The 288,358-nt window shown below is 39.1% G+C and overlaps 4 protein-coding genes across 4 annotated transcripts; 1 reads left to right on the top strand and 3 right to left on the bottom strand.

The window, feature by feature from the left end:
• Positions 1 to 1,246: 1,246 nt before the first annotated feature.
• LOC115621679 (cytochrome c oxidase copper chaperone-like) lies at positions 1,247 to 1,555 on the bottom strand. Its single transcript, XM_030515388.1, has one exon. It carries the CDS (start codon positions 1,515 to 1,517, stop codon positions 1,302 to 1,304), a length of 216 nt encoding a protein of 71 aa, XP_030371248.1. The 5' UTR covers positions 1,518 to 1,555; the 3' UTR covers positions 1,247 to 1,301.
• Positions 1,556 to 54,702: 53,147 nt separating this feature from the next.
• Positions 54,703 to 56,438, bottom strand: LOC115621438 (kelch-like protein 40). The gene is made up of 2 exons (XM_030515091.1): positions 56,227 to 56,438; positions 54,703 to 56,169 (listed from the first exon to the last, which is right to left on the bottom strand). Exons 1-2 carry the CDS (start codon positions 56,379 to 56,381, stop codon positions 55,008 to 55,010), a joined length of 1,317 nt encoding a protein of 438 aa, XP_030370951.1. The 5' UTR covers positions 56,382 to 56,438; the 3' UTR covers positions 54,703 to 55,007.
• Positions 56,439 to 139,298: 82,860 nt separating this feature from the next.
• Positions 139,299 to 240,270, top strand: LOC115620544 (nephrin). The gene is made up of 17 exons (XM_030513827.1): positions 139,299 to 140,572; positions 172,929 to 173,941; positions 200,942 to 201,074; positions 203,346 to 203,560; positions 203,768 to 203,878; positions 204,448 to 204,660; positions 204,849 to 205,018; positions 206,832 to 206,967; positions 208,488 to 208,624; positions 213,096 to 213,234; positions 215,324 to 215,472; positions 216,906 to 217,056; positions 218,239 to 218,444; positions 219,943 to 220,117; positions 226,360 to 226,621; positions 231,369 to 231,613; positions 240,040 to 240,270. The coding sequence occupies exons 2-17, from the start codon at positions 173,572 to 173,574 to the stop codon at positions 240,114 to 240,116; spliced, it is 2,889 nt and encodes a 962-aa protein (XP_030369687.1). The 5' UTR covers positions 139,299 to 140,572; positions 172,929 to 173,571; the 3' UTR covers positions 240,117 to 240,270.
• Positions 240,271 to 245,669: 5,399 nt separating this feature from the next.
• Positions 245,670 to 275,628, bottom strand: LOC115620324 (ankycorbin). Its single transcript, XM_030513518.1, has 8 exons — positions 275,281 to 275,628; positions 259,022 to 259,298; positions 258,652 to 258,967; positions 256,637 to 258,459; positions 255,529 to 256,483; positions 248,242 to 248,521; positions 247,336 to 247,456; positions 245,670 to 246,040 (listed from the first exon to the last, which is right to left on the bottom strand). The coding sequence occupies exons 1-8, from the start codon at positions 275,626 to 275,628 to the stop codon at positions 245,670 to 245,672; spliced, it is 4,491 nt and encodes a 1,496-aa protein (XP_030369378.1).
• Positions 275,629 to 288,358: the final 12,730 nt, after the last annotated feature.

Genomic DNA, 288,358 nt, shown 5'->3' with positions numbered 1-288,358 from the left:
GTCATCGTGACATGCTCTGTACTTATTTAACTTGCAACTTTGCAGTTTGACAAAATTTCGCAAGCATATTAAAAAGTTTCTGGGGCACACTTCAAACGAACCAAAATGCAAGTGCTCCGATGATTGTATGCGTATTATATACAAGTATGTATGTATGTTTGTGCGAGTGTGTATATCTATCTCTGTGAGAGAGGCATTGTAGCATGCCCTGAAACACAATACCATGCTGCTTGAAGTCCTCGTATATAGTTAAGAAGAAGGTAAGTTCTAGTAGACGACAAATTGGTTAAAAGGCGCTTAAACCTACTCAACGTCTGTAAGAGATGAGGAACATTTTGCCATTCGGTTCTGGTAAAATTAAATAATGTATAAAGTGTGCTATAATTATATTTAATTAAATATTGCTATTACAAAATAGTCCAAAAATATATAACTCTTGAAAGTGTTTTTGAAAGTCTGACTGGTTGTCCTTTAAATCTTGAACACAGCCCAGCAGATTTATTGCATATTATGTTAGAATTTAAAAGGTACTATTAAAGTAGTTATAGGCTGGTCAAAAGTCTACTGACAAAGCATAATAGTTAATATGAGAAGTATTTAATGAACTAGAAAGAAAACGCCTTATAAGCTTGGTTTGGCTTTACTCTGGAAACTTTGAAGATATGGGCACCAGTCGTCAAGAACTAGGGCCGTAAATTGCTGAACAGAAATTCTCATTACAATACAGCGAAGAAGACGTTGCTAACCGAGAATGAATAGCTCCGCGAAAACAGAGTAATGATACTAGCGCCTTCCGAGTCTCCACATTTCTCATACATACTGGCAGCAAGAATGTGTATTTAATTATTTATTTATATTAAATTCAACAAACATTTACTGTCGACATAAGAAAACAATATGTATATACAAATCATAAAAAAAAACTTCTAAGCTAGGAAAGCTTAAGTTAAATTTTAATCGAATTACAATAATATCTAATAAATGCCCCGGTAGATTAAGGCAAGGCTGAGTAACAAAAGCAACAAGGATGCTAAACCCTGATATTTGCAAATTTTTTATAAGCTTTTAAAGGCGATATTGGGTTAATACTCTTCATTAAAAAGTGATTGGGTATATTATTAATTATGTGTAAGCGTGTAAAAACAGAATAATATACGATATGTATAAACACCACAGGTGAACATCAGCTTGACGAGGCGCGCGAATCCAAATCCTTTCTATCCTTTTTAGTTTGGTCACAACGTACAAGACTAATGGGCTGTTAATTTTATAATGCTTATAATGCTGCTTTATTGAAAATTCTAGATATTGAAACCGGCACTGCGCATGCAAATTTTGTGTGCCTCGATCAGCGCGCTGCAGTTCTCTTCGCCGCGCTCTACAATGCATTGGTCACGTGCGCGCTTCGTTTCCGGACAGGCGCAACAAGCCTTGCATTTCGGCTTTTCCGTAGCAGTTCCACTATTTATGGGCGTACTAGGGGCTTGTGAGATTTCCTTAGAGGTTCCACTGTCCATATTTGCGATAGTTCACAGTAAAGAACTGGATATGTGGGACCGTAGATTAGTATGTGAATGCAGTAAGCTTGTTTGGTACGTTAAAATACTTGTATAAATAGCCCGTTTAGCTTTGTATTCATTAAACTGAATGTTTTAGTTCTGATTGATTTTTCATTTCTAGAAATATCCAAAAAATAAAATAAACTCGTCCACTCTCGGACCTAGGGTAATCTGGATACCAACTTTGGTTATTCTAGCTGTTATAGTTTCTGAGATCGTTGCGTTCATCCAGACGGACGCACAGGTGGACGGACGGATATGATCTATTTCTCTCGTCATTATGGTTCAGAATATATATACTTCATGGGGTCGGAGATGCTTCTATCTGCCTGTTACACACTTTGCACAAACCTAATATACCCTTTTTACCCTAGGGGTACAGGGTATAAAAATCTTATCCCTATTAAAGTGCATGGCAGTGTAAAAAGAACTTGCAAAAGTTGTGCCTGACAAAGTGACTGACCAGTACCTGCCAACACAAAATAGCAATAGAAATTGTGGGCGTGTCGATATGTGGAAGCAACGGCAGAGAAAGCGTTCGTCCAGCAGGACACTCAAGCAAAATGTTATGCGATGCGTGAAACAAAAGCGCAACAAGTAAGTGTAGAAGAAACGACGTATAATATCTATGTTTGCACAGCAACAGCAGCATCACAAACAAACAAGTGTCAAAGGATTTTCCATACAAAGGGTGCACTGGTCTTTGGCAAATATTAAGCAACGCGTACCGTATGCAAATCAAAGCAAGAGAGAACGCTACAGTCGAGCAAGCCCGACCTGTACCCAGGTAAACTTCCGATACTGATGTATATGTGCCTCTAGCAGAAGCAAAAGGAAGAAGAAGAGCGTATTTCTTGCTGCAGCTTGTGGGCGAAGTACCGGAGTGAAATTGTTTCGCTAAGAACTTTTCGTAGAATTAATCGATTTAGATGAAATTTGAAACAAAAGCAGATAATTATATAGAAATATGTGTGTGTGTGTGTAAATATATGTGTGCAAAGTTTGGTTAGGGTAGCTTTTGAAATGTGGACGGTATTGACGAAATTCTGTAGCGGGAGAAGGGGGAAAAAATTAAAAAAAAAAAATAAACTCGTCCATTCTAGGACCTAGGAGAATGTGGATACCAGCTTTGGTTATTCTAGCTTTTATAGTTTCTGAGATTAATTCTACGAAAAGTTCTTAGCGAAACAATTTCACTCCGGTACTACGCCCACAAGCTGCAGCAAGAAGTTCGCTCTTCTTCCTCATTTTGCTTCTGCTAGAGGCACATATACCTGATGTATATCGGAAGTTCGGGCTTGCTCGACTGTAGCGTTCTCTCTTGCTTTGATTTGCATACGGTACGCGTTGCTTAATATTTGCCAAAGAACAGTGCACCCTTTGTATGGAAAATCCTTTGACACTTGTTTGTTTGTGATGCTGCTGTTGCTGTGCAAACATAGATGTTATACGTCGTTTCTTCTACACTTACTTGTTGCGCTTTTGTTTCACGCATCGCATAACATTTTGCTTGAGTGTCCTGCTGGCCCACAATTTCTACTGCTATTTTGTGTTGGCAGGTACTGGTCAGTCACTTTGTCAGGCACAACTTTTGCAAGTTCTTTTTAAAAAAGGGTATATTAGGTTTGTGCAAAGTGTGTAACAGGCAGATGGAAGCATCTCCGATCGTTGAGATCCTTTGCGTTCATCCAGACGGACAGTCGGACGGAGAGACGGACGGACGGACATGTCTAGATCGATTTCTCTCGTCATGCTGATTCAGAATTCATATACTTAATGGGGTCGGAGATGCTTCTTTGTGCATGTTACATACTTTGCATAAACCTAATATACCCTAACTCTACGGGTACAGGGTATAACAACAATATCTTGCTACGAATTTCCTCCATTTGGTCATACTTCTATCGCCTTATTCTCCACGTCTTGCATATACATATGTTTCAAATATTTTCAAAAAGGAGGCACTTATAAATAACTAGCGGCACTCTTGCTACTCAATTTTCTCTTGGGGCCGCGTTTGATGTTTAATTGTCGTGGCGGCTGCCAGAGAGAAAATATAGAGGACTCGAGCAGAGAATGCATTCAAGCGCATATTTGATACTCCGCTTTACTCCACTCTATTCTACTCTACTCCACTCTGACTGACTGACTCTCTCAAGTCCAGTTGAGTGAAGCGTAAACAGCCGCACATGCAAAGCAAATATCTGAAATCCAAAGTAATGCTAAAAGCTGCGCTTTCCATCTGCCCCAAAGGTATTGGCCGTCGACAATGGAACTGCAATGAAACGGTGCACAGTGACTTTATGGCAATGGCATGGAAATCAATTGGGTAATGTGTGGAAGTAGAATTCTGCTTATGCTTATATATGTACATATATATATGTACTTTTATATACATATGTATATAAATATATATTGAGGCAACACAGCGCACTGTGGCAGAAGCGGAAGTTGCATTTGTGTTGCTTTCACTTTTACAAGACAAAATGGCAGCAAGTAGCTTTTGGGTGGTGGCTGCTGAAAATATTGTAATAAAACTTATATTAAACTTCCGCTTCCGCTGTGTTCTCGCTGGCTGTTTACTAACTTTGTTTCCGCCGCTGGTTTCCGTATATTTTGCAGCAGCACTGTGCTAAGACTGCCCTTTTTTTAAAGCTTATGCCAATGCCTTAGCTGGATGCAGCTTACTTATAAAACAGCTTCATATCATTTTGAAAAAATAAGGGGCTTAAGCATAGGAATAAGCTAACAACAAATGATTGCTGTCAGTATCGAGGTGTAGGAATTTTTGTATCGCCTATGTGTATATCTGTATACTCTCTACTGCAGTTTTTCACGTTGCTTGTTGCTGTTGATTTCATTTGGTTTTGTTTGCGAATTGTCACGCCCCCATCCAGCCACCCACATAGTCCACATTACCGCTGCTGGCTGAGTGTACATTTTGCCACACACTGCCATTTGCATTTCCCGAAACAGTTTGTTAAACTTTGAACTTTTGCAAATTACATGAGTCCTGCCACAGGATGTATTCTGTTTACTGGCTGGCTGCTGTAGTTTCTGCTTCTGGCGTTGCTATTGTTGTCGTTGTTGTTTTTGCATTTGTATGTTGTGCTATGCATTTGTCTCTGCTAATGTGTTGGATTATCCGCTCCCATTACAAGGCTCGTCCACTCATCGCACAGTGGAGCAAATGAACAACAGCTCTCTTTATTTATTTTTGTTTTATTTATTCAAATGTTGAAGAAAAATAAAGTGCGCTTTTTGTAACTGCTTTTTTGTTGCGTTCTTTATCAAAAATCTGTCTCTAAAGAAAATAAAATAAAATAAAGAAATTGATGTCTACTATGTTTGACAATACAAGGACGGGTTTATTGCTAATTGATGTTATACTAGTTAAATGTTCTAAAGGGCAAGTCCAATGAGCAAAATCTAAGATTTATGGCTTGGTTGTCTATCTTATGTTGCGTTTTGCTATTTTGTCTATGATGTGATGAACACAAAATTCCTGATAAATGTCCGTATAAGTGATGAAAGGATGAGCTTTGGATGTTGTATTTTTCGCAGAATTATGAGTTTGGATATCTTGGCCGTGCTTCAGTTGAAAACAATTTGTGCTTGAGGATACTTTTGTATACAGTGTAGTGTGCACACATAAGGAATACACACTATAACACTTTGTTGCAATGTTTATACAAACTCAAGAGCTAAGCATAATCCATACGCGACGTAATATGATCGCGCATGCATTGGGCGACATAAGCGCAGCGTCAGTGCAATTAGTGTCAGCCACCTCAAGTGCACATAACATACTCTCTCGCGCTGCCAACAGCGCTGAGTATATAAGCTAGTATATAATGCAGCCGCTCCGCTGCCGGAGTATCGGGCAGCGCAGCTACGCGGCCTTAGCTTAGTTTACTTTAAGTAAAAATGTAAACGAGCAGTTAAAGTTTGAATAAAGAATTGAACCCATCAACGCCTGGGGATTATCAATGCCAACTTTGGCACGGGACGGACAATTGGGGCCGTCCCGCTTACCGAGAATAAGTGCTATCGCAACAACAGTAAAAACTTTTCTTATAGTCTCACAGCTGTTTCATTTTGCTTAGCTAGTGTGGGGGATCCTGGTCAGTCTTTTGTTAAGTGAGACATCCAGAGTTATATCATAATATAATATATAATATAATATAACTATATCAAATATAATGTTTTAATTCGATTGATTACAAAACTTTTTTATTTTACGATAATTGGTTGGATTAACAACAATTTATGCATACATATTTGAAAAGTATGGAGCCACCCAAAAATTCATTCTTTGTGAATGAAAATTCTGCAGTCACGCGTGTTAATCCCTCCAATTATTTTCATTCAATATTATACAAGTACTACACATTTGGAATACCCTGTACTCAACGGGTAAATGATGAGTATATTAGTGAGTGAGTATGTAACTGCCTGTCTGGAGCTGCAGGTTTTGTGTTCATAGGAAATGCAAAGGCTGTTTGAGGTATGTTAGAAGCTGTACCACACGATTCATTTTTATCTACTACAAAGATACTAATTCGTTTTAATATCTATTTTTTTTCAATACAAAACAAACAAAACAAACAAATTGTACATGCATATAGAAATATATGTACCGATTGAGGTAGGTCAGAATTTGTACAAGTTGTATCACCGACCATGCTATAATTTTATATTTGTTCTTCTGGAAACTACTTGTATTTGCATTATTTTCCTACAACCATTTGATCAGATGGGTTATATATGGAAGGCTCATTTAAATACAATTACAGATTTTTGTCGACGAACAGCACGATTAGGGTGCCATCAATGCCGAAGAGTCTAATTGAAGAAAAATGTATGAGAGTATTCCAGAGGGCCGGCTCGCCTGCCTTTATCCGGCTAATGTGCCGACGAATGACATGAATTGAAAATAAAATTCTAAGATCCTTGAATATTATGAACAGTTTTTAATGCAATATATGTGTAGTTGAAGAATTGTTGCAATAGTTTATTGTATATATTTTTTTATTTTAATGCAATATCTGAGTAGTTGAAGAATTCTTGTAATAGTTTATTGTGCCCACTGTTGGCCACTTTGTTTGTGCACGAGTAAGCCATTCAGGTAACGCAGCTTTGGCACTTTGAAATTGAATTCGTTATCAAATTAGTTGCATCAAATTACCATTAGTAAGCAACAATTTGATGACAAGTGGGAAGCGAACTTAAAGCAGGACGGCGGAAATGTGAGCAAAACACAAGTACAATCTTAAATATCAGGGCAAACGGACGACTATAAATACGTCTAATGTGTACCAAACATGGGCAATATGGCTGAGGGCGTGGCCGCTTCTCAGAAAAAAAGAAGAAGAACAAAATCATGCCACCGGGCATGTTTTGTTATGCCTTGGCTCCATTACAACTCCACCCACTTCCGTAACAGCAGCATTACCAGCAGCGGCAACAACTGCCTTATATATGCATGTAAGTATATATAGCCCGGTCTGTAGCTGTCGACCATATTGGCAACATATTGTTAGGGCTACAATTTCATGCGAGTGTGTGTGTGTGTGTGTGTAAGAGAGAGGCTTTACATGCAGAGCGTGCGCGCCTGTCGAGACAAGTGCATTACTACGTACAAGGTTATTGATGTATGTTTGCATAATGTAGACGGAAGTGTAACGAGACCAGCTCGATGGCAAGCTGTCTACGGGAACGGAACGGAACGGAACGGAACGGGTCAGGATGGGCAGGACAGGGCCGGGAAGGGCAGACAGCTCACTGACAATGCCATCGTCGTTTTACTTCACTTATGTGTGTGTGTGTGTGTTTGTGTAGCAGGGAGGAATATTGGCGAGTATGCTAATAATGTTTGTGCTTCAATCATATGGAAAAACAATATTGAAAAAGGCTCGTATAACTTGTCTTCCAATACACAATCGACTACAGCAATCGTTTAGGGTTCGGGACACGACACGACACGCCTTTGTGGCCATGTTTGCATTACCAGTGCGTGATGTTTTGTCTGCCATGGCCAGGCTTGTGGGCAATGGGGAGATCACGCAAAACGGAATAAAGAGTTATGACAATGTTGTGTCAAAGTGTTCTTTGCTGCATGTACTTTGTTGCTTCATACGCTGGATGACTGCGCATTATGTTGATACATAGAGCAGTATGCATAATGCATTGAGATCGTTATCAAATGACCCAATTCGTTCTGGGTAGGGTATGGGGTGGCATGAAACAAGTTTGTTGCCAATTCAAAGGGCGTAGCCATGAACAAACAGACAAACATAGTAGTCGGTTTCAATATTTTCAGTGCTTTTAAAACCGATGTTTTTTCTTTAAAGAGGAGTTATTTTCAAGCAATTGAAATCGTAAACTATTTGATACTACAATTTTAAACAGTCCTTTGCATTGCCAATTTAATCAGAAATAATTGCTCTATAATTGCAGAGCCTAAGAATTTGTTACAATTTATGGAGAAGAAATCAATTGAACGCAAATAATTTATTTTTATTTGTTTGCTGTAGTTTTGGGAAATGGCAACATATTTGATATTTAAGCAAAAAAAATGGAATAATATATACTGTAGGTAAGACAATTTGTTGTTCTCGAACGGAGAAATATGGATTTTGGAATGGATGCTATGACGATTATTTAAAGTCATACTGCCTCTGAATTTTAACTTTTCTAACAAAACTTTTAATCTTAAAGATGTATTTTAGTGCATCGATTTTCTTTGATCTGGAAATGTTACTTAACGCATCTAGATAATGCCTTTTTGATGTAAATAAGAGTTTAATTTTTTTTGTAGTTTGCTGTGCGTCTGGTTATCAAGAGAAATTCCTTGCCATAGCTTTATTGCATTTCAATTACGCTCTCGACTCATGTACATATGCCTTCAATGCACGTAAAATCCATTTGCTTTTGATTTGGTTTTATAAAGAGCTGTCTGTAGTTTAGCAAATTGGTTAAATTAGAACAATTTCAATCAGCTTCAACTAACTGACTGATGTCTGCTGTTGATTTAATAAAATGCAAAAATATCAAATATAAAATACCTGCATCTGCATATATAGCACATACTCGTATGTATGACCGAGTATGTATATGCATTTAAAATGCATCAAATATTAATTTGTTGTGCTCAAGTAAAACATTTATGAAGAAGTTTTTCTCTGCCACTCACATACACACCCATACACATACATATACTTGTATGTCTACTACACACACGAGCATGAAGATGCACTTGAAACGAAGAACTGGGATGCGAGGCTTATTGCAGTTAAATAAACAGACTATATATATATAATGAGTACATATTTGTATGAGTGTGTGCATCCATCTATCTGTGTTTGTACATGTGGCTGCATGGCTGCGTGGCATACACACATGAAAGTCAAAAGTTTTAAAAACATATTTGTATTTATTTATGCCTCTGCAGTTGTTGTTGTTTTTGTTATGGCTGTGCACAGCATACAATAAATAACGAATATATAAACAAATTGTGTACAAAAGTCTTAATTATTTCAGCTTTAAAGTAAATAAACTATTAAAATGTTTATAGCCAGCTCTGTAAATTGATTGCGAACAAATATTGCTTTAATTTAGATCTCTGAATAGTAGGCAACCGTTTTTATACCCTTCATTGAAATATCGAAAAAAAAACACTTTTCTTTGTGTAAGTTTGTAAGAACTAGAGACCACTTGTTATAGATGTACCTATAACACGATGATTAGATGGATCCAAATAGCCACATTCGTCCGCCTTTACGTTTAACTCACTAGCCCTCTCGCATGTTGAAGAGATATCGCACTTTCTATTGGTGCCGTATGATATGTGGCTTGTGAGAGTTAATCGTGGATGACAAAATTTTGAAGTGTGCAAAAAATATTTTGTTATTAACATTTAAATAATACCCTACTATATTTAAGGTAAATAATTTGTGGCACATAACCTCTGTAGATCGGATATGAAAGGAGTGAAGAGTGGAGCGGGCTCAACTCTGAAATACACTGTACGTTCTCCTAAAAAAAAGATTAAAATTAAAAAAAAATCTTTAATATTAAATGTATGTAAGTGTGGGGAAGGCAACAAAAATGAAACCCACTTTCTCGGACATAGGGGATTCTGGATGCCAAGTAGGTACTTTTGCTCTTATACTTTTTGAGACAGTTGGACAGACATACGGACGAATGAACGCGTCAATATCGTGACTCTTCTTGTCATACTGATCAAAAATACATATACCTTTGGGCCTCCTTCTGTGTGTTACATACATTCCCACAAAACTAGTACAAAAATGTTATTGTTGTTTGTCGCAGTGAAGGAGGTTAAGCTTCGGGGCAGCCGAAGTTAATTGCTTGCATCTTTCCAACTTGTGCTCCGTTTAAAGCAAGAGCCAAGTGCAACGCCCCATTTTGGCTGCCAGTGATTTTGGATGCCCTCCAAATTCTATATTTAAAGCCGCTAATGGCTTGCAACAAAAGCAACGTGCGAAACTTTTATAAGGCCTTAACTTGATGCATTAGTGGCGCTGAGGAGGGCACACAAATGGGCGTGGCTGAGTCAGTTAGGTACATAGATAGAGTTTGGTTGGAGGGCAATGCAATTTACAGCACTACAAGCTAAGATCAGTTAACATTTTTTCTTATAAATATGCCCGTTGACAAGTTTCCAGTGTCTGCGTGAATGCTTTATATAGCAGCAGCAGCAAGAACAACAACAACAAGAACAATATCAGCCACAGCAAATGTGAACAAACAGAAGCAATGCTTTTGTGTTTTATCGCGATGTGCTGAGCAAATGTTGAAAGTGCAGGCAAGCCGAGCGGGACTGAATGAATGCCAGAGACTTTGTTGGTGCCGCTGCTGCCTCTGCTGGTTCTGGTTAACGGCTTTACACAATGCCAGGAGAGCAAGCAATGCACAAAAGTGCAAGCAGGCAACAAGAACAAAAAACAAGGAGAACAACATAATAAACACTTTTCGCACCTTGAGCACGTTGGCATTTTGAACAGCCACTACTTTTTGTAGGCGGGCAGCTAATCTCTGATGTGGCTGAGCAACTGACAGCAGCAACAATCTGGTCCCCAAAGCCCGCATTCAGAAATAAATGTGAAAATTTTGGCCTTTTAACACTTGATGCACTTCAAGTCATCTTTTTCCCCATCATCATAATCATCATCATCATCATAATCAACATGCCATATCTCTATAGCGCACTTAAAAGCAAGGACCAAAAGTAATACTTAGCAACTAGTCTAATGGCTGAATGTTGCAACTATTTGTGTTGGCAGCATGCTGCTGACAGCCCTTGGCAACATGGGTGCGAACAAATGTTTTCGTAAAAGGTCAGTTACAAGAATGTTGCATCAACATGTTGACTATATACATTTAGCACCCATTTGTGGATTGCGTGTGGACTGCCATAAATGTTGCCAAGTTGTTGTAATTGGTGGCGCTGCTGCTACTCTGCCTGTGCATCACGACTAAGACGAGTGCACACAATTACTTGGCAAATAATTAAGTACGTGTGCTGGCTGTGAGGCACGAGAATAAGCTAGTATGTGTGCGTGTGTGTAGGCATTTTTAAATACTTTTTCAACCGTCGAGCACAGCGCAAATATTTGCCATGCAATTAGACGTGTTTTGCTTAGGTGTGCATAACAAAACACATCGCAAACACGTGACGCATACGCAACATGGTGCCGACCAGAAGCAAACACACAGGCGACACAGAACACACACACACACTCTGGCATGTGGACATTTTTAAATGGGTTTGTTGAACCAGGCCACGTGTTATTTTCAACAGTCAATAGAGCACTCACTAATGTATTTATTTATGCCCAAAAGGAATGGAGTACTCTGGCGTTTGGGCGGGCCGGGGAATGTCGAGCGTGCACAACACGCAGTAGTTTGATAAGAAAAAGCTTGAAATACTATGGTTTTCCTTTTAAGTTGTTCAGTATTAATTGACATTTTCAGAAAGGTTTAATTTATAAGTGGGATAGGTCTGGCCTCAATGAGCGAGGACTCCCACAATGTGAGCTTGTTCCTAAGTACGCACTCGGTTGCAATCATCTTGACAAAAGAAGAAATGAAGGAACTTCAAAGTTATCATAAAATGTCATTAAAGATTAAAAAATAATAATAATACAGCAATTTAAGCGACGTAACAAACAAACCTATTTAATTGCATAGGGTTTGGAGCCCCTTCACGCCCTTTGCTCGCTTACACTGTAAAATAAAATTTGAGAAAAACGTAGCACATAAGTTAAAAATTGTAGAAGCCCAGAGGGAATGGTCAAATGTAATGGGAAATTAAAGGGTACGTTCTTTTCCCTTTTGGGTCTTTTACTAAGTTGCAGCATTTGGTAAGGGTTGCAGTACCTACAGGTCCCAACGCACACCCTTCAGTCTAGACAAACTATTTTATTAATACACCTAGCCTTCTTTTTACACGAACTCGGTCTAACACGATTATTAAATTGTTCAATTTTACCAATCGGCTTATAATTAGATTACGAGTATATGCCAATACCACCAAATGGTTCCTAAGTCTTATACAATATTAATGATAAATATTCAACACCTGGAGCAACTTTTTGTTAATTTTGAAAAATTTAAAACATTAATAACAGCGCACATTTAAGCAGCAAATCTTTTTTTTTTTTTGGTATTTTGTATAAAAGATTTATTTATTTATTCATATAGTGCTAGCTTAAAATTGAAAACTGAAAACTAACAGAAGTCGTTATATCTATAAAAGATAATTTAACCAGAAAAGTACTGTTTTTTTTTATTATTTATGTCCAGGAAAAGGTCTGCCTGCGGCACAGACAGTACATCACTTCCTTTGCATGCCGTAGCGTCTCAATAGTCCTGCCAAATGTAAGCTGTCAAGTCTGTAAGTAAATGGAAAAATGGTCTTCAAATAAACAAATCAGGTGCTGCAGAGAAGGCTTTGCCGCAACCATTTTCTTCTTAATTTATGAGAAAAGGAGAAGGAAGGTTGGAAAGCCTCTGCAGGCTCAGACTTCAGAGCGTAAAGTACAAAACTGAAATATTGGTCAAATGTTTTTTTTTTATTTGCACCACACACACACAGAGAAACATCCAAACGAATAAGCTGTAAGCTCAGTTTGCTGTTGACAGTTGTTCACAGTTGGTGGTGTGATGATGAGGGGGTGAAAGGGTAGTGAAAGGGTGGGAAGGGGGGGGGGGGAGGGGGAGGACTTAGGCAGAGCAGCAAAAGGCGAACATAAAAATGTGAAAATGCTGACTGAGTTTGTTGTGCGAGTATTTTGCAAAACAAACACACAACAATGGGCAACGGGCTGTGTGTGTTTTTGTTTTGTACAACTGGGCAGCATGTGCTGCTTATTGAGCATAAATCCATAAATATGCCAAAACACTTGTTCGGACCGGACCGTCCAATGCGAATACGAATACGAGTGCGAATGCGAATACAATTCTTTGAATGCATGTTGTGCATGGGTGCGTCTGTTGACCTAATTTCATTCAATTTTTTGTTTTACCTCTCTTTTTTTATTATTTTGGTGCAACTCAGTTTGCTTAGAGCGGGCCTAAAGTGTTGTTTTAATTACAACTTATTTCAGAAATTATTGTTTGCTTTGTATTTTTGCTCATTTACAGCCGACAGCTGGGGTTGCAGTTAAAAGTTCAAAAGGCTAAAAGCTGCAATGTCAAATTACAAAGGGTTAAATACGTAAAATAATTTCAATTGTTCAAATAAAATATTATTTCTGTAATAATAATGATATTAATAATTGGAAAACAGTTGGAAGTGGCCCAGGTATTCGATTTGTATTCCAATAAGTGCCTACAATTTACTGTGTGGTAGCTATGGGCCCTTATTTGTCCCAAACAAAAAGACAGTAAAATAAAGGATACGCTGTAAATAAAACGATCCGAATGTAATAATTCATAGCTAGAATATTGGCCTATATTCCCTGTTTTCATATTCCGTTTAAGATTCAAGAAACACAGCTACAAATTTGACAAGTTTTCGAATTTTGCTTTTTGAACAATTTTTTCATTAGTAAGTATTTTAGAAACGACTCTCTCTGCCTTTTTTCTGCTGCTTACAATCAAATAGCATTGGAAGACGTTAAACAAATAGTGTCCCACTGCAGACTTATCCACCAGCAAAAGCCAGTACATTATCTTAATACTGTTTAATTGTCATACATAGCTCGTCAAACCTTTGGTGGCCCATAAATAAGTTATCGTTTTAGACTACAAACAAATTGTATTGAGTATTGAGTTATTGTCCCTCATTGTAACTGGTTAGCTTTGATGTTACATGTGTGAAGACACATGTAATTATTTAATTCTCATTACAATAAAATGGATAGCTTTTACTGGAAATTATCCAGCAGAAAGTTAAAGAGGTAGCAAGCCGTGCCTGAAACCCCGAGCGGTATCCTAAGGTTCGTGAGTTTTCTCCAGGATTTGGTTTACTGCACATGAAAGCATATGGTTTCAACCCAACTACGAAATCATATTCTATTTAAAGCTTATGTTCTGAATTGTGCCCATGGCGTTGCAATTTTATGCAATTCAGCAAGCATAGTTCTCCAAATGCAGGACGTCTCTATTCTTCCACTTCCCTGGGAATTTCATTCAAATGCAGCTCGGTTTATTACAACTAATCCACCTCCATCGTGGACTTCTGAGATAACAGCAACAGGCTCTTGATTTGTCAATTGCCACAGAGTTAAATAACATAAATATAAGTTACTGTAATAATAAAAGTAACATTAATATAGAACAAATTAATATATAATAGAATAAAGTCGACCACACACGCATTATTATGCCGCAACATTTCGCTTTAAAATGGAACTGGTTTGTTTGCTTGTTAACGTTTTTCTGTCGTTCGTACGCATAAATTATGATAACGCGTCGTCCATTATTTAATCAACATTGTAATTTGCTGGGCACCCCTTTGGAAAAAGCTGCTTACGCCCTTGCGCACTGATTAGAAAAATCAGCTTATCACACTGTTCGCTTGATATGATCGTATATGCGATGGAAAGAAGGCTAATTCCAGGATAGTTGGTACAGACCGTAGGATCGCCGTTCTTCAAGATGGGACATTATACACTGAGGTTCCAATCAGCAGCTGGATGCACCCTACAATTTAATAAGTCCGCTGTTAATGAAATTATAAATTTACTGTAGGAATAATCGTTTAAACAAATTTGAACACGTCTTGCGTCTTGCAAGTCGTTTACGCTTTAATTAGTCGGCTGTTAATGAAATTATAAATTTACTGTAGGAATCATGGATAATAAATACATCGTTTAAACAAATTTGAACACGTTTTGTGTATTGCAAGTCTTTTACGCTTTAATCTGCACACACCTTACATTTTCTCGGCCTGCTGCATTAGCAGTATTGAAAAGCCTTATATCTACCATATTATCTAACACATATCGCTCATTCTGTGTGCTTGCACGTCAATACGTGTAAGGGACGTGTATGTGTCTGTGTGTGTGTGTGAATGTATGTGAATTGCAGATTGTGGGTTATTTGTCATTAATATGCAAACAGTTAACTGCATCATGTGCATGCTCGAACTTGCATCAAAACTATGCCTGTGTGCACATCGCTTATCGTGCATGCAACATTTCAACTGAGCCCAACTTAGTTCAATCATAACCGGAAGCGGAAGTTAATTGTGCGCATGTTGTAAGTACACCACACACACACACGCACACACACGCACGCACGCAAACACATACATATAGACAACCAGTTTAGTTTAGCGAGTGCGATGGCAGCGACATTTAAGCGTTTGTCATGTGGCGTTTAGCCTGGCGGCAACTTTGAAAATTCTATCACACAGATACGCACACACACACACGCCACACGCTCTCTTTCATGTGGCAACAGACAACAACAATTAGGGACACAAATATTGCCGCGTTTTGTTGTTTGTCATCATGCGTTTCATTTGAAATTGCACCAATTCAAAAGCGATGGCAAAAACTTTGCCTTAGCTGACTTTTCATAGAGCTCGCGGCTCAGAGCCTTTCAACGCCATTTCAATGTTTAAATATTTGGTAAGTGCAACGAAATTTCAATGTTTGCTCGCAAAATGAAGGAACAAGTTACAGTCGAAATAAAAAAATGTGGAATGAAATGTGGAACGAAAAAAAATAATGTAGAAAAATGTAATTTGTCGCTAACCAAGTGTACGAGTATACTAACCTCATTTCACTAAAAGCATTAAAAATAAAATGTAATCACATGCTTCATAACAGTAATAACTACACACGTACATACAAACACACACACACACACTCCTATGTATAGTCGGTAAACTTCCTGCACTCGAACAAACGTGGCAAGCAACTGACTACGTGTCGCTATAAAAAGTGCCCCAGTATCGTCTATGTCTAAATGTGAGGACAAGTATGTAAGTATTGAGTGAATGAGTTTGTCTCTTTGTATGTGCGTGTGTATGTGTTTGTATGTGTGTGTGTGTGTAATAGCTTCGTTGCCTTTGTCTGTCACTGCCAACGTCGTCGGCGTCGCCATCAACGTCACCATTGTCTATGCCAAAACACGCTCATGCTTGCATGAGCACCTCTACTCGTATATGTGCAGCGCATGAGTGTGTGTGTGTGTGCGTGTGTGCGTGCGTGTCTGATTTTTACGAGACGATTATGAGTTGCTTTTTATTATTTCCCATTGAGGAAAATGTTTGCCAAGCCAAAGTGTTGTGGCGCAAAAATGCGCAGGGGAAAGCATAAAAGGAAAGTTGTTGCTTCGATTATGCATGCGGCAGACAGCCGTCGATACCAAAACTCACACTTGCTTACGTAAATACACTAGAACCAATTACAGAGACAAGGAGAATTATTACTTAATCTTCATCGTTACTGAAAATTATTTAAAATCACTCTCTGGGCTCTGTTCGAAAATTATTATGCTCATAACTTTTTGACTTCTTTGCGATACTCAAATTCACACTTGCTCACATAAATACTCGTACACTAGAAAGGAGGAATTATTGCAAAATCTCCTTATCAATCATATTTAGGCGAATGACATAAATTGATTATAAAAATAATTTTTGGGAGTTCTTATTTTTTCGAGCTTTATGCGTTTGTGCAAGTGGTCAATCATTTCGGCTAATAATTTAAAAAGGATTTATATTGTTGTGACAACCCTGGGCCACACGTGGGTGATAAGTACATAAAGCGGTGCAGCCCTGATCGTGGTAACCGTTGCATCAGCCAAGAAGAAGTAATAACTTAAGTCTATCAAGAAACAGCCTGAGTTTCAATGGCTTTGAAGGCAAACTTTTGGTGTCTGCCGCGCCATCTACTGGGTGCAACACAAAACTAAAATGTACCCTTTGCGGATAGGATATATGTACAAATTGCATTCTAAGTAGGAACGCTAAAGAGTTCCCTCTGCACTCTTTCAATTAAATCCCCAAATTGACATCAATACTCAATCTTTGTGCAGTACTATACATACATACTTACATACAAGTATAACAGTGTTACAGTCGAGGCAGACAAAAATACCGCGGCTGTCTTATTAAGTTGGTATCAGTTTCTTCGAAGAGTCTACTTACCAGAAATGGTCAATTAATGCTCATCATATTCCATAACAAATATTAGTTTATTATTCAAGTTATATAAATAAAAAATCTGTACACCTTTTTTGAATTTGAATTATTGTGTCACGTGGCGTTATCTAACGTGACGTGACATAAATTTCGTTTGGTAAATTTGTAGTTAGACTTGCTTTCCAAACACTTTTAAATACAAGTTTAATTGTAAGATAATGAGTTTTAACCATTCACCTTTGCCGTGAAAAGTTAGAAAATAATTCCAGTCAAAAACTTTGCGAAAAAAACAGAAGCAAAATCAGCAAAACTTCGTGAAAAGAACTCATATTTAAATAATTTTACTTTTATTTGATGATTCCACCTGCATAAGCTGCAACTGAAAGTAAATTGAAAATAAACAAAATCACGCAATGAAATTATTTGGAATCTGACGTGAAACTCATTTGAAAGTTAATAAAAATCACTATTTGCTTGATACCCAACGTTTTTATAACAATCAGTTAACTGTTATTTGTCAACGTAGTAATTTTATTTTATTTTATTTTTTTTAATTTTATTTATAAAAATCAACAAATTTACTGTCAATAAATAATTGGTAATATTAGAAAGTAAAATAAAGATATTTATAGTATTACATTATAAGTTAAACTTAAAAGATAAGAAAGCCTAAGGGAGAGCTATACAATGACGTCTATTAATGCCTCCGACACGTTGGGGGAATTTTATTTGCCAGTTGGCCAGCTATGCCCCGATTCACAGCCAAATGTGGTCAGAGACATTATAGACCTAACAAACTAAACAAATAGCAAGTAGAAGAGAAGAATTAATTCTACTTAAGAACTAATTAGAAAAAGTAAGGTGTAGAAAGAGGAAGAGGAAAAAGAAAAAAATAAGAGGGAAAGAGAGATACAAAGACAGAGAAAGAGAAAGAGGTAAATCTCCAACCCGGTGGGGGAAAATTTAAATGCCAGTCCGGCTAGCTATGCCCCGACTCACAGCAGAAGTGGTCAGAGATTTTCCCGAAGATAATTATAAAGAATAATCTTTACCGAACAGAGAGAGAGTTCTGTCGAAAGAGAATAAAATATAATGAGAATAAATGGATTATAGCTGACATAGCGTGACATTACATTAGGAAATGGGTAAAAGCAAACAAATATTTTTCGTTTATTGATATGAACTTAAACTTTGTAGGCCTACTTATGTTTCGCCAACGCAACTAGGTAGAGCTTTAAACTTTTTAATTCAATAAAATTTGAACATTTTTCTCATTTTACAAGTATAGAAAAACCTGTTTATTCACTTTTAATTTTTTGGTCATGCTGTTCCACACATTTGAACATACATTAAATACCCCGTCATTCTCCTAAATAAAAGATGTCTTCATAACCGATATAGTGTGAAAGAAAAATGTGGAAACCATTTGATTTTTGACAGTGTATGATTGTTTGTATGTGTGTGGTGGGCGGATGTGCAGCAATTAAAGCTACAAAGCTGACAAAAATTGAACCATTTGCATGTACTCGTATATGTGTATAGTACAAAGGAGTACAGTAAGTTGGCAGTGTGAGCTTAAAGCAGCTTAGCTCACATCATTAGTAGTCACTGCAATTGTTGGAACATGTTCGGTTTGGCAAGAATACATACAAATTGAAACAACAACACGGGCCATTTTAGTTGCCGGTCGGGCGGTTGGTCGGTCGGTCGGTCGGACGGTCAGGTAGCTGCAGTTTATCGTAGCTCTTATGTGACATTGCCGCTTGTTAGTGCTGAAGGAGATGAAGAAGAAGCTGCAGAAGGAGAAGCAGATGAAAAAATTGCAATTCAAATTACAATGCCCTGGACTATTTTTACACAATTTGTGGGCAGCTGCTGTCACTTGAAGCAGGGGGTTGCCTTGTCATCGATGCCGATACCTGGCAAATGTTGATAAATGCAGTGTCAACGAAATGAAATATTAAATCGAGCTCGCTTGGCCACTTGAATTGAAGCTCGTGTACATTGGTATGGCCATGAAAGAGTCAAGTGAAATAGAATCGACATCAACTGAAATCTGTCATTGGCAAGTTACGAGAACTATTTGAAGCTGTTAACAAATGCATGGGATATTAATATATCGAACCGGCAATTAGGTCTATCAAGAAAGACAATACAAAAGTATTTGTCGAAACTGAATTGAGAACAATTTGATATTAAAGATTGTGTGTAATTTCGCCAATATTTTGTTTATTCATTTTTGGAGTATAAGTATATTGTTGATAAAAAATTAAAATAATATGAAATAAATTATGTCCTGATTCCTAAACAGGATATAGCCCAAACATCTAAAACAAAATATATAAAAGGCGAAAACGTAATTAAAAGTAATTGTAATTAGATTATTTAAGAAAACAGGCGAGAGCTGCAACGAAAATACCAAACAATGCTCCTGTTCATAGCTAAAGAAAAGCTCTGCAAAGAACATAGAGTTCAGCTAATTGCAGAAGGAAAAAGACATTGGGCAATACGCACTCAGTTGTGTATTGTATGCTGAGCACTAAACGCACAATGTTTTGTGCTGGTCTTTAGGGTACTAAAAAGTAGAGGACACTTGAAATGGCTTGTGGTGAAAAACAATGCTGAGAAATGTCCTACTTCAAGAAAAAGAAGGATGATAAATTGAACGCCAATTGGCTAAATGCCAATGAAAAGGAATGGTTCCTGAAGCGACTCAATCGGATTCTTATGGTTTTTATATTGCAAACTCCAAATACAATAGCACTATTTAGCAGCACGGGAACAATAGAACTGTAGAGTAGAGAGTAGAGTAGTGGAGATATGAAGGTTGAGGCTTAATTTATAGTATAACCACAAAATACTCCAATATTTAATTACACATTGGTTCGATGAAAATTAAAAAAATACAATACATGGAGGTTTAATGAGAAGGATTCCGAAGAGGCCACATCTTATTGAGCTTGCCAATAGATTTATATAAATTTTATATAAATTGAAAATATAAAATTGTAAATAAGACTAAACTCATAGTTTAAGTTTTATTTGTATTTAGCTATAAGTTGAATTCAAGTTTTTCAAAAATATTAACAATATAATCAACTTGTATGTATCAGAAAAAATGATCATTCCGCAGACGAATGTAATGCACGGGTTCATTAATCGATAGAATACGTTTTCCATTATTGAATACGAAGAATTGGAAAATGTGACAAGATAGATGGGATATCATTTATTGGTAGAGCAAATAAATAAACAAAGAAACCAAATCACATTCTCTGGGTTTTATTTTTGAAATTGGAGGAAATTTAATACAACATGTCCAATTCTTCACTGAAAACCAATAGAAAAGACTTTGTTTTGGCACGAGTTTTTTTTTTTTGACTTGCACTTAAAATATGAAAAATATACTCCTTGGTTTAATTGTATAAATAATATTGATTTAATTTATTTGAACTTTTTAAAGTAAATTATAATTTAATTTTAAGCTTTACCTTTTTCCCTGAATCATTTAACTTTTGTTTGATAAAATTACCTTATGGAATATGTACATAAATATCTGGCCAGTGTTCATTGTCTGATAAGAAAAGTGCCCGTCAATTCTGTTGGATTTCTGGGTGCAATGCCAGGCTAAAGGCAAAAATAAGAAGCGAGCCCGTCTGCCAGGCGAAGGTGGCGATGACAAAAGTGTGTTATCATGTCGCATATGACAGCAAACAGCTGCAGCATAATGGCTGCTAATTTGACAAGCTGGTTGGCGGAGCAGGCTAGAAATATGTAAGTATGTAAGTAGGCCCACAGACGTACCAACTGATGGATGTGTGGCAAATAAATCAGTTGAAAGTTCACTCACTTTCGGCCTTCTTAGAAATCTAGAAATCTAGGGATTTAAAATATTCGTAGGGGAAAAAGGCGAAGGTCCGTTGAAGATTCACTTCCAGTGCTTTTCATTAATTAGGGCGATTTTTGATTTGCCGCATGAACTGTTGGGCTTGAAAAGCACGTGCACTTCCGATTTATGCCATGCGTGTAAACAACTCATCATGGTCAAAACAAAACTTGAGCCGTTTATGAAACTTGGTCAGCTAGTGTCGCAGCTCGTGCGCACATATGAAACAAGGCTCCGATTTGTCAACGCTTGGAGTGGGCGTAGGACGTAGGGGTAGGGGGCAGGGGCTCCTCCAGGCACTTGGCATTAGACACGCTCATTTGCACAGGAATCTGTGCGTGGCTAGCGGCGCAAACTTGAAAATATTTCCGCACACGCAGGATCCAATTCACTTACAGGGCTGAGAAGGCTGCCCTACACACACACAGAAATACTATATGTAAGAGTATATAGACTTGTAAATATGCGCACACTCGCTGTTACTGTTGCAAAAGTTTATAATAGAATTTTCAAGCATGAATAATTATGTGAGGGGAAATTTGTCCCGAGCGTGGCCTTTTGATTTGATTCGCTTTGTAAATGTTTTGCATGTCCTTGTTGGCAGGCACGAGTGGTCAGCAAATTTGTGGAAATTGGCTAATTTAGTTAATTGGCTTTGATTTAATAAGCGCATGTAGACCAACGACTCTGGCGACTCTAGTACGAGTAATTAGTCAGTGGTCAGAACTGACTTGTCCAACAGTGCGTATGCGCAAGTTTCGTAGCTCCTTTTTTTCATCTCAATCAATCGGGAGTCAGGATGTTACCTCAACATTGCTAATGAGCTTGCACCCTGCGGCCACAATAAAATACAACTACAGCAGGCACCTTAAGAGCAACAACAATGGCAACATTCAGGTGACAAGCGCAGATTTTGACACCTGCGGGCGGCCTGCTCTTTGCTCTTTACTTTAATTTCGCTCATTAATTCATTTCCGCGCCTGCTGCGTACATATTCACACACACTTGTACACTTAAAGTATGTAGATATTTTAATTGATGTTGTCCATCGGGTTGCAAGCGAGGAGGGATGGGTCGTTCACTTAATTGAACATCTGGCCAAAGCTAATTACAAGTGTAAGGATTTTAAAGTTATTTATTGCCGATTTTCCAAAGAACTTAAAGCGAGATTTGAGTTTGGCAGCCTTGGCAGGCGCTTTATGGCCGCAAGAAGTCCTGTGGATGGCAACGCACAAATCCCCAGTTGATTGAAAAGGCTTTGTATGGCCAGAGATTTTATAAAGTCCCTACAACAAAGTGTATTCGTAGACATCGAGCTCAGCAGTGACATTGATGTCGACATCGTCGTCGTCCTCGCAGTCAGGTGACTGTCAGTCTGTTGCCTGATGACTTTGACTTTTGGCCTCTAAGGTGCTTGAAGGACATGCAAAATGATATGCAAATTGAAGAATATGGCTGACCGGCGCATATAAAAATGAACAAGAGAGGCTAATCAAAGACCGAAGCAATCGATTGGGCTTCTGTGGAATGTAAGCGATAGAGAAGTGGTCTTATTATTACTTGAAATTGACTTCATTTTGAAAAGCTTTGCAAATGTTTTGCGTATTAGATTCTATATGCACTGTAATCAAATATAATATTTATACGAGGGCAGCCTGAAATGTTTCTAGCTGGGCCATGAAGTCCTCTTTGTTGACTAAATTTTGATGCTATAGTTAGGCATCTTTTAAAGTGTTTCCGCCAAAATATCAGCTATATCGATATTATAATTATTGTTCGACAATAGGCTAACTATGTTGATATCAGTGCTTTATAAAATGAAAGTTCAGATACTTATTTAAGACAATAATCCAACGTAAATCAAAAATAAATCTATTGCACCTGTAAGGTCCTGGACAGTTTCATTTAAACATGGACGTATGAGCTTAGAAGATGTGAGACATTCGGGACGTCAACAAACTGTAACCACTCCTCAATGGTCCCAGAAGCTGATATTTATAAATTTAAAAAAATTCCCAGCCCTTGGAAATCGGTATAATTGATTGAAATGACAGAAATAAGACTTGAGATAAATTTTAGACCAATCTGATGCCCATAGAAAGTAATGTAATGTAAATCGACAGTTTATTATGATAATTATTATTTTTATTAAATAAAAGTTATCGAAATAACAATTATTTTTGTAATAACATCCAGCTAAATAGACACACACAAATCACTGGAAAACACACACATACAATGACGTCACGATAGAGGTTGGAAATTGAGTTGACATACCTTGACCTTCTTGTTCCATACTCATACTTTTATGTTTATTCAAATAAAACAATTTTATCATAGGCGAAATTGAGCAAAGAGTTTCCATAAACTTACTCGTGCAAATACCAGTGCTGTCATACTTGTGGATCAGCTGAATTAATAAGGCAGCCAAATTAATAGGATTGCAACGAAGCCCCCAAAAACAAATGTTTTATTCTAATTGGGGTGTCTGTTTATCAAAATTTTATATTTATAAAAAAGAATTTATTTTTAATACTGTTATATATAGATCACTGGGTAGTTCTGAGGCAGCATAAAGCCCTAAATAAACATATATATTTTAAATTGATACTACAGCTGGAGATGGTAGAAAAATGTACAAAATGAATTGACTCTAAATCACACAATGGACATATAATTATTATTTCCGCAAATATGGGCGGAAATTACTGTGGCTCTAACCTCAATTACATTTGCAATGCTATGAAGACTTAAAATGTGCCCATGCAAATGTTTGCGGTGAGTCATTTACATAATTGTTTTCTTCAACTGTTTGGCTCACTTGCATCTGCCCCTTTGCGGGCCCCAAACATTCTAAGTCTTTGTACCTTTCCTTCTTGCTCGTCCCCATTTTCTTTGTATGTAACTGTAGGGTGGTGTGTTGTTCCCTGATAAGCGTCATTTTCATCATATTTTAATTGGTTTAAATGGCATTCCCCATTCAAATTAGCACCAAAGTGACGCCGCACGCATTCAAGTACTTGACAGCAGCTGTTCCAATGTTCACGAGCGAAATTATTTGTTAATTTCATTAAAGCAAGGAATTCACACCCATACTTGCAAACCAACACACATTGTGTCCTCCACAAAGAGTGTTTAAAATTGCTTATCAAAAAAGCAGAGAAGTAATCTTGCCTAGGTACCAGATGTGTATGTCTGAACTGCCCCTGCAGGTCGACGACCAGACTAATGTTGACTTAGTGCTCCGGTTATTAAGGGTCACTATTATAATTCCAATGATAAAACTCAGTGCTTGTGGGTCGATATAAACAAAAGAGACAGACTGCTATTCCTCCATTTCTTTGTGTTTATTGAAACAGAAACAACATGTCCTGCGGGTTATGGTACCATTCACAATCAGATGTGGTCTGAGGCTAAAAAATCTGGGATTGAAATCATTATAAGTGTTGCTAGAAAATAATGATAAAAAAAATTTGTAAATTTTAAAAGAATTTTAATTGTTATTCATTATCTCAAAATTGATTGATTAACTTTGAGTTTTACTTTACAACTTAACTGATAATCATTATTTTCGAGCAAAAAAATAAAACTAATCAAATAATGATTATTCTTTAATTTTTATTTGTTGGATCAAAAATAAACCCCAAATCATAATTGTCCCTGCCTTTTTCATAGTGAATAACGACGAAACGTATATATATATCCATAAACAATCAGTCAGGACGAGGGCTAATATTTTTGGGCTAAAAAAAACATCCTTCGAAAAATATTTTTGGGCAAAATTAAAGAATAATAATTATTACAAGAGTTTTTTTGACTTAAAAAAATGGATTATTAGTTGATTTGTAAAAAAAAACTCAAAGTTAATGATTAAATTTTGAGGGAATGAATAAAATATACAATTTTTAAATCAGAGATAACCCTAAAAAAGGATATTGGTAAATTCCTCTCCTTCCCAAAGTTACTATAAGTGAATGATTTTATTGTAAAAAAAAAAAACATAATCATTAATTGTACATCTAATTCTGTTTTTACATGGTCTTTTTTTAAACGATTTTGATATAACACGGTTTGAAAATTAAAAATTGCATATATATTTCTTTACCTCTTTTTACAATGCATTTTTTACACGATTGTTTCTGGAACCAATCTATCGTGTAAAAACAGGATTAGGTGTAGTCCCTAAAAAAGAAAAAATAATTGAAGTGAAGAACTTTGACTCACAATCTTTTCGACCAAGTCGTATTACGATCAGTCATTGTACGTCGGACAGTTCGCGTCACAAACGAGCTATGGAATTGGTTGGTGGGACTCCGGTCCGCCGTACAACAGGGCCGTGAGTTTCACAAACACAAACACACCCACACACGCTTTATGCCTAGCTGTCGACATAAATTTGCATGCCTTTATTGCAGCCACAACAAAATAACAAACAAACAAACAAACAGGCGGGCAAGCGAGTGCAAACACACACAAACATACACAACCACAATACACACAGCCACGCACACACTTAAACATACATACATACATGTATGTATACATGTACATATATTTCGTACCACACTCACAGCCCAGGCAGGCGCACTTTTATGCAGGCGCCCCCCTGTGTTTGCACACTTGTAAAACACCTCAGAGGACGCCCAACGCCTTCAGTTACTTGATGACTTAATTGCTGCGCGTCCACCCTTTCCACACAGTTTACCTGCCAGCCCTCCTCCATCTGCCCTCAACCTGCCGGCACTTCCAACACTTTGTAAATGCCACTCAATACATGCGCTTTAATGCGTGCATTTGAGTTCTGCACCCGCACTTACTGGTTTGTCTGGTGGGGGAGGTAGGGGACGGGGGCTGGTTTCATAATTCTTTCCAGGTATCACCGCTTTGTCTTTGATTGCCGAGTATGGCTCTAATCTTCAGCAACCATACTTTTGACATCATCATCACAGTCGTCGTCATAATAGCCGCCTTGGTGCTTTGAAGAGGCAGCTGCTGCCATCGCTGCTTCGCTTCACTTCCCTCCACTCCGCCCGCGCCCTCTTCTACTAACAAATTGCTGCGATTGTGTGACGTTGATTTGTATAATTTTGTAATTTGTATACCACATTTTGGCAAACATCCGTACATATAGTACATACAGGCATATACGTGTCCACACCCACGCATGTGGTGCTAAGTGCGTGTGCGAGTGGCTGAATTACAATTTCTCTTTCTCAGCGCAAGAAGAAAAATGTATAAATAAATTAAAATATAAGTATAAAAGTGCTGTACTCGAATACTCGGATATGTGGCCTACGTGTGCTTTGGTAAATGGCAAAAGCGTTTTTGCAAAACGTAATTATCGACATTTTTGCCACAAGCCACATTCACATTGCATACGAGTATGCGGCTTTGTAGTCGATCTGCCCCTGCCCCTGCCCCCGCCCTCTCACGTGGCAGCAACGCAACAACTGTGGCTTTGACTTTATTATCACGGCTCACATGACCAGGGAGGATGCTCAAGTTTGGGGGAAACAAATCATTTTTGAGGAAAGAGAAACCCCGAGGTTTGCGAATTAAATAAAGGGAGCAAAAGATTGTTTCGAAAATTTGAATATTATTTTGTTATTTTATTATTTTGTATGCAATGTCGTTCCTGATTATTATACTCTGTACATGAAATGTACAAGAGTATATTAGGTTTGCGGGAGCTGAAAAATGTAACAGGCAGAAGGAGGCGTGTCAGACCCCACAAAGTATATATATTCTTGATCAGCATGACGAGACGAGTCGATCTAGCCCTGTCTGTCTGTCTGTCCGTCTGTCCGTCCGTATGAACACCTGGATCTCAGAGACTATAAGAGATAGAGACACCAAATTTTGCACGAAGATGCGTTATGTGTGTATTCTATACGAGTTTGTTTTATTTTTTTGATTTCCCCCCCCCCCCCCCCCGACTTCACCCCTATGGGGGTTTTCCCGATTTTCCATTTGTATAATCGCCTATATCTCGGAGACTATAAGACCTAGGAACACCAAATTTTAGTCCCAGATGCCTTATGTGAATACGCAGAAAATGTATATTTTGGAATTCCCCTCCCTCCCCCCTCTACCCCGCAAATCGTAACTCCCGTAATTTTTGGAATTTCGAACTAAAATTTTGGAAATACCCCCAGTTAGTTATTATGTGTCCGTATGCCAAATTTCATTATGATAGACCGATTTAACAAGAAGTTATAGCCATAAATATATTTGCTGCTGCAGCGCTGCTCAAGCGCTGCCCGCGGCTGTTGTTGATGTTGCTGTTTGGTTGCCTGCGAAAATGCTTACACAGACACGAATAGATGCGCATAGGCATACATACACTCACACAGACGCAATTGCTATGTAAATGTGCAATTATACACCCTTTACGTGAGTTCGAATACCGAGAGAGGTAAAATCGATCAAATTTTTTTTTTTATTTTCTTAATTTTTTTTATTTTCTATAATTATTGTAAACATATGTACAGAGTATTTCAAAGTCGGGACACCCGACTTTAGCTTTTTTACTTGTTTTTAAAATACGATTTTTTATTCAGAGATTGTTTAAGCGGACTCAAGTGAAATGCTGAAGGGCTCCGAGTTCTAAGCTATGAACAATAACAATAAAAGATGAGGTAACACGATAAAAGCACGGACACACTTGTTAAATCTAAGATTTTCGAAGAATTACGAAACGTCTTTTATCCGATCACAGAGCTACTAATTATAAAATTACATTGCAGGAATCTCACAGTGTGAGTTCGTTCCTGAGTTTATAACTCGGTTCCAAGCATGGTGCCTACCATCATCGCATATTTTCAAAATTACTTGCAGTTTAAAAGTTCTTTAAGAGTGGTCTCTTGTTTAAAAAATCGGATACTGTCGTGTTATGGCCAAATCTGCAGGCTGATTCCGGAGCAAAAAACAAAAATAAATAAAATTACAATGTCTTTTGAATGTGTACATAAATGTACAACAAATTTTATTTCAAAAGTAAACATATTTTTGAATTTTTTTTAAAATCTAATGTTAATAAGTACGTTTTGCATTTACTTGTATTTTATATAAATACAACAACAAGGTTAGAAGAGAAAACTGGCATACCCGCAGAGTTGTAACTTTACAAAAAATTGTGTCGAATTATTCCTATCATAAAACTGTTTATTCAGAATTAAAGGTCTCGTACATACGTTCGAGCTGAGATGTATTTCTTCCTATTTAATGTTAATTTAATTTTGATACTGCTCCGGACTTTTCAACTTTTATTATATATTTATATTTTAATAGTCCCGAGCTTAATCTCTATGCATTTTTTTATGTATTGTATAAAACGAACTTATTTGCTGCTATAGATCAATTATATTGTCTCTACAAATACGACCGTTTTATATCTTGCTGCCGTATTTCTTCATTTTTTTGGCAGTCAGATACGTTGGATTTAAACAGTTCTGTCATCATCTGTCACAAATAAAACACATAAACGACTATGTTAAGAAATTCCTATTACTGGTTTCACAAGTTTGTTTTCTGTATTTTGATACATACTATATATACAAGTACGGGTACAAACTTATTTAGAGTTATGGCTTTTATAACTCCTGTTTGCTGCTACACACGCTGATTTGGAAGTGCTTTTGCAAAAACCAACAGATGTTGGTAACATCAACACGTGCTCGCCTTTGTACACGCATTATGTGTTGCTTATATATAAATATATATGTTTATGTGTATGTGTTATGCCTCATGCCAGCCTGCGTTTGGACTTTTATGAGTCATTTGCTGTTATCTGATTTTAATTTTGCACAATTTCCCTTTTTGCACCTATTGCCCTGCCCTGCCCAGCCACACAAAAACAACCTCACACCATGCATGTTGTTCAGTTGTCAGACATTACATAAATATGCAAATAAATATGCTAATCCTTGAAAATTGATTTTGTAATTTAATTGAAAGTCCCAGCACTTTTTACCATCTATATGTTGGTATGATGTGTGTGTGTGTGTGCTTTGTCGTTGTTGTTGGTTTGTTCAAGCAGCTGCTACAAATTGCATAAACACATTTCCATCTTTCGCACATCATTTGCCAGCAAGTTTTTTGTGACTTTATATGAGTTCTCGGCAATTGTTTTTAATGACAGTAGAATTACCAAAATTACTATACGCACACACACACACACGCGCACACGCACGCTCGCACACTCCAGGATGCCATCGGCTTCCATGCAAAAATCAATAAACCCAAGGTTCAATAGAACAATTACATATGTATGTACTATATATGTATATGCCGAGTCAATGGCAGCTGCTGATGTATGGCCAAGTCTCGCCCAATAAATTCCACACTCGCTTATTGTATCTTGACTTGCTAAAAATTTGGCCGAGTCGGAGCGTGTGTCTAGTGATAAATGCACGGCATTTAACAAAAACACAATGTATGGCACCTTAGCATAGGTCACAGAGTAGAATGCTGCCTCAGGCACAGTGGCAATAAAAAATAATTGACTTTTTATTTCTCGATGCCAAAAATTGTGCTCAGATAATTGTGATGCGGAATGGATTCGTGTATATCGATGTATTTGAAAAAATTGTGTACATAGGTAAGTCAGACAATTACTTGCAAGAAGTCAAGCGCTCCAAGTGGCAACAGACTTGGCAAATGGCCAAGATAACAAAGGTTGCTAAAGACTTGTCGCCCACACATACGAGTATATGGACATACGTGTATCAGACTTTGTTTGTGTATCTGTGTGTGTGTTTGAGCTTTGGACACGTCATTTATATTGTCGTAGTAAGCCTCGAGGTTGAGTGTGCTGACCATTTCAGTAACAACTCAAAAAAATATTTGCCCCAATGCTATTTATTCTATTAAAAGAACATTGAACGGCATTCCAAGGTTAGTTTATTTTTCAATCATTTTTTTAAGTTCACTAATTTTGCATGTTTATTAAAGAGCTAATTTAAATGTCTCAAGGTTGTTAGAGAAGAAGGAGACAAAAACCAACAAAGCTTCTATTTCGTAGTCTGTGTTTCCACCGAAAATGAAAAATCAAACTTCGAATTTTCCCTTTCCATTCCATTTTATCGACCAACTTAAAAAAACAGAAACCTTAAAAGGTAGAGTGGTAAAGTCAAATTTTGTCTGTCGTCAAACATTGGAATTTCTTGATCGACCCCCATATTGAAGTGTCTGTCGCTTGCAAACAAATTCATTTGCATCATTTGGTCATCTGGATCTCATGACGATTGTTCACCTTAATTGAAAGGTTAGGCCGAGTTCAAGGCGTCGACATTTGTGAAAAGTAGCAATTCATTTGAAATCAACTGAAATCCCATTTATATTCAAGGGCTGCAAATTAGTTATACTATATGTGTATTTATTTACACACACTTATGTGTGAATCTATAAAAATGGATTGGCAACCAGTCGCAAGGTCAGTGTAACAATTTAGAGCTTTTATAGCCCATTACAAACGATGCCTTAAAGCGTAGCGAAGAGTTCGCTAACTTTTTGCTTGTTATTATTATTGTTGATGCTGATGTCTCTTATTGTTAGTAGTATTTATTTGTGGTTGTAATATCATTGGACACCCTTTACGATTTGTAAATTGCAAATATAAAGGGAACCATAGTACGAATTTTTTAAAAAAATATTATTTCAATAAGTGTTGTAATTTTAAACAGTATATATTTTGAAGTCATATCATGAAAAAATATTAATTGTAATCTTAATTGATTGAATGCGAACAACTTGATTATGAAAGCTATTTAAAAAGTTTTTAAATTACCATCATCTATATAGCATTTCCCTGTCTACTGTATATTGTTAGCGAGTCCTTGTTTAATCGGAATGTGAGTTCACATCAAATCCAAGAGAATCACTGAAAAATGAAAGTATTTGCGAATAGTGCATATTAAAAGTTTTTGAATTAATGGCCAAATAGCATCATCCAAATAGCATTCCCCTGTCTACTGTGTATTGCTGGACTCGCTAGCATTATTGAATCGGAATGTTAGTTATCATCAAATCCAAGAGAGTCACTGAAAAATAAAAGTAATTGCGAATGTATAGTATATTAAGTATATTAGCAAATTCTGTGGTTGCAAGTAGAAAATAATATTCGATAGTTAAGAATCTAATATGAACTATATCAATCGCTTTAAAAGGCTGACTGAAGAAAAGTGCTCCTCTATTCATATATTTTTGTATGGAATAGATATGTGCCAAGCCCGTTTCGTGAACCACACAAATAATCTAAAAGTCGTCCTTAAGCAAGACTTGCCCTTCAGATGGCACAGATGTCACTGTTAAAGCTAGTGCAGGAGGTATAAAAGTACGGCATAGCCGAACATAACTTTTTATATATTTTGCTTTGGTGCTTTTGTTGTCAGAGACGCCGCAATTAGGCAGAAGCAATCATTGAACTAGTGTGCAAATATTATCAGCAAATGTGCCGCAAACTTAAACAGACAGTGCTGCGGGTTTATTTCTCCATTATGGCGGGCGAAAGTTTGGCGCAGACGCCACCATCCACACAGACTGGGCAAACAATTGAAGATTTATTGGCGCTCAGTTCTCTTGTAAGAGAGTGGTTGGGTGGTGTGGGCCTAAAAGCTGCGCGTATTCGCAAAAATGTGAAAATGTGTCCGCCAGAAAGGTTTAGGCGTCGTCTACGGCGATGTAGGCGTTGCTGTTGTTGCAATGCCGCATTTGCTGTTAGAAGATGCTTTTTGGCAGCACAAAATGCTTATTGTGCGCATATAAGTATGCTATATTTTTTTGTGTCTCTTTATTTGGCACCGCGACACACAAATCATAATAGATTCATTGACAGTGTCGCCAGTGTTGCCAGCTCCTTTTCAACAGCCTGCGCTAATGTCTGACTGTCGGTGTGACGGTTAAGCTGTCCGTAAGTCTGTCAGTCTGTCGCCGCTAGGTGGCGCCAATATTGGCCGACAACTTGGTGTCAAACGCACCAAGGACTCAGCACACACGATTCGCATACGTTCTTCGTTTATTATGCAGTACAAGCACAACAATTTACGCAGACAGGATTAGCCGCATTAGAAATTGCCTGCTCAGTGTTTTCTTCATTTGTCGGCTGTTGTCCTTACCGTCGCCAATGTTGTTAGCATTTGCGTTTGTTTTTCATTTTATTTTTGCGTTGTCAAAGCTTTAAAGCCGATTTTTATACGTGTACACAAGAAAGTAAAAGCAGTAGCGGGAAATATTTACATATATGCGTGCGTATAGTATTTGTATTTGTTTCCTAAAAACACGTGTGAAATTAAACGAAATATGGGAAAAACACACCACAAGAAGATACTCTCAGAAGCTGGTGTAGACCAGGAGCATAAAACTTGCCAGCTCAGTTGTTGTTGTGTCTGTTGTGTTGTTGTTGGTTCTGCTTCCGTCATTTGGTATTTCAGTTATTGTATGTATAAAGACTTATATGTGTATATACTTACTATATATATATGTGTTCCGATTTTTTCCCAGCGCCTTGACTTCGTTTCGCTTTCACCTTATTTCGGCTTATTTGTTTGCTCGCTGGCTATGCAAATAATATTTGATTTTGAATTCAAACGTGCTTGACACATAATATACTGACTTCAGCCCACTCCGTTGTGCAAATATTTTATGAATTTTAATGTGCCTATGCGTCGCGTCGACGACACCAGCGTGCTGTGCAAGTGACACAAATGCGCCAAGGTGTGAAAGGACTCTTAACAAATGTGAAATAAGTTTGACACGTGTAGCGCAAAGCGAACACAGTGCAGGAGAGTAAGCCCATGCCATCTGAAGGGCAAGTCTTGCTTAAGGACGACTTTTAGATTATTTGTGTGGTTCACGAAACGGGCTTGGCACATATCTATTCCATACAAGAATATATGAATAGAGGAGCACTTTTCTTCAGTCAGTCTTTTAAAGTCAAGCGATTGATATAATTCATATTAGATTCTTAAATATCAAATATTATTTTCTACTTGCAACCACAGAATTTGCTTGATGTTTACAGTTAATCCATGTCAGTAATTTCACAGTATATGTATTGTATTCTAGATTCCAATATCGAATTGACAAATATGGCGTTTTGTGGATGAGTGGGGCTTTAAATTCTGCGCATTCATGCTAAGAAATTTGTCGATCGAAAAGCGGGCCTTAGTATTGGGGCCGAATAATAATAAAAAAAGGTTTACATTTGCCAAAGATGTGACCTCACAAATGACAGTTTGTTTCGAGCATTAACGCCGCTTTGCAGGTATTAATTTATACATACCTGTTCTGAAAGTAATTGTGGATAACCATCATATTGGAATACTTTCAAATGCGTTTTGTCTACATATTAATTTATTAAAGAAGCCCTGTTCTTCATTTCTTCCGGGTTGAAAAATATAGTCATGCTGTTAGTGGAAATTGCTTTGGGCTGCAATCATGTTGCATTCATTTCCGTTGTCCTGAAACATTGCCATTGAGTGTCATTGTGAAGTTTGCAAGTTAGTTCGCACAAATAATCGTACTCTCATTTATTTCCATGCCTAAAGCTATTGTGTTAATTGTGCCATCGTTTACTTTTTAATTCGCCACAGCCTTCATTCATTTTAAAGTGCTCGGCTGTTATTTGGACGACAAACACACAAACGCAGAATTTCACGTTTTGTATGGATATACACATATAGTACAAGTATATATATGCATACCAACATCTGGCTTTCGGTGCGTAGTTCGTAAGTAACTTGCAGCAAAAATAAGTTGAATGCATGTTGGTCCCGCTAGTCTTATTACCACTGCTGTTGCTGTACTTGTCGTTGTCTGTGTAAACATATATACACACACACCCAGGCATCTATATAAATTCGTACATACATTTCACCACAAATCTACTTAAAACGCAATTAAGTTGAATGCAAATACAGTTGACGACGACGCCAACGACGAGACGATGTGAAAAGTGCAGGACTGACAGGCAACGAGCGTGCAGCCTGAGCCGACAGTTAAACAATGGCAGACAGCATGAGGTTGCAACGAATGTGTGCGTATATATCCATACACATGTATATATGTATGTGTGCGGCTTTTCCATATAGCCAACGCACACGACTAACGTCATTTTCATAATAAAATTTCCGCAAATGAAAATAAGAAGCTGTACAAAGCCAAAAAGAATAAATTGTAGCGCACTTGAGCATATCGACACGCTTATACGGAATGTTCGTAATCCACTTTAAAGTTCACTTAATCGACAACCTTTTAAAAATAAAGTTATGCGTAGGTGGTAGAGATCCTCGGTGGTCCAGGAATTGCTGAAATCCAGTTATTTTAGTAAAAAAGGTAAGACTTCATTCTTATTTATATTGAAAACAATAATTTCTTTGTATGGAATATTAATGAATTGAATATTAAAAATTTACAAAAATACATAGTTCTTAGAGGTATACGATTTTTATAATTATTATAATAAGAGAACCAGCTGACAATGATATATTCAAGATTAAATGATTTCAAAATATATGTATCGTATATATTAAGAAATGAGGGCATTATTGTTATTAGAATATCAATAGATATCTCAATTGTGTACATAATTCATAAACAATATGAAAAACAGTTTATTTTGTAAGACAATAATGTTTCTGTTGATCAACAGTGTTCTCTTTCCTTTTAAAAAAATAAACAAATTAAGTGATAGTCGTCATACTGACCTAAGTTGTAAACGCTGCTTAAATTTAAGCCAGTCGATATAATTTATTTGAGAAAGACCATAGGTTGTTATTCGGCATTAAAATGGGATTGCAAACATCTAAAATAACTTGGTATATTCCCTTAAGCTCCCATCGGGATTAAATGGTTTTATTCTTCGTTTCTTTTGATAATGAAAACCATTGTGATTCATTTTCAAACCTGTGTTTAAATTAAAATTTTATTTATTTTCTTATTGGTCAGATAAGTATTCTGTAAGCCGTTTGATAACTATTTATTTATAAATATATTCTTGAACATTTTATTTTAATCAGAACATGAAAAATGAAAAATGAATCGTAGCGGCTTACTTGACTTTGTTAAGCCAAGACCAACAGTTTGAAAAGTAGGGGCTGCACATATGGCTAGGAATGGGCGGAATGTATTCAGCTACCTGCTGTTGCTTTTTGTACTCTTGTTGCTGCTGCATGCTGCTCCTGAAGATGATGACTTAAAAATTAAATTTGTTTTTTGAATAAACTTAAATCAACTTTTGTTTATGTGCGTGCGCGAAAGAAAAAGAAGCACCGAAAGACGAAAGACATGCTCCACATGTTAAATTGGAGAAAGAGGTAGTGGGATAGCAGCAGTTTGTACAGCTCTCGAATTTGTTGGTAATTTGTGAAACGCGCAAAGGTAATTGATAATGCTTCCACACACACACACACACGCACACACATAGCATATATGAGCATATGTGTATAAATAACTAAAACAAGGGGCAACGCAACGCAACTGAAACCGAACCAATTGCAGACAGTAAATTGCTCAGTTATGTGAATGTGTGTACATTTCAAAGTATAAGGTGCTTGGGGTGTGCGTGTGCGTGTATGAGTGTTAGTGGATGTGAGTGCTGCGCGCTCAAATTAATTGGGCGTGTGCCAGTGCCTGTCAAACTTTTGCTTTTCAATTTTACAATTTGTTGGCTGCTCCTGTTGTTGTGCCTCATTAGTTCCACAGTCGAAGAGCCAAACAACAATTTGCGAGTGCATTACTCTTCAAGTTTATGAAGCAGTATTGTTGTACTACTAGGAGCATACTCGTATGTGCATACATAGGTTCTACCCCCACTATACATGCCCGGCAGTCGGGGCCTAGTCATAAACAAACGAGCTGGCAAGCGGGCATCTTTCCAGCATTACCAGTCGGACTTCGAGGCTATTGCGGCATGCAGTGCCTGCTGTAGCACCTTGGAAGAGGAATTTCCTTGCCATAAATTCACTAAAAGCTTTCTCAACGAAAATTTGTTGCTACCTTCCGCTGACAACATGGCTCACATAGCAGGAGTGCATGCGCCTCCCCACACTCTACCCAATATCTTGCTGTCCTGCTGCTCAGCTGGCTGCGCTCATTTTTCTCGCTTGCTGCGGCGACTGCAGCCAAAGCTAAATTTACGCCTCCACCTTCATTATTATTGCACTTTGCTTCAGTTTGGTGTAACTCTTGTTTTTGTAGGTCAGTGTTGCCAATTTGGAGGTCTTAGCATTCAACTTTGCGGGTACTTTTTCATAGCTGCTTACAGCGACAGTATATTAACATAAATTTTCATTTAAATAACGATGCTTTTGTAACTCTATTGTTTGTTTTTTAAAAATCTGTATACAAAATAAAAGGTATTTTTAGCCAATGTTTAAAATTGAGATTCACTTTAAATACATTTTGGAGAATTACTTGTACAGATAATTTGAAAACAGAAAGCAAAGCATAACAATTTTTAGTGAACCTATTTGAAAGCCCATTTATATTTCTATAAAAAGTGAATAAAAAACATTAATATTATTAGTGGTTTATTTTTATAAAAAAAAAGTGAGAATGTACTCAAACTCTTTTGAAGACTTCATAAATTATGGTATCCAGAATTAAGTGCAACCCTCTTGGCTGGTGAATGCATTTAAAGAATTGCTGATTTTCGTAATTTAAAGTAATCTAAACTATCTTAAAATGTGCATCTTGCTGTTGATATTTCCCCAAAGGACTCTGTGGATCTACCTCACGGCCAAAAGTAGGCAACGCTGTTGATATTCTTGAGACTGTTGTTATTGTTCCTGTGCAGCGGCTATGGCGCACATTTCTTGGCTGAATATATATACTATAAATATATATGTGGTATGAACGTAGGTGTATGTCTGCGTGTGCGCGGGTGTGGCTCTACCTGGGCCCAAGTGCAATGCGACTCTGCCACCGCAGACAATTTGGCAAACGTGCAAAAGAAGTTTCTAAATAAAAGTGCAAACTAAATGAGCATTTAGTGTGCGCGCATCGTAAATTCCTGTTGAAATATTTCTGTCGTCTTACAATTTAGCTGCCTGCCGGCGAATGCTGCAGACTTTTTGCCTTCTTTGTCTGTAAGTGTGTGACTGTGACTCTGTGTGTGTGTATTAGTGGGCTTTTAAAGCTTTAAATTGCTGACAACATGGCGTATGCTTTATGTGAGAGCTGCGGCATCCCTTATGAGCATGTTTGCATTTCAAATTAATTATGTGTGCGTGTCAGTGCATATACTACTCGTATGTAAATGTGTTTGTGTGTGTTTAATGCCATGAGCATGACATGTGTTCCAGCGTCAACGCTGACGCTTTGAGGAACTCGAGGCCTTGCTCATGACGGTAGGCACAATAAAATGGTTTAATGAGGCGCAGCTGTTGGCAGAGGCGGCAGCAAAGGAGCCAAAGGCGGTAAAGGCGGTTAAGGCTGGCAACTGCTCACCTTTTTATGCGTCTGACAGTCATTTGGGCGAATGGCAGCCCGCAGTCCGTTTTTGTCGCACATTTGCGATGTACAGATACAACGTGTGCGCACATGACTTCATTAGTGTAATGAAAATAAGCAAAAATGTCAAGGTTTCTACCGTACGGTACATGTCATGTGGCATGCGGCATGCTACATCGGAAGCATCAGCCGTCTCAACAGCCTCAACAGCATCAGCAATATCGCCCTTGTCATCGTCGACACTGTCCATTTATTGTGGCTTAGTGCGACTGGCCAAATATGTTAACACTTGCAAAATGACAGGCAAAGTGCAAGGACGTGCTAAGGTTTTCTTTTGAATAACAAATTTAATTAGAAATAATACTTTCATGTGCACTAAATCGGGTGAATTGAAGGTAACACAGTTAGTTTAACAAAATGTTTACTAAGCAGATACTTATCAGCGGATACAATTAAAACAAATTAAATTAAAGTAAAACAGAATTTAAAATCCGAGAAGCTGTGCAACGCGAGAGGGAGAGAAAGAGGGAAAGAGAGAAATATAGACTCACAGAAAAGAAATTGGATTCAGCAAAGTAACAAATAAACTTAGAAAAAGAATCATACACTCTTTCTACGACTGCACAAAAGATGGATTAATGAACATTAATTCTCCAGTCATACTATACATACGAGTATTTAGCATTTCCATACCTTGTAGACGTACCTAATGAAAACGACCTTGTATAGCATTTTATTTATTGGCTAGAGGATATACAAATTTTATTTAGAAACTACTTTCAATTATATTCATATCTATTAAGTACAACTGTGGTCAATATTTATTGAGCTGTGATGTTGCAAGCTCGTTGGGTATGCGAACAAACCTTTGAGTACGTAAAATAAAAGTTATCCTTTATAAATATCTCCGGGAAAATCTCAGACCACTTACTGCTGTAAGTCGGGGCACAGCTTACCGGACTGGCAATCAAATTTTCCCTCACCGGGATGGAGACTTTTGTTTTTCTTTTTTAGATTTTCCTTTTCCTCTTTCTGCTTCTTATTTAATCTTGTTAGCTGCTTAGTATAATAAGGTTATCTCCTCTACAATCAATTTTTTTTTTTTTAGTTTTCTTAGGTCTATAATATCTCTGACCACATATGGCTGTAAATCGGGGTATAGTTGGCCAAAGGGTAAATCCAATTACCAATTATTTTGAGGAGGTCTTATTTTATAAGCTGAAATTATAAGATAATGTTATTCTATAAAACATCACTTGTAGTAATCTGTACCGAATACAACAATTTGTTGATAAATAAAAATAAAATAAAATAATTTTAGTAATGATATTTATAAATTAAATAATATTACACATGCATATTGTTTGCATCTATGATTACCGCTTCCAAAGCTTGAAGTACTCACATAATGCAGAAAAATGTTATATATAAGTGCATCCGATTTCTGATCCGGTCTCATCTTATTTCAGCTGAGTTTTTATTGCTAATACGCACTGTGCACCGTATGAGCTCAGTAAATAAATATGCGAGCAAGCTCCTGACAGTGAGAATCAGGCAGAACGGCATTGTATTGCATCCTTAAACGAACAAGAAGGAACTTATTCTGCATGAGGAAAATCTTTATTACTCAATTTAATTGGTACCAGCGAGTAAAAAATGTCAAAGCTCTTGTATAAATTAACTGTAAACTGAGAATACTTCGTCCAATTGTGCGATTTGTCCTGTTGTTGTCGTTCTTCTCTCCACACTTCCACCAAGTCCGGCCCTGCATACTTATGTGCATGCATATGTCACGTGTAACGCCAACAAGACAAATACACAATATTAAAGTAAACATGTTAAAACCATAAAAATGCAACTCACAGAGAAGAGCAGCGTGCTGCACAAAAAAATTATTACATGGAAACTGCGAACAGCAGCAACAACAACACAACCTGCAACAACGACAATGGTGCAATAACAAAAAACGCCAGAGAAATCATGTAGAAAGCATTGGCTGGATGCTCTGTTAGCTACCGCCTGCACAAAAACTAAGACGACACATACATACACTTACATATTTACAAGCACACAGTGCTGCCCAACTGAATATGTACAACATTGTGGTTATAGCACTATGTACTTGTATAGTTAAAATGTGAAACAGTAGAACCAATGGTAGGTACGCTCAGATGAATTCGAATTCAATTAAAAAAAACTGGTAGTTGATAATATCAATTACTAATTTATTACAATTCTAAAGCTATTGCGTTAAAACTTGGCATTGACAATTCTTTTTTTGGTACAGATATCGATCACACTTAGAAAAGGCACACAAAAACCGTTTCGTGGCCGATGACTATCGATTTTTTGTAAACATCTGTGTGGCTACACATATTTGTTTCAATCTTTAGTTCCTTTAACATAGTCTTCTTTGCTCTTGTTGCCTACTGTTCTTAGTAGTGTATAAGCCTTGGAATTGAGACACCTATCAACATATTTTAAACTCAGTTTTTGGAGCTCAGCCAAACAATCTTACCTGTCTTGTGTATTTTTCTAGCATTTGTTTTGCAAAGATCTGTCTTTTATCGTTAAGAGAAAAGGATCCGGCAATATTTTTCCGACTTTCTTTAGCTTCAATCTCAGTACATAAGAGTGAGATATTGATTTAAAGAAAGAAAGAAAGGAAAGATAGACTTTATTGTGGAACTTAGGATCTTCCGAAGCACCACTCTTGTGTGCAGACTCTTCAAGGTGCGGGACCTTCAGCAGTAATTTCGACTTTCTTCTGAAACTGCAACAAATACTAAACATCTTATTTTACCGATAGCTTCGTATATAATTGTGTAATCGGTTGCATTTAATTTTACATACAAATAAAATGGCTTCATATTAAAAGAGCTCGTAAAACTGCAGTCGAATAAAATAAAAGATGTATTATATAATAAAATATTGAATATACATAAAACAGAAAGCAGGTATTAATGATTTAGTAATCTATTCTAATATTATAATGGATTCTTTCACTGGTGGAGAGCTACACTATCTAATATATTGCAAAAAATAATGTAATCCTTACTAAAACGCCAATAATGTAAGCAAAGGTGTAAAAAAATTACCTTAAAAACCTCCTGAATAGCATGCTGTTAGTTCCTCCTCGAAACATTGGACTGCCGCCACATGAATTGACGGTAAAATTCGAAATTGCAATTATGCTTTTGAGAAATTAAAGCCTTCCAAGCATGTGCAATGGGACGAGGCGGCTTATTAAGGAATTGCAGGACAATTTGCTTGCAAATTTATTCGTCCAGCAACTATTATCAACGGCCCAGCAACTGGTCAACTAGCTCATTTAACGAGGATACCGATGATCCCAATTTATCATTTATATGGCTTCAATTTCCGGTACTCCCAAGGCCAAGCCTTCGAACTAGTAGGGATCGACATACGAAAGCAATGTTTTACGGTATGTTGACCTATCACAGGTCGGAGCTCCTGCAAATCATTTTATTTTGCTACCACAAAATAAAACATAAAATGTGTTTTACAGAGAACCTAACAAAAAAAATCTAAAAACGAACCAAAAATCAATAAAATAATATCCAAAATAAATTTTACTCCTTCTTAGAAACTCATAGCAAAAAGAAGGGTGTATGTGTGTTAAGTGTGTGTGTGTGTTACAAAATGTATAATTTTTAAAATTGTTGTAAAAATACCTGTGCAAAGCAGGGGCAGGACGCTAGTATCTATATAAACAGAATAGTAGCCACAGTTAGAAGTTTTGTTTTGGCAGCAATAATTTGATGCAAAATATTGTAGCTATTCACTTGACCAGCAGTGTACCCACATCTGTATATTCGCGGCGTTTTTTGCGGCACGCAAGACGACGAGTGAGTGAACGCAACTAATGCACAACAATGGCGGGCGACTAGCGTGTAGCTTTGAGTGAATGTGGTGGGTGGGGGGAATGGGGAAGGGGGGGGGGGGGAAGATGGCGCTAGCAAAATATGTGAAATCATGAATAAACTGCCATGTGCACAACATTCAACATGCCCTAGCTATTTGTTTGTTTGTGTCTGTGTGTGTGTGTGTGTGTGTTGGTGTGTGTGTCGTGGCCTTTGTTATTTCTGTTGCTTTCATTCTCTTATGCTTGGCATTCTCCTTTTCTTGTTCTGATGCTTCTTGGCCGCGTTTTTATGTTGCCACTGGCGCACTGTAAGCAAAGCAGCAGAACGCGCCCCATTGTATGCAACAAATTCAGCATGGAACTTGACTTTGCTGTTGGGCTGTTGGGCTGTTGGGCTGCTGAGTTTCTGAGTTTCCAGGACAGTTAGTTTGCTTGGGCTGCGGGGCACAAGGAATTTCACTTTTCACTGTCGCCACTGCCACCGTCGCGACCACCGCCGACAATTGCTGAACGTTGCATGCAACAAAGTGAGTGAACAAGCCTGGGCGTCTAACTGAGTGTGAACCAAAGCGCAGCATAGTAAAGAATAATCGATGGCGAAGTTTTTGTGCCGCACAGCAGGATGCCAGAATCAGAATGGATGCAAGTAAGCCGGAACAGTCAGAATGGGCTGGGGATTGTATAGAATTATGCCACGCACTATAGCTTCCAGCATCCATCGCCTCAAAGCATTATATTAATGTGGCGTACTGACAAAAAAAAAAAAATATAAGAAAAAAAAGGAGAAATACGAGCACAGAATGCTTGCAAATTTATTTACGCTTTGGCTGTCAGCGGCACATGTTTCCAATAAGCGAATGACGACACATTCGTCCACGTCCACAGCTATAGCCATGTCCGAGTTGCTGCACATCGTCCTGCTTTCTGCTTTCTGCTGTTTGCTGCCGCTGCTCCTTCTTCTTCCTCTCCTTCTTCGTCTGCTGCTCTTTGACAACATCATTTCACTTGCAGTTTGACGTTAAATCATGCAAGCATTCGCATGCACACACCCCCACATACTCCATTACACTCGCTCTTGGTTTCATGGCACATACACAGATGCACACACACACACACACATACATATGCGCACTCACAATTCTAGCGTGCTCACATTTTACGCCCTATGCTTGACTTTGCTTTGCTCCGCCGCGTCCTATTTACATACCCTTTTCAGAAGCTCAAGTCGTTGAGTTTGTTGTTTTTGTTTGTAACATTGAAAAAGCAGCATAAGCCCTACATGACGTGTACATATAGTTCAGTACTTACGGAAGACGGGTATACTGCGAAAAGGGGCTTTCTAAATATACGTGTATATACTCTTATTTCCATATATTTGTCAGAACGGCCAATGGCACTCAGATCGCAATGATCAGAAACTCTAAGCCGTTTTCCCTGCATATCAAACAGATAGCAGCTCAAATTATCTTAGGACCAAATAAACAAAATTATTTAATGAATAAGTATAAAAAAGTGAAAAAAAATTATCCACGAAAAACAAATAGTGTTCTACTAGAAATATAAAAGATTATTGAAAAAAGCGCATTTATCGAAATGTCTGAAAATTATGTAGAATACAATCAGTTAGATTTGTGCAACTTTTGAATAAGTAGAGCAAGGAATAGTTTGACAAACACCTAAAGTTTTCTCATGTAGTTTTTTTTATATAGAGCTGAAGTTGCAAACTTCTAAGGCTTCTAAGCCTCTTCTGGCTCTAAGATTTTGACACTGGACTTAAATGCAGACTTGGCTCCAAAGATGTTTCCAAGAAAATATATTTGAAAAGGATTCTCTTTATGGCGACTAACGCATACAAAATATGCATAGACATTTTTGAAGATAAACATATGTATACTTGTATAACATATGTAGCTAGCCATTACAAAATGCAGTTGAAATAACATGGCACTATGAGAAAGTTTGGTAATGGAAGAAACACTAGAGGTTTGTCACCTAAAAGTGGATACCATAGAGGAGCTTCTGCATGCAGATCAGTTTTCCTAAAAGGACCCATTATAATTCTTGTCAAGGTTAAATTAAACTTGTTCAAAAAAAACTGTTTCATGAATTTTAAAGCTAAATATCTTCTGGCTAATGCTAAACGTATGTCTAATCTGCTAAGATATAATGGGGATAATATTTTAAACTGAACTAAAAAGTATAAAATAAAAGTAATATGTTTGCATTTCCGGCTTGTAATTATTGATCTATTAATTCTAATTACTAAATGCTCACCACATTACAATTATTATATTTTTCAGTTCAGAATGATAAAATAGTAAAATTTGAGATAAGAGTACAATACTTAAATGCTCTCCAATAACTTAGCTTTAATTACAGAAGAAAGGGAATGCAGTGTTCGTTCTGAATTTACTAAGTTATTCACTTTTTTTTTGTGAGTGTGTGTGTGTGGGTGAAGCCCATTTTACTGCACAACGTTTCGTTTTTCCCTTTTCTCTATTTGCAGTCGGCAGTGAGCGCGAAAGTGTCAGGCTAGCTTTAGTGATGAAGGGTGCAGCTTAAAAATGAATCATTTGACTTCTTCTTATTAAATAATTTATAAGAATTAGTTGAGATTTGCATTTTTTCAGTCCTCGAGAAGCGGCAACAGTAGCAGTAGTTGCTTGCTGGAAAAAAATTGCAATTTAATTTGAAATTTATTGCATGCAATTTTTATTGCCGCCTGCTTGTTTTTTCGCTTAAAATTTTTTTTTTTGCGTGTCTGGCCGTGAAAGTTTGTTTAGTCTTACAATTTCACGCTTAGTTGGGCAAAAACTACTTAAAACAAGTGGCTGTCTCATAATCAAAGCCAATGCGATGACGTCAGCTGTCATATTATATTGCAATTAAATTTTTGTCACTTTTCTGGAAACAAAGTACGCATGCGAATGCTTAACTCATTCGGATGATTTTGTTGTTGGTGCCTAGACTTGAACTATCAGATAACTAAACAGCATGCAGGGCAAACTAAAAGCGCGTTAAGTTTCATTTGCATTCGGCATTTGGGTAAAGGGAAAATTGTGGTGGCGTTTTCTCGGGTTTTTGTACATGGCCTTTAGCTCAAGAGTGCATCGTTTATATTTGATATGTTTACTGTTGTTAGTGTGTTGTTGAAGCTGCTGCTGTTGAAATTTTAAGCCAGCTTAAATTGCCATTAATGTTGAGCGTGCTGCTCCTCTATTGTGTACGATGATGCCTTCGCATTCGTCGTCAACGTCTGCAACTGCAACTGCATTTTGCGTCTTTATATCTGCCTTGTCTACCCTTCGAGCTCCACCCTGCTAGTTATTTGCGCTCATGATCCTCGTCGTTGTCATTCTGAAGTGAGTTCGAGCGCATGTTCTTAAAATATTGTAATTTCATTCCAAGCGGAGCAGAAGCGACCAACCGAACGAATGACGGGCTTGCTGACTGACTGACTGACTTACTGACTTACTGACTGCCTGAATCATTTCCAAAATATTTTGTTGTTTTGCTGCTCAGCTATTTTTGTTCCTTCATCCTTCTCTTATGTATAGCTGCGTGTAATGCGAACAGCTTAAAGTTTTGCTGTAATTAATTAACTTTGCTTGCTTAAGAAATTAAATACAAATAACTTTGACATTTGTTTGCATAATTTAATTGCGTATCTTTTACCCGTAAATGATGTTGAAAAGTGCACTCGAACTTTGGATTTGCGCTGGATGACTCCGTCTTTGCCTTTGGGCTTTGGCTTCTTCCTCTTCTAAACTCTCAATTTAAATGCAAAATTCTTGAAACCTAACATTATGACTGACAGCTAGGGTCATGTTAATAAGTATAGTATGTGTGCTCGAGTACTGTCATATACTTGTACATACTCGTATTTGAATTTGAAAGATTTGTTTGCATTCTGTTTGAGTTTGCCAGCCACTCGGCATGCAGTCTTATGTAAGCTCAACACTTATAAATATGATTTTGAAAGGCGACTTGCATGCAAATATGCTTATGTAAGCACATTTATACGTGTATGTACACAGAGACATGGTTGTATATTAATTACACATATTAAACAGATGAGCAACAACATAACCTTTTAGCGATATACAAAACCTTTTTGGAGCAATTATCGACTAGTATTTGCGCTTTAATTTAAATTTCACCTTCTTGCTGTTGATTACTAAATCATTGGGAAAAGTTTCGCCTGATTTTGTGTATGCCATTCTAATATAAATTAGAGATGTGGAGTTTGTTTCAGCTTGACATATTGCTGGTCACGTATTGCATTGGACATGCCACTGGGACTGGCACACGTACATACATACTTGCACGAGTACATAGCTATCAATTTGATCAAAAGCATGTGTTTGTTTCGTAGTTGTTTAAGTGAAGTCGAGGCTAGAACAGAATAAGTTTGATATCTCGGAACTTAAACGTTGTCAAGTTCACTTTGTCGCCGAAATGTTCACACTTTCTGAAAGCCATTTCTGACTTGAAATCAGTTGTCAAAAGGAAAATCTAACCATATGACTCTAATTGCGAATTATATTTATTTATTTTTATTTATTTGGATTTTTTGAACTCATAAAAACTAATTGTCCTGTTTCGTTTATTCATATATTAATTAAATATTTTATTTACAGTTCTTGTTCCATAACTTAATTTTTTTTCTTTTTTTTTCTGGTAAATTTATCCTAGGTTGCTTTGACATTTGATTAGAACTGAGAGCCTACTCAAGGAACGAACTCACATTGTGGGATTCCTGCTAGCTGTGCCAGTCCCAAAAAAAAATTATTCCATATTTCAATGGAATAAATAAAATAAATATTAATAAATGAATTTATAAAGTTTTCGGTTTTTGAAATTTTATCTACATTTTACAAAGGCACAGGGTCAGGTTAATTGAAATTCGACTGGTACTTTACTTTATTTTATTTTCAAGATGCGATAAAAACTTGCAAAAAATCCCCTGACATCTAGCCTGCGACACTACAGTAAAGAAATTTTAACAGCGTTATTGCGGATACATTTTTTTCAACCTAACAGGCCTTGAGGATCTACTCCAACTTCCCCAGACAACCGATAGTTCCAGTGTCGTTGCTTCAGTCTAGACCCACGTAACTACTGGGTTTGTTTATTTAAAGCTGGCGAAAAAGGAACTAAATATCAAATACTTGAACCAATAAAGAAAAAAACTTAATGGAGATATTAAATTTTAAATACATATTACATATTCATTACAACAAACAACACTTACGTTAAAATTTTTATAGTACCTATTTGCTATGACTAGCTATACTATATATTATCAACCTTTTTATGGCAACAGTTGTGCATTAATTCGGTATCTGCAGAAATACATCTTACGCTAATGTACAGGGTGCGCCATCTTTTATGTCGGTATGTAAACATTGAATATCTTTGAAAATAAACAACCGATTTTCAAGTAATTTCTTGAACTGAGGTTTTCAACACTGGTCTACTCAAGTCAATCGGTTCACTAATGACAAAGTTATTCAATATCTACATACCGACATAAAAGATGGCGCACCCTGTATGTTTAACAAATGATAGCATAAACTTCTATTCACTGGCATACTAATGTGTGTGTGTGTGTGTGTGCGTTGATTTTAAAATGGCATTGCACAGCCGAAGCCTACAATAAACAGAACAAAATATATACATACCTGATAAATCATTTTCAATCATATGTTCAATATATATTTTGCTCCTGGTTAGCACAACTGAACTGTCCCACTTATTGGTGCTGTTGTTGTTATTTCTGATGCGGCAGTTTGTTTATTTATTTGCTTTTGCTTTCCTTTTCAAGCATTTTGCATTGCAAAAGCAACAAAAACACAACTGATATTGACAGCACATGAAACATTTGAGGCTATAGCTTATGGCTATAATAGCTGTTGTAGTTGTTGTTGCTGTTGTTATTGTTATTGTTGTATCTTGCTTTCTATTCATTTCATTTCAATATGCATTTTATTTGCTGAAAATGTTTAATCGATTTTATGCAAATCATTTTTATATCTTTGCTGTCCTGCGAACACTCAAAAACCATTACAAAATAATAATAATAATAAAAGTCTGGCTGGGCAGGCCACTAACCAATCCACCAACTGACCACCTACTGAATGACTAAGTGAGTGAGTGGATGAGAGAATGAACAGCCCAAGGGCAGGGGGCATGGTAAGCCACACACCACAAATAAATTATTTCATTTTTGTGTAACAAAAAACGACACTTACGCATCAGTGTCTGTGTGTGTTTGTGTGCTTGCAGACTCAAAGATATATACATACATATATTTATATACACACACAAATGAATGTAAATGTATGCAAACAAAGAAAACTTCCTAATGGAATTTTCCACATGTCGGACATATGCATAAAACCTTCTAAACAAACAGCCACACCTCCTCCTTTCCACTGACAATCCATCCAGCACCAGCTCATCCCAAATACAACAACAAGCACAGACTGACTGACTAACTCAGTCCAGCTTGTCCAGCAGTCCAGTTAAGTTTTGTTTGCTGTGGCCATTTTGTTTGAAAGCATTTCACACGAATATCAAAATCTTTCAAAAAATGCACGATGCTTGACCAAAAAATGGCAATTCTTTTTCTCTTTTTTCTTGCAATTTTTCATCAGAGAATTAAAGAGAGATGAAGCGCCGAACAAAATGATTGAATTTTTAACGTTTGAACATGTTTGTGATATGAAAAGAGCTTGGCGATTGGATTTCATTATCTGCTTGGCAGTGTGCTTGTATTTGTGTGTGTGTGTGTGTGAGTGTGTGTAGATGCCATTAGTTTCGGAAACTGTTGTAGCTACCGTTTGTTGGCGCTGCTCTGTATTGCTGTTTTGTGGTTTTGGTCCAACAAGCTAATGCAATTGCGGTTGCAAGGACAATGACCATAATTGCTTTTAATTGCAATCGGAAAATTATTAATACTTGTAATTGTGGTCAAGCCTCCGACAACAACACAGCAAGCTGTGCAACATTTTCTTTGAGCAATATATTGTAGCATCATGCGAGTGCGAGTACATAGTTCTGTCGGTTTATCAGATGTTGCCCTGCTCAAATGCTCAATAACTTTAAGCATCCACACACACACACAAACTCATGTAAATGATTTGCAAACTACATTTAATATGCTTACATTGCCACCCAAGCACTCTACAACGTCCTTTCTTTCGCCCTCTGTGGCTCTATCGATGGGCAACTTATAAGCAAATCGGCTTATGATTTGGTCTTAAAAGTCCAACGTACACCGAGCAACCAGTGCGCGACAAAAGCAAAAGTCGTGCACTTCTCCCCATAATGGAGTGCTGGTGAAGCGTAAGCCACTCTTCCTTGTGGTTTCCATGGTACAGAAATGTACTTAGCATTTTGCTACTTTGTTTGGCGTCGATACTGCTGCACTCAAAATAATTCACGATTCAATAGTCAGCTTAGGTCAATTAAAAGGCGATGAGTTGAATCTAGCCGTGAGGACTCAATACTTTTCCCCCACATATTCAAGTATACTCGAAGATTAGATTATTGTAATTGTTAAGAAATATTGCAGTTACTTGGGTCAAGCATGTAACTTTCAACGTTTAAATAGCAAATTCAAAAGATATCAGTTTTTGAGCCATAGTTTCTATGAGGAGAGTAGCTTGTAAAAATTCTCATTGATTTATGGGTGGTATTTGAAAACTTAAAAAATAATTGGATCTATTTTACCTCTCTCGGTATTCGAACTCACGTAAGGGTGTATAATTGCACATATACAAAGCAATTGCATCTATGTGAGTGTATGAATGCCTGTGCACATGTATTCGTGTCGGTGTAAACATGTTTGCAGTCAACCAAAGCACCAGCATCAACAACAGCTGCGGGCAGCGCTTGAGCAGCAAATATAAGCTATAACTTCTTGATAAATCGGTCTAGCATAGTGAAACTTGACATATGGACTCATAAAATTCCAAGAATTACGAGAGTTACAGAGTTACAGAAACGATTTGAGTGGAAGAAAGGGGAGGGAGGGAAATTCCAAAATACACATTTTCTGCGTATTCACACAAGGCATCTTGGACTAAAATTTGGTGTTCCTAGGTCTTGTAGTCTCTGAGATATAGGCGATTATACGAATGGAAAATCGGGAAAACCCCCATAGGGGTGAAGTCCGGGGGGGGGGGGGGGGAATCAAAAAAATAAAACAAACTTTTCACGCTGATCAAGAATATATATACTTTGTGGGGTCTGCATCTTGTACATTTCATGTACAAAGTATAATTAGACCGATTGATTTAATAAAGGTTTGAATTTCTCTGGTGATGATTTTTATAAATTTTAAACTTATATATTTATAAATATTTTAACCAAAAGCAACATCAAAACGTGTTTAAGCCACTTTTAAATTATTCCGCACTTATTTTAAAATTCATAATTTTAAGCATATGACCCGATAACCACTTAAGAGCTACATCTATTTAAATTTATTTTCTAAATAATATCCTTTAACAACGGAGAGAACACCGGTTACCAAGCTCTGACAAAGTCGTCACTCATATGAATTCTTGAAACCACTAGAAATTACTTAAGCAGCATTCAATTAATATTAATATTTGCACAGAAAGCGTTCCCCAATCAAAATGAATAATTGAATAATTTAATAGAATTTGGTAATAATTCATTGTACATTTGCTCCACTTTCAATGATTAATTCAATTCACTTTTTTTCAGTGCACCACATATATAGCTATCTGAAGGTCTTATATACACTTATCGCCACCTGAATATAACACCTTCTTAGTACGTTTTCTATTAGGGGAAAATTAGTTTCTTTTTAGTTTTGGAAAATCTGCAGTTCTTTTGATATTTGCGGACGGATTAGTAGCATTCCGACTCTTTGCAGTGACAATTTTTGTCAATTTGCTTCTTTTTTTTTTTAATAATTCGCCTTTCCGTATTAGTAAGTACTCTGTGTGTCCTTTTTTTTGTTCAGTGATACATTAGGTAACGTGCAATTATGTATTGTTATTTTATGAATTTGCTTTCAGAGAGTGTAGTGTCCTATTAGAGTGGCGATGTGTGTTGCTTTAAGCGACGTGATATAATCGCAGGGCAATTAATTTTCGCATTACGCAAGACTTATGACGCTGATTTTAATTACAATTTTGCCAAATCAAAAAGCAATTAAACATTGATGGAATCAAATCAAATTGCAAATGCCTAACTGGCAAACTGTAATGGCAACCTTACTTTTTAAATTTTCGCAACGTCCTTAAAGCTCAAGGAAGCACTCTTGAGCAGGCGGGCGACATTTTCGAGAAACAAAACCGAACTAAAGTAAACTTTCCGGCATGTTTGACAATTGAAACAATGGCCCAAAAGTTTGTGCCCTAGCTCGTCGAATAGTTTCGGAGCTGATCCTTCTGCCGTCCAGGACATTCAACATTTCCTTCATTTCAGTTTGAGTAATGGCGCCTCAAAAACGCAGTCGCCACAAAACATGAAAAGCAAAAGCCGCTTTTGTTTGTCGCATGCCACATTATGGTGAGTATGTATGCTATGTGTGTGTGTGTGTGTATGTATAAGCGGGGTGTGACGCCAATTAAAGAGAGCCAACAAAACCGCAATAGGATTATCAGTTTTTTGCCACTGGCAATAAACGCCGATGAGCAGCCAAATTGAATTTGTTTTTGTTCTAGGCGAGGGGTTGGGCATGATCTGGTCGTTGCTGTTGTTGCTGGCCGGCCGTAAGTTTGGGCTTGTGGAGCACACGAGTGCTGAATACTTGGCCAAAGAGTTTTTAGGCCAGTTTGGCATGAATGGCATGAATGTGCGGGTGTTTGAATAGCATAGTTTACCATTGAAGTTGCGCATGAATAGCGCAAATCAGTTTGGTTATCCAGCTGCGCCACCCGAGCCCAGACACAGTCCAAAGAGTCGAGTCGATGGTATTTGTTGCAAATGGTAGGTTGCAATTTAGCGGCGTATTTGTGGCTTGGCGGCTTTTTCGCTCTGACTATAAGTGCCACAAATGAGTGCAAATGACGAGTGAGTGTTGAGTGAGGTCTCGAAAGTTGGCTCAGAGCTGATTAGTAACTACTAACTTATGAATGAATGTGGCATTGGTAATGCAGTAATTGGTAATGTGTTAATGAATACTTTAAATGCTATCCCTTATCAGTATTTAGAATAGTATTGAGCGATTTCATTTCAATGAAATTATTATATAAGCGAGTTAAGAAGTCGGTGCTGTGTCTCATAAGAACTTAAATATCTCTTCATAGTCATGGGATGTACCATTTAATCTTTATTTAAAAATAATAGATAATGATGTAACAAACTAAAAGCAATAAGGCGCTGTTGTATAGATCTTTAGTTATGCTTGGCTTGGAAGCTGGGAGAGCGTATCACTGTTGTCAGGCTTATCTCTATATTATAATCAAGCTAGTGGCACAACATTCCAATTGGCAATTTGAATGTCCTGTTGTCCACCGACTCAACATATACGCTCCTGCATGCTTAGTTACTTTCACTAATGGTTTGCTCGACTATGCCAACATTTTCCTATCTATACAAAATTTATTTATTATATTTTATTAGATAGTATTTATTTTTTATTACCACTATATCTGTGCTTGATATTCCTTTTGCACATCAATATATGCTCTAACTGGTCTACAGGGACAGCCAGCAGCCAAATAATGATTGCAATATGTAGCTGATCCATGCCTTGGAAGTCTGTGTGAGGAGCCCTTTTGATTCAGAAGCTTTGACTGACCTCTTTAATTGCAATATGCAATTTAAATGTCTTAATAATGATATTCAAATCAGACAACATCTTAGCATCTCAGCTTCCCTCTTTTTACTTACATACTAATTTCAATTACATGCTCTTACTTATAATTACTATGCGCATCTCAAGTACTGCATTCATTTCATAAATAAATATCTCTCTGTCGGCATTGTAACTCATTAGACGATGCCGCAATTGACAACAGTCCTTGTGCTAGTTTCCCTCTGCACCCTTGTAAGCGCAGCATTTCTTTGGCCTCGCCATTCATCAATCATATTCACCGTCAATTAGAAGGCAGCAATTGCACTGCCAGCCTCGCATCTATCTTCATTCCGTTTTCGCTGCTACTGACAATCGCAACTGGAAAAGTTGAGCCTTGCACTTGACAGGACTCGATTCCCTCTAACTCCGAAAAAACAATTAAGACCTTCACGCGCCACTTTGTGCGCGTAATCAGTGCACTGTAATTGATTTATCGCCAGCTTTAGTTGCAGACAATTAAATAATATGGCCAAAAAATGTATATTTGTGCCATGATTTCTTTTAACGAATGGGGTAGCTGAGTGGTACAAACAATGCAAATCAATTCCAATTGCAAAGGCAATTTATATTATTATTTTAACGCTTGCAATGAAATTTATAAACGAAAAATACAAAAGTTAAACAAATATTTGCCAGAAAAATGCACAACAACAAAAGGCGCATTATGCGAGAAATCCGCAAATACAATGATGTGAAATATCTATTGAAATGAAAATACCAAAAACACAATACAAATGCCCCGATTTTTTGCGCATATTAATTGTAAAATTTTTCTGCACAATATTTTGAGCATTTGCAGTCAATTTTTTCAGCCATTCACCTATGGAAGCTATGGCGAGAGTATTTATTTGTTTACCTCTGTTCATGTTTATATTGATATTGATGTTTTATGTACTTTAAAGGTAAACATGTTAAAAGCCACGCTCACAAGCGTCATGCATTTGTAATTGTGTTTGGATGTTTGGGTGTGTGGGGGTATGGCTGTGTGTGTGTGTTTGTCAAATATGTATAAGCAAACATACAGACATTTGTGCATTACTGTAACTCACCCACAGATACACACCCGCGCTTAGTTCATAAACGTTGACAATTAATCCAGCAAATGGCAGTCATTCAACTAATTGGAAACGCTTAATGTTCAAGTGAAACCAAAATCAAAGCATCGAACGGCCGGGCAGCCCAGTTGGAGGTCGCACACTCTTCCGCAATACGTGCCTGGGCTAATGAAATTATTTGTAGGAATTAAATTGCACCCCAGGGTGTGTTTTAGAGCCGAGGCCGAACTAAGCAACCGACGCGTCGCACACATGGGGCGCACAATTATGTAGATGGTCGAGGCATAAAACTGGCATCGAAATCGACAACATGGTTGTTAGACGATGGCAACCAATCCATCGCAGGACTTCGACGTGTGATTTGGATCGAATTGGCCGATCTTTATTAATTGTTGAGAAACTTTTCCAATTAGAAAGCCTCAACTTTTTTCTAGAAATTATTCAAGACAATTCAATAGCTGAAGAAGTCTGTTTGACTTAATATTTGACAATTAATTTCGTATAGAAATTCTGTCAAAATGTATCGTAGATTCTGTTGTGTGTAAAAAGTGTATTCTTCATACGTGTTCTTTAGTCTGAAAGTCCGTTCGACCATCTGCATAAAGGCAAAGATCTTGGCAAGAACTAGATCGAGAAAAAAACAAACTAGGTGCGCAGGTTTTCTAAGCTTCGAGAAAAAAGAAGTCTGTGTAGTCGTATTGAACACATAGACACAAATAGACATTCAAAAGGATTGAAAACGCATTACGTATTGATCATGAAAAACGTTTCAATCGGGGGTGCCACTAAAAACTCTAAAAGCGAACTCGGGTTCGTCGGTTTTTGAAATCTCGAACGCACAGTTTCAGGAGTTTTCATTTTTTGGAACTTCTCCTCCAAGCCAGCTGTCGGCAACATATTTATTTTTCTTTTCGTGCTTGCAATTTTGGTGAATTGGCTACATATTTTAAAATATTATTAAAGGATTCCTATAATAAATAATGCAATTCACATGATACCCCTGTTATGCATTGCATTATTTTACGCCTAATATATATTTTATATTTAGCTTGCGTTTTACTCAAAAAAGAAGATTTAACTCAGGAAGCTGGGATGTTCGAAAAATATAATGTTGAATTTGGACCAAGTCGGCATTTCTATTTTTTGGTTGTTTTGGATGCTGTGTGTTTTACAAGTAACTATAGATAGATTCAGTTAATAATATACACTTACGAAATGCAAATGCAGTCAAATCGCTATTTCTTAAGATTTCTGTGGCACCGAGACTGGGTTTTCGAATTGACTCGAAAGCTTATTATTTCCAATAAAATAAGCTCATTTTTAATAAAACATTAATCCTGTGTTCTTAGTTTTTAATTGTTCTGTGTACTTTTGACAAAAATTAAATACAGTTGGCCTATTACTCCGCATGGAATGCGGTTTGTATTTTTGATTCTTTATTCAAATTTAAACTTACTAAAAATGTGGAAAAGAATATTAACCTTGAAGGAGTAGGAATTAGCTATTCTTGTTAGCCAAGTATACTGTGTTAATACTAAGATAAAAGCAATAAATCGTTTTTTGAAATGGGCCAATTACAACTGCAGTCTGATTAGAATTAAATTACATATGTTTAAAGTTCATTTTAGACACAATTTTCATCACATTTCTCTGCATACACTTTTAATGGTTTAATATTTTGTGCAACAGACTTTGTAAAATTGTTTATTCAGTGGCAGCAGCACGCTTAGCTGCTCCCTCCTTGCAGCAGGGCAGCATGTTGTCCTGCTGATCATATTTAAGCGTTTGCCAGTACTTCGACCCTTTTTCAATTATGTACAATAGATATTTGTTGAAGACGGGAAAACTAGGATACTCCCAGTTGGCGCACTCGTATCGGTGATGATGAGCCACGTTCTCGTCGATGACCCATTGACGTTGCTGAGCATTGTGCATGGAGAGCGGATCCTGCAGGGGGGAATCACCGCTGATGTAGTGCTGAGTCACCGCATAAGAAAGACCCAGATTTAGACTTTTGGTCAGTTCTGGTGCTGCGAGCAGTTCCTGTAACTCCTTGGGCTGGTTGGTTGACTTCAGCGAGCTAATGTACCAAGGAGGCATTAGATTGAAACGCACGGCACTCAATATTCGCACACCATGCTCTTTACGATTGGGCCAGTCGTGCAGGAGCCAACGCAGAGCGCTTAGTAGAATTTCCATTTCAGAATTTACGCAGACGTTATTGTGATTCAGCAGTTCGTAGAGCGCCTCCGCCGGCAGGTCCAAGAAATCCATGCTGGCCACCGCGCACAAGAAGAAGCGACCGATGCGTGTGATTAGCAGTGCCTGCAGCATTGGGGTGTTATATGGCAGTGCCTCTAGGAAGAATTGGAAGGCCAAAGCCTCGCTAACAAGATCGGCATCATCGAAGAGACTCCAGATCTGCTTCAGTAAATCGGGCATTTCCAGGAACCGAGCGGCCAAATACATTTCAATCAGACCATCGCGTTGTGGGGTGCTGCCTTCGTGTATCATCCATTCATAGACGTTCTTAAACCCCTGGGCGGTCACTTCAGCTTCCTCTATTTTGATGATGTCGCCACTTTTGAAGCGTTTGAAGTATTCCGTAAACACTTGCAGCACACATAGATGACATTCAAAGCAATGGCCCTCAATTTCGACTAGGGCGTCGGTGCAGTCACGTTCTGCCACCATCTTGGTTATTCCGTCGGCCAAAATCTTGGGATCCAATCCAAATGTGCATTCGATTCGTCTGCCTTCGATGGTAAGACCCATTTCGCTCAAAGTGCGAGGCCGGAGCTGAAGCTGTTGGTTATCCGTTGGAGGCGAACAACACTCTGTAATCATCTTCTGGACATCTTCATCACTGCAAGGAGGCAGAGGTTAGTTGGTGTGAACTGCCTTATGGTGACTCTTCACTTACAGCTCACTCATTTGCAGCTCTCCATTGGAATCCTCAGTCACTTGGACATTTTCCAAAGAGTCGTCGCTCGTATACGGCCATGGAGTAGGGGCGGCGTCCGTCTTTGTCTCTGATACAACAGACTCGGTCGCGTTGGAGTCGGTACTTTCGCTCATTTTGTAACAAATAATTTTAGTCGGTCTGTGTTAAATAAAATTGAAGCTAGACAAACTTTGCCTACTAAATTGCCGTACAGAAAGCACACAGCTTACTGCAACGTTGCTGTTGTTTTTGTTGTTAGTATGGGACTATTAGACGCTTAATTTGTGGCTGGGAAAAAGCCCAACAACACCTAAACTTGAACGCCTAAACTGAACGGCATTTAGCTTTTAACTCCATGCTCGCAGCGGAGTCTCAACTCAAGGTATTAAAAGAACGGCACTAAGAGCGGTCGGCTGTTTATCTATGCATTTCCTATCCCTTCCTCCCAGTACCCCGTGGCCAGTATCCAGTGCCGTGCAAATGCAGCCACAACTCATATCAGAGCTACCACAAATACCAGTCATTACATGGAGCAGCCGTTCCTAGAGGAACTGCACGAGCAGTGCCTTTATGTAGCAACAACAAACAAATAGTTTTAGGTCTGGCGGAAGGGGGAGGGTAGGCTGAGGGTTGTGGGAAATTATGCAGTAAGTACACAGCTCAAGAAAATGGGGAAAATATTTGAAGTAAATCAGAGCAAAGTATGTGCAAATCTTTGTCAACGACAGTACACATTACATTTGCAATGAATTTCTTTACTTTTAATGTTAGCTTTCAGTCGGTTGTGGTCCAATAGAGACCACTTTCAGATCTAGATCTACTGTTAACAAAATCCGTAGATCCCATTGAAGTAAACCAACTTTTCGATATTTAAACTATGATTTAGGGAAATATACGCCAGCATATTCTGTTGCTGGTTGCAGGCTAAAAGAGAGCAGCCTTGTCGTTAGTCTCTAGTTGCTTTGGGAAATATACAACTAGAATTCCATGATATTACGGGTTCTGCGTGCATTCTAGGAGCGGGTTTTTCAACAGTTATTTTCTATGTCGAAAATATTTGTTATTTTATTTCATTAGAAATAATTTGCCTTTAATACCTTTCATTAGTACCATAAATTTAGTTTTAATTATACTTGGTTATATGTGAGTTCGTTCCTGAGTATATGACTCAGTTCGAATCACGGCGCATAAAGCATGATTTCAAAATTACTTGCAGTTGAAAAGTTTTCTATGATTGGTCTCTTATCTAAAAAACCTCAAACTGTCGTGCTATGGCCAAATCTGCGTGTCGATTCTGCAGCATAAAAATAAAAAAATGAAAAAACAAGAGAGAACGCTACAGTCGAGCAAGCCCGACAGTGTAATACCCTGTACCCAGGTAAACTTTCGTCACAGAGGAAGAAGAAGAGCGAACTTGTTGCTGCGGTTTGGGGGGTTGTACTGACGAGAATTTGTTTCGCTAATAACTTTTCTTAGAATTGACCGAATTGAATAAAATTTTATACAACAGTAGACAATTATATATAAATTATGTGTGCAAAGTTTGGTTTAGGTAGCATTTGAAATGTAGACGCTATTGACGAAATTCTGTAGCGGAGGAAGGGGGGGAAAATTAAAAAAAAAAAATAAACTCGTCCTTACTCGGACCTAGGAGAATCTGGATGCCAACTTTGGTTATTCTAGCTTTTATAGTTTCTGAGATCCTCGCGTTCATCCAGACGGACAGACGGACGGACATGTCTAGATCGATTTCTCTCGTCATGCTGATCAAGAATATATATACTTTATGGGGTCGGAGATGCTTCCTTCTGTATGTTACATACTTTGCACAAACCTAATATACCCTTTTTACTCTACGGGTACAGGGTATAAAAATAACAAGAGAGAACGCTACAGTCGAGCAAGCCCGACAGTGTAATACCCTGTACCCAGGTAAACTTCCGTCACTGAGTTATATGGGCCCATAGCAGCAGCAAAAAGAGGAAGAAGAAGAGCGAACTTGTTGCTGCAGTTTGTGGGGGTTGTACTGACGAGAATTTGTTTCTCTAATAACTTTTCTTAGAATTGACCGAATTGAATAAAATTTTGCAGCGGGGGAAGGGGGAAAATTAAAAAAAAAAATAAACTCGTCCTTACTCGGACCTGGGAGAATCGGGATGCCAACTTTGGTTATTCTAGCTTTTATAGTTTCTGAGATCCTCGCGTTCATCCAGACGGACAGACGGACGGACAGACGGACGGACAGACGGACGGACATGTCTAGATGCTGATCAAGAATATATATACTTTATGGGGTCGGAGATGCTTCCTTCTGTATGTTACATACTTTGCACAAACCTAATATACCCTTTTTACTCTACGGGTACAGGGTATAAAAATAACAAGAGAGAACGCTACAGTCGAGCAAGCCCGACAGTGTAATACCCTGTACCCAGGTAAACTTCCGTCACTGAGTTATATGGGCCCATAGCAGCAGCAAAAAGAGGAAGAAGAAGAGCGAACTTGTTGCTGCAGTTTGTGGGGGTTGTACTGACGAGAATTTGTTTCTCTAATAACTTTTCTTAGAATTGACCGAATTGAATAAAATTTTGCAGCGGGGGAAGGGGGAAAATTAAAAAAAAAAATAAACTCGTCCTTACTCGGACCTGGGAGAATCGGGATGCCAACTTTGGTTATTCTAGCTTTTATAGTTTCTGAGATCCTCGCGTTCATCCAGACGGACAGACGGACGGACAGACGGACGGACAGACGGACGGACATGTCTAGATGCTGATCAAGAATATATATACTTTATGGGGTCGGAGATGCTTCCTTCAGTATGTTACATACTTTGCACAAACCTAATATACCCTTTTTACCCTACGGGTACAGGGTATAAAAAATATTAATTTTGGAATTCTTTGCATTACAAGCATTCCTTAAATAGACTTAAGGGACAAGTAAATTTTGTCTTCATATTTGACAGCTTTTCTAGTATGAATACAATGGTATGAGAAGTACGATTAAAAAGGGTGTTTCAATTAAAACCAATGGCAATTTTATATTTAAGCAATGCAAAGCAACTTTATTTATGTTTTTATAGCCTGTACCCAAAGGGTGAAAGGCTATACTAGTTTGTGCGCATGTATATAACACACAGAAGTAGGAATGGCAGACCCCACATAGTATATACAAGTATATTATTGGTCAGGATGAAAAGACTAATCGATATAGCCATGTCCGTCTGTCCGTCCGTCCGTCTGTCTGTTTGTATGAGCGCAACGATCTCAGCAACTACAATAGCTAGGTTAACCAAACTTGACATTCAGGTTCACCTAAGCCCTAGACAGATCGACTTTGTGTTTTTTTTTTCTGATACATCCCCCCACTCCCCCGCAATTCGTGTTTTTTCCATAACTATCGTAATTCTTGGAATTTCGAACTTAAAATTGCGAGTCACATCCAGTTAGTGCTTATGTGTCCGTATGCCAAGTTTTATCATGATAGGTCAATTCTGAATAAAGTTATAGCCATAAATAAAACCGCTACCCATGCGCTGCCTGCAGCTCTGCCCGCAGATGTTGTTATTGTTGTTGCTTTGGTTCAACACATAGACCCGATGATGTATGCTGTTGAAACCGTACATAAGCATGTCTTCTATGTATATATTAAATAAATTTTATTTAATTTAGTTAATTAATTCCATTTTTTAAAAGAATTTTTCTTAAAATAATTTTTGTACCTAATGAAGGCTCTACTTCCAAGTTAGACTAATGTGGGTCACATCCTTTGCACAATCCAGACATACTTTCTTTTAAATGTGGAATGCCGTTTTTAGTTCAGTGTAACGCAATATCTACTGCAAATAACCGGGCAAAATAGACTTTAAGTTGCAATTAAGCAATTGCCTGGTCATCGCCATCATCGTTCGTTCGTCCGTCCTAGCCCACTTCTCTCACACCCTTGCCCAGAGAACGTCTTTTCACCTGGCGATGGGCAATGGGAATGCTTTACCGTTGCTAATAGGCCCTAGTCAAGTAGCTTGGTTTTCAATGAGCGCTCGGCTGCCAGCAGCTATACAGCACTTGCTGGCCATAACTACAAATAATGCAAAGCTGAGATGAAATGTGCACTGGTGTGCGTGTGTGCAGGTAGGAAAGTTTAATTCAACAATTTCTCTATTCATGTGCCGTTGCAGTTTGCTGTAACTGTGCAGTTGCAGTTGTAGTTGCTTTCCAATCACAGACCGACAAACCTAATACAATATTTAAACCGCAAACGTTGCACAATGTAAACCAAAGTAATCTCGAACTGAACTTCAGTTGGCTGGCTGCTTGGGTGGCAGCTTGACTTACTGTGGTGGCAAATGGCACAACTTGCGGTGGCAGCGTGCACGCAGCAAAGCAAAAAACAATTTCCAATGCTGCCAACTGCAAGCACAGGTTGGCTACGCCTTTGTTAGACACAGAAGCGCCAGACCCTGGAAAATGTGGTCCGTTTATTTTTTTAAAGGGGAAAACTTTCTATTTTTCCATCTTGGCACCCCAAAGCGGACCGTGTTGCGTCTTGCCTCTTACAAGTAGTTCAATGAGGCTGCAAATGTGCCGCCTCAATCGCCACTGTACTAAGCATTGATCGAGATACTTAAGTGATCGAGATACTTAAGTTCTCATACAGAAAAGCAATACTCTACATTCATTTATCACTAGAAAGACCACGGCGGTCAATTTGACGGTTCGGCGATTTCATTCTAATATATTTTACGAACAATGTTTTTGGTTCTTTTCATATTTTATGACTTTTCCTAATTTGATAATTGTATCTTAAATCTATATAAAAGACTATTAAATTATGTGTAGTAAATAAGATTCCATTACAAATACCTACTAAGACCACACATCGTCAAATTGACGGCATATGAGAACAGTGATAAGTACTAAACACAGTTGTTTACAAACTAATGCGGGGGCTCCTGTTTTTAATTATTTAGAGTTCTAAGGTGGTCTAAGAGTTCTAGGTGTTGTTGTGAAAAATCGTGATTTGCTATAAAAATTCCGTCTCAATACTTCTGAAATAGAATAAGAACTGTCATCATCTGAAGACTCCGAAGTAGATTTTCCTGCTACAAATAACAATAATGTAAACTCGCACAGAGGACGCGGGGTATCTGGTAGATACATTAGCGGTGGGCGAACAGCGCGCGGTGGACGTTAAGCTAGGACATATAGGATGTTACCACTAACAACTTTTTCACGTCTCTAAATTTGGCTAAAAACGTATAAAAAAGACGAGTATTGTTGGAAAAATGCGGTACGCAAGACGAGCAGTACCGCCGATTTGTATATCTATTCGTTCTACTTGTACTAGATATGAAACGTTTATAATGAAAACAGAGATCGTCTATCTATTAAAATCAGAAAAATGTTAATATTTTGAGTACTCTGCACTCCAACATGAGCATAGGTAAGGGAAAAAGAGCTGGAACTCGAAGATGGCCCATTCGGGTTTTTACAATATACTTGATTTTTTCGATTCTGTTCCGAAAGGTAACAGGAATAAATTATCCTTCAACTTGGAGGCGAAATACGTGTATGTGTAGAGTAAGCGAAAGAATCTAAGCATTAGAATAGTTCTGAAATAAGTACTAACAAACAATGAGAGACGGCAATGTCAAATAAATAATAACTAATAAAGTTAGTTATTTTGAATATAAAATAAATTGGTACCGTTTTTTAATATAAATTTAATGCAAAATACGCAATAATTTAAGGAATATTCTGACTAAATCCCTTATACCGTCAAATTGACCGCTATGGTCTTTGAAGGTATAGTAAGAAACCCGGTCTTACTAGTGTTATAGGAGACAGTACTGCAATCTTGAACAGCTTGCATATCATAGCAGAGCACAATACCTTATTTAGCATAAAAATAAAAAAATTTAAGAAAAATCAAAAAAATAATTTCCATAAATAGACTTAAGGGACAAGCAAAGTTTCGAGTAGATGAAAATATTATTTCACATACGTGCATTTCAGCGAAATAATATTATCATATTTTTTATTCAGCTTGCTAAATTGCTTTCATTGTAGCATCAGTCTTATTTGTATAACCTGTATCCACAGTCTCTGTATGGCGGCTTAATCATTATAGCGTACAGACTTTGTTTTTTCTCTCTGTTCTATAAACTTTATCCTATATACAAATAGTTATCTCCGGGGAAATCTCTGACCACTTACTGCTGTGAGTAGCTTGCCGGACTGCCATTCAAATATTCCCCCACCGGGGTGGAAATTTCCTCTTTATGCTTAATTATCTGAATTTATTTTCCTACTTTACTTACTATTTATTTTTATTTTGATGGGCCTACAATGTCTCTGACCAGATATGGCTGTGAATCAGGGTCAATTGGTAAATAAAACAAGTTGAAATTATAACGTAATATTATTACATATCTTTAATTTAATTTATAATATTATAATCTATGCTAATATTATAAAGAGGAAAGATTTGATTGTTTGTTTGTTTGAATTGAAAAGGCTCAGAATCTACTGGACCGATTTAATGGATTCTTTCCCTGTTGGGAGGCTACACTATCGACGGTGAACATGGGCTATATTATATTTGTAAAAAAGAATGGAATCCTAACTAAAACGCAATTACCCTAAAAAACTCCTGAATAGCATGCCTTTAGTTCATCCTTTAATCATCCTCGAAACATTGTCACATTAAATATTAAGGCAATATTACTCAAAAGCCCCCAGCCAAATAAAAAATTACAAATCGATCGACACCGTGATTAATATTGAACACATTTAAATTCACTAAACCCTTCTGGACTGCCGCCGCATGAATTGACGGTGAAATTCGAAATTGCAATCATGCTTTTGGGAAATTAAAGCCTTCCAAGCATGTGCAATGGGACGAGGCTGCTTATTAAGGAATTGCAGGACAATTTAAGTGTAGCAACTAGCTCATATAACGAGGATAATTTCCGGTAATCCCAAGCACCTGAAAATCTATTTAGTTTACTACCACGAAATAAAACATCAAATATCTTTTACAGAGAACCTCTGACCTAATAAAGAATAACAAAAAAAATCAAAAAACGAACAAAAATCATTCAAATAATAATATCCAAAATAAATTTCACTGCTTCTTAGTAAGTGTGTGTGTGTTATAAAAGGTATAATTTTTACAATTTTTGTACAAATACCCGTGCGAAGCAGGGGCAGGACGCTAGTATAATATAAATCATACTTCTTAATAAATAGAAATAAATTATGAAAAACCTTGGTTCTATCAATTTTAGTTGCCAATTGTTCCGGCTACATGTATGTCAGGCAAGCTTTATTCAAACATCTGTTTCTATGGAAATCTAGTGTCTACCCGCATATACCGATTTGATCGTTGTCAGTCAAAAGGTGACTATTTTGAAAAAATGGAAAACAGCAAAGAGTTCACTGTACGGGTATTAAATCACGTCTCTGCTCCTAGCCTATTTATGACGTACGTTTGTGTATCAAATGGGCATCGATTGCGAATTCAAATCAAAAATCAATTTGCATTGAATTTGAGCTTTAATGTATCTGCAGTGCAATAAAAACATGCTGGCATGCTTTTCAGCTGTGCGCTCTTTGGCTCTTTGGCTGTTTAGCTCTTTGGCCTGCAATCCAATGAATTTCGAATTACCATAAACAAAACAATTGAATGAGCAGCGAAAATATAAACACGCGCGCACAGACGTGCTCCTGAATGTGCGTGTGTGTGTGTGTGTTTATATGTGTGAGTGAGTGTGAGTGTGTCTATATAAAATGCTAATAATCAGCATCACATTGAATGCGTGTCTGCTTTATGCGCCAACATTTTTGTTATTGTGAGGGTGTGGCTTTGTTTGTATTGCTCATAAGCAACGTTGTCAGGAGTGTGGCAAGGGATGGGCTCTGGGTGTGGGCCATAGTAATCCCCACGCAGCATCAATAAGTCAAGCACGTCAATGGCAAAGCCATTGGTGAAACAATAAAAGCAACAACAGCACCAGCAGCAGCAGTAGCACCAAAATCAACGACTAGAATTGAATGGAGTAGGGTGGGGGGTTGGGGGCGGCCAAAAGTCAAAGTCAACGCAAAATTTATTGTTGCTCAATGTCGCATTTATCATCACTTTATGCTTCTTAATCGAGTCGTCGGCGTGCGCTTTCACCGCTCTCTACGATTTTAGCGCTTTCTTTTCTGCTTGCGCGCCAAAAAGAAAAAAGTTCCATTGTTTATTTTGTCTCCAATTCGTGTGCGCGTGTGGCGTGTGAGTGTTTGCTTATTGTTTTATACACACTCGTACACACACACACACACTCACTCACACACACACTTCGGCACCCTAAGTACCTTTCAGCGTCCTTTTATGGTTTATGGCGCCATTGAATTTTTCGTTTGTTTTCTTATTAAAATATAATTTATATGTGTAGTCGCAACAAATGACAAGAACAAGGCGCCGGCACAAGACCAAACATCGCATCAATTGTGACACATACACACACATATACATACACCCACGAGTAAACACATCCATACATACATACAAACAGACACATTTGGAGCACAAATGGTAACAACGACAATGTCTGAGGTTCGGCTACAGCTCACGGATCTGAGCAGCGTCCATTTGTTATTTATGCGCAGAGCGTGTTCAATTATGATTTCAATGGCAAACAACTTTCGGTGCGTAAATCAGGCATAACTTGAAATAATATGCCCAAATATGTACACTTATATATACACGTATATAGTACATGTGGTGAGACTGTCGTAGTCGGGAGGATTTGAGCCGCGAAAAGTCGGCTGATACTCGAAAGGAAGTGGGGCAGACTGTTTATAAGTGCGCTAATATTTGCGTAATAAATTGACGTAATGACTCTTTCTACTTAGTCTGGTTTGTATAAAATTTGTGTGTCTCTTGTATGATGGGACGAGACAAAAAAAAAAAAAAAAAAATTAAGATAAGTCTGAGTGATTTCTAGTACAACTAGACTTGAATTTGTAGAAGTGATTTGTATCTGTTAGTTGGTCTAAGTCTCTATTGGCGCATCCTTCTGACCAAAGGCTTCTTAGCAGACAATTCTCCCCATTCTTTCAAATCTTGGTTTATAAAACAAGTTATAGTTCTTGTTGTGTTGCTAATTTATAGTCTTGATGCTTTATATGTAAAACAAGCCGACATCCTTATAACTTCTTTATTGCATGAAAAAATGTGGGTTCCACGATATTTATTTCAAGAATATTGAATATAAATCGAATCCCACTACCCAAATACCATTCATGTACAGGCAATTTGCTTAATAATTAAGTGTGAATATGATGTAAATTGACAATCCAAAGAAGTAGAGAAGGTCTGAACGTTACGCATCACTTTATTTTCAATAAACAACTATGTGAGAATATAGTTTACCTGAATTTATCATAAACCTGATTTGATCTGAAGTTGTTCGTGGAGTTCGTCATGACAGCAAACTTCCTGGACTGCTAAATTATGGGTTAGCATTGTTGTTTCGCTGCAATTTAAAGAATCTACTAATAATCATTGATGTAATTTCAACATTTTTTATACCTTTGCGAGTTACGTTTAACCAGAATATTTGTGAAAATAGTAAATGAGTTTTTCACAGAGCCTTCGCCAATTTCTTTTATTAAATGCGTTGCAAACCTATTGAACCACTTAAAAAATTGTGATTGCTTAAAAACGAATAACTGTAGACAACATTGTTCTGCGAAAATGTGTTAAAGACAAAATAAGGCAGAAATAACAGTATAAGAATTTTTAGTGTAGAATTGTAAGAATAGGAAAAACGGTTTTTAGCTGTTGCATTACTATATTAAAACGAATAATAATTTTTAATGTATTTAAAGGCTTAAATTTATTAAATAAGACTTTCTTTTTTTTTTTGTTATTGTCTCAAAAATGCGATTCGGTATACTTTTTACTTTACTCTTATTATAGCCCTTTTATAGTCATCAACATTGTCGAATTGTCTTTGATCCCTCGGATATATTCCCCAAATATTCTCGCTCGGATTAAGGGCTGGGGAACAAGGCAGCCAATCCATAACGTCAATAGATTTTTCTGAAAACCAAGACATGGTTTCTCGGGTTACATGGATTCGAACATTCTGCCATGGGTTCTTTTGAGCATGCGGGCAGAGGCGGTGAGCAGTTGTGAGCAGACGACAGAGGCCGAGCGCTCCTTCGTGCAGGCAGGCATATGTTCATATGAATGATGTTTGAAATTTATATGTTGATATGGGTATATATTTTTCCCATTCCTCCCTTTCCGCCTTATAATAGCAATAATAGTTTCTTAGCAATACAATTTTATTTTTGGAAAATGCACAGCTGCTGGGGGGGAGGGGGGGGGGGTGAATATGCAAGAGTACAATGATAAATAGTGTGGCTAATGCATTTTAAGTTTACGGTGCAATGCTTTCAATTTGGCATTATTTTGTATTAATGCAATTATTTCCAAATGTCGGCAGCTGACAATGCCAAATGTATTTTTCAAGCACCCTTCGTATCGCAGGCGACAACATATTTGCATGATAATTAATTACGAGCATTTGGCAATACTATAGTTTTCAATTTAATTGTCAGTACGCAGTTCGTGTGCTTATGTATATACTTGTACATTTTTTATTTGGCAACCACTAAACATTTGGAAAATGTATTTCATTAAATTTCTATTAAATATTGCAATATATTTAAGCATATTTGAAATATTTTATGCATGCGTTGTGATTAAACACACAACCACATACACAGACAACCGAACGGCCGCACAGATATGCATATTTTTGATATATATATTTTAAAAGCAAATTAAATTTCCACAAGGCTGCGCTTAATTTGCGTGTGCGCCCAACAACAACAGCAACAGAAATAACACCAGCATCAGAAACAGCAGCAAATTTGCGTTTCATAAAGTTATCAAAAACAAACAAAATGCGAAATATTTGTATTTTCCGTTGATCATTTAGAATCCGAGTTAATTTCGAGTATGAATTTATTTGTTTTTAAATATATTTTAATTAACTGCCAAAAGTAATAATTACCAAATGAGTTGGCGGGCCGTGTGCATTGGGCAGATCAATTACGCGGCATACACATCGGAGCTGGAGAGGCCACAGAGGCACAGCCGCAAGAACAGAGTGCCACCAGAGCAGCCAGAGGAGTTTTATTAATGAAATGAACCAGACGGTAACCCGAATCTCTAACATTAGCGCTCTCATTAATTATTTTACCTTTTTTCAATGCATTTCCATTAGTCGACAGGCAATTTAAAATTTAACTTAAAACGCGAACCCACAAGCCCCAAGGATATGCTCATTAACAAAAATATAAGACGACGACGACAACATTGAAAAAATCATAATTCTTTGTCTTTAAAACTGTGTACCTTCTTTTTGTTTGGCGGGTCATTTTTTTGCACCATGGCCATGTAAAGGAGACACAATTTGATGTTATTGTTGAAGCTGACGCTTGAGGAATTTCAGATAAGAACAAAGGAGCTCAAGCCGAAAGCAAAATGTTAAAAGTTGGCAGGTGCGTTACCTGAACGGGTGTGAGGCACAGGTTGTGCCATTGTATCACTTTCATTCCGCATCAGAATCAGAATCTTTGTTCCGCCTTAACCCAAAATGTCAACTTAATTTTTATGTATCGTTTTAAATCTCAATTTACTTACGGATTTGAAAAAAATATGTTTTTTAAGGCATTTGTTCTAGTTTATGGTCCAAGAAGAAAGTCAAAACTTCAACGCTTTTGAATAAATTATTTCTTTATAAAAAGAAAAATAATTCGAGCTATATTACAACTTAAGTATTGTTGGCTATCTTGTCTACATATTTATATTTAATTTAAATTTTATTTTATAACAGATAGATTCACATTTTTTCCCCTTATTGTCGTGAGGCAGGGTTCAAGCCTTAAACCGATAAACAAAATAAGACTTTTTTTAATTGAAATATTGAAATTTGTATGAAGCTATTGATGTCGTCCTTTAGTTTTTCATACCAAACGTAATGGCATTAAGTAAGTCCTGCAATTTTTTATATGCTTTGTAAAGTTTTCAAAAAATAAAAATCGATGGCTACGTTGCACCAACTAAAAAGAAACTGAACAATTGGGTACGCCTGGAAGAGGCGAATTATCTTTCTGGGGTTAAGAGAATCTAATTCGTATGAAATAGAAGTGCATTAAATATTTAGCTTATCTGCTTGCGTGTGCACATTCATGTCTACTTGTGCATATAGGAGCTGACTGCCAGCAATTAGAGATGCTTGTATGTCAATAAAACAACATAAATTAGGGTGCACAACTTTTTCAATTAAATGCCAAGAGCAGAAACAGCATTCGGCCGAACTACACACAAAATTCTGTGTATTAATCAACACTTGGCCAGACAGGACATGTGTTCATGAGTGTGCGTGTTCGTGTGCCTGTGCGTGGACAGGAAATAAGCAAAGTTCTAATGAGTTTATTAATCAGCCATAAATTTGGAATGAAAATGCAAGAAAACGCATATATGTATGTACATTTGTCTAATGTCCTTGCCAGACGCAAGTCTCTAGGAAAATTTCCATAATTTCTAATCAGTGAAAGTTTGTCCGCATGCTGGGTCTGGAAAGTGGGTCAGTTGGTGGCATGGGTCATCAATTATGGCCATGACAGGGTAGTGTAGGGCAGGGCTGGGCAGGGCATCAAGTAGTCAGTAGACTGTTACTTTAAGCTCATACCAAAGCCTTTAAGCGAATGCCTTTGGTTTGGGGCACTGTGTCGCGTCGGGTATTTGTTTAGTTGTCTAACCATCTAGTCGGCCAATCGGCTAATTAATGTGCAAAGTGTCAATTAATCAATCAAATGATCAATCGACAAAGCGACGAAATCTCGGCAGCACTTAGCCGTAGGCAATGTAAATCTAAAGCCAGCCAGCCAGCCAGCCAGTCAGTCAGTCATTTAGTCAGTTAGTTCGTCGGCAAGGTTAAAACCCGTTTGTTAGTCTAGAATTCAATGTGTGTGGGTGTCGATGAGCGTGTGTTGGAGGCGCGTTTGACTGTGCGTGTGTTTGTATTGACAGGATAAACTCAACGAGCTGTCAAAGCACAGCAAAGGCAAATAGCAGTGACAAATGCAATGGGAGCAGCAGGGATGACTACATAAACGAAAAAACAAGGAGAAATCAGCAGCAACAACAACAACAGCAAAAACAGAATCCAAATGTTTTCCCAAAAAAAAAAAAAAAAACAAACAAAAAAACATGTAGCAACGACAAGTCAACGGCGGCAGTTCATTTAATAAACCGTTACGCAGCAACGCCTAAGCACTGGGATAAATATAATGAAAATGTTTGTGTAACGGGCTGGTGGTGGCGTTCTTGTGTGTTTCCGATAAGTGAACATGTGTGGGTGTGTGTGTGTGTGTGTGTGTGTGTGTGTGTGTGTGTTTTTTTTTTTTTTGTATTCTTTAATATGAATTAAATAAGAAAGTTGACAGAGCAAAAATATAGATAGAAAATATATATACATAAATAAATAGATAGATATACATATACGCAGGTTGTAGACCGGGCGGTACGGCTGTTAGGCATTGCTTCGCCCGGATGAACAGCCCGCCTATATGGTGCTCCTCTCACGCTCCAGCTTTCTGAGCTTGCCCATTATTGAAGCAGCAAAGCTTGCACTCGCCGCCCAAGCGTCCTCGTTAGCGAGCATGTTCGCCACAAAATTCGTCGCCGAGGGAGGGGTTCCAGTAGTCGCCTCCCATCTCAGTCTTTCCGCTTCAAAACGAGGGCATTCGAAGGCTGCGTGGTTAGCATCTTCAATTACTCCTCGGCAGGCGGGACACTCCGCACTGGAGTCGTGCCCGAATCTCTGGAGGTAACTTCTAAAGCAACCATGGCCGCTTAGGAGTTGCGTTAGATGAAAATCAACCTGCCCGTGCGTTCTGTTTATCCACAGTGATACGTCGGGTATTAATAGGTGGGTCCATCTGCCTTTGGACGAGGCATTCCAACGCTCTTGCCACGCGCTGATAGTTGTTCGTCTAGCCACCGCCCGCGCGGATCTGCGAGGCTCTCCAGCTGCAATTTCGTGAAGTTTGCGGGCTTCTCTGATGAGGAGGTCAATAGGGGTCATCCCTGCGATCACTAACACGGCGTCATCCGAAATCGTCCGGAAGCCGCTGCAGACGCGGAGTGCGCTCAGCCGATACGTTGCTACGAGGTCCCTGACGTAACTTTTCCTGGTTACCGCGGCAGCCCATATTGGTGCCGCATATAACATTATCGACTTCGTTACGCTCATCAGAAGTAATCTTCGTCCTTGCTTGGGGCCACGCGTGTTGGCCATTATTCGCGACAGCGCCCGTGTTACCTCCGCAGCTTTCTTGTTTGTTTGCTCCAGATGTTCACGAAAGCATAGCCGTGTGTCCAACCTGACTCCAAGGTATGTAATGGAGCGCTTGGAAGGAACTAGTAGACCTCCGATGCGAATGTGCGCCTGTTCTACGGTTTTGCGACTGCTGATAAGCACAACCTCAGTTTTGCCGGCCGCCAGTTCGAGGCCAACCGTGGACAGCCAACTCATTATGGTTACGATGCATCGATTGCATGCATCCTCCACAGCCCTGATCTCTTTTGCAACGCCTACAATCGCTATGTCGTCTGCATAACCCACTAATTCCGTGCCAGGCGGTAACTGAAGGCAGAGAATTCCGTCGTACATGACGTTCCAAAGCAGCGGCCCTAAGACCGACCCTTGAGGAACTCCAGCGACGACATTAACGGTTTTGGTGCCTGATGAGGTATGATATCTAAGTAAGCGATTGCTAAGGTAACTTCTGATGGAGCGTACTAAGTGCGATGGTATCCCCTGAGCTGCAAGTGCGTTGAGGATGCATCCCCAATCTGCCGAGTTGAACGCGTTTTTGACGTCGAGGGTCACCACAAGGCAGTACTCCTTTGATCCACCTTTCCACCTGTTGCCTGATATCGCCTTAGATGCGATGTCCACCACTTTGCTGATTGCGTCAATCGTGGACCTCGATTTCCTGAACCCGAATTGGTTTGGAGATAGGCCGATGGCTGCCTCGAGTCTCACGCACAGCAGTCTCTCCAGCACCTTACCGATTGAGTCCAGGAGACAAATCGGCCTGTACGACGAGGGGTCTTCAGATGGCTTGCCAGGTTTTGGCAGCAGGACTAGGTTCTGCACCTTCCAGCAATCTGGGAATATTCCTTCACTGATGCACTTTCCAAAGAAAGCGGCGAACGTCTCGGGGTGCATGCACAATGCCAGCTTGAGGGCGCGGTTCGGTATTGCGTCTGGGCCCGGCGCTTTGTTGGGCTTCAGGCTGCGAGCGGCTAGTATCACTTCATCCGTCGTGACGTCGTCAATGGTGGGCGGTAGTGCTTCTGTGGTGTGTGGTATCAGCACTGGCGTCTCTGGTCTCGAGGGGAAAAGAGTTGCGACAATCCGAGCGAGGTTCTCGGCATCCAGGGGTGCACCGCGTCCGCCAGCATGAATGCGCTTTACTACCAGCTTATACGCCTTCCCCCAGGGATCCTGTTCTGCGGAGTCGCACAGCTCTAAAAAACATCTCTTCTTGCTTGCTGAGATAGCCTTTTTCAGCAGTCGCCTAGACTCCCGGTAGGTATCCTGCCTGAGCGAGAACAAGGGCGAACCACGTGCTCTCTGGGCCCCTCTCCTTGCACTGATGCATGAACTGCGTAATGCTGCGATGTCATTATTCCACCAGTAAACTGGGACGTGGTGGCGCCTGTACGTCGAGCGTCTAACCATGCTGGCGTCGCATGCAGCTCGAATTTGGGACGCGGCGTCTAGAGCCATGGTCTGCGGGTCCCCGGAGAGGCAAAAGCCGCTAAGGGCTCTCGCAAATGAAGCTGGGCAGAATGACTCCAGCTTGTATGCCACGTTGTCGGGCGGTGGATTCGTAGGGTTGCGAGATGTATCGCCGACTGTAACTATGATGGCCACGTGGTCGCTTGCCGTATAAGCGTCGCTTATAGTCCACTTGGTATGGCTGTGGAGGGAGCTGCTTGCGTACGTCAGGTCGATAATGGAACCGATACCTGCTCTGCTGAATGTGTGTCGCGACCCAGTATTCAGAAGCGTCAGATCCAGCCCTGAAAAAGCTTCAAGCACTATGCGACCTCGAGCTTTAGTGACGTTGCTGCCCCATTCAACTGCCCATGCGTTAAAGTCTCCGCCTATTATGACTCGACTGCGTCCCCTGGCGTCGTCTACTAAAGCGTCTAAAGCCGCAGCAAACTCCGACAGAGATAGACTGGGTGGAAGATAGCAGCTGTAGACCCACAGGTCTGCAACTTTAGCTCTCACAAAGAAGTTTCCAGCTTTTGGTTCTGAAAAGGTGAGCTCTCTAGAACCACAGAGCCAAAGAGCAGCCTTACCGGACAGATCCGCGGCCCATTTGTTGCTACTGCTGGTTTTGTATGGCTCACTTAGTATCGCCAGGCTGATGCTCTCCTCGTTGATTGTCTGCAGCAGCAGGTCCTGCGCTGCGATGCAATGGTTGAGGTTGAGCTGAAGGATCCTTAGCATCTTGTTTGTCTTACGGCCTCTTTGTATGCCGGACATTTGAAGCTGCCAGTGGCGTGGTCAGTCGATGGTAGACTCTTCTTTGCGCACAACAAGCATTTCGGACTGTTTGCGCAGCTTCTGGCTAGATGCCCCTTTTCACCGCACCTGTAACAGGCATCTTTAAGGTCCTCAACGCTGTTACACCTTGCTGCCATGTGACCGAAGCCGAGGCATTTGAAGCAACGTGTTGGTCGGATAACTCCTCGGATGCGGCAGATAACCCATCCTACCCGTACTTTCCCTGCTTCTATCAGCACTCTTGCCTTCTCCACAGGGAGCGATAGTAAAGCTATCTGCTGTCCGCCGTTCACCTTGCGTATTGACTTTATTGCATCTGAACCGATGTTAAAGTCCTCTCCAATTGACCTGAGCGCTTCCAGAATCTCCTCTTTCGTGACCAGCTCGTCCAGATCCCGGATCTCCAGCTGGGTCTCCTCCACTAGCGGCTTGACTACTGCCATGCCCTGTAATGCCGCCTCCACAGCTTCGTGCAGCCTCCCAATGTCATGGGACGGTGATCTGCTCATTTGTAAAAGCAGACTGCCGTTGCCCGTTCTTCTGATGCTCTGAATGTCGTTCTTTAATGGCTGCAAATCTGGTGCTGATTTTACTGCCTTTAATATATCAGCATACTGGGCTTCCCCTACACCTTTGGCTATGATAGCATCCGGTCTGCTGGGCTTTGTCCGAGCCTGGCGGTGGACCTTCGTCCAGGCATTGGCCTTGGGAGCGAGAGTGGAATCGGTAGGATTGCCATTTCCCTTCACTGCCTGTGCGAAGTCCTTCGGCAGGGAGGCGGGGGCCTGGTCACTCGTAGTTTGCGATGCGGTGGCAGGCTTCTGGTCCCGCATCTTGTGTTTTTTTGGCGGGGTAGCGCGCTGGGTGCTCCTGGGGTCTCTAAGCCTTTTCGGGGTGCCCGTTTGTGGTTGACTGGACACTTTAGGCCAGGGCTCTGCTGTTTGTACGCCGATTTCGCTGTAGGACGGCTTCACTCCAGTGCCTGACCAGTCGATCTTGCTGTATATCGAGCTATACAGCCTCAACATTTCTGCAAACAGCTCTTTGTCCTGCTGGTTGACGTGACGCTTATGTTGGCCTTCGAAAAGGCGGCAAACGGACTGCAAGTGGGTACCCAGCTCCTGCATCTCTGTCTGGGCGGCGGTTGGTTGGGCTGGAAGGCCGTTTGGCACCGTTCCTGCCGGCAGAGGCGAGGCCGGTATAGGCGTTGTAGGCAATGTCGTTGCCAGAGGCGTTGAAAATGGCGTGTTTGGCGTGTTTGCCGGCTCGGCTGAGTTTGCTACGCACAAAGATGCTGAAGGTGAGCATAGTAGTGGGAAGCTCTGAAGGGCCACTGACGGTGGAGCTGACTTTGGTGGTGATCTGGCCACCAAGGACCTACGCGCGAAAGGGTTCACGCCGGTTACCATTTCATTGGTTTTAAGCCACAGCTCGTCACCTAAGGTAGCCAGCGGAGGACCTTGCGAAAATGGGAGAGGCGCCTCCAAGTGGGACTTTGGTTGTGCTGTCCCGTTACCGCCCTGTGTGCTACGGTGTGATTCTTGCAATTGTTGCACCCCCGGTGGCTGGTCGGTGGGAGCCACCTTCTGCAGCCCATGCGGTTGTGCGTCTGTCATCGAGGCAGGTTCTTAGCGAGTTCCCTCGGTGGTCAGGAATTTCTTCTTGACAGGATGGGGGTTATCCCGCCCCTGCTCGGTCGCCAGAGCCCCAATCAGGTACGCCGCCGATGCGGTAGGGGTTGGAATATAGCCCGTCCGGCCTTTGTACAACTCGCCTTAAACTCAGCCCCAAAACTTCCAGCTCCTAAAAGGCTGCACCGAGATTTGGTGTATGTTTTTTTTTTTTTTTTTTTTTTTTTTTTTTTTTACATATATACAATTTATTAAACTAGTTTTCTACTACCAATATGGCAGCTTAAGCTAGTTGAAAGTTAGGGAATACAAAAGTTGTCTATAGTAAGCATCTATAGGACGCACTTATATCTATGTACATATATACAATATTTACAATGTTTTACATGAAAAATGATTATATTTTATGATATATACTATGTATTTTATACAAGGGCTCTTGTGGGGAGATCCTTTGGATGGCACTTCTTCAGTCTTCTCTTCTTAGGTTTGGACAGGAGCCGCCTCGCTAGTGCGTTGGGGTGACTGCCGAGTCGCTTCTCGTAATTGCTTGCGTGCATTTGAATGACATCGCCAACCTTGGGGACACATAAGTCTCTTTCGATGTCCCTAGTGCGCATATACCAGGGAGCGTTGCATATTTTTCTAAGTATTTTAGCTTGCGCAACTCTTATTTTGTTTAGGTTTGAAGCAGCGGCAATGCCATAAATTGGTAGCGCATACTTCCATATTGGACTTAATATGGACTTGTATACTGTCACCTTACTGTGCAGGGACAGCTTGTTGCATGGTGCAAGCAGCCATGCCATCTTTCCGGCTTTCGCCATGACCGATCGCTTCACCATTGTTGTATGCTTGCTGAAGTTGAGTCTTCTGTCCAGAATTACACCAAGATATTTGTGCGAATTTGTATGACTGAGCGTGGACCCCAACATTGTGATATCTCCGCATGACGACGGCCTTGTTGTAAATGTGACATTCGCACACTTGCTGGCGTTGATACCAATGTTCCAATTCAGAGCCCACTTCTCGAAACTACTTACATACTGCTGTAAGGCTTCCGAAGCTACATCGATATCTCTGCTTCTGGTAAGCACCGCAGTGTCGTCTGCGTAAGTAGCTATTAGTGCGTCATCCTCGTCTACTCCAATGATCTCTTGCGGTGCAGGCATATCAGCAGTAAATAATGTATACAGGGTAGGACCGAGAACACTGCCTTGGGGCACCCCTGCACAAATTGAGCGCCTCGTGGATTTCACTCCATCAACAGCAACTCTGAAGCTTCTGTCCCTTAGAAAGCTTTCGATGAGTTGAAACAATTGAGGAGTTAGCATGCCTTTCAATTTGCAGAGGAGACCATCATGCCACACTCTATCAAAAGCTTGTTTAATATCCATAAACACAGCCACTGAGTACATCTTTTGCTCCATGGCTTCCAGGGCGAAGTTGACCACACGGTGGAGCTGTTCCGGTGTTCCGTGACTTCTTCGAAATCCAAATTGCCATTTTGGAATTCTGCGCGTCACGGCTTCGAGCTGGAGAATCCGGTCCAGAATCACGCGTTCCATCATCTTCCCGAGGGCAGGTAGCAGACTAATCGGCCTATATCCATCTACTTCAGTATGCTGTTTCTCTGGCTTTGGAATCATCGTAATTAGCGCCATTTTCCAGCAGTTTGGAAAGTGCCTCAGCCTGAGTATGTTATTCATGAGCAAGACAATATACAGCAGAGCCCTTGTGGGGAGCAGTTTCAGCGTCCTGTTGTCTAAAAGGTCTTCTCCAGGCGCTTTTTTTACCTTTAGATTTTTTATCTGCTGTACCACTTCTTGAAGTGTAACTGGGCTTGCAGGCAAGGCCATTTGGAATGGCATCTCCAGCCTAAGCTCGACTACCCTTCGCCTATCTGCTGTTGTAAAGTCAAAAGGCTTAAATCTTTCCTCTAGGCTGTTTGCAAAGATTTCAGCTTTCTGCTGACTGGAGTAGCTCCATCCACCTGTAGGATCCTTAATTGGAGTCTTAGGGATGACCAGCCTCTTAAATCGCCTCGTAAGCTTCCAGAGCGAGTAATTAAATGATGCATCTGGACCAGCACTTTCCAATATGTCATCAATTCTGCCTTGTCTGATTTTAGCAAGCTCTTTTTGCAGTCGATTGGACAGTCTTTTGTAGATTTGATGAATGCGAGTATCTCCAGTTCTTGCATATTCTTTCCTGACTCTTCTTTTCAGGCTTAAGAGCGCAGCAGCCGTTGGTGGTAGACTAGCTTGACTATGTTGGGTTGGCAAGCGTAAAGTTTTCGGTGCAGCAGAAGACGCAGCCAGTGAAATGTTCTTCATGAGGATTGATATCGCGTCTTCGATATCCTCTGGGCTGTTAATTTCGACGTTCAGGTTAATTCTTCTTTCGAGATCGGCTTTAAAAACATCAATACGGGAGCCAGGTGGTAGAATATATTCCCTCTTGGGATTATATTGCGGTGCATGATGTAGCGTCGCTACTACTGGAAGGTGATCCGATGCGAGCTCATATTTTGTTTCAACGGTGAGTCTGTTTAGGGCAATCCTGTTGACAATAAAGAAGTCTAGTGCAGAGGGGTTAAGCCGTGTGTTGTAAGAGTAGAAAGTTGGCTCTCCAGTAGCAAGAACTTGGCAAGTAGTACTAGCTATGGCCTCTTGCAAACACCTTCCTCGCCTGCAAGATCTGGAATTACCCCACCATTGGTGTTTTGCATTAAAATCACCGCCTACAATAAACTTATCTCCTAAGGTTGCAAGCAATAGATCAAAGTCGGCCCTGCACCAAGCTTCATTGGGAGGAAGATATAGGGAGGAGACTTTGATGCTTCCACCATTCGTCGGTATAGTTACGCTGGCCGCTTGGATGCTTGTTTTTAGAATTGGCTCATTCTGTGAATGAGCGATACTTGATCTAATGATGACTGCAGAACCACTTTTAGCGGTGCCACTAGGATGATTAGCGTAGTACTGGTCGTATCCTGGCAAATATGCGTTCAAGCCAGGACGCATATGCGTTTCGGTTATTAACATGATATCGATCGAGTTTGAACTTAGGAAAAGCCTGAGTTCATCATTGTTTTTGACCAGGCCCCGTGCGTTCCATAATCCGATTTTTAACAGCGGATTTAACATTTGGATATTAGTTTTTGTACCAAGTCACGGAAGGCTCTATTGGAATCCATATTTTCCTGTATGAGCTTATACATTTGATCCATTCTTGCGTTTAGATCTAAAATCGCCTTTTCCAGCATACTAAATTTGTTGTTTAGATGCCAATCTTCGGCGGAACTGTGTGATCGGGGCGAGTTTTGGTTTGTTGGCGCGCTGGTACGTTTTTCTCCAATTGGCCTAGCTGCATCAGCATAAGAGAAGCCACTCTTAACAGTAGAGTTTGAGATAAACTGTACTTTAGTGCCTTGGTTATTTGGGTAACTCCTATTGCTACCGATAACTAGTCCATCTTTCGGCAACCTCACAGCTGGCTTAAGTTTTTTGGCTAGATCAATTCTTACCTTGCAGCCTCTGAAGCTCGACATGTGGTCTTCGCCGCAATTAGCGCATATAAATTCCCCATTATCATTCAGGTTACATGATTTTGAGCCAGTATCATGGTCCCCCGAGCATTTACCGCAAACCGGCTTTTTAAGGCAATAGTTCCTCGTGTGCCCGAAATCTTGGCATCTGAAGCATTGTACCAGCTCTTTACTCTGTTTGGCCTTTGATATTGTAACCCTGTGTCTACCAATTTGAGTTATTTTTAGTGCCTCAGCAACGTTGGGTGCGTTCTGGAGGTTAACGTAAAACATATTTTGTCTTGTTTTGACATTATTTATGTCCTCACCATCCTCCTCATTAATTTGAATGTTACGCCAGTCCGGTTTTCTGGGGCAATATATATTCAAAACTGTAAAGCCCTTGTCGGTAAAGGTGCGCTCTATTAATTGCCTGGGTACATTGGGATGAATATCTCTGAGCACCAATCTGCAGGGTTTGTTCTCCTTCAACTGGTGGTGCCAGAATTGACAATTTTGATTGGACAATAATTTGATTATTGCACGAAACGCATTCGAATTCTTCGTATAAATACGCGAGATCCCAGATTTCGATGTGCGTATGTCGTAATCGTTAGGGGAGACAGCAGAATTGAGCGCCACCTCCAGCTTATCCAATTTGTTGACTTGTGGCACACATATAGCAGGAGGCTTAGGAATACTACTTCCCTGCTGGAAACGGCTGGCTTCATTTTGCTGGCTCGATGGATCTTCGGAATCTGGCTCTTCCATTTCCATAATGGAATCAGCTTCTTCCGAAAGGGCTGCAAATCTATTATTTTGAAGCGCTGGCGGAGAGGAGGACGCAGTTCGTTGTCCCTGGGTTGTATTGACAGGAGTTGGCTTATTTTTTTGAGCCGATTTTAGTGACTCGACGGCTCCTTTCCGCTTCCTATTAATACCGGGTACTGGCATTTGAAACGAGCAAAATTTGTCCAGAGTTGGATTTGCAACTAAGTTTGTCATTGAAGCCGGTGTACTCACAACGGCGGGTGTGGAGCACAAACTGCCATTTGATGTCGCTACTGTAGTATACATTGATTGAGAGTTCACCACAGAAAATGTTAGGGTACTTGTAGTCGATGTACAAGTGGTTGAGGCAATCCAGTTACTGGTTGAGATTGACGGCTTTAAGTATGGTTTTCCCATTGACATATGCAAGTCCTTGGTTATTTTTGCTCTCAGCTCCGAAGGTGATTTACCAGAAATTTTTCTCATCTCCACGTACTTCGGCAGCTTATTGACTACTTCCTCAGCTGCTCCGAGAGCGGCCGAGTCTTCATCAGCATTCATTTACGTGAGATAAGATGACTTGCAAAAACAAGCAAAGAAGAAAAATTCTGGGCTGTCTCTGCTTCGATGACGTGTATACGTCAGCAGAGCAGCCCCATACAGCAGATTAATTGTTGATTGGAATCCAAGAAAATAAGGATACTAAACGATTGCCAAAAAGCCAAGGTGAAACTAGGTTTCCGGGTGGTTTTTTTTTTTTTTTTTTAACGCACTATACGCGAAATAATTGAAAAAGAGGAATTTATTACAATTTTTCACGGAGCGCACAATAAAAAGTCGACTAGTCACTTTGACAGCTACCAGGGTTGATTTGGTGTATGAAATGCGAATTGCCGAGTGATCCTAAAAGTATGCAGCGCTAGTGCTGCAATTTCCTTTGCCGTGACCGCCCTCTGGTGACTAAGCCTGGCGTCCTTTTGTGGACCAGCTGGTCGGCTTACAGATGGCAAGGTGCAACTCTACGTCAGCTGGGCAGCAGCCAGCTGTTTAAAATGCAACTGTGCGGCTGCCAATATCGAATGGGCAAAACAGATGGGAAAAAGGAAAACGAAAACGTATACTCACGCCCGGCCTGCTTGACCAACGTAAGAAACGCGTCTGGAGGGGTCAAAGTCCAGGTCGAAGTTCAGTCACCGGCGCCCAAAGGCTCGACAGTGGAACAGGAGCAACACTTGTCCAACCTTGTGTCTGGGACGGTGGTGAGTACCTTTCGCACTCTGGAAACTACCGTGTTGTGTGTTAAAAACAATTTCTTACAGCCAACTTGCTACAATAAAAGGGTGGAAACTGACGATCGAACAAAAACACGTCCGCACGCTCACTTTCACTTTCACCTTCTCCTGTGTGTGTGTGTGTGTGTAGCCAAGGCCAAACGAACAAGCCAACAAGCAGCTTAGGTGCCAGAGTAAGACTAATTTGTATGACAAATATTTAATGGACTTGCTTCAGACTGATGCTGTCTGGGAAATGTTACTTGACAGAACAGAGCATAAAGAAATTCAATTGACACACTGAGCGTATGTGTGATTTCCATGCCCCGATAAGTACACTACGTTTTTTTTTTGCATCTGCTTTATCGCTTTTGAGTTGCATTTCATTTGGCTTAAATGGTGTCAAACGCATTTAATGCATGCCTTTAATTGCATCGCATGCAAACGTTTGTGTATTTTAATGAAATCAACAATACATTAAAGCAGAGGAATTAGCCTGGCAGGCAGTGCCTTTAATTTATATCGCGGACAAATTAATTGCCATTAAGCTTTTATCAATTCAGAATTCGTTCGACAACAGGTACAAAACTTTACAGTTTATGTTCCATGATTTAACGAATAGGTTGATATGGTACCTTATATTAACAAATTATACTTAAATTGAGTTGGACTATACATTTAAATTGCTGTAATTAAAGCAATGTTGCTTTTGTTTATTTTTTTGTTTTTCCAACTTGTTTAATTCTGGAAAATGCAATGTCGGTTGTATTGTGCTATAAATGCATTTATTTTTTTAATTATTTATACACAGCTTAAAGGTAATTAAAATTACAGATACTTTACTTAAAATTAATATGATTTATGATAATGAATTGATTTTACTTACAAAATTGAATGGATGAAGATATTGTGGAATTGTAATACAACTATAATTTATGAATTAGTTTTGATGCTTTAAGAAACCTTACGAGTATTTTAAAGTTGTCTTTAGACTGACAAAAAAGGGAAGTGGAAGACGAAGCTCCATTTCAGCCATGTTTCATTTCAAATTGGAACAATTCTTCGGTCGCTTGCCCAATTATTTTCTTAAATTTTTTTATAGCTTAGTGATATCAGTAACACTTTAAGTTCATATTTAAATTTAGTTAGTGTTACTCATGTTATAATAATGATAAAACAAAGCTTTAAATGAAATAAATTCAATTGTTTCCTAAGTAAATTAACTGAAAACTAAGCCAAAGCTATCTATTATCAAGAATTCGAAAATCTTGTGTTCTTGAGATAAGTATAATTGTTGCAGGGATGCATTTATTCTAAATGAAACAACCCAGACTAGTAATTTGAGAGATCGTCATCCAACATCAAATTTAAAGAGAAATGTATTCATTTATTTCCATCAGCCATCTTGCGTCGTGTCAACCATTTTCAATTTGTTGTGTGATTTGTGTGCGCAAATATGGCAGGTAAAGTGTTGTGATTTACGCGCTTGCAATTTAAATGAGCTACAAATTGCAATGGCAACAGTTGCTTACACCACGGAGTGACAAGCAAGCTAAAGCTTTAAAGTTTCTCGATTTGGCAGGCAGTGTAAATTGATTGTGGAACATAAATTGCCAGCTATGCGAGTTGAGAGTTGGCCATAAGTTTTACTCGAGTGCGTTTTGTGGTATGTTTTGTTTTGTTCTTTGATTAATTCCCAGCAGACTTTTCAGGTGTTTTGAGCAAGAGGGGGGCAGACGGCCGGGTTTTCGGGAACGCAGACGGCCAGGTACAACAATTTGCATTCCCAGACCCAATTTGACAAATTTTTATATGCGTGCATATAAATTCTGTTTTTTCCATTGTCTTTAAATTTTTGGGCGACGGCTCACATTTTCCCAAATGGGTTAAAGTCTGTGTCCATCAAATATAAGCGGGAGTCATTTGTCAGATTGCAGGCGCCCAATGCCCTGTGTTTTCCACTTGTGATTATATGGCTTGGAGTCCCGCTAACGACGATTTGTGGCTGCTGGCTTTAACTGGCGGCCGTGTAATTAAAGCTCATGTTTTGTTTTGTCCAATGGGTTTGTTTGCCAGCGGACAAGAATTAGGCGTTTTATGGCCTAGCTGCGTTGTTTGCCACAATTGAGAGACTGTATTGAGTAATGGACCACAGCATCGGCAGCGAGCAGTAGTGGCTGTTTGGGCAGAGGCTGTGACAGCGAGCGAGCAGGAGAGCGACTGAGAGAATTCGGTACTCATCTCATTTAAAGCGCATGCGCTCTCTTTGTCGACTTCGGCCACACTTCGGCTACAAACGTGTAGGTCAGCAACATATTGCTTGTCCTTAATGTAGGTTATGTCGTTATCTACTTTGAGTTTATTCGCTTGTGTGCGTTTGTGTGTGTGTGTCTGCCGCAAATTAAACGAATTGTGGTTAAGTGCTAGCAACATTTGTTGCAGCCACGTTGACCAAAGGCTAGGAAATGAATGGTGCGCCAAATGTTTGTGGGCTTCGGCCGTTGAACTGTTGCCGGCCTAAAAGTTTTGGCAAACGCTGCTCATTCTACTGAAATCATGAATAGGCAGTCTAAAACAATCAAAAACAATCCAAAACATTTCAAGAGAGCTGTAAATTAAAGTGCGCCGAAACAACAAACCAAATTTCCGCAACGCGTCAGTGGCGGTATTTAGAAAGAATTTTAATGGTTTCAAGTCTCTCTAATTATACTGTTTTATTACTGAAATATTTAAATAGGCTGATAACTACCATCTCTGAAGAGTTATTCGTTATTTCCATTTAAATAGAGTTCGATTATTTCGTAAAAGCAAATTATGCCGAAATCGAAATATTAGTAAATAGTCATTTTTTCAATAACTTCTTTACTCAAGTCAAGCTGAAATTTTATCGAAGGGCACATGACTATCATAGAATCGTTCAATTTTCGTAACACCTCGAAGGAGGCGTGAAACACCGCACTATATAAATGTAATGTTGGAGAGCATAATAGTTGTCAGGTGTTATCCGAATAGCTGAATTGTTATGAAAGTTATAGCCATAATATAATCTGTGCCCATGCAACTGGCAGCTGTTGTATTATCGATTTAGATGTTAATTGCAATTCAAGCATAGACAAACACGCTTTAAATGCATGCAAACGAAATGTACATAGGCATACGGACATATTGTATTCATTTAACTCTGCACCGGAAGGTTAGAAAGGGTGTAGCCGGTTTTTAAAAACTACTATATATAACTCATAGAGGGAAGCATAGCTAACTCCATAAAGGAAATCTATTCTTAGCCAGTATGCTGAGAGAAGTTCAATCTAGACAATCCCATTTATGCCCTGATTTGTGTTTGGCTTGTGTTTAGCTTCTCTAGTCCTTAGGCAACTATTCCCGCAACCGAATTCCAGCACGCTCAGTTTAGTGTAATTGTTGTGTATTTCTCTACCTCCTTTAAAAATTGCATTCAAAAAGATTAGTTGCTCTATTACTATGGCCCCCATTCTTTTTGTTTTACTTCTGCTATTTAACACCGCATTTCACAACGCATACGAGTACACCACGTTGTTACCTTCTCTCTTGTTAATTAAGTTTTAACTCACTTTTAATTAAAAATGTTCAACTAAATTGGAATTAAAAGCTCAAAAGTTTATTTGCTTTAGACAATGCATTTTGGTAGGAATTTCAAATGCAAATACTCAACGTTTTTGTGCAACTCTTTCATTTTGGCAAAAACGTTGTAATTATTGCTGCACAATACACAAATCAATTATGGCACTTTGCGGGCCATGTGTGATGGCTCTCTCATATACATATGTATAGTATGGATGGAACTCAATGGGGTCGGCCATTTTGTTGACGAAACTTATCAACAATTCAATTTCAATAAAACCCGTGGCGTTGTGGAAATGCTCCCAGCGTGCACATATCCCTATGCACTTTTGAACGCAAAATATTAGAGGAGTCAGTGTGTGTGTTTGTTGAGTTTTGGCATTTGAATTGTCACATCTGCTTCATAACTTCAAACTCATCCATCAAATGCAGCCATAGATGTGCGCGTTTCATACTTTCGTGTCCGCTCTGTCAACGTTTGCCAATGCAATCATTTTTATTGTGTGCGTGGGTGTGTGAAATAGCGCGCATAGCCACAGCGACAAACCAATATACAATACATGAAACATACACACACACACACGCACACACACACACAAACACACTCACACACATTCACTTTTTATTCACGCTTTATCCCAGACAACCAAAAAGGACATAGTTATGAGGGCGTGTGTGTTTGTGTGTGTGTGTGTTTGTGTGTGTGTGTGCATGTGCGTGTCAATGGCACCCTATGCGCTTAGTTCGAGAAAACGAAGCAAAAACGAACAAACAAAAAATGAAAATAATTTACGATTCACAAAAAATTCAGTTTTTAATAGTTGACTTCTGTCATGCACGTCGATGTTGGCGTCGCCCACAAGTATTGAATGAGAGGACCCGTTTTTCCATACTCTGTACCTGAATACCGCCGGCAATTCTATGTTCCCGGCAATTCTATGTTCCCGGATAAACGCCAGTCGAATCGAATTTGGTCGCCGAACTTTGAATCCAAAGGCCGATCTAAAATCTTAAATTTTGAATTATGTTAAATAAATTTGTTTTCTTTTTACAATAATGTTATATGAAAAATTAAGGAAAATGCAAAAGTCTGATAATGTTTTTATAAAAACGATAGTTAGTAAAATTAATAATTAATAATATATTTCAAACCATTTGAGCTACCATCCCTTCTGCTTTCTTGAAATCAGGCAGCGAACAAATTCATGTTTCCTATTTTTTAAAAGGTTTGTCCACTTTTATATGCCATTTGTAATTGGATATAGTTCATAGGGGTTTAAAAAGGCAATGTTGAAATATACTGCTTGATATGCTTTCAAATCAAAACTTAGTAGTAAAGCTTAAACGTATATAAAATTAAATTTATAAGAGTATAAGGAATCCTGAGGTATGTATAATTACTTTGGTTTTATTAATATTTTGTCATGTATATTCTTGAGCAGTATGACACTATAAGTCGTTCCAGATATGTATATTTGCCCATCCAGGATAGCATCCGTCTGTATGAATGTAAGGATAACCGCTCATACGGAAGGTACATGAAAAGAAAGGACAATTACATTTTTTTTTTTGGTTCCCTTCTGATCTATGCCTGTTCCAAGTTCGGAGGATTTATCGCCCTCTGGTGGTTAGAGAAAGTAGATGTAATGTCATTACTAATTTCTTTTGGCTGACACCCGCCGTCAAAGGACGGAAGAAAGGAGAAATGTCCGCGAACGGAGATTACCTGCCTTCGTTGCCAACTAAGCTCTTTCATTTTAGTAGTGACTCTACTAGTGAAAAGTTGTGCGCGCTAGGCTCTAGTTGAAGTACTTATAAAGTAAAAGAAAGTTATGCACTTTATTGCAAAGTGTGTGTACATAACCCAAAATATTGGATTTGGCGCTGTCGTTTATTTTTTTGTGTCCAGCACACAAATTTGTACAAGTGGAAATGTAATTCTAATTTAGAGCGAGCGTTAGTTTAGTTATTCATCCTTTTTTTATTTATATGGCTTGAAACATTTTTTTTGTGACTTCATTTTTTTGTTTGTGCTGAAAATTTTTGAAATAATACATATAGCGCAAGGCAAAAGAGAAAAAAAAACACCAACAACAAAATAGTGGGAAAAAAATATACAGCAACTTGCTTTGACGCCGCCGCCTCTATCGCGTAATATTGTTCTTGTTTTCAGCTGGCAGCCACTCTCGAAAGATCTTTTGGACGTGGATCCACCAGCTTCGTATGTAAGTACCACGCTTTACTTTATTACTCCGACTCTCTGAGAGAGCTTTTTCTTTTGTGTTTGAGTTGCGAAAGCGCGTGTGCTGCAAACCGGCAAACAATATATACGTATGTATTATTATTACCATAAATATATTGCTTGACATATGTTCGCTGCATACGGCAGACCACTTGCTGTCTAAAGTAATTACAAGAAAAAATTTTAATTTGAATATAAAAAAGTTCCTTTATATAATTAAATTTGCCAGCAAGATTATTTCGCCTGTTTATATATTTGTTTCCCCTGATGCTGCACATATGCCTTTAAATTTTTAAATTGTTAACCATAATTTTTTTATTACTACTTTATATTTGCCTTTATATTATATTATACATTTTTATATGCTTTTTTTGTTGATAAGCAAAGTAGAATTTATTTTTATTATATGTTAATCACCACGAATAGGTATTTAAATGAATTTAAACCAAATTTAAATTAAATGAATTGTTACACCATGATGTTTTAACGTGTCGTGATTTACTAGAAGCCATGACGAGAGGTGGGCTATTGACGTAGGTTCTGGTAATATTAGGGATCACCGGCTTCGACCTGCGGCCAGAGGTGATCATGGTAGGGTGGGCACAGAACCTGCTGACGCTACACCAGCAGCGCAGCAGAGACCAGAGGTAGAACACTTTAAAACGACAATCTAGTTTTTCCGTTCTCGCTTTCTTTTCCAATCTACTACTTTCCTCCAGACATACCAAATACATAAAAGCAATAAAAGCACGCGAATTTTAATAGCATTAAATATTAGCGATCGAGCAGGTAGCACTGCGGCCTTAAAGAAGAACCACCATATTGCCGACGACCGCCGTAGTCGGAACAAGTGCGGGCTCCGCTTAGCCGCTACACCCACCAGCAGCTCGGCCAACAGTAATAGCGATATATAGTACGTTGCATGCTACAGTTTTTAAAAATTAATTTAAAATTTAAGTTTATATTTATTCTTAATTGGATATACGGTTTTAAAGAGTTGAAGCATTCCATTCCTGTTTATTGCTTAAACTCAAGCAATTTTTCAATTTAATTCTTTTAAAAAGAAATATATTTGTAATATTATATTGTTCAATTCTAAATACTAGACTGCTTTTTCAGTTAGTTACTATGTGAATGGGTACAAACCCTACATAATATTCATTTCATATTCAATTTTTTTGCAAATTTTCTTTTCCACATTGGTGAGCTATTTTTCAATGCACATATTTTTGCTATCGATTTGGTTAAATTAGTCCAATTTCTTGTGCAAAAATCTGCAACAAAGCAACCACAAGAAAAACTTTTCAGCATGGATAGATTTTCTTACTATTACAACAAGCTTAAACAATATATTTACAATATAGTAGTGCAGCTACTGGAAAACGGCCAAAAGGGCTCCAGACCATAAAATGACAAAGCAAACTCGAGACCTTACACTTAAGTAGGTCAATATATTAGTAAGTTTTCCATCCCTCTCTCATATGTGTGCATATGCATATGTATTATATACATATATGTACATAAATGCATAGTCAAATATTTGGCTATAGCAGCGCTGGTTTTAAATGCAAAAATTGTCCCAAATGCGCAAGCTAAAAATATGCACAATTTCAAATGGCCAGCTAACAAAACACAAAGCTGCTAAAATATTTTTTAAAAATGCAGCAATAACTATTGTTCAGGCCTTGGGCAAATCACAATGCACGTGGCCAATCGACCGAAGGACTGACCGATCAGCCGACCAACCAACCAACCAACCGACCACATGACCATCTGGCTGTTCTTTTTAATGATGCATATTTATTTGTTTTGTTATGCGAAATTAAATACGCATAATACAAATTCACACTCAGAGTAGTATTGTTAATAAAATGCCCAACAATGAACGAGAGACTTATAACTAAAAATTCAACTGGCGTAATTGTTACATTGTACACAAATGTGTGCAACACTCAATTGTGTTTAATAGCCGCAAACAGCAACACCAACAATAAAATAAACTACATAGTAAATCAAGTGCAGTACTTGGGCAGTCAGGCACGAATAGTATGAGCATCATAACATCGTGCATATGAATTGAATAAATTAGAGCTCCAAAACTGCTGATATTCGATAGGGGAGAAAGTGAGCCTGCCTTGCCGACCCTCATTATTTACTAAAATGGACATATTTTTCCACACATTTGAGAAAATAGATAATGAATTTGCTCAATTGAGAAATTAGACGAACAAAAAATATATTTAAATCATTATCTATATGCGGTTGTTGAGAATTGATGCAAGAAAAAGTTTTCATAAACAACTTGGACTGTGCTTGGATTTAACAGCTTCGCCGCAAAGTATGCTACGCTTTGCTTAATTGAGCCTTTATTTAAATTTTAATTTTTTGGCCTCCCCCTTTGGAAAAAGCTGTGAACGACATTAATACTATGTACTATGATATGTACTATGTTTTGATATATGTACATATGAAAATACCGACCGATTCTATGTGGAAATTAATATTCAAATATTGCTAAAGAAACGCATATCGTATCGCTTAGAAAATAAGATGCAATTTTTCAAACGAGTGCGGACATAAAAACTGAAGAGTATTCACATCTAACTTAGCAATTCTTGAAGTCAGACACTGTGTAAGAAACTTTTTGTAAAGGTATTAAAAAGTGAAAGAAACTATTTTTTGTGAAGAAATTAAGAAAGGGTAAGAAACTGTTTGAATTAAAAAAGGCAACAAGTTTTTTTAAACTACTTATAAAATATGTACGTAAATATACATATATAAAACATCCTATGGTGTGAGCCAAGCGAAGAGCTTCGTATTGATACATTTTATATAAATTTATAAATTGTTTATTCACTTCTTAAATACATGTAGGAGTGGTAGGATCTCCTACAGTAGCCATATTATACAGTAGCCCTGTTCATGAAGCGGCAGTTGACAGATGTAAAAGTAGAGAGACGAAGAGAAGAAAAATGAAAGAAAACCATGTAATGAGAAACATCGTCACTGAGTAGGGTCTGAGTTGTTGAGGAAGGCAGATGTGCTCAGAGTGAGCTCGTGCTACAATGCAATAAAGAAGTGAACAAATGTTAAATCATCATAACCAAACCTATTGTTAATTACACAAATAAAGCATTGATTATACTATGTTAAGCTTTGTCAAGATCGATTCAATTATTCAACTATGTATATCGTTTACAAATTACAAACTATTTATTGAGCAAGCTTTATAATGTCTGATTCCTATATTGTAAAGTATTTAAATATTTGAATTTTTTTTAACAGCAAAGTAAATATTTATAGTTGTTGTCATTTGCTAGCGCATGCATAGATGTATATATTTGTAGCCGCAAGGCCACACATTATTTTCGTCAGCTAAAGCCCGTTTATTGCCATTTGGACTGTTAATCATATGCTGCCAGGTGGTATTTGTATAAATTGCTTAACGCACACATGCCAGGGCTTAAATCGCACACAAATAGTTTTCTTTTATTCAGCTTTTAATTTGACTTAAAGTATGAACAACTTTAGTCTGTTCCAAGTTTTGAGAGCTGCAGTGAAATGTCTTTTGGCTTGTCAAGCCTTTGAGCTGCAATATTAAATAGCAAACAGCAAAGTGGCAGCGAGCTCGACTTTCCTTTGCATGCACTGATTTTCTTTTTCTGATTTTCCAGTCTGTCAGTAGCATGTGGAGAGGGCACATGTATATAAAAAAAGAGAAAGAGCGAAAGAGAGAGAGAGAGAGAGAGAGAGAGAATGACACCCGCCACTATGAGAGCGTGTGGCATGTGCAAAAGTAAAAACGAAGTTCCGCAAAACTTTTTAATATGCTTTCCAAATTTTATCAAAACTACAAAATTGCAGCAAAGTGCCAAGCGCCAAGTGCCTCGACTGGTTGCTTGCAAAGCAACGACAACAGCAACAACACCACAGACGGAGTTTGCCAAACAAAACACAGTCAAGCGAAACCTTCAACTCAATTTGGCAATCGCATTTCTTGCTCTACTTCCGCCTATTCAACTTGACTCGATTTGCATGCACTACCCACTGATGTGCTCCCCTATGACCCCCTGGCCTGCCATCACCTACACAGGCTGCCTTCGTCGGTACAGTCATCGTTCTGATCGTTGTCCCCGTCGTCCTCTCGCCCTCAACGTCGTTGCCTTTATGTGTGTTTAAGTGGCAATGCAAATGGCAACATTTTGGCGAGTTTCTTCCTATTCACTCTTCAGCCGTTGCTACTGACAGTTACACGACATTTTCCACTTCTTTCACTTCTTTTTAAATCTGCCAACTTTTTGTACCAAATTTAATTGCAACGAACATTTCCATGCACTTGCAGTGGAGCTATGAAAAGCGCAGCAAAACTTTTTTGACAGTTGCACATTTCTGGAGCCACTGTCTTTGGCAGGCTCAGCACTACGTTGGGAGAGAGACAACTTAGTTTAAGCCTTGCTGATTTATAAGCGAAATATTGTGTCTGCATGTACGCGAGTGTATGAATGTGTGGGGGAGATAGCGTCGCTGATTAATTGCGCAAATTAATTTAGTATTTAAATGTCAAATGAAGAACTTGAGCGCCAACAATTTTCAAAGTCATAAAAAGTTGACAGAAATGCGTACGAAATTTAGCCAAGCTCTCGAGCTATATCCCAAGATTCCTTTGCGCACTCCATTGCCTTCGTGCTATGCTCTTGCATATGCATAATCCTTGCAGCAGTTGATAATTTTCCAGCAATTTCTACCCAGTAGGTGTGGGCAAAATGTGTTGCCTACTTTTGTGCGTTCTTAATGGTGAGGCCATTCCTAAACGTGACTTTACGCATCCTTAAGCGCTTTGCGCTTAACTAATATGTGAAATGCGGAATGTGGCCACTCCACTTGCCCCCTGCCAAATAATGCATGCTACATGCTTTGTCTGCCCATTCGGCCATTTGTTTGAGAAAATTAACTGAGACATGGTATAAATAACAACAGTAAGAGCACAAAGGGTATATTTACGAGAGTACGCAGACACTGCACACAAAGCAAATGCACACGTCAGCGCTGTGTAAATCACATGTCATTGACTGGTGTATAAAATAAGACTATTTTGGATAAAGCGACGTAACCGCGACATTTACGGTGAATCCAAATGAGAAAGCAGCTCAAACAGGGCAACTACACTATGAGAAAAATGAATTATACATGGAAACAACAATTTATTGGATTCTGCAAAGTTCCATAAAAAAAAATGAATGCGACAAGGCATCGCATTTTCAACTTTCTATTAACGTAGTATACAAACATTAAGAATAAAGAACACAATTGGGAATAGTGTTTGAAATTGGGTTTACTTTAAAGAAAGTTTTTTTAATAGTATAATGCTTCTCACAAATGATTTTGTTCCGATAATATTAAATTTGGATGCTGTTCAGCAATATGTTCTATTTCCTGATCGCTTACAATATGTTCACACCGATAACGCAAGCAAAATAGGTTAGATGTTATTAAGAAAGAGTAGGATCTACCACGCCCCTTCATTAGGAGCAAATTAAAAATGGTCAGAGACTATTTGACGCAAATTAGAGAAATTTGGCATCCAGTAAAAAGTAAGTACAAAGGTGGATTACTAGAGCTTGAAGTATTACTGGGAACCCTGTCATCAGCTGAGAAAAATATTTAAAAGTGGTTCAGAATGCCTAAAAAATTCCTTCGCCTATTTATAAAGTTATATTTCAAAAAATTTTCTTTCGATGGCGAACGACCATTTTATGACAAAAACAATGTGTCAATTGAAAATTTAATTCCCACATACTTAGCATAAGACTGTTAGATTCATGAAATAATAAAAGGATTTAATTCTTTCGACACATAATTGTATGGAAGGATAGAAAGGCTCTCAGAAAAAAAAAACCCAATTAAGACTCACAATGTCGTTTACTGGATCGTATACTTACAGTTTAAAGGCTTGCAATATTATTCGACCAATTTAATGCAAGCTTAAAAAAAACGCAGAAAATAATATCAGAAATTTTGTGAATTGAAATCCTTCTTTCGCCTGTTAGTTATTTTTTACCAATTATATTATTATTATTTGTTACTTGTAAAAGGTCGTTTATGCAAATGGCACCATCTGTTTTAAAGTTTTTAAATATTTTTACTATTGTTACTATTAGCATTAGATTAAATCTCCTTCTACAATAAACTGGATAGCTGTCGTGCATCAGCTTCGGGAGATTGTGCAAGCGCAATGACAACGGAAAATCCAACGTCCCTCTCATAGTTCATACAAAATAAAAACAAAAAAAAAACATAAATAAAAAACGAAACAAAACTTTGAAACAACCGCAGAAGAAAAAGCAACAAAGTGGTGTGAATGGCAAAGAGGGGGAATCGGGGCTATCTGTAAGCTCAACTTTTGTATACAAATTTCTATCAAAAGATTAAGCAAAGACAAACAAGTGAAAAGTGGAGCAGCCAACGTGCTGTCTGGGACTTGGGCAAAGGCAGGTGCGATGGCTGGTCGGGGCCTGGCTCCTGTTGCTGTACGACCTAACTTGGAAAGTTTTGTAGATAACTTAAAATATTAGACGTAGAGTGGGTGTAGTTGCTGTCGTTACTGCTGTCTGTTGATTTTTGCCTTTACCACTTTTATGTTTTGTTAGTTGGACATATCACTGACATTTTTACGTGGCAACAGAAACAATAGCCGCTACAATAACATCACAAACTCGTATATTATTGTACCAATATTTTATTTTATTGTCTACTCTGCAAAAAGTTGCATGGCAAATATTTGTGCGTGTGCATATGTGTTCGTCATAAAAACACAATTTTTATTTTTGCCTTCATGTTGGCAACATAAATTTTTTTGTAACAACAACATCCGGAGACATTACAGCAGCAGCAGCAACAAAATATTGTGCATTGGCATAAAATTGAAAGAGCTTCAAGTTTCTTTTTCTGGTTCTTACAATTTTTTTTTCTGTTCTGTTGTTAACTCAAATCGATATTTCATATTTTCTTAAAGAAGCGCTCGACAAGTTTGTAAGCGAGCTGCTGAAGAGCTAAAGTGCGGGGTAAGATGAGGCAACAGGCAGGTGTTAGCAACTTTTTCAGTTGGCCAACTTTTCTGTACGAAACTTTGCACATAACTTGTTAATTTGTAAAGTGAAAGAAGGCGTTTGACTGAATGAGCGTTTAAATTGTTGGCCATATTAATTCCATTATGAAAATATGGCAATTAAAAATTAATAAGCCGAAAGTAAAAACACCAGCATTGCATCACTGAATAAACAAGCAAAATGTATATCATGAAAATAAATTCCAAAAGTGTCAAAAAAATTTGATATGAAATGAAATAAGTGTGTAGAAAATTGAGGTACTTCATAAAATATTGTTTATCAATTGGATTTTACGATTGCATAACAAATTAAAATAAATTATAAATCAATTTTAAATAAAGAATACATTAAGAGCTTGCACTTGAAATTCATTTTGCAAACAGTAATACTTCAGTTAAGTTTACTCGAAACAGTTGATTCAAAATACTTGACATAAGTCGGAATATCCATGCAGCTTGTTAGAGCTGGGAAACGAACTAATTGTTATTAACAAGCTTTACAATAAGTTATGAATACTGAAGATGACTAAGATACGAGCTAAGAGGCTATCTTTATTTTCACTGTGCACATTGGGCCAGGAAGCTGATTTTTTGGCATGAATTGGAAAATTTCATAGATATAAAAAAAAGGAGAACAAATATATATATTTTTGATCCTGACACTGACTCACTGCTGATATGAGTTTTAGGAACTTGTTGCTAATATTACGAGGTTCTACATTTCTTTAGCTTGAACACAACACACTCTTACAGTATCTCTATATATAAAACAGTTTGTCCTGACTGACTGACTGATTGGTGATCAACGCACAGCCCAAACGGGAAAAGCTAGGGAGCTGAAATTTGGACTCAAGTATCGTTTCATAGCGTAGGCTGGCGATAAGAAGATTTTGGAAAATTCGAGCTTCAAATGGGGGCAAACAGGCTCCAACATTTGTATGAAAAATCTACAATTTTCATCTGATCAACTTCAAACTACTCCCAGTAAAATTCCAAGAAAAACTGGTTGCTTGTTTTTTTGAGTTTTTTCTTGGCGCCTGAAATAGGGGAGTTTTCCTGTAAAAAAAAATGTTGGGACACAAAAGGAAACCGCGTCAACAGCCCACAGCCCAAATGGTAAAACCTAGGAAGTTGAAATTTGGGCTCAAGTATTATATTATAATTTAGGTGTGCACTAAGAAGGCATTTTGGAAAATTCGAGCTCCAAAGGGGGGAAAACAAGCTCCAAAATTTGTTTTCAAATCCATATTTTACAACCGATCGACCTAACATTTGGTTTCTAAAAGCAATGAAAGAATACATATTCGGTTTCTTAAATTGGTCGTGGAGCTTTAATTATTAGGGTTTTTATATTTCTTCACTTTTTTTCAAATGAAAAGTTTGTGTAATCAACGTAACTATATCTACAAATTGGCATTCAATGATTTTCGAAATATAGAAATATGTTTTTTACTTGGCATAGGCAGCAACAATAAATAACAAAGAGCGCAAAATATCTAACAGTTGGGGACATCACATAAACACACTTACACTCAGAGACACATAGATGGGCAAAATCGGTGCATTTTATTGTCCGTGTTTCATGTTCCAATTTGATGCGCTTTTGTGTTGACTCGATAAAGCTTGAATAGACACGAACTTGAGATTGAGATTGATTTGAGGCCATTTTCTGCATAACTGACATTTTAAAGTATTTTCCATGCTTGGGTTTTTTCGAATATATAATGCATCAAATGCAAATATAAAATAGAGAAAAGAAGAGAGTATTTATCTCTGATAATACCAAACTTGATTTGGATAACAAGTAATGGAAAATAGTAATATTTTTTAGAAAAACTTTAATAAATGAAATATTCATAAAGGCAACTAAAATAAAATACATATCTTGGTTGCTGCTAAAAGCTCCTTAAAAGATTTAAAATTAGAAGGCATGCAATATTTTAAAAGATGTGAACCATTATAAAAAAAAGTGCATCCATTTGAACACTGTGTTTGGTATACAAAAAGATAAAAGGCTCCGCATTTTATTGATTAAACGCTGTGGCATAGGAATTTCATTAAACATGCATATATGTGGTAAACTGTTTCACATAGTATATGCACCAGTATGTACGAGTATATAAATAAATTGAATGAGTGGCCGACCGGCGCTTGCACACGAGTGTACTGGCATTCAAACTCGCACAATTGCCGCAACGCCGGTTGGCAAAAATCAAAGTAGAAAAGTAGCGCAAATCTTCATCTATTCTGCAGCAGAACGCAACGTTGGTGGCTCGCACAAAAACGAGTGAAAAATAAGCCAACTCACGGTCAATTGCAATTCAGTTAGACGCAATTAGTGCTTGGTCGATGGACAGACGCACGCACGTCTGGAGAGAGTATACAGAGTATACAGTACATGCTCGTGATGGCTGAAGATGCCAGTGCAGTTACAGATACATTTCACAGATACGCACAAGACAGCAACCGACACGCCATAGATTACATAGTTAAAGCAATCAGCGGAGAGGATGCCGTCGACGCATGATTTGCAGTTGAGTTTGAGAACTTGACTCTACCTCTACACACCACTCCCCGTAATGCAGTACTGGTATACGTAAATGAAGATACATGCCCGTCGAAGGAAAAGTAGCTCATTAGACGATGGCTCCACAAGATACGAGTATACTACATGCCTGGCAAAATGGCTATATGGCGGTGAATGTGAGAGCGCCAGTACGGCCGCTTAACTCATTCATCATCATCATCATCTGGGTAGTAGTAGCAGTAGTGGTAGGTGGTGATGAGGAGGGCACAGCAGGAAGAGAGCGGGCGGTTACACATACAAGTTTTATGCTGTTTGTTGTTCTTTCTATGCCGTTGACGCTGCCCCTGCCCCTGTCCCTGCCTCTGCCTCCATTGCACTGCAACTTAATTGCAAAATGACCCGTTGAGTTTGCGTCTCTATGTCTTCATGAATGCGAAATGTGTGTGTATGCGTGTGCACATGTATTTATAGGGTATTCGTTGCGTGTATGTGTGTGTGTGTGCGTGTTTAATTAGTGTGCAAGCGCTGATTATGTCAGATATATAGAGCCGCATGCCGACACCTAATTGGCAAATGCTTTAGCCCAGTATGGATGTACATTTGTCTGGTAATGGACGACTATCGAATTAAGACTCAATAAACAAAATTGTAAGCCTAGAATGAAATGAAAGGTCATCATAGCATATGACCAACTTCTGTCCCGCCAACGCACTTCCCTCCGTTCTTCTCTTCAAAATCAATTTTTGAGTAAATGAAGAGGCGTAGTGCTTGGCATCAACCATAACTGATGTTCACCAACTAGTGCAAATTATTATAAAATAATAGTTTTTTCTGAGCTCAATAACAATAACCAAGCACTATTATTATTTTGATCGTGCAAAACTGAGCATAATTGCGAAATAATTAAATAACAGCAACAATATGTGCACAAAAAGAGGAAGCTATTGGTTATTAATTAGAAAATAATTATAAATAAAAGAAATATCAACAATATGGATGATCAACACTAATGAAGAATATTTAAGCTGTCTATTATTATTTGAACGCGCCCTGCCATGATAGGTTTTATTTAAAACTAAATGCATCTATGGTTATCAGCGTTTTCAAGATTTCCGCGTCCATCCAAGTTAAATTTTTTCATAAAAATAGTGTCCGTTCAAGAGAGTGTCCAGAGAGGCGACAAAAAATGACGCCAAAAAGAAGGTTCTAGAAAAAGGGTGCGCCTAAAAGCGATGCTCGGCTAAAAGAGGTGTCCATTAAGGAACTTTTCACTGCAAATCCATCCAACGGCTATCACTGCTGGCTGTTTTATAATGGACAAAATAGAAGAAGAGTATCCATAAAACTTTGCTATTTATAGTAATTGCTCTCATTATACAGGGTGCGCCATCTTTTATGTCGGTATGTAGATATTGAATAACTTTGTCATTAGTGCACCGATTGATTTGAGTAGACCAGTGTTGAAAACCTCAGTTCAAGAAATTGTACAGGACCACATTAAATAAAAATATCTCATGCTTGAAAATCGGTTGTTTATTTTCAAGGATATTCAATGTTTGCATACCGACATTAAAGATGGCGCACCCTGTATAATGGTACTAATGTTTTGGATGAATTTAAAATGCAGACTTGTCAACGAAATTTTCTATCGATGAAAATGTTGGCTTTCACGATGTGATGAGGGATTCCAGAAAGCCGTATAAATTATTCTTCAGCCCTCGTTATGTTATACATGGTACGCTTGTAAATGGGATGGCGCTAGGTGTTGTTGTTTGATTTTCCCTTTCATTGAGTAAATAATTCACGGCACAGCACAGCGAGTATAAAATAAAAATTAAAAGATTTTAGCACATGCTCTCCAACACAGCACAGAACAGCACAGCAATTTCTTCTGCTCAATCAGCCGTGCCTAAGTGGTTGGAAGGAAGGCTGGCGGGCTGACAGAGAGCACATCAGTCAATCGCCTTCATCTTGTCATTGTGTGCTCGCCCGGCTGACAGTGGCAGTAGCAGCATCAGCAGCAGCAGTAATACAAGTAGAAGCAGAACGCCCACGATGACAAAGGCAAAGGCAACAACAATGGGCGTGCAATAATCACATTATTTGGTATCATTTAATTTGAACAATGGCCATCGCTCCCACCGAAACACAAAGCGTATTTAATATTTTATGATTTGCTGCACACACACGTACACACACACACACACAGATACATGCAAAAGATATACACGGCTACTTATGACACTTGAGACTCAAGCTGTATTTATTGCTCGTTTACAGTTGGCAAGTCAGGCAGTCTGTCAGCCCGTCAGTCACCCATTCCTTAAGTCAGTCTGCCTTTCCGTCTGTCTGTCAGTCTGACACATCATGCCGCCTACTCTGATTCATTCATTCATTCATTCAATCGTTGCTTCTTTCTTTCGGGCATCAGTTAAAGTCGAGAGCAATATACAAGTAGCTATAGGCGGTTGGGTTTGCAAAAATGGAAAGGCATTCAGCCGCCTGTCAGTCGAATTGAAGTTACAAACAAAATGCTCTGCTTTTTCCAACCTTTAACATTCAAATGTCGCTCGGAGGCTGCAGCAGCACGACAATGATTAGCAGTAGTTGTCACAATGACACTAACAACCACAACAACAACAACAAAATCAGTAAAAACCAAAGGCCATAACCATAATTAAATTCCTAGCAGACAAAATTGATCTGCATTGTGAAAACTGTATTTTATGCTTGAAGCAGCATTAGAAAGGCTTGGACGACATTTTTGGCCTAACACAATTGAGCTGTCACGTTGATTAGAAAATAAACATTTTTGGATATTTTGCAACTTTATTCATTTTATTCACGTTGGAGCTTTGCACTCCACCTTATTTGTTGTACACAGATAACACATGTTGTATGTTGTCTGATCATTACATCATGTAGTTGCCTCAATAACTGGAATTTTTATCAATAAAAATATAGGAATCAAAATACATTATCGCCATTTCATTTAAGTAGCTTGGGAGTACAATTATTCATATTTGTTTAAAAAGTAATTTTAAGAACTAAGGTCTCTAAAAGTTAACTAAATTTAAGTAACAAAAATTACCAGAATCAAACAGATAAGTAGTTGATTGACCTTTTGGAAACAAAAAAAAAAAACAATTCTTTTAAATTTTAATAGCTCAGTAAAAAATCAACAGACAGACAGAATAAGGCGTGCCAACGAGGCGATACGATTTGTTAATATTCCACGTTCGTCCGTCTGTAATTTTTGAAGAAAAGCAGATCAGGTTTTGAAAAGCCGCATATGGCATTATTATTTTATATTTCTGCCACCGCAACGATTGATGGAAAGATTTTTCATATTCTTCACTAAAAGTGGCTTATTGTTCTAGGTTTCCAAGTTTCTAATACGCATAAGAAGGAACGTAGGACGAATGTGGAAATGCCGTTGCCATACCTGATGGTGTTTCTTTATTTGTGGGCCACCAATTGGGAGCTAGTGAAAACTAATGAAAAAGTTAATTGTACAAATCCACTGGACAATATAGAGAGAGGAAGCTTTCAAGGTACATATATATTTTATCATTCAGTACTCAGAAGGCTGGCTTTTTTGATTTAATTACATGAGTATTTCCTGATAGCTTCAACTTGCAGTACTTAACAAACAAACATATTGAGCCCCACGCACCATATATGTACATACATATGTACTTTTTTTTCTCTATCTCCCCCTCTCTCTCTCGTGCTGTTTTTTGAGACCCATGGGACTTGTTTTTTATGCGTCCACCACACTGATTATTATATCAAATTTTTGTGTCAACGTTAAAATTTCGCTCTTTTTGTTGGGCTCTGCACTTTTTTATACGCCACTTGGCACTTTCGCAAACACATCACTCCCTCCCGAAAAGCGCAAAGTACAACTTAATTGCAGTTTTACATGCTGCACAGACGGCCTCAATACTCGTGCCAATCCCAATCCCCTTCGGTGTGAACAACAACACATGGCGATTTGGGAGAACATTTTTATAGTGAGTGCGGGTTTTCTCTTTTTTTTTGAGTGTTCCCCATTACCGAGCCAGCACTCGAAGTCAGCTGCCAGCCACGAATCATTTTAACAATGCTGTAAATATTTATGCGGCCCGTGTGTTTTCAGCGTAAGCACAAACGCACCTGTCCGTACGGGTCTGCACTCGGAACGGCGGACATTTAAATGACAGCAATTTAAAAAGTGCAGCGACGGCAACCGCTCAGAGAGTTGTAAATGCAAATTTGTATTTAGCGTTTTTATGTGCGATTTAATTTTTTGTCGTTTTTTGCTCTTTTTATTTACAAGTATACCCTGTACCCGCAGGGTAAAAAGGCTATATTTGGTTGCCTGAGGCATCCCTGTGCCCATAAAGTATATATGTATATTCTTAATCATCATGACGAGACAAATTGGTAGAGCCATGTTCGTCTGTCTACATGAACGCCTTGATTTGTTGAGCCCACATTCCAAACTTGGTGCTATAGAATTTTGTCAATACTGTCCATAATCCGTATTCCATAATCCATAATCCAGTTCTTAGCTTAAGAATTTCACTCCAGTACTACTCTCTTCTTCTTTTGTTGCTGATATAACGCAGTGCCAGAAGTTTGTCTGGGTTCAGGGTATTTCATTGTCGGGTTTACTCGACTGTAGCGTTCCCCCTTGTTATACCATGTACCCGTAGGGTAAAAAGGGTATATTAGCATGACGAGAGAAATCGATCTAGACATGTCCGTCCGTCTGTCCGCCCGTCTGTCCGTCTGGATGAACCCAAGGATTTCAGAAACTATAAAAGCTAGAATAACCAAAGTTGGCATCCAGATTCTTCTAGGTCCGAGAAAAGACGAGTTTATTCTATTTTATTTTTTTTTTTTTTAATTTTTTCCCCCTTCCCCCGCTACAGAATTTTGTCAATACCGTCCACATTTCAAATCTACCCTAACCAAACTTTATACATTTAATTTATTTATAATTATCTACTGTTGTTTAAAATCCAATTATCCAATTCGGTCATTTTTAAGAAAAGTTATTAGCGAAACAAATTCTCTCCAGTACAACCCCCCCAAAACTGCAGCAACAAGTTCGCTCTTCTTCTTCCTTTTGCTTCGGCTAGAAGCGCATATAACTCAGTGACGGAAGTGACCTGGGTACAGGGTATTACACTGTCGGGCTTGCTCGACTGTAGCGTTCTCTCTTGTTTTTGCCAGCCGCTTAAACTTTCAAGCTGGCATTCAGCTACTATTATGCTGCGGCTGAACCGGGGACCCTGATTGGGAAAGCGCGTTAGACCGTAAACAATGGATTGGACAATGCCGACGGCAACCAACTACAATGTAGTCGGACCACAAAATTACTCAAACGTCATTAGTAATAAGCCTGTGTTGCGTTTGAAAGAAGCAACCTAACCGAGCAGATCAACTGCGATAATTCCAGGGTCATATGCATTGAACAAGCTTATTAGTTTGAGTGCTTAGTCTCAAATGCAAAGGAAGAGTATTTTGATGTGGTTTGGTACTGATGGCTGTCACATCTAACCAACCATCAGAATTATTCTAAAGTAAAAGTGACTTCATGTATTGTGTTCTATTTATCACTTGTTCTTATACTATATACTTGTATGCAACAAAGAAGCTGTTGAAATAATATATTTAATTATGTGGGTCTGCCATCCCTCCCTCCTTTAAACTATGAATAAAGGTTGTATTGCTCGAATGGCTCTAGCAATACTTTCTCAATGTAGTTGTTAGCGATTTGTCGTGTTGCTTGTCTGGAACAATTAAGCAGGCTATGTGATCAAAATTTTGAAAATGAACGCAACAACAAGTAGAACACAAAATATGGCTAAAAAAAAGAAGAAGAAATTTGTGTAAAGAATTCTCCATACTATGTACAGCCATAAATGGCCAATAGATGTTTGGCGTTTTATTTCGGAGTCCGTTCCTCGCTTTTGCTTGTTGGGCGTCCTTGCTGCTGTCTCTGCTTGTTTTGTTGTTGTTGTTGTTGTTGTTATCGTTGCTTGTGCCCATTGCCATGAATATTTTTGCGTCAAATGCAAAAACTCCATGAAGCGCACCAAAGGAGAATGCATGGAGACAGAGAGGAGGTTTGAGGAATAGAGGATAGAATAGAATACGAGCTAGAACAGCATGCGTGTTCTGCAATTTGTGTGTGTGTGTGTGGGTGTGTTTGTATGTCTGTGTGTGCCTATATGCCACTAGCTGTGCAAGTTCTTTTATTTCAGTTGTTGTTGTTGTTGTTATTATTGTTGTTACTGGATGGCTGCGTGCGACACACCACAAAAGGATTGCCCGCTTTTTGCTGTTGCTGCTGTTAGTTTGATGTACTACTGGGGCCGTGGGTGCCAAAGTGCCACTTGCTCTTGTTGTTATTGTTGTTGCTGGCTTTTGCTGCTGTTGTTGTTGTTGCCAGCGTTGTTGCTGTGGCACGCAGCATATTTATTGCTTGTGGGTCAGTGTGTGACAAAAAACAAGAAGCGTACGTACGGCCTGTGAAGAAGATTTGTAGATGCAGCAGAGAAATTTGAAATTGAAAAATAGTTTGACTTTTATGAGCGGGGCCAGCAAGCAAACAGACACACAAACGAGACAGAGGCTCCTCTGAGCTGGCGCTTCCAGCGTGTTGTGGGCATTTTTATGTTTTAAATGCCCCACACGGGCATGCTTTCTATGATACATAATCGCACTCGCATCTGTCTGTCTTGAAATACATATATTTTTGTGGGTGTGTGTATGTGTGTGTGGCGCGCACGTGCACAGCCTCACTTGCAAGAGTGCTGCCTACTTCAAGGCGCCGTCTATTTTCTTTCTTTGTTGATGTCGTCCGTGTTTGCTGAGAAAACCAATATAAGCACCAGGCGTTACCGCGTTAATTTTTCAAATGAAAACCGCCATTTTGTCTAGGCAAGCTGCAGCATGTGGGCAGAGAGTAAGAAATACAGCAGACCAGCACACACACATGCCACAAACCGGATGCCGGCAACAGCTGTGCCAGCCATCAGACAGTCGAGTCTGGTTCAGAGGCATACACCTGCATAGCTCTGAGCTTTTGAATTTTGACTGTGGCACTCGTCTCGCTGTCGGTTTGCTTAACCGCAAATGGATTTCATAAACAAATCAAGCTGGCGGCAACTGCTGACTATATATGCGAATGCTAGAGATGGGCAAGCGGCGTGAATATTGAGAATCCGGAAGACTTTTTTCTTACTAAAACTGGCATACTCACTTGCGATAAGAATTGTGGATCAAAAGGATAGACGAACCGTTGGAAAAGCATACTTCTCGTCATGTTGATCATAACATCATAACAGGCTTGCACATCAAAAACAGCATATCCTTACGCTTTCAAATGAAAGGTATAATACCACAATCGTATAAATACACATATGCATATTTTTATAAACATACGTTTTAAATTGCATAAACTCGTATCGGACTTGTGTGTATACTTTTTTGTAGAGTACAGAGTCCTTTGAATACAGCAATAACAATACGTCTTAAATTCCTTGACCTATTTTAGCATGAGAACGAATAATCACAAACAATCTAGAACTAAAAAATAAATAGGAGGAGTATGAGAAAGTATGAATAAATTATAATGTGCACCAGGTTGGGTTATTCTAGTTTTCATTCTTCCCCGACACAGATCATGATATATCTCTAGACCTATCTCATATCTTACTTGGTGTTACATTCTAAATGTTGCCAATAAACTACAGCGCATGCTTTAAAGTACACTTATTGACGAAGAAGAGAAATATCGAACTCTTTTGAACATATAGTATGAGTATACAAAATAGAAGTTTGAAATTCAAGCACAAATTATATTTAAAATAATTGTACATTGGTTTCGAGATAAATACAAGTAATTAGACTCAGAAACGACATTCGATCATGTTTGCTTCTAAATAAATGCTGTTATATCGTGGAAGGCTAAAAATAAATGATTGAATAATATGCCATTCAATTCAATTTCAATGCAAATCATTCTATTCTTAGAGCGTCATAATTTGTTTATTAACCAAATTGCATTAGAGAGGTACAAATAATATGATTAATATCGAATTCCATCTCTGGTTTTCCCTCGCATTTTGGCGCACTTACACATGCACACAAACAGACACCCACACAGTCATACTATATTGTACTCGGCATACATATATATATATACATATATATATACAGGCACTTGGATGACAGGCGCATGGCTTTTGATTTTAATTGGCGTCAGCGTTGTTTGACTTTCACTGACGACGCCTGTGTGCGTGTGTAAGAATGCGTGTGTGTGTGTGTGCGGGGAATGGAGGCGATGGTATTACAGCTGACAGAACAAGGCGTGTGTGCCACGATGCTGCTCTTGTTATTGCTGCTGCTGCTGCTGCTACTGCTGCTGCTGATGTTATTGTTGTAGCTGATGTTGCTGTTGAACTTATGCTAAATGTTGTGCTCCAGTTGTATGTCGAGCCACGTCTTGTAATGCGTTGTCGTGACTTTTGCACATGCCTGTAGTTGAGCCCTGAGCTCCCGACTTGCTGAGCTGTTGAGCTGCCGCTGTTGCATTGCAAATTATAATTTGCGTACGTGTTTATCACCTAGCAGCAAAATTAACGCACACATCTCACATCGCATGCCACCCACATCGTACCCCACAAGATAGACAAGTCACACCTGCCCCACTTGGGATTCGTACTCGTATATTGGCTCTAAACTTTGCTTGCGTCTTGCTACAACACTTCATGTTTTGTTTGCTGCCATAATCCTTGTTATTAAGCGCTAGTGCCACGCCCCCGACAGAGTACTGTGCAAACAATCCATACCACATGCCACAGCAATGTCAAGTTGTTTGCTTGTGCTCTTCTATTATGACACTCGAACAGGAACTAAAAATGGTGTGGAGACTTTTCACATCAATAACATGAAACTTTATGCTCTGTAGCACAACAAGGACTAAGGTTGGCAAATTAAGTTAATAGTTCATAGCATATTTCTATACTACAATTTTCTGATAATTCTAATGTATGCTCTGAGTATAAATTGAAAAAAGTAAACAAAAAACATTTGCAGATCTTTCTAAATATTATATTGAGTATTATGTGTCTACCTTTGTTCCTTCTGGTTGACAGTAATTAAAGCTATATGTAGTAAGTATGTATATATTTTTACGCATAACAGAAGCAAGAAGAATATCCTACGTTTACGAACTAGCCTCTCCATGTTAATGCAATTGTGTTGTTTTTATGCAAGAAAATTTGTTAAAAATTGGTTAAAATTTGCTAAAAATGATAATAAAATGGATTTTTGAATTATCTTGACCAAGTTTAATTAAATATAGCTATCATAGAATCGAATACTTATTAGAATTGTCTTAAGAAGCCCATTTGCAGGATTACTCAAAACCATAGTAATATCCCTTTCGGCCAACTTAGCGCGTAAAGTGAAGTAAAAAGTTGGTTTCATAATAAAATAACTCTGCAACGGGCGCGGAACTGTGCAAACAAACTAAAAATATAAGCATTTATGTGTGTGCCTGTGCAAAAAATTTCGCCCACTTTTGCAATTAATTAGCAACAAAATTCAAACAAGCTTAAAAAACTTTTACTAGCAACGCGCTGATTTTTGGTGCACTACGTACTAACTACCAACTTTTATGCTTTGAATGCCTGCGCACAGATATACACATACATAAGAATGTGTGTATATTATATATATATATGCCATATAAATATTTTATGAGTTGATTTCTCGCCAACGCGGCGTTGAGTCAAACATTGCATAGTTTCCGGCCCGAGTGCCCGGTCTCCTCACATCCGGGAGTTAGTCTAGAGACTCGTAATTATGTTTCACTAGGTTAAGCCCACTGCTGCACAACCAATACGCATACAAACACACACACACACACACACACACACACACATATACACACACATACTCACACGGGCGCACTCACAACCACTATGCGGAAAGTAATTAAAACGCTTGGCCCATTAACATTTTTACTCCACGGAGTTTAACTCAAAAAAGTTGAGTCCTGGCAAAAGTCGAAAGCAGAAGCGCAAAAACAAAACACTCACAACTGCCCCAAGTTATGAAATAAGGATTGCGAACTCACGACTGAGGACTGAGCACCGAGGACTATGAACTGTGAACTGCAAAACTGCGAGCTACTCTGCCAGCCGCGCTTATTTTCTTGCCTTTAATTAGGTGTGCGACTGCACGATGCTTCGACTTTGGTGTTGGCGTTTGTCAAATGCAGCGAAAAAAACTTCCACTAATAAATAAAATGAGTCGCTGCACTCGTCCTTCCTGCCCGTGGGCCCGTGAGTCGTGAGCCCGTGAGCCCTCTCCAGCGCTAGTGTTCGTTTAGCTTGATTTGTTTCCAGAGTTCACTTCCGCCTTTAAGGCACCGAATGGTTTGTACTTGACTGCCTTTAAGTGTTTTATGCAACCGTGCCAATGACGTTTTCATATTTATTGCTGATTTATGAAATACTCGTATCTCAATGCCGTGCTTCTCTCCTTTTTTTTGCGAACGCCCCTCTGCAAATCTATTTTTCATGTAAAAGAGTTTCAATGCCATTCAATGGAAACCAAGAGCAGTGAAGTGCCAGGCTAAGCAGAAATATGCCAAAAGCGAATCACACGAAAGAAAGAAGAAAACTGCAGGGGGCGATGAAGGGTGGAGAGTGCGATGCAGAATGCCAGCAAAAACTTTGAATTTCAATCTGTGCGAAAAAGTTTCTTCGGCATGGCAAAAGATTGAATGAGTGTTAATCAATGGTAATGCGTCCTGGCAGGCAGATAGAGTGGAGTCCTGGCCAGAAGGTATGCATATGAATATGGGTGAAGAGCGAAACATTGTGTGCATGCACACAAACACACACCACGTGGGAGGTGTGAAAAAAATACACACACACACACACATACAGAATTGCAATCAAAAATTTTGCAACATAAACACACAAACACAAAAAAGTGGTTTGCATTGCTGTTGCCTTTGCTTCACTGGCAGCCAGGTATTGCATTGCTTTTAGCAACTTTGTCAATTTGTTTGTGGGTGGAAGTGTGAATGTGTGGGTGTGCGTGTGCAATATGTAGGTATTAGTGTTACGCCTGTGTGTGCTGCATATATGAGACAGCTGTTCAATGTTGTCAGATCATCCTCTTTTTCACACAGCACAATTTTTTCATTGGTCCCAGCCATGCAGCAGTTCTGGGCCAGCATTTCATTGACAGCAAGATGGACCACAGATAAAAGAGCAATTTCGGACGTTGAGGTTCATAAATAAGCTGAAAACAAAAAATCAATTTTAAAAACAATGGCCCCTTGCACGATGTTTCTCTGGCCAAATAACGCATGCCTCTTGATGTTGTTATTAAAATAAATACGTATGACCAACTACCTCTCTCATTCAAAACTTCCTCGAAACATATGCAGTCTATTATTTAGAGTCTTAATTGATCGGAACTCAGAGGAATATTTTGTTATGGATCTTTTGGTTGTGACACGATTCGTGTGTATGTTAATAGAACAGTGGTGGCCTGAAATGTTTGAACTGGAAGCCTTTTACTATAATCCAACTTTAAGGGAATTTATTTGGTAATACAATTTAAGTTGTTTACGGTTAGTAAAAGAGACCTTGCAATTTTAAACAAGAAACTGCAAGCAACATTTCATAAAATATTCATTAAATATGGCTTCAATTCTGCATTGTTAAATATTTGAAGTTTAGAAAATATTTAAAACTAGAAGAAAGAAAAAATCAAAGCAGAACAAAACTAAAACTAGAATATTATGTTTCAAATGGCCATTCTCATTATACGAAACTACTAACATCCGAAAGTTCTAACCTATTCTTTTTCCCTACTTACTCAAAAGATGTTTAAACAAAGTACAACAATTGTTTGGCTCAACATAATTTTTTTTTTTAATTTTGCTTTATTTTAGATCTGCCTGAAATGGCAATAAATGAATCAGTTTATGTGCCTTGAAGCTAAAAATTAACAATTATTTGGAAATTCTAGTTGATCCGTAAAGGAAAGTCAAGCGGGTGAAGTCTTTTGAAAGCTCAACATCAAATGAAAACTGCCAAAGGATGTGCGATGTCTCATGCAATCCAGCTCCAACAAGAGCCAAAATTGAACATTTGTGTAAGTAGGACAAAAAAAAAAGAAAAAAAATGTGTGTAGATTAAGGGAAAGTGTTGTATGCAAATCCAAATTATTCGACCTTCTTACTTGAACGTTCTTCTTAATTGCCGACAATCGAATTTGCATATTTTTATAGCCTGCACAACAATTAGCGCAAGTTGGAGCAACAGAAATGGCCTCGCATGTCAAGTTAATTTCCACTTCCCAAGCCGCTCGGCGCACACGATAGCCCCAATGGCTGACACCAGCTCAAAAGCCATTCATCATAATAAGCATGCCAAAGAGAGTCATTCTGATACAGCGTATGAGCAATGGCGGGCGGAACAAGGAGCGGATGAGGGGGCAGGGCAATGGGCAGCAAACATTTCGATCTGATTGCCATGTAGCTCAAAAGTCAGCAAATGTAGCAGCAAAAGCAGCAGCAGCAGCACCAACAGCAGAAGCAGCAGCAGCAATATCAGCCGGAACAGCATTCGAGGCGCCACCCCCATGTTGTGGGGGTGGGGGTCGTTTGTGGCACATAAATTGCAAACGGACGCCGTCTCTGTTACAGTTGGCAGCGCCAGTGATACGCTTCAACTCTTTTTGCTGGCGCTGGTGCTGGTGCTGAGCATCGGTCTCGGTCTCGGTTTCAGTTTCAGTTTCACGGCCAGTGCCAGCAGTAGGACTTGTCGTCATTGGTGGCTGCCGACGACTTCGGCTGCATTGAAACTGGATGCCATTTGTGTTCAATTAGGGTATACTAATTTGCTGAAACTATCGTATGGCGAGTCCGAGTCCCCATTGAGACTCAACCTCAACCCGAGGCGCTCCCATTTGTGGCAACCACGAGCCGCATAAGTGAATGGGGCTTTAAACATGGTTCTGAACAGCATCGAAAATGTCCAAAATTGTCCAAATTGCATTTCGCTTTAAACTTTGAATTGATTGTCAACATTTTGTCATCTCTTCGCATCCCTTCTGCGGCAATTTGATTTTGTATTTTCATAAAATTTCGCGGTTGAGATAATATTAAATAAGTGACACACTCGCTTGGTTGCAACGCCCACTGACACTCACACACACACACAGTCACTCATAGTTTCACACACATAAACAAACACACACGCACACAATTGCCCGATGCCCACACCCGAGCTATTGACACGCTGATTGATTGGATTGCCATATGTATGCATGTATTACGATCAGCCATGGGCTTTCAAAAAACTAATCAATTCTATTTATATTTATTTACCAACAACACCCACACAGGCATCTACATTTGTCCCTCATAGTGTGTGCACTATAAAATAAGCTATTTGCTGTAAAAAAGGCTATTCTAAATAACAATAATTAAATTAAGGGCACTGAGTATACACTTTGGACGCTCTACCATTTCTGGACTCACAATTACTTTTTCAAAACTCCATTTTATTCAAACGCCAGCATTTAATTTGATCAAATGTATTTGAATACGTATAGTATTTAATTTGCCTTTATTTCTATCTATTTTTTTCAATCAGGATTTTCAGTTGCGATTTCTATGCACAAATACCAGTTAATTTTTACTTTCTTTGTGATACATACAGTTTTTTATTTGGACTACCATGGAAACCTGAATTTGTTGGAACAAGTTCTTAAATAATTTTAGTTAAGCTGGAGAATTGCCAGCAAGGATTTAAATATCTATTAAGATCAAGAATTTCCTTCAAAACTTAATTGAGATGTGTATTAAACTTGAAATATAGTCTAATAACTATAACATTATTGGTACTCGAAGGCAGCATTTTCATTTTGCAAGGCCAGACATTTGACATTTCAACAATATTCATGTCGTACGAAAATATAGAAGAAGCATTCATATTATTTCTCTTCACGAAAACATTTAGATTAAAGTGTGGATTGGAAGATTAGCAGCTACTCCAACTACTACAATTTTTTGTGTAAGCTTGGAATCAGCTATACTTTTCTCTTTTTTTAATCCTTTGCAAATAAACCAGCTATCTGACATTGCCTTTGGATTACTTAAATGGAAAATGTTTTCCAAAATCCGTTCGACTAAAGAACAGGTCTGGTTGTGTACTTGAAACACATAATAGTAAAATTTGTATTAATAAAAATATATTGTATATTTTCCAGCTATACATAAATAAGACTAAGCTCCCAGTTTAAGTTTTATTTGCATTTTTGCTATAAGTTTAATTTAAGTTATTGAAATAATAGAATATTTAAAGTGTATATGTACAAAAAGCTGTACATACGAATAGTAAATTTTTAAAACCCTGCTATGAAAGTTTTTGTAAGCCTCTAAAACATATAGGCAAGCATTATTTTATAGATATAATCACCAAAACAGGATGAACTTAAGTCCTTATGTTGGTCTGCCCGTTGGCCCGTCTTTCTGTTCCTCTGCTTATTCCAGCTACTACTCCTTCCACTGTACTATAGAAATCGCTGTGAAACTTTGATTGGGGCGTACATTTTGATATTTTGACACAAAAAGTTTGTCGGGATAGATATGGAGTTTTGAGCCGAGAAATAAAATATTACCTTACTAAAAATTTCAATTTACAAATAGGTGATGTTATTTGTAGAAGCTCATTTTTATTTAAATACATAAATCAAATAAAAAGTAATCCACTTCTTTAATCGCATTTTTATAATAGCAAGAAATAAAGTATAGTAAAGGCTCACAAGATTTACATAGAAAACAAAGTGAGACGAAAGTGTAATGCTGTAACAGCGCTGTGTTCAGTGTGTTTTTGTTTAAAAACTAATTTACTCGTGTCGTTCAAAGGCCACAGACTGTCCATTTTATCGGCCGTAGACTGTATAAATAAATTGCAATAATTTGCTTGCATTTCATTTTGTGTTTTTGCCAAGTGGTGCCCGATAAGCAGAGCGGCCCAGCAGTCCCGATCTCCACCCACACCCAGGGCCCCAGCATTGTGCGTTCGTTCTTTGAATTGGTTTATTTTTTTTAGTCGTGCTGTGTTCGTGTATGTGTTTGTGAGTGTGTGTAAATATTATTTTTCGGCAACTGAATTAAAATTGAATTTCACTTATTTAAAAGCTGTTTTTGTTTGTGGCAGGCACATTTGAAATTGAATTGCCTGCAAAATGTAAAACTATAATAAAGTGGAGGCATCGGTGGCATCGGTGGCATCGGCGACGGTTACAGTGGCATTGTGGCAGCAGACTAATTATGGAAATGTTGCGCAGATTTAGCACACTACGTTGACATGAATAAATTTGTGTACTATATAGTGTGTTTGTGTGTGTGTAATGCTTAATTTGTGAGTGTGGTGTGACATTACTCATACGCAGTGTTGCTCAGCCACGCTGTGGATAATCGAATCCAATCGAATCGTTTCGTTGCGAATTCATGCATTTTATTGCATTTTCCTGTAAATTCGTTATCGACATTGCAAACAATTTCCGTTTTGGCAGCAGTCGCGCTGTAAATTTGAATTTAAGCAAAGCTGATTCGTTTGATTGGCAGGATAGCGACAACCGCCATGTCGTCAACGACGATGACTACGACTACCACGACGACGACGACGACGAGGACGACGATTCGCTTTTAATTGCATTAATTTTGCGGTTGCCACAAGTCGCAAGTTGCAGCAGCAGCTTCACTCTTGCCATCTCCTGCCCTTTCTCATTCTTGTCATCTTCATCGTCGTCGTCGTCATTGATGGTGGCTTCGCGGCAATCTGTGCAATTCAATTTGCTGCCACAGTTACTGTGAAAATCAGGCAGCGAGGCAAGTGGATAGACAACCAACAAAAAAGCCCTTAATATTAATTTTGCTTTCGTTGCTGCTACTTTTTGTGGCTCGCCTATAAGACCCTTGGCTCAATATTCAATTCCGTGTCCAAACAAGCAAAACGCTTTAATGCCCACACGTTGCACGTTATGGCCGGGCAATGAACAGAGGCCCGAAAATGTGAGCCAGCAGCAACAAACAACAAACAACAAAAACAAAAGCAGGTCAACAACAATAACCAAAGGGCCAAACTTAAATGCAGACATTTAGGCCGACGAGTCGCGCTGTAACTTTGGGACATTGAGAGCGTAGGCGGCTGCTTCTGCTCATAACCATTTGAAATGGCATTTTGGCAAAAGGCAGCAACTGTGTCGGCAGCCGTTGTTCCATTCCAAATACGAGTATAAGGCCGCCCCCCCCCCCCCCCCCCTTTTGGGCCACGCTCGCTCACAACTCCCCTTTGACACTTTTGCTCATTTTTGGCAATTTTTAAGCAATTCAATTTAATTTTATTAGTTTTGGCAAAACTCAAACAACTGTGTCTGCCAAAGCGGCAGCAAGAGCAACAACAACAGCATATGAGTATATGCCAAAAACAACAATGACAAGGTAGCTAGGCCGCGTTGACCTCATAAAATCTATAGACAACATAACGCATACATATGGATGTGTGTGTCTACCTCGTTACACTGCGAAAAATAAGCATGAAACAAATGGGTGCTATATATACTTGTAGTATAGCTGAAAATTGACAAATTCATTTGCACTCTGGGCTAAAGAATTACAATGAGCTCGAGAGAAAATTTAAAAAATGTAATGAGCTCGTATAGTCTAGGGAACAGTCTTCTTACTAAGGTGCCGTTTCCAGCTCATAATCTGGGGCATTTTTCGGTTAGAAGCTATAGAAATTCACCAGAAATACAAGTCAGTTATGCACTGCCATTATTGTTGCATACAGGCATACTAACACTGCAGTGCGCTGTCCGACCTGATCAGCTCTAATATACTCCACTTTCTGTGAAGTGCTTAATACTTCGTGCAGTTAGTCGACTATCACTTATCCCTATAATATTGAAAAACTTATAATGTTAAAAACAATCGTGGCATTTTACTTTGATCAATATTATCTATATGCCTTTTTAAAACTTAATGAAGTTACGATGCACAACCTTGGCAATAGTTTCTTTTCTCTGATAATTTCTCTGATTCCCAACTGCTTCAATTTCAAATAGTTGATTTGTTTATGTAATCGCAATCAAATATTACTAAGAAGTAAACACATTTTTCAACTTGTTTATGTGTAAGCCTTAGTTAGATTCGTGGTTAAATAATCAAACTTTTAAAATTTAAATTAATAATAAATTTAATCAAAAAAAAAAAAATGTTATGGAGACAATATGGAATCTAAGTTTCCCAATCCCTCAGAAAGCTATGGCCCAGATAAAGTTGAACTTACTGTTCTACGATTTCCACACATGAAAATACATAGATCTATTGGTAAATCAAACAGATCTCCACATTATTTTGTTTCAGTTCAGTATAGGGACAGAATAGATCATATTGCTAATATATATTGTAATAATTATAATAGAATGTATCAACAGAACTATTGTTGATTTACTACATAAATAAATTAATCACAGATATTCATCAAAATAATAATAATTGTGGGAAATTGGATTGCTATTAAAAGCAGCATTCACCTCGTTGCCGATTTTGGTTAGTATTAAAATGCATTGGCGAACCAAGCGAGTTGTAAAATAAATTGAAGACAACACTTTCCTAGCTAATAAGATTATTTCTATAATTTGTATATATTGTTTTCCTATTTTCCCAGTCAATCAGAAGTTGCTAAAGCTCTGTACTCATACAAAGGACAAATCGCTTCTTTTTTTTTAAAACTGTTTTTTATATTATTTGTTCAGATATTTATGCAAAATCAACTCGGAAAACTTGCCAGCTATATTGCATTTTTTCTCTGCATGTAGATATGTGTGTGTGGATACATATTTATATGGACATTTGTTATGCTTCGCATTTGTATTTGTGTTGGTGCTTGTGTGCGGCCACTCTGTCCTGTCCACGGTCTACATATATTCGTTTTTATTTGTGTCGCCGTCGCCGTCGCCGTGGCCGTCGTCATCGTCGTTGCTGTCGCCACATAAGTTTAAAGTAATAAAAAAGTCATAAAATGCATTGGCAACTTTTATCAATGCCGAGGTCCCAGCCCGCCCAGTCGGAGCATCAGCTTAGCTCTAATAGTTTGTTGTTGTAGTTGCCGATGCTACTGTTGCGATTGTTGTTGTGCTGTGATATTTGATTTTATTGTTATGATTGGCAAAAATGATGTGCAAATGTGTGTCTCCGTCTGTCCACACACTCGTCCAAGTATATACGGCATAGTAGTGTGTGCAGTACATTAGTCTGGACCTCACACATTTGCATTTATGCATGAGGCCAGCTACTGAGAGATGCGGAGATGGAGTAAAGAGCCATAAATTATGCTCAAAAGTTGGCCACTTAAGCGTCAATTACTTTTACAGCTTAATTATGCTGAACGATCGGGGCAGCTGGGCTGAACTGGACGGGACTGGACTGGACTGGACTGGACTGTGGAGAGAGACTTTTGGCCCGCATGGCCTGACTAACAAGTTTTGAGTAATATTCTTTTTATTTTTATAGTCCTTCTGTTCGTTCGTGTTGTAACAAAATGTTTGAATGTCATGTAACTTGAACATAAAAATCGCATAAAGCGAATCATTATTATAACAATGAGTCAACGATGAGTTAAGGGTGGGCCGTGACTGGAGAAAGTTTTTGTGCGCACATTAAAAACAATTGAAGTTTCATTTTCCTGAGCTGTCCAAATAAATGAATGTATTCAAGCACACACACACACACACACACACATCCATAGAGGGAACAGAGTGGAGCTAAAATGCAATTAATTAATTGCATTTAAACGTTGAAAATGAGCCATGGCAGCGGCCATGGCGGCTTTTAACTTGCTCTGGTCTGCGAGTAGCGGCACCAGAAACGGCAACGGCCACTCAACTCGGCCCGGTTTCCTGTTGTGCGGTTGACTGGATATGTGTGTGCGTGTGTATGTGTGTGTGTTTGTGTACGCAACGAGCCAACACTTATATACACACAATGGCCAACAGTTGGCACTACTCGTAGTTGGCAGTTGGCGGACAAACAATTTTTAGCTTCCGCACGAAATCACTTACAAGTTGGCTTGAATGCGCTTTTCTTGTAGCTTGTCGGCTCTCCACACATACACGTACCCGTATGAGTTGTATTGTTTTTACTATTTTTTTTTTTTTTTTGTGCGTATTGATTAGAGTGGAAAAGTTCTCGCAAAGCCCAAAACAAACACACACACACACACACACACACAAACAGGCATACACGTTGGCGCGCACTTTGTTGCTAATTCAATTTATTATTGGCTCAATTGGGAATTTATAACAACACGAAAATTCCAGACGAATGAGCAACAACAAGAACATTTTCTAACACGGCTGGGCATCAATTAACAGCTACAATAAATATTTAGTGCAAAACAAAAAAAAAGTGGCAGCAACAGAAAAATAAAATAAAAAGGAAAGGAAAGCCCAAGCCAATGCAAAACAATGCGAAAGCCTCGTCGCTACATCGCCACAATGGCCAAATGCCACATAGTAGAAAAGCTGCTGAAATAGCAAAAGCGCTTCTCAGCTTGACAGGCGGCGAGAAGTGGCGATGAATGGTCCTGGGGAGTCCTGGGCACACTCGCAGCTGGTGGATTGTGTTTAGGAGAGGCGCGGTGGCCTTTCATTTCACAATAAAGTGGACTTTAGTCGGGCGTGTGAGCGAACGAAACAAACGCAATAAAAACTGCACAGCCAGCGAACATTACCTCCACATTCATAAAAGAACAACCAGCAACAACAAACCCACCGAACCTACCGAGTCAAATCAATGCCCACAAATGGCGGCAAAAACCTGAGCAGAATGAAAGAAATGCTGAGCGCGCGAATGCCTGACTTTGTGAATACCCTCATGAAAGTTCAGCTTCAGCTGTGATTCTCAAAAGTAGCATATAAGTGTATTTGAAAATTTGTTTGATAAAGGTTTCCTATAAATAAAAATAGTTTGAATAATAAATAAACTCATCAGTAAATTAGAAAAAGAGAATAATGTGTCCTTCTTCTAAATCACTATCAGTTCCGATCGAACGTATTTAAAATCCTTTCTTAATTAACTTTTTTTTGGGGGGTGTTGTATTTTATGGTGGATTTCTTTGCAAAATAAAGAGGGAAATGTTGATCAAAAATCAATCTCTCTAAAAATTTTTCTCTTTAAAAGTTAATATCCTAAAAATCAAATTATTTTCTTTGTCCTCTTAAATGCATTACTAAATAAAGCTTTATACATACATTTTGAGGCTATAGAAAGGAGTGGAAAGGTTTTATGATGACAGTTAAGAGTGGTTGCCTGCTGAAATAAGATCTTAATTGAAAGCAAATCAAGCCAACATATTTGAAAATTTAAATACGTCAATAGGAGAAGAGTTGAGTTATTTTGACACTCACATATAAATTAGTTATAACCCTCTATTGTCCATTGTTTCCATTAAATATGTAGTGCAGCTTTTCATACATACTCGTACTCTCTTTCTCTGTAGAAGTCCTTCCCCGAAAGCCGGTAGAGCACACAATCGTTGAAATAGTCACGCCAATACTGTCACCGAAATGGGGGCAATGGGGGCCTGCAGTCCGTAAATTCAGAGATAAACATAAATCGAGCGTAATTCGGGCATAAAGCGTTGCAGCTGTGCGCCAGTCCGGCCGGGATGCGCACGGGATGTCCGCACGGACAGCGACGTCGACTATTTGCACAAATCGATTAAAAATTGAAAACCAGCCACCAGCCACCATCTACCATTCACCAGAGAACAAGTGAGAAAAACCCCCAAACCCATTGGTGAAATGAGCTAAAAGTATGAAAGCCAGCAGCCAAAAGGAAATGCACAAAAAAAACAACTGGAAAAACGGTCGAAAAATAAAATAGCCAGCTGATAATTGTGGCCTGACCGGTTCAATCAGACAGTCAGGCCGATGGCAAAAGTCACCAACCAAGTGGATGGTAGAAGCGAAGCAAAGTCATGAAAAGTGTCACGTTTACGGCTTGTTTTGAGTTGTTGGTGTTGTTGTTCCTGTTGTTGTTGTTATTGAAGCATTTATTTAACAACAGGTGCAACAGGCTTGGAATGTCTTTGGGAAACCATTTCTCAGGTTGCAGCTTTAAAATGCAGCTTCTACGAATGGCAATCAGCTTAGCTTGATTGTTTTCGATGTCTGAATGTCTTGCCAAGAAAATGGCAGCAACTTTTATAAAATGACGTCAGCTACATTGCCACCACCACCAACAACAATGTACAACAACAACAACAACAACATGCACAATTTTGCTGAAGTAACTTTGCTCGTAGCTGGCGTTTTAAATGAATATGAGAATGTTTTAATTACAAATTCTCGGAATCGTTTAATGCGCAAATTTGTGTGTGTGCCAAGCTATGCGATGAACGTGTTAGTGTGTGTGTAAAGAGTCCTTAAAAACTGTGCTCGGTCTCTGCTGACGCTACAGCATTGCCTCTGCACATCCGCTGGCCAGACGGAAGCTGCCACGACCCGAAAATGTGGAAGCTGCGCGCCATGTGGCAGACATTGCAATGGCATTTCAATGTTTTTTAAAATTAAAGCGGCGGCTTTTAGCTGAGTTTTCGTTTCGATGTTTCGATTTCGAATGCCAAAATGAACATCGAGGGAGGCACCACCAACATGCACACCTGCTTCAATTTCCTCGCAGATGCGCCTGCATGTCCAATGCCAAATCAAAATCTGGCGGGCCAGGGCAACGGCTGCTCTTATCATCTGATTTGTTTGATCCAGGCACAAATTTTGCGCTCTCATTATATAGGGCATTGTGTAATTAATAATGCAACGATTATAAGGCACAATGAATAGCGTGATTCGGCTATTTGAACATTGAATAAATGTCCTTGAAACCCCATGGGCAAATAGGCAATGGGTGTGACACAGTGGACGAAATCGGTGGGCTATGCGTAGAAATTACATGAAGGACTATTTCAAAACATCGATTTGTTCTATAACTTATGCTCTTGTTATTCTTTTTTAAAGACAGTCTACTCTTCGGTCTGTGAGTCTTTGCTTGCAAAGTATCTTACGTCGTCATCAAGACGTACCGCCACTTATAAAAAAACACTCGTACATTAAAATATTTACACGTAGATTTATATTTATAACATATATATTTTAACCATCGATTTCAGTATATTTAAAGTGGGAACTCTTCAATTTCAAGTTGAATATAAAATTATTCAATTTAGAGTGTGACGATATGGTCCTTTTTATATTTATTATAATATATTTTTCCCACTTTTTTGTCTCCTCTTCTAACAACAGAATTAATTGTTTTTTACCATGACATTTTTTACACTCACATTATATTTACTTTTTATTTATTTATCTTTTCAAATCTTGTTTGCGTTATGATTTTATTATAGAATAGCAGGAATATTTTTGACTCCTTGCAACAATTGCCACTGAAATCTGAAAATCCAAAAATTTGAAATCTTTTACGAATACATAAAGATACATTTGTGGGTGCCTTTGTAAAGTTGTACTTTGCTGAAGGAATCTCGTTCCCAGGTCTTTCCAGAACATTCAATTTAAAAAAATAATTTCAAAGATAATTGTGGTGGAGTTTGCACCACAAGTAAAACACGTCCGCTCTGTTTGCCAATCTGTTTAATACTGTCCTTTGGTATTCACAATCACTCGATATCATATAACATTCGATCATTCGATATCACACATGCTTACATGCCTATACTCATACTTATACTACTACAACTCGGCCATCCTGACCGGTAAAGATCTCCCGATCTTTTGAATTTCTTCTTTTTTTTTCTTTAGATATACTGTATACAGTATTTACAATATTTTACATTATTTTACAATTAATTACAATCATTAGCTAAATCAATTTGAAAAATTTCATTGAATGAATTTGTTTTCATTAAAACTATTGTTGCTTTTAGATAAGTCTTTCCAGTAACTTTTGGAAATTACATTTGTCATTTTTTTCTATTCCTATATGCGTCATCTCATCGTTGTACTTATATAGTACATTATCTTCCATATTCTTAGGCACACAAAATACTATCGATTTGTCACTTCTCTTTCTATAAATCACACCATTGCGCATTTCATAGTGTTTATGCTCCATCGTTTTTAGCTCTTCTATCAATTTATTTAGTGTTTCGTTGCGATCGGTGGCACGCTCTGTTGGGTAGTCAAAAATGTTTCCAGTAGTTGGCGCAAGAGGGCGCTGTACGGTACTAACTGCCTGACGTGTTGGTGATCTGCTTGTTTGGCGAACTGCTTGCTTTTTCAATGCTTCATTTTCTTTTCCTAGAAGGTCAATCTTTTTGTACAGCGCTGCAACGGTTGTTATGTTGTCAGCTTGGCCGTTAGCGTCTGTCGTGGAATGTTCGCGATCATTATTGTTGTTTCTTTCGAACTGTACGTTCTGTGGCACACACACACCAACGTCGGTGGCATCATCGCTATCTCGTTCGCACTCGTTTGGGTTTTCGCGCGAATCGTTTACTGTTGGCGCCGATTCGGCGGCATTCCTTCGTAGCTGGCGCACTGGCGTTCGACTCGTGTTTTCGCTATCGCTTAAAGACACTGCATCTGGATCAACTTGGACACTTGAATGTTGGTCTGGGCACGATCCCCGCAGTTGCGACGAAACTTCATTTATGCGAAGTGCTAACTCCTCCTTTGTGCCGCTAGTTTTAAGTTTAAGAGCGCGAGCCCAATTACGCAATTGTTCAGCACTGAAGTCGCTTATTGAAATATCATTCATTATGATTTAGACTTTCCTCAATTTGCTTTAAATAAATTTGCACATTTTGGACAGAAATTTTATAGGTTTTAATGAGTTGTATCCCACTTCTGAAATTGTGGTGGAGTTTGCACCACAAGTAAAACACGTCCGCTCTGTTTGCCAATCTGTTTAATACTGTCCTTTGGTATTCACAATCACTCGATATCATATAACATTCGATCATTCGATATCACACATGCTTACATGCCTATACTCATACTTATACTACTACATAATCTAGATGTTACGAATAGAATTATCATATGAATATGTATATTTGCAAAAAATAATTTTTGAAACTGAATTTAACCTGCAAGATAATACATTTATTTTTCAACAAACATTTCTGCGTTCTTTTTACGATATTTCAATTTTCTAGAATTTCAAAATTGAAATCTAAATGAGATCTTACATTTACTTTTTTATATGAAATCTAGAGTAATTATAGTATGATCACTCTTTCCGTTTTACATGAATTCCTTAAATTATTTGTACATCATATTCTGTGCTTTTATCCCACTGTGGCCTGTGACTGCATTATGAAAAAGGTAATTAATATTGAGCTGCACAGGACAGGCAGAAAGCGTGGACATGGAGCTGACCGTATCCATGGCAGGGGCGTGTGTTTGTCTATCTGTTTGTCTGTCTGTTTGTTTGTCTGTCTGTCCGTGTGTTTGTTGGGCTGTTTGTTTCATTCGTTTTATGGCTCGGGCGCATGCAGGACCAGCTGTCGGTTTTGGGCAGGCGTCCCGCTTGTGCGTCAGACACACCCTAATTTGGCTTGCATTTATGAGTTATTCGCCCGAAATTACAACCGTTAATGCAGCGCGGTCTGTCCCGAATGCTGACTATTTGACTGGCTTCGTTGTCCCCGAACTCCGACCGCACAGCCACGGATACAGCCCCGTGCTGTTTGTGTTGCCCGGCCAGTTGCATTCGTGGCGAGAGGCCATAAAACTTTTTGCTCCTACTAATTTATTTACAGCATTTGCCTAATTTATGTTATTGCCGTGCTTGTCCTTTAAATCATATTTGACATATAGAGATAAATGAAAAACTGTTGCCTACTTTAAGGACAAACCGAGGCAATTAAAATGCGCGCTATGCCGGCTATGCAATTGCAATACCTACGTTTATGTGACTTCATATACATACAAGTGAGAGTGGGAGTGGCGTAAAAAAAGTATAAATAAAATTAACTACGAGTTGCGGTTACACATTCCAATTTGCTGTTGTTGCATTTTATGCGGCTGTGAAAAAGGCGGCTATGAAAATAAAGTGGCTGCCAGGCCAACTACCGAGCATCCTTAACTGTCGAGTTGTGAGCAGTAAGCAGCAACAGCAGTAGCGGCAGCGGCAGCATAAATGCCACCCATGAAAACCCACAAAAGCACCAACAACAACGACAACGAAAACAACAAAAATATCACAAACGACGACCGGTCGAGTCACAGTTGAAGTTTCGCACTCGCTGCGTACTAGCGTAAGAGTAAAAAAAAAAACAAAATTACAAACAAATACAATGGCAATGGCAAAAGCGTTAAAAAGAGCAACAAAGTTGTGCCGCAGGTCGTGCACTAAGTGGGAGGGGCAAGGCCAGAGAGGCGGAGTGGGTGCTGCCGGCCAAAAGGCATAAAAGCGCCATGCAGGAGGCTGTGGCTATGTGTTCGGAATTCGAATTCGGGGTCTGGGGAAGAGTCCTCCATGCACAATAGTTTGCGTTTTAAACAAATGAAAAGGCCAACCAAAAATAAAAGCGCAAACAGTTTTATTGAAGATTGCGAAATGCACATACACACTTACACAGATAGATACAAAACCTACATACATACACATAAACATACATACATACAACAACATAGCTACATATATACTATATAGAGCGGGCAGGCGAAAGGTATGCAAAAATGTGGGCAACGAAAATTTCTTGCTCGATGTTGGCTCACATTTTTTTTATGTACATATATTTTTTGGTAAGCGACGGAAAATGCGAAAACCAAGCAGTAACGAACAAAAAAATATATATTTACAAAATATAGATATGCATACACTGAGAGAATTTTTTGTTGCCCACAGGCTTCAAACATGCATGTTCTATGTAAGTAAATGAAGTATTTTAGGTCTACATTTCATTAGAGGAGTATTTCACTGTAAGGATAATTCTTGTTTCTGTTTTGTGATCAAGCTTGAAGCATGTCTTTCATTAAGTTAAAGGAAGACTCAAGCGCAGCCTTGGCAGCAGGGACAACTTGCCCGAATGTACCATTTAGCTACATTAACAAATATGTATGCTTCCTTAGTTCCATAAATGTTTCCGTAAGCATTTGCAGCCCAAATTACAAGTATTTTTAGACATTTTTGTTCTTCAAGCCAGGCTTCATCGTCAGCAACTTTTTCATTTTTCTGGCACCATTTGTTTAAAGATCTAAAGTAATGTATTACAAATAGAATCACCAAACTAATTTTTCTTTAGTACTACTCGCCCGCTATTAATGTCGTGTGAGCATCCGTATTTCTGGGTATTTAAAATTAAATTTCGAAATTGACTTTTTTGGAGTTATTCAACGTTTTATATATGTAACTTTTTTAATGAAATCCAGCTTAATTAACTGTTAAAGTCTTTGTTGCTTCTTGAATCTATGATATATTCTTATATAACTCTTAGATAGTAATAAAATTTCGTAAAAGGCATTGTTGAGGTTTATAAATATTTTTACAAATAATATTTTTAATTAAATCCAGTTCAATAAGCTTTGTTGTTATAGCCTGTATCCAAAGGGTGAAAGGCTATACTAGTTTTGTGCGCATGTATGTAACACACAGAAGGAGGCGTGGCAGACCCCACAAAGTATATATATTCTTGATCAGGATGAGAAGACGAGTCGATATAGCCATGTCCGTCTGTCCGTCTGTCTGTATGAGCGCAAGGGTCTCAGTAAGTACAAGAGCTAGGATAACCAAAATTGGTATCAAGGTTCCTATAAGCCCTAGGCAGAACGAGTTTGTTTATTTTTTCTGATACACCCCCCCACTCCCCCGCAATTCTGGTTTTTTCTTATAACTTCCGTAATTCTTGGAATTTTGAAATTAATTTTGGTAGGTACATCCAGTTATACTAATGTGTCCGTGTGCCAAATTTCATCATGATAGGTTAATTCTGAAGAAAGTTATAGCCATAAGTAAAATCGCTGCTCATGCGCTGGCTGCAGCTCTGTCGGCAGCGCTGCCCGCAGCTGTTGTTGTTGATGCTGCTTTGGTTTAACTTTGTGCTGCATACATACACGCATATAAACACGCATAGGTACGTGATGTAAATGTATGCTGTTTAAACTGAACATAAACATGTATTCTAATTAAATTTAATTAATTTTTTTAATTAATTAATTAATTCATTTTTTTTAATAATTTAATTTTTTAAAATTTTTTTTTTAATTTTTCCTTTCTGTGGAGAGTACAGGCTATTTTACTGTCGGGCTTGCTCGACTGTAGCGTTCTCTCTTGTTTTTATCTAAACTATCGCTCTATACAGACACACATTACTACATCTATGAGTGTTGTTTGTCAAAACTCGTACTACTGACTCACATTAACCTAACCCACAAGCATTTCTTTGACCCTGCAGCTAACACTCACATATGCCAATTCCGCAACATTATTTCTCCTATCACAGTGCAGCACATTTTATCTGAATGCCACCACCCTCTGAAGGTAGCTTTTAAAGCAGAAAATGCAGAAATATTTCCCAAACCATGACCCATTTACTTTTTTTTTTGGCCGTCTAAGGACAATTTTAAAATACTTTTAAAGTTTCTTAAAGCAGCAAATCTAATTCATAAATTAATGTTCTCTTACAATTCCACAGAATCTTCATTAAGTCATCCAATCACTTTTGTTAATAGCCCCATTAAAATAAATTCATAATAATACTGATATGTTAATTCCTATAAAGATTGACTTTATTTTACACGATTAACTTATGATACGTGCGCCTGCTCTCTTGTGGTGCTGAATTACAAGTGACGCTTACAGGGATGTAAAAAAAACATCGATGTATCGAGCATCGACGATGTTTTTACCACGATGCATCAATGTTTTCCGATGTTTTTTTGCTAAAGATGCATCGTCGATCCATCGATGTTTGTCCAAACATCGAACATTATTCATGTTTTGTTTGACGGTCACATTTCTTTGTGTGGTTTACCGAAAATGGTATGTATATTTATATCATAAATTATTTGATGTTTTCGTTAAAATGTGTATTTTATAATATAAATTTTAGATTGTTAAGTATTTGATCTTCTTTTTTTCGTATGTAATGTCACACTTAATATGCCTAAGAGGTGTAGCTGCAACGCGTCGTTATTTTAAAAACTTTTATAATACGTTTTTTTAAGTAAGCCATACAAGTTCATCAAAAGTCAATATTACGAGTACTATTTTGATTAACAACACTAAGTAAAATGCTATGACAGTCTCTTTTGATATATAAACACTTTTTATTTCAAGCTTCTCTGCTGATTAGCTCCCTAATAATAGCTTTTTTTCTATGGAAAGTTAATTTTTTAGAACATCGATGCATCGATGTTTTTTTGCGATGCATCGACCATGCATCGATTTTTTATAACGAGACATCGATGTACATCAACATCGATGTTTTCCCTTCGACTTACATCCCTAGTTCATTATCCAGTTCCGATGGTTCATTCATCGGAACCACTTAAATGCTATCGGACTTAAATACAATCGTTCTTAAATACTAGTTGTCGTTTAGTTATCTAGTGCATATACAATCCAACAATACTTAATTTTTTTTAAAGTTAAGTTAAGTTATCTATAATTTTAGTTAATTTGATGCTGTATACACATGAATAAATCAAAAGAAGAAATTAAAATTTATCTCAGTGTGTGTAGTGAGCTTTGCACGCATGAATTAAGTTCGCTTACGTCGAATTTTGAAACATTTCTCCACAATGAAGTGCGTGTTTTCCCAGTAACATGAGATCTGACAGTTGTTGTTGCAGCAAGTAGTTGCAGCATTCCGCGCTAGACCAGCGTCCAGGATTCAGAGACAACCATAAAGTTGCCTCCAGTCCGCACACATAAAATATATGTAGCAAACGAAAAATATTTGTTTCGTTGTGTTCTTTTGTTGTTTATTTTTGTAACCAAACTGAAATTTCAGCGCTGCAAATATATTGTTCATATACAAGTAGAACGCCACTATTTCAGCACGAAGCCAAACTTTTATTTATGGTCAGCGTATGCAAATTATTTGAAGGAGCAATTTGCGCGCTTTAAATGCAATGGAGGACAACAACTGCATGAGGACCGATGCTTGATAGGATCCGAGTGGTCATTAGTGTCGTGTCAACATCAAAGCACTACCTGCATATGTTCCTGTTGTTGTTATTGTTGTTGTTGCTGTTGTTGTTGTTGTTGTTGTATCTGTTGCTGTTGTGAAAAGTAAAACATAAACCACTTGACCATAAACGAACTTCACGCCTTTATTGTGCAAGTGACGGCGCTTGGGCGGAAGGCGCCAGCAGAGCAGAGCAGCAGAGAGAGCAACAACAAAAACAATATGGGGACTGAAGTGGACTGAAATAAACACTTAGCGAGTGGCTGTCACGCTGCCATTGTTGTTATTTTTGTTGTTGTTGTTGCTGCTGCTGTTGCTTTGTTTGACAAAGGCACAAGGCTATGTAGCCAGGCGCTGGGTCAGACACGTAGCGTCCAGCTGGCACAATGCTAAAGGGGCAGCAGTCAACAAGAGTCAGACAAGTCAGTCAGTCCGTCAGTCAGCCAGTCCGTCAGTCCGTCAGACTGAAGAACGGGCAGGCAGACAGGGACATGCTAGACAGAAGGACAAGCAGTGAGCCGCACTAATGGCACTTTTGATTCGAGCAGCCCCTAAACTCGCACTCGCTGTGGCTCTCATTCATGCACGCAATGTCCTGCACCCAGGTAGTATTAGCTGATGACACACACACACACACACACACACTAGCGCGCCTGCACAGATATAGACAGACAAACAGACATAGACTAAAAGGACACTGACCAGAGGGTGTGGCTTTAAATTAGCATCGTCAGTTCACAGCTGATGCTTCCTACGCTGATGCTTGTTATGCCTTTTTAAACTAATCAATTATCAGTAATTAGGCGCGTTTTCAATTAGCCCTGTATCTGTATATATATAAATATATATGTATGTGTGTGTGTCTGTAGTATGAGCTTGAGGCTAATGAGCAGTCCATTCAGCGAGACATGCCCACTTCGGCTGCTCGTGAAAGGTGTGAACATTGGTCGTGTACTTCAGCGCCTGCGTTTCACAGTTGACATTTATTTTATTTATTTAAGCAGCAACAAACAAAGGATTGCCACTCAGACACACTTCGTGGCAGGCGCAGATGCACAACCGTTAAAACATACATACATACATATACTTCATAAGCTTGGTTTGGCAGCAAGCGCTTGATTGCAAATTCAATTATAGAGCCTGGCAAGTCAAATGATAAACGAACAACAAACCTTGGGCTTAAACAAAAGTTGATAGACATACTGAACGTACAAATGAGTATACATTAATTTATATACTTAAAGAAATTAATATAAATAGGAAAATTATGTAGATGAATACAAAATTACATGATAGATAGAGGGATAGGTAGATAGATAGGAAGATAGATATATAGATATAGATAGATAGATAGATTTTAGATAGATAGATAGATAGATATGGAGATATGTAAATAGATAAATATGTAGATATATAGATAGATAGATGAATATATGTATATATAGATAATAGATAGGCTGATAAAAATGATAGATAGGTCGCGAACTCCATCGCTCGCTAGATCTCCTAGATATAGATATAGATCTAGATATAGCTTATCGTATAGATTATAGCTCTCGATAAGCTCTACGATAGCAGCTCTCGATCTCGCTCTCGCTCTCTCTCTAGCTCTCCTCTGCTCTCCGCTCTCGACTATCGCTCTCGCTTCGCGCTCTCGCTCTCGCTCGCGCCGCTGATCGCTCCTAGCTACCGAGGCTCGCTTCGCTCTCTCGCTCGCTAGCTCGCTCGCTCGCTTCCCTACGCTCGTCCTAGCATAGCTCGCTACTCGCTCGCTCGATTGACAAGATCTCGACAATCAATATGCAGAACGATCTTATAGGACATGCGTTGGTAGATAAAAATTTAGATCGACAAATAGATGAATATATACATACATAAAAAAAAGTATAAGTATTAGGTCAATCAGTATGCTGGCAGATCTTGGGCAGATACATATTCTAGCTTTTTTCAGAATCGTCCACTATAACGATATATACTATAGATAAATATACATAGATTGATATCTAGTTAGATATAGAGATATTTTAACTTACTTCATACATATCTTCTATATCTTTTGAAAACAAAGCCTTGTACTAGTTCAAACCTCGCAAGGTATATTTATCGTATATGTGGGGGAAAGGAAAAGGTGTAATAAGAATTAAGAATTAAATTATGAGACAAGATAAGAATTAAATTGGTTTACATCAGGTAATGTGGTTAGCAATCAAATTAAAATTGCACGAGAGGGCTCGACGTTGCAATTACCGGGCTCGTCATCTCTTAGATTAACACTTCTGTCGAATTCAACCTCTTGCTTACGACTGCTAGGCGTTTTCCTGTCGCGGATCCTCTCCTTGTCTTCTCCCACTCTCTCGCATGTTGTCTAGGTCGTCGTTTGGAAAGCAATTCGGGAAAGGAGAACAACCCTCAATCCCACACATCGTATATTCTGAATCAGTATGTCCGTCTGTACGTACAAGAGATAGAATAAACCAATGCGGTGTGTAGATTATCGAAACCATAGAATATAGAGCATCCAGAGGAAGTCCAATATTTCTCCACTTTCTCCTTCGACCTTTCCTCACAAATCCAAAAACGAACCCGAATATGGGAGCTGATTAGATCGAGCTCTTTCTGGATATTACATATTGCGGTTTTGAAGTTTGTTTGAAAAGGACATGCGGAGTGTGCGGCGTTTGGAAAAAAATGCTCAGCAGGTCGTTTCAAGAACGGGGTTCCCAGCACCCTGGGCGTTCATTTTAATGAGCACTCAGTGCCAAATGTTTCTGATAGGCATTGAGCGGATGGTCGCAAAGGTGCGGCTAATTATGAGCGCTCTGGAAAATATGTCTGTCTTTATAAAATCAATATAAAGTAAGCGATGGAAAAAAACAAAGCGTTGACAGCGAGGGACAATGACAACAGCAACAAGAACAACAACCACTCGAGCAGACAACGGAAACAGAGAAGCAGACACATTTTTTATGTTGGGGGCGCAGGCAAATGGTTGCCATATGGTTGCTTTTTGAGAAGGTGTTGTTGTTGTTGCAATCGCTTTTGACACGCCAATGGCTCCGCAAATGAAATTGTCTCTTCCTACCATGCTCCAGTTCGTCGCTGCCTGGCTCTTTGACGTCCCCAACTCTCATCACCTCTTCTTTCCCTCTACGGCTGTCCCGTTACCCACATTCCGCAGGTAGCTCATCTGCCTGTTCGTTCTTGTTGGCGTTGGTGCTGCCGCTGTCAATGACTTCTCATAAGGTTAATTCTGTTGACAGTTCATATTACAGGTCCAGGCTCTTGAATCAACCTCAGCTCAGGTGTTCAGGTGCTTCTTGTTCTGAGGCATGTTGTCTGGCAGGTGTTCGGTGGATCGTTGTCCGTTCGTTTACAGATATTGGAAATTAAACGCGTACGCTTAACCAAGCTGTGCCTATCAATAACTTATAATAAGGCCACGGACAAGCCATAAATCGACCCATTGAGGTTTCCACTTTCCAAGGACTCTGAACGTTATCAAAAAGAAGTTAGACATGACAGGTGGCTTAAGTATCTGGGCAAGTCGGGGAATCAACTACAACGTGAAAACTGTGCTTCTGTAATAGTAGAAGTCATAGCTACACTGACAAAATAAATGCCAATCGCCATATACCAAATCCAGCTCAAAGGGTATTTGTATATTGAACAGAGCCTATTTTCAGAAGAGAGTTAAATTTGTATTGAATGAATAAAAACTAAAAAATAATCTTTATTGTGTAATTTTTTTAATAACACTTATAATGATTACAGTCCCTGGAGTAGACTTTAAAGCCTTAAAGTCTTATCAACTAAATATCAGATCTATAGATTCAACAGAAGTAACTGGGAAAGATCTGTTGCGGAAATTGCAGACCCGCTAGAGGAGAAGATATAAGACGTAGTCCAACACCAGTTGCGCCTTCTTGTTCAAACTATTTCATTTTGTTAAAGAACCATCACTTGTAAAGAAGAAGGAAGTATTTCCCTACTTAGTATGGATTAGTGAGATATCGATTCATTTAGTGATACTAGAGATACCTCAAATATAAATATATCTTTAGATCAGACCATTCAAATTTCCAAATTAAGGCGCTAAAGTTGCTGCTGGATGGGACTAACTTTATAACCGAATAGTTCCATTTCCATATAAGGAGCTGCTGCCTTTCATTCTCCATTAAACACGCCAGCCCCTTTCTCATATCGCTGCTCAAGTAAGTCAAGGAAAAGTTGACTGATTAGAGTTGAGGAGAGTAAGTGAAGCCAAGGAACTACGGAGTACATCTGCTGGGAATTATACCAAACCTTTACTCGCAGCTTTAATTGATTTATTTAGGTGTATCCAGGGACTGCATTGTTCTCCAGTTAGGCCTGTCTAAATACTTTCTCCAGTTGCGGTGGGAACACCAACATCACCCAACGAAACAATCAAAATTTACAAACATTACCAATCCAGCTCTGCCGCTAGATCGTAATCTTGAACGGAGCGCAGCAGCCTCCCTCATAGTCGAATTCCCCCGTTGGTGCAGTCGAGCCTGCAGATACTTATGCTAGTAATTTAGATTTATATGATGTGTGTTCTCATCGAAGTCTGCCAGACTATCTATGACCGTCCATCGAAGCTGTTGGTTGGGCCCGGCCAGAGACAAAAGTCGGCGTTGATTATGTTTGATTTATATGACAAAGCCGGGGCTGCATTTAGCGCTTAGCATTTTATAGGGGTGGCTCTGTGTGCGTGCATGTGCCTGTGTGTGTGTGTGTGTGTGAGGGTGTGCGAGTGTGTTTGTGTGTTAATCCAGCGGTTCGCCACTTGGCTCAGTTGCGCTTAAATTGGAGTCCTAGGTCAGACTAGGTCCACAACTAAACTTTTCAGTTTCCATCATCAGCAGTCCTCGACTTCAGCCACAAGCGAACAAGCAGCGACAATAACGACGGCCACGCGGCGTTAATTGCGCGAAAATTGTTAACCCAATCCCCCATAAATAGCCCGCTCGCCCGCTCGCTACATTCAATCAAAAAGTCAGTCCAGTACAGCTGTCAATCACGTCGACGCTGTGTGTAAAAAAGGAAACGACCATTTAACGGCGACCATCAAAAAATAGGTACGATACAAGTCGTTGTTGTTGCTGCTTGTTGTTGTTGTTGTAGCCTCTACCCTTTTAACGATGGCAACTTCATTAGGGGACGGGCTGTAAATGTGGCCCGGGGCCCAGCCTCCGCGAAGAGAGCGCAAGAGAAGACAAACCCACCAGGAGCCGCTTTTAATGAGCTCATCGTCGACGACTTCTATGTGGGCGTGGCAGGGGTGGTCGGATGGTCGGGTGGTCGGATGATCGGGTGCTGTGGACGACGGCAGAGTCACGTGACATGACAACAGAGATTTCGGTTTCTTTCTGTTTTTCTTTTTCTTTTCCATCCTGCCCAGTTGGAAGCCATGAGCCCAGCCATGAGCTCCTTGATGATGTGCCTCCATTCACTCCATGCCATTTTGTCATTTTGGGCTGGCTCTGCAGCCACAGGAAGCTGTTGAAATCATGTGATGCATTAAAATTTGCAAGTTTTGACTTTGCTTTGTCCTGCCACTGACTTTTGCCCGTGCCTGTGCCTGTGCCTGTGTGTGTGTGTGTGTTCGTTTCAGGAGTATGCGTGAGTGACATTTGTGTGTCAGTGGCACGTTCTGTATGCTTTTAGGAACTGATATTACACCAGCTACGCACACACGCACACACTCACAAGCACACTCTTTCACATTTACGCAATTCATGCAAATGGTCCTCTGCCTTCGTTTTTAATGAGCACACAAGCAACCACATGTCTGCTGGATGGCTTGAGGTGATGGTTTGAGGGCTACATTTAGAAGCCCTACCAACAAATTTCAACAAATTTCACCAACTTGTTTGCAAATTAATGTAAGATCATTGCATAATTAGCCACGAGTAGTAAATTTAATTCAAAAACTTCAAGTTTTAAAACGTTATATTCTCTTTCTTGTGAAAATTGTTTGAGAAGCTCATTACGATTCGATTTAAAACCTCAATTAATGTGAGAAAAGTCGCCTATTAGTGTTGTATTTAAATTACTGTTGTGTTGTAATTGGAGCTGAAGAAGATACAAGTAGTAGGAAATATTGGTGTATGTTCAAGTAGGTGTGCAATTTTGTTTGCCTAGCTCACATTATGTTACTTTCTTGGAAAATTCATTAAAAATTTCAGTACGCATCAACTTCAAATCTCAATTAATGTGAAAACAAAAGCCTATTGCTGCTGTATTTTAATTACTTTTGTGATTTAATTAGAGCTGAAGAAGGTAGTTCGAAATATTGGATAAGTAGTTCGGCAATTTATTTGCCTACCTCAGGTTATGTCATCTTTCTTGGAAAAAATGATTGAAAATCTCATTACGATTCGAATCGATTCAAATCTCAATTAATATGAGATAAAAAGCCTATTATTGTTGTATTTTTAATTACTTTTGTGTTGTCATTGGATAACATTTGAGTAGTTTTCATCTTCGAGTTTTCTTCAATCTCGAGTTTTCTTGACCTCGAATATAAAAAAGAAATAACTTGAATTATCAGAGGGATTATTAAATATAATAACAAGCAATTACCGTAAAAAATAACTATTTTTCCTGCATAAATCGTTCCTATGGCTTATGGATATATGACATAGTTTGCCAAATTTAATAAAATCAACGGTACTTTAATAATCTCTTAAATGCAAAAAATGATCAACAACTATTTAAAAGTAATTGCACAAGTGTTTTTTTTACGCCGATCAGGATATGAATAAGACAAGTTTACATATCAAGTTTTGAGATCTATGAACAGACAATCAAACATGTCAATGTGAATTTATCTCATCAGCTGCCCCACTTCTACTAAGTCACACAAAGAACAAAATCTTAACGTCATGTTTTTCCATTATAATTTGTAAATCGGACAAAAACATCTGCTTCATCTGCCACGCCTTTTTTTTAGACTTTTTAGTATCCGTTTCAGTTACAGGACATTAAAAGAAGTTATGTGTGAACACTGCTTAAATGTGTGACTAAAATGGCTTTGTTTGTGTGGCCTGCCACAGTGCTCGGAGTGCAGTGCAGTGCAAATGGGCCTGTGGCTCTGCTCTTGTTTGTTGTGCAGCCTGTAACTCGACTATAGGCACCCACACATACATAAACACATATGTACACATGCAGAAGTATATCTCGATATATGTGTGTGTGTGTGTGTGTCTGCATTTGTGAAGCAATTAAAACGAAATAAGCCAAGTTGTTTTTGTTTTTGTTTCGACCAGCATTTCTCCTGCGTATATTTACACTTAAACAGCTGACAATCAGTCCCAGCAACAGAAACAACAAAAACAACGCAACGCTCCTGTGTGCAGAACAGTCGACGCATCAATTAGCTCACCAGCTGGAGTGCATCAGCAAAAGCTAAAAGCCCATTTTCTATTCAATCAGAACATGTGTTATGGCTTTAAAGCATTGCTCCTACCTATATATGTACTTGTATATCCCTAGCCCCAGCCCCTCTGCTGCGTATAGAAGTCGTTCTCTTTGTGGTGCACGCGTTCGCTATGCGAGTTATCCTTGATCCTATTTCCGCTTTCTTTCTGTCGCCACCGCCTTTCCCGAGTGCTTTATTCAAGTGGAAACACAAATGCTATGTGAAAGGTGTGAAGGACACGTGTAAATTGTGCGCCTGCCGCAGGCCATCCAGCGGAATGGGCGCTCCATCCACAGTTGTTGTTCTTTTTGCAAAGCGCTTAGGAGAAGGTGCAACAGCTTGACGCTGCTGCCGGCCGTGGTTTTATTTGCTCATTCTTGTTGCTACTCCTTGGGCCTTTTGTTGTGGGCACCAAATAGTCATATGCAGTACATACATACATATGTTGTGTATAAATGTATTTAGCAGCACTAGATGTTTCTGCTTCAAAGTTAGCAACATGTATTTAGCACAAATGTTGCGCAACTTTTAGTACAACAGCACTTGACGAAAGCAACTTGTTGGCACGGATGCTGCGAGTGGAAATGAAAGTGACACTTCCACTTCCACATTCCCACCACTCCCGCCTCCCTTCGAACGACAATTACTTCAGGCAAATTAAGCAACAAAACATAAATATAGACGCGCGAGTACTAGGCGGCTAATAAAGTTGCTTTGAAGTGCGCACAGACTCGTAAAGCGTTTCCCCTTTCCCGCAGCAAAGGGCACCATAATAGAGAGTCATCTAAGCTACTTATGATCACGCAAGAGGCAACACAAAATTGATAAAATACTTATAAGTAGACACATCCTTTTATGACTTCCATGGCCAAGCACGTGCAGCGCCATTTGTAAGTCATTCATCGATAATCCCCGCATATAACAATAACCACCTAGATGCTTCAGTGGAAGGTGCCACTCAGCAGATACACCAATGCGGCGTCTACTATGGTGAGCTGAAGATGCTCTTCCCGTTTAATTTCCGACCACAACGAAAGCGATTCTACAGCGGGCGAGCTAAAGAATAAATAAAAGAAATAAAATCTATACAGTCTATAACGAATGTCTTTAACAGCTGGTTCAAAGGATAATCTATACAAAAAGAATTAAATAAAATTTAATTAAAGGCATTAATAATAATAACAATAATAAGAATATTCGCACGAAAGCATTTTTCAAGCGCGCAAAATTTTACATACAAATAGAACAATACCAACACTGAAACACTGAGTCATACCCTCACAAATACTCTCGCATCAGCGTTCAACGAATCACTCAATAAAATACAAACCGAGAAATCGAATTTCGAACTACACTAAACAACATGGCACCGCAACCCAACAAACGTGCACGTGAAAACACCAGCACTGACCTTAAGGAGGGCCGCCAGTCGGAAGCTGTTTCATCGAAGATAATGGCAATGATGAATTTGCGTTTTGAAGAGCAGGCCAGCCTCTTCACCACTCATATGGGAGATACTGAGCAGCGCATCCTCAACGTGGTGCTGGAGCGGTTCGATCGCATGGCTGATGAACTGAAGCAGCTACATGAGCGTGTGAATAACATTGAACGCGAGGTTGAAGAGCTGTCCTTGTTGAGGGAGCGGGTGGGTGTGCTTGAGACGAAGCTCGCTGCGCAGCTCGATGCCGCCAATGCCGCTTGCGACTTGCGTGTACAGGTGGGTGACCTGAAATCCAGATTAGAATATCAGCTTTCTAAGCAGGAAAACGCAGATATAGCAAATAACTTGCGTTTCCACGGTGTCCCGTATGTAGAAAATGAAAATCTTAAGGCGATTTTCAACTCTCTCTGCTTCGCCTTAGGAGTAACTCCGGCACCCAAGTTGAAAGAAATCTATCGGGTCAAGCAAAGCAGGACCAATAATTCCATTGTTGATCCGGTGATAATAATTAGACTCGAACATATGCGCGATAAAACTTCACTTTTGCGGGCAATTGGCACATACCGGCGAGAAACTCAACAACAACTAAACTTGCTGCTCCTAGGTTTTGACTCGCCAACCCCAATTTACATAAATGAGCAACTAAGCAAACGAAATTATGATATTTTTAAAGAGGCAATGAAAATGAAGAGACAGAAGTTGCTCTTATCAGTATTTACTCGCCGCGCATTAGTGCATGTTAAAACACCTACTTGCGATACAGTTGTTCGTGTTGATGGCATGCAAACGCTCTTGGCACTGCAGAATAACTGCATAAAAGCTTTAACCCCCCTTGCCGTGCCATCGGCTGAGACGGACGGCGTTGGAGCTTTAGGGGAACACCTTAGCAATAGTAACTTTCGCACTTAAGAAACTTCTGTTATGCTTTAATTTTAACATTGTTATTTGTAGTAGTAACTGTCATGCTTGTTTTAAATTAATCTATTCTTTCTATTTATATTTTACATCGTATACTTCGAGTGCGTTTCTGAAACGACTTCAAATACTTAAATATGCAAATTAGTAATAGTAGTTTAGATGCGAGCAGCCATACAATGCTAAAAGTTCTTTGCAACCGAAAGCCAGGCTTACATATTTGTCATATCAATGCGCAAAGCCTAACGAACAAGATAGAAGAATTTAGGAATATGTTTGTAAATTCCAAGGTTGATGTTATATGTGTGTCTGAAACTTGGTTTATGTCTGACATGTGTAGTTCGTTGATTAATTGTGATGGATTTAATGTTTTCCGATCTGATCGTGCAGGCCATGCGGGCGGAGTTGCAATATATGTAAGTAAGAAAATCAAAGCCAGAATTATATGCAAACAACCTGAGGGGTGTGCAATTGAATACCTTTTTATCTCACTATATCACCTAAAAAACTGCCGAAACATCTTAATTGGCTGCATTTATCGACCTCACCGCAACACAAACTACACTGATCTGATCAGTATATTTTCTGACATCTCAATGAACTATGAAGACGTAATTCTAACGGGTGATTTCAATTCCAATGCTCTGTGTGACGCTCGTCTAGTTGATGATATAGAGGCATTAGGCATGAAAATTGTTAATGCAACACAACCAACACATTTCTCACAAACCTCTAACACATTACTTGACCTTTTTTTTATTAATAATTTAAAGAAAATCTTACTATACGACCAACTTTCTGTACCTGTGTTCTCTAAACATGACCTTATCTTCTTGACACTTGACACTTTTATTGATAAAACTGACCATAAAATAGATTATAGAGATTTTAAGAATATTGACATTGCACAGCTAAATGACGAATTTTCTTTACTTGATTGGGACGATATTTACCGGTTACCCACGGTCGATTCTCAACTGCAACAATTCGAACACAAAATAAGCTACCTCTACCACAAATTCGTACCACTACGAACGAAAATCGTTAGACCCACACAAGAACCTTGGTTTAATGACACAATTAGACTTGCCATTAAAAAACGTAATGATGCATATGAAAAGTGGAAAAGATATAAATCTGATTATCACTATTCTAAGTTCAAATACCTCAGAAAGCAAGCATCTTGCTTGATAAATGCTGCCAAACGAGCTTATCATACTTCACAATTTAGCAATGCGATTTCAAGCAATCAGACGTGGAATAAGCTTCGTAGAATGGGTATTGGTAAAACGAAATCATTTCTTCCCTCCGATGTTGACGTGAATGAATTAAATAATAAATTTGTACAAATTGAAGTACCTGTCATTACGCATAATACATATGTAAACGCTGTACCTAATGTAACCTGTGATAGTAGTTTTAGCTTTCGTTGTGTCAGTCAATGTGATGTCCTAGAATCAGTTCTTAAAGTTAAGTCAAACGCGGTCGGATTTGATGACCTACACCCAAAATTCATCAAAATGATTTTACCTAAAGTCTTAGCACATATTACACACATTTTTAACACATCAATTATGACTTCCTGCTTTCCTGATAAGTGGAAAATGTCAAAAATCTGTCCTATTTCTAAGACTAACAATGAATACCGTCCTATTGCTATTCTTCCTTATCTCTCAAAAGTTTTCGAGAATCTAATAGCAAACCAGATTAGTGACTTTCTAAACAAAAACCTTCTCTTATGCGATGACCAATCTGGTTTCAGAAAGCACAGAAGTTGTACCACAGCTGTCCTAAATGTGGTTGAGGATATTCGCAGTCAAATGGATACTGGCTGTGTTACTTTTTTAAGCTTACTCGACTTCAGTAAGGCATTTGATTGTGTTAATCATGAAATAATGTGCACTAAACTTAATAGAATGTATTACTTCTCAAAAACGGCAACAACTTTTATACATTCTTATTTGTCCAATAGGCGTCAAGTTGTTGTAATATCGTCTGATCATTCTTCGTTGTTACCTGTTAGTCGCGGTGTTCCACAGGGATCTGTTCTTGGTCCACTATTGTTCACCTTGTACGTGAATGACCTCCCTTATGTCTTGTCTAACAGTAAAGTCCACCTGTATGCTGATGATGTTCAAATGTATGTTAGTCGTCCTGTTACTAAATTAAATGAGTGTATAAGTGTTAGTAATGGTGAACTAGGTAAAATCTCTGACTGGGCTAAAAACAATGGGTTAAAACTCAATCCCACTAAATCTAAATGCCTAGTAATCTATAAAAACCAACTAAACACTTCAAACTTCAACTCCCTTGTGATTGGAGACACTCCGATTGAATATGTCGATCAAGCTAATAACTTAGGCTTCTGCTTCAACAGGAGCTTGACATGGAACAATCATATAAATAAGGCTGTTGGTAAGGTTTATGGTGCGTTAAGACTTCTGAACTTGACTCAGCAATTCCTACCTGTAAATCTGCGAATGATGATAGCGAAAACATTCATACTTCCAATGCTATCTTATGGTGTTGAGGTATATGCAAATTGTGACGCAATTTCATTCCGAAAACTAAAAGTCGCTTACAATAGTGTCGCTCGTTATGTTTTCGGTCTAAGACGCTCTGATCATGTCACCAGCTATGCATACCAACTTTTGAACTTAAGTATCATGTCTTGGATAAACTTTCGAGTTTTATTATGTCTACAAAAATTGATAAATACTAAGGAACCAGCATACCTGTATCAAAGAATTAAATTTTCCACATCTCTAAGAACTCATAACTTAGTATGTCAGCGCCACAGGCTTCTTTTATCCGACAGACAATTTTTCATATATGCTGTTCGCATTTGGAATGGACTACCAACACACATAAAAAACATCAGAAACGCTACTCAATTTCGAAGTAATCTAAAAAAATATCTTCAAAATTAGCATTAATAAACTGTCACGATAACAAGCATGACATATACAATCATTTTACAATGTAATTTAGTTTTAAGAAAAATATAAATTTTATTAAACTTATTTTAATTCTCTGTCTCAAATTTTATTATAATCTCTTTATAAACTAACTAGTTTAGTACATATGTAAAACTCTTTATGTGACTAGTGCTATAACATATAAGTAACTCTACTTGTTGCGCTAGGAAGTAATTAACAATAAATAAATAAAATAAATAAAATAATGTTAACAATATGAAGAGAAACACTAATTCATTTAATACAACATTATACAATTGAATTGGATTAATCGATTTAGTTGAAATGTTTGTCCTCAGAAAATATTTTAATATTTTAATTTTATGTTACAAGCCTATCTACCACTATTAGAAAAAATTCAATTCAATTCAATTCAACCTTTTAAAAATGTTCTTCGACTTATATTGTCTCTTTTTAATTAATTCCATAGTGGGCAATAAATTAAATTTTCATCTATACTTGTAGTAGAAGCCATGCAACTGCCTTTATTCAATGTATCTGAGGAAAATTGTGTTTTCACTTTTAGTCTGAGTCGGGAAGAGATACTCAGTTGTGTGGTCAAGCGCAGGAGCAGGCGCTAGTTGAATGACCCGACAGGATGGTCTTTTACCCACTTTTCTGTCAAATTAGTGCCTGTTTTTAGGCGCATAATTGGCCGGCCTAGTAAGTTTTTACACTCATCATCTAAATCTGCTCCTGTCGCTGCCGGTGTTGGTGTTGGTGCTGGCGCTATTGCAAAAATGCGACGATGCCCGCCGGGCTGCGCATAAAAGATTTATGGAAATTATGCATGTTTTGTTTATGCCCGGCACACGAGCGCAAGCAACGAGCCAGATTTATGAGTCTATGTCATAAATCACACAACGTACGGACAATACTTATACATATACAGAGTTGTACTATAGCCATAGGCATATCCCGAAAAATTCGCTTTGACTGTCTATTAATTGGCTGCAAAAAGGCGGCCAAGAAGTTGCCAAAGGTCACGTCCACATGCTATTTAGAGCTGCAACATGTTGCCGCAGCGCTTGGCAACATCTATTTCGGAGAATTGCCGAACGTGCACGAAGTGTTCTGCGAGCGGGCGCGCCTTCGGCCCTCGCGCTATCGCAGCTGAGCAGCAGCAGTTTAGTTCTTATTCGTGTCTCGCTGCGTTTGGTTTGTCGTGCGGGTGTGTTTTTATTGACGCTCGCGTTCTATGTGTCGTCTGCTTTCTGTGCTGCTTCCTACGCAAACTGCACAGCAGCCGCGCCTCAGCAGAAACAACAATAACAACAATAGCGTTTTAAACAAAAACAAAAAAATTAAACAAATCGTAAATGTGCTTGGAATTTACTCGTCTAATTAGCCAAACGTTGCAGCCGACAACTGGGTGAAAAGTGCGTGACTGCGACGTCGACGTCGGCAGCTACAGCGACAACGACAACGACAACGATTTGGCTGCCAAGTGGATGCTGGCGCCCAGCAGCCAGCACCCAGCGCTAAGTGAGCTCCCAGAGAGTGTGTGTGTGTGAGTGCGTGCCGTAACTTTTGGCAAGAAGGTGTGCGTGACTGTGACTGTGACTGCGACGCCCCCGCTCCTGTTCCTGTTCCCTCTAAACGCGCCGCAGCATCCCGTTCAGCGACTTGTGCCGTGTGTTGTGTGTTGTGCGTAGTGCGTGTGATTTGTTAGGAAAAGACCAAAGAGACTGTCGACTGTCGTCCTCGCCCTCAATGCTCTTGTTGTTGTTGTTTGTGTCAACTTCTCCATTGTAATTTCGCATAAAAATAAACATACGCCGAATATCAAAACACAGGGCCCTGCAAAAAAGAAGGCAAAACAAAAAGCTGTGCACAAAAATCAAATAAGAATTGAAATTTCGGGCCGAAAGCGGATTATAAGCAGCAGCAACAACAGCAACAACAACAGCTGTCAAAGTAAGCAAAAGAAATAAAAACCAAATTGAACATTTTCTTTTGGCTCTGCAGACAAAAGGCCAAGTGTGCGAAAAACAGCGAGAAACAACAACTTTTTGTTGTTTGCTGCCTGGTCTGAAAAATAAAAGTGAATTGCAGGAAATAACATAAAAAAGGCACAGTTCGGTAGATAGACATAAAAACGAATCTTTAACTCCGCAGGCAAATGATTCATATGGAACTTTAAACGCGTGTCATGCAAGCTTATTAACATTGCGGGTGGGCGCTTGAGAGCAAAAAAAAAAAAAAGAAAAAACAGGAAAAGAAGAAAACAATCAAAAACGGACGACAAAGACAATGAATACCAAAAAGTAAACAGCACAGCTCTAGAGAGCACCCCCTGGAGTAACCGGCGATAGTGCGTGCTTGTTGGTCATCAATTATTAACAGCAGCACGACAACAACAGAAATCGTAATAAAAACAACAACTTCACTTACAACAAAGAGGCAGATTTTCGCACATTAAGTGTCCAAGGCAGCCAAAGTGCTGAAAAACGCATAAAAACAGCAGAACGAGATAGAGATACAATATAACGGCGCTCTGATCGCGTTTCGATGTCAACTTTATGCGCGTGTTGATGTGTGTGTGTGTAATAAAGAAGTGTATGTGATCGAATCAGTCGCGTGCCACAGATATTGCCACAATTTATCACAATTGTTCCATCGTCGTCATCACCAACAACAACTTTATAATCGTCTAGGTCTGGTCATCCGCTCGAAAGAGTGAAAGTGCACTGAGAAACAAATTGTTTATTAAGACCTCGACCGAGTCCACGCTTCGACGACCCATTGTTTGTGCATTAGAACAATAACTACCAGAAGTTTTCCCTCAATTTAGTGGTTGTTGTTGTTGAATTTTTTGCTCACTTTTCTTTGTGTGCACTGATAGAAGGAAAAACATAAATTTAACTCAGTGCGCACCAAAACTTTGTGAACTGCAACTGCATTTGGATTAGCACGGCGGACTGTGGACCCGAAAACGGACGGATCCGGATTGCTTGCTGGGGTAAGTTCTTTGGTCTCCTTGATTTGCAGCTGTATGTTAGCTTTAAAACTTTCTGTTTGACTTATATGACTTCGACTTGTTGTTGTTTGTTGCTCGATGAGAAACTTTTGCCAACTCTTTATGCTGCAGCTGCTTTTTCAAACGCAATTCATAAGGGGAAGAGTACGAAGCAAAGAATACTTCTCAGTATATATACTACGAGAATAGTAGTAGGCACGTTTTGCTTAAAACAATTTTATTATGTTAGAGAAGTGGTAAAACTAGCTAGTCTTGCATCTTTTCCTGCATATACGAGTATCTCACAAGAGTTCAGTCGTTGTGAAAACTTGACGATGAAGAGCAAAATGAAAATTGGTAGTCGTTAGATAAATAGCTATTGTTGAAGTGAAGCCCTCTTTATTGTTATGAAGAAACATGAAATCATTTCTTAATAATCAGAAATTAACTTTTTCGATATTTCCAAGAATTTAATCAAATTTATAATATATTAAGAAGATATACGCAGTTTTATTCATCATTGTGTTACACCTTTATTTACTGCTGCTTTATTCAATCTCTTCTAACTCTTCCCTTAACTTAGAGTGGCTAGTTTGGTTTTATTTAAAAAGGCAGAACAAATCTTAATATCGATCATTTGTGTTTATATTTTCGTATGGAAATGGTTTCCTATCTCAAATATAATTATAAATTATCTCTAAACATTTTAAATTTTAAAGATTATTACTTTCGTCTAAGAGCTAAAAATGTTCAACTATTATTAATTATTTATTAGTTTTGATTACAATTGTGATTTCAAAAACTTTAAAGTGAATATTTGCACCAAAATTTGATCTCAGTTTTTTCTTCGAATGTGTGGAAATGTGAAACGAGAGCTTCAAACGAAATTATAGCCGCAACGAATAAAGCTGCCAATTAATTATTAATAGGTTGTTTAGTCACAATAAAAACAAGCTTCTGCTTCATACGAGATGCAAAACGCTGCAAGCATTTCGCATTTAAATACGAGTATAATCTCACATATCCAATGTGTTGGTTAAAATTAACTCGTTTATCCCATTAGTTTGTCATCAGCAGAGCAATGACTTTGTCGGATAATTCAAATTTTTAATTTCCAATTTCCAATTAATTGATGGAAATCAGGCTAATCAGATTATTTTCATCGAATAAAAAAAATATGTGTTCATAATATTCTAACTAATAGAATTATCTGCATTTTAATAAACTGATTATTGTCTTAATATGGGATATTTTTTGAATTTTTGATTCGATTAATTTTGTACACTTTAATAAAAAAATTGAATGAGCTACTCTGCCGGAAAACAATACAGTTTGCCTTCTCTATTTTGACGCTCCATAAAAATTGAAATTGTTTCCAAAATATTTCAATAGTTCATAAAATCAACTGGAAAACAGCTTGCAAAAACTCGCAAACTATTTTATTATTAAATGTTATATTAAATGTTGATAAAACTGTCGAAAATTGAAAGACATTTTAATTAAAATGTGTATTATAAAATGCTTAAAAAGGTTTTTTTTGGCAGAAAATCTTTTTCATATCAAAACCATAACAAATATGAACTAAAGTAACAGCCTTAGTTTGTATATCTTCTTTAAAAAAAATATCTCATTTACTGCAAATAGTACTGCAACGCAACTGTTAAATTATAAGTATGTATACTTCGCGGATAAACAAATTACACTTGGAGAAATGCTCAGTTTTCAAGACGCTTTTATCGGCGATTTCATTACGTCTTGTCAAAGCGCAAATCTAGTTAACCTATTTTCTTTGCGCCTTGGCCTAAAACAATTTTCTCACGGCTCCTATGACTACGCGGAAGCTGGCGACAAGCCGCAAGGGAGGGGCATGCTATGCTTTTCTTTTGTTGATTATTTCTTTGAGGGCTGCAGAGTGCCGTTACCGGCGTTTGTTGACTCGAAATCGGCGTCGTCATAACATCAATTGAGCCAAGCGCTAGATATTTAAATGCGTGTGCATTAAAGATCCGCATGTTAGGAATTTATTCATGAGAAACAGCACGTCCGATATTTGTACTTTCGATCTGTTCACACCAATGATTACTGTGTTTGGCAGACTGGATCTAATTTGAATTGAGATTTACATTTTAAAGCCCCCATATGAGTGTTTTATCTCCTCCTTCATTTCTGCACTAGTCTCGAGGGAAGTACGAAGATAGAAAAGCAATGTAATTATTGAAATTATATATCAATATAAAAAACATCCGACCAGGGGAGAGGACCTAAAGTATGCTTGCAATTCCCAAAACTTAAAAAATACATTTAGGCCGAAAAATGAAAAAAATCTGCTACTCAGACGATTTCTGATGTCAGTTTTGTGTCGAAATAATTAGATCTCTTAATTATACTATCTACATGTAAGTTTTTCGTCTGTCCAACGTGCAACATATCGACGCGGTTGTTTAAGCCGTGTTATAAATTAATATTTTTGAATTTTGTAAAATGTGAATACAAATGCTAGTACTGTTGCAATAAATTTCTATTGGCATATCGCCCATTTCGATCCCTACAGCCAATCACAAGCTCCAAACACGCTAGAAAACATATTAGTAGTGTAGTGCTCTCACTACTATCTGGACAGTCAATTGAAGAAGAAATCAATCATTCATTTTATTAATTTTGTGGCAGTCCTAGAACTCATTAAGATTCATGTCCCGGGGCACAGTTGTATTTCAGTCAACAGCATTTTAAATAAAATTCCCCTTTGAGTTCGCCTGGCAGAGCTCTAATACGAGTGGCTTGCGGCCTACAAAAGCAAATCCAAATCACAAAATCCACTAGGCAGAATTGCGGCAAAATCGTATATATGCACGTATTAGTGTGTGTGCGTGCGTGTGTAAGTTTATTTGTGAGCTCGCCGCTGGATATTTGCAAAGCCAGAGCCAGAGCCATGGCCATGGACTAGAGAATGTGAGTCGTAGCTACATATATTCAGGTTATATGTACGGTCCATACTCTGCCACAACTACGAGTAAGTCTATTAAAATAAAACAAAAAAAAAATAAATAAATAAAAAAACGGCAACGCACCCACACACACATAAGCCCATACACACACGCACATAGTTTGGGAAAAATATGAACAAAGGCAGGCGTTGAAAAAAAGTAAAACGTTCATATAAAGTTGGGTTTGTTTTTTCCTTCTTTGCTCAACAAACGTGGCCAACACAATATAAGCAACAGCAAAAAAGAACTATATTTAGGTAAATGCAATAAAAAGCCAAAAAAAAGGAGAATTCAATTTAAACAAAAAATGCTCGCAGCGCATAAAGCTCTGAGCTCCCTCTCTTTGCAAATATAGCCAGAGTTTGTTTGTGTGCGTTTGTTTGTGTATGTGTGCAGCAATGTGCATGTGTTGGCAAACAATGCAACTTTCAATACATATTTTATTAGACTTTCAGTGGAAATTTTATGCATAATAAATTTTTGGTGCCAGACGGCAACAATTGCATTCTGTGCTTAAAAAAGAGTGAGAGTGAAAAAACGATATGAAAAATTGGCCTATTTAATATAAATGGGTGTTATATATGTACGAGTACGAGTACGAGTATGCATGCATTTCCACCTACGGATACATTTTTTCCAATTAACACAAATTTAAAAAATGGCGCTGCTGTATGGCCGTGACTGCTTTCAAGCAATTAAAATGGCGGCATGCAGCACTTGGCGGCAGTTGGCGCCCAGAAACTCCAAGTTGAGCCTGCTGCCGCGTCTCCGTCTCCACCTCCATCTCCGCCTCTTCCTCTCTCGCTTCCTTTTCCACTTCCTTCAACGTACAGCCATGCTTTCCCTGTTCCTGTTGCCGCGGCACGTAGTATGCAAATTGTTGCAAATTATGGCAGCAAATTGCATTTTGCTTTAATGAGCAGCAAGCAGGCATAGACAGGAGGCGCGACAGATCGCAGCTTCGGAAGCTGCCGATACTGTCAGACCCACCTCCTGCTGCCCATCTTCAACTGCAGATGAAACTACCAAGCCCAACTTCTGCTGCACATCTTCTTAAGCAGTTGGAGTGCAAGTTTGGCGCCCACGCACATTCGCCTTCTCACATGCCATTCCATACTGCAATCTTCTATTTATCTATAAGGGAGGACCAATTTTCAATCTAGTAGATGCCAATAACTTTGCTTCAGATGTTTTAAGGGCAATATCTTAATACCCTTCTTCAGTTAAATATTGAAATCATTTTCCTGCTGAGCCAAAATATTAATTAAAATATATTATATCTCCAGCAAGGAATGTGAACTATTTCTTGCAATTAATCATATATTATACTTCTAAAAGTATGACAAAGAAAATATGATCAATTCGTTTTAGAAATTGTTTAATTCCCAAACAGATTAAGTTAATATCTGTTAGTCTGCGACCAAATTAATTTTCACCATCCATTCCAAATAAATCTTGTTTCCAAAACATTAATTGTTTAATGCCAATTTTTATAAGTAGCTTCCAAAGCTATGTTTCTACTTCAATAATGTTATCAAATTCTAAACCGTTATTATCAGGGGTTCCACAGAAATCTCATTCTCCCAAATTTTTTCGAAAACAGAAATCTCTTTAGCGAGGTTTCAAATATCTTATGTTTTGTCTAGAGATATAATTAAAAAAACTAACAAAGACTTTTTCCTCATAAATATTTATATATCGGTTTTACAAAAGTTCCAAATGTCGCATAAAAATTTGTGGAATTTCATGTTACTTTAATGACATCCAAGCAGAGCTGCATAAAATAACACATTGTTTTTGATATTTATTTTTAGATGCTTACTCGTAAAGTATAAGAAAATTTGTGTGCAAATTATTTGCATGTCTGATCCAAAGCTAAATTTTCTTTCCGTGTTGAAAGTATCGCCTTAGTTTGCATTTCATTTTAAAGTTTTATTTCGTTTTATTTCTTTTTTTTTTTGTTAGTTTTTTCATACCTTGGTTTGCTTTTATATTTATATATTTCGTTCGTTGCCGTCTGGCGAAGAATTTTGCATATTTATTTTGTATCTATTGGTATGTGTGCGGGCTCCGATTTGTAGGCTTTGCCACTGCCTCCGGCGGCACGTAGTCAACACCAGAATCGTGTCTGGGCGAAGATGCCACTGCCATAGCGTCCACGTTGGCCTTGCCTCGCCATATTGGGCGGTGTTTGAAATGCTGCTTAAAATATTTGTAATTCTAATGCCTTTAAAGTGCTTTCTTGTTACACAGTACTCCCATACTATATACTTCGATTTACATACATGCATATGTTGGTATGTTTTCGCTCTGGCTCTTGCCAGCGATTTGCGTATTTTGATTTGAAGGGCTCAGCTGATGTTGAAATATTTGGCTTATGTGTGGCCCCTGAGATTTGTAAAGCCAAGCATTATCATGAGAGTGAGGGGTTTCCGAGTCTATCGCCTAACTGCTGCAATTTAAAGCGACGAGGCGGACCGATGGGACATTGTATTCCCATCAGGGTGGAGAGGGACGGGATCCAGACAAAATTTGTTGGGCGTGGCCATCATGGAGAATGGCGAGTGCCGCAATTTGTCAGCACAAATGGCAATTCTACGAGCGCAGTTTTGAGCTACCATAGCCACATCGACTCAATTACAATTCATTGACTTTGTTGTTATAGTTTTGCTTGTTGTTGTTGCTGTTGCTGTTTCTGCTCTTGTTGTTCTAGTTGGCGTTGTTCTGGTTGGATTTAAGTGATTGTAATTTTATGGCTTGTTGCACACAACGATGCCAAAGCAGCACAAAGCCAAGCCAAACCAAATCAAATGACCGAATGAATAACTGAATGGCCCGGGAGTGAGGCGACTCGACGCCAAACGCGACGGCAGCGTCTCTTTGCTAATTATGATAGATCGCTAGAAAATAGTAAATACAAGTACACTTAAATGCTTTATTTCATCTCTTTACTTTTATTGCTCAAATTTCAGCTAAATGTTGTTTAAAAAATAAGATATTGTTTTCCAAATTAATGAACAGCTTATTTCTCATATATTGTTTACTTTTAAAAATACTCCTTTACTTCTTCTTCCTTGAGTGTTTAAAACAAGTGGAAATAAACACGGACGGTTCTTAAGTTTCCAAATTATTGTTGAAAATATGTATTTGCAACATTTTTGGTTTTCAACTTGATTGGTGCCTTCGATGTTATATCCGTAATTCGTGTTGTTAGTATCGTGGTAAAATTATATCGATAAGTAAGACCTCAACATTAGATGTGGATTATCATGCGGATCATCATTGGAACCGTTTTTTTCTTGAATAATCATAATTCAGAGATGTCCGGATTATAGAGTCTACAACGAAATTGAAACTGTCAAGTGTTGAGCTATCCTGCTTCCTTTTTGAACGCACATTGACAGCTTGAGCAAATCAATAACTTTACTTTGCGAGCATAAATTATTATTATTTTGAATACATCTCAAAGTAATTTTATTTAGAAAACATATTTTGAAATATCTTCTGCTTATTTCAATGCCTATCATGGCAGGGGCAAATAAAATAAAGATATTAAGCTACAAAGTTAATTTCGCTTTGTTTACTTCTATACTACTGTACAGAATCCCCGCTCTGCTATTATTGTCAGCATTTAGCAAAATTCTCATTGTCATTGTTTTTTTTATGCCAACCGATTGGCGCCATCTTGGGCGGTCCGACTAAAGCTAATTGTAAACAATTTGCGTCAATATGTCGGTACTGAGACCGATCATCTCGTCTCTAGGCAGTCAAACAAACTGGCGTGAGGGGCTAAGCCCTTCCGGCAGTCGCCCTTGGCAACCTAAAGGCGTGTGCTGGAGGCCAAGATGCTGGATGGCAATAATTTTTCAATTTCCACACACAGTGTCGAGTAAATGAAGCGAGCATGGAAAAACGAGCTTATCTCATGTCAAGCATTCTTAAGCATAAATACACACGCAACAGCACGCACACACATACACACACGCACACCCTTACCCTTAAACCTACTATGTGGGCTTTGAAGCTTTATTGTTCTGTTCCTTGTTGGAGCAAACATGATGCACCAATGCCATGCTTGTAAAGTTTTATTGCCCTTTAAAGCAATTGAAACAAACGGCGGTGGTCATCTTGAGAGCGGGGAGGGGGGGAAATGCAGTAGTAGAAAATTTTCAATTGAATTGAAAATATTAACATGGCCATGGAAATGGAAGGACTGCGAGCAAAAGCAGCGGCAGCCACAGCAATAAGAGACAATTGCCCCGGCAAGGACATAAGCAATGCACAATGAACATCTTGTTGTTGCTGCATGTATGTGTGCGTGTATGTGCGTGTGTGTGGCCTGCGCCCGCTGGGCAAATGTGTTTTTTGCATTAAGCAAGCGGCAATGACTGCGATACAGCAGTGGCAACGTGGTGCAGATACGAGTCCTTTTACTCGCCTGATCGCATTGGCACAAATGCCAAAGTTTGCACGCAGTTGCAGTTTTAAAGCGAATTGCGCAAATTTTGTGCAACTGCTGCTGGGCAACAATCTCAGCGGTAGCTCCAAAATGTTTTCTACGTTTCGATTAATGCTGTCGCTTAATTGGCTTTCTGTGTCGCGCTTTACCTTTCCATTGCCACATATACTATTTTTTCTGTGCTTTTTTATTTCACTCTGCGTTTTTTCTCTTTTCGGGCTAGTCCATGGCAGCAGGAGGAAGCAGCACTGAGCATTTGCATTTAGATTGAATTTGCTGATGCTGCTTCAGCTTCTGTTTTTGCCCAACATCGCCAACTGATGCACGCAAACAAAACGGCAGTAGTCGCTACTCACTCATCGTATCGCATCCCATCGTCTGGCATCGCATAGCAGGGTAGAGCATTCGCATTCGCATCCTCAAAATCACTTGCCTCGTTCGATTTGCGCGAAAACAAAGCGCTCGCCAAAGACAAAAAAAGAATCAAAATCATCTGGGTAGCTATAAAGATAGCATTGGCGAAATTCTGTGTTTGTATCCACCTCCCCCTACCCCTCCCCTACCCCATGCCGCTGCTGCTGCTGTATGGCAACTGAGTGGCAAATCTTAATTAAATGCATAATTCGTATTTATTATTCAAATGTTTTTTGATTTATGCAAAGCGTGTCGTCGTCGTCGTTCTCTCATCAGCATCATTGCTATCGCTTTTATTTGTTCGCTGACATTTATAAATATTAATTAGAAACTCTGCTCCCATATATAGGCAATGATTTTTTGTCGATTTTATTCAGAATTCTGTCCGTGTTCGTGACTAAGTGCTCGTGTGTGGGTGTGTGTGTGTGTGTGATTGCATTCCAGAAGTTTTCAATAAATTTATGAATCTATTGAACGGTGTACATATGTATTTTGAATTTATAAACCCATCACACTTTGCTAAGGCAAATACACATACAGTGAAAGCTTCTTAATAGAAGCTACACTTTATTTAAAAAAGAATTGCAAAACAGCAAATAAATGTATTTTAAGGTATTAATATTTATTGTAACTTTCTAGCATTTCTATGGGTACATTTATAACATTCATATCGAAACAAATCCAAATCCAAATCGTGATCTCTGCCCTTCTGTCCTTTCGTTTTGCCGTCTGCCTATTTCAAACACTCCTATTCCTTCGACAGAGTTCGCACGCTGAAAATTTGCACCGGGGCACAGGTAAAATACTAATAATCCTGAAATAATACCTCAGAGCTCTTTATACAAGTACAGTCATGCAGGCGATGTGGTTTTTGTATCAAAAACGATTTAATTTATAAAAATCATAACAGCGTTGCTGCCATATGCATCACTAGTGGTACGTTTTCTGAGTAATCTAAGTGTTATCTAAGTAATCTAATTTCCCAGACTTTCAAGTATAAATAAAAATAATACATACATACATAAGTATATTGCATTTGATAATTGTATATGATAATGGCCTTCACACATATAATGGCCGTTATTCTGGCAGCTTCATAAAAAAATGAAAGCTATATACGAATATTTGTAACAATCGTTCTTTAAAGAAAGCCTGCAGATATTATAGCTCCTAAGTCAACTTCATCAGTGCTTATACAGACGAACTCACATACATACTGGAATCTATATCCATTTGTGCCGCCATACTGATTATAAATGTATATATGTCATCTGATCTACCAACCATTCGCCCTGTTAAAAATGGGGCTTGCTTTAAAGACTCTTATATCCAATGTTGCCATATAAAAAGGCTCTCGTATTCTGTCTCTATGGGCTGTAGGGCTAATATAATAAAAGATTTGTTCATTTCAGCTTTCATGTAGCCACGTATTTCTACCCAAAATCTCACAATATTACACTTATAAATGAAATAAAAATGTTGGCTGCCAGCAAATATATGTTATAGGATAGTTCAAAACGAACTGTTTCTTACTCTTTGATTTAGCTTCGGATTTAGTAATATTCGTTGTACATACTTATGTACTTACACTTGGATATGAAGCACTCGCAAACTGCTCGTATCCCTTTTGAATAAATTAAAGTCAGAAGTGCTTTCATTTTTGATTTTGATTGATGATTGTGATATGTACGTGTGTATGTGCGGTGCGCAGACATAGCTGGAACTTAAAGAGCAAAAACAGCAGCAGCAGCACAGCAAAAACAACAACAACAGTCACAATAACTACACGCTTGGGTGGCCAAATGCGGATTTCATCCGTTGCTGAGTTGAGCTGAGCTGAGCTTTTCCCGGTGAAGCGAGGCACGGGGAGAGCAGGGGGGTCTCAACGTGTATGTGAATAGAAACTACGCATAAATAAGTAAGCAGTTCTAATGCACACACACACACACCCTCACGCGTATATACATCGCTAGTGCTATGTGGAGCAGGCTTCTGCAGGTACAACAAATGCCATGGCTGCAGCATTATCCTTGTCATCATCTTCGTAGTGCCGTTGACAGTGCCAATCCGCAGTCAATGACAAGCAGGCGACTGCAGACTGCAGCCGCAAGCGACATGCCCACAAAGGAGGCGAAAGGGATGAGAAGGATCACGTGCGTTTCAATATTATTGAGCCTTTGTCTGCATGCAGATACAACCAAAAGGCTCAGGCGGTGCACTGGAAGAATAAAAGCAAATTTAACACAATGCTGGAAAAAATTGTACTTCATGATCTTTAATCGAGAAAGGAAATATTGAAAATACATATAAAGAAAATATGGGATATTGCGAATGTATTAAGAGAATGTTCTAGTTGGCTTGTGACTGTAGGTTCTGTATTCCGATGGATCCTTTTTTGCTTTACAATTTATTTCTGTGGAAATTGTCTTGTACAAAATTTTATATTTCAATTCCAGAAATTTTATATTTCAATTCCAGAACTCGATTCCATATAATAACATTATTTTCAACTAGATTAGGCAACTACTTGTATATTGGTAGCAGAATATGGTTTAATAAATTGCAAATAAATTTTTAATGAAACAGAGAGACGAAAAAAAAAAAGAATGTAGTTCGGTTGTTCAGAAAAAATTCGTATAAACTGATCTTTCGATTGTGCCGTTGAACTTCTGCTTAATATCGATTAATATATTATTAATATATAATATTTAAACTAAATCAGAAATTAATAAAATCTTTCATTATCTAAAATAACAATCAAGAGACATCGGAGCGAATGAATTATGAATATTTTAATTCACAAGTCGGAGGGAAACTTGTACAGCTAGTTCTCTGTTTATACCCATTCTGCATACTGCATTATTTTCCTCAGTGTACATCGGCACACTGACGCACATATCAATCAGCTGCCAGTCATTACAGCCGCTGGCAAGCCTGCGGCATTTACCGTTGTTGTCAACTTTCCTATCAGGCTGGCGTTTCATTGCCTTTGATGCTGCTGCCAACTTTGCCTTGCCTTTGTCTTCCTTTAGACTGTGGGCGTGGCTATAGAACTGTAATCAATTACGTGGCTTCATTAATCATGCAAATAAGTGCGATGACAACATGCCGCTGTTTCCCTGTATCTGTATCTGGCTTTCTATCTGCCTGCACCTCTTCCCATTAATTTTGTGGGCTGCCGTTGTATGTCAGCTAAGCCATGCCCATGCATTCATTCGTTCAGTCAGTCAGTCAGACATTCATTCATTTCCTAGTACTATGTCTGACGTCACAAAACGTTATCAGGCATAGCTTAAAATTAATAAATTTTCCAAATAAAGCCAGCCGCAAGACAATGGAAAACAGCCAGCAGTCAAAAGATAGGCGAAGCAAATCCTCGCAGGCAGTCAGGATATCTTATCTCTTAGGAAAAGCCCCAATGCTGGCTATTGTTGTTGCCGTTGTTGTTGTTGTAGCTGTTGCTGTCAAAGTCTCCTGTGCCCATGACTGAGCCTGTGCTTGTGCGGCCTGTGAGCATATTTGCATAATTTTTGTGCGTCTTACAGATTGACAGACAACATGTTCAAGGTTAATTTGTAACGTTAGCGAAAGTTTGCTCCAAATATGTAGGTGTGTGTGTGTGTATGAGTGTGTGTGTGTGTGTCGCGCACAGAAGTATGCTAATATTTTCTTGGTTTTTTGTCTTCTAACAAAATTGTCGATTTCAATTTAACTCACATATCTACAGGCATTGTAATGAGCTTTCATATATGCATAAACGCATTAAACGCACTCACACACACATGCACATACATACACATACACATACATAAACTCTAGCGCCTTCTCGCTCACTCATTTTACGGATATCGCTGGGGACACAAGAAACTCAAACGGGCTGCTGCATTAAAAATGAAAAGCCTTTGGAATTTGCTTGTTAAATAAAATTTTATGTAAATGAATGAGAGCAGCGACAGCGGCTACGGTGGTTGCCGGCTTTCCAAAGGGTGGTCTGCTATGCGGTATGGTGTGGTTGGTGCGGGTGGGGCGGGTGGTGCGGGTGTTGCGGGCGCGTGTTCGGCAGCATAGCAAAGTGAATTTGATGTAAATGCCAAGCGTGAACGTGTTTTCCTCACTCAGGCTTGTTGCTGTTGCTGTAATAATTTAATTTTGTTTAATTTCGCTGCGTGTTGTTGTGATTTTTTTGTTGTTGCAGCGAATGCTGTTGATGTTGTTGTCTGGTTGGTTGGTTGGTTGTGGTTAGCTGCGGTTATTGTGTTGCCAAAGCTGCAATTTATTTCGTTTTAAGTGCACGCTAATCGCATAGCACTTTTTGTTTCATTTAACTGCTCGCATAACAAGGCCAGCAGCAGCAGCAGACCAAGGGCTGTCAGCCAACAAACCACATGCCATCTGCATAAAGGTAGCGATGTACGCGTGAGAAGAGATACCGGACTAGCATTTAATTAAAATATCTTGCTTGCCTATTGCTTGCGTTATTAAGGTTTTAAGATTTTAACATGTTATGCTTCATATTCATTTGACGGTAGTAAATGACGAGTCAACGAGTCTCCAAGAAACTTGTTCAGCAAATTGCTGTAGAAACTGTCATATATGGCCAGAAAAGAGGAGCACTAAATTGTATTTCATTGTTCAGTCTGTATTGCTATGCAAGGCAAAACTTTTTACTGCTTAAAAAAATGGTTACTTTGAAATGAATTGTGGAAAATTGTGAAAAATGTGTAACTAACACGAACTCGGCTAATATTTTAACAGATGTCAAGTTATAGGTCTGCCACAGTATAATTTACTTCACCCGCAGAATAATAATTATTGTTAATTAAGTCCATGCACAATACTTACATACAAACGCCAATTGAGAACAATTGGTAGGAGTTGATGTATTGTTAGGTAGGAATAATTTATGAAAAGAGCAAGTTAAGAAATCTCTTGGCCACAAACTCACGACCACTGTCACGTGCCCATTTCTAGAACATACACAAGCACATAACTATTTTCCGTCGCCGGCAGCTTAAAAACGTTTAATCCTCACGGCCAGCACCACACTTTTTCAGGCAGCACTTGGCCAACTCTTTTATTTTGCATTCCGCCATTCATTTTGCAGCTTGTATATGTCTGTGGCCTGGCCGCTTATCTGTCTTGCAGTAAGTAGTAAGTGTAAACTCTTTTAATGTCAAACGCTTGTCCCCTAAAATCGAAAATTTACGTTAGCTGTCTGACTGTGTAACTTAAGAGCTGGAGCGCTAATTATGTGCAGCCCTTCAAGTGTTTTTATTTTCTGCTTATCCTGCTCATTGTGTTTGTGACTTTATAGTGGAGCCAGCTACTTCTTAATCTCAAATGGCTTGTAGCAGTAGAATGTGAGCAGAGCTCGGAGATATTTATGGAAGCTAAGTTCACAAAACCAGTGAACGTGTCAACAAAATTTAGTGGCAAGTAAAATATGTTTGTGGCTGAAGCTTCGTTTTGGACGATTAATGTACGCCGTATACTTTCTTATCTCTTTTTTTTTGTTGAAAAATTGGGCCACGAGTTGCCGCTGGGGCCATTAGCTTCCCACAAGGCTTAGCTTTGGATTTTAAAAAGGGTTGCTGGCTGGGAATTCCAAAGATCAAACACATGTTGATCACATGCAGTTTTCTCAGGCGCTTTGAAATTAAAATTGACATTTGACATTTGGTGGCTGCTGTTTTTGACATTTGGCTCGACATGCCAAGTGCAGAGCAATACAAATTGCTTTTGTAACTCGTATTGTCACATCATCATCATCGTCATCGTCATCATCTTCATCAGAAATGCAGCCTGTCAGCTGCATTCGAACACCAATTGTAGCGTGACAATTGCGACCCTCCCCCACAGCAGTAGTCGGTGGAAAAAGACAAAAATTAAAATATAAAATGATAAATTGAAAGCTCATAAATTATGTCAAATTAAGTACGGATCGTATTTTGGTGTGCAGGGTGGCTTGGTGCTAAGCAGCGCTGCCAAAACCACAAAGACAGCTACGGCAACGCTACTTCTGCTGATGACGAGGACGGCCAGTTGGTGTCAAGCTCGTTCTTCATCTTGTCAGTTAGGTGGAAATGATTTTGACATTTATTAACATTCTTTGCAGTCTCTGCTCAACTCTGGCGCAAAGGTCGGGCATGGGCGCAGACTGGTCTATCCCAAAACCATTAGCAGTTGGTTGGGGGCTGCCGATTAAATGCCACGAAGTGCAGCAATTTTCGTTTGCCCCAAAAAAGTAAACAAAACCGACAATAGCTATGGATATGAACAGTTGGTTGTAGGCCCAAAAAATATCATAAATCATTTTGCAAATATGAAGAAAACTTATGTTCGTAAATGCCCGCTGAAAGAAGTAAGGTATTATTTATACAGTCAAGATTGTCTCTAATAAAGACTTTTTATGATTCTTGTATAGAATTTAAAATGCCATGCTTTTTTATCTTTTCAACACTTAAAAGGTGTCTTCCATATTGTTTTTATATTTTCAAGCAATTTGTTCCATAAGGAAATGTGCCAATAAGCATTCAAATCTAATTTTTTGAGAAACAACCATTATTTTGATTAGCAGTAGAGCTGCTTTGTAAAAGTATAGCTCAGTAGTTAAGCTCTGCTGTTGCAGCTCTGTTTTAGTTTAATTTTGCGGAATAATAAGAATAATCATACATTGTTTTAGGATGTATTTGATTGCGACGTCCGTTACCGAGAAGGAACTTCAGTATCCATCGGGAACCTATTATATGTTCATCATATGCTATTTAAAGCTTTAATGTTTTAACATGAACACTATTTGCCTGAAATTGAATTCAACAGCAACTAATATAGAGATATTTCACTGTTGGATTTCGTTTGTGGAGGATATAGCTAAAGCTGCTTGACCAAATAGGCCATAACTCAATGTCACTGCCTGCTAACAGAAATAAGAAGCGACCAAAATTGATTCGAGGTATGCATATGTGTATACTTGTATACTTTACACACACCTCTACCAATGTATTGTATTTAAAAGCGGCGCGTCAAGCAAGTTCTCCGCCAGCCCCAAACTCTGAGCAGATACATATCAGAAAACACACACATAAGTGAATAGGACGGATCTAGCAAAGCGTTTCGCACGTAGTCCCACAACGAGCTCTTCTGTTTTATTTTCGGTAGAAGGGAATCTATCTATTATGTAAAATACGGCCGGACTAAACTAAATGTATAGACAGGCAAAGTCATCGCCGGTCTGAACCTGGGCCCGGCCCTGGGCGGCTGTAACTTACAGATACTTTTCGTGCCGTTATACTGTTTGCCGGATACAATTTGTGGCTTATGCTAATTTTGATTTATTTAAATATTATTTTATTCTCATTCTTTGCTGTGTTCGAGTATCTGTGTGGATTTATTTGCAGCCCAAAAATGATTTGCCTGCCGTGTTGTGTTTCAATTCCCACCTTCTTGTCCCTCCTCTCTCTCTCTCTCTCTATGTCTCCATCTCCCTCTCTCATTGTCTGTCTCCTTCGTTGTGTGTTTTGATTTGGTTATTTACATAGTCGTAGCGCAGCGTTACGATTTGTTTTTATTTCTTCTACTTTTTCTGGGCTGTTTGCACTGCGTCTGGAGGCCGTGTGGTCAGGAATTGCTTTTAATGTGCTTTGCCGTCTTTGGGGAATTCGTATACTTGTGTGGGGCCTTTTCTTAGTTTTAGTTTGCATGTAAAATATGTAGCTGGCCGTAAAGTGAATACTACTTGTATAAAAGATGAAATGCGATGCGGTATAGTTGTAATTCTATATTCATACTCGTGCCAGATGCTATTTACCCCTTCCCGCCTTCCCGCCTTCCCACAGCTTCTACAAATTCTTGTTTACAATCAGAATTTTAGACCAAAAGCATTGCGCACTTTAGATGCAAACGTCTGCGCCTATTTGGGATTTTTCCAGTCAACCAGGCAAACGCCCAGACGCTTTTTGTCTGTATTTCCAAGTCGCCAACGGCTAAAAATAAGTCAGACAGCCCGGCCCTTCATTGTCGCGTGCTTAGTAATTGTCACGGCACTTGAAGCCCCAGAAGCGCCAGAAATTATGCCGAAATATGTTTGCTTTATTCATAACACACTGCGCAGCCTTTACGGAGAGTTATCTCCGAAGCAGGAGAAATACAACTACATATTGATCTCCTATATACAAGTAGGTCTGTACCTAAAGGCAAAGGGTTGCTTTATATTGCTCCTACATTTTAATTGATTGTACGTGCATGAAAAAACAATGCCGAATAAATTATTTGTATAAATTTCCAACACTTGGGAGCTGTGTAACATTTTTAATATATGCCAACAAATCTTATTTGTGCAACAAGCTGTTCCAGACGTACTCCGAAGTGGTCCTCAATCCAGATTTTATTTGAAAATTGGCCGATTCGATGCTGCTGTACCCTTTCTAACAATAAGAGGTTTGCTGTATTTATTTTATTTGGTATTGTGTTTTTGAAACCAGGAAGACATACAAGATAATGATCCATGGAACTACGAGTGCATTTGATCTCTCTTGCAGAAGAGCTTGAGTGAAAAGTGAAATTATGAAGCTGGCGGATGAGCTGCTTAAAGCTCACGACTTTAGTTTTCAATTAAGTTAATGCATTAAATAAAGCAATAAATTATCATTTTATAGTAGCAATACTAAACTGTTATTGACATTTAAGGACTACAAATAGTTGATTAAAAACTTCAAGTCTGCGTATGGTCTGCTTGCTTACAATTTATTTAAATTGATAGTTTATTGCTTTCTTTGATGCATTAAATAAATTATAAACAAGCCGTAAATGATGATTTTATAGTATATATTTGTATAGTAGAGAATTTATATTCTATATTCTGTGATTGACATTAAAGGAATATAAATAGTTGATTATAAACATAATCTGCGTACGAATAATACAAGCCAGAGGATGGGCTGCTTAAATGAGCTCATGATTTTCGTTTACAATTTATTTCATACATCAAATAAAGCCAAAATCAATTTATAGTAATATTGCTATATATAATATTCTGTGATGGACATTAAAGAACTACAAATAGTTCATTATAATCATCTTCTGCGTACGAATAATCCAAGTCTGCGTGATAGTCTTTTGTTTTGTGGGAAGTGTACATATTGTTTTTCTACTGCCTAACTATCCCTTGGGCTTTAGCCAACTTCAGTATAGTTTGGCGTTTAATTACAGCACAATGATTCACTTAACTCATGATAATTGAAATTTATAAATTAATGAGAAATATTTGTGGCTGCTGCTGTTGTATTTTGTAAAGCGCCGGCTCCATTGCAGCACCTTGCCTTGGCGACATTATAAGTATTATAATGATTTAAATGCAGCAAAGAGAATGCAATAATAATTGTTAATGCATGTATTATCGGACACGTGCCGTTGTTGCTGTTACTCGTATTGTTGTTATCATTGTTGGAGGATCCAGCGCACACGTTTCAGCGCTTTATAATATTCGCCTGTCCACATCGCACAGCAGTTAAAATAAGTTATTTGAACGGTCGCTGTAATTAATTGAAAAACTGTTTATGTAAAGCGCAGCATATGAAATTTCCCGCATGCCGTTTTTGCCACATGATGAAAAATAGACTGCATATGCGATTGCGTGCTTGTGCGCGGCAATTATGCAAATTATTTATTGTGTGAACGAAATGTAAATTTTTAATTGATTTTAAAAAAATACGGCCCCATGCAAAACTATGTCAATGGAATGCGTTCACGCGACGCCACCCTACACCAGGACTTTAAAGCCTTTTCTGTTCATGGTGCGAGTTCACTCTCAGTTCAGTAGAGGAGGCAGGTTTTCCGAGTGAAGTCGCATAAAATCGAATAGAATAGCATCGAAGCTGTTGACACTTCTCACGCACAAATTGGATTTGGCAACGAGTTGGCCGGGTCGCTGTTTTCTCGCTGACACTCTTCCACTGTTTGTCACTTGTGGCACTTTTGTTATCGCGCTTGTTGGTCTTGGCAACAGCAATAGCAAGAGCAGCAACAACAACAACAAGGCTGGTAGTTTCGCAGCAAAAAATGCGTTCGCGCCTGTTATTTATGGCTTCGATTATCCCGCACAATAGGAAAACGGCATGACGAGGAGCCGGCGAATGATTTCAAATGCCAAAATGTTGCCAATAAGCGAAAGCTCACAAAAGAGTCACCAACGAGCTGGCAATAAAACAAAACTCACACGCGAGAGCACACAAACAAGTCCCTGCAGAAAGTCCTATGCGTGTAGTGGGTTTCTGGTGCTGCTGGCTGGGGTCAAAGGGAAACGCAGAAATCACAGAAGCGGCACAAGGACAAGTGCCATGGGGCAGGCAGCAAAAGCTAGCTGGCAAGGCAATAGGGGCAATGAAAGCGGCTTTACGTATTTTCAATAGTTGCCAGCCAGTGTGTACACAACACACACACACGCACAAATAAACAATCAAAGGTTCATATATATCGAACACACACACACACACATCCATAGACAGCGATAATGTGTGTGTGTGCTGATTTCTCCTTTGAATTATGATTTTCATGTGGCGAACTTTTAGTTTGATTTTCCTGTCCGTCTCAGTGCTGTTGTTGCTGTTGTTGTTGTTGTTGTTGTTATTGTGTCGTTGGGCCTACCGACAAAATTTATATGCGCCACTAATGCGGGCACTTAAAATACACAAACAAAAAGGCACACATACACACACATGTACATACTGGTACACACACACAAATATACGAGTCTATGGGAGCTTGAGTGGCATACAAACATACTTGTACGAGTATAGAGCACAATCTCTAGAGACTTTGGCCATGGCTTGTGAAAATGACTGAAATCGTATCGAAAATCAAAGGTCACTTTTGGGATCAATTCAAAAGGAATTGCCGCATTCAAATCGCTTCGAGGCACTTGTAAAAACACACTCACTCACACACATACAAGTACAAGCATTGGGAAGCATGACACCGTTAGATGGCGACATGGCTAGATGAAAACCCATAGCAATGGTTATGGTTATATTGAAAGAGCTGCAGGCGGTGGCGGTGGCGGTGGAGAGGAGCGAAGCATGTGGTGGCTTTCCTATAGATATTCAAACTAAATGGCGTCATCTACATATGAAGGCAGTGGAATATCGCTAAGAAAAATGTTTCGATTGTATGGTGGAATACTCTTAAACAAGTTGGGTATTGGTATTAGTATAATTGGTAAAAGCTACATATAAACAGTTCGGCAATATGCAATATACTTTCTATTAAAAGGTTCTAGAGTTGAAGAAACTAATAACGGAATTACTCTTGTGTTCCTTATTAAAAGGAAAATCCTGCAGGGTAACGCAACTCAAATTTTATCTACGAAGAGATTCACACAAATAATTGATAAACCTTTTAAATTTTGAAACTGGATCTTACCTTCTTATTACCTATGCCGAAAGATATTGCCTTTCATACATTTTTTCATGGGTTGACTAATTGTCAATTTTCCTTTTAAAAGTCGCAACTGGATCTTCCCTTTGTATTACCTACCCGAGGCTCTGCAGTGTGTACGTATACCGAAAAATATTGTCTTCAAAGCTATTGTTTTTTATAGGTTGACTTATTTATTAAAGTGTGAGCTACTGATTTCGGAACTTTCTTAGTTCCCTTTATTTTAATTTGTGTCAAAAATATTTAATAAGATTTTATCGAATATACGATTCATAAACTATTGTTTCGCTTAGCGTTGATGATTGGAAAACTCTCCCTTTAAAATGGACTTAAAAATTTTCTATTGCATAGTTGAGCGATAGTTTTGAAGTTTGCCTTAGGAAATATTTACTGTGCTTGTGTGTATGTGTGTGTGCTGAGTCTACTGTCGATAGGAAATGAATTTTAATGATTACCCAAAAAGTTTTTGCGATAGCTTGTTTTGCTACGCTTGTACTAGGACAACAAGCCATCCATGCAAATTCTCCTCTCTATTCTCCCCCCATACTCGTATTGGTTTTGTGAGTGAGTGTGTGTGTGTGTGTGTATCTGTGGGGTGCTTGTTGTTTTGTCGACCGACAAAAACTTTCCACATTAAATTGTTTATTTTTAGTAGCTGATAACTGAGCAAGAGGCATAGCGGCGTCGCTGCAAATAAGAAGAGACATCTGATCAAATTTTTTGCTCAGCTGCTTTTTTAGGACAAACCTCCATGGCCGCCCATATGTTTGACACGTCATATAGTAGCAGTATGTGATGAAAACAACAATTTTCCATGAAACTGCGCTTCTCCTCAAACATTTTCTTACCCGCCTAGCCTTTACAGCTGCTCCGCTCTCCAAGCGGCAAATGCATTTTCAGCTGTTGGCAATCTGTCAAGAATTTTGCAGCCACGCACCATTTTCAAATGTCAGCGATGGAGGAGCGCGCAGCTTCGGTTGTAGTTTTATTTTTAACTCGGTGGCTGTTGTTTGTTGGCGCTTTTAGCGCAACTAATTAGAAATCAACTTTTGGCTAGCAGAGGGAAATGCGTTTTTGTCATTTCGTATTTATGAAAATGCATTAAATTCGTTTTTCCTATCATTTCTCGAGTAAATGAAATGTATGCTCAAAGCTGGACCATATGGAAGAGTTTTTATGAAAACTAAAAAGAGCGCCTGTGCAGCACCAGCTGCAGCTAATTAGCAGCATGCGCTGGCGATTGTGACAGACCCTTACCTACCTCCCTCCCTCTCGCCCTGCGAGCCCGTAAGGCGAGCTCATCTGCAACCAACCGGAGCATGCTGCAGAGTCACTTAATTGGTTTTGCGTTTTGGCTTTTGCGCTTGCCATTTACTTTTAATTTGATTTCGCAACGCCATGCGCTAATTTATTTTCCTTTATTTCTAATTAATACGAAAACAAGTGGCATGTTGTTTGGCCGCAAGCCAGTTGCATTTTGCTCGCACCGCAAGCCCTGCCCCCATCCGATTCCCACGCAGAACCGCCAGTTGAGCCGCTGCCAAGTGCAACCTGCAAAAACCAGCTTAAGCCACAAAAACTCTTTGTGGAACAAAATAAACACACTTACTAAGAATAAATGGATTTTTTTTTGAGTTCCTAAAATTAAATCGAAGTTCTGTAGTTACCAGAAAGAAATAAAGACCACTGCACGGTTTTTCCTCAATAAGTCTGAGCAAAATGCATCTTGCTATTATTTTCTAAAGCTATCTTATGCCTTAGTTCTAAAATAGCAATATAAATGTACAAATATTTCGTTGTACACAAACTTTGGCTTCAGCGTAGTCATCAAAAATGCAATTCAATCAAAATAAAATGTTCATCAGTTTCAATTTATAAACGTTTTATTCTTTTGTTTTTTGTTTGTTAAGCTTCTCGTTTTGTTCTGTTAATTTGTGAAATATGGAAATGTTGTTTGTGATGGCAAAACAAAAAGCTGCAAACTTTTTCCAAAAAATAAATTTCACAAGCAACTTCTATTTTTGTTTGCCATACATACTCGCACTCGTTTGTATTTTAAGGACAAAACAATGAGCATAAATTTGCGTTCACGTAAAGTTTTGTAAATGTGTGTGAGTGCATTTTACTTTATTATTTTATATTTATTGACACAATTTGGCATTATAAATAACTTAACTACAATTCAACAGAGACTATTTAGCACGGATTGTAACTAAATAGTTTCCAAAAATTGAGTATACGCAGTGTGTGCGCTTAAAGCTTAGTCAGAATGCTGCCGCTTTAAAAGAGCATAACTAATTAGTTGCCGTCATCGCTGTTGTTGTTGGTAATGCTGGTAATGTTGGTGTTTGTGCTTAGGTTAATATATTGCGCTTTTGTTGGCGCCTTTATCATTTGCCGTGATAAGAAAATAAATAATGGAAGGCACACAAAGCGCGCAGTCGAGGGTGAAGGCAAGAAGCGAGAATCTTTGAATGTCATGTGTTTTAATTGTGTTGCTGGCAACCCTACGCCCCAGGGTTGCCAGAAAGCCCCAAGCCTGAAAATGTTGATATTTGCCGACCGACCGGCTTCAGGTGACAAACAAAAGCCAATCAAACTTCTGGTAAACATGCCAAAAATAACTTCCTTGCCTGCTAAATTTAATTATGTACGACTTGAGCCCCAGTTGGAATTGCAAAGTACTCAGAACTTGCAAGCATGGGAGGCATGGTGCTGAAGATAAATTAGACATTTAATGGGAAATAAAAACGCACAACACACGGGCCAGTGGAAAGTAGAGAGCGTTAAATAATTGTGTTTTGCCGGTTGGCAAAAAATTCCAACCACGAAAAGGGTTCAAAACCAAAAACTTTGGGTCACATTTGGAACATTGTTGCTGCTGCTGTTGTTGGTCTTGGTGCTCATGCTGTTCGCAAAAAGTTAAGCACTGAAGATTATTAATTGAAGGATTAAAATGCGGCAAGAAGCGTTCACAACTAACTTCAATTTAAATTCAAATTTGGGTTACACCCAACCATCCAACCACCCACAAGACCCAACAACCAGCGATCCAGTGCATGAAAACTTTTGGTATTGGGTATTGGTCCCCACGTGTAAATATTTTTTGGAAATTAAAAACATTTAATTTAATTGCAGCAGCTGTTCATTTAAATTGTAAATTGCGATCGCTTTGCTGACAAATGCCCAAGTAATTTATATATTTGAAACAAAGAGCCGAAAAGTGTGCAAGAAAGTTGGACAGAAGCGTTTTGTTCAGAAAATTAAAGACCCAAGTCAGTTTAAATAATTTAAGAAGCGATTGTTTGAATGCGTATCCCCAACTAAAAGGCAATGTGGCAGGGTGTGCCAACCAAATGTAAACCTGGCCCAGTCTGCAGGTGCTGCTCATGTTATCAAATTTAAAGGTGAGACCAACAGCGACAGCAAAAACAAGAGCCACACACAAACGATAACAAGCCTGAATGCCTTTCTGCCTGCCTGCCCGCCTCAAAGTCTGCTACTCTCAACATTTATTTTATTTATATGAAGCTGTCAGAGCAAACAAGCGAATGGGTTGTTGTCATTGCCGCAGCTTCCTCTCCACCCCTCCTATCCTCCTCTCCACCACTCCCCACCTATCAGTTCACAGACAGCATGTGAATGACAGTTGAGGCCGCAGCTTTTGGCACGAGTGCTTGTGTGTGCGTAAATGTGCTTGTGTGCGTGTGTGTTTACGTGTGTGTGTGTGTGTGCGTTAGTTTAATGTATTTATGTGCGTTAGTTGCTTGCCATATGTTTGCACTAAATTAGCCAAATGGAGTAGTTTTTTATGTCATTTGTTTGAAGTTGTTTTTGGGGTCAACGATGTAAAAACAGCCGTTGAGTAGTGGTTGCCTTTCGGGTTACTATGGGAATTTTTACAACTTCTCTCGACTGTATAGTAACTAAAAGGGTCAGTTTTGTATTCATTTTGAAAAATTTGAAGCGCTCAGTCAAACAAATAAAAGCCATAAATAAGCCCGAAAGCAGTACTAGTAGAGAACCCTAAGTTGTGATCAAACATGAAAGCAACTGCATGCAAATATGTAGTAGACAAAAAACAAAAACATATAATAAACAGATAAAAAAGGCATTAAACAAAGAACCTATGAAGAAACCCAGTCATGCAAAAGTACCCCAATAAAACCGAAGGCGGGTCTAACTCAGGCAGTCAATTTGTGAGAACAGGAGCTTTTGAAGATTTAAAGAAAATCTATTCCTCTGAAGATTTTGGATGAATAATTATTGACTGTTTGCTACTTTACTTTTCATTCAAAGTATTTGTTTTTATTTATGTTAATTTAAGTTATTCTTATTCACAATTTGGGTAGCTTTTATTGATTTCAAACATTTTTTAAGAACATAATTATATTTACAATATTTTTGCGACCGATGATAGTAATCAGTTATATTATTTTTGGTGGGAAAGTTTAAGTTTTAAAGCTGGTTGCTTGTTTTCAAGTTTTTTTAATTTGCTTAAAATGTTTTCTCGTATCTGTTCTTTGCCTCTTTTTGTTTGTTTCTAATCAAAATGTTTGTTGCTTATGAAATATATGTTTATGGAAGCCAACTGCTACAATGAGCTTATGCTTTTATCACAGTTCGATTCGACTCGCATCGAAATTGGATGCGACTTCCAATTGCTTAAGAATCATTATATTATTCGACTGATGCTGTGTGCTTACTAGACTACTTGCATGTGTTTCTTTGCAAATGTGGGTCAACTTCAAATGCAGAGCATGAAAACTGTTAGTACAGAGAGCTTGTGCGGAACGGGACAAGCGAATGACAGCGGACTTAGCTTGCAGCCAGCTTGCCAGTCTTGATGGCGGTCATAAGGTCAATGCAGGGTATGCATTTTTTAGGGACATGTCAAATGGAGAGTGCTTGCGAAAAATATACATTAAAAATCTACGAGCAAAGTTGACGACGGCCAGCGTCCTTTTGGAATTGATTGACGCGCACGATTTTTTTTTATTCCTTCCAGCGATGTTACATTAATTATTAATTTTGAATGCAAGGCGCTTATTTTTGTACGTCCACATTTGGCCAATTAGCATGGAAATAAATGCCAGGCGGCAAATAAAACAAATTATGGCAATTACATTGGCTCCTCTGATTGATTTGATATCCAGGCGCAAACCATTTCTTCATTTCTTTATTTCTTTAGGCGCACATTTAAGCCAATGCTTTGCTAATTAGATGAAATCGCAAACCCCCCAGCACATTTCTAGCCATTGTTGTTGCACGCTTATTTATGTTTTATCATAATATGCGCTGCTCGGCTTATGCCTCTCTAATAAACGCATAAAGGATATTAATGAGCTGCTGTTTGTTTTCCACCCGCCGTCACTAAAGGCGCCACAAGACTTTGCTGTTCCGTGCTGTGCTTTGCTTTTATTTCAGCTGAAAGGGCAACTAATTGCTTACTTACACATACACGACGAGTGTGTGTGTGTGTGTGTGTGTGTGTACACATTACTTAGTGGCAGCAAAACTTATTGCGTATGCTGTTAAGGAGCGCGCATATTTCACAAATTGCACATACGACATGTTAAACATACAAACAAACACTTGTGCATAAGCGCAGAGCTAGGCAGCCAGGCAGTCAGGCAGTCACTCGGTGAAGAGCGCATTATCAGACCATAGCGAGTGTACGCGTATGTTATTGTTATTATTGTTGTTGTTGTTGTTGCTGCCTGCATGCCTTTGTCATAATTCAACTTTTATTTACACACACACACAATGAATGAGGAGAAGACGAAAGTGAAATGGGCTTTGAGTGGCGCTGAGAGTATGCCTCGTGTGTGGTGTAATCACACGCGCCGTGTAGCGAGATTTGTGGAGAACAAAGGAGGGGGAGGAGCAACAGGGGGGTGCTCCCGGTTGGGCGCTTATGACAGTGACAGCAGCGGTGCTTATGCTTGTCAGACGCATGCTTATGATATATCAGAGAGACAGCCCCAAACACGTACGCACACACCCACACACGCACTCGCGCACACACACCCACTCACACACACTCACCGTGTTGAGCAAAAATTGCATTTGCTTGTTGGGTCCTAAAGTCAAGCCAGTGCTGCGACAGCGTGTGAACCAGAGTGGATTGATAAGTTGTTATCAGAAAAGGAGACTCAAATATAAATTTATATTTATAAATAAATAAATATTTATATTATGATGCACTAGTCCTAAGAAAGTCTATTTATTTATTTTGTAATGAAAAATGAAGTAACTTTTTGAAATATATGTACTAATAGAAAGTAAATGGATTTGTGGAACAACAAAATCCTCATCTTCTACAGTATTTAATTATAAAATGCTTTCAAGTCAAGCACAGGTACTTACCCGATTTACGTTTTCAAGAGAATGATTTCTTTTCAGACATTTTGCCTATCTTATTCAATGTTTTCATTGTATGAAGAACTTTGTGCTGATATGTTTCCAGTATTAATCATTTAAGCTGACAAGTTTTAATGAATAAAAATAAAATGCAACACATTTTCCTTAAAACTATATAAAAAAAGTATTCAAGACCATTAATTATGCCGAACAATTTCTGAAACTGTGCCAAACGCATAGTCTTACAATCATCTTACAATATTAGAAAGTAAGGCAAACAGTCAAATATGCATATTTGTTATTTTCTCTTTTCTCTAATATTTTTAAGTCTCTAGTTAAACATTATTTCAATATTTTTGAAGTTATTTTGAAAGCGGCTCTCGCTTATGTACGCCTCTCTGCGTGCATCCTTGTATGTGTACGAGTATATGTATGTGTGATAAGGACAACGGCTTGTCACTTAAAATCGTCCTTCTGACTGTAGCTGCGCGTGTTTCTGTATGTGTGTGTGTGTGCGGGATGGATGTATGTGTGTCTCACACAGACTACGGTAGAATTCATACTTTATATATTATTTTATTTTATTTATAAAATTTATGTCAGCTACTGCCTGTACTGCGTCCCTATCCCTGCCTTCATCCAGGAATGCCGTCGACTGCTGTTGCCAGCTTGAGATTCTAACCCGTTCTTGGTGCTATGTGCCCGCTTACTTTATTGAGCAAGCCAATTGCACACTATGCAAGGGCGTAGGCAGCTTTTACCAAAGGAGGGGCCACAAAATTAAAATTTTGATTAAATAATGCACGATGCATTTAAAAAAAAACTTATGCATATGATCAATGAAAAAACTTCAACAAATCCAACTCAGGTCCATTTTAAGGCGAAATAATGCGTCATAATAATAAACCTGTGGTCGACTTTGTATGGCGAAATTAACCCCCCCCCCTTGCCTACGCCCTTGACACTAAGCATGGCATTATCATATGTTCCAGCCCATCGCTCCTCACGCCCCGCCTGCCGTTAAATCTTAAGAAAATTGTGTCACATTATGATGAGCATTTATGGGTAAGTTGCGCGTTCGCCCATAAATTTCTCTCTGTGTGCGTCTGCGTGTGTTTGTGTTGGCATACGTGCTGGGTGTTGTTTACTTAAATATGATAAAGTGTCGGAGATATTTGACAAGCCCTCCGAAAATAAAATGATAGAAATATTGTTGCCAACTTTTGCTGACATGCAAAGCACGTGATGCGTAGGCAGGGGAAATGGAACTAATCAGTGCATAAATAGTTTACAAGCTCCGATGATAAGCATAAAGTTTGTTGCCCAAATAACGCCGAAATATTTTCACGCACAGCTACCTTCTCTGTATATAAATAGATGAGCTGACACAGTTCTGTGTTTTTCTTTTCGCACCTGAGAGTTGGCAAAGAAAAAGAAAAGAAGAAAGTTGTGAATTATATTTTTGGCAAATTTTTCGAGCAGCTAAGTAAGCGAGCAAGTTGAAGTGGCTATGACGTTATTGAGCCTTCTTTCAGGGGTATTATTCGACTTGAACTGCCAGCAGCTATTCATATTTTAACAACCATTCATGAAGGACTGCTGGCTCCCGGGGCACAAGTCACCAGCATGGACAGGCGCGCACATTATTATAAGAACAGTATAAAGCAAATTGCTTGGCTTATAATACAACTTACAGCTCCGCAAATAAATAAAGATTTTCAATCATGAAGTTAAATAAAAACTGTTTGGCTGACACTAGCTGCATTGCTTGCGTTTAAAATTTTTCAGTTACGGATGCATTTCAATCTTTGTATTTCTTCAAACCGTAACATTTTCATTCGTTTCTTCAATTTCGAGTAAATTGTGTGGTTTCTTGAGGCTTGAGCTTTTATTTATGTCCATTACTGTCTAATCCTATGCTTACATGTGCCTATGACGCTCCACCCGCTTTTGTTACAATGTCTGTTCTGTCACCCGTCCATTTTCATTTGCACATTTCCTCTCGGTGTGCGATGGCAACCACAGCTCATAGTTCGCAACGAGCAGCATTCATCGACAGCAAATGATTCGTCAAGCAACGTGCAGCCTCTGCAGGACAATAATGAAAATGTTCGGTATGAGGACAACGTCCGCACTTGTCAATAGTTGTCAATAGTTACTGTTACATAATACTTGGGCACACAGCCATGGCACACGCACACGCAGATGGCAAGGAGAATTAAACTCTAGCAACAACAACAATATTAGCGACAACTATCCTAGCAGCGTGTACCAAACTAAAAAGTCAAGCGATGCTGTTGTTGTTTGTTGCTGGTTTTGTTGTTGTAGCTACAACAGTCGCAAACTTTTTTAATTAGCAAACCCTCCACCCTCTTCGATGTCATTAAAGTTCAAGTTATATGGCCCCGAGTCCAAGTACCAGCAGCAGCAGCAGCGAAACAAATGAAATGACATAATACTACTACTACACAACATCAGCATTTCTGTCTCCTTCCACATCCCACATTCCCTATCCCCAGCATATTCAAGCCTCAGCCATCACACCACTACCTTGAGTTAATTAATCAGTAATAAAATACACTAACTGGCTGACAACAAGAGGAGCAAGAGCAGCCAGAGCCGCACCTGCACACAGCCACACACACCTTGAAGACATGTGCCACATAACTGGCCTCTTCTTCTTATTCCCCATCCTACTTCTGCGAGCCACTTCTCTGCCTTGCACATGAAAGCTCAAATTTGCTAATGAGGAAAGTTTGACTGCGACGCCTACAAACAGGCAATGGCAGCCGTCTGCATGGACTGAATATCATTCCGTCTGCTTGTCTGATTGTCCGCTTGTCTGCTTGCCGTATACCGTCTGCATGTTTGTTAATTTATGTGCAGGTAACAAGGCTACACACGCACACAACAACACAGCAACCAACACACATACAAAGATGCAAACGCGGCATATAAATAAATAAATGTAAATAGGGGCAAAAAAATGAAAGCCAAGCATAGAAAAAAAGGGCGAGGAGGCAAGGCATAAGGCACAGATCGCTCGAGCGTGTCTTCAAATATGTAGCGGCGGCAAGAGCAACAAAATCAACAACAACAACAACAAATATGTGTAGCAACAACGGCACATCACATTGCCAGTTATTATCTTTTAATCAAAACGCATCAAAAAAAAAAAAAAAAGGAGGAGAACGTTGTTGAAAGTTCATAAAAATTTATGAACTTTGTATGAGCAAGCGTGTTATTTATTTATGTGCATGTGACTGTACGAGTATATTTATATACTTGTATGTATGCTATATTTGTGTGTGTGTGTTTGTGTGCGTGTTTAGGTGTGTTGCTCATTAAAAGAGCAAACAACGCCGAATATGTTAGAGACATTCCAGGCTTTACGAGTATTTAAGGTAAGCGGGCAGTGTTGCCGCTTTAGGACACTTCTTGACAGATCCTTAGATTTTTAAACTGATCCTACATTCAAAGGTTAGAATATCTTCTCTTATTTTATTTCCACAAAGAAAATAATAGCCTATAGCAATTAGACGAAACTTTTCAGATGATAAAAATATAATTTTGGATTTATAACTTTTTCAGTTAAAACAAAGATAATTTTTTAAGCTTTCAGGAATAATTATGACAACCTTTGTAAAATTCAAACAATTGAAGATTATCCATACAATATTATTCAATATGATAGACAGTTTTGATTGGACACTTCTTGACAGATCCTTAGATTTTTAAACTGATCCTACATTCAAAGGTTAGAATATCTTCTCTTATTTTATTTCCACAAAGAAAATAATAGCCTATAGCAATTAGACGAAACTTTTCAGATGATAAAAATATAATTTTGGATTTATAACTTTTTCAGTTAAAACAAAGATAATTTTTTAAGCTTTCAGGAATAATTATGACAACCTTTGAAAAATTCAAACAATTGAAGATTATCCATACAATATTATTCAATATGATAGACAGTTTTGATTGGACACTTCTTGACAGATCCTTAGATTTTTAAACTACATTCAAAGATTAGGATATCTTCTCTTATTTCATTTCCACAAAGAAAATAATAGCCTATAGCAATTAGACGAACCTTTTCAGATGATAAAAATATAATTTTGGATTTATAACTTTTTCAGTTAAAACAAAGATAATGTTTTTAAGCTTTCAGGAATAATTATGACAACCTTTGTAAAATTCAAACAATTGAAGATTATCCATACAATATTATTCAATATGATAGACAGTTTTGATTGGACACTTCTTGACAGATCCTTAGATTTTTAAACTGATCCTACATTCAAAGGTTAGGGTATTTTTTCTTATTTCATTTCCACTTAGCCGAACCTTTTCGGAAGATTAAAATATAATTTTAAATTTATAACATTTTCAGTCACAACAAAGTTAATATTTAAGCTTTAAGGAATACCTGATACAACCTTTGTCAAATTTTAACAATTGAAAATAAACCATACATTATTAATCAATATAATATACAATTTTTTTTGGAAATAGACGGTACTTAATTGCCTTTTGATTTGTTTTTTTTTTTTTAGAACAGGAGAAATGTCTTATATCTTTATTTAATCTTAAAATATTTAATTTGTTATTTTATCTATTATAAAATTTGATTAGAAATAAATTCTTAGAGCTTTGACATTATTCAAAAAATCAACATATAATGTCTTCATATATTTGACTCAGCTTCAAGTACTTTTCTTTTTAGTCGTACATTAAATAGACTTTAGTATAATCATTTTATATGCAAAATTATATACATAATACTTAGAATAATAAAAATTCTAAACTTAATTTCTTGAACATTATTTTGTATTTTGTTAGAACCCCTACTTACGAAAGACCTAGTAATCTGCATAAGCACAAAACAGAACTTTGAAGAAAAAGAAACAAATTTAAAACATATCGTCGTTGATTCGACGAAAAACAACTATCAAGTGTTAAGTCAATGGTATACAAGTCTAGACTTCATCTAATTAAGCTAAGTATGCGAGTAGATGGAAATTGCATAATTTTTAAGCATTTTGTTTGTTTGTTTCCACTTTTGTTGGCTCGTTTTATTAATATTATTATATTATATATTACAGTATTATTATTACTAACACGTAGAATGGACAACAATGTATATATATTCTTGATCAGCATCCGTATCTATGAACACAAGGCTATCGGAGAGTATATGAAAGAGAATGCACAAAACATTTCCTCATGCAGCTTTCAATTCCCCAGATATTTCTGATTTCCACAACAGTCGCTCTCCTTGCATTTATTTAAAATTTCTTTTATCCACATACTACATAGAATTATTTGTGTATATGTTTGTTATTATTATTTACTTATCCCGTTGCTCTATGAAATGATTTTGAAATGAAAGCGAGAAGTTGTACAGGCAATGCTGCAAAATGCAGGGATTATGCGGTTTTGTTATTCTTAATTCTATATAACATTCTGTCGACAACAACAAAGCAACCAAATGCGATAATGGCGATATTTTTTTACGAGCATTAAGCGGTCTCCGCCAGCCCTTTGGCTCACCTCTTGTTGTGATTGCGCTTAGGTCCTACGGATGTTGTAGCCATTTAACAAACTCACTATAAAGTGTTGCATAATTATGTGCGCGGCTTTCTGGGTTAAGGTGAAGCTCTGCATCATCATTATGTTGTGTGGCAACAGCCATGATTGCTATTATCATCGTCATCATCATCGTCAGTGGCGTCGTTGTTGTCAACGCCGTTGTCGCGCTCATCCGCACGTTGTTAATGCAACAGCACACACACGCATCCCCCTAACACTACACACACACACATGCACACAAAACCCATTCTTCACACACACACACATACACCCCTACACCATGTTAGGGCAAACAAGCCGTGACACATGCGTGGCTGAAACGCTTCGCTGGCTTCGTCGGCACCTCTCACTACACTATTGGCTTCGCCCTCCGTTTGGGTGGGGGGTGCAGCGTCGGGAGGGGTGTGTGTTATCAATTTTGATGCCTCGTGAAGTCTCACTGCTGATGGTGATGGTCGTGAACACGCAATTAAAGGGCACAAGAACAACATTTGGCTAGGTGATAAAGCAGCCACCAGCACACTTGTGACTTGAATTTTATTGGCTGTGGCTTCGGTCAGCTGTGGCGGCCCATAAATTTTCCTTCTTAATTACTAAGGACTAACATCGAAACGCGCCATTAATCACACTTCATCGATGCAGCAGCGAATGGGGGGAGGGGGTGGTGGAGGTGGAGGTGGATTGTATGGGCTCATAAAACACCCAATTTAAGTGCGCGATAAGGCCAAGCTCTGTGACTTCCCTTATGATGTTTTGGTGAGTGCCAAAGAATACTCGGCTTTCACCCTTGCCTTTCGGTTGCCCTTTCTGAAGAAGTTAGTGTGCACTTTACGATCTCAATTTGCCTGATGTACGCATTTCTCGTCAATATAAAAATTTTATTAGCACTTTTTTCATATTTTGCAACAAACAGCAACAACCCGCTTGGTTTCCCAAGCTGCTTAGACTTTATTTAGCTTGTTTGCGGCAGCTTTTGTTGCTGGTGTTTCTGTTGCTATGCACATAAAACACTGCCAACATTCCTCCCCAGTTGAAGTTAAAGTACTCATGGTATTTATGTATGTATATACGAGTATGTATGTGTAATTTTTGTCGGTTTTGTTTTGTCTATTTGCAGCAAAGGGCTAAAATTGCTTGACGTATTAAATCTGCGCCAAAAAGAAGAGCAAAAAAGGAAAGCCAACAAGACGTGCCACGAGCCGGCCCTTGGAAAAGGCAATAAAAGTGCAAATAAACATGTAAAAGGACATTAAGTCCTGGAACTCCGCAAAGGGACATGCGTTCGATTTCAAAGCATCAGCAACAACACCAACAGCGGGACGAGAAAAAGGCAAACCAACGAGCAACATGAAAAATACATATAAATGCGGACTCAAATGTGCTTTTTATGGTTTTGCCATTGAAGCCAACTAAAGACGCTTCATTAAGAAGCGGAAACGGAAATAGCCGACAACAACGCCAGCAACACAAGAAAAGCACCAGCAATACGGGTATATGTGTGAGTGAGTGTGTGTGTTTATTATAGCCGCCATATCGAAAAAGAAACCAGCTACAAAACCGCTGCGAAACACAGTCGAACACATGAACTGCACTCATTGCTCCGATTTACATTGTTGTTGTTGTTGCTGCAGCTGTTGTGGTTGTTTTAGCTCTGGGCCTGGTCTTAACGCTTTCACTTCGTTCGTCACTTTCGGTCAAATTGAAGTTTGTTACATAAATGACGAGAACTTTTTGCGTTTGGAACGCAGCACGAAACAAAAATGGCAGCAATGCAATTTTTAAGCACAACCGCAACCAAACAAATTGCAACTACAACAACAACAACAACAACAGAACCAGCAGCAGTGGAAACAATTGCGACAACAATGCGATCGACTATAGTATCAACAAGAACAAAAACAACAACAGCAACATCAACTACAGGGCGTGCCACCACACACTGGCAACAACAGCACAATGCTCGTCGAAAATCAACGACAAGGAGCAGTTGCATGCAACTCCATTGGTGGAACAGGCAAGGTGGCAAGGAGACGACATTAACTGCTATGGCAATGCTCCTATTACTGAGCATTATGTGCTGCCTAGATATAACCCAAGCGGACGAGGAGTCACAGGACTTTCAAAAGAACAGTAAGTACTGCCATTTTAAGAAATAATCAACTCCTTTGATGTATAGATTATATAATATGCGAATACATAGGAGAGTGTATGTAATTATTTTCAAGGGTGACAGGATTTGTGTCTCAGATCCTGAAGCAAAAGACCAAATAATGTGGAACTAAAGCAGCTTTCATTATAATTGGCGCGCCTGATGATTTGATGCCTGAAGTATTGTGAAACATAAATACTAATAAGCTCTCCCATTTGAATGCTTGATTACAGTTTTTCAGAATTTAACTTATTAGCAGTCTTAATTTACAAGCGACTCGAAATGAATGCCAATAAAGCTTAGAACTGCAAGAGCTTATATTTTTCCCTTAAATTTCTAAGCTGGTCAAGAGGTTTTTATATCGATAATTATAAAATTGAAGCGACATTGCATAATAATTTATTAGTCTGTTAGTCAAAGATCTTTCTAGTTTATGTTTTTAACAATTTTTGAAATTGTACTCAACACACAATGATAATTGAACAATTTTTAGGTTCAACTCGGAATTTCATATACCAAATTATAGAATCTAGTTTTTAAACACTTTTGTTATCTCTTGCATACAAGTATATAGACATGCGTTTAATACAAGATTCCAATTTCTTTCTTCTACTTATGGTGTCATTTGAAATTCTTAAATTAGCTTTGGAAACCAAATGAACGCAGCAGAAACATAAGTCTGAGACATTGGTGGAATAAAAAATAGGAAAACCTATTCATAGATGAAATACGTAGTCGTACCAACTATCATATACAATAGTTTCGCTAACAATAATAATAATGCTGATAACTTTAGTCTTTAACGTCCTCAAACAGAAGGCGTTATAGAAATTAACACAAGTAAGCCAGTTCAAAAATTCTTCTATTCAAGTGGGTTCAAGATTTTTTGCAAAAAGCAAGAATCGATAGAGCCATTCAGGAAACTGTAACTAGACGTTTTAACAATATAATCTAACGATTTACATCATTTTTCAATTTTTTCAATATTATTCTGCTAATAAAAAATTCAATTTACCAGCTCACAGGAAGATTCCTAACGAGAACAATTATATATTTCAACACATAGAAATACACAATCCATTCTGAATATAAACGAATACAATCGAAGCACATTAATTTGGCAACAAAAGCGTTCGAATGCAATCCTTAGCTCCTGAAGGGGTTTCTTTTCGCATAATGCCCCATCAAGTATGCATGTAATTTGCCAGTCAAAATTTGAATCTTTCAGCAGGTATGCAAATAGCTGGCGCCATGTGCCAACGTCCCCTTCACACTTAACTAGGCAAGAAACTAGGCAACGTTTTTACAACCGCAACTCACGTCCCTACATAAAGACAGCAATCTGCTTCCCATGTCTGCTCTGGATCTTGCGACCATTTTTTGTGCAAACTTGCAAATCATGCGCCACCAACTGCAAAAGCTTATCAATGTAGATGGATTAAATGATTTTTGGCACATTTTTTAAAATGAAGAAAAAAAGTGAAATTTACAAGCATGGCGTCAGCAGTTTTGAGCCAAACAACTTTATAATTTGGCCAGCAGAGCGAGAGTCTTACTAGAAAAATGGCCAAATGCAGGGCTTGGTTAGTGGAGCGTGTATGTTTGAGAATTTTTTGTATTTGTGTGATCGGGTGATTTTTTGGTGCCTTATGCTTTTTACGAGCACATCCTTAACTCGTTGTTTGAGGCCACCCAGTTCTGTTGTTGGAGACTTTGAATCAGGCCCCCGTCGTTTTGCAGGACCACTACGTTTACATATTTTATTTAACCATCTCTCTCACCACCCGTAAACAAATCATAATTCGGCAACGACGTCAGCATATTTTCTTGGGGTCGACTTCGACGTCGTCTGGCCATGTGAGCGACCAAGCGGCTGACAGAATGACAAACTGGTGAACTGTTGGTCTGTCTGCTTGACTGACTGCCAAGTGCCTTTTGTTGCTGTATGTAGCTGTTGGCATCACAGAATTTATGACAGGATTTGGCCAAAACGAGACACAATTTCTATTTCTTGTCAGTCGTATTCATCGTTGCTGCCATCATCGTCATCCCCAGCCTCATCCCTGATTTCTTCGCGCTCAAAGTGCGTTGGATTTTGTAGCAAATTGAATTTCGATGCTTGGATTTAGACATTTCTGTCTGCAGCCTGCTTCGACTGGAACTTGCGCGTCTCGCATTAAATTTAATTATGTGTAATGCTTTATTAGACCTTTGGCCCTTTAACAGCATGCCTCCATGTCTGATCTGTTCTACTCTAGCTGCAGAGTGTAAAAAGCACGTGCAACCAAATGCTAGACCAACGACTGCCAATTGTATTTCACATAACTACAACATCCATACTGGGTAGTCGAAGCTAAAGTAAAAGAAATTGGCTATGAGCACATATTCTTAGCAAATTAAATGAAAAGGGAAATAAACTAAACAACAATTCAAGAAATGTTACTATTAAAGAAAGAATTTAATATTTAGAAATAGTCCATACTGGGTAGTCGAAGCTAAAGTACAAAAAAATTTGGTAAACTATCATTCGGATGTGGCTTGGATAGGTTATGAGTACATATTCTAGAAGATTATATGAAAAGCAAAAAAAAAAAAAACTGAACAACAATTCAAGAAATGTTAAAGTAAGAATTTAATATTTGGAAATAACCTGAACACTATTCATACTGGGTAGTCGAAGCTAAAGTAAAAGAAATTGGTTATATTCTTAGCAGATTACATGAAAAGCAAAATTAACTAAACAACAATTCAAGGAAGTCACCGTCAATGTTAAAGTAAGAATTTAATATTTGGAAGTAACCTGAACTCTGAAGACTTTACAATGTTGTTGTTTTCACTCTCTAAGTGAATCCTTCAACTAAGGTGCAGATGCAGTTCTTTCGACTGTGTGCTTATGTATCGAGAATGTCCAAGCACATAACAATATATCAGACATAAGTATGTAGCATTGTTTTTCTTCATAATTTAGTGAAATTTTGTTGTGGACAAAAGCAACGATTTTCATGTTCACAAAGGCCTTTACAACTAATTCCAGTTCAACTCATAATATGGCTGTATATAGACTTAGACATGGACTATATACTCGAATCTATGAATGTGTGTGAGTGTGTTTGTCGCCCCTGCGCTCCTTGTGCTGCATATTTGCCGAGCACATTGATGACGTTTTAAGTGGAAGTCAAATGTGCTGCGCAACGTTTGCACATACAAATGTGTACACATAAACAACTCGGAATATAAGTACGAGGACATTGCTTGCCGCTCATGCTGTGCCTGTCCCTCTCCCCTTCGCTTACCGTTGCTCCCCAGATCACGTTTCTGCCCCTGATCCAGTCCTATTTCGCGGCACTTTGCGCTGGCTTCCGCTGTCGCATGAATATTTTCATCATAATCGTCGCTATTTTTATGTTGACAACTTTTTTTCCTATTTTCCCTCTAGTTGCTGGGTCTACACACAACTACACACACACACACGCGCACACGCACTCACTACTTGTACATAAACGCATATTTGCCGCGCTATCGAATTGAAGCGCTTGGCATTAGACGCTGGTTTGCTTGGTTTGTCGTTGGTGATGGTTGGCGGGTGGGATGAGAAGGGAGGGAAGAGAAGGGGGTTGCTATTGCCAAGTATATGCAAATATCATGCTGTGCCTTGTTGCCTGCTGCCAGCCTGCTAGCCCGCTAGCCTACCCTCCTTTTGCTGGCCTTGGCTTTTGTTTTGATGGGCAATCAACACGCGCAGAGAGCGAAGAAAGAAATATTCAAAACATTGGCAAAGTGCGCTCTGCCCTCCTCCCATATTGTGCTACATGTTGGCAGAAGGGCGTGGCAGCAGTGGCGGCTCAGATCAGAGGCGACGCCACTAAGCGCACATTAAATTACAATGGAAATATTTACAGCAGCAGTAGCAGCAGCATTTAAAGCCCAGACCTTGATGCCTCATCAGCGCGTCATTTGTGCCGTAAATTGATTTTTGTTAATTTTTATGAACTTCAAAGGAAGCAACACACATACGCACACACACACACACACACACACACACACACACACACATATGCTCACCCATTCAAACAAAAAGGGGTGCAGCCCCTTGCTTCGTCGCCAACCTAAACGCGGGGCACTGAACACATGTTAAAAGTCGCCGCACAGCGCCAGCGAAGTAAAGAGTGCGGAACATTTTTACAAATATAAATTTCCATATATATTTATTTATAAACACGCGCTTGCGTACGCAGTGTCAAAACAACGTCATACGCGGCATCGGGGAATGGGGAATGGGGAAGTACGATGTCAGCGGGCGGGATGAGGAGCGTCAGGGAAGTCAAGTGCAGCAACAACTCTCGTGAAGCTGCAATGCTGTGTGGCTGTGTGGCAAGCGCACGTCGCCCAAAGATGCAAAGTTCAATTTCACATGTGGAAAATATTTTAGAACCCGCTGCTGCGCCAACAACAGCAGTCACTGGGGCCCACAAGGCACATACTAAAATCCAGAAGAGGAAGCACATGTCAGACCATCCAGTACGTGCGGCTGTTGCACCAAGAGGGGGGGGGGGGGAAGAGGAGGTGGTAGAGTGGGGCAACTGCAACTGGCGCTACACGCTGTGACAGACGACAGCGACAAGCAACGTGCTATGTTCACAAAAAAGGAAAATCTTCAAAAAAAAAAAAGAACTAAAAAGTGTGAGATGCTATGGCAAGGGATGGGAGACAACAAAGGACAAGCCTGGAGCTACAGTATAAGAAAGAATATTGCAGAAATTAATTAAACAAACGACTCATATCATGCGAAAAGTTTATTACATACTCGCATGCCGTAAATCCAACTGACAGTAAACATAGAGCTCCATAGTCTGATCTATAAAATCATTTGATTGTAATGCTTATTAAAAAGTTATTGCAAACTTTATGCAGATGACATCTAAAAACGGCAAATAAAAATGCCAAGCAAGCAATTTACGAATTTATTGCTTAATTATAGGAATTATATTAAATTCCCTAAATGTATTATGGCTTACAACAATTGTTGTACATAATTGGGTGTAGCTTGCTGCCTCTTTCTGCTGTTAAACGAGAAAAAGCCTGGTCATAAACGAATGACTTTAGTCTTTAAAGAGCCTTCTCTTTTTGTTTTATTGACCAACTGTACAAATATCAGCTTTAAAATTGTCAGTTGAGTATATTTTGGGCTTCGATGCCGGCTTTATCTTTCATTCCTATTTATCACCCTAAAGCTTTTTCTTTTGTTTTAGGTTTCTTTATAGCTGGAATAAGTTTCCATCAGCATAAGAGAAGACTTCCCCCCAAAGCTATTATTCGTTTTAAACTTAGTATCATAAATGCCATACTAACTTTTCAAATTATTAAATAATCTGAATTTCTGAATTGTTAAGCACACATCACACCCATTTCATAAAACCAATTTAAAACCGATTTCACAGACATTTTATTGATACAAGTATATAACAATTTTTGATAAAGCAATATGAAGACAAGTTTTTCTTTCGGTGTATCACTATCTGCCATATGTTATTACAAAATATTTGTGCAAATATTGCGTCTAACCAAGCACTTCCCTTTCTGTTCATTCTTGGCCACGCACTTTCTTTCCCCATAAATATATGTAAGTGCATTGTCTGACTTGTTTACGAACTGTATCGCTGTATTTGGCCAACTGCATTTCATGTCCATCCATGATAGCAAGTGGAGGAAACTTTAACTAGCCCGCAAAATAGAGAACAGAGAATAGAGAACAAACAGCAAACAGTAAACAGCGACCACTTCCTGTTTAGCGCGAAATTTCAATTATGAACAAACTTGCTCCAGCTATGCCCCCAAGAGTCGGCACGCAACGCCGCATACCGCCTCTCCCCTTTCAGGGGAAGCCCATAACAGATGCAATATTTGTACGTTTTTTTCTTTATTAAACAGGAAAAATCGCTTTTCTCCAGCTGTTTCATTTTGCAGACAGCCAGCGGCCGCTAGTCTGCTTTCCCAGATACACTTGCACACACACACAAACACACACCCAGGCATATATATTTATATATCTGTCTATATGTATAGTTATAACTTACTTCGCGCTGACTACTCAAACGTGACTGTCCAAAGTTTTTCAATAAACTTTAACAAGAAAACATTAAAAAGCCACAACGACATGGCGCTCAACGAACATTTTCATTTTCATTTCCAGTGCCATTTCCATGCCGTCTGCCCTGAAAATTCCGCCAAGCTCTGGCAGCGCCAGCAAGTCAAAGCTCGAACTCAATAAAAACGGCAAATAGTTGATGGGAAAATGCCACACCGCAAAGCCCGCCGCCGTCCCCATTTTCTTAAAGCGCTTTGTGATTTTACCGACTCGCATATAAATTTCAAATAAAAAGCAATTCCACGATGCTGCCACTGACACTTTTTCCTCTTCTTATTCATCTCAGCTACTGTTGAGCTGGCTGCTTATGCGGCCACCCGCTGCTGAACGCTGCTTTACGCTGCAGTTGTGCCCCCGCCCCCTTCCCACCCGCGGCTCCAGCGGCTGCGGTTGCCACCCAGTTAGCGGGCATTACTCGAGCAGCAAAATGAAATAAATATCATTTTATGAGTTTTTAACTTGTTTTCGCTGCCGCCGCTTCCCTTTTGGAGTTTCCTTTAACAGGCGCAATAAATGCAACACCAAGAAGCAGAAACAACCAAAGCAACAACAACAACACCAACAACAACAGCAGCACAGTTTGCTCCTTTTTCCGGCTGCAGCTGCTTTTGCTTTTATGGTCTAGAACTTCCTTTTGTGTTGATATATTTTTAACCCGATACGCTCGGCGCATTTGCATTTTACACTTGATTGAGTGCCGCGCCCCAAACCCTCCCCTTACCACACCACACACTTCTTATAAAATACCCGTTCTCGCGCGCTAAACCATGAGTAATGCTTCCGTTAATCAACAACTTGCCCAACGCGCCCACATGGCCAAATGCTAAATAGAGATGGGCTTGCGATACTTGTATATCGGAAAATGGCAAAATATACAGAAAACCAAGCAATGCTATGCAGTGGGAATGGTAAGGATAACGAGATCTTTCGAGATTATTAGAATATAGGAAACAGCAAAAATATATTGTTAATCATAACAATCATAACAATCATAACAAAAACAAATAAGAAATAAAATGGAGGTGAGTCTTAAGCAAAATAATAAATCAATGAATCTGACCTAGCAGCAATATTTCACAAGCTTTGTATTTTACCAACGATATCTGCATTACCAACGGAAAAAATTAACATATGAAGATATTATAAATCTTCCTTCACTACCTAGTCGGAGGACTGTCCATAAATTGATTTTCGTGTGAAGTGAAGTGTCGATTCTCACTCATTTTTAGTTCGTATTAATTTCTCAGTTTCTCGCAGAATAACTAGAAATTCTCTTCGCCTCCTCAGTGGCTTTAAAAAAGCCTTACAAGTATAAGCTATGAAAGCTTAAGAAGTAGAAATCTAATGAAATTACAGTGATATCTAATAAACGTTTCCGACTCTATGGGAGAACATTATTTATTATAAAAATAAAAAAAAAACTTACAGAGAAAGGAAGCGTATAAAACAAATATTTTAAAAAAGCCAGTCCAATCAGCTATGCCCCACAACCGTTTCTGGTCAGAGATGGCTGAAAAGAGAGGCTTTTATGAAGGGAAGGAACAGTTCGGTTAAGAGTAGGTGAAAATGCATAAGCATAATCAATGCTTGTTCACATAAAAATATAATATAAAATATAATAATATAAACAAATAATATAATATAATTGATACATACTTAGTAGATCTCCTTACCGCTGCATCCTATCTTCTTCTTCGATTGAAGGATGCTCTTACACTTTTTCAGATTCTCCGATGTGCTCATGATTTATCATGAATTGAAAATGACGCAAATCTGATAGCAATGAAAAACTTCTGATTGGCTGTTATTTTTTTATCTTAATATTGGCATACATTTTAGTGGCATTATAAGAAAAGAGGTTTCGCTTTATGGTTTCGCATCCATCTCAAAAGGAAGCACAAACCCCTCCATGGACTTGCATGCGGCCTGATACAAAAGTCAGTCGCTTGTTGATTAGTCAGCCAAACAGTGAAGGCAGGAGTAAAGGTGCAGAGCAACAACAACATGCTCGTACAGCCGCCACACGCATCCTTTTTTCATTCGCTCGGCTTTTGGCTTATGCACAGCACACTTGACTTACCAGGGTTAAAAATTAACCCTTCAGGCCATGACACACTCATAAAGAATTCAATTTTATGACCACTTTTATTTCGCCACTTTTCGTTTGTTGTCTGCACATGCCAAAATCCCATTAAAGATGACGATGGCGCGACGACCCACCGAACTTGAAGTTGTACCAAGTTCAAGTGGAAAGGTTAATGGGTGAGGGGGGGATACACTTTAATTCCTCAATAGACAAATGGGTGTGTGTACTCGTATTGCTGGTTGGTTTGTTAAAAGTTGTGAATCACGGGCATTGCTGAGGAATCAGTAACGCCTGCCAGACACATGACGCCCGCCCACATTAAACCTCCATTGAGTCCAAGTATTGCATCAACGCTCCTACTATATCGTCGGCCTTGTTGTTTTTATCGCTGGGGGGAGTTTGTAATTTTTATCGCCGCACGGCACGCGCTTCATCTAAACATTATTTGACATATGGTGGGGAGCCGGCTTGTGTCCAGTCTTTGTTCGTTGCCTGTTTCTCTTTATGTTTGGCGAGCACGCCTTTATGATTTCTGTTTGATTGCCGCCGCCAAGAACTCCGACATCGAGAACAACCCGAACAGAAACAACAAGAAAGCGCCATTAGTCACACATGGAGTGTGGGTGTGTGTTCGCTCGCTGGCTGGCTGGCTGCCTGGCTGGCGTTCAAGTGGAAAATTGAATTTATCACTTGAACATGGTAGGCCGGTGTGAGCCTTGGCGTCGCGTTGCGCCCTTTTGCGTTTTTCATTCGCTAATTCGCAGCAAAATTCCATGGAATTAGCTAGCAAATCTATTTGAGACACGTAATCAACTCGTTTGTGAATATTTAACAAACGCCCGCTCTTATCGTTTTTGTTGTTGCTGCTGGTTATTTATTTTGCAACATTTTCCACTTGGCAGCGCATTTGCTTCCGAGATGAAAATTGAGGCGAAGGGAGGGGACAAGCTTTTATAACCCTTTTGACGTTCTGGCCTCGTCACGGGCATGGGGCAGCAAATTGAATTTCGGCCAGCAGTTAATTGCGAATTAGTCACAAAATGGGGGCGTGCGCACAGGAAGTGGGCGTGGCCCTTGCAGGCGCTGCAATTTGACTTGATTTGCATTTTTATTAAATTCTAATTTGCACTTTTTACACAAGTCGCTTGTCAGCACTGCTGCGTGTGATTAGGCGCTTAATTTGCATAAAAATACAGAGCCACCATTTTTTTTATACAAATTGAAAAATAAGCGTGTAACGCTGTGTGTGTTTGTGTGCATATCAAATGCCATAAATAGCGACAGGCAAGTAAATAAATTAGTTGCAATTACAATTCTGCATATTGAGTTTGTGTTTGTGTGTGCGTTTATATGTGCATATATTAGCAGTACATATGGATGTGTTGTTCTTTATTTATGCATTCGATTTTGAAAGCGCCATAAATTATTTGTGACATTTTGTCAGGCGGCGTTTAATTAAAAAATTATCTAAATTATTGCTGCCGAGTTGGCATATATTATTTATATTTGAAAATGTCCAACAGCCTCTTTACATGTGCGTGTATACAATCGAGCTTAGCTAACACGAAAATCCCTTATTCAGAAAATATATGGGTTTATATCTGTAGGAAAAAACACTAATGAATAATCGTGGAATCTTCATGTTGAAGCTTAGATGTTCAATTCCGATAGTAATGCTTCAAATGCTTTAAAATATTTATTAATATTTGTATTCCTTATTGCTGCTTTTGCTCAAATAAACACAACATATGGTCGTAATCTGTGCAATTTATCAAATATATACAATTGCATCCTACTCTGTTCTTAATGCTTCCGGGATTAAGGTCAATCATAACAAAAGAACTCATTACTCGAGCCTAAGAAACAGGAATTACCCCGATCTAATTATAATAATTTATTGTTTATCTATAAAACATATTTGTCATTTTAAATTTTGACGACTTTTTTTTGGTTGTTCACTAAATATATTGGAACTATTTTGAAAAGTTTATTGCCATTATTGTTGAAAACTTTCTGGCCAACAAAAAATTATTTAGCTATAATTCTACAAGAAGAAAGTCCTTAAATGCAGTCCAAATATTTTAATTTGTGGTAAATAATGGAGAACATTTCTACATATTTTGTTCATGGGAAGCTCGACGGCTCTCTTTTTAGGGATACATTCATCATCATGTGCTTTCTTCCCCTCATATTCTTTATTAGGAAGCTAGACTGTATTTTTTTTGGGCACAGCCAAGAAGGGCAGACAAGAAGCTATTTCAGCGGGCACATAAACTAAACTCAATCGAAATCGCACTTGTAAATCTAAACGTGCAACTCGTACACACGCTCGAACACGCTCAAGCACTTCCCCACACACACACATACTTATTTATATATATGTATAGATGTGCTTACTGGTGGCGCCCATAAGTATGCAACGTCGTGCATAAAATACACGCCTTATTTGTTGTAGCTCGTGTTATCGTTGTTGCTTCTGCTGTTGCTGTTGCTGTTGCTACTGCTGCTGGCCAGGCGTTGTCGTAAATTTACATTTTTCGCATATAAATAAACCGGATTTTGTACACTCACACATATATACATATACACAATTACATACATAAAACAGACTAGGAAGCAGCGTTGAAATGTCAAAGCAACAAAATGGCAAGAGAAGCGCCAAATAAATACAAAATAAATTGGCAACAAAATGGCGAAACTACATACGTTATACCAAAAAGGCAGTCGTAGCAAACAAACTCCAGTCTTATGGAGAAGCAACTGAATTGGGTTTGGATGCCGGAGGTGAAAGTCAAGGGTTATAGTTTAGGGTTATGGTGTTCTTTGCCTGAAGCCACGTGCTTGCCCTTCCGCAACTTGCCAAATAAGCGAATTGAGTTCGCGTCGCTAGAGTTATGGCCGACGAAGCAGTCGGCCCGGCTGGCCATAAGCTCCACGGCACGCATATTTGATATATTGTCCCTGGTATTTATGTGAGACGCGAATAAGCTGCAGCAAGCTGAGTTCTAAATTAAATTACAAATGAAAAGTTAAATGCATTTAAGAAAATAGACAAAATTTTTTTCTTTTTTTGATAAAACTTTAATTTTATTATTTACAACTTAAATTAAACTTATAGAAATATACAAATACAGCTTAAACTAGGAGTTTAGTCTTATTTAACTATTTATTTCATTTAATCATTAATCATTTATTCTTATATTAAATAAATCTATTGGGAAGATCGGCAGGGTGTGATCTCTTCAGCCTCCTTCTTACTACTCTTCTGCCTTTTCGTCGCCGTTTCAGCAGGCGCCTTGCTAATACGTTAACATAGGTTCGCAGACGCTCCATGTATTGCGCAGCCTGTTTATTAAGCACGTCTCCAACTTTTTGCACCCCTAGATCCCTTTCTATGTGTGCCGTTTTCATGTATCAGGGGGCACCTGTTAGGAGGCGAAGGGTTTTCGCTTGCAGGACCCGGATTTTCTGCAGGTGTGACTTTGCAGCGATTCCATAAACTTGCAAGAGGGAGCGATGTAGGACTTATAAACAGTCACTTTGTTTTTCAATGACAGTTTTTTGTTGGTTAGGAGCCATCTCATATTGTTTATTCTAACACTTAGTGTCTTTACAACAGAGTATATGTGCTCTCGAAATGTGAGGCGCCTGTCCAAAAGTACGCCCAAATATCTGTAGCTCTTGGTGTGATTCAATAGCTGGTTCTGTAAGGAGACGCCAGGACAGCTCATCCTGCGCAGTGCGTAGGTGACATTGGCGCACTTGCTTGCGTTGATGCCAATATTCCAATATTGGCTTAATTTTGACTAGTAGGCCATTGTGCCAGACTCTGTCGAAGGCCTGCCTTATGTCCAAGTACGCCGCCATCACGTGCTCCTTAGCCTCAACTCCCTCAAGGATGAAATTTACTACCCTATTCAATTGTTCTGGACCCAATTGTTCGGAACCCAAATTGAAAGGCAGGGATTTTATTTGTCACTTCTTTTAAGGACAAAAGTCGAATAGACACAAAGAATTATGTTTTTTATGTTTTAGTATTTCTAATGTAATTATGAATTCTAATTAATATAATGACTGTATGTGATTAGGAGTTAGACAATTTTTAAGTTCATGCTCTAACGTTTCTCTCAAAGAGAACGATGGTAAAGGACTTGCAATAGCAAAAACAAAAATCTACCTTTTTTTTATAATTAATCTTGTTTTATAGATATTCGCTACAGTTGTCAGTCTTATGGGCAGTTCACGTTAAGCGCAGATTCGGTAAAGTTTCCTTTTAATCCACTAAGCGTAGGTATCTTCCTAAGAGAAAGTTTCAAAATTTGGCCGCATATCCACATTTTCGTAGTTGCCGAGTTTGTAGGTTAAGCTCTCCTTCCTTAAGGTAATTAATTTTACTAGAATGTTTCTATGTGTGACCTAACTACCTCAAACGGACGTGCATCATATCTAATTAATTACTCAGAGTGCAATGAAAATAAGAGCTGTCGCTTGACTGTCGGAATAATTACTTATATCTTAATGTTGATTTAAAGTAATCATCACAAAGACCAGAACAATGTGCAGGAGGACCAGAGAGTTAGGTGATGGTGAATGAGATGCTGCGACTGTAGAGCACTCAAATACCTTGGATTGAAAAGCTTGCAATTCCAATTCCCCGCTCCATACAAATTCCAGTGGCAAGACACATACTTCACACTCGTGTCTGTCGCTTTGTTGGTTTGTTTGCTTGGCTGTTTGCTTTAACAAATGGCATTGAGGGTTGTGGGGTCGTGGGGTCTTGGGGTTGTATTTGTATGAGACGCGCCCGCTTGCACACTAAATCATCTAATGTTCACGCTCATTAGTAATCAATGTGCAACAATAACAACAACAACAACAACAACAACAACAACAAAAACAACCAGAGGCAACAACACTTCACACTTCATTGGCGCTGCCTGCGAAGCACAAACCAAATGACGCTAAATACACATGGAGGATTGAAGAGCGCTGGAGAGCGTGGTGGTCGTGGTGGCCGTGGGGGTGAGGGGACGTCGGTTTGAATGAAATTGAGCTGCGCTATTAACAAGCAAATTAGCATGAAATTATTTCAAAACGGGCACATAGTAAATAAATCAATTAGTGGCAAGGAAAAACAGCAGCATCGAGCTCTGGTCTGGATTTGGGGTTCGAGTTGAAAGTGGAAAGTGGAAAGTCGTGACTCCATTCGACGACAGCTGCGCATTGGTAAACAAACAAACAAACAAACAATTAAAAGCTTTCAGCCCACTCATTCCACATCCGCACATTCACACACACGCACAGACATGTGCACAACACATTGTGAGCAGCCAATTGCAAAGTAAACAGACAGAGGCATCGGCAACAAAGTACATAATGGTCGACAAAATGGGTCACGACTAGGCCAAAGCAGCAGGCGATTAAAAGAGGAAGAAGACGACGAATAATAATAATGGAAAGTATAAGACGCAATAAGTATGCATAAATTTTGTTCCCATGCCACTGCCACACGCGTTCCATTTGTCATGCCGCAAGTATTTAGTACTGCGTCTTGTTCCCATTCCTGTAACTCGCTCGATGGCAAACGCAGCTGCAACTGCAGTTGCCCCTCCCTCTCCCCCGCCAATGGACATTATTTTAATTATTTGTTTATGCAACGCAAACAACTTGCTGGCTTCAAGTGCCGCCTTGTCTTGTTCCATGCTCGCATGAATGCATCATAAAAAAATACGACACAAGATTCTTGGAAATGGCCAAAAACCCTAACATGTGGAGCCCAGCCGAACAAAGCGCGCCAGCTCTGCGTTAATTAGGGGTCGAAGCCAGAATGCAGCGTTGTCATGCGAATTTGTCAAATTAAGCGGCATGTGATTAAGTGTGTGGACCAACTGCCTGAAATGCCAGTGTCAAAATTGAATGAATCCAAAAATGGGCCAGCAATTAAAATTTGGAATGCGGCAAACAGCTAGAGAGTCGCACTCAAGTCGGGCTCGGTCCGTTTAAAGTGCGCCTCAAATTGAAGTGAAAAATTGAAGAGCAGACCAGAGGCTGGTCGCGAACTCGGGTCACAGTCGCAGTCGCACTCAGTCGGTCAGGCTGGCGGGCTGGCTGTCAGGCTGTCAGGCTGGCAGGCTGGTCGGCGACAACTTGTGTTGCAAATAAAATGTGCGTGGCGCCAACCAACCAGCCAGCCAGCAACGAAATGAAACGAAATTAAAACTCAGCCCAGCCGTTTTAACCGAAGACCAACAGTAGCAGCAGCTGCAAGAGCACTGCTGGAAACTAGAGATGAGTAGTGCTCTGATTTTTAAAGTAACTGCAATTACTGTGGAGTCCTACTATGCCATTTACTCGGAGTATACATACTTGTATATATACTTGTAATGTAGCACTGATTAATTAAAAAGAGGAACAAAGTCAGCTCGCTGTCTCTCCAAAGATAGCTTTGGATATTTTTCGTCTCTTGTCACTAAACAATATTAATAGCGAACGTATTTCTTCCAGTATTCAATTAAGAAACTATTTTAATTAAATAATAGTTAATAAAAGGACTTGTTCAATTAATACTCAGTCAGTTCTTCTTCGTCCTGAAAAAGCTCGTGCTGAGGGTTGACAAGCATTATAGTACAGCTGTGACTACAAAACATAAATGCCATGCTTAAATTGCAGGTACGTACGAAATAGCCCATCTCTACTTAGCTAGGTGGGACATACAAGGACATCAGTACATACAAGTGTAGAAATGGGACAGGGGATGCCAAGAGGCAGGCGGAAGTCAGGCCAGAGGACAACGCTACTGAAGCGACACTGATTAAAAAATTGTTTGACAAGAAATCAACGCGACGTTTGTCTGAACTGAACACGCCTTAGTGCAGGCAGCAGTTGTGATGGCAGGCTGTGGCGGGAGGGGGCGGGGCGAGATTCGGGGAGGCTGGCAGCTGCAAAGCCTGGAGCTGTCGCCTGCCACGATGCGGAAAAACTGAAGTGTCGCTGTTAATTCGGCGTAAATTTAATTGTCGGCTACAATTAAATTGATTTTCGCCCCTGTGGCTGAAGTGGCGCCAAATCAGCGTCAATTTTCACAGACAGGCGCAACAGCTTCAGCACTCAACAACGGACATTGGACGTCGGACATCGAAGCTGTCGCTGTCGTTGTCGTTGATGTTGCCGCACGCGCAGCCATTTTGCTTTTTATGCACGCGGCTCAAATTTGTTCGAGCAATGAATGTAGGTGGCTCTGTACATATATATATCTGCATTTACTTACTTGTATATATGTTCTGGGTATTTCCGTTTTACGCATTAAATTTTAATTTCTTCTTTAACAAAAAGCCAAAAAACCAAAACAAAATCAAATGAAATTTCATTAAAAGCACATAAAAATACATCACATGCGCGTGCGACTCGCAAAGGTTTTTCCAACTTAGTCACAGCTAGCGGCATGCTCAAAAGCATCTATAAATATAAACACCTAGCTGTCATCTATACATACTATATATATACTCGTATAGCACAAATATACATAGAGCTACTACTTGACCTCTTGGCTGCTCGGCGTGCTTGTGCGTGTCGTCTAATATTTTTGAGCGTGTTGTAAATATTATTATAAAATATTTGTATATTGAACATTTTCTCTTCTAGAAAATGGTTCAAGGTATATACGAATACATACTAAGTATATACATATGTGACAGTTTTCGGCTTCGGCAGTTTTGTTGTTAGATGGACATTGTCTTGGCGGCACTTTGCTGCCAAATAAGTATAAATATATCGTAAAAGGGTGCATAAAAGTCTTAAAATAGTTCATTCAAGCCATACTTGACAATATCAAACGACTCAAAGACCCTCCCATCAAGGCTTGAAAAGTATTTGCCTGCGAGTAGTTGCTACAAAGCAGAAACAAGATATAGGGAGGACCATATATTGAATTATTTTTGGTACTCTATATAGGGGAATCTTTTTAAATATTCAAAGTCAAAAATTCAATTTTTTTCGTAAATTATGAGTTTATTCGAATTAGCAAACATTCCCTATAGATTCTCCTTAATGACCGGAATCGTGCATGGATTATTCGCATAATATGGTTCATTCAGGGCAGGGAAAATATCGATTGGGGCATAGAATGTGTGGCAACCGCTCCCGCGGAAAAGAGCTGTGACAGTTAAAATAACTTATGATTAAAAAAAAACATTATTATATGGACTTGCTTTATCCTTGCTTTATCGATTTAAGCAATAAGCCACGCTTTGAATCGAAAATTTTTTTAAAATGTAATTAAAAACGTTAACCATTTTAATATTTGGCATGTTTTTTTTAATTACTAGCTCCTAATATTTGATTTTTCTTGTTACTCTTACCTCAGGTAGTGCAAGCTTATTGAGTTCGTCCCTGATTGCAATTAATTTATAGAATTTGTTATATAGTTATACATCGTGACATAAATATATTAATATTATTTTTTTAAGCAAATACCAAATAATTTGCTGTGAATTCCTATTTGTAAATATTAGGCAAGCCCATTTGTGCCATACGGCAACAAAATAAAACTAAAGAAAAACACGAAAAGCTGGCACAAATTCAAAAATCATTTTACGCAATTTTACAACTTAAAAAGCTAAAAATATGTCCCCCTTAGGTCGTGGCATGTACAACTATTTGTAGGTTGTAGCTATCTCCGCAGCGTTCTCGTTTCCGTTCGCGTCCTCGTTGTTGTTGTTGTCATCGTCGTCATCGCCATCCTCACAGTCGGCATCTGTGAGTTATTTTTTGGTTCTATGTTGTCGCATGTATCTGTGAGTTACTTTGCGTGATTGGCTGCCAGGGGAGTGAGTCACAGGCAAATTGAAATGCTCAACAGCAACAACAACACTAACAACAACTACAACTCGAGTGAGTGTTCATACGAAAGTCAGTTGCAGCCACAGTCATCAGATGTTTACCTATGAGAAATGCACGTTGTGCATTTTAATTGAAAATAATAAACACGCGTGTAAATAATGTGAGCAACGGTGCACGTACAATCACACACAGACACACACACACGCATACGTGTACTCTGTAGTGTGTGTGTGGTATGCATAACGAGGCAAACGTTGTCCTAGTTTCGAGCCATGTGATGTGCTGGTGTCGGGAAAGGGAGCAAATGGAGGAAAGGGAGGGTATGTGCCTGCCGAGGTTCGTGCTCATTGTCGCCATCGTATCTGCTGCCGTCGTCTTTTGTCCTTTGTCCTGCTGCGGCCTTTGGGCGCCAAAAACAAGGTTCGCTACAGCAACAGAGGCATGTTGCACAGCATGTGTTGCATGTTGCAGCCACAACAGAACTGTAAGGGGCGAGGGGGGCTGTTGTTTTTGCTGCTGCTGCGTTGGCAAAAATGTTTTGCTGCATGCTGCCGCCATATTTTACTTTTTAAATGCCGTTGCCACTACACGATCCCATTCGCATTCCCATTCCTTTGCCCCTGTGCCAGCACCACGGCAGTCATTTTAATTTATTTGCTCATTTTCACAATTTTGCTGTTTCAGTTACTGCTGCTGCTACTGCTGCTGCTGCTGCTGCGTACTCGTATCCGTTAGTTGTTGTTTGCAATGCGGTTGATTTTTATTTTTGCATTTGGTCAAAATTAAAAGCGCATAAATTTTTATAAATCATGGCTCCACAGACACACGCACACACACACACAGCACACATGTGCCAGCTGCCCGATAGAAGATAGAAGCAACTGCCGCTTATACCGCAATGGGCGTGGCACACACACACATACACACACACCTTAACACAGCTTTGTCTGTGTAATTGAAATCAAGTAATTTACGCGCCATTAGAGCGCCTCGTGTGCGGCTTTCGAGTGCAGTGCAATTAACATAAAATAAAATTTCGGCCATTGTTATTGTTTTTGTTATTGGTGTTGCTGCTATTGGTGCTGTTTTTGTTGCTGTATAAATTTCATTAACCGCCAAGTGGCTTTAAATCAATTCCCAGCACAATATTGCACTATTCATTTCATTTGAGTATTTAGTTTCCGTTTTCATTATATTGTTTATTTTTATTTGTGGCTTCATAAATTACGAGTATCTGTAACAAACAAAAAACTCAATAAAATCAACTGTAGTGGCATTTCATACATTTTTTTTTTTTGCTATGCACAACGTTTTTATCATCAAAGTTTTGTGTAAAAAAATATCGCAATTTCGCCATTATTACGGAAGTGTTTTTAAGAAGAACGAGCTTTGGAGCTATTTGGGCCAGTCCGAGGCTACTTATATGCCCTCCATTGTGCTTTATAAGAACAACTTTCTTCGTTCGTATATAAACTGTACTTTGTCCATAACATCTATTTATTCTTCAGTAAATATTTTGACCTTTTCGACAAGTGATCATCCGTTGTCGACTTTCGAGACTTTCTTTCCAAGTTACATCGTTTTTTTGACGGCTATATGATATAGTGGTCTGACATGCTTACTTACTACCTAGTATGTCTGTTAAAGAGCAGGACAAAGTGACAGACTAACGGATGGCGCGATTTGGATTTGCCTCATAATAGTTTGTATATCCTGTGTACAAAAATTAACTTTCAAAATCGGTATGTATTCATGAGAACTTATCTCAATTTTTTAAAGCCGTCTAAAAATCCGTCTCTGAAAGGGCTTTTAATGCCCGAGTGGTGTGATCAATTTATCAAATAGTCAGACGTACCATGGACCTGGTATATTCTACCATCCTTCCTTCTAGTTTTTGTAAACCTGAACTCTAAAAACACTTGGTATGCGCTTCACTAAAATCAATGCTTAGGCAAGACTATAAACTAGATTAGAATATACACTTAAGTTATGCGTGTTTGTCAATTAAATAAATTTGTGTACAAAATGCTAAGAAATTAAATTGAATTCCCATTTTCAATCAAATTTTCTGCAAAATAACTTCTCATTTTTCACCAAGAAATATTTTTCGTGTTAAAATTTCCTTTGAAATTTATCCACAAATAACAAAGAAATGCTTGCGATAAAAACAATAATTTCCATGCTAAGTCTACAAAATAAAATATTTTATCCATTTGGTAAATTTTTTTGTTGGTTTGAGGAAATATTGAAATTGGTATTCAATTACATTTTCCTTTTGCTGGCAATTTGTTTAAAGTTAAAATTAGGCTTTACTTCCCACAATTTGAAATTTCTCACACTACCACCCTCAAGGAAAAAAATAAAACTATTTATCGTTTTGCAACAAATTGTGGCAATATTTGCATGTGTCTGTGGATCGAATGGTATGCAGGCACTTAAAACTGTTTTTGATGAGTTCTTAGAATCCAATTATTCGCAAGTGAAAGGTTTTGCGTTCCTACAAGAATACAATTTCCTAAAAGTTTCGTTTATAGTAAAAAGGTTCTGCCTTTATGGAGCAAAGCTTCGTTTTGCCATTTAGATTAGCAAATACATGTATACATGTTTAAATTTCAATTATTAAGCAGTGATTTAAAGTGTAAGATGAGACTTTTGCGCTACAAAATCATGCTAGCAAGGACGGTTTTGAAACATAAACCGGGTAGGCGTTCACGGCTCCTAAATTATTTCAACTTTATCTGCTAAAACTTTTGTTGGCGTTACAAATTGCCAAGTCATTCGATAGATGACGTAAGCCACTAATAGCTGCTTTAATAATTTAATGACTTGTTAAACCTGCATTGGCTGAAAGCATTGTTTCCTCCAGCTGCGTGGCGACGAGGCCAAAATGCTAAGCAACAGTTGCAAAAAACAGCAACGTAATGGCCAACAACATGGACGTGGCCAGAGTATTAACAACAACAGCAACAGCAACAGGGATAAAAACAAGAATGCTGCAAATATTCTTAGCTTTTTATTATTAAATCACGTAGCGAATGCAATACGCGGCATCCAAAATGACATCCAACGCATTTTAATTGAAAGCCAAGGAGAGTGGCAAGCGGCAAGAGGCAAAGTGGCAAGAAACTGAAAAACAAGCTGACAGTATTAGCGATGATGAGAGGAAGGGAATATGTCTACAACTTCGACCCTCGGCTGCTGCCATTGACTTGTGTTGGCATCGCCTTTGGCATTAGCTTTTGGCTCTGACTCTGGTTTCTGGTACCAGGACTGTGGTTCCAGAACTTTTATAATTGAAAATGGCGTAGCAAAATTTAATTTGGAAACTTTTACTGCCTAGATGACCCCGAAGACTCGCCCAACAACCAACAACCAACATGCCAGATTCTTTAAAGGCAGCGGCAAAATCCATTTAAAAACCTAAACCAAAGTTTGGCACTTGCGTTCACTGGCGCCATTTTTGCCGCCTCATTGCAGGTTGCAAGTAATGTGTGTGGCATTATTAATAGGCGTGCACGCAAAGTCTTAAAAAAATTAAAAGGGAAATGCTGGCTTTTTAGTTTTTTCAGATTGTTGTCCAACACAGCGGGACTTGTATACCCTTTCCCGAAAATGTATGAGATTATATTGGACATTTTGGTTTCTTTGTCTTTTACAAATATTTTTGGTCACTTTCAGTTCTATTCTGTCCAAAATTGTTTACTCCAGCTTCCTGTAAAAATTTTACTACCATTGATTAATAAACATTTTTGTAGTATGTCCATGTCTTACCACCAGAAGTATATGTGTGTTTATATCTAAGTGTAGAGGAGTTTACAAGGTACATACATATTTGTTTAGCATTAAAAAGCAAACCCAGATTTTTGTGTTCTATCCATTCATCTTTCTACTAAAAAGAACCAGTTTTAGCTCTTAATATTCTCATTACGTTACCAAAAAATTTACTCCACATCATAGTTCCACGTATATTATGATACTAATAAGCCATATAACCGATACAAGGAAGAGCATAATGCTTCGCATAATTGCGAATTTCGGGTACCGCATTGGCGCCATGTCATATTTTAGTTTTCATCGTTTTTGTTTGGCTGCATTTGCAAAATATTTTTTACGCAGCATTTAAAGTGTGAGAATTTGTATATATTTTTAATTTTCATAAATTTTCATAAATTTTTGGCAACGTAATGGCTGGCTTCTATATAATTTTGCTATGCAACGGTCCCATGGTAAAAGCATCTTAATTTGCAGTCGACATTGGTGCTAAAACAAATACCAAAAAGGGCCAAAAAGTCAAAGCCAGAAACTAAAGTGAGCAAACGTAAGCATTAAGGTTATTCAGTTTCAGGAGTGCCTTGAAAGTTTTTAGTTTTGTTTTGTGCGAAAACAATGTTTTTAGCTCCGGAAACGTAGACACACGCACACACACAGACTTACAGGCAAGTATATTCGGAGAGAAGTCAGAAGGGAAGCACAATAAAAACAAAGCCAAACACTAGAGGAAAACAAAACATGCCGGCATTTCTAATTATAAGTAAATACTCGCACATACATGCATATTAGCAGCCAGTGCACGAGTGTGAGAGAGTGTGGCAAGGCACTTTAAAACTAACACACACTCACACAAGCAGAGGGAAGCACTAGGTAGTAACTGTAATGCATGCTCCACAAAAGTGTGAGCAAGTACATTAGGGTCACTGACGACTTTGGATGCTGCTGCTGCTTCTGCCGCTTCTGCCGCTTCTGCTGCTTGTCGGAATATGGCGGAATATGGAGAATAGGGGCAATGGCAACCACTTTCGCTTGCAACTTTAGCAACATTTTGTGGCTGCTGGCCCGTGTCGAGTCCTTTGTGTGAATGTTTGTGTGTGCCATAATGTACAATTTAAATGTAAACAATTTTCCTTGCTCTGGCGCATAGAAAAAAGGATGAAAACAGCAGCTGCCTATACTGGCCAAGTCAAAGAAGTGCGCACGGCTGTATGAAATATTTAAAGAGTGAGTATATGGCCAAGTGGCAGAAAAGTCCGGGCAGCTTCATTTTTTCCTCTGCTACTACTGCAAATGGCGAAAGTTAAATATTTATTTTGGCAATTGCCTGTAATTTAGTTCAGGCTTTTAAATAAACTTTTCATTAGCACTGAAAGGCAATGCAATTGTAAATTTATGCACATACATATGTTCAGTAATTGTATTTAATTAACTCTCTCCTATTAATTGACTTGCCGTGCGCTTGTGTTTACTTGCTCGTATAAGTGGGCAAATGTTTCAATCAAACTTTAAATAAACACACTGCCAACACACTCTGCACACACTCTTATATTTATTTGGCAGCAAGCGAAATACAAAACACTAAAAAGATGAGTTCCAAACGAGCAGCACAAATTGAAAGCCGCAACAACTAACACGCAAAGCGGTTGACCACTGTGGCGTATGCGTAATTCGGCCACTTTCACTTTAAAAATCAATTTAAAATGCTGCGGCATTTGCCTCCAACAACAAATCACAAAAAAAAAATGCTCAGCGCTGAGGACACGATACAAAAATTCGGGCCTCTTGAAAGTCTGCCAATTTTTTTATTTGCAATTTATTTGTATTAGTTGTAGCTTTTCTTTTCGTATTAGTTGTTGCTGTTGGTACTGGTGTTTTTGTTGCTTTTGCTGTTGCTGTTTACATAGCGTGCCACATTTGGCGCGCTTCTTTTTGATATCTAGTTTATAAAGCGACACGTTTTATTTATTTTGTATTATTGTTTTGCAACGATATTTTTTCCCCATTTTCGTTTCAATACATAAAAAGTTCATTAAACCGGGCGATTTTTGGCCCGCGGCCAGCAGCTGTTTAAATAAAAATGTGCAAAGCAATGAAATTGATTTAAATAAATGTTTAACTAAAACGTAAAGCTAGCTATCGAGTATTTAAGTGCACCGCTTTGAAGCTTCGACGAATTAGAGAGAATTATCGATTGGTTGGTATCAGTCGTTGCGCCATAATTAATGCAATGTTGTCATGACGCTACGTCGTGGAGGTATGGCTTATTTCGATCTGGCAAATCCCGCAAAGTAATGCGGTATCATGCTGATTTACACATGCAAACCATCAAGCCCATTTACGACTTGCATGCCAAATGTGGTGTCATGTAATGAGACAAAGGCCCGAGGAGTGAGATAAGTCCCTAGTGATAAGTCCATAGAATGAGTTCATTCATGTACTTATAAGCAACCATTTCAAAGCTTTATTTGTATTGTCTATTTTAGAAATGGAACGGGGCTAAAATAATTAACTATTTCCACTATTTCCAATTAGTTAAATATTGAGACAGGACAAGTTTCCAACCTACTGGCATATATGTATGTATTTCCAAGACCGACTTAAGCAGACAAGAATATACTCGTAATAAACAAAAAATAACAAATTCTAATAAGCAATGCAAGTTTTTTTGTTTTCAACAGTGTACCAAGTATTTTCAACTATATTTTAATAAAATCTTCACCTAGTGTTACTCGATTGAGAAACGACTCCTGTGGAGTTAAGCAAAACAATTTAGGTCAGCTCCAATCTATATAACTTACGACCAAATGCACTCTCTGCGTAAATTTTTATTGCTATGCTTTTAGGCATAAACTGTTCAGATCGAGATCAGAAATAGCAGTCTTTATTGTTTTTACATCCTCATAAGTCCATACGCTTAGATAATCATATATAAATCGCCTCAGTAGCTGACCCATTCGCTTTTTTATGAATTCCTAAATATACATAATGTTTATTGCCCATAAAAGTGTAGGAAACATACTGTAAACAATTTCTTCCTAAGCATCAAATATTCGTTATTTTTGGGCCGTTTCCCTTGGTCCGATGACAAGATCCGTTCTAATTGGAAATCGAAAACAGCCATAAGCACTCAACACATCAGCTTGTTATTAATTGCTCTGCTAGAGAGCTGTCAAATGTGTTCGTACACTAATTATGTATATGAAGTTCGTCGAAGAATCCCTCAGGCCGTCAAGAATTCCACATTCCAGATTTCGGATTCCCATATGGATGCATTTTGGATGCGCTGCGGCCCGTATTGTGCATAAAGTAATTAACTTGCTGCTAATAATAGACGAGAATAATGTGACGTGTCAAAACAAAACATGAAAAACGAAATGCAGCAAAGGCTAGGCGGGTAAGGAGAAGCTGCAGGTAAGGCATACAAGCAGGCCAAGTGTATCTTGGGGAACTATTTTTGGGATCACATCAAAGATGCTGCGTTGGTGCTGCTTTGGGCTGCCAATAAAGAAATTAAACGTACGTATAAATCATTTGAAATGGGCAGACGATTGCTGGCGACTAACAACTGAAAATTCTTGTATAGTTTATAAATAGAATTTTGGGGGGCCCTGACACGTGTCAGGCAGTAACTTCAAAAGCCGATTGTAGATGCTTCACTTTTCTCCTTCAGATGTTTGAATAAGTTTTGGCCGCAAATGATTTTTATGAGCCGTGAGGGGCGCACAATTAAGCAAACAAGCGTCCATAAAGTGGCATTAGGGCAAGACCGGCAACACACACACACACGCATATATATATATATATATATATATATATATATATATATGTGTGTATGTACTTACACTTACATATATGTTTCCGCATGTTAGTGTTTGCATATCCTGCTCTCAGGCGCCAGTGCCTCATTCATAAGGATTTATGAGAAGGTGCTGCTGGCTGGTGCACATTTGCTCAGCTTACCGCACGCCAACACACGGTGACAAATTGCAATCCCGCACACAACCTCTCCAACCCTCTTACACTCTCTCGCACACCCACACACACACACACGCGCGCGCACACCAACATTGTTTGCCATTTTGCTCTAGCTGTCAACGAGTGCGCGAATGCGCCCCAACGTATGCAAGCAATTGTAATAAATGGCATGTAGCTTAGCGGTTGCCGCTCGCCGCTCGTCGCTCTACCACTCAGCATTTCAATAATTTGCTAATACCACCACCGCTGCATATTTTCTCGATACCCCTACATATGCATTTGCACTTTTTCATGGGCTGGAATTGGGGGGGGGGGGGGGGGGGGGGCGTTAAATTTGCACTCCACTCCTGCCGAAGAAAAAACATTTCAACATCAAAGTGCAAGCGGCCGGCTGTTAAAGTGCTTTGCATGGCTTGGCACAAAATCGTATCTGCATAAAAAAAATGTGCTCTGTGCCAAAAATGCCTTTTAAAAATTGTTTGCAAAAACGGGACACGCTCGACTTTCATTGTTGTTGTTGCTGTTATTGCTGTTGTTGTTATTCTACTGGTAAGCCCGATTGAAAGTCGTTAAAATTCAGCGAGTTGCGTTCAGTGTATTGAGTGAGGAGTAGAAAAGTGCTTTATGTGTGGTGTATGTTTGGGTGACCATAATTCCATATATCCCAAAAAATATTTATTACATAGGCTCTAGCAAAGCATTTTTTTCCAATAGAACGGAACATAAATATTATCAATAGATTATTAATATATTTTGTGTGAAATATATAGATATAACTGACATTTTCATGTTAAGTCTGTCTTTAACTCCAGGTTCAGATATTATACATTTGTTGATATATTAAAAAAAAAGGAGTCAATTTAAAAGTCTATCTGACTAACCAGCCTTAAAATGTGTTGATTTATGAACTGTCTGCTATTGAGATTAAACAGATTCGGCACATATATTTATTCATTGTTTATATTTAGCCAGCACTTCATAAAAAGTTCTAGCGAAATTAGCCTATCCTGTTAATAGTATTGAAAAGTTAAGGGAACAAGATTAAGATTATTTGCTCTACTCGAATATATACGAATGATACTGTTGATAATAAGATTTATTTACTATTGATCTCATATATGAATGTTGCACTTCTACTTTTTAAGAATCAATTGCAATTCGCATCTCTGCATTTTGGTCACCCTGATCTGCGCGAAAGCTCTACGTGCGATTTGAATATTGTTCAAATAGCATTCGAAAAAGACAATAAAGGCAGAAAATGTTGTTAAATCTTTAAAGAAATTCTTCAATGAAAACAACGATAGCCACAGCAAGCATTTTGCTGTAACACAAATTTACGAGAAACGCCAATGACGCTGCCGCTGGCAAACCACGTGAAAATTGTCAAGATAACTTTGTCGTCGGAGGCTCGACTGCAACTCCCCAGCGCCCGAGACATTGTCTCAGGCGTGCACATTGAACTCAAATATCTAACAATATTGTATGAAAATAAAAGAATCCATTGAAGCGGAAACAATGCCGAAATTTTACAGGTTGCCCTGTCAAATAAAAAAATAAAAAAAAAACGAGCTCAACAAAAAAGGCATGACAGGCGGCTGGGCAGAAGTAAAACATTTTGTTTTGGGTTTGGGTGTATATGTGTATTTTTGGAAAATATCAAACTTGCTGCCGTCGAAGTGCACAACAACAACATCAACACAAACACCAAAAGCAACAACAACCGGCAAACGGAAGCAGCAGCGCACAGGGAATGACAACGAGTACGAGAAACAGCTTGTTCTCGGGCACTTCCCGACTTGGTTCTGTATTGTTGGCAAAGGGGGAAGGAAGGGCACGGGGATGGGGATGGGGAGAAAACGTTGGTTGGTAAGTTACTTGGCACACGGGCTCGTGAAAATCGCAAGCGGAAGCTTTGTGTTAAAATAACAAACAATCAGCCGAATCATGTAGGAAGCGCAAATAATAAATAAATATATTTTATCAACGCGACAGTTTCCCACATCGGCACCAACAACAACATTTTCTTATATTGTACGAGTATACATATCTGTATATATCTATGGATGTGTGGGTTGACTTTCATGTTTGCCTCGCTTGTTTTTAAAAAGTGCAACACCTTTGCCATTTCGTTCTCTCACAGTTCTACTTATACTTCTATGCTTCCAGTACCTGCACGTCTCGTCTGGGCCGCTTTGGGGAAAAGTGTGGATTTACCCTGCGATTTGACGCCACCTACGCCGCAGGACTCGGTGAAGTTGTTGCTGTGGTTCAAGGACACTACAGGCATACCATTATACAGGTAACTTGCAACGCTACTAGGAATGTCTAAAAATATTTGCAACAACATGCCACAAAGTTGGGTTTTAAGCCACAAAATGGATGAAAAAATATTCGTTCTTCAGCATTTTAGTGCACAACAATAAATGTTACAGTCAATTCCCTGAAAAATGCACAGTTTCATTTATCAACGCTTCCTTCTTCTTAAAATTGAATTATGGAGGAATGAGTAATGATTTTTTTACCACATTTTCCACTAGTAATGAGATGAAAGATAATACCATTGATGCCTCTGTTGGCAAAAAAGAAAAACCGAAAGAGGAACATTTTAACGGAAAATATGCAGGTTTTCATATTAAAATAACTTTTAAATTTCTGTAGAATAAATAAAACCATACTACTACGATCAGCTACTATTTTCCAATTGGTTGATACGTTTTGAACTACACAAGGCAGAAAACAGAATACATGGAATCATAAATCAACATAAAGGAACCACTCCAACAGCATCACTAGATGGCTTTCTTATACACTATACTCTCAATCCTAGTCTGATCAGTTCGACATTTTAAAACTTAAAAAGTTTAAGCGACCAGATTTCAGTCCCCAAAAATTGCACGCAAAGTAATGTTTCAGAACTCTTCAAAGAAACTTACTCTTTTTCTACTCGGATGAGATAAATTCACTTATTTTGAAGTCCATCAAATACACTTACCTACATACATACTTGTATATCTTCGACTATTGATACCTCTGTTTGTTGGCCCGTGTAATATATACATATATGTATGTATTCACGGATGGCATTCCTGCTGCACTTGAGTGCGGAAATTGATTTCAGCTGCCGAGAAGAGGCCAAACAGTTAGACTTTTTTCAGTTGTTAATAGCATTGAAGTGCAATGACGTCAAAAACAGTTCGCCTGGCATGCGCAGGTGTTGTCGGAAATCGGATATGTTTAGCTAAGGCAAGTGGCATACTCCCGATTCCACTCCCATGCTGGCTCCCCACGCACTGACACCAGCTATGCTGGCAGGGTGTCAGCCACCCATCCATCAAAAGCGAAAATAATCGTCAACATCCTTTTCTTACACTTCGCACTCTCATTTTTTGTTGTTGTGTGCTTCGTAAGTTACGCGTTGGCTTACTTCCGGCAGTTCTTTTTTCTACTCTTCGTATTTGTGTGTCGGCATTTTTCCATTGCCGTCAAATCAGCGTGCCAGGCATACCATTTGGGCGAGTATGTAGGTGTGGATATCTGTGCCTGTCTGCATGTATGTGTGTGTGTGTGTGTGTGTGTGTGGCGAGGATGCGTCGCTTCGATGCGCGCCGTGCCACACTGGGGCCGTCATAATCCACTTTGTTATAATAAATGTAAAGCACATCCGATTACAGCTGCCGTCGCTAAAGTGTAGCAAATTTTCACGCACACGCACACACACACACACACTAGTGTATATGTATTTAGGGAGTACATACTATATATACAGACAACGTATGTTTAGGCAACTGGCGTTCGTTGCGGGTATTTCTCTTATTTTTTGGTCGGGGTTTATAACAAATTCGCGTTAATAAATTTTCAATACAAATTTGCAAAATGTGCTGTGCATTTCAAGTTGTGGCACGGACGAGAGTCTTGCATGCGATAAGCAACACCGTTGCGTGCGTCTATCATTAGTTGCAACAACAAAAGCAATAACTACAATATCTGTGTCAGCTATACTCGTACATACAGGTGCTGCTGTTGCATGTGGCAAATACGAATATTCGAAAAGGGGGAGGAGCAGCAGAAGTGGCGTGCAATGGCCGGCACTCAATAATACTAAACAATTGCAACAACAGCCGGCAGCATCGTGGTTGTACGTAGCTGGTTGTGTGTAGTTGTGGCAGCCACAATGAGTGCTGTACTACATGAAATAAACAGAGTAATTTGCTAAAACAGCAACAAATTGCTGCAATTTGCACAGAGCTGCCAAAGTCGCAGCGTGGCACGAAGCGAGCCAAGACGCAACAAAAATGTTGAGCAAATCCAACACACTCACACACTCACACACACACACTGACACACACGCGCACACACACTGAGAAACAACAGTCGACATGGTGTGCAAATTGAACGTCATTTTTTATGAGCGTAAATTATGCTGAGGGGCCGTAGTTGACGGAACCTGAACGTTTTGCGTGAGAGATGCTCCCTGAAGCAAACTACACTTGCATATGTTTATTTATGACATCTAATAAGCACTTTCACTCTTCTTCTTCTCCCCCAAATTTCCATTTCCGGTTTTCTGCAGTCTGGACTCCCGGGGTGGCAATGTGAAGTTGGCGCCGCACGCCGCCATAGCTAGCGATCTGGGCCAAAGATTGTTCTTCTCCATTGGCGATAATCCCAAGGATTCGCGTCTGCAGATAAACGATGTTAAGCCGGAGGATGGTGGCGTCTATCGCTGTAGAATAGATTTTTTTAACTCGCCCACACGTAACTTTAGACTTAATCTAACTTTAGTAGGTGAGTTCAAAACGATTATAATACATTTTGAAACTATTCTCAAGCAAGAATGGAATGGAATGCAAAAACAAAAACATTTCTTAGAAAGAGCATTAACTACCTCTCTACAACTATTCCCACTGCGTAGATCTATTGAAAGACGAATTCCAATCCTTACTTATTTCGGCTCATACTTACACCCGTTTAATAATTCTCCACATCTTGCAGTTCCTCCAGAAGAGCCGCGCATTTTCGATGCCCAGGGCAAAGAAATCTCCCAAATGGCGGGTCCATTTCGTGAGGGTTATGAGCTTTTCCTGTGCTGTCAAGTGAAAGGCGGTAAGTAAACATGGCCCCATCATGCATACCGTGAACATATAGTATGTGTATAGTATGCATATATGTTATGTCATGTGTGTGCCTTTAACGATTTTTCAATTGTGAGAACTTCAGTTTCCATTTCGTTTACAATTTGATTGCGCGACTGTCTCTCTTTGTAGCGGCTTCTACCATTTTCAATATGTCGTCAAGTGATTGTGGCAAGGTTGACCTATTTTCAAAGCCGCGGCCCAGTGCGCTTTTACCGCCCAAGCCCAAGCAATTGTGTCAACTTTGTGGCATATTGCGGCTGCCAAAAGAAGCCGCTTACGTTACGACGACGCATGCGAGTCCTTTGCGACATCACTTAGCCCCACACACTGGCAATGGCAGCCATGACCGTGTCAATAGTTGCCCTGTATGAGTGTGTGTGTATATGTGAGGACCTTTTTGCATGCGTTGTCATAGTGCCTGCATATGTGGCAGCATCTTTTTTTCATTTATTTTACTTCGATGTTGATGACAGTTGCGCAAATTGCTTCATAACTCAACCGAACTGAGAACATTGAATGCTCATCTCCATTTGACAGGTCGCCCGCCACCCAAGGTCACCTGGTGGCGCGATGAGACCGAGCTCATAGGCACCAGCCACACATCCGTCGAAGAGGGTGCCACAGTAATGGTGAATCAACTGCTCATTGGAACCACCACGCGGGACTATTACGGAGCACGCATCGAGTGCCGGGCCCAGGGTACCAAACTGGTCGAGGCGGTCAGCAAAGAGGTTACCGTGCAGGTGCATTGTAAGTAATCCCAAAACTCCGACTGCTTCAAGTACAGTATAGAAAAGACGGTGTATTATCAAACTAGAAAACTGGACACTTGATATGCATTTAAAAATAAAATATATTCAAATATGTTCTTTCATTAATGAATCATTTACTGATATAAAATTCCGTCTTTTCCTCCACTCTCTGTTTTTTGTGAATAGTAAAACCCGTTCGCGTTAAAATCGTTACGCCCAACGAACTACTTACTGCCGGGCATCCTATGCCGATTCGCTGCGAGTCCTGGGGCTCATATCCGGCTGCCAAAATTACTTGGCTGCTTGATGGCGAACCAATACGCAATGCCGAGGTCACTGCTCACAGCGACAAGGAGGTAAGTTTGTTCAAATTGCCACCAAATTGCTCAAAATTGTCAAACGAATTTGGTCGAGAAAGTTTTTTATTGTTGTTGTTGTCGCTCCCAAGGCAACGCAACTTTGTGCCGGAAAATTTGCTTTGTACGTTTGACATTTGATAGCTGGTGCAGCTCAGTGCAGAGACTGCACTCACACACACACACACACACACACACATACACACACACACACAGACACACACGCAAACAAAGCCGCTCAACTGCATCGTCCACTGGGTGACCCTAAAAGTCAGGCCAAACTTTTCCACACAGCAATGCAGACAAGTTGACTTCAAGTGGCTGCCCACTTCATACCACCTGCCACTCCTGCCTGTCTGCCGGCCTGGCTTACTTGCTGAATGGCTGCCAGGCTGCCCGGCTTACTGACTGGCCCGACTTCTTGCTGCAGTTCGCTCTTTGATGAACTGCACTGCCGAAAAGTTTGGCAAAACTGCACAAATTTGCAGCCAGTCGACACCCAGACCAGCAGGCGACTGACTAGCAACCAACGTGCGAATTTTTCTTCCAATTTATGTGGGCAGGCGGCAAACTGCTCCGTACACTCTTACGTATTACACTGGAGCTCGTCTCTATGACGGCTTTGTTTCAGCCCCAACGCAATGTTTTGTGCGTCGCTTCCAATTTATCGACCTCGAGCATTTCATCCACGTTACTGACGGGGCTTACGCAAAGGCAACCCCGGGCAGATGAAGCTCGGCATTCGTCTCCCATTAGTTTTACCGCTGCTTTCTAATTTTGCCATGCAAAATATCCGGAGATAAAAAGACGCTCAGACCTGCCACGTGACCGGTCTATAGCAATAGCTTTGAGTTTCAGTCTACGTCGTGCATGGCCGATTTTTGTGCATGCTCATGTCATGTGCCAATCTCTCTATATGCGAGTATGTAGACGTATCTACATATATGCGGTGCATGTAACCCAAGCCACACCATCCAGCGGAGCAGGATCCCAGGAGAGACTCTGGCAGCTATTATGCTGTCAGCCTGCTTGAGCTTGCCAAAATCTAGATGCTTTACAAGTCGAACTCACTGCCTAGTTGCTTGTATAGCTTAACTGCCTTGCCGTTGTAGTAACTCAATACTTCACTTTGTGGCTTCCTGAACCGGAGCAAAAAAGGCAACTCATTATTCTGCCACTCTGAGTATTTGATGTTTGTGAGTTATGCGAAAATGGGATAAGGCTTTGCATAGCTAGCTAGCTATACTATATACTTTCTACATTACAGAAGTGAAAGTCTCGATTATTGTAGAAGTATAAATGGCTAATTCCCAAAACTATCTGCAAAAACTCAAGATTACGGCAACAATTCGAAATAAATAGGAATTTGCTTTGGTGTTTGATTTGATTAATATTTTTTTGGAATTGTGGTTTTTACTATCCAGTACTAGGATATATCAGAAATCAATAGCTGAAGACCCTGGGAGCTATTGCTAAATAGCATTATAAAAATAAATAAATAAATAAATCAGAAATCAAATATTCTTCATTGAATATAATCAATTATTAAGTCATTAAATTTAACTAAAATGAGGGAATGAATGAAAACCGATTAAATCTTGGCGGCAGCTCAACACATAACTAAAGAATACTAATAACTAGACGGCTTTGAAAGGGATTAAAAATTGTGACTATCTTTTATTTTCTTCCTAGAGAGCCCTAGAAAGGTAATATTTTCTCATTGACATCTTATTAGTTGAGCCTCTACATTGTCACACGGTTCATTTTTATCCATTTACTAATGTTTGGTTTCTCTTGTGGTTTCATTTTGCAGGATGCGAACATAACGACCAACATTCTGACACTGAAGGTAACATCGGAGAATGATAATGCCGAGCTGACATGTCGTGCAACGAATCCTTGGTTCTCTGGTGGCGCCATTGAGGACAAACGCATCATACGTGTCGCATGTAAGTACTTTAAGGCAGGTGTACCTCATGTGTCTGCCTTTTCTGCTCTACTCTACTCTGGTCTGCGTTTGTAACCGACTCTGAATTATGTCAACAACGCGTAGACACGCAAATACACACTAGTCACAAAATTCTATACAACTGGGCGAGCGGCTTATGCCATATCCTTTACACAGAGCACAGAGCTTAGTAGTGCTTAGTAGGTGTGCGTGTGTGTGTGCCTTTATATGTGAATGTGTGAGTGTGAATGTACGCAACTAAAAGCACTTTCCGACGAGGCAAGTCCAATTAGAAGCATATTAGGGCCAAAGCATCATAATTTGATTAAAGCGACAGAAAGAAGGAAGACTCTAGGACTATTCCTGTTGACGCTCCGAAGTTCCCAACGTGCGCCTTTCTAAATCACAACCTGTTGGCCTTCGGCATACACTAAGCTGCTTATAAAGTGCAGCCTGTCTTCGACTTGCCTTCGTCATCTCTGCTGGCCTCGACAGTCTTGATGTTGTCGTTGCCTTGATTAAATTTTCACTGTTATGTTTTTAGTTCCCTTTTTGCTTCACTCCAGCGCTACTTGCCTTAATATTTGCTACATCCGCTTCCGGCTTCCGTTTTACATTTCGCCTGCAAGCCGCAGCAACAAAAACAACAACTCGGGCGTGCCAACAACAAAATTAAATTACTTACCTGCACTCAAAACAGGCCGCTGACTACGTCATAAATGTGTATGTGCATGGGTGTGTGTGTGTGTGTGTGTGTGTAGGAGTGGGTGTGGTTGTGGGTGAACTGCGACCTCAGACTTCATTGAGGTTTAATTTTGTGCCGCATTTTAATAATTCACCATAAACGTCAGCAATTTTTTCCTGTGCCATTGACATTTGCTATGCCTGCCTTAACCACCGCCAAACGCACACACACACACACACACACACTGAAACCAACTCACGCAGACAGGCTCACGCAGAAAATGGCGGCGGCAGCGGCTGCTGCTACTCTTCGAGTGGCGCCAGTCTCGGACGCGTATTAGATTTTTACAACCGTAACTAATAGTCCCATTTGGCGTGTGGTCAAGAGGCCGTGCAGCCCCGACGGGCGCGCTCATGACACGTAAAGGATGTGCAGGCAAGGAACAGCAAAAATAACAACAACAATAACAACATGATGAAGAACAAAGCGTCTAGTGCCCCAAAGTGCGTGTGTTTGTTCTGTGGGTTGAGGCTGGTGTTGGTGTTGGGCATTCGGCCAGCAGCTTGACTTAACTACATTACACAGTGTATATACTTATATAAATGCTGGCTGGCTGGCTGGCTGGCTGGCTGGCTGGCATCTCACAAGCCGCTTCACCTTATGACCCATTTCAATTTATTATTTTGACTTTTATGCTGCCATTTGTAGCGCTCATTAAATGCCGCACTAATAATGCGAGCGCCCCTGGGCTGTTCCTGTTGCTGCTGCCGGGGCTACAACAGAATTCGCTTAGTGGCTGACTAACTAAACCTGGCCCTGTTCTTCTCTATTTCCAGATCCACCTAGCGTGTCGGTCCATTTGGCGAATGAAGATCCCAGCCGTGTGGTCACACGCGCCGAGGGTCAAAATGTCACGTTCAAGTGCCGCGCGGATGCCCGCCCACCGGTCGCCTCCTATTCCTGGTTCAAGAACGTAAGTTTTCCCCTCCTGTACTATTTTTCGTTGCTCTGCTATTGTGGAGGCCATCATTCACAGTGGAGTTCAATTGCAACCCACTGCGTTGAAAACTCTTCCACAATTAAGAGCAGATTATGAACAAGATTTTCTTCAAAGCTTATGCTGTTTTTATTTCGGCTTCTCTTTATCTAGAAATCAATTTCTTATTGCATTTAATTTTTGCTAAAATAATAAAAGAAAAGCAGAGATTTGAAATGGAAAGCTTATATGTGAGCTGAGTTTAATTTTTTCATAAGAAATACTTCAATTATTGAAATAAATCTTTGTCAAAAAAGACAAAAGCATTGAAATCAACTTGGTGAACAAGCTTTTGGTAAATTAAGAAATAAAATATTTATAATTACAACTGAAAACTCGATAAATCGCCAGCATCTTTATAGAATTTGGCTAGCAAAATGAAAGCTAAAAGAAATACGAACGAAAGTATCAAACACATATGAACAAAACGAGTAAAAAAGCTAAAGTTGGGTGTCCCGACTTTGAAATACTCTGTACATATGTGTACAATAATTATAGAAAATAAAAAAAAATTAAGAAAATTAAAAAAAAATTTGGATCGGTATTCGAACTCACGTAAAGGGTGTATAATGGCATACAAAGCAATTGCGTCTATGTGAGTGTATGAATGCCTATGCGCATCTATTCGTGTCTGTGTAAACATGTTTGCAGTCAACCAAACAGCAACATCAACAACAGCTGCGGGCAGCGCTTGAGCAGCGCTTGGGCATAGTGAAACTTGGCATACGGACATATAATAACTAACTGGGGGTATTTGCAAAATTTGAATTCCAAGAATTACAGGAGTTACGATTTGCGGTTTAAGCAATTATATATGCATAGTTGTCTGATTTTTATGAATAATTTATGGATGTGCAATCAACTAACAAATAAATGAGGATATGAAGTCGAGTTAGAAAATGAGGCCTAAAAATCAACCATCATATTAATTTTTTAATTTTAATATAAGTGAGCACGCTTCCACGATTTTAAGACTTCAAGTAATTTTAAATCATGCTTATGCGATGATGGCTCGAAACGAGCTTTCATTGTGGGATTCCACCTAGCTCGTTGAACTGGAAAGAATTTAAACGGCATCTCGATCTAGACTACTGTGCGTCTACTGCTCGATACGGCCAAACAGATGACGTCTATCATCATTGCCCCCCAAGACACTTTGGCCAATTTTTATTATCAATTGCTTGCCTACTCGCAACAGCTGGCATATCCAATGCCATCTCCCCCCAATCGGTGTAAAGTCTGAAGTTTCTTGCTGGTGATGGCGCTGGTCGTTTCTAAGGCTGTCGCTGTCTGCTGCTGTCGAAATTCTTGCGGCAACTTAAGCAGACATTTTGCGGTTTAATTCAATTTGCCAAATTGGTGGAAGCCTAGAAAATTTGTGAAGCCACTTCACTTACTACGTACCACTTTGTAATACCCCTGCTCTGCTTTCATGCTCGTCTCATGCCTAGCTCATTTATCAAGCGCCTTTAATTGGCTCATGTATGTGAATGTTGTGCTATGTGACCGATGTTGATGCCCGTAGCTTGGCTTTCATTGTGTTGACCGCTGATTGAAGTCATAGCCAGCCATTCGTATTGCAAATTATTTAAACATTAATCATTTGACAAATAAACCAAACGTTCCCCAAAATGTTGACCACTATCATGACTGCTGGACTGACTGCCTGTCCTTCTATTCGTTTGTGCGGTTGTCTGTCAATTTTCACATTGCCTTTCAGTTTTTCATTCTCGAACAAAAGCTCAGCTCGGACGCTCATTGTCAGCGGGCGACTTTGCCTCGCCTTTTTTATTATTAAACCGCATGATTTTGACATGCTTTGACAGTTTTGTCCACATGCGCACATCATCATTTTTCATAAAAATCATAAACTCATTCTTCTTGGGATATATATTAGAGTGTGTGTGTGTGTGTGTATGTGTGTGTGTGTGTGTGTGTGTGTGCGGAACAAAGCTGTGTAAATAGCCAAATGATCGCAGGCGGCTATTACTCAAGTCTGGCGCAGCTTTTGGCTGCTGTCCCTTTAACAAATTACTTGAAACATTTTCCGATGAAACTTTTCAATACTTAACTGGCATTGCGTGCCGGGCCAAAAACTGCCACACTTCGTTTTCTTGACATTAATAAGCAAAACGCCAGCATCGGCAAAAATTTGTGAAAAACGATGCGCCAAATGCGTGCAAAAAGTTTTAAAATAGACGAGAAAGAAAACTTTGTCACTTCTTCGTCAGTTGCGCGCGTAGATTTCCCATATCAGCAAATTTTCTTTTCTTATTCTTTCTTGTTGTCCTTTTGTGTCTTTGTGTGTGTGTGTGTGTTTCTTGGCTGAGGGTCGACAAAAAAGTTTTGTGCTGTAGGAATAGCAGAATTGCAAGAAAAGTAGGAAAGAAAAAAGGGCTTAAAGTTTGTCGCTGGCGTTCGCACAAAATATCTTGCCTTGACTGCCAGCTGTGGCACAGTGTGAAATATTAATAAAAAAAATATGTATATACAATTCATATACTATACTGTATAGTACATATTATATGTAACAGCAAAATGCATTAAAGTCAAGCGTAACTCTCACAGCGTCGGGGGCTTGTTTGGCTTGACTTTTTCCCTCTACAAAAAGCGTTGCATACTGCGGGGCGCCGTTCATTTCGCGCAACACCACTAGCATTGCAGCCAATTATAGTGTAAATGCATTAAAAACAATCACAGGCCAAATTAGCTGCATCGCAGAGTTGTTTTTGTGCTTGGTTTTTCCTGCTTTTGCTGTCATTGTTGCCGTTACTGTTCAGCCACATAGCTTTTTTAATTAATTTTACAAATAATCAAATGATGCATTTTGACATTTTGTGGTAGATTCATAAAGCCCAGCATGCCGTGCAGCAAATTAGCTGGCAACAATATAATTAAATATATATTTTTATATAATATATTATATAATAATGACGAAAAAAGCTCTTCCCCGCTTAAAACTGCTTAAATGCATTATTATTGCAAATTAATTCAATTCATAGCTGCCGTTCATTTATGCTCCGACTATTGTCTTGCATTGTGACACATGCACATGGATATAGGTTTGAAAATATGACAGAAGTTATTTGGAAATCGCATTATATGTTAGCTTCCCTGTCATGCCGTTAATTGCAACATTTCCAAACCTATTTGAACCTGATTTTCAAACAATGCCAGCACGTGTGTTATTACGTTTTAATACATTCATTTAATTTAGGCGATTAGCGGCCACGATTAGCAACACAGCCACAAACTAATACACTGAATCTATGGTGTGGGAATTGTTAATTGTAAAGGACTATACCTATTATTATGCAGCTACATAAATTTTAACATGGACATTGCTTGGTGTCGAATATACAGAAATAAAAAATAAAATAAAACATGGATTTTGAATAAATTGTTTAAATTCATTTGTAACAACAAATAAGTAACAGTCACTAATCTAAAACAAAACAAAATGAAATATGCAACAAATGGAATTCCAAAACCCAACGCTTAATTAAATATTGAATTTCAAATGCTAGTTAATAATAAATACGTATAAAGAGCAACACTAAACAAATATAACGTACGAAAGAAATGTCTAATAGAGAAAAACCGTATCTAAATGAGAACTTAAATTGAATTTTTTTGTTTAAGTTTTTTCGTTTCTTGCTGTCAAAGTATATCACAAAAATTTTTAAATAAACAACTCTTGTATAAAAATGAATTACCACAGTTGTTTGTCTTAGAAAGTAAAATCAATCGATTGCAAGCGATCTAATAAACAAATAAATAAACCAAAAATTGTGAAAATATATAAAACTTTGTTCGGAGCCCATTCCTTCTTGCCAATATTAAAGAATAGTTGAGGATGTCGAGTTTTAGATAATCTCTTAAGTCATTATCCTTTATTATTATGAAATTTCTTGCCATGTGATTAGATTTAAAATTAGGCAATAAACTAAATTCAGTTTATCAACTTAATTATAAAATTGTAGAAAGGTATGAAAGATAGATGCTTAAAAATGGACAAAGCTACAAAAATGTGGTAAAGATTTCCCACTTTTCTGCTTGTGTAATAAATTAAAATTATTTATATACTATAAATATTATTCGCATTTTTGCGCAATCTATTGTCAGTGGTTAACATTTAATTATCTACGCAACATTCAGTTTCCAACGATGAAAACTTTTAGGTATTTAATTATGAAATCGTACGAAAACTACCACAACTAAGTAAAGTCTGTATAAATTCCTTTATTATTTTAAATTAAACGTACCCCACCTTAATCCCGTGGTGGCACTTACATAACCCATAAGGCTTACTCTAGGTTTCGGCAATTGCGCATTGCGCCGACCACTTCAACCACTTATAGCCACTCGCACTGAACTTTATTTTTTTTGCCTTACAATATTATTGCAGGGCATGCGAATGTCGGGAGAGAGCTCGGAAATCATGCACTTGACGCAGCTGGAGCGTGAGAGTGCAGGAGCGTACGCGTGCGGAGCGACGAACACGGAGGGGGAGACACGCAGCTCGAGTTTGACGCTAAAAGTGCAATGTAAGTTGAAATGTGGCCGCTGGCACCCACAGTATGAACGAAATACGAGTACAATGCAATCATAATAACAGTTTCATGTGCAATTGTATCCTTGGATGTGTGTGTGTTGTACTAGTAAGAGAAGTAACGGCACATAACGCCGTAGCTGATGAAACCGGAACCGGAAGCTGCAAAATAAAATCAACTGGCAAATAAAGAAAATGTAAAGAAAGCAAATATGTAAGCCAAATGAAAGTTGCCAACTATGGGAGCGGATAAGGGAAATTGCTTAGAAATGATGCATGGCCATGTTGCATGTCCGTGTTTACAGTTTCAAAACATTTCTCTCCACTCCTAATAAACGCCACACCCATACTCATACAGCCAAGTCCACCAAAAGTTTGCCTATAAATTCAGCAGCCGCCATTTTTTCCCCCAGCAACTTTTTCATGAACTTCATCGCATAGCCTAAAGAGCAAGCCACAAACACAAAATTCTAGCCACAATTTCTTTTTTTTTCGACTGTGATTAATGTTGATTTCATATACAAGCGATTTGCCTGCTGCCAGCTGTATATAAATCACAAAAAAATAGAAAGCGAAACCGCCAGCATCCTATATAAATTGCGCGCACGAAAATCGATGAGTGCTACAGATTTAACAACGTTCAAAACAAACACACATACATACACATAGCCACTCCCACTCCCATAGCCATGCACACACAAAGAGCAAGTTTAAGCAAAATATGTTTCCTCACTCCTGGCCATCATCATATGATTTGATGTGCAACTTGTTCCGCTCACTTTTTAGGTTAAGCAGCCGAATATATAAGAACTTTTGCCCCATTGCATTGGCAATGGAAAGAGTTTTGTTTCCCCACGGTTTCTGCTGCTGTTGTTGTTGTTGTTACTCGTACTGTTGCTATTGTGTTGGCATTGGGCTTGCTCTGCCCGTCTTACTTCCAAAATTTATTGTGTCAACTTACAAGTGGAAGGAGCTTTCCGAGCAGAGCAAGCAACTCAATGCCAAAAATTGTCGGTGAACACTTCTGAAGATGCATAGAGTTTCTTAAGCTCCGGCTGCAATCCCTTCCTGCTCTTTCTTCCCTACCCCTCACCAGCTTCCACCAATCTCCATAGACTACACTCCGCATTGCTTGCTGAATGTCTGCGTTTTTATGCTTTACGACACTTTAAGTAGTTTATACTTCGAATTATAAAAGTTTCAAGTTGCCGGCTCTGCTGCAACAGAGTTCTTAACGACCAGTTGTTGTAGGTAACGGCTACACACTCTCGTACACAAATACCACATACACATGAAAAAGAGCAACAAGTACACCCATACGAGTAGATTCCGTTTCGTCGTCTTGCCATGCACAGCTTAAATGTTTGAAATGCTGAAATGCTGAAATGCAGACATCTTGTGATAAGAGCGCCAAGTAATAAAGCGCAAAACGCTTATCTGCCTTCGCGTGACTTACATTTTAAAGGCAGCTTTCAGCACTGAGCTATCTGCCTCTTTCTTTCTCTATATCGCTGCCCTCCTCCACCTTTTGTGCCTGAGGCCCGACAACGAAGCTTCCGCATATTTGCTCTCATTTGCAGCGCTCGAAAGTCGAGTGAAAGTATACATCGTCGTCATCTTCCAATACTGGTACGAGTGCCTGGTACGAGTACCTGCCGCACATACTCTTCTGAGATTTATCCGCTTCAAAACGTAAACAAGGCAGCAACAACAACACAGCAGCAGCAGCAAAAACTGTAACAACTGGGACAACAGAAGAGGACGCGCGTCAACCCCGGGCTCATGAAACGGAAACATGTTAATTACTATGCTCAAGGCTATGTGGCTGGCTGTTCCTCCTTATAATATGTACTTGCTTATTTTTTAGCTGTTAAGTTTTTTTGTTTTGTTGCTGCCGAGCGTGCGTCTCAGCCCCCAGGGAGGGAGGGCGGTAGGGGGAGAGACGCACAGTTGGAAGCGGCAACTGGTCTGGGACTTTGCCACTGCTGTTCATATTTGAAAACTGAAAGCAATTTGAAAAATAAAACTTTTATTTATGAACTTTTTCATCCGCCCTATTCCGTACCTTTTTCCCACCATTTCAGTCTCGCCGCGCTGTAAGCCAGGTACTGAGCAAACATCCATCGGCGCCATCAACATGCACTCAATACAGGTCAAATGCGAAGTGGACGCTGATCCGCCGGACTCGGTCAAATTCAGCTGGACGTACAACAACACAAGAAATGTGTCACCGGTAAGTAGGAAAAAGACAAAAGACGTTGAAAAGACCAGCGTCGAAGCAGTTAAATCAGAGAATCTTAAATCAACTTTAAAATGCGCTAAAAAAGGTTCTTATTTGCTTCTACTTTTTAAATTGTGCTACCAAGCATTAAGTTGCTGAATTAAGTTGCACAAATACATGGAATATCACAAAATTCATAACAATGCCACACATTTCAATTAAATCTACTACCCATCGTACTTATATATTATATAAAGAACTTTTAAGAACTCCAGAGAAAAGTAAACCTTTTGGACTTCATTTAGAGAACTAGAGAGTTGAGCTTTAGGGTTTGTTTTTAAAAGTATTCATTTGTAACATCATGCTTTCCTTCTAACCTTTCCCGAGTGAAAGGAATTCTTAGCCTGGAAACATCTTAGGTTTCTCTAAAAAGCTAATGCTGCGTCTGAACGCATCCCAACTTCTTTGATATTCCCTACACATGCACTTATTGATTTTGCCGAAAAGTGAAAACCCTGGGCGTAGTCGCGCTGACTGCTCAGCTATTAGCAAAACTTGTGCTAAATACTTGCAGCAACTAAGAAAGCACAGCAAAGACAGCCACACACAGACACGAATACATATACTTGTGTACATAGAAATAGAAATCGGACGACGACTGACAACAGTATGGGTTGGAAAGAACAATGGCGAGCTGACGAACAAAAGCCATGCGGGAATCAGACACAAGCAACATTGTACGTGACTGAATTAAAATTTAATCAAAATGTATAAATTGTGCATTGGAGCAGTGGCACAAGGCAGCCGAAAGGCAGTACTCGAGCAGAATGCTGCGAATGTGTTTGGCATGGAGCTGGCAGCATGAGTTTGCAGCTTGGCACTTGGTATCTTTTGGCAACTCATTTGAAATGCAAACCGTTTAGGTGAGAAGCTGTCGGTCTCAATGCAGCAAATTCAAGGCAGCCTGCAAAGTCGAGACACATGTGAAAGGAACACATACACACACTCAAATATGTTTGTATATACTATGTGTATGGAAGATGTTACAAGTATGGACAGGCAGAGAGAGCTGTGTACAATAAATAAAGTAATTCATTTACCACAAAAGTTATTTGAAAATCTACACGAAAATCCCTGCAGCCAAGACTGTGGCTCGACTCCAACTCGTTTCGACTTATCTATCTGTTTGCTTTGCAATAAAAACTTATTTGCCTTCAAATATTTATGCTTAGCTCAGTGTCTGTGCGTCCATTCCATGTATTTGTGCAGTTTTGCCTACGCTGCGCAAAATCTTTTACACGAAACTACCCAGATATGGGCCAACGAACAACTAACCTGCTTGACTCTAATCCTTGCTCAACGCTACCGTTTTTCCACACACACACACACACACACACACACACACACATACACGTGAATACATATATACTTACTTTCGCTTACAGGTGCTCAACTCGAGAATACAATCCAATGGACTGGCAAGCACGGTGACGTATCTCCCGCAAACGGATTCCGAGTTAATAACGCTCGCTTGCTGGGCAAGCAATGCGGTGGGCAGACAGACGGTGCCCTGCCTCGTTCACATACTGCCAGCGAGTAAGTAGAGGGGAAGTGGTTGTTTGGTAAGATGGAGGGAGGGGAGAGGGACAGGCGAATGAAGAAGACGCCAGACGAAAGACGCCGCAGTTACAGAAACCGCAATTTAAACAAGATAGAGGAGAAGACGCCGGTAAGCGGCAGTCCTTAGACGGCATTTGCTTCTTGTTGGTCCTGCTATCGTTTGGCGTTGTGGTTCTCAGACTCTATGTTATGTACACATAAGGATCTACTTACATAATTGGTTGGTGTGTGTTGGGAAATTGCATGCGGCGCAGTCACTACTTGCTTTCTACACTAAAAGCAATTGAGCAGTCCCTGCATATGCTTCAGAAATTAGTCATGTAATGCAAATTATTGCCTCACCAATCGTTACATCCTAAATGCCGCTGAAAATGTAACGCGTACGCGTGCTATAAGTAAATAACAAGCAATATAAATAAGTCAAATTGCTTTACTTTATATTTTTTCATCATAAAGGTTGTCATAAATGAACATTTTCCAGTTCTAGACTGGCTGCCAACTACAAATCCAACCACAAGCAATCCATTAAAACAGCGAGCAGTGTGTTCGTTTGGCTATTAAGAATACTTATCAAAATGATGTTATGTAATGGATATTTTGTTCACATTTCTAAACATGGGCTAAATAATTCTGCGAGTGTATTCCTTTCCTACGCATTGCTGCTCTCAGCACTTGCATATATTTTGGCCAAATACTCGTATAAGCTAATACTACGGAAGTTGGGCGGCACGTTTACTATAACTATAGCATATAGTACTTTTGCTTTACCCCCGACTGCTCGTATTGACTATTATTTCAGCACATAGTTCTATACACAAGATTTTCGCCGTTATTAATGCAAACACCTGCACCTGCCCCCACCCATACATACATACACACACACAAACACACAGACATAAACACTGCCGAATAAACCAGTAATTTGCACTACTGCAGCTTTTGCCAACCGGGCAACTGCCTTTTATTTGGCCAAAGTGGCCATTTAATGCGCTCGAACATTTTTCGTTGGCAATTCAAAATGCAAATTGCAAATTCCACAATTGCTGCACATTTTCTTGGGCGCAATTATGTGTGCGGCCATTTTGAAGTAAGCGCACCATTAGCCGGGCCATGACTAACTACTATCTGTCTCCTTCCTCTTTTCGTCCTTCTTACCAGATGCGCCGGAGGCTCCTAAGGCCTGCGAACTACGGAACGATACGGTCCTTGAAGTGGTCTGCGTGGCGGGCAGCGATGGTGGACTCTCACAATACTTTCTGCTCGAGGTGGTGGGCGGAGATTTGCTTTATGCCAGCGAGTCGGGTCGACAGTTTGGGGAAGCAGCCGGCCTAGGCGACAATGAGATATCTACGCTGAACGATCAGGTGAGTGCCATGGTTAGGCCATCCATCGTCCTAACTAATTGAGTTGGCATTCACTCTAGTCAAATTGCATAAAAACTTGAAGTAAATCAATAGGTTTAGTCAAATTTATGTAACCTGATTGAAGTGAGGCGTTTAAGGTTGGCCAAACTAATTGAATTAAAATTCATTTTCCAACCGGCAAGCAGCAGCCCCACTTTGGGGCAGAGCACAATAATTCACTTGAAATCCATATGGTCAATTAGTGTGCAGCTCCTTTTTGACTTTTCTGCATGAATTATTAATAAACAGATAGCTGGGGCAACGTCTAGGGTTACATTGCCAGTTAGGTGAGGGTTAGCCAGCGCAGCTGGCCAACAACGAGCGCTCAGCTCAAGCGTAAAAAGGACAACATAATTAATGCTATAAGTTTCCATGTGTGTGCTTGCCACGAGGCAAACATTTTAAGCAGAGATGTCTCAGTTCAGCTCGCTTACAACCACAACAACAAGCACAAATAGCAAAAATAGAGATAGAAATGGAAAAAGTGCTGAGCTCAGCTAAGCTTAAAGCCAAGGCTGGCGAGTGAACGAACGAACGCACGCTGAGTTATTAAATTATCTCTGTTGTAGAGACTCGTAAAAGAGAATATCATATGAAAATTTCATTTCATTTCGTTTCGCTACTCCCACCTACTTGAGAGAGAGAGAGAGATCTCTATGGGTTTCTGTTGATGAAACGCTTGCCGGGAGTTTATTAGAAAAGTAGCCAAGCGCAAAGCAGCCGTCGACCTATGTATATTGAAGATGGAAGCTGAAAAAGGCGGCAATAATGATAATGATGGCGACAAGAAACAGTCAGATGCATGACCAGTAAGGCCACTTTAAAGTCGTTGCTAGATAAAAAATAAAAACAAAAACTGCCACACGCATGCATCCAGAGATATTGGACGAGAGAAAATGAGAAAATTTGTAGCCCGTGTTGGGGAAGAGTGACGATGACATAAATTACTTACGCTTACTTGAGTGGGAATTTGTGCGTAACCAACGAAGCTCGCTCGATTGTGTCCCATTACGGCAAACGGATATACAGTTTAAAATTTGCGACAGCTTTCATACATCCATACATATGTATATGAAAGTGTGTATGTGCTTTGGACATGTGTGTAGAAAAGTGGTCAGAACACAAGGCACCACAATATGGACAAATTTTTAGGCATGAATAATTATTTATGTATTTGATAGAAAGTTTTCTCCCCACAAGTTAAAAACAGACGCGGCAAGCAAAGAAGGAGAGACAGAGACTAAATATTTGCGTAGCACACTTTTCGGCATGCATATGTGAGCATATGGCAAATGAATTATATATGTTTCTCTAGCAACTTCTGCTCCAGCTGCATGAGTTGGCTGCTGTTGCTGTTGTCTTCGAGTTAAAGTTGTACAAGTATATATATGTATATAGATTTATATATGTACAGTCGAGTCTATACAAAATAAAAACGCCCCTTGCTGCATACTTTCAGGCGACATCTGCACCCATCTTTCGCATGCAGGAGAACAGTCCACAATTTCGTTTGAATAATTTAGAGCCCGGACGTGAATATCAATTTTTAGTTTACGCCGTCAACGCAAAGGGACGCAGCGAGCCGCCGGTGGTGATTGAGCGTGTGCGCGTGGCTGCGCAACTGGGACCATATGGTGAGTACTATGTATTTAAGCTAAGAATATATACATACATAGGTGTATGGGAGACACATATGTATATATGTAGTACACATTCGCTTATATCAGCTGTCCGCATAATCACATAAAATTTAGAAAATATTTGCGTGTGCGCACAATGTGAAATTATTTGCGGGTCAGTATGTTTCTTCCCCTTCCCTGCGGCGCCCTCAGCCGAGGCTAATAAAAAACTGAATGATGACGCATAGATGAGGGGGGTAGAGAGTTTGAGGGACACGTAGACTCGCAAGCAGCCGGACGGTGTCTAATTCAATGCTTGACTGCATTTCGAAATCAACGTACAGCAAGTTTAAGCAAATCATCTTCAATCAAGCAGCAGTCGCCGCTGCACGCATGGCCAAAGACAACCTGCCATTCTTCGAATATGCCTCATGCCAACGCCTGCCTCCTAATACAACAACCACAACAACAACTACAAAAACTACAACAAACAGCAGCGACAGCAGGCCGCCCTTTTCTAATCCACTGACTGAGTTATGCAGTGAAGCGTAAAGCATTTCAACATTTTCCATCAATTCATTGCTGAGGCAAGCGCTGAGCTATATTCGTAGTCGTACTCGCACTCGTATTACGTATACGCCGCATAGGGCGTGCCACTACAGCCTCTTCATTTTGCTGCTTAACGACATAATGTGCAGGCGACTCGCTATACTATACATGTGTAGGCCCGCATGTGTGTGTCATTGGCAATGCTTTTCTTTATTTCATGCCCTGCCATTTTCCCGACAACAACAAAACCGAATGAGCGAACGGACACAAATACACAAAAGCAAAGCGAAAAAAATTAAATTGCTTCAATTTTCGTTTTGCTTAACGGCTGCCGTAGACACTTTGCTTTTATTGTTTGTTTCGTTCTTTTCTTCTTCTTCTTCTTCTTTTTTGCCCAAATTTTTTGCTCATATGTACGGCATTTCCGAGACGTGCCTCCCACACGGCGTATGCGTAACGCACCGTACCCAAAAGTAACGCAATTCATATAACTACAACAATGCTCTTGTCATTATTCTTATGCTGATTTTTATTTTTATCTGCACTTCCATTACCATTTTTATTTGTTGCGCCAACGCCTCCCATAACTCCACACTGGCCCTGAGTCTGTATGTGTCCTGTCCGTATGTGAACGCGTGTTGCCGAGTAGTCACAGTAAATCCTGTAAATCAATGCAACAACTAATAGGTATAAAACTATACGTAAAGTACAGCTAAGTACTCGTACTGTGTATCAATGGGTATAAAGATTAATAATGAGGCAAAGAGAACGATGTAAGTTCGTATTAATGGGGAAAAAGCCTTCAACGATGAAAGTAATTCAGATGCACTCATAAACTTACCCATGAATGTAAATAACGACAGGCATTTATATCAAGTTTACATTTATTTTACCCTGACTTCAGTAATAAAATATTAATTATTTTATATTTTCCCAAACGGCGCTTCAACAACTGCACAAGTACTATACATTTAAGCGATACGCCAAAGGCATCTGCACGATTATAAGTGTACTTATCTGCTTTCAGAAAATATATTTGTATTGAAATGTCAAATTTATGTGTTTATTTATAAAATCTTTATGGACTTTTACTTTATTCCCTGCCTGTATAGATTATATAAGTACATTCAATGTTGTTAGATTATATCTGCCTGTAAAATATAGAATTCAGTGAAGAAATTGTTAAAACAACACCAAACGATCTGGAACTTAAATATGTAAGATACAAAGAGACGGATTTTAATGATCTAGCTTGTTTTCAAGCTGAGGGAATGGTATAGAATAGAAAAGAAGCAAACAACAAGCGCAGAGAACGCTTCGGGAATTTTATTGTGATATTGCTATCCGGTCGTTCATTGGATGTACAAAGGTCAGCATATGCGATATCCATATGAATATCTGTGCATTCTATAGAATGACTCATCTTATCAAGCTGATCAAGTATTTTTATACTTTGTGGGGCTACCAAGCTACCTTCTGAGTAGAACAAGATAGATAAAGTTAAAAGATAAAGTAGAAAATTAATATAAAGGTTGTTTTTGCCTGAAGAAAATAACCTTCAAAACTGGAAATACCTCCAATCAAAAATAGGAGGAGCTACTAACATAAGCAAGATTCACTGTATTTAGCCTAATGGCCATTTCATTTCATTTGCATTTAAGCGTTGGGCTTAAGACTGGCTTAGCGAATTCACCATACTATATAGCATTCATATTGTCGATTCAGTGGCGCTAATTGTATTTTATTTTCACGCAGATGTCAGAAATGTTTGATTAAATAGCAAAAACCTCAATTATACGTCAATGCACGGCGTAGTTGTTGTTGTTGTTGTTGTTATTACTCAGCCTTATTTACATGAAAAAATTGCCCCTGAAATCGTCAGCATCTGCTACAGCTCCATCTAAGCGAATGCTACTCAGTTACTTATAAGCATTTAATGTGAGTCCTTGTTCTATGCGCTGTTCTCTGCCTGTATTTATATTTGTATCTGTGTTTGTGCCTCTCTCTATTAGAGTGTTTGTGCGTTAATGGGTGGCAGGCAAGTAGCAACGCATAAATTCGGCATGTTTTGACCTCGAGCGCTGAACAATGCCTGTGATTACAAAAGCGGACATAAACACAACCAAAGAAAAGATGGAGGCGGTCGGAAGAATGGGTAAAAAGTACGACAAAGAAGCCAGCGATGACAGTTGGGCAAACAATACGCTGAAACATCCTTAAGTAAATGCGCCCCCAAATCATGCAAGTGCGACCCTAATTTATGCCAAATTTTAAGAGCCCACGCTTTTCTTATTTGCATGCGAGTATCGCTACGAAAACACGCACAGACCGAGCCCCAATTCACGCCCACGTGCTGCTCATAGCTCATAAGATAAACACTGTGGCATAAGTGTGACCATGAAAGTAAATGGGGGGTGATATTAATGTACCCAAACTACCTAAAAAAATGTCCTTGATATTTGGATATTTCTTAAAGTAACAGAAGGATTTCTTCGCATTTTCTTAAATCTGCAACATTAATTATATTGGAAATGTACACATTTTCTTATTATACTGAACACTCAAAGAGCTAGAATTTTTTTTAATGAATAAATTATTTTATGATTGATTTTCAAAGCAATTAAATTCTTTGACTATTGCCAGCACTTCTAAAGAGTTGTAAGAACTGTAAATACTTGTATGCTCCCATCTGCGTCAGCTTTTATTCTTTTTGAAATGGCTTTTGGTTTTGGATTAGTTGCATTAAACTGTTGCATACCTGCAATTATTAATTAATTACTAATTAAAATGTAATTGAAATGTTTAATTTTGTATGCAAAAATAAATTGAGGAGTAAGTCTTCCAAAAAAAAAAAGAAGGTAGTTAAGAATGTATGAGAAACAAATATAATTGACACTAATCGATTGCTCATGACACGCCACGATAAAGAAAGAAAACCTCTACACCTCTTGCTGAAAACACACAAAAACGCAAGCGAACGCGACAGCTGGCAGAAAAGCCCATACGGTCTCATTAAATTATATATTTTATTGTTTAAAAAGCAGACAATTCAATATTTAAAGTAGAGCTCAAAATTGTTTGAACAAATACTCTCTTGACAGTAATATTCTCACCTGGTCAAGGACCTGCGATTTACAAAAATCCGCCCTGCATATAAATAATAATTTTAATAAAAACAATATTGGAAAAGAATGTAATGAGGCGTTCAGACCTGCGTAGAACACACCGACTAGTTAGTGGCCGGGGTCGACTTAAATAATCAATTTACGCAGAGCTCCTCAAGCGAATTTATTACATTTTTTGCTTTGAGCTAGCAAAACGAAATGAAAAACGCTTGCAGCATAGCCAGAACAGCAGCAATAAAAGCAGCAAAGACAAGAGCAACAACAACAGAAAAGGATAGGATAAGGCCACTTGAGTTAGGGGAAATAAATAAATATGCCATATAATAGCAAAAAAAAAAAAAGGTAAACCAAAGCTCAGCCTGGCAGCTGATTAAAATTATTTAAAATAAAAAAACACAAACAACTACAACATCACAAATACCGAAGCAACAGGGAGGCGAGGAAACATGAAAAGGAGAAGGCGTGGGCGAAGGCGAAGGCAAAGGGCAAACAGCAGAAGCAACAAGAACAATACAGAGAATGGCAGGCATCTAGCAACGGCGTCTGCAATAACAAAAATTAAATTGAGCCGCAGGTGTAGGCAATTTCCACTTAAACGCTCACTTCAAAAGCCAGAAGGCGGCTGGCCAGGTTAGGGCAGATCGTCAGTCATTGCGCCAACCAGTCTGCCAACGAGGGCTGCCAAGCCTGCATGTTGGCAATGTTTCAACATGGCCGCCGCTTTGGCTTTGAACCGACAACTCAACACACAAGCTCGCGCGCACAAATGGAGCGGAAACGGTCCGAGAAGTGGGACGCTGCAGGGGGCAGGAATGGTGATGATGCTGATGGCGATGGTGATGGTGATGGCGATAGAATAGGGGAAAGCACAGCAAGCAACCGTGAGGATATGGGCAGGTGCCAGGCATAAACGAATGTCTTACATAAATCTTGCCAAAGGATCATCTTGCAATCAGTTTTTCTTTGACTGCCATTGCTTTTGCTCATGTTTCTGTTGTTGTTGTTGTTGTTGCTATTATTATACTGTAATTTGTGCTTGTTCATCTTACTGAAAATCTAATAAATATAAACAATGGTGCTCACATGTTGCTGATAATTGCCAAAGCTTTGCATTGCTGAAGGTTCGTTTGCGCGGCACACCATAACGAATGCCATCAAATGTAATCTGCAGCAATAAGTGTGCAAATGAGTTAAGTTTGCGTAATACCCGATGTCTAGTTGAGGTGAATAGGGAGTTAAGGGGGTTAGTTGATGGCAGGGTAACCGACCGGCTGGCTGGCTGGCTACAGTGGAACGCGCTAATTGCGCAGCAAGCTTTTCCAATTTTTTCGATTTTTGTATGGCAAGTGGTCACTAATTAAAGTCAAGTTGAGGACTGAGACTTCAAGAGCTGCTGCTCACGTACATAGGAAAAATAACAACAAAAACAACAACAACACAAAGACAACAACTTCATAGACGACTGAGTAATTTCGCTAATTTCAATTTTCAACACAATTTGCCAGAGAAAGAGAGTGAGAGGCAGAAATAAACAAACAGGCAGACACACCCAAACTCACATAGAACCGAACAAACAAACAAACAAACAAGTGAAAGAACAACAAGAAAATGTAAAGAAAATACAATAAACAAATGCCAGGCAAAGGAGTGTAGAAAACAGTTAAGCAATCAGTTAAGCAAAAGGCAGAACGTGCGCGCATGCCAAAAAGAAAAGGCAGCAAAACAAAATAAAAACAAAAATAGGAGTACGAGTATACAGAAGCAGCGACAGGAGAAAATAAATAAATAGCAAAGGCAGACAACACTGAACAGCTGAAGAATGGGGAAATTAGAGATGAAGGAGGGCGGCAACAACGAAAACAAACAGAAATCAGCAGCCAGGCCGGCAACATCAAACTAATTTCGAGCAAATAACAAATCATTGTGGTCAGCCTCAAGTGTCTAGTCGTTGAGGCAGCGAAAGGCTCCACCTAAGCCAACGGCACTATCTACTGTCCACACACGATAAAATGAATATATTAACCAAAACACGTTTCAATATAAATATCAGCAGACGATTCCATTTTCAATTGTGTAATGAAATATTGAAAAATATATTTAAAAATAACATGTGTTCAATGCATAAACGAATAAACAAAACAATCAGAGTAAAGAATCTGAATTACAAATTAATATTGCACAGAGTTAAGAGCAAAAATGTAGTCTAGATATACCTAGATAAACCTGCCTGCTATACACAAGACCTGATGATCCTTTTTACCTCTCGGGTATATACTTGTATTATATAATTACCAACTGCAGATTGAAAATTTGGGACATCAATCTGCAATGAGTCCGATAATATTTGATTTACTTTTAAAAGTACAAGGACTGATATAGCCCGTAATTGAAAAGTCTACAATACAAATAGAATATTTGAAAAATTATCAGCAAAGGTGGTGGGGGTCTTATAGTATTTCTTCGAAATTGAAAATCGTTAATAAAGTAAATGTCTAGAATATCAATACTACATTTTCGTAGTACTTTATTGTCTTCTATAAGTGACTAATCACTTTATCCTTTTTTCTCTTATTTTATCTGCAGATGAATCGATTCTGTCGGAGGATCCAACGCCAGCGGAAACAACGCATCATGTGGGCGGCAGCAGCGGAAGCGGCACCAGCGGAGCTGGGACCGGCGCCAGCACCGGCAGTGGACCCGAGAAGCAATCGACGCTACTAATACTCGCCGCTGTGGTGGCGATAGGTGCCGTCATTGTGACGTCAATTATCGTAGCTGGCATTGTGGTAGTCTGCAGGCATCGGCCGCGACCACCTGAGCCGCAGGAAGTCCGCAAGAGCATGCGGTAAGTGAAATAGAATATTAGATACTTGTGTGTGTAAGGCCGGCCTTACTCCCATTGTTTGGGGTTAAGGCAAAACGAATATAATATAAATAAAAACTAATAACGATATTGTATAGTATGCCAAGGTTTGTGTATATACATATGTATATGTACGTGGGAATGTGTGTGTGTGAGAGCGTGCTTGTGTATGTGCAAAAATAATTACAGCATTATTTATGTGTGGCACGTGAGCGCCACATTCGCATGCCACACTGCTGCCAGGATGGCGATGCTAGCCCAGAAACTGGCAACAGGAAGCGCGTGCTCAGAGGCAGAGGGTGGGCCGCTCATTGCTTATGCTTATTACATAAAGCAATGTAATTAAATACGCTGTGCAAGATAAATGACTGATTAATAAATTGCATCATAAACGCAAGGTCAGGCATAATGAATACGCCCATTCTCTCAGGCAGAATTGGCCTTTTTTCTTTCGCTACTCTCTCTCTCTCTCTCTCTCTCTCTCTCTCTCTCTCTCTGTTGGACTTCCCCATCCACTTTAAAGTCTCTTCAAATCAATGCTAGCTCATCAAGCCATCAACCTGATTGCCACACAACTGAACCTGCAGCCAATTGATTGGGTAAAGCGCCCTTTCCCAACCCTAATCTCACCCACGCCTCGACCCCGCAGCTCATCAAAGTTAAACGAAGAGCACGCACTTGCCCACTAAATTATGCTTAGACTGTAATTAAATTAATTAAACCCACCTGCAATAGAACCCAAGCTCCTTACCCCATCGCCGTTGAAAGGACGAAACGTGAGAGTGCTTAGGTAAAAATCAAAATGAACGACACACCGATGCTAACGGAAGCTGAAGTTGGTGTCGCTCGTCCACGAGGGTTAGAAAAATTGAGCGCCATTTAAGATAAGAAATCAGCATGAGCCCGTCCTTGGGGTGGAGCAGCTATGTATGGGTAAAGCAGCGTTCCTCTATGAAGTTCCCTGTGAGCCTGCACATAATTAAGCAGCTGTTTATGCCTGTGTGCGGGTCTGCACCTATATATATACTCGGATATGTACAATACAAGGTTAGCAGCTGACCAGAGCACAGTGGGCTTGTTTCAAGCAATAAGAAGAAGGTATTATTAAACATTGGAAATTATTTTTATACTCTGTACCTACAAAGTAAAATGGGTATATGAGGTTTGTGCAAAGTATGAACAACAGGCAGGTGGAGGCATCGCCGACCCCATAAGGGTCCTATATGTATTCTTTATCAGAATGATGAGGCGAACTGATAATGCTATATTCGTCTGTTTGTCGGTCTGGATGAAAGCCTGGATTTCGGAAACGATTGGGCGCACTTTGACCAAACATTGTGTGTAGACTCTCTTAATCCCTAGGCTATACAAGTTTATTTTAATTTTCGATTTCAACGGACGGGGTTGAATAACAGAATTTTGTCAATACTGTCCACATTTCCAAAATCTACACATTTTGCACATTCTCATTCTCGAATTTCATTTCAAAGTTATTCTAAATCCATTGATTTTAAAAAAAGTGTTTAGCGAAATAATTTTATTCCAGTACTACGCCCACAAAATGCAGCATCATCTTCTTATTTTTGCTTTGAGTATAGGGTATTTTATTGTCGGGTTTTCTTAACGGTTTAATTTTCAATAATTTCCTTTTAATAGAGAACAACTCGCTCATTATCTCTAATTCTTTTCCTGAACAACAATTCATTTAAACACTCGAATATACTACTAATTCATTTTATTTAAAATTAAGCACTTATGTTATTTAATTTTTAGGCACATGTCGGAGCCAAATAGGATAACGTGTTTCGTATCCACCCAACAATCTAGTATACCCTTTTATGCTTGGCGTAGAGGGTATACAAATTAATTGTGCTTTTGTAATCTTGGGTCACTCTACCTTGCTCTGCCTCTATCCCTGTTTTAGTCTCTACATCGCCTGTTTCTGACTCTGAAACTTCTATAGGGGCCCGCAAAGCACTTAATGTTCGTGCCGTTTCTCTTCCTGTCCTTCTCAGATCCTTATCGTCGTTCGCTTTGGATGTGCCTATTTAGACAGCTTTCCTTGTAGTTTGTCGCCACTCTTCACACCTATCTTCTTACCTGATTGTTTTTATTGATGTTGCAGCTTATCTTGATTATCTGCTGAGCATCTTGCTGCCTCGCTCGCTTTTCATTACACTCCTCCTGCATCCTCCCACCATGGCTCTAATGAGGCAATTTCTGGCATCGGCCTAGTACCGCTAGTACTAGTACTATTCATAAATTTGCCTATTTTTCGTGCAGGCATTGCGGGCCCCTTATTGCTTAATAATTAATTTATGCGCACACTTCAAAGCAAAAGGCACCAAATATTAATTATAAATGGCAGAAAAGTTTCACAAATAAAACAGCCAAACGAAAATAGCAGCTTCGACGTCGACGCCGATGCCAGCACTTCAAAGGCAAATATTATGCGGGTCATTAAATGGTCAATGGAAAATGAATACGTGCAACTGAAAACTAGAAAAGGCTGTGGAGCTGTCCAAATTTTGTCTGTTCCGGTGCCGTTCTTCGGTTGTCCGTTTGTAGTCATTTCTTCTGGCTGCTGACAAAACGTGAAAATTTAGATTTATATTGGCAAGGGGCTCATTTTTCGTGGTGACATGCGGCTCTCGAGCGTGCTCATAAATAAAATTTCACCAGCTGCTGGCAGGTGTGTTTGCCATATCAGTCCTGTCCGTCTGTCTGTCCGCTCATCCATCCGTTCGTGCGTGTGTGTTGCTGTGCCTATGCATAAATTTTAATGATTTGCCGCTGCGGTAATGTGTTTCATAGAAGTATTAGTGCAAATATTTAAACATGTAGGAGAACATATGCGCCGGCATACAATTATATCTATGGTGTACTATCGAGGAGTGTGAGTGAGGAGTGTGTGTTTGTATTAAGTTTGGCGCCATCTCATTGACTAAAATGTCGCACGGGCTGTGGGAGTGCGTGCTTCAATTAGCAGTCTAGCTGTCATTTATTTAATTAACAACACGCCAGCGAGCAACTGATTAAAATTGTAATGGCAAAACATCTGCTGGTACTCGTATGTTACAAAATTGTCAGCCGCCAAATCAAAGCACGTTGCACATCAAAGTGGCGCAAACCAACGTGAAATTCAGCAATTCAGTAATTCCGTAATTTGTCAAATGTTTGTCGGGCTTCTGTTTTGTGGCACGTGCAGTTGACTGGTTACGCTCAGTTCATACGAACTTAATTATTTCAACAGAATCGCAATCAAAGAGAGTCCCATTCCTTAGCGGTGCTGGAAATTGAAAAAATGTTGGCAGCTTTTGGACAATATAGAAAATGTCAATCATAAGACTCTGCAATAAATAAAGGAAATCTTTTAGTGGAAAGCAAGAATTTATACTGAATATATATACTGTATGGATGTAATATTTTAGCGGGTGTAAGTTTGTGAAAACTATTATACAGCACAGTACTTACTTGTCCCCCAATGCGGCTTTTGGATGCATTCATGCAGTCCTCTACTATTGTGTATTCGATCCACGCAGAAATGCTTAGTTTTAAGACAGACGAAGTTAACTTTAGTTACAGTTTAAAATGAACAATAACAGGAACACCTTTTCTTTTTTGTTATATTTACTTAAAATAAATTCAAAAGATTTTTTTCGTCAGAAGAAAAACAGTCAGAGTTATTCAAATACCTTACTAAAATAAAATGTCCAAGTAAAGTGTTTTGATTTTTTTTTTATCGAATCTAAGACTACCATTTAGACACAATGACTAACAATTTATGCTCCCTAAGAACACACTGAGTTCCGATAAGTGACGCGATTCCTCCTCAATACCATAAACAACACTCATACGCAGCGTATGCCCCGCATTGATTCATGTCAAGTTTAGAGCAACATTCACCTTCGCATGGCCACCAAGCAGCTATTTAATTCAATTTTTTGTTTGAGTTTTTTAACCTTCCCTCCCACGCGTTGTCAACGATTTGGCTTAAAAAGTTGCAGTTGCTCCCCATTGGCATCTGCATTTTGTACGTGGTAGTTTTGTTAGTTGTTGATGTTGGTGGCATTGTGTTGTTGTATTTTGTGAAGCCAACTGTGCCCAAAATGAAATTTGACTTGTGCCAGCCGCTGAGGTGTGCCACAAGCCGTCGCCACTTGCCACTCGCTTGCTTGCTGGCTTTTCTAACAAATTTGCTTGCAAACGGGGAAAAAAGTTAAAAGTACGCAGCGCTAGGGGAACTATTAGCAAGTTGGTGTGCGAAAACTTTAAATAGATTTACGAGACTTTTTCTAAAAACATTTTGTACACTGACAAAATTACGAGCCACTTGTTGCCCAACAAAAAATAATAATCAACAGATCAATTGAATTGTAAACACAACAATTACATTAAAATGTACGGAAAATGTTGTAGAACTTCCAATTTTCGCTTTGTAGATAGTAAGAAATATACTAAAGAACACTTACAGATAGTAGAAGTTTGAAAATGGGGTCCCTCGGGAGCAGAAACGTAATATATATAGTATAGATATATATAGCTATTTAGTTTAGTATAGTATATATATTTACAGTCATTTGGATGCTGGATTTAAATGCTTATTGAACGATTTTAATACTCTTATTTGTAATATCAAACATACTACTTACTTGTATATACTATAATTCTATTATAGTTCTGAGTGTAATCCTAACTTATAACTCTCTCATGCTCTCTTTCTTTGAAGGCCCGCGCGCAACGATGTGCCCTCCATGTACATTGAGGAGGAGGAACTGAATGAACTGGAGGAGGGCGGTGGGCGGGCAGCTGAGATACGAGCCCGTGTTACGCCGGCCACCTCGCACCTTTGCGGTGGGGGAACAGGTGGCGTTGGATCCAGCGGTGGTGCCATCTTGGGTGTGGGCGCCGGCGTGGGACCGCATCATTATATCTCGGAGAGTTTCATACAGTATGCGCAGCCCAGTCTAAACGGTACTATTCCAAAATCCATATACAAAAAGCTGTAGTACACAAAGTTTTGTAACTAGCTAACTACTCATATATTTATATTTATATTTACATCGTTATTGCAAGCTGTAATTTGTAGTTCTGTTTTAAGTACGATCCTGATTTCTTTAAATTGCAACTTTGTAGCCATAACTATTCAGTTGATTTGCCTAATTGAATTGGTTTGCTGTAAATACATAAATTTACTTACTTTAGTCATGTGATGCATTCATGCACATAAATTGCCTGTAAATACACACGTACACATACACACACACATACACACACACAGACAGACACAGACAGACACACAGCAAATGCAAATATACACACACTATCTTCTCTCTGGAGCTGCTGTTTGTGTAGCGTTATGTTATGTAGATTAGTTTAATTTCTGTCATTTATGTAGAGAGTGCATGTTGTTTGAAAAGGAAATGAAATCAAATGAAATGAATTGAAGCGGATCAAATCGAAACGAAACGAAACGAACCGAAATGAAATGAATAAAATGTCAACGCATTTTAATGTGCAAATGCGTTTTTGTTGCCCTGACTACCAGTGGCTGACTTTTATTATTTACGATCATTTATTTCTATGATTTTGCAAAATTAATTTTAATAGTTTGCATGCGAATTATTTTTAGCAACGGCGAGTATGTGTGTCTCTGTACGTGTGTGTGCCAAGTGGGCGGCTGTGTGTTTGTGTGTGTGTGTGTCGACGAGGAGGCTGGCAGACCGACAGAGACACGATTTTGTTGCATTTTCGCGCATAAACAAACACTCGCACGTTTACATGGCCGGGCAGGCGGGTGTGTCTGTGTGTGTGTGTGACTCTTGTTATTATTGTTGCAACTATTTGGCGCATTGCGTCGAATGTCCATGCAGTGGTTTTTCATTAAACGCTGAAAACGTGCACTGCTCGTATGACTTTGGTGAGACATGTAGAATTGTCCGACAGCCCTTCCGCTACGATTCATTCGAACCAATATAGTATTAGGTTCCAGAGGAACTCCGGTTACATAAATAAAAGCAACAATTTTACATAGTTCAAACAAGATAAATTTGCTAGCAATTTTAAGGGCTTACAATATTTATTAGTGAATAATAAAGTAAATAATTATTCAATAATATTAGACTGCATTTAAATAACATAATACATAAAAATTATATAAAATATACCAATAGACCTTTGAACAGTTGCTAGGTTATGAAAAAGTTCGGTAGACCGAATGGAAACCACAGTTTTAGTTTTGATATTTCATTTTTCACACAATTACCACTCCATATTCGGACACAAACACACATGCACTTGACATACATAATAAACCAAAAGTGCCCGCAATGGACCGGCCACTTGAGTTTCCGTTAATGATGAGGTTAAACGCGTTCGCATTTAGCAATAAATTGGTTGCACATTTAACCATCAACAGCAACAACCATACACATACACTCACATATCACACACACACACATATATGTAGATGTACATGCTCATGCACACAAATCTGTATTTAAGTAACGAACTAATTGGCCAGTGGGCATTTTGTTTCGATTATATGCAAGTGTAGTGCTCTACTCGTATAAGTTTCTAATTAGCACAGCAAAATGTTAGAGTGCGTGAGTAGTTTTGATATTTTTCTAATTACATAACATTCGTATACATATATGCAATAAATAGTCTATAAATTGCGCATTTAAATGAATCCAGCTATCACTTCCTGTATCAAGCATACTCAGTGTGTGGCCGTAGCTCACTTTAGTACCAATATTTACTGCCAAGTATCATCATAGGCAACACGTTCTATTGAAGTACTATACATACCTAATATGTACTAGCAAGTATGCTTCCTTGTACTCGTATTAGTGAGCACTCTTAGCCCCTTTCCTCTCTCTCTCTCTCTCTTTATCTTAATCCTCCCTGTCACCTACTCTCTGTACTTCTCTCTCCGTGTATTTTTCTGCCTGGCGTGCTCTTGCTCTCTCTAGCTTGGTCTGTTAAACAATTAGCGTCGCCCCCGTTCCCTCTGTAGGTACATAGATCAACTGTACAACCAAATAACATAAAACTGTTGCTAAAATCCAATTCTTAATCCAACTTGAAGTTGTAAATACCTACCTCAGTATCTTCTAACATCCACTCCACCCCTTAAAACAAAAAGTAAATCAATGTAGTGCGCACACAGATTCCGGGCTTTAGATTCTTTCGGTACTAACAACATGTTGTTGTCTTGTTGTTGTTGTTCCTGCTCCTGCAACTGCAACTGCTCCCGCTCTACAATCTAGGCGAAGTGCTGCTACCTTTGCTTGTTACCCAATCGAACGGACATCGCTCCACAGCTACTGCGTTTGCGTCTGCGTCTTGCTCTACCTCTACCTCTACTGCTGCTACTGCCACTGCCACTGCCAGTGCTACTGCTGCCACTACGTCGAACACAGTCGAGGCGCTCCCGCAGCCAACAACAGCAGGAGCAACAACAAGTACGACTGGCTGTGTGAAGCTATGTGCAAATGCTGCTGCTGCTTGGCCGCCCAAATGTATGCAAAGTAAATTTTATATTGCAAAATCTGTGCGTCAGGCAGAAAGACAACAGCAGCAACTACAACTACAACTTCAGTTAAGGCAGTCAGTTCACTCAGTCTCCACGTCACAGACTCTGAACAGCCAGTGCAGTCATGTTTAAATTGACCATAATACGTTGGCGACGCATTTGGCATCCCCCTCCGGGTCCAGTTCCTGCTGCCACTCCCAACACCCCTCACCAAATCATATACACACCTTCTGTCAATTACAACATTCTACATGTGAAACCCCAATATCAGGAATAGTTTTAATATCAAAAAACATGAACAAACACGTTCGCACACACACACACAAATTTGCTTCGTTTCACATTTTAATTCGTCTCAGATGGGTTGCGCCCACATTATAGTTGACATGGTTGTAGTTGTTGCTTAACTCGTTACGTCCACATCTCATATAGTCCTCAACACTCACATACGTCCATTATTATTTCGTTTCTTCAGTTTCTGTCATTTTACCATTCTATTATACCTTTTGCTTTGTTGCTGCTTTTGTGTAAATGGCACACACACACACACACTGTAGCACACATACATATGTACTCGTACGATACAAGTATTTGTATGCAGAAAAAGCCACAAATTTCTTTTGATTTAGGGCATTTGGTAATTGTTGATGGGATTTTTGGTTGGCAAAAGCTTGACCGTAATTGTTGCAGCAGCATTGCGGCCTTTTGAGGCAAACCCAAGGACTTGGATACTGCTGCAGTATGTACGAGTATGTGTGCATTACAGACGAGGTGTAATCATAAAGTTTTTAAGAAAAACTTGCCTTTACATCTAACATATTGAATCTAAGTATTTCGAAATTTAAATAATCTAAAGAACAATACACTAAGGGAGAAACTGCTTTTCATTTAACATTTTTTGTTAACTTCATTGCCTACTCTTAAACATTCTTTTCTAAAAGTGTTATTTCTTATCCAACGCGATTATGCATTAGCTTTCTCAATCGATAGAACTGTTGCCAGAAAACGACTTAATCAGCACTAAGAAAGCCATACGGAAATGTTTGAATGTATTCGAAAAGAGGAGCTTTCTTATTGGCCAGAAGCTTGAGCTAGCACTATCGAATATTGACTTTGTAGAGGGGCTTGCAGAGGGAGCTATAACGGTTGCTGTAATTAAGTATTCCATTGAGTAACTGGCTTATTTATATTGAAATGCTAATTGTTTTGAAACAGGAAATTCTCAGGACTCTTCGATCAACATTCGCTTTGTTGTAGTTGTGTCTTAAGACTCGTACATTTGTGCCACATGTTCCCAGTCAAAGCAACAAAATTGCTGTTGAATCACATGCTTCAATGCCACTTGCTGTTGCTATTACTATGCCTATATATGTATCTGCGTACTATTGTTGTTGCTCAAGGAAAATTTATAGTAAACACCCAACACACACACGCAAATACAGAAACGCTTGAGCGCCTCTTCAAAATTGTTAGAACTTGAGATCGAAAATTAAAATACTTTACTTTCCTCTGCTGTGTTTCGTCTGTTTACCAACCTTGTGTTTAGCTTGCACTTCGGCCAGCAAATACTTTTTGGGCCAAACTATAACCTGACTGTGGCTTAATTGTGCAAAGAGTCTGCCCAAATATTTGCCAAATAATCGAAACAGGCTTCAAGTGTCGAAATTGCCGGAAAATTTAAGAAAATCTAATTGAACTTTATTAGCTCTTTAGAGCTCAGATCTCGGTACAATGACGATGGTGGCGCTGGCAAATCAAATGTAATTTTAGAGAAATCAAAATGTGAGTCGGACAACCAAAGCGTTGGCTGCAGCCGACCTGACAACAGCAAAAAGAGGCAACATGACAATGCCGTATGCTAAATATATAAAAAGGGATAAATGCTGCATGTACCGGCAGTGCAAGGGACTTTTCACAAACGACACAAAGCCGAATGGGGTCGGTCTTACAGGGTGTGAGTGTGTGTAGCAGTAGGTTTTTCCAAATGTTGTTTTGTCTCCGCTTTCCGCTATCTCTCTCTATGTCACTCTCTCTCTCTCTCTATGTCACTCTCTCTCTCTCTCTCTCTCTCTCTTTCTCTCTTGCTCATTGTGTGTGAATGTTGCAAAGCCTTTTGGACATTTTGCATAAATTTTGCAGCGAAATACTCACAAACAACAAACAAACATAGCACAGTTATATGCAAATATGTATGCATACAGTCACATACAACACCCACACGCACAAACACACACACACGCACACACACACACACACACTTAAATGCAACTACAAATTTGCCAAATATGCTGCGACTCCGCACTTCTCTCTTCGCTCTGTTTGTTTTGCAAGCTCCTGCAGACTTTGTTTTAACTTTGAATTGCATAAATTTTAATTATTTCGAAAGCACTAAATTAAAATACAAAAATAACCAAAAACTCATATACATATGTGCACACATACGCAGCCTCGAACACTCGACCCCCGCACATGCCAACATGTCGTCAAATGTAAACATTATTTAATGTTTTTGGGCAGATGTGTCGTATACGTGATATTATTTCAAATGTCAAACGCCCCGATCCGTGTGTGTTTTTCTCTACTTCTACATCAAGCAATGTTCCTACGCCCCTCTTTTAATTTACTGTTTAGCGCACATCGCATTACGCTCAAAAGTCAGCAAATAAGTTAAATTTGATTTTGTCAACGATTTAATTTTTGCTCGCCCTTAAATTGTCTGACATTTTTAATTTATGTACCGAGGGGTCCTTCACAACATGACTTCTTCTTTAGGGGACTGTGGGTGCTCATATTTAGGCACTCATTTTCTCCACTTAAGCTCATGTACTATATATGTTCGTGCATGGCCCAAAAAGCTCCTCGTCTTGCTTACAAGACACTAACAAGTGCCAAAGTCACACTGAAGTGTGCCTCGGCGAGCAAAGAAATTGCAGCTGTTGCGCCAACGAGTGCCGACAAGACAGACGACGAAAACTTTAGAAATTCTAGGAGCTTTGACATTTTAAGGGAATAGCTAAAAAAAAGTAGCTACCTGCCTATCTGAGTCATTCAGATATCAGATGTTATTTGCTTACCATATTTATGGTATATATGTATATCGATTTATTTCGATAGAATACTTCTGAAAATCAAGATTTTCAATGGCATTGTCTTATGTAGGCTACTACATAAGTAGATAAGGAATATCTCATTTTCAAAAATGGTTTAATTGGTCTGCGGTTTATACAAACTTTTATTAGATTTGTAGCGTCTTGAAACGCTATAGTCGAGTGACGTTTGCATTTGGGCTCGTACGAATATCTTTAACCCATTGCTTATTATCTTAAAACTTTCTGATTTAACGAGTTGGCATAAGTTTTACTTTGTCTCAATGTTGCTTTAATTCCCTTGTATATGCCATTTTTCCTTTATATTAATATAGGACGAAATAAACTTGTTCTTTTTGTTAACGTTCATAATCAAGCAATGCCTTTCATTCATTCGTAATCTGGCGTGTATATTTGTAACTGTCTCATGATAGTCATATTTTAAGAGAAGTCAGGTTACTCATTCGAGCTGGTTTTACGCAGAAATAACTTGCCATAAAGGAATTTTTGTACTTGTTAAAGGTATTGCCCGTGACTACACTATTCGAAGTTGTATGGAAAGTGCGCCTCTATTTCTATGTTAAGAGTTTTAAAGCTAAAGTTTAAATAAAATCTTCCGGTAGTTACTCTGAAGTCGGCATTTCACATTTTACGCTTAAATGTAGCCCACTTGAAAAATAAAATGCAGAGTCTACATTAATGCGCTGTCTCAAGATATACTCTACAAGTGAGCCACTATACGGGCACGTCTACACTGGCATACTACTCGTATGCATGTATGCATGAGCTGAGAAGCCGGAGATTTCTCCAGTAGCTGGCGCAGTCATTAGCCAACGTTTTTAATTGCATATACCCACGACTTGTGCCACGCCTCTCGCGCCCCTCGCGCCCACTGCATGCAAATCGACTTAAGGTGGCGCTGCTGTTCTGCCGCCTAGCTGGCAGGCAGTTTAATGCGCGTCTTTTATTTTTTTGTGCGCCTGCCCTACGTTTGGGTTTTTATGCAGCCACAGTTGCTCGTGTATGTGTGCATATGTGCGTGTATGTGTGCGTGTGCTTTCATACTTTTTGTATTTTTTCATGCTGCCATTCATTTTGCTCGACTTTTTGTCTTATTGTTGTAGTTGTTTGCCACTATTGTCCGTCCGTCTGTCTATCTGTCTGCTTGCTTGCTTGCTTAGCTTTGTTTGCCTGCCCTCGCGCATCTTTGGCGCGTCAAGAAGACGACGACGAGAATGTTGATGGCTGTGCAACATTCTGTGTGGCATACAATGTACGAGTATGTGAGGCATGTGTGCCTGCGCACTTTAGTGGCACTCGTCTAATTAGACAAAGTTAAGACTGAGCAACAGCCGGCTCTGTCAACTCATCTTGCATGGCTCAAGTCGGCGGCATATTAAATAAAGTCATTTATTGTGGCACGCACACAGAATTCTGCTGTCTTTAAAAAGAGCGCCCTTTAATGCTGCATGGCAGCTTAATAGGCGCAGTTACTTTGATGTCTGCCACTCGTTTGGGCGTCCAGGCCACAAAAAATGCCGCACAATTTATTTTGGCAACATTGTTGGTGCGGTCTATGCTGCGTCAAGGAATTCATCCAAGCAGACACACGCACACTCTTCAATGTCTATTGCGAAGGCGCTTCATTCATCTGTCTTGGCACTTCCGCAGCCCTAGCCACGCCCCCTCAACGCATCAACGCGTGCGCGCCAAGGCTGGCTACATTTTTCTGACGTTTGACATTTTTTAATGCTAGCAGACACGGCGTGAATGTAAAAGTAGAAGTGAAAAGAACCAGACTCATACACACACATAAATATAGGGAAAGATAGACAAAGAGAGAGAAAGAGAAAGGGAGAGAGAGAGAGAGAGAGAAAAGGAGACTTACATACTGACGCCATTTCCTTGGCGTTTTAGTTTGTGTCTTTACGACTCAAAGACGCCACACAAATGTGACATAAAAGGCGATAATAATAAAATATTACAGAGGGTGTTTGCTTCGGTGTGGGGGGGGGGGGGGGGAGTGGGGACTCTGCAAAATAACAAACTGCAAAACCGTAAACAACCAGCATGCGGCCTCAAACGCTAGATGGCGCTTAAGTTTCACTTCACAGCCGAAAATGAAATGAAATACGAGTAATATACGGCCACGCCCACACATTAAAGTCGCACACAATGAAACGAAATGCTGACATAAATGCGACTGAGCTGTGCGATAAAAATTAAGAAATTGTTGAATTATTTTATGTGAGAGTTAGATGTGTGGTGGAATGAATTTGCAGTGAACAAATATTTATATGTTATTATTGTTGTTGTTGTTGTTATTATTATTATTATTATTCGGTTTCCAGCTTTCTCTAGCATCTTATCAGCACACAAACACAATTTGTCACGCTTTTGATATTTGTATTTCCTTAATTTTTTATTTGCTGCCTAACATTATTTTTAGTTAACTGATATGGCGTTGTTTTGAAAATGCTGTAAATCTGATTGCTGTGTCTGTGTGCCTGTGTGTATTAATGTTTGCCTCTTGGCTAGCACAAACAAATTAAAAAACAAGCAATAACAGCAATAAAATATACAAAACTAATCGGTCAACACATGCCACTTTTCGTTTTCATATTTCTTCTAAACCAACATGAATATTCGCCAACCTACCAATACATATGCACACATATACACACACACCCAAAAATATACACATGCACTTCACCACACACACACCCTCCCCCTCTTGCGCATTGTTCTTGATTTTGTTTTATGCCAACCAACCAAAGTGTATATTGCAGACCCGGATCTGATATTGCCGCGCGGCGAATTGGAATTTACGACCCTGGATCCAGCGCTGAAGTAATTGTAAAAAGTAATATGTAATACATAGCATAATATACAATACATAACACACAATGGTGCAGCGTCCGGAAAGCTGGCGCCGAGTTATAACTCACAGGCATTTCATTTTACATAGCTGTAAATTTTTTAGCATAATTTTAAATGTTTATTTAAAAAAAAAAAAAGGGAAAAAATAAATAAAAAAGTGACTATTATTAAGCATGTATTAGCTACAGCGACAAATATTACATTGTATGTAATTATTAAGCGTCATCGTGTTAGCTTTCATTGTGCGAAATCAAAAGTATGTGAAAAGACCGATCGCCATTCAGTTGCGCTGATAAGTATGCAACATTTCTTGGCGGCCCTATCGACTGCTTTATAAATACGCTACAAACTTGTAACTGAAATCAAAACCACGAGCACACACAACAATTGTAAATAACATTATACACCATACATACATAATATACATATATACATTTTACGGCGAACACATTTAAATCAAACTGTTACACAAACTACCGCATCTTTTGTACATAGATGTCCAACTCTACGTAAAAACGGGCAAACATTAATCAAACTGCATTTAAATATATGATATGAAATATTTAATATTGTTGGCGGAACTGATAAAGTCAAAGCCGTTTTTGAAGTGGCTAGGACTTATGAAAAGTCCCGTGTATTAATAGTGTAATTAGACTCATAGAGCACAGAAAGCGATCAAATGTAAAACGAAGAGAGGAAACCAGAAATCAAAAGTCATCAGAACATAAAAATTAGGATAAAATATACATTGAATAGCAAGAATGTGGCATTAAGTAGCATAAAAAAGAGCAATAATTTGGTAAATCGAATACGATCAGTTGCAAGTATATAAGGTATGATGAAAAAGCCTAAACCATGGTCTTGTTATTATTTGTAAGATCACTTTCTTGAGAGAATTTCTTCTAAGACACTCTCTTAATTACTTAACAATTTTCTTAAAAATTGCACTTTGAACGCGAATATAGCAATTGGAATTCCAAGAGCTTTGGAACGAAAGATCAGTTTTTTAGTAAGATTTTTGTAATTCTCGCGTCAATAGTTATTGATGCATCGATGCGTTCATCTACCGACATTGCAACTGCTCAGATTCGTTTCTACCAGGAGTTGCCTAGATGTATGTATGTATTTTTAAAACTCATTGAATGCCGTTTAGGAATTTATGTCAGCAAAAGGAGCTATAACCCATTTAACTGGTTCAGCAGCAGATTCAAGATTTTTCCCAGTTCTCAATTTTCAATTATGCCATTTTAAATGTTTACAATACACTGCCAAGCCAAAATGAATTGCTGCATAATCAGCTGGTATTTGGCCAAAACGTCGGATTACGAGTGGGCGTGCTATACATAAGCTGCTGCTATAACTATTTATACCAATTCATGAATATTATATTACCATAACAAAGCAGCCATAGCAGTCACATGCCGAACTGACGAAAAAAGGCAAAGAGAACAGAGGTTCGAGTGCATAATGAATAAACGTTAAATAAATTACAAAGTCGAAAGGCCAAAGCCACCAACAGCAGTACTAACGACTAACTACATGCAATACAACAGCAAATAACAAAGACAAAGAAGTAAGACAACAACAACTACAACAACTACAACAACAACAACAACAACCATAACAATAAAACCAAATTCATTGTAAATGTTATAAATAACTAAAGTAACCGAGCAAAAATACATAATAATAATATGGCATACCCAATACGAATACACTCAAATAAGTCTCAAGTAATTCGAATTCTTTTTTCAAATACGAGTATACAAAAACAAAACGACAGTTTAGCAAAATATACAACGCGAACAACACAACGGAGGAAATGGAAAGTAGGAACGGAAAAAATAATGCCTATATAAATAAAGTAAATGGAAATTGGGAGAGGTTGAGTGAGCATCTCCCTCTTTCACTTTCTGTCACTCTCACTCACTTTGTCTGACCTAAGAAATACAAAAGTAAAAACAAAAAACCAAATCAAATTGCAAAAACAAACTGATTGTTTTTAAGTGAGGTTAAGCTAACGAATAAAAATAATAATACTTATATAATGAAATTAATTTAAACTACACAGTAAAACATTTAAATTGTATTACAATTAAGTCGCAACTACTGAGTGTGTTAAAAGTAATGAATGAATACTGAATAAATAAACTAAATTAAAACAAAATCTAGTTTTTACAAACTTTTTATTTTTCAACAAATAAATTAAAATGAAATTTATTTACAATTTCTAGGACAGTTGACACCCTATAGAAAATGCGCTTATAATGGAGGTTTTTGAAGCTTCAGTTTGAAATTGTCGTTCATAATATGATTTTAATATTTAATTAGTGCATTAAATGTAAAAAATAATTGAAAACTTCATAGGGACTGGAAATAATTGCTATTCTTTATGTTCTTGACATTTTGTCTTTACTTCAAAAAGCTATTCTTCATATTAGATGGAAATATGTCTCTACAGGCTTGAATAGTTTACAGGTATTTTGTTCGAAGGTTCATTTTCATGGAAATATATCGATTATAATCATTAATATTTGCGAGGCACGACTAAATGATGGCTTTAAATCTGTAAAGTGTGCGCCAGCAACTTTGACTCGAGGCTAAGTGTTATTAATCAAAAACAAATTTTGTTGGAGTTTGCAGACAAATTGCCGATGCTGACGTCGTCGCTGCATTGGCTGCGACAGCAGTCTGAAAATGTAGGACTGATTGCCACTTGAGGCGGGTAATCGAAACATTGGAAAGGCGGCCACAGCTTCCACTCAAGCAGGCAGGCAGACAAACAACACAGCCCCTTATAAACCGTAGCAAGCCCCATCGCAGCCAAGACAAGCCAGCCTTCATTAATTTGAACAAAAGGCAGGCGTCAAATCAGCCAGCAACTTGGGCGTTCGAGCCCTTGAGCAGAACACGTTCATACGCCCGCCGCTAAAATTGAGGCTGCTCTTCAGTTGGTGGGTACTGAAGGCCACTGGCTGTGCGGAACTTTGGCTGGTCTGGGGCTGCATTAGAGATTAAAACACTTAAGCGAAAATTACTTGCGCCGATAATATGTTTGGGGGGCAGAAACTGTGCAGAAAACTTTGCAATGGAGGCTCCTGCACATTTTCTTCACTAAAACTTCTCCCCAGCTCTGTCTCCGTCTTATTATTTCCAGCTTGTGCGTACGGATTTCTTTCCTTTTTCGCTTTGAACTTACCTTCGTTCATCGTCTAATTTGTAGTTGCTCCATTGTTGTTGTTGTCAATTTTTATAGCATTTTCATTTGGCTGGGAGCTGCGAGCAAAGCCAATGCAAGTAGCACACAAAAGCTTGCAACAACAACAAAAAGACAAGCACCAATAACAACAGAATGTAATATGTATAAGCGACTTTTGCGGTTTTCTTCGCAATTGCAAAAAGTTCATTTTAGTTTTCTCCATTTTTATTTTATTTTGTTTTTTTCTTGCTGTCTTCAATTTTGCTGGCTGCCTTTGTTAACTGAGCGCACGTAGCTGTTTCAGCAAAGCAGAGCTAAAAAGTAAAGCCACATAAATCCACAGATTTGCACTTAAGTGCGTAAATCGAAATGGCGTCTGGGGTGCAAGTTCTGAGTCAGTCAGTCAGTCAGTCAGTCAGTTGGTCTGGTCTGTTGGTCAGCAGCCATTTTGGAGCAGTCGTTTGGCAGAGCGTTTGGCGTTCATAATGTCCGGCGAGTGTCGTCAGAGCACTTTATGCCAGCCCTCTGTACTGGAATTCAATTAAAGCATGCCTGATTCTGGGCCAGCACATAAACATAACTAAGAGCGGTCATAACAGCAAATATTGAGTGCAGCAATTATTGCAATCGACCACTTGCCTTGGCATTAGCCCAACTCCCCATTCCGCTGTAGATGACAAGCGTTATCTCTGCCTCAGCTCCCGCTCAGCCGCTTGACAAAGACATGGCCTGACATTCATGGCAGCCATAACAATCACATCAATGCCGTGTGGACTCTGTGAACAGAGCATCGTGTGCTCAAATTTTACAAGCCACAACGTTGCCGGCACAGCGGCACGAATACCAAGCATGCTGTAAAAATATACATTTTATTTTTCGACTTTCTCCACTTTTTTTCTGGGCACGCCTGATGCTGTTATAATGATACGTATAGAGATGTCTGAATGCCAGCCTGCACGCCTTAGTGCGGCCTGCTATGGGAGCAATCAGTTCGCAAAGCTCCGATGGCGGGCTTGCAAATCTATGCCAAGGACAAATGTTTTGTTAACTGAAATGAAAAGCGAACCAAAAAGTTTGGCAGCATAGCGCACACACAACGAAACACAACTTCAAATTAGATATTTTCAACATTTATTTCGAGCAGCTGGCTTTTGTTGCATGCCGTGGCTGCATTTTAGATTTATAAACTATAGATGTACATAGCTAACTACACAATTTCATAAAATTTCTACACGATTATTATAACTCTTTAAATCGTTATGGCTGACCATCAAATGCGACCGATGAGCATATATTTGCTTTTTATGTTTTGTTAAAGCGTTTTTGTTGGTTTCCCTTTTGTTTATTATTTTTTGTTAATATTTGTTTGTTTTCCTTTTCATTTCTGCTTCTGGTGTGGTGTCTTACAATTGTAAAATCTGCTCATTTTTATGCGCAATGCAATTATTCTCCATTTACAATGCACTCAACGCGACGCGACGCGGCGCGGCGGCGCTGTCAGAAATAAAATGGCGCTATGGCGCTGGTGTGGCAGGGACGGCAGGATGACGGGGAGGTGGAGACAGGGAGCCTGAATGGAACGCAGACAAGTAAATAAAATTGTAAATGAAATACAGAAAATACAAAAATGTTGAAATGCCAAAGAAATGCACGGTACATATTTTACATTTATTCATTTCTCTGGCAGCGCGTTACGCTGCGCCTTCATTTCAAACTGAATGACGAGGGGCAGGGTGGCAGCGAGTGTGCGTGTCCTTATGCCTGTCGCCTAGCCTCTGGTAAGCCGAGCGTTAATAACAACGCTTATCTGTGGCATTAGCAGCGTGCACAACAGCAACGAGGATGATGAGGATGATGACGATGATGATGACGACAAAATATGATAATGAAAAACTGAAATAAAAGCGCAGCAGCAACGCCAACAGACAAACAACAAAACAACTGCTCGAGGCAAGAGGAGCTACATAATTTAACTCGCTCTTGGCGTTTTTTTTTTTTTTTTTGTTTCGGTTGGTGTTGTTGCTGTTGATATTACTGTTGTTGGCGTGACAGTTTCAACTGACAGGCGCTTCATGCAGCACAGCAGCATCATCCATTATCAGCAGTTGGCCATCTTAAAGTGCACAGAAAACAACAACAAAAAGCAACAAGAGAGAAACAAAGAGATAGAAGGGGAGGCCAAGCGAAAGCCGCATTGTTTTAATACAGTGCGTATGAGCAATGTGATTGTGTATGTGTGTGTGTGCCTGAGTGCAGCCAATGAATGGCTGTCAAACCACAAGCGACCCTCAACTTAACTCAACTAACCCGACTCGACCCACTCATTCATTAGTTACTCTCGGCCTTAGTGCCCTGTTGTTCTTGCGGTTGGTGTTGTTGCTTATGCGCCTCACATGCACTGCCAGCCGCCGAGGATTCCTTAACCGTAAATGTCACATAGTAACGTTTATTGCTGTCCAACTTTTCCGCTGGCAGTGAAATTAGTTGTTTACTCTTGCCATGCGACAGCTCGAGGGCAACTTTGTGGTTGCAGCCACCACTGCGTGCACCGCCGACCTTGCCGCTGGTCGCACGTGCCTGTCCCGCACCGCCACTCCCACTGGTAAGAATTTTTGGCAGATAGAAACTGCTCACACTGCCGCTTTTCTTGTAGGGTCCGAAGCCAAATTTCGGCATCGTGTGGTGATTCATCATGGGAACTGCAAAAAGAGGTGAGAAAATTAAATGGGAGGAGAATCTTGGTCTCTCAATTGTACACCTCGAGAAAAAATTAAAGTCAAACACACCTGGAGATAGAGTAGTACTTATTATAGGCAGAAATGGATTGTAAGACTACTCCGGATGCAAGCACAAATTAATACAGTTTTCTGAGTCAAAGAGTATTCTTTAAGCGTAGACTGGGACCAAAAGGACTACAACAAGCTGGATATCAAATGTATAAGCTATCCCTGTTGGCTTGCAAGTTTCGGGTAGCACGATATTTTTCGATGAGTGTACTTGTATTGCAGTAGATTAATGACAACTTGCTGTCCCTGTAATTAACTGACGACACTTCCTGCAGCAGCTGACACACGCATCACAAGCGTAGCGCTTAGCCACTCAAATGAATTGCAGCTGTCGTTCTCGTGGGTTGCGTTACATTTCGGATCACGCACTCACGGGAGACATTCATTAGTTTGTCGTCACGCATATGGCATGGATAGGGGACGGGGCGACGACACTTTGTGAAATTGTAAAATTGCAATGATGTTGAAAAACTAATAAGAAAATGGCTTTGGTAAGAGCTATCGTCATGGCTTTATTTCTTGTTGCATGCTGTCCACTCAAAACCCATTTGGCAGGATTAAGCGTATTTTCAAGCAGGATTAGCGTTGACTTTGTTGCCATCCGCCAGCCGCGTGCTTCGAGCCTTGTGCTCCTTGTTGGGCACAATATTAAGTAAGCATAAACAAGAAAGGCAACAAGCTAGCAAGAGGCAGACGAGGCGTGGCTGAGGGCTGAGGGGCTGACGGGCGGAAAGTGGAAATGGAACAGGGGCAGCACAAATGAATGCGTTTTTAATTTGGCATAAGCTGGAGCCGCGGCTCTTTTGACCGAAGGCTGCCGTCCGGGCGTAGGACAAGTGCGAAAAAGGGCTATAGAAAAATGTAATAAAAGTTGAAAGGCTGGCGGTGAAATAAAGAGAGCAAGAAAATATTTTTAATTCGCTTGGCGCTGAATAAACTCGTCGTAATTAGGATTTATTTTTATGCTGTCGGCGGATTTGGAGCCCACGCGCCATATAGCTTAGGCCATCTTCAAAAGCGCCAGCAAGCAGGATGAGGGCGGGAGCCGTCTAGTTGACCCAGTGCGGCCCCAAAAGGCAACAGAGAAAGTGTTTCAACTTGTGACGAAGCGATTTGAATGCTTGCCACCACTTTTCACGCCATTCTCCGCTTCCCGCTCTATGAGCACGCCTTAAAGGCACGGCGATTAAACTCAACTATGAACTTACTGTAGGCGGCACAAGGAATTCCCGTGTAGGCATGTGCGGCATGTAGGCAGCGATGCGTCTTCGTCGTGCACTGCAGCGCCTTCTCATAGGCATTGTAATCGGGGCTCAGTCGTCGCTCCGCCTGTAAGTATGCAAATGGGTGAGTACATCTGTGTTTATGTGTGCGTGTGCGTGTGTATGTGTGTGTGTTTTGTGTGCTGGTAAGGCAAACAAATGTGGACTTAGTTCAAGAGGAAAGGCTTGGGGTTGAGTAGTGCTTATAGAAATGGATGCAACAACAAAGGCTCCGCTTCCACGACTATTAGAGGCGCTTTAATAAGCAGCGGCTTTTTGAACCTTTGTTCAGGCAACCAATTGGAACGAGTTTCACATTTCTTACGATTTACCCATTCAACAATATTCCTCTTAAATGCCTGCTATTTTAAATCTTTAAAAAAGATGTAATTAGTTTAAGCTTGACATTGATTATTTTAAGAAAAAATAAAGGCTTGTTTTAATCTCTTGTAATTAGTTTATACTTGACATTGATTATTATAAGAAACTATAAAGACTTGTCTTAATTTCTCAATTCTTACGATTTACCCATTCAACAATTATGTAATTAGTTTATACTTGACATTTATTATTATAAGAAACTATAAAGACTTGTCTTACTCTTTTAACTAATTAATTAATTTTTACTTGTTAGCCTCATAAAGGTAGCATGCTTGAATCATCCTTTCGTCCTTAGCATAATCTCTCTAATCAAAAAGCATAACCTAAAAGGCCGCTCTTTTCATTTAAACTATCTGTGGTTTCTGCTAAAAACACATTTTTAATCTAAATAATACAATAGCAAGAGTTAATATATTTTACCTATTTCCATATATGCACTAAGACCCCAATTCGCTTAAAGCTTGGACTTACCTCCTCGTATACTTCATTGATGTTTTGGAAATTGTAGGTGCCCGGCTTCTGTAGGCCCTTTAGCGTCTCATACAGAAAGAGCTCGAAGTTCTTGAACGTATACTCGCTGAAGTTGTAGCGTCGCAACCGCGTTCCCGTCTCGCCCCCCAGGAGCACACAAGACTTGTGGTAGTCGTCCACTGCACGCTTCACCAGCACCGCCTCGTTCAGCTTATTGGAGCGAATTTGCAGCGACTTCAGTTCCAGCAAATGCTGGAAGATTTTGCGTTCCATATAATATCTGCAAAGATATGGGCAGCAGAGGACATGAATATTTCCCTTCAAAGGAGGGCCAAGTCTAATACACTAGGCAGTGTGCCAAACAAAAGGCAGCCAAGCGAAGTTCTCGCTGGCTGCCTTGGCAGTTGCACATGTTTGTGCTTCGGCTTACAGTTTTAGAAGCAACCTTAGGAGCAGTAGTCCTCGCTCTCCTCCAGCACCTACCGATGGTCGGCATAAGCCCCGTCACATTTCCACGCACACAGATGAAAATGTGATGTTCGCAAATATACGTAAATTGTCATTTTGATATTTCGCGGACAAACAAAAGCCCCGCCCGCTGTGTCTTCTGACAAGGCGCAGGATCTGCAACAATGTGGGCACCAAAGCTCACCCTCCCATTCGCTCTCGCCATCAGCGTCGTCAGCAGGCCAAACAAAGCGCACAATGGGAACGCAATAAAAGACATCATGTTATTAAAATTTAAAAATATTAAAGTGCGTGTCCGCAAAAAATTCTATTAAAAATTGAGGAAGAACAGAAGACGCGAGGTGGAAAATTAAAGACATCCCTGCCGTAAAATGTTATTAGATATTTCATTAAACATTAGTCCAAAATGAAAACAACGAGCTGCTGGTAAAACTTTAATGCTTTAAATCGCAGAGCCAAATTGAAATTTTACTCCTGCTGTTGCCGGGACCGACAAGTTTTACAAATCAACTGAGGCAGCCAACGAGGCAGCCCCTGCCGCGCCCTTTGCTGCTAAGCCAAATGAATCTGGCCAAAAACTGAGAAAATTTGTCGAGTGGTGCACTCGAGAAAAAATGCAGAGCAGTGCTCTCAAACTGTTTAGGCAATGAGCAACGGCAAAGGCGGAGGCAGTGGCTTTGGTAGAGCCTCTGAATGCAGTCAACGACTATGGCATTGAATTTAACGCTTGACACACGGGGCTTACTTCCACTGCAGTGATGTCAAAATGGGCTAGATTAAAATGACAAATAAGCTAAATTATGATGTGGTTAGTTTAAATTGCGGTTTAAGCGATCAAGAAAGTACATTACACACATGAGGAATTTATTCTTCATTTTATTAAAATACCCCTTGTGTTCACTATTTTTTGTACTTTTTGTCAGTTGTTAATCTTTAAAGTCACCCACTAAGATTATAAAGTGAAAAAAAGCAGTTCTGCTTTATGGACTTACAAGATAACCCTAACCAATTTTATTTATTAACAAATCTGTTCCGACCCATTTAATCTTGGTTAAAGTTGCAAAAATAAAATCAGTTGTGCTTAACAAGTAACCGGCTCCCCTAAGATTTTTGCACATATTATAAACTGCTATGTAAGAAATAGTAGATAGGTTCTATCCACACGGCTTTTTTTGAAGGCTTACTGAACTTGAACTGAAATCAAAAATAACTGTCTTACCAGAACTACTTCTAAGACACAATCTGTTCAAGTGTAATTTAGAAGGTTAAGGTTTCAAAATGGCTACAGATATTCCGCTTACTATTATGTATTTTGTATTATACTCGTACAAGTATATCCCTTCGTAGGTCTATGATGCATATATGCAACATACCGCTTAAACTTAGTTATTTTACAATAATGTAAAAATGAAACACATACTATATATACACAAAATCACAAATTATCAAAATATCAAAAAACACGTATAATCAGGCAAAATGTCATAGGGATATGTCGAAGATATATTGTTCTATTTGGTTATTAAAATAACACCAACTGAAATGTAGCTAATATCAACAATAAAAAAGTTTAATTAGGGAGATTATTTATTAGACTTATCTGAATATGTTAATTATATTCTGAGATAACTGATATAAATATTAATATTAAAATTAAAATTACCCATGTCAACCAACTAGTCCTAATCGCGGCGCGCACATGAATTTATGGTTAAAAATTTTAGTTTGGAAAAGAGAACGAACAGTAAAGTGAATTGGAGTCAGCAAACAAGCTTAGGAGGTGGAAAGTTGTTAGGTGAACAGGCCGAGCAGGAGCAACAAGCATTTGGACCCCGTCCGTCATACCATTCGTGCCGCTAGCACGAGTGGCACTGTAAAAGTAAAAACTGTGTAACAAATGGCAATAAAAGTAGCGTGAAAATCCGAAGATCCAAAGGCCGGCGATTTGCATGCCGCTGTGTTTTAATTTCGAGCAGCTGCAAAGACCACAAGCGCATTTGTTCAGCAATGGCGGACAGAGCCGGATACAGCAGCAACCTCGCGACTGTCAACAGACGCCGCCTCAGCTACTTGGGCAATCGGTCTTCCGCTTGTTTTGCTGTCGTCGTCGTCGTCCGTGCCCATGCCAGTGGCAGTGCCTGCGCCTGTGCTTCTGCCCTTCCCGTCCCGTCCTGTTGTTTGCCGCAGCGCTTTTCAATTTTACGCCTCGCTTTTGTCGCACTTCAGTCAGTCGCGCTTCAATTCCTTGCACGATTCTCCTTTTACAAAACTATTTGTGAGCCGCACTTTTTGCCGCTTCGCCCATTCCAACGTTTTGCGCATTTTGCTGCGGCTGTGCAAATACTTTTTGCAACACTGTCCTTGGCACATTTCGCCGCGTTGTTGTTTCTGTTGTTGCTGCCGCTTCTACTGGTGCTGGTGCTGGTGCTGGTGCTGCTGCTGCTGCTGATTTCCGTTTCCGTTTTACGTTCGCTTAGTACAACTTTCATTTCATTTTCTTGTCAGCGTTGATTTTTTGTGCTACATTTTTTAACATTTCGTTGCGTCGTCTCCTCTGCTCCACCGACCCCCCGCTGCATCCTGTTTGTGACACAAATGTGACAAGCAAAAAGTGTGCGCTGCGCCAAAGTGGATGAAGTGGAAATGCGGCCGCTGGGCCAACGGCGTAGGCGGCATCGTCGACGACGTCCACAGCGGCGCTCCTGACAACGACAGTGACAACGAAATGCAAAGAAATTAAGCGCTGCACAACTTGCGACAACAAATTTATGCCCGTCGGCAGTTCGTACTGCACAAATAATACAAAAGCAAAGAATTTATTTAAGCACGGGGGAACGACTCGCTCGACGTGGGGGCATGGGGAGCGGATAAGGCAGGTAAGCTGATGCGCTTTAAAATGGCCGCAAGTGAAATTTGCAAATGGATTCGCCGACTTGCTTTTGTGGTCGCCAATGATGCCGCTATCGAACGATTTTGAATAGTCTTCAACCGATTTTTCAGTTAGCCCACTCTCTTCTCTTTACATTTTATTTGTATCCCTTTGATTCATTTTTATTTCGAGCAAGTTTCGCACGCCAGCCCAAAAGTTTCAATAACAGCTTTTGAAGTTGAAGTATTCTAAGAGTTTTTCTGCTCATCAAACACTTTTCAAGGCATGGATTCGAGCATGAAAACAAAACGAACTATCGACAATGCTTAAAGTTAATTCAACTGGTAACCTCAAAAAAAGGCAGAAAAATGTGTTGTGAATAGATCATTTTAAAAAAAAAACGACTAAATAATTTCAGCTCTTTAATATAACTATTTTTTTTAGCAGCGTAAATTTCTCTTAAAATGGCAATTTGTAACTGAGAGTTTTTAAAAATCACAAATCTAGAAGAGAATGTATTTATATTGTAAGAAAATATGCTATTAAATTTTTACTACAACTAACAGTAGTTTTAAATCAGAATATAAGTATTCCCTTGAGACCAAGAAGATCATAAGTGGCTGTGCTATGCTGCTTCACCAAGAATGTAAAATGTCGAAAAGCAGCAAAGCCTAATCATGCAACATTTCACACTTTTAACTCATCTTCTTTAAGAATGGTGTCTCGAATTCGTTATACCGAACGAACAAGCTCCTGACTTTTATTGTGGAGGCAGTCCTATAAATCCCTAGCATTTCTCACCTCTAGCCTGCTATTGGTCAGTAACGGAATAGATGCCCCCATTTGTTTCTTTAATAGTATGTGTCTGTAGAAAATGGCAATGTTCTAGTTTTAAAGTTCACTTTCAACTGAAAGTTTCACAAATTTGTTTTTCTGTCAAGCATCATGTTCTATTGCAATTGGCCTATTGTTGCAAATCGATCGATTTACTAGACTTGCAGAGATCTTTTTGCAATTTAACCTCCTTTGTTATGCCCCTCAACTTTTCTGTGGAATACATAATTCATAAAAAAAAAATATCAAAGCATAGTTTTAAATGTATGTTCTATATCCTTAATATCATTCATTATCGGAATTAAACAAAGTAGTTAACACTTTCGAAGGAAAGAAATATAGTAAAAGCTATTTCACATCCGCTTAATATATAGTTAATCTAATGCTAGTGTAATTTATTGCCCCTCTGTTAAATAAATTCCCCTAATAGACTCACGCATAGCGATCGCCGGTAAATTATGTAACAGGCTGAGAAGTGCGTTATGGGAGAGAAAAAAGGCAAACTTGCTCCCAACGCTAAAACGAAATCCAAATATTTAACAATGTCAATTACGTGCGCACATTATAAATCCCAAATCTCACCTGTGCTGCCAAGGCACGCACACTTAAATACACACATACACTCACACCCGCAAACTGTGCCACATGTAGCGGCAGCTTCGCTCGGTGGCAAGTTATTTGTTTAATTTATGCGTCAGATAAAATTTTAATCTCTTCTGAGCCAAAACGAAAAACAAAATAAAGTTACCAACACACTGCACAAAGCGCAAAATATTGGGGAAAAAATAAATAAAAATAAAAAACAGGCGGTTGCTAAATAAAAATCTATATTTACACACACTTTTTTTATGGCGAGTGTGTATTCTACAGGGGGCTCTAGATTTGCTACTTCCTTTTTATTTCCTGCTTTACATATTCCTTGCTATTTTCCAGATTTTGATGCCGCTGTTACGAAATTGTGTGTATTTTTTAATAATTACATAATTGACTTGGCAGCTTGTTTAGAAAGACCTCCCATGTATTGCGTATACGACGTGTATTTGCTGTGGACAGAACTTTGCTTCCAACTTTTTTAAGAGCGCGCGCGTCCCTCTACAAAGCAGATGAGCTGGCAATGAATTTCTGGGAAAAAAAGTTTTCGTAGCACAAATATTTTCATTTCTCAAGTGGAAAAATTATTTATGAAAAGCCAACCAGGCAAACGAAGAGACAGACCGGACTGACAGATACACGGACGAATGGACAGTTGGTCGGATAATGGCTCAGTGCATGTAAATGTATTCATGACCAAAAGTGGAAGCATCGCCGACGTTTCGCTACAAGAGATTAACAAAATTAATAAATGTCAACTTGTGGGCCGGATTGCGCTTGTTGTTTAATTAAAATTTGTGCGCGTCTTATGCAAATAAATACAATTGAATTTCAGTTGAACTTTGAGCCGAAACTTAAGCCAAAAAGGCTCAATTTGCAAATGTAGAAATTGATTACGTGAATACATATAAATTAATTAAAATGTGTAATGTAATACCCAGGCAGGAATTGTGCTCCATTTCAACTGAAAAGCGGCAATCAAATACCATTTTGACAGGACCCGCAATAAAACACAATACCTCACCTTCAGTCCAATCCAGGAGGTAATGTTCCAATGTAGCGCATTAAAGTGAAAAAAAGAGCACTGAAAACAATCTCGCTTTGGCCTTGTTGCGTCTTAAAACGGTCTCAATTTATCCGGCACACTAATCTGCGCTAATTCCACTTACAATTAGCATTAGTGGAATGTAAACAGCCCATGCCGACGACGGGGATGATGACGACGTCATCATTGCCTTCAAACGAAGCTAATTTTCATATTTGGAGCAAGTTTACATAAACAAAATAGAGAAAGATGGGCCGCTAGGCATGGAAGGGGGAACGGGGCGGTGTAGTTAATTAAAATGCCGCAGCCGTGCAACTCTTTGCCGGAAATGAGCGCTTAAAACGGCTAATGACAAAACCAGTAAGCGCGCAACCAGCGCCCGTAAACTACAGATTTGTTTTCGTTCCGCTCCAGATCATTACAAGTCAGAGCAAGGTGGAGAGGCTACCTGACCTGTAGTCGCATCAATGGCAAAGACGACCCAGAGGCTGGCATAAATGATCGCATAGTTCATGCTCAAGTACATGAAAATGAACATTAATGCCGCGTTTATTGCCTTTAAACGCATTATAATAACCTTAAAGCTCACATTTTTATGGCGAACGGAAGCTGGTAAATTTATTTGCTTGCCACAACAACGACAACATCGCCTGCAACAATGGACCATCCGCATTTGGCCAGCGAGGCTACGTTAAAAAATGAAAAAATGTAGCCGAGGCTATTAAATCCGCGACTAAATTAACTTCGAGGCGGCTGCGCAGGGCAGGCTGTAAGACGCAAGTGGCCGACTTTGATTACATTAAACGGTAGGAGGGGCTGGGGCGGGGGCTGGAGGCAGTGCCAGTGTCAGTGTCAGTGGCTTCCCACGGTTCGCACGTGATATAATGCGACTGCCAGATGGATGCCAGGCGCGATGACTGGTCAGTGGGACAACATTCAAGTTGATTAAAATCAAGCATCAAGTAAATAAATCTGCCGCCCAAAAAAGCGTCCAGCACTCACTTAGCGTTTCTTACTTGCCACTCACACCTTGTGATTAATTTAAATGCATGCATTTAATATGAACTCTCGGCGCTAATCTTGAAAACTCGACCGGCCCCACATAAATTTCATCAAATCGTCATTTTGTTTGTGCAATAAAATATTGTCTCTTTCAATATATACATACGAACAGTCAGACGCAAATGTGTGGAATGACCAAGCAAATAGGAATTCGAAGACTCTAAGAAGAATCGTAGCATTCTTGCAGCTGACAGGACTAGCTATGGACATAAACTAGATCGCAGTGCGTACAGATCAATCCAATTATACTACAAATCTATATTCAATCAGATTTCAAACAGGTAGAATATTTGAGGTATTCATATTATTTATAGTTCTTATATTATTTTCTGCCAATAATCATCCGCGGATGTTTCGCGTTTTGCGAGTATGCTATTGATCCCCAAGATTTAAGAAGAATTAGAAGCAAATAACTTACCTTCGAATATTCCGCTGTATGGAACGCGTCACAGCGGCCATGTCGCAAGCTCCCTTGTCGCCGGGCTTGCGGTTCTCCAGACGGCTGCTGCAGGAGCGTCCATCTAGAGTGGCATAAATGGGTCGTCTCGGCATGGCCGTGTAGATGTTGCGTGGCGTCGGTATTTTGGTGCGCTCCGCACGTGGACTTGGCTCGAATCCCGAGTCGTGATCCTTGGCAGTGCTGGCCACTGTGTTGCTAATATTGGAATTTCGTGCATCCTGTGCATTTTTCCAATTGTTGCGCGTTTTTGTGCCGCTGCGCACGCGCTTTTTGAGTCTACGCTTGCGCCCATTGCCCAGCTCATGGAAACCAGCGACTGCATTGACATCGGGATCAACATTATCGTTGACATTGCTTACACCCTGACGATTACCGCTGCTTAGGAAACGACGTAATGCACTATCATGTTCCGGATCAATATTATCCACATCATCGTTATCATCATAGTCGTCTTCGTAGTGTTCGTAATCATAATCAGGCTTATTTGTGTCCGTTCCAGAGGGCAGCTTGGACGCTGTGGAGCCGTCCTGCACAATTTGAAAGACTTTGGATTGGCTACTGCTGTAGGCGACGTCTGGTGCGAGCTGTGATTCATTCAATTCACCCATGGAATCATCGCTCTTCAGCACTTGGAAGCTTGATTTTCGTTCGGGCTCATCGCCAGCAGAAGTGGCTGCGACAGCGGGGCCTAAAATTGGCTCATCATCAGCCGAATCGGATGGCAGCAGAGTGAATGAGCGCCTTGATTCCTGTTCACGTTGTGGTTGTTGTTGTTGCTGCTTCAGTGCGGTTGGCGGCTTCTGCTGCGCGGTTTTTGGCTCAGCTTGTGGTTTGGTTGGAGTTTCATTTTTGGGCTCAGTGGTCGATGCAGAGGGCTGCTCTCGTTTCTTGTCAGCAGAAGACCCTTCAACTGCTGCTCGGGATGGGGATGGAGATGGGGGTGCAGTTGACCGAGCTTCTGCTGCTGCTGCCTCTGCTGCTGCTGCCTCTGCTGCTGCTGCCTCTACTGTATGGGGTGTTGTTGCTATAGGTGGCTGCGGTTTCGAAGTGGCTGTATTTTCTTCACCAGCAATAGGGTCGGCTTTTGACTTCTGCACTGTTGGAGCTATAGCTACAACGGGTTCTTTTGTTTCTACTTTCTCCACCTCAGATGGCTCAACATTTTGCTGGGTATTCACATCTTCTTGCTCCACATTTTCCCGCTTTGTGTCGCCAGCCTCCTCTGTTGAGCTCTTTGACTCACTACTGAGAGCCGTCGCTGCTATTTTTATGACCCGCTCAACTTCCTTGGACAGCTCTTTGGTTTCTTCTTCGCTAAGCTCCAGCTTGGTATCAGCACTACTTGCATCTTTTTCAGCTCCTGCAGTTGCGACCGCTGCAGAAGCATCTTCGGATGACTTGGAGGTCAACTGCTCAGCATCATGATGAACATCAACTTGTGTGACAACAGACTTGACTGTTTCGTGCTCCTCATCCGTAAGCTCGACGGCATGGTTTTCGATATTTTGCACGTTATCCAGCTCTAGCTGTTCAATTGCCTTTTTACTTTTGGCGCTTTCTGATGGAGACTTAATAAATGTTCCCTCCTTATTAGTGGACACAGGTGGCGGCAAGTTGTCCTTGGTGGCGGATGGAGGGCGGCTCTGGGAAGTTTTAGTGCCCAAACTTTCACGTTCGGGCTCAATGGGTACTTCGTGTTCCTTGCCCGGTGATAAATTGACCTTAGCTTTGGGTCCATTATCAAAATGTTCTTCATCGCTCTCGGACATATCCTTGGAACGTCGCATGGAAGTGCAACGTTTTCTATGGACTACACGCTGCTTTTGGCGCTTATGATAGCAACAATTCTCACAGGAATCCTCTGTCCCGTCGTCCGCATCATCATCCCACTCACTGGAGCTTTCGTAGCGCTCGCGGGACTTTCGTCGTCTCAACTCAATATTGCTCTTGGAGCGGCAAATCTCACTGCAATATTCCCGGCGACAGGCGTGCTTCTTCTTCGACTCCCCGCAGCTGCTCGTGCGTCGGCGTAGCTGTCGTCGCTTGTGTTTGCGGCAGGTATGCTCAATGCGGTGCTCCCTGCGATAGGTTTGCTCCGTGCAGCTGCATTGCCCATCTGCGCCATTATCGCCCCCATCTGAGTCAGAGCGCTTTAGATACACCACATACTTCTTAGAATTGCGCAGGTCGTGCAGTTCTTCCTTCTCTACGTACTTCAGAGGACGCACCATGTCCGCGGTCGCTTCATGAAAAGGATTACCACGACGCGCCGCCATACGCAACTTACTGGCCGGCAGTCCCTCCTGCGATTGCAGAAACTTTGCCGTGGAGCGATGACCACGCTGCAGCGCACAGTCGAGAGGGGTCAAAACCATACCCTTAGAGTTCCGATAGATGGCATTTACGTCACCGCCGTGGTCCAACAGCAGCTTACACATATCCGTATAATCGTACGCCGCCGCAATGTGGAGCAGGGTACGACCATCGTTGCTTGTTGTGTTAACCTGATTGGGTCTCTGATCAAGCAGCCAAGCAACCAACTCGCGTCTTCCTGATCCTGCAGCCTCATGTAAGGGCAAATCTCCCTTGGCATTACGCAGCCAAAGATTGGCACCACGCTCTTTGAGCAGCTTCAGCGTCTCGAACTGCCCCTTGGAACAGCCACAATGGGCGGGTGTGCGACCCTTACGGTCCTGCCTATTTGGATCCGCCTCTAAGTCAAGCAGACGCGCCGTGGCATCCGCATGACCCAAGGTCACCGCATAATGCAGCGCCGTGCAGCCGTTGGAGTCGATGAGGTCGGTGGGCGCGCCGCAAAGACCAATTAACGTGTCGATGCATTCGGTGTGACCACGCGAGGCAGCACAGTGAATAGCTGTGAGGCCGTCCCTGGGGAAAAATCAAATTGCGTTATTTCTAATAGACAAATAAATATTATCTTCAAGTTAGCGATAGTCATGGATTGCATTAGTTAACGAAATATGTATAACATAAGATACTTATTAAGAGATAATAGTATTCAGTATTAAAATTAAGCATCCTATAGCATCCACGTCTATTCATAATATTACCGACACCTACTTATCTGCACTTTCAACGCGTGCACCCGCCTTGACAAGCGCTATGACTGCCTTGGCAGAGCCCGCGGAAGCGGCCCACAGAAGCGGCTGCCTTCCATCTTTATCCTGCACATCGACGCTGCTCTGTGGATGCCCCAACAGTATACCCAGTATCTCCAGCGACAGCTTATGTGAGTTGGATTTTCCCAGTTTGTTCTCGTAGCTGGCGCCGCACATCTGCGCCGCATAGTGCAACGGTGTGCCTCCATTGATATCGGGCTTGGCCACACAGGCTCCTGCAGCCAGAACAGCGCGTAGAGCCTCCACCTCACCACAAACTAAGGGTAACATCAATTAGTTTCGAAGAAGAAATAACTATATTGACTGCTCACCAGTTGCCCAGTGCACCACCGAATGACCCTCATTGTCCACCGCATTCACATCAGCTTTGTTCGCTAGCAGCAAGTTGACCATGGCCAAATTGCCCTGAATAACAGCTAAGTGAAGCGGCGTGAAGCCATCCTCGTCGGCAGACTCCAGCAACTCTGGAGCTGCAATGGCAATGCTGGCGGCCGCCACGAGGTCTGCACGCGTCTGCGACGCGTCCTGTGCGGCACAGTAATGCAACGCGTTCTTGTTGCTACGGTCGCGTTGCCGCAGCAGTTGGGGCTGTAAATAAAGAAGAAACAAAGGGGAAGTTTGTTAGTAAAGTAAGTAAATACTATATACAGTTTATTATTAATGCGGACTTTACGCTTATTAATTGCAGAGAAACGCCACTCCTTAACCAACTAAAATTTTATCGAATTTCAAATAACTATTCAAATATTTAAATATCAAGGAATGTGTAATGAAATGCTCATCTCAACTTAATTAAATTGCGTTGAAATTTTAATTACATATCAATTTACTCGTAGAGTTTACTTCTTCTTCTGTACTAGTAAGTATGTATATATTTCATTGAATTATATTTCTTATGTACATTTTCGGGATTAATTAAAAATAAAATACGTTTAAAGGGTTTCTTTTTCACGAACTTTCTGCAATACATAATAATAGCAACAACAAAAAATGCAAACAAACATTTACACTGCCCGTGGCCGTAAGCAGCGCATTTAATACACTAATTAAAATGTCATTTGCATGAAATACTCGGGCTGACCCCTCCTCAACCCCAATTGTTTATGTTTAATAAATTGTGTAATTAATACGCTTATCAGCTAACGGTGCCGAACCAGGCGGTTGGAAATGAAATGTTCGCACTCTGCGGCATACTTACAAATCTTTAATTGCAACAAAATATTAATATGTGGATATTTATTTCAGTGTGCCGTTGATGCGCGCTTCATCTAGTTGTTGCTGTTGTTGTTGCTTTTGTTGTTGCTTTTGTTGTTATTATGACTGCTATTGTTGTGCAACCCACAAGGAGTGCGTAATTGTTTTCCAAATAAAAATAAACCGGTCAGCTGTGCGCGCAAAATGCAATTAATTGTTAAGCATATTTTTGCGTTAATAACGTGTAAATTATTACTGAAATAAATTAATTCCGAGCTCGCACACTTCAAGCGCTTATTGTTGAGCCGACAGGCGTAGTCCTTACTAGTTGCTAGAGCAACCCAACAACAGCAACAGCAACGGGAACGGAAACCGAAACAGAAACAGAAACAAAAACGGGAACAGTAACGGGAAAATCGCGCATTTTATTTGTTTACATTCCTTGCTGGCGTTGTAAACAAACTTTCTGGCTGGTGGTGACTGGAAAGTGCAAGTGTTGAGCCACATGTTCGGAACAGCAGTTCCCCCTGTTGCCATGGCAACCGTGTGGTGAATTGGCCACACTGTGTTGAGCTAGTGGCTTGGAAGCCAATGAGCCATATGGCCGCTTACCAGATTTGTGTTGGCATTTTTGGCGCGCAAAATGACGTCAAACTCGATCGGGCAGGCGAACATTGCCGTCGTCTCTATGCGGCGTGTCAAAACATGTCAAGTGCACAAAAAATACTGTCGCCGCTTCCGAAATGTATGCTAAAACTTTGGCCCATGCCTCGATTTTCGCATTGCGCCAACTGAGACGTCGACGATGACGCTGACGCCGACGCCGGCGCCAACGAAAATCGCGCGCAAATGGCCACTAAAAGTGAAAACGCAAGCAATTTGTTTTCCATGCGGCAAAGGCGGCAATTGACAAGCGAATTTTTCACATGAATAATGGGCGGGAGCCACCAGCCATTGATTTGTATGTAGAAAGTTGGCTTGCGGTATTTGGTATGCTTTTCATGTGGTCTGTATGTCACACAGAGCCACACACTTTATTTCAATTCTGACTGGAATTGCAAGTAAATTTCGTGCCGCATTTTGTGTTTGTTTATCTTGTCAGTGCCATGCCAAGCCCGAATACCACAATGATTGAATGTGTTGCTTTTCTAACCAAAATTCAATTTTTACAAACATTTTAAGCACTTTCCCTACTTTCATCGCGTGACTTTCCCTAAAGCTGTCATTGCATGTACATATGCGTGTGTGTCGTGTCATGACAATGACAGAAAATGGCAAGTTGTTGTAGTTCAATTTATTGCACATTTAACTGTAAGTCAAAAAACAATTCAACAGCAGCGAAAGTGAGCCGAAAGTTTGCCTAAAGAAAAACAAACAACCGAACAAACACATCGATAGAAAATACTACATGAAATATTTGTTAACTGGTAACAGTGGCGTAGAGCCAGGGGCGTAGGGCTCGATGTACTAATGAAGGTGGTAAATAACAAATTAAAACAAATAGCATGGACTTTTCGTAAATGTTTTTCTAGACAGAATATTAGAAGTTACTAAACTTCATGACAAGATGAAAACAAATTGCAAGTGCAACTAAATTGTACCTCACACGAGGAGTAACTTTTTGGCTACTTTTTTGCGTTCCTCGCTGGCATCTCAACGGGGGATTAGCATTTGTACCACAATTAAACAATTAACTAAACTATCGAACAAATTGTTGATGCCACTTAATTGGTGATCGAAGCTGTGATGGGAAGAAATCAATTCCAAGAAAAACAAAGATTGCTTGCACCTCATTTGGCACTTTATGGATGCCGGAAACAAAAAGCCTTTAGTTACCAACAACATTTAAACCCAAACAGGGTTTTATTTTATTTAAAAAGAAATGAAACAAAAACCCATAGTTATACAAGTACAAGCTTCTTTTATATTTCTTTAATTTTTTTATGTTTTCCTGACAGACCCAAGAAAGTATTCTATACATTGTTGATCGGCATAAGAAGACTACAAGTATGTACGTATAAGAAGACTACACGTATTTCACAAATAACTAAAATTAAATAAACAAATTAGAGATAATTCGGTCAGATAGGCAAGATCCAAAGCCGTAGATGAAAGAAGTTATATCGGTATGTTTTCTTTCAAATACATTTTAATTTCTCATTACTTACTGCTGGGTTAACTTGAGCGAATTAATAAAGGGACTAGGAACTACTAAAATATTGTATTATGCGTTTCAGCTGAATAAATTTCCCAGAATTTGTAGTACACTTTGCAAACTAAAGTACTCAAATATTACCCTTTCCTTTGGCAAATTATTCGATTTATCATAAATTTTTTATGCGACAGCAAATTTTAAAAAGTTCTGTCTCAATTTCGAGACATCAATAAATATTCCGCAACCTTTCCTTTGAATTTCATGCTTAGGCAATTGAATGGACCCAAAATTCATTCAAGCACAAGTTATAGCCGCAGACCACACCCAGGTCGGCTACTACTTGTATCTATTACCGCTCCTTCACTATACAAACTTATATATAATAAGTATATAAACATATTGATATTATTATTTAAATAACTGTATGTTTTCGCATGTCAGCAAATTTTCATTGGCCATCCACATGCATTCCCTATCTATCTAGATCTGACCATGACTAAAGAACCTTTTATGTGTGTGCGTGCGTGCTAATAAATATTTAATGATCTAGTTAATTTACAGTTTGCATTAACATTCCTCGATTCCAGTTTTCCACTCCTGTGGCTTTTTGCCTTTTGTATGTTGTTTGTTGTTTGCCATTTGCTGTTTATCATATTTTTGTTGATTGAATCGAATTCGGGGCTGGCGGCTTTCCATTTGCTTGTCGCAACGGAGAACGAAAAAAAAAATATACATATATATATTTACAATGATTTTTATTTGTCTCTGCTTCCGTTGTCTCTTTGTGGTCCTTTCTGTGTCTTACTGTTCCTTATTGTATCGCATGTCTGCTGCTCGAGCTGATGTTTCCCAAAACTGAAACTGAAGCTGCTGCTCGGATTATGAATAATTCAAATAAACCGAAATGATACCAAAAAACTTTGACAGCACTCACATACACACACAATTCTGGCACAGAGTTTAGAGAATGACTGTGATGGTGGTGGTGAAGGTGTGGGTGGGGATGGGGATGGGGATGGATGGTTCAGAAACTTAACGCAGCGTCAAATAAAGTTGCCTTATTCTTGTAGTTGTTGCCGAAGCTGTCATTGTTGCTTTTGCTGTTTTTTTTATTTTGTTATTATTATGATGATGGTGGGGTGTGATTGTTGCTGTTGCCGTTGCCATTGCTGCTACCATTGCTGGTGTCATGCAAATTTGCATTCAACTTTCTACGTTTTGGCCAACACAAAATGAAATGCGATAATCAAATAGCAACAACAATGCGCACCAGCAGCTGCCACTGCGGCCTGGTCTAGATAAAACTTTGGCATTTGCCAGTTGCCCGAGCCATTGTTGTTGCCGCTGCCGTTCCCGTTGCTGTTGCTGTTGCTGCTGTTTATGCCATTTTAATAGTTTTAAAAACAAATAAAATGTACCCAAGCCACATAAAACTGAAGCCACATCAACCAAAATGGCAACAACAATGGACAAAAATGTTTATTACGGGTGAAGTGGACAGGGAACTGGCATTGTAGAGATTTGAATTTGATGTCAAGGTACGCAGTTCCAAAGGGGTCACTTCTGATTAAAAGCCAATGAGTGGCAGCAGAGAGGAGATTTATAAGCAGATAACCACCAGTAATGCAACAAGGCAACAGTTAAGCGCTTCTCTGGCCATAAAATTATACGTATATTTTTCCCGTAAGCCTAAGCTCAGGCACGTGTTGTTGCTATTGCTGCCACTGATGTGTATGTGTCCTTAAAGCATTTCCGGGCAAGCCGAAATGGCAACTAAACTTAAAACTTCCTTTGGGTTTTTACCAACGATATTTACATAAGTCAAGCGACTACTGTCGTTGGCACTTCCGTGGTTAAAGCTACTGGGTTTGCATGAATACGAGTATACGGGTGCTCTTCCCTGTGGTATTTTTGGGGGCGTGTATGTGCAGCTTGTTATTCATATATCGTAATCCATTAGCATAACAATAAGACTCACAGGCCACAGACCAAGCGGGACAAAAGTCATAGTCATAGGGCATGCCTGGACTATGATGCCTTTGCGTTCATTCATATGACGTATACGACATGTTATGCCAGCCACAACCATACATTTTATTGTTTACACACAGGAAGTGCGTACAAATATAAATAAAGCATAAATAATAATGAAAGAAGACACAGCCGCAACAGCAGCAGCAGCAGCAGCAACAGACACATGATAATGCATAAAAAATAAAATACATGCACAACATACTAGACACACACATGTTTACACATAAAAGCCTTCGGCAGTGGGCAGCAAGAAAATGGAGAAAACACGAGAATTCAAGTTAACGCTTCGTTGAGCCACACATCCGCTATAATTATATGCGACGCGACATCAGAACAGCGCATAAAAAGAGAACAGTAACTACAGTTAAGCATCTATATAAAGCATTCTCGCCAAATACTTTCGAACTACTTGACAATTCTGTTTCGAACTCAGGCAATAATAAATTCAAAAGAATTCAAATACTCAGCACAAACTTTGTTCCGGCTTGAATATTATTCAAGGCTTGTTAGCATAGTATGCGAGTATATACGAGTATGTAAATGTATTTATTCTATGGCTACAAATAGCCACTTTGGGTGCACTTTAAGAGTAAACCCCGCCAAATGGACAGATGAGGTAGGTTTTCATGAATGGATAGCGCCCATTCATGTGAGCATAAACCAGAAAAATTAGTATGGATATTAAGTAATTCATAGTATTTTACTTATACTATATTGTCACTCCAGACCGGGTTTGAACAGTTCTTACCATCAACACCGAAACACAGCACCATATTCCTGTATATCTTAAACATATATAAGTCTTACAGTCAGATGACTATTTGTTGTTATTCGAGTCAAATCGATAATAATAAATAATCGGATATATTCTCTGTTTTTCTAGAACGTTTTGCTATTTTTCTCCCCCTGTCCTGGGAAGTTTTAAGGATCTACATAAAATGTGAGGTTAAGTGTAAGACACATAGAGACCCCATGTTATAAATATAGTTATAGTTATATACTATCGGCATGACGGGAAAAATCCTTGTTGACCTGTTCTGCTGTCTGTCCACAACAACAAGGCATTACACATTAGAGCGATCGGTTTGTCTGAATTCCATAGCTTATTAGCATTCATAAAAGAATCTCTCTTCAAAATACAATATCTCCTATTAAAAGTAGTCGAGTATTTCATTCTGTTACTGAAGTTGAAGCAGAAAGCCAATTATTTTGTGTTGTATAGGTTTCTAAATTATAAGGCACCGAACTCGTCTTTTGACGATCCATTAATAGATTGCATTATAAAGATTACGAAGAAAGTTATTAGGCATCTAGTATACCATGTCCATGTTCCATCTACAGAAGATTACTTATGCCCCAGACTGTCAACCTTGACTCTAATTTATAAATCATTTACTAGATCAATTTCTGGAAGATACAGTCTTTGGAAAAATTTTGAAATTTAAGAAGGTCATAGGGAAGTTTGGCTGTAGAACGCAACGTCATGGGCCCCAGGTTGGATCCCAATATGCAGGAAGTTATTTCGTAGCTTCTTAAATGATTCTTCAAATGTCAAGTGACCGTCGTGGAGTGCTACGAAGCCGAGCCTGGGGTGCCTGCATGACAAATATATGCACACAATATGTAATTCATATGTTAATCGCATTGTTGGTTGTCATTACATGCAGGCAGGGCAGAAAGTTATTGTTTTTGTTTTTGTTGTTGCTGCTGCTGCTGCCCAACAACTGCGGCGGCTTTTAATTAATGCAAGCGACAAAGTGCACAGGTAGCTGCAATAGCTGCAATAGCAACGTCTAAGACCTGGACGGCCAAGCACAGCAGGGATTAACTATTCAGAGGAATTGTGGACGCGGGCGGGTGCGTGCTGTCTCAAGTAGGCAACAACAACAGCAACAAGCACTATAATTTACATGCTTAGGAGACAAACCACCAGACAGACAAACGAAGCGACACTAAACAACTCACAAAGAGAGAGAGAGAGAGAGAGAGAGAGAGAGAGCGAAAGATAATAGTGAGGAATGAGATGGAAAGCTGCAACTCTGACTGCCTCCATTGCCGCTGCCGTTGTTGTTGCTACACCTTTTATAATATCTCTAATTAGTGCCACGTTGATGGCAGTAGCAACAGCAACAACAACGACAACATGAGCAGTAACAACAGCAGCTACAACAATAATAAGGCTTGTATATGTTGCTGCTGTCGTGCCTCAGCTGCCTTTGTTGTGGCTGCTGCCATGGACCGAAACGGGAAGCGTTTTACTGCGTCGCATTCTTAAGTAGTTTTGGCAATTATTTACAGCTACTTTGCCATCTGCAGTCCCCCCACCTCTGGCAGGCGCACCATAAGCCTGCCACTCGGATTATTATTATGCTATGCAATGCTTTGCTTGCTCTGTTCTTCAATCTCCGCTCCAACCTACCGCTGTATGTGTTGTTAAACTTTTGCATAGTTTTTATGCCATGCAACGGATTAACAACGTGGCGCCCGAACAACTTTTCAGTTTGATCTACAAACTTTGTCGGCGGTTAAGCCAAGGTTGCTGTTGCTGTTCCTGTTGTTTCTACGTCGGCTCCGCGCTCAATCTCAGATGGTAAGTTGTTTATAAAAAATCGAAAATATTCTAGGATGCTTTAAGACATGCTTTAAGCAATAGTACATAAATATTACATCTGAAGGATAAGCTCATGCATACTTTAAGGGGCACGTGCGTTCAACATCTGGCTAATGTGTCGCCTTCATATTTCATTAGCTGGATTTACGAGCTTATGCAATGTCCATGAGCATGCTGCTTACAAACTTTCATCTCAAATCAAATTAAGTTGTAAAATATTTTGCTGAAACCCACCCTCTCCATCCCTTTGCCCTCCGTCCCATTCCCCTAACAATCTAACAACTTCAAAACCGACAGCCTCATCCACAGCCGCTCTCAATTAAAAATTATGCGTTCAACAAGCAACGAGCAGCAGCAGAAGCAGCTCACTAAGTAAATGTACAGTAATTTCCGCAACAAAAACTTTTTGCAAACAAACTGACAGCAAGTGCGGACACAACCAGACCCACAATGCTCGCCCTTCTCCGACCCAACTCCTCAGCCCCGTTATCAATTCCTAGCTCCAGCAGTCCAAGCTGTGCGTCGGACCGTATTAAAATTAGTAACAAGCACTGCTCATTTGTGTCAACTTTGACTGTCATTATGCACTTTGAGCAAATATTGTTAGATGTAAGGCAAAAGTTTCTAGCAGCCAACCAACCAACCAGCCAACCAGTCAGCCAAATCTACATCCACTCTCCTCCCCATACATGATATTAGCCAGGCATTTCCTTGAGCAAAAATTGTTGGCCCATATGCACACATTCATATGCGGAGGACATCCTATATGTTGCAGGACTGCAATTTCAGCAACTTGCAAGCCAACAAACAGGAACAGCGTGACAACAATTAGGCAGACAAGAAGACGCTGGCCCTTCTTCAAGAAATGCAAAATTTCGACAATTTCCTTAATTAATTTGTTAACATTTGTGGTCGTAGAAAAGTTTGAGGTGCAGAAAATGACAGTGATGTAACAAGTGCATTATCATAATATTCATGGCATTATTCAGCAATAGATCAATTTATGTATGGGTGAGACGATATAGCTAGCCAAAACGATATGCGATTACTTGGTCATTGCCGCTTCAAGTAGAGTCCTTAATAGTATTGAAAACGCTTTTTAAAGCTTTATAGACAAAGTGGTATTTATATAAAATAAAATGTATATTATTTATCATTTTAATATCTCACATCTGAAACAAAATGTTAAATTGAGAAATGAATCCGAAAAATAGTAATACAACTTCGTATCAACTTAAATCGATGTATGATGGATAAAAATAATTATAATTATAAATTTCACATTGAGCAAAAATTCACAAAAATAACACGCGCGATATTATATTTCTTATTATGATACAAAGAGTATTGTTAAATGGGAGAACTAAATAAAATCAAAAACCTTTTATAGCTTAGTTAATTCAATAAACTGTTATGACAAACAAACGATATTATGCTCTGGCAAGAGTTTAAACAGCTACATACATATACAAGTATGCTTAGTGTTTAAATGGCAAACAATTTTTCATTTGACATAAGCATTTACTGATTATCCAGTAGCTTAACTTTAACAAATATGATAGAGCCCAACCCATTTGAATATTATGTATCTTGAATTTTTGTTGCTTAAACTACTAAAGTTTTCCTTGATTTGTAAACCCTTCTTTGCGCCATCAGAGCGCGGCCACACCGCTAATTACGCCACAAGTCTTAATATGTTGCTGATATTGTTTATGTTGTTGCTCCGGATGCATGCGCCGGTTCTCTCTGTTGTTCTTGCCTTGCTGCTTATCTTGTGCCTGTGAGACATGTTTTAATTTGTCTTAGCTGCGCAGCTCTGGCGGCGGTTGCCGGTTGCCAGTTACCGTCTCTCGGTTGCATGTCTGTGGGTCCCACTCTCCCCTTGATAAGACCTATTAAAAGTTTTAGCATCGGCAGCTTCAGCTGGGACTGAGACTGGGACTGGAAATTGAGCCTACATCCGTTTTCGCTCAGCGCGCTAAATAATTAAACAGTTCTTATTTGCTATTTGCGAGTTGTTTCTTTCACGTTTTTCTGCGTGCATTTTAATTAAAATTATGGTTAGTCTATGTGTTAGTGTGTGTGTGTGTGTAAGCTGCAAACAATATCGCCATTCCTGGTATTAAAGAGAATAACTTTGTTGACTGTTGTTTGCCTTGCTAGTGGCCGGCAGCACAATCAATATTTTTGTTCAACATGGCGTATGAGTAACAACTATTGGAAACTTCAAACTGTTAGGGCCTGCCCCGCTTTTACCTTGCCTCAGCTTTTGTGTCTTCATCCGTCTGTTCGTCCTCTTTTGTTCGGCATTTTCGTCCTTTTAAGAGCACTCAGCTACATTCATCGACTTTGTTTACTTGCCTGGTATTGTTTTGCTTAAACTTTTCATTGATGTTATTTCTTCCCTCTTTTGCTGCTCCTGCTCCTCCTACAACTTTCCTTCTGGTCCTGGCCAACGTCATTATTGTTGTTGCTTCTTTTGCCAATTAAGTCTTAATTTCTTAGAAAATAAAACTTTCTGGCTGCTAGCATTGTTTGCCCCTCTACGTAAACACAAATACGCAGTCGTATACGCGTATATTTTTTGTTGCCTCTGTCCCCTTTTCGCAATTATAATAGCGTAATTTTTACCACCTTAGCATCGGGGTCAGACTCCAAGCTGCAAAGCTGGTAACATGCTAAAACTTAAAGCCGCAATTTAGCTACGAATTCGTTCAAAAGGCAACTTTTACACCTCAAGTTGGTAGTTTTATGTCTATCTTTATGTACGCCCCAATAGCCAAGTCAGCCACAGATTTTTACAGCCACGCAATAGCGAGCGACCCACGCAATGTTGGCCAGCTGTTGCTGTTGCCGATGCTGGTGCTGTTTCTGTTGTTGAAACCGCTTTAGCCGTCCAGAGATTGCTGCAGGTGTGAATTATTTATTTTCACTTAAGATTCGCTCATGGCCCCAATGGCCGAGCCGCAACCACTGGATGGCTTTTACTGCTCCGAACAAAACTTTTCGCTCAAAAGTCAGCTTCAGAAGTTGATTCTAACTCAGCAAGGACCTTTGTTTGTTGCAAAATAACAACACGAGCAAATATATGATGCAGCACACTTTCACCCCCTGTCCCCCCGTCACCATCTCCACCCTCTACACTCACACACACACACACAAGCAACTTTGTTGTTGTAGCTGCTGTTATTCGCTTCTGGCGTTGCGAGAGTTTCGTGGCCATGGGGCTCACCAAATCGCCAACGCTGTCGAAAGTTGCCGCAGCAGTGCAAAATTAATTTTGTATTTGTACGCACTTGTTTAGTTTTGCATCTCCTCTTTTCTTCTTTTTTTCTGGTCAATTTAATATTTAATACACATTGCTTCAGATGCAAATGAGGCAACGACAGCCACGGTAACAGCAGCAGCTTTTAGAAGTTAAGAACAGCAACAAAATTGTTAAATGTTTGTCAGTATTCTAGCATTGAATGCTTTGTTGTTTTGATTAAAGCAGCATTGCAGTTACAACTATGACTGCATTATTTTCATACCGCAGGTAAAAAACGCACTAACTGAACAGCAGCATAATACACTTTATATGTTCATTTAAAACGCGTTGGCCTGTATTTTCTTGTCGATCTTCACAAAAATCGACACAGAAATAGCCAACTTATTCATTTATTTATATAATGCTAGCTTTAAATTAAAATCTCAAAATTAACAAGAGATTATATTAGCAATGGCTTCTAGGACATTCAGCTAACTTTGTATGTACATTTTACAGTATTAAAGAAAACAGTAGGAATACATATGCATCAGGAGTAGGCTTAAATTTTTTGGTAAATGTTTATGGCTTTTAAATATTTTAACGTGAGCTTAGAGCCAACTTAATTAAATGTAATATAACGTAAAATAGTTGTATCTTTCTTTACGAAAATCAATAATTTTTTAACGTGTGGCCCCTTCAGAAATGCTTTCAGACAATCACGACAACATTTTAATTGTTCACTGTCTCTATTCAACAAGCTTGAAAAATGTTTAATGAAAAAGTCAATTTAAATTCTGAATATAAAGAATTCTCACATTTAAAAGTATAATCGTATGGTAAATAATTTATAAATTCGAATTTGTTTTCAGGTCGAAAAAGTTTGAGTAAGAGAGAAAGAGAGAAAAAGAATCGCATACATACGCACACAGAAAGTTTTAATGCTAAGTATTAGTCCTAACTACTTTAGTAGTTCTAGAAAACTAATACGTTTCTTGGTGGGCTTTAATTATATTAAACAAATAAGACTAATATAATTTGTTTTTTGTCAAAAGGCAGCAAAATACAAACAGAATCATTAACTATGTAATATTTGTGAACTAAATTATTTGTTTGTTTTGGCTTTTATTGCTAATCAATATATACTCGTATATATAAGTAAGTATATGTATATTTATTAGACAACACGCCATTGTATTGACAGTCTGACCTGTGTAGCTAATAATAGTCTGGTAGTATCATTTTTCGTGGGCTACTAGACGAACTGCTTATATACAAGTATGTCATTAATGTTAACGATGACAGTTCAGTAATTTAGTCTTTAATTTTCTCAATCTTCACTTTTCTTTTCAAACATTTGCTGACCTTCGCACTGCATTTGTATTCGAACATTTTTAATTATGCCAAACGCTATGATTGTGTTTTTTTTTTTTCGTTTTTTATTCCTCCCTCATATTGACTTCCCTAACTTGATTTTGTTGGCACACAATCAATGCGAAATTATTATTAATTTGGCCAAGTTCTGTCTGCACCTATTCCAGCTTTTTGCCTACTTCTCTGCCGGTATACATCGCTGGCTGACTACTTGTTGGCCTTCGTTCAGTAATTTTAATTGCAATTTTCGCCCGCTCCTCGTATGCCTGCCCCCATGCGCCAATTTCAACACACTTTGAAGGAGCGTTTGTTACATTTTGTTGAAATTTCATTAAAAATGACGTCGAAAAGTTTGCTCAATTTTTTCGCTAACGCTTTTTCTACTTTTGGCAACTTTCTCTCTTCCCTTTCCCTTGCCCCATTCCCATTCCCACTTTCGCGCTGCTTTCCATTCATGCGCTCATTTATTCATTTTGATTGTAGCTTGCTTGTTCAATCGCTCGTTTGATTTGCCCAGCAGTCAGTTGCTGACATTCAAATTATTTTGCATTTCACCATGTTAAAATATTTAACTTTCGTTGCAATTTCTAGTTACAGCACCCCGCCGATTTCTCTTCTTCTTTTCTTTTCTTTTCTCTTCTCTTCTCAGTTCTCATGATCTACCTTAGTCAGTTGAATTTTTAATTAATTGCATGACGTTTGCTTAGTTCGGCCAGGCATTGGGCCAATTGGCCTGATATTTGCAAAAATTTGCCTCTGCTTTGCCAATCGACGATTGCAATTAGCGAGCGACTGGAGCCGAGAAAAGGTAGTTGCATATATTAGCGACGCGACCACAGGGCTTAGAGCTGGCCACTTATTCAACAAGCAGCCTGACTTTTGTGTTCAATATAATTGTCCGTCATTTGCGCATTTCTTGTAATTAACTCACAGTCAGCGCCTTGGTAATTCGTGACCGGCCTATTGGCGGCTGTTCAACGAATCCGCAACAAATTCCGAAAGGCTTTGCCTATGTGAGACGACTTCATAAGCAGACGCGAACCGGTCATTATTTGGCCCGACGCGCAACGGGGCGTATGATGAACTTTAATTGAAAATACATCGGCCCTTTGGCATTTGGCATTTAGCGTGTGATTTTGCGCTTGCCACGGCACATTGTAATTCATTGTAAAATTTATAGTTGAAATGAATTCTGACAGCTTTGCATGCCACGGGCAAATTAATTACATTTTATAGGCGCGCACACAAATGGTCAAATAAAAGTCAGAGCCAGTGTATTTAATAATACGTGAATGAGCAAATAAATGTTCCAGTTGAGGCAAGGGTTGATGAATCAGTTAGGAAAGTGTGTCAGCAGTATGGGAATGAGGAATTCACAGAATTGTTGTCAAATTTCGCAAATACTTTGGTTGCCGCCCGCTTCAAAAGAAAAATTCCACGATTAGTTAAAAGGCAAAGGAGAGTAAAGATGTTAGATTTCCAGCTGTAGGTTTGCCAGAAATTAATTCTCAAGTAAATATTTTTCGTTTACAAACACATACAAAATGTTCACATTTTTTTTAATAACATAAATTATATCACAATCATGAAACTTTATGAAATATTTATTTATTTATTTATTTATATTTATGAAATATTATTATATAATCCGTTAATTTGAAGCAGTGTCTCTATTTTTTGTGGAATGGTAATTCATGTTTATACCAGCTGTTTGGAATTTATAGCCAAGCCATGATTCACCCAAATGAAACGAGTTTGAATTCAACAACAACGTTATATGGTTATATGTGTTTAATTGTCAAACTATGTATTATGTCTGCGGTTCAGATCGACTATCTTTGATTTGCAATAACTACTAGGCTGTGCGAATCGTAAATTATTTCTTATCACTGCTTGTATGAGCTGCAATCTAAATGTATGGTATGGTAACACAAAACTTTAAGAATGCCATGCAAGGTGCATAGAAAATCACAGTAAACTGAAATTTTTCAAAACGTATCATTCTAGGAGAATCTAATATCTTACAAGTTGGCCTGCCTTCATATATTAGCCACCAATAATAGTTATTAACTAATGCGCATACACAATCAATCATATATTAGCCACGAATAATAACTATTAACTAACGCGCATACACAATCAATCCGCTTATATTTTGTATCAATAATTAATACCAAAAACATCTGTTAAATATCCTTGGTGCCAACATAACCCTTAACAATATAATTTTGTTGTAGACAGATCTGGACTAAAATTGTTAAGCCAGGAGCTCAGGCTTTTGCCACAGACATCTCCCAAAGGTAAATGGCATTGAGGATGTTTTAGCGCATTTGAATAAGTTAATAAGAGATAGCATAGGAATGCAGCCACAAAAGTACATTTTAGTGCACACTGAGCATAAAAAACTAGAGGTAAATCAGGCAATACTTTTCAATGATTACGAACGAAAATATAAGGCCATAACAAGGCCGAGTAAGCATTCAACATCCCATAAAAATTCCATTACACATACGCCCATTATACATATCCCAGCCCGAAATTTGCCTCAATTCTTGTGGCCACTTGGTTGGGAACTTTTTGTTACATTTCAATGCGCCACGCTTCGTTTTTCTTTCTATATGTATGTATGTGTGTTTACTTTGTTTCTCCGAACGAGAGAAAGATGGGGTGAGAGAAAACTGGCCTGAAAATGCGGTCATGACGTTGTTTATGGCGCACATTAAATGCGCGGCTCAAGTACGAGTAAATAATAATTGCCAACATTTGGCATATTTCACAGGCAAATAAACCGCTGGCCAGGCGATTCTGATTGCCTGCCAAGGTTAAGCATCCCTAAATACCATTTACCAATTACATAATAGTGACGTCAGAGCCTCGCAGGCACAGTAGTCGCAAACAATGTCAATGCTAAAATTTCACATTAAAGTTGGCCTCAATATCAATTACGTAACGAAAATAAAGCAAATGACAGTTGCTCCTTGCTCGTTCCTGGGCCTGTCCTTTCTCTCTGTTCGCTGATTGCGGAAATGAAGGCATTTGTCGAGTGGAACAAATATCTGCCCAATAATTGCAAAACTAGCAACATGCGAATACGAGTATCAGCCCCAGACGCGGCCTCACAATCCTGTTCAGGCCGCTCCTACCCAAGGGTAGGCCATTATCTGGCCTTTGTGTGTGTACGTGAAATTTATCTGCGTTTAATTAAAAACTTTTCAAATTTCAATTAAACGTAAAATTGGCATATTTAGGCGCATGATGGACGAACGAATTGAGCGCAGAACGACAAGCGACAAACGACAAACGATGAAGGAACGAATGCTAAAGAAAGCATGCCGAACACTGCTTGGTCCAAAATTGCTTGGACATAACTAAGCTCAAGGATTATTTTGTCAATTTTAAATGTCCTGCTATTTACAACGTTCACATTCGACTCTACAATGAATGAGCAAGCAGCCAGCCCAGCGCAGACCTTCTAAGCTTTGTATGTTTGGCCTGAACAAAAATGTTTATGAAGCAATTAGGCCATAAACTGTGAACAATGCGCACAAATGACTGCAACGGAAATTTAAAGTCCTACCAAACCCCACCCACCATCCCCAATGGCAGAGCAAAAAAGGGTTTTTGTGTGACTGGCTGGCTTTAAGTTTTTGTGCCAGCTCATGATGACGCATTGCGAAACAAAAAGATTAAAATCTTGTTGCGCCTTCGCCTGATTTGCTGCTTCTTTTGTCCAGCGCAAAAAGGCAGCCAAATGTTGCTGTTGCTGTTGATCATGATGATGTTGATGGTTTTTCTTTCTAAGTTTTATATTATACTCGTATACAAGTCAACTTGTCATGCCACGCTTTATCGGCGTTGCCAAAAATGGTCGCAAGTTATATTTAGAGCCACAGTTCATACTAAATTCAAACTAAACATTTTCGAGGCACATAGACTTGGCAGCGTTCTTCTTACCTACCTTGTCGCGTATCTGTTCCAGAGCTTGCCCCATGTTGCCATGTTGACACGCATACATTAAACTGCTACAGCCCTGGGCGAGACGCGTTTTTGTAGATGGCACGTTCCCGTTGCCGCCACCGCTGCTGCTCCTTTGGCCGTCGCCGGGCATAGCAATAACTTTGTCAGGCTCTGTTGTTGCTATCGTTTCGCTGCTGGCAACAACAGTAGCAGCGTCAGGCGTTGCACGTACCAGCGGACTCTTAAATTGCAACTGTTTTTTTGCCGGACGCACTGCAGCTGCATTTGCGGCCTTCAGACGTGGCGGTTTGGCTGGCGCCATGCGTTTCACATCCGTCGTTGGCTGCATCCTTGTTGTTGCCGATGGGAACGAGTATGTGCTGCGGTTGGTTTGTTTATTTGTTTGCCGATGCCGTTACCGCATCGCCTCCACCACTTTGTATTTGTTGCGCTTTTTGCTTTTGTACTTGTGTTTGCCAGCATTCATTTGTTCACTCATTTTATAGTATTTTCATGCATTTTATAAACAATTTTGAAACACTAAGACTTGCTGTCTATGCGGGTATTGAAGAACCTCATAGAACAAGCTTCTCAGTAATAATAACTGCAAAAACTCAACGCAATGGTTTGAGGCAGGGAAAAATGCCAGGTTAATGATTGAATCAGAGATTGAATGGTAAAATAGATTGGTGCCACTATGCCACAAGATGAGGTTTTGGAAAATTTGGGTCACAAGTGGAAACATATTGCAATCAAGCTGAAAAAAGTAAACACTATCAAAAATATTCCCCTGAACTCCATTTTTACTTTGTTTCAAGTTTAGGATGAAATGGTTCTTTAAACAAGAAAGAAAAACCTGTAACCACTTCAAATAATTTTAATTGCCAATAATAATAAATCAAAAAATACAACAAACAATTATTAATACATAATAATATGAAAAATATAGCAAATAATATTATAATAATTATCAATTATATCAAGTACTTATGATCACACGTGTAAAAATTTCAAAAAAAATGTGCAAAGTGCAGCAAATCTGTTCAGAAAACGATTTGCAAAATAGGTTTGCTTGAGAAATTGTGTAGGCTTTGATTTTCGTATCTGCGATAAGTTATTCTTTGCTTTTGCCCTGAAAATTGAAGAAACACTAATAATATTACAAAACTGGCACACTTAAACTAATTTATAAAGCCATTTTCATCTGTGTCTAAAATTTGTAACCAATACTCTACCTAACAACAGAAACTTTATTCCTCTATAATTTTCGTCATCTGTGATCAATTTCTTTTGAAGGCAAAACTTTCATTGTTGACACAATGAAAACAAAGATCACTTCTTTACTTTACTTAGCCGTAGCATTGGCGCAGACAAAGATCACTTCTTTACTCGCATTCTTTACTACATTCTTGGTTTTCTTTTCCTTCACAAACTGACAATTTTTCTTAAAACAATTGCAGATCAATAAATCCCACAACTCACACAATGTATTTATAAATAAGTATAGCTGCAACCATACTGTGTTAGATTTTTGGTTAAAAACAGATATAAACATTTTTTAAAAAATCGTTTCTAGATCAAATGTAAGGTTATCCAAACAAAAAATTGATAGCTATTCGGTCAAATCTGGAGCACACATGATTTTCGGGTGTTTAAAGCCAAGATTTTGATTGAGATTACTTGAGGGCCGCTGTAAATAGTTGCGGTTGACAAAGCAGCGATGGCGATGACGCCAACAAAGTTGACAACTTTGGCACTCAAAGCAAATAAAAGCTGTGCTGTTGAGCGTAAACGACGCGTGTGAGTGTGTGTTGTGAATTCGCTGGTAATGCGTCAACTACTTTTAGTCGAACGCCTTTTAAATTTTCATCAGACGGCGACAGGCGGTAAAATGGCAAATGTGGCAACGAGTGCTCCACGACAGCTTTAATTATTAATTTCGGTTTTTATCAAAGCGCGAGCACACACACACACGTGTTTGCCGGCTCGCTGACTGGCTCATGGGGAATTAGACAACGCTTTGACAACTGCGAAATAGACAAACCCCTTCCCCCAGCCACGGTTTACAGTCATTGAGTTACGTTGACATGGCGGGCGCGTCGGTTTGCGTGCGCACTAAAGTATGCTATGAAAAATTCAGAGTCTCAGCATTTGATTTAAATTTCCCTTTTTACACATAAGCGGGCTTGGGCTCGCGTTCCCACACTACCTAACAGACATATAAAGCCATATCAAAGTGAATTTCGCGTTAAATCGCGTGGAAAATAGTTTTTGAAAATTGAATTTTTGCTATTTTTAGCAGCAATTTTCGACAAATTGATATGAGTATTAAGCAAAATAATCAGAGGAAACAAAAAGAGAAACAGAACGGCTAATGGAAACACAAGCCCCTTCACAATTGATGCTTCTTTTTATGCCTTCGCTGAATACCAACGGAAGCAAACAAGTAAACAAAGCCGCGCAATAAAAGGAAGCTGCAAAAACCTATCGCATTGATTGCAAACCGCAATGAAATTAAATAAATACAGCCCAAGCTATTGGCGAGCATTAAATGTGAAAGCAGCGGCGCCATTTGCGACTTATTTGCCACTCATTCGTTCACTGGCTTGTTTGTTTGTTCCCTACCGTTCAGCTGCTTGTTTGGGTGCCGCCAGCTTTACATTTCATTTGCAGGCAGTGCAGTGACTGGGATGCGCAGAATTCGGCAAGGTTTACGACGCGTTTAACATCGCTGGGAGTCGCAGGGAACGCCACATTGGCCGAGTCAGGCGTTGGCTTTTAATAAATTAATAAACAAGGCCGAGTGATTGGGCTCGTAGGAGTCACAGTTGGAGACACACAGACGTCGGTGATGAAGATGAATAAGTGGTACGAAGCAATATAATTTTATTTTTTTTCCAAAAGTTCAAGATTTGGGCTTCATCGGAGACGTGAATTAAGAATGCTAGGTTAATTAACCCATAATTGGGGAATTGCTGCAGCGTAAAGTGAATGAAATACAGGAGCTGTTGGCAGACAGTATCAATAACAGTAATATCAAATGCACTTTACTGACCAACTAATTGATAATTCATTTTTTTCTCTTGCTGAAGAGCAGAGCTTCTATAGCACAGTTTCAAATATTTTGCATAAATTTAAGACGAAGCAGAAAAGACAGTAACAACAACTCATCAGCAAGTGTGATAAAAGCTCTTCATGGTTTATTTTCCTATTTTTAGTAGAATACCGATGTGTATTTGATAATTGTTTTTCTTCATCGCATAAATAAAACGACAATTTTGTGTATTTATATCTCATTGAATTTTGAGATATTTGTAAGAAACCAAATGGTGCTTTTATTCAGCTTGAATAGTCAGTTCGAAGATATGCATGGATTTAATTTTGACCATTTACTATAGTCACCATTACTTGGATTAAAGCAATAATTCTTCTTTCCTGTTATTTTTCACAATTTTCTTACGATCTACATACTTAGTGCAAAAATTACCACAAAAGAAAACACATATGTGTAGCAGTTACGATACATACATACATACATAGCCGCGCGTTTTGGTTTGCCACTTGCTGCCTATTTCTAATTTTCATAGCTCCTGAAGACATAAATAATAAAATGTGTTCCCTACGTTTGTCGGCAAACGAATGCACCGTCAGATTCTACTCTAAATAAATGAGTACTTAACTGGAATTGTTTTTAGTCAAACTTATAATTACTAACATTTTATACCTAAGAGATTGCCAATTAGAATATGAAATAATGATGTAATATGGCAAAAAAAAAAACAGGTAGGAATTTTGTAAGTTGCTGACTGGCTGACTTCCACAGTAAAAGGAAGCGATATAAAACACTTTTTATTCAAAGTCAATTTTATTCTAGGGATATATTATCTTAAGTAATTCTTAAAGTGTTCTTGACCAGTTTCGTGCAATAATGTGTATAAAAATGATTCATATATAAAACAAGAAAGGAATGCTAAAGTCGAGCAGGCTCAACTCTTAAATACCCTGTACCACCCCACAAAAAAGTAATTAAATTAATTAATTAATTAAATTTAATTAATTAACTAAATTAATTTAATTAATTAACTAAATTAAATATAAAATATTCCATGCATGCATACATACATTTACATTTACATCAGAATCGTGCCTTATGCGTGTTTGTGTACTTGTACATATGTATGTATGTGTGCATTGGGCCTGGTTATATGGCTATAAGTTTCTTTCCGATCATTCTATCATAATGAGACTTGGTATACGGTTATATAATAACTAACCTAATGTGACTACCAAATTTTAGTTCAAAATTCCAAGAATTACGGGAGTTATAGAAAATCGTTAATAGGGGGGGAGTGGGGGGGTGGATCAGAAAAAATGGACAAACTCGTCCTTTCTCGGTCTCAGGAGAATCTGTATACCAAGTTTGGTTATTCTAGCTCTTATACTTTCGGAGATCCTTGCGTTCATACAGACAGACAGACGGACAGACGGACAGACAGACGGACAGACAGACGGACAGACGGACAGACGGACAGACGGACATGGCTATATCGACTCGGCTTGTCATGCTGATCAAGAATATATATACTTTGTGGGGTCTACCAAGCCTCCTTCTGTGTGTTCCATGTGCACTCGCACAAAACTAATATACCCTTGTACCCTTTTGGGTACAGGGTATAAAAATTTTTTAAATCAAACTAAAATATGAACTTAAGTTGCTTTAGTAAAATTCCACAATTAAAGTATCTCTGTGGATGGCACAACATAAGATTATCTGAAGAGTTAACTGGTAGTGTTCTGCAGGGAGCAATTATTTACACCTGCCAAAAATCAGTGCCAAGATTTTGTGACACATTAAAGCAATGCAATTTTCACAACACCTATTAAAACGAATCTGTTGAGCACGCAACAGAGCCACACGCTATGCCGTTTCTCTGGCTTACGTAGCGTATGAGTTAGCTTTGGGCGCAACTCGCAAACGTAGTGCGTGAGGCACATGCCTAACTACATACGAGTACATATGTAATATGTAAGTGCTACTATTTATGTTCTCTTTCTCTGCATCACTTTTGTCTCTCTTCCACTCGCATTTGTCCTGTATTCTCATGTACGAGTATGTGTCATAGTCATTAAACAGTTTTATGACGTTGCCATAATTATACTATTATTAAGTACCAAAACATTTGTCATGCACGCACCGGTGGGTGTTGTTGTTGTTGCTGCTGCTACTGCTGCTGCCACAACGGCTACTGTTACTGTTTCTAAATTATTAAGCCTGGCCAATGTTTGGCGTTTGGCAAACTAAAATATGCCTCAGGAGTCGCTGCGGCTGCTCTCTGAGAACCTCCTTGCACAAGTATGTTAGTATGCCTCACACACACACATATATAGTCCCATGACTCTGATTGTGTGTCCGCCCATGTGTGTACGTGGGTAGTATGTATGTGTGTATATAAGTATATAAATAATGGTAAACGCAAACTCAGCCGCTTGGCAAATAAACATTTTAGCAAATTTACTACCAACTGACAGCTGTCAGCTTTATAACCACCATCAAACAATGACAACAACAACAATGACAAGGCAAGGTGTACAAACTAACCACAGGACTATTTATACACACACTCCCACTCCCACTCACACACACACACACACTCACACACATCGAAAAAGAGAGAGATAGTGGCACCGCACCCGCACCCACTAACCAAGCCAAATGGAAAGGAAGGAAGGGTACATCAAGTTGATAAAGAGCCAGGACAGAGACAACTAAATACCCACACAGGCAAATGCACGCCATATGTGGTGTATATGTATGTGGGGAAACCAGGCAGTTTTCCACTTAACACTTCATTGAAAAACCACTCGAAGAGCCACTTTGGTTTCAAGTGCCAAAAACCTTTGCAGGTTGCGCGTTTCGAGTCGAAGCCGAGATGTGTGAATAAAATGTTGTTATGTGCGCGGGGTGTTGTCACACACACACCTACAAACACACATACCTACTCACACGCGTGCGACAGTCGAAGCTAACATAGGAACTGAACCACTTGTATACACTTAAACGCTTTATGACCATTTTGCGGTTAGTTTGGCTTTCAGTTTAGGTTGTTCACGTTGACTTGGCCAAAAACGAAGCGAAATGCTTGCTAATTGTCAGCGTTGCATCCTCGTCCGCTTTTAATGAAAATTTAATGCGCACAAAGCGCACATACTGGCTGCGCATTCATGCCAGCGGCCAGTGGAAAGTGAGTAGCTGCAGGGGGGCAAACGGCAAGTGAGGAGCGGAGAGTGGGGGAGCAAATGGCAAAGGCATTCTCAGCGCGCGTCAATGTTAGCAGTTCATTTTGCGCTGGTATTCGAGTAAAGCCACAACAGTGGACCAAAGCGGAGCGGAGCAGCGCCCTGGATAGCAGCTTCCTGTGTACAGGCATGCCAAAGATAAATCCAAAGGTCAGTTGTCAGCTGCTTGCCTTCCATCCAGCGTCCGTCGTCGTCGTCCTGCTGTTTACCTTTGACTGCATTAAAAGCGAACATTTTTGACATTTTCACCCAGCGTGTTCATTTTGCTTTCACATTTTTTGTTTGCTCTTTTTAATTATTTTACTTTTACTGCGTTGCGAAATTCCTCTGCTTGTGGTGTGTTTGAGTTTTAATTTTTACGTATTTTTGTATAAATTGCATTTAATATGGCTTGTAGTTGTTGCTAAAATTCTCCTCCATCAAAACACAACACATATTTTGTATGCACATTCCAAGCAATATTCAAACCATACGAGTACGTTTCACTTCAAATTATTTTAAAATGCTGTCTATGACATATGTACGAGTATGTTGGAATTCCTCAAGCGTTGTGGCAAAACTGCCGCCTAACACCAACTATCCCTATTATTGTGCATGGTATGTGCATATGTATGTATATGTGTGTGGTCGGTGCATGCTCAGTTTTATTGTAATGGCCACCCAGGTTGTCATGGAAATTAGGCTATCGTCTCTCACCCCCTCCTCTTTTGGGTGAGGGCGCTAAGTGGCCGTCCACTCGCATAACTGGCGGCTCACCCAACCAATACCGACATCGACCCGCGAACATGCGTTTTTACCTCTTGCGTGCCACCAACTACCACTATAACAACAACTAAAAGTTTATAAAGTTTGATGGCGTTCGCTGCTTCATAATTGGGTTAATTTTTGTGCTTTTTATTGTTTCGGCAGCTCCATGAAAATCGAAAACGAAATCGAAATCGAAGTCGTGGCCACGACCTACAGTAAGTGTTCACTACAGTGCTCAATCGTTAAATAAAGTTCGTTGAATCATTAGAAAAATTAGTCAGCAATACCATTAAATGAATTGAATTAATTTCGTTACATTTGATTTATGACCCTTGGTTATTTTCAGGGTTTTTCGAGTTATCCTATACACAACCAATTTTTTATATTCGTCATTCTAGACACCTCAAGGTCATGGCAATTTTGATGTTGAGTTTGGTTAGGCTGCTTCTATAAAAAACTGCAATAATTTATCAATAAGAATTTCTTCATCAGATCCAAGTCGATAGTAAGGAGGCAGTCCGAAAAGTTCATTACCCATATTTGAGAAAAAGTATTTTCCCAAGCCCTGGCAGGAGAAAATACTTTTTATTGGAAGCACATTCTCTGCTATCTGGGATTTTGAGCTTTGTATTATTTGTCCTAATGTAAAATCTTTTCGTGAAAGTTTAACTCTAAGGGAAGTTATTGCCATATTGGTATTACCTTGAATTATTTTGATCCAATCAACAATTTACATAAACATTGCACATATCTATTTGCATAATCGATCTCGAAAATGATAGCATACATATGAACTTTTTGGTTAAATGAACCTTTTGCGCCTGTCAACAAAAGGCAGTGAATTTTTCATGGCTGTACTGATATTTTTATACAAAGAATAAACTACACTACTAAATTAAAAAAATGAAATTCCGATAAATAAAATAGCTTTTAACCTTTCGCCTTGTTTCAAATGGCCATTCATGCTTCAGCTCTAACTATTGTTGTGACATATCTGTTTCCGGTTTTCGTGATTGTTGGCATTTTATATTATCAATTATGTATCTCCCTTTGCTTAGCTTTCCGTTCTCTGTAAAAAAAAAAAACAAATCATGCCCTCTTGAAATATTATATTTTGCTTGCGTTTATATTACTCAAATTGTATAGCTCTGCGTATGTCGGACTGCAAAAGTGAATTTAAAAATGGCAGTCGTACTGGCAACTACAAGTTGTATATCAGACATAAATTGGAAACGCAGAGAGTGCTTGCAACACGAATGTAGCGAAAATGCCAACAAAGGACTTAACTGCTGACACTGAGCTAAACGTTTAAATTTCAATTAAGCCAAAAGCAGGGCACACATGTGTGTGTAGGTTTGCTGGCGCTATTGGTGTGGCGAACGTTACAGCTCATAAATTCCTTGACTTGTGTCAGGTTGTGTTATTTTTTCGACATTTTTCTCTCGCTTTTTCTTCGCCCAAGCCTAAATGTTTGGGGAGAAAGAAACTAGCAGCAGAAGCAAAAATTGTTGCTCGCTCAGAACACGTCAGGACCAGGAGCAATGGCAGCTCTGGTGGCAGCTACAAAGGTTGCAACTCACTTAAGAATACACTACGTAAAAGCTCATGTGTTACCGAATATTCAGGAACCTGCTTACATAACAATTCGTTTTCCTTTTTTCACATTGACTACTCGTAACAGCATATCGTGTATTTAATTTTAAATTGTTTGATCTGCGACAGCTTCATTATTTGCCCAACTGGTTTCAGATATTGCTACCTATTCCAGCTGACTGTTTGCATTTTGAAATATAGTACGCTTGTATTTATGCATTTGATGCACAAATCCAAAATAATTCCCCTGTGAAAGCTGAAAACTGAAAACCCTTTCATTTAGGTAAGCAATAGAAGCCTTCTGTAAAATCCTACCAGTTGCAAAAAAAAGACTGCAACAATTTGAATCAGATTAGATTAATGGTAAATACTTTAATGAAAATAAACAGAAGCAAGACAGTTGAATTCAAAAGTGACAGAAAGGAAAACAATCTGCAGGAAAATATCTTTACAGAAAACGAATAATAACGAATAATAAGTAGAAGCCTTCATCTGTGAAAATGTGAAAAGGTAATCAACCTTTAAGAAACAAATTAACATTAAATACTATGCCGCAAGCATCCATGCAGCAATGTTTCAAAGACAAAAGTAGAATTTTACTTAAACACAGTTACAAATATGATTATAAGTGTTTTTTTTTTATGTAAAAGAATAAATAAATTAAATAGCACTACAAAATTCACATTTAATTTTCATTCGCGGTAAATTGGATTTTGTTCTTAGTCTACAACAATTTTAAGAAACAACACGAGAGTCAATCAATCCCTACGTCAATGCGATGTTATATCCAAACAAAGCGAAATCATCCAGATAAAGAAAATCAAAGGTCCCTGGTGCTGTTCGGGGCTCAATTCTGGCGTAAATTGTTTTTCTCATTTAAGCTTTTCTTATGATTACTGTTTTGATTGGAATTGGAAATAAAGATAAAAAATTATATTTTTTAGATAGACTTTTTTGTGGATATTATGGATTAGATGCTGTAGTAGAGAGAAAGGGTAATGGGATTTAAAAAAAATTAACACATGTTGCTTAGGGAGGCTCAGCCGTTTCCGACGTTCTGGCGATTATGCAGACTGGCATTTGTTAATCTTTAAGTATGGGCTTTAAATAATATGTGTTTATCGAACCTAACTCTGATCTTCACAGGTATACTTTATGGCTAATGTAACTTTAGACGGTGCTATTGCTGCTCTATTTTTTTTCTGCGGCTTCTAATTTCTCCGACCTAATATGCAACCCACACGCATATGTACAAACTCAGCTATGCACATACTTGTGATAGCTTTATTCCTTTGTCTCCTGCTAACCACTTTCTTTTCAACTGCCATTCGCTGACATTGTTGTTGTAGTTGATGCCACTGCTGGAGCTGTTTCAGCTTGGCCTGTCAAGTTGTCAGTTGTTGACTCATAAACAGTGCGGCTATGCATGTATTGGAGTGTATGAGTGAGTATACTTGTATGCGACTTAAAAGCTCTGACAGGTACACTCAGGCACGCACTGGCTGCACGCAGCTCATGAAGCGCCCACAAGCTGTTGCATCGTGCACAGAGCTCTGGCCATGGCTACTTTGTTGATCTAATCCCATTGGTACGTGGCATATGTAGTTTTCTGTATGTGTTTGTCTTTTTTAGTGCTACTTTGTTGCTATAGCTGAATTCAGGACGTTTTGATATGCCCATAAACGCTAGCACCCTGTGCCGAGCATTTGCATTTCAGCGCCCGTCCAAGATTATCAATCAAGCGAATGCGTCACGCATGTGGCTTATGACTTGCCAGCAGTTTCATCAACAACAACAGAAACCACATTTTTAAGCAGCTCATTGCACGCTTGGCTTGAAATGGAAATTTGGGAGTGTGTTGTGTTGATTATTTGAGATGCAGGCTACGTCGGAAGTAGCTCTGCCTTTGCTGCCTGTCTGTGGTCGCATAGATCGATGGCGTGCGGTTCCTAATAGACCCCAGCGGACCATAACAGTACTCTGCACACAATTATCTTACAAAAGCACTTGCATATACTATAACTACATAGTCACTACACCCTGACCCACCACCACATAATTATACCAAGTGTGGTTATTATGACGCTCATTAGTCAAACGCTATATTATGTGGTAGTGTGTATAGCTTGATTTCTCAAGCACCTACCGTCATTATCAGCTAGGCCATCCAATTTACAAACTGTCGTGCTACACACTTGCAAAACATCTCTCTGCTCCTCCCTCCTGCCCACCTTATGTGACTTAATTGAATCAGAGCAGCGCTACGTTGCGTCCCAAAATGCAGTGCAACGCAGCTTTAAGATTAATTATCCTTAATACGGCACGCGCACGCACAAACACCAGTCGCAGAGGGAGTGAAATGAAGAGCTGTGCCAGCACATGCAAGGATACACACACCCATACGTACAATATACTTGTACATACATATGTGTGTCTTTGTCGAGCACAAGGAATGAGCTGCCGCTTTTGTGCAGTCCAATGCACGCTGCTCTGCATCTCCTCGGGTCAATTGCATGCCAAGTGCTGATATCACTTAATTGCTGACACCGTTCAATGGGACAATCGCAGCAGCTGACCCACCAGTCGCCATTTGCTGTTTGGAGATGTCGAAGCGTCCTGTGCCGAACTCTTCCATGGCCAATACAATTAATTTTCAGTTATGTCACAAGCACAACGGGACAACGGACTCTTCTTTTTTTTTGGTTTTGGTTTCTTCTATTTTGCTTTTCATTAATTTAATAAAAATATGTTTTCACTTGCATGGTTCGGCATGCAAAACTAGTGCTCAGGTAAGAAGAACTCTCGACGCAAAAACTTGCTAATGCGATAGGTACCCATGGCTACTGCCAACACATGCTTTTTGCAATTCTATCCAATAGCTTATTTATAACCATACTTCGATTAGATAAAATCAACTGCTAGTATTTACTGAAGCATACAAGTATACGACTTACTGTTGCATACATGCACAAATTGTAGTTTCCTATGTCAGTCCATGTAGTGGCGAAAGTAACTAGATTCAAAATCAATTGACCCCAAAAGGAGTAATTGCGAATTTTTTATTGATATACTAATATTTACTTTATGTAGGCTGGGAATTTACAGAACTGTACAAAAATACTAATATAAAATATTTCCCATCTGCATTTCCCAATTACATGTTTTCATTTTGTTTTCAATATTGATGCTAGAGCGGAAATCCCACAATATTCGTTTTTTCCAGAGTATGCGCCACGCAGCAATCATCATTGCAGAAGCACTGTGAGTTCTCATAAATTTTTATTATTGTCCAATATAGGACAGGTTTATAATAAGGAATCACACGAAAAAAAATATAAACGTATTATTAAAATTATCAAAGAAATATTCCGTTTAGTTTCGATATTAATTGAATAATGAAGCTTTATATTTATACTCTGTACATGAAAAGTAGCAGAGTATAAGTATTAAGATTGCGGGAGATGCAAAATGCAACAGGCAAAAGGAAATATCTTATGCGACTACGCAGAAAATGTGTTTTTTGAAATTACCTTCCCTTCCCCCTCTCCAACACAATTAGTGATTTTCCACAAATCGCATAATTCTACGAATTTTTGACTCAAATTTGGCAAACATAAAGTGCAAGCAATTAAAAAGTTGAAAAAATATAGAGATATGGTAAAAAATCAGTAATTGTGAAGTAGTAATCCTTTTTCATTACGATATGTTCAATTTGAAAAAAAAAACATTGTAACCGTAATGCGATTACCTTAATCTGCCATAACTCTTCACTCAAGCGCACCCAATGCGCCCTAAGCGTAATAAAAAATGTAATTTTTCAAGTGCAATTAATATTTAAAAAAAATTATAATTTCAAACAAACAATTCTAGCGCCAAAGAAGCATGAAATTGCATTGCCCGCAATGGCTGCATATACTATATCTAGGACTATCTGTTTAATACTATATTTTACTTGCAACAAAAAGCCTTCTGCAAAAACGGGCTAAGCTTAAGCACACATAAGTACACGCCCACACACAATGTTATACTAGTACAAGTAGCTTTAAAATTCATTCCGCAGCTTACTGCTGGGCTGCATCGCCAGTTTATTGTGCGTAACGCTATCAAAAATAGTTAACAGCATTGAAATGCTTTTAACTAAAATGGGTTGTGAAGCTCACAGTGCTCGGTTTGGCTCGTCTCGGCTCAGCTCAGTTCAGTAGCATGTAAAAAGTTTTCTGCCCCACTCAGACAAATATACACTTACGCACACAGGTGCCACTAATGCGTTGAAAATAAAATTATTTTAGATTTTATGCTCAACGTGGCGCAAATCTAAGTCACTCCTGCCCAGCTGATAATGTGCTTTGTGGCATTAAATACTTTCCATTCCTGAAAAAAGGCCCAAGACCGTACATTTTTAACATTCATTTATTTTCATTGTATTTTTCAGGCAATAAAAA

The sequence above is a fragment of the Scaptodrosophila lebanonensis genome, unplaced genomic scaffold, assembly GCF_003285725.1.
Source record: "Scaptodrosophila lebanonensis strain 11010-0011.00,11010-0021.00 unplaced genomic scaffold, SlebRS2 tig00000024-arrow-pilon, whole genome shotgun sequence".
NCBI lineage: Eukaryota > Metazoa > Arthropoda > Insecta > Diptera > Drosophilidae > Scaptodrosophila > Scaptodrosophila lebanonensis.
Note: the sequence above shows the minus strand (reverse complement) of the source record. Positions and strands in the feature narration are given on the sequence as shown.

Coding starts and splice junctions, on each gene's coding strand:
- LOC115621679 (XM_030515388.1), bottom strand. CDS start 1,517: ATGGACAGTGGAACCTCTAAGGAAATCTCACAAGCCCCTAGTACGCCC.
- LOC115621438 (XM_030515091.1), bottom strand. CDS start 56,381: ATGAGCGAAAGTACCGACTCCAACGCGACCGAGTCTGTTGTATCAGAG. Junction 56,170..56,226: donor GAGCTGCAAATGAGTGAGCT/GTAAGTGAAGAG, acceptor GCCTCCTTGCAG/TGATGAAGATGTCCAGAAGA.
- LOC115620544 (XM_030513827.1), top strand. CDS start 173,572: ATGGCAGCAATGCAATTTTTAAGCACAACCGCAACCAAACAAATTGCA. Junction 204,661..204,848: donor GGTTACCGTGCAGGTGCATT/GTAAGTAATCCC, acceptor TTTTGTGAATAG/TAAAACCCGTTCGCGTTAAA. Junction 226,622..231,368: donor GAAGTCCGCAAGAGCATGCG/GTAAGTGAAATA, acceptor CTTTCTTTGAAG/GCCCGCGCGCAACGATGTGC.
- LOC115620324 (XM_030513518.1), bottom strand. CDS start 275,628: ATGCAGCCAACGACGGATGTGAAACGCATGGCGCCAGCCAAACCGCCA. Junction 256,484..256,636: donor AAAAGCCGACCCTATTGCTG/GTGAAGAAAATA, acceptor CATCCCGAGCAG/CAGTTGAAGGGTCTTCTGCT. Junction 246,041..247,335: donor AATTCCTTGTGCCGCCTACA/GTAAGTTCATAG, acceptor CTCTTTTTGCAG/TTCCCATGATGAATCACCAC.